The 229,957-nt window shown below is 38.1% G+C and overlaps 8 protein-coding genes across 33 annotated transcripts; 3 read left to right on the top strand and 5 right to left on the bottom strand.

Annotated features, from left to right (window-relative positions):
• Positions 1-17,592: 17,592 nt before the first annotated feature.
• LOC127436740 (spexin prohormone 1-like) lies at positions 17,593-19,624 on the bottom strand. 2 transcript variants are annotated; one of them, XM_051691061.1, is made up of 4 exons: positions 18,954-19,624; positions 18,802-18,859; positions 18,615-18,677; positions 17,593-18,364 (listed from the first exon to the last, which is right to left on the bottom strand). In XM_051691061.1, exons 1-4 carry the CDS (start codon positions 19,074-19,076, stop codon positions 18,264-18,266), a joined length of 345 nt encoding a protein of 114 aa, XP_051547021.1. In that variant the 5' UTR covers positions 19,077-19,624; the 3' UTR covers positions 17,593-18,263. The 2 variants fall into 2 exon arrangements, with proteins under 2 accessions (XP_051547021.1, XP_051547022.1); XM_051691062.1 differs by having other exon boundaries at positions 18,615-18,674.
• A 1,867-nt stretch (positions 19,625-21,491) lies between these two features.
• LOC127436930 (vesicle transport protein GOT1B-like) lies at positions 21,492-31,136 on the bottom strand. Of its 2 annotated transcripts, XM_051691462.1 has the most exons (6): positions 31,026-31,136; positions 30,492-30,583; positions 29,876-30,054; positions 26,544-26,625; positions 22,515-22,547; positions 21,492-22,178 (listed from the first exon to the last, which is right to left on the bottom strand). In XM_051691462.1, the coding sequence occupies exons 1-5, from the start codon at positions 31,087-31,089 to the stop codon at positions 22,539-22,541; spliced, it is 426 nt and encodes a 141-aa protein (XP_051547422.1). In that variant the 5' UTR covers positions 31,090-31,136; the 3' UTR covers positions 21,492-22,178; positions 22,515-22,538. The 2 variants fall into 2 exon arrangements, with proteins under 2 accessions (XP_051547422.1, XP_051547421.1); XM_051691461.1 differs by lacking the exon at positions 22,515-22,547 and having other exon boundaries at positions 31,026-31,135.
• A 4,151-nt stretch (positions 31,137-35,287) lies between these two features.
• Positions 35,288-36,414, bottom strand: LOC127436694 (short transmembrane mitochondrial protein 1). Its single transcript, XM_051690997.1, has 3 exons — positions 36,243-36,414; positions 35,909-35,962; positions 35,288-35,748 (listed from the first exon to the last, which is right to left on the bottom strand). The coding sequence occupies exons 1-3, from the start codon at positions 36,255-36,257 to the stop codon at positions 35,677-35,679; spliced, it is 141 nt and encodes a 46-aa protein (XP_051546957.1). The 5' UTR covers positions 36,258-36,414; the 3' UTR covers positions 35,288-35,676.
• A 1,154-nt stretch (positions 36,415-37,568) lies between these two features.
• Positions 37,569-47,795, bottom strand: LOC127436865 (T-complex protein 11-like protein 2). Of its 2 annotated transcripts, none has more exons than XM_051691321.1 (10): positions 47,641-47,795; positions 44,601-44,784; positions 43,114-43,246; positions 42,472-42,592; positions 42,158-42,381; positions 41,865-42,001; positions 41,329-41,513; positions 40,288-40,469; positions 39,976-40,148; positions 37,569-39,006 (listed from the first exon to the last, which is right to left on the bottom strand). In XM_051691321.1, exons 2-10 carry the CDS (start codon positions 44,770-44,772, stop codon positions 38,735-38,737), a joined length of 1,599 nt encoding a protein of 532 aa, XP_051547281.1. In that variant the 5' UTR covers positions 44,773-44,784; positions 47,641-47,795; the 3' UTR covers positions 37,569-38,734. The 2 variants fall into 2 exon arrangements, with proteins under 2 accessions (XP_051547281.1, XP_051547283.1); XM_051691323.1 differs by having other exon boundaries at positions 44,601-44,781; positions 47,641-47,790.
• Positions 47,796-48,596: 801 nt separating this feature from the next.
• On the bottom strand, positions 48,597-62,462 carry LOC127436939 (plakophilin-2-like). 2 transcript variants are annotated; one of them, XM_051691475.1, is made up of 13 exons: positions 62,276-62,462; positions 60,974-61,047; positions 60,265-60,893; positions 58,684-58,828; positions 57,162-57,369; positions 56,294-56,471; positions 55,691-55,808; positions 55,318-55,479; positions 55,030-55,206; positions 54,738-54,891; positions 54,061-54,253; positions 53,856-53,943; positions 48,597-49,166 (listed from the first exon to the last, which is right to left on the bottom strand). In XM_051691475.1, exons 1-13 carry the CDS (start codon positions 62,460-62,462, stop codon positions 49,098-49,100), a joined length of 2,382 nt encoding a protein of 793 aa, XP_051547435.1. In that variant the 3' UTR covers positions 48,597-49,097. The 2 variants fall into 2 exon arrangements, with proteins under 2 accessions (XP_051547435.1, XP_051547436.1); XM_051691476.1 differs by having other exon boundaries at positions 60,265-60,890.
• Positions 62,463-67,876: 5,414 nt separating this feature from the next.
• On the top strand, positions 67,877-129,252 carry LOC127436563 (DENN domain-containing protein 5B). Of its 8 annotated transcripts, none has more exons than XM_051690832.1 (24): positions 67,885-68,253; positions 87,242-87,301; positions 90,409-90,518; positions 95,232-95,940; positions 99,004-99,191; positions 103,984-104,553; positions 105,660-105,891; positions 107,519-107,669; positions 112,236-112,326; positions 113,180-113,287; positions 115,034-115,165; positions 115,299-115,451; positions 115,541-115,619; positions 118,516-118,597; positions 118,822-118,950; positions 119,208-119,329; positions 120,550-120,695; positions 121,947-121,988; positions 123,427-123,545; positions 123,655-123,842; positions 124,020-124,102; positions 124,195-124,321; positions 126,152-126,326; positions 126,453-129,252. In XM_051690832.1, the coding sequence occupies exons 1-24, from the start codon at positions 68,142-68,144 to the stop codon at positions 126,634-126,636; spliced, it is 4,092 nt and encodes a 1,363-aa protein (XP_051546792.1). In that variant the 5' UTR covers positions 67,885-68,141; the 3' UTR covers positions 126,637-129,252. The 8 variants fall into 8 exon arrangements, 7 of the variants coding, with proteins under 7 accessions (XP_051546793.1, XP_051546792.1, XP_051546794.1 ...); XM_051690836.1 differs by lacking the exon at positions 67,885-68,253 and adding an exon at positions 89,102-89,205 and having other exon boundaries at positions 87,260-87,301; XM_051690833.1 differs by lacking the exon at positions 121,947-121,988 and having other exon boundaries at positions 67,884-68,253.
• A 2,088-nt stretch (positions 129,253-131,340) lies between these two features.
• Positions 131,341-141,122, top strand: LOC127436565 (SIN3-HDAC complex-associated factor-like). 8 transcript variants are annotated; one of them, XR_007896435.1, is made up of 8 exons: positions 133,001-133,289; positions 133,833-133,960; positions 135,822-135,921; positions 136,110-136,233; positions 136,352-136,502; positions 137,374-138,080; positions 139,300-139,336; positions 139,422-141,122. XR_007896435.1 is itself a non-coding variant. In XM_051690843.1 (6 exons), the coding sequence occupies exons 2-6, from the start codon at positions 133,833-133,835 to the stop codon at positions 137,636-137,638; spliced, it is 768 nt and encodes a 255-aa protein (XP_051546803.1). In that variant the 5' UTR covers positions 131,341-131,525; the 3' UTR covers positions 137,639-141,122. The 8 variants fall into 8 exon arrangements, 3 of the variants coding, with proteins under 3 accessions (XP_051546803.1, XP_051546801.1, XP_051546802.1); XR_007896434.1 differs by having other exon boundaries at positions 137,374-138,568; XR_007896433.1 differs by having other exon boundaries at positions 139,300-141,122.
• Positions 141,123-143,709: 2,587 nt separating this feature from the next.
• On the top strand, positions 143,710-161,155 carry LOC127437040 (caprin-2-like). Of its 8 annotated transcripts, none has more exons than XM_051691672.1 (21): positions 143,710-143,762; positions 145,441-145,678; positions 145,799-145,861; positions 145,943-146,029; positions 146,205-146,443; positions 147,466-147,548; positions 147,717-147,854; positions 147,961-148,001; positions 148,313-148,564; positions 148,852-148,893; positions 150,046-150,165; positions 150,326-150,410; positions 150,505-150,557; positions 150,651-150,761; positions 150,977-151,063; positions 153,393-153,509; positions 153,678-153,849; positions 154,183-154,353; positions 154,703-154,809; positions 155,499-155,559; positions 159,895-161,155. In XM_051691672.1, exons 2-21 carry the CDS (start codon positions 145,454-145,456, stop codon positions 160,431-160,433), a joined length of 2,793 nt encoding a protein of 930 aa, XP_051547632.1. In that variant the 5' UTR covers positions 143,710-143,762; positions 145,441-145,453; the 3' UTR covers positions 160,434-161,155. The 8 variants fall into 8 exon arrangements, with proteins under 8 accessions (XP_051547632.1, XP_051547634.1, XP_051547630.1 ...); XM_051691674.1 differs by lacking the exon at positions 143,710-143,762 and adding an exon at positions 143,793-143,936 and having other exon boundaries at positions 148,352-148,564; XM_051691670.1 differs by lacking the exon at positions 143,710-143,762 and adding an exon at positions 143,793-143,936.
• Positions 161,156-229,957: the final 68,802 nt, after the last annotated feature.

Below are 229,957 nucleotides of genomic sequence, written 5' to 3'. Positions count from 1 at the left end.
TGGGGCGAGTGGATTTGAATAAAACAAGCTGACTAGAAGTTGTAGAGAAATGTTCACCTTCTTGTTGGATTGTTTAATCAAGATCATAACTTGTGAAGCCTATTGACTTTTTAGCACTTTAACCCTCTGTTTTATAAAAAATATTGATGGATACTTGAAATGGATCCATTATGAAATACCAAAATATGACGGATTGGAATTTGCTAATTTTAATGAATCACTCTTAATGATCAAACATGAATGTGGCACTATGAATTTGTGCATGCACGTGCCATCCCAGCCAGAGGGGCATCGCGCGCACCAGCCAAATCTTTCACATTGATGTCGTTGGACTTCAGACACGCGCTGATAGTGCGCGCATACAGGTGCATCTCAATAAATTAGAATGTCGTGGAAAAGTTCATTTATTTCAGTAATTCAACTCAAATTGTGAAACTCCTGTATTAAATAAATTCAATGCACACAGACTGAAGTAGTTTAAGTCTTTGGTTCTTTTAATTGTGATGATTTTGGCTCACATTTAACAAAAACCCACCAATTCACTATCTCAACAAATTAGAATACATCATAAGACCAATAAAAAAACCAAACATTTTTAGTGAATTGTTGGCCTTCTGGAAAGTATGTTCATTTACTGTGTATGTACTCAATACTTGGTAGGGGCTCCTTTTGCTTTAATTACTGCCTCAATTCGGCGTGGCATGGAGGTGATCAGTTTGTGGCACTGCTGAGGTGGTATGGAAGCCCAGGTTTCTTTGACAGTGGCCTTCAGCGCATCTGCATTTTTTGGTCTCTTGTTTCTCATTTTCCTCTTGACAATACCCCATAGATTCTCTATGGGGTTCAGGTCTGGTGAGTTTGCTGGCCAGTCAAGCACACCAACACCATGGTCATTTAACCAACTTTTGGTGCTTTTGGCAGTGTGGGCAGGTGCCAAATCCTGCTGGAAAATGAAATCAGCATCTTTAAAAAGCTGGTCAGCAGAAGGAAGCATGAAGTGCTCCAAAATTTCTTGGTAAACGGGTGCAGTGACTTTGGTTTTCAAAAAACACAATGGACCAACACCAGCAGATGACATTGCACCCCAAATCATCACAGACTGTGGAAACTTAACACTGGACTTCAAGCAACTTGGGCTATGAGCTTCTCCACCCTTCCTCCAGACTCTAGGACCTTGGTTTCCAAATGAAATACAAAACTTGCTCTCATCTGAAAAGAGGACTTTGGACCACTGGGCAACAGTCCAGATCTTCTTCTCCTTAGCCCAGGTAAGACGCCTCTGACGTTGTCTGTGGTTCAGGAGTGGCTTAACAAGAGGAATACGACAACTGTAGCCAAATTCCTTGACATGTCTGTGTGTGGTGGCTCTTGATGCCTTGACCCCAGCCTCAGTCCATTCCTTGTGAAGTTCACCCAAATTCTTGAATCAATTTTGCTTGACAATCCTCATAAGGCTGTAGTTCTCTCGGTTGGTTGTGCATCTTTTTCTTCCACACTTTTTCCTTCCACTCAACTTTCTGTTAACTAGCTTGGATACAGCACTCCGTGAAAAGCCAGCTTCTTTGGCAATGAATGTTTGTGGCTTACCCTCCTTGTGAAGGGTGTCAATGATTGTCTTCTGGACAACTGTCAGATCAGCAGTCTTCCCCATGATTGTGTAGCCTAGTGAACCAAACTGAGAGACCATTTTGAAGGCTCAGGAAACCTTTGCAGGTGTTTTGAGTTGATTAGCTGATTGGCATGTCACCATATTCTAATTTGTTGAGATAGTGAATTGGTGGGTTTTTGTTAAATGTGAGCCAAAATCATCACAATTAAAAGAACCAAAGACTTAAACTACTTCAGTCTGTGTGCACTGAATTTATTTAATACAGGAGTTTCACAATTTGAGTTGAATTACTGAAATAAATGAACTTTTCCACGACATTCTAATTTATTGAGATGCACCTGTACATGTTTTTTGTGAGACGCCACTAAAGGTTATAGTAAAAGAGGCGTGCAACAGCCCACAGTGAGCCAAAGTGCTTTCAGAAGCTCCAGGCACACAATTAGATTCAAATAGTGTGTTGTCTTAGAGTTTTAGGGGTTATCTGCTTTTAGTTTTACCACATCATTTTAAATAGGCTTTTTTTTTTTTTTTTTTTTTTTTCACAATCTCAAGTCCATAAGAGATTTTTAAGAGTTTCTGAAATGCATCGTCTGTCCAGATCTTTGTCAATAACATAATTAAGTGGGCTTCCACTTTGGGAAGAGGTTAGTTTACCTGTGGAAGATCTCTTACTCTTTGAGATTGCATGGGAAGTAACCAATAAGGGTGAGAACACAAAATACTCTAATGTAATTGTATTTATTTTTTATTTTATTTTTTTAAGTGAATAATTGTACATATTTGCATTCAATCTTGTCTATGTCTGTACTTCTGAAATCATTTAAAATGGTCAAATCAATGGGCCACCTGCAATCCATCCATTTTTTTGTCCCAGTGCACCTGATTAATCAATCAGGCTTAACCATTTTCTCAGACCAGAGGGGCAACTGAGTAGGTTTGATCTTTGGTCCTGAGCAGGATAATATAACTGTATTTTCAGATTGTTTAATAGAATTTGTCTTTTACCAGTAGTAGTGTGTTCTAAATGTATTGCATAAACCTAGTGTGAAGTTCTCTCTTATGTTTGTGACTCCTGAAAGTGCATCTGACCTGGAGACTGTTCACCCCATAACAGATGGTTTAAAAATAGTGCAGCATGGCAATATAATGTATTTGTGTAGGATTCATATACCATCCTGTATCAGTGGAACTGTGTGGCAGGTTAAACATTAAGCTCCATGTCAATAACCAGATTTTGGAGACCTGATACGATTTTGTGATGGAAAGTTGTAGCCCACCACAGTTAAAACTTACAGTACTTGTGCAATGTTAAACTGACTGAGGCTAGCTGTTTTACATTTTATTTCAATGGCATTCCCTCTGTATGTTATGTCTTATCAGTTAGAAGAGCTATACAGAAGTACATACAACCTGCTTACAGATCCATCAATGATTTTGGAAATGTTTCTCTCACATGCTTATTCATAAATCTCTCAAGTGGGAGGTATATACACTGTTATTCAGACTAAAGCAAAGATCACACTGGATGAATGGGGCGAGAACTACTTCATGATGGGACCCTATTATGAAAACAACTTCAAGACCCAGGTGGAACAATGTGAAACCAAGCCATTAAAGTAGCCATGGACTCATTGATTAATCATGGCTGCCAGGTATTGCACCTACAGGCACTGGTGATGTCCTAACAGGAGGTTAGAGACATGGGTCATGGCCAGGTTGATTAAGGATCACAGTCAATTGCCCAATAATAATAACAGAAATCCCAGAAGGTAACAATAAGCTGCTCTGGCAGCAATGCACCTGCTTCTACTATCAGTATGTGCCAATAGTTTTAAAGGAATAGTTCACCCATAAATGAAAATGATTCCATGATTTACTCACCAGTACTCATAATTTTCTGCAGAACACAAACAAAGATTTTTAGAATAATCAGCTCTGTAGGTCTATACAATGTAAGTACAATGTATGGTGACCAAATCTTTGAAGCTCCAAAAAAGACAAAGGCAGCATAAAAGTAATCCACATGACTCCAGTGGTTTAATTCTGAAACGATCCAATACATTTTGGATGAAAACATACCAAAACTATTTATTCACTATAAATTTTGACAGCAGTCTCCTTGGTGATAATGATTAAAAGCTCACTTACACTCCAAGCACCATCTAGCTCTGTACATGTGTATCCGGTCCTGGATAACCCACTCCGAGCAGGATTCGAACCAGCGTCTCCAGCATGGGAGGCGCGCACGCTAACGAGGAGGCTAAAGGCTACAACCTGTAGTGTCAGTCGCTAGTGCGCCTCTTGAGGCCAGGGGAGTGAGGTTTACACACACTGCAGAGCACATACCAGCTGGCCACTGTAACACATGCGTCAAGCACTAGGAAGTGTAACTGAGCTTGAAAACATGATCGTGCCTGGAGACAGCAATGGCAAAATTTACAGTATAAAAAGGAGTTACATTTTCTCACTCAAAACCTATTAGATCGCTTCAAAAGACATGGATTAAACCACTGGAGTCATATGGATAACTTTTATGCTGCATTTATGTGCTTTTTGGAGCTTCAGAGATTTGGTCACCATTCATTTGCATTGTATGGACCTACAGAGTGGGGATATTCTTCTAAAAATCTTAATTTGTGTTCAACTGATAAAAGAAAGTCATACACATCTGGGATGGCATGAGGGTGAGTAAATGATCAGAGAATTTTAATTTTATTAACTATTACTTTAACTTTTCCTTTAAAGCTAGACAGGAAATAAGGACACTTAAATGAGCTCAGATAGTTTCCTCACAAATGTGTCTTTGTCATAAACCTTTTTAAACAGTAAATGGCTGTTTAGTTTATTTCTTGGTCTCATTCCAACCAGCAGATGACACTAGAGTCTTGCTTTTGATAGAGAAAACAAATAAAAGGTCTTTTATTTATGTATTTATTTATTTTGTATGAAACAGTACCAGAAGCACTAAGAGATTATTTTTTCCAACATACAGTATGCCATTTAATATATTCTTATTTAAATTTATCACTTGAGATATCTTTAGAAACAGAAAGGACCAAATCTTATATTTTCTGACACATTTATCAAAAATACAGGATATTTTTCATAAATATTAATAATAATATTCATATAATCAAAACCATTTTTGACCAATCAAATCTATATTTACAAACCAAATAATATATATATATATATATATATATATATATATATATATATATATATATATATATATATCAGTATGGTAAACATAGCAAAAAACTGGCCTGCTCCCCTTGTACTACTTAAAGAAGATTATATAATTTTTAGATGAACATGAACCTCTCTGCATGGCAGGTGCACTGGTTGATAGAAGGTAGTCCATATGTCATCCTCTTTGATACTGGGGCAGCTGCCTGGAACCTGGACCGCTAGAAGGGGGATTTGTGGAATGCATGTAGCATTGGGCTGCCCTATCATGACAGAGAGGCCAATGACTCACTCATCTTTGGCTCTCTAGTGGCCTGGTTCTTCAAGGAGGTGTGTGACCATGGACTTTGAAAATTTAGCATGTAAATGGCCATGTAAACTTTTAATTTCATTGATGTCTTATGAACTGTAAACTTTACACAAATAGCAATTTAATTGTTTTTGCCAGGATTAGGCTGGATTATGTTTGTAAATTCATCTGTGTGTTTACTCAATGGGGCAGAAACTGGAAAGGTGTAATAGAGACAAGCGGTATTAATCTACTGATGATATTAAAGCTGTCTGTCTCTCTGCAGTTAACAGACCAACTTCAGGTCAAGCCCAATGTAATCGCACATTTCCATGAGTGGCAAGCTGGGACAGGACTGGCACTGAGCCGCTCCCGCCAGATTCCCCTGGCATCCATTTTTACCACACATGCCACCCTACTGGGGCGGTACATGTGCGCAGGTAATGCAGATTTCTACAACAACCTGGACAAGGTGAGTTTTTTTTATACAACCCCAATTATGAAAAGGTTGGCACAGTATGGAAAAATCTGCTAAAACAAAAAGGAATGATTTGTAAATTCTGTTCACCCTGTGCTATATTAAAAGCACTGCAACAATGCATTATTTGATGTTTTACCTTGTGAATTTAATTGCTTTTAAAAAATATACAGTCATTTCAAATCAGATGATTGCAACCCACTCCAAAAAAGTTGTGAGAGTTAAGCGTTTACCACTGTGTAACATCACCATTTCTTCTAATAAACGTAAGCGTTTTGGCACTGAATACACAAGTTTGTTAAATTTAGCAATTTTACTTTCCATCTCAGATGAGACAGAATCCAGAGAAGTTGGCGCCGCTTCTGGACAGTGTTGATGTATGGCTTCTGCTTTGCATAGTATAGCCTTAACGTGCATCTGTGGATGCAGTGGCGAATGATGTTGACAGGTTTACCAAAATATTTCCGAGCTCATGTCATGATATCCACTACAGACTGTTGACATTTTTTGGGACTTGACTTGAGAATGTGTGGCGCATTATGAAGTATATAATACAGAAGGGAGGTTTAATTCTATTCTAATTCTACATTTAATTCTTAGTAAACCATATTGAACCCTTCAGATAAGTCATTATCAATTCAGTGCTTGCAAGGCAGCATTGTGATTTGTCTTCTTTTTTATAAATATATTTGTATACTGAATTGTGATTGTATTTGTCCTCCTTGCATATATTTAACTATTTAGATATGCACCTTTACACTGCACACTATCACTATTTGTTTATTCTTGTGTGCAGCTGAGAGAAAACAAGGAGCTAAGTCTGATTAAAAAGTAAAGTAGCTCTGATGCAGCATTTACACAAGCAAAAATCTTACCTAAAATTTTAACAAGCATTTGTTTTTACTTCAGGAGATGCAAATCTAGATTAAAAAACAAATACCCTCACATTTTTTTTTCCAGATGTTTAGAGAGTCCCACAAAAATCAGCTGAATTACTTGGAGTGAACATTTATTAAAGTTGGAGCATGAGTGAGTGTGGGACTGTATATGGTGATAATTAGGCCTGGTGTAGGGAACATAAAGGTCATCATGCCTGAAGGTCACAGAGGTTGATTGAAGGATAACTGACAGCATCTTATGATTTACCGGCTGATTCAATGCCTATTGGCCCCAGAGAGACTTCCTCTATCCACTGATGAGGAAACACTGAGACTCTCTGCTAAAAATAATCATGCATGCTTTGTATTGCAGACTAATGCATTCATCCATGTGTGTACCTAGCCTTCTTTTCTTAGACTTGGGCTATTTTTGTTTCCGATTTGATGCAGTTCAACATAGACCGGGAGGCAGAAGAGAGACAGATCTACCATCGGTACTGTTTGGAGAGGGCTGCAGTGCACTGCGCACACGTTTTCACCACTGTGTCCCAGATCACAGCAGTGGAGGCGAACCACATGCTCCACAGACAACCAGGTTGGATAGGAATCACCTGCTTTACAAAAACCCTGTCTTTAATGCCCATAATTGGATGACAAATCCTAGGCCTGCTATAATTGACCATAAAATATTCAGTATTAACTGTATATTCATTCTGAAATCATTGAGAGGTTGTAGTGTAGTTGGTAGAGGTTCAGTTCATAAACTGGAGAGCTACAATCCAAGACTGCTCAGAAAGGTTTTGCATTTCAAATTGCTTTAGTTAGAAAGTGTCTGCTAAGAAAAGAAAGGTTAATGTAGGCATGCTCATTTTGGAGAAAAAATGTCCAACAGTTTCAAAACAGTACTGTCCAGGTGCTTAAATGTGTTCTCTAGTTGCACTTGCATCCATCCAATCTATAACAGTACAGAATTGTGCATAATTACACACAGAATCCCCTTTTAATTTTGCCTAATGGCCCAGCCAGGTAAATTGTAATATTGTTAAACTAAAGCAAAAACTCTATTACAGAGGCAAAACAAGCTATTTGCATATGAGTGCATTTATTATGTACTTGCACATGACTGTAAGATATACATTTAAATTTGATTTGATTGACTGGTTTGGAGCTAGAGCAATGACTAAAGCGTTTGAATCTGAATGTTGTTCATTTGAATAATAAACATGTGGCAATTAACAAAATGGAAGATTTTTGTGGTGTATTTTATAAATTTGTATTTTTAAACAGCAGATTTTTAGTTTTGATTTTTTTAAGAGATGGACTTAGCTGTAAATATTCAGATAATCACAGGTTAAAATTTTCAGATTAATAAGAAATTCAGACCTTCAAATGCAAACCTTTCAAATTCAGTAAACAAACTAGGCCAAATGTCAAGCTTTTGTATTTCACAGGGGGATATAGAGGTTATCAGAATTGTCAAACTTAGCATTTTGCCAAATTACATTGGTATCATTATTCTCTGGTGTGGTTCTAATTTTATTATCTGAATACTTACTGCTAATTTCACATAAAAAAATAATAATAATTCAAAAAAAAAAAAAAGATGTGCCACAAAAATCTTCAATTTTTGTTATTTCTCACATGAATAGAAGTAAAATGAGCATAATTCATATTCAAATACTTCAGTCATTTTTCTAGCACCATATTCTTGAAAAATGTATAATCCTTCTAGAGATATAGAGCATGTTTTCCCTGAGTTCATATTAAATTGCCATCACACTGTACAGATCATATTTGCATTAATAGTTCATCATCCTTGCAGATGTTGTCAACCCCTAATGGCCTAAATGTTAGAAAGTTCTCAGCCATGCATGAGTTCCAAAACTTGCACTCCACAAACAAAGCCAAGATCCAGGAGTTTGTAAGGGGACATTTCTATGGGTCAGCGCACTCCCATATATACACTATTTACACTTGCCATATATTTTGGCTTGTTATAAATTTCTAATATTGCTTCTCATTGGCAGCCATCTGGATTTCAATCTGGAGAAGACCCTGTTCTTCTTCATTGCAGGGCGATACGAGTTTTCCAATAAGGGAGCAGACCTGTTCCTGGAATCTCTGTCCAGATTGAACTATTTGCTGAGGGTATGAATAGTCACTTTACTTTGAAACCACACAATAGTGGTTCCAAAACACATGCTATTGTAATTGCTGGCACTGTAATACCTCAAATTGTATGGCTTGTTGAGGTTCGGTTTTATTTTTATTTTTTTTAAGCAATCATATTTTCTCCTGGCTAACCAGAATATCATTGGGACTTGAGAGTGTATTTTATTTGGGCCAGTAGACAACCACCCAGAACATCCTAGCAACCAATTGGCAACGCTGTAGCAACCACTCAGATGACCCTAGCGAGCATATAGCAACATGCTAAAAACCATTCAGAACACCTTAGCAACTACATAGCAATTCCTTGGCAAACAAATAGAATACCCTGTCGTGGCATAGAGTTCTGCACAGAAAAGCGGCACTCACATTTTCACAAGTCTAATTAGTGTTACTGTAGTGTTAGTGAACCAGTCAGATGCAAATTACCATTACTGATTGTGTTTGTATGACAGGTGCATAAGAGTGATGTCACAGTGGTTGTGTTCTTCATCATGCCTGCCAAGACCATCAACTTCAACGTGGAGTCTCTTAAAGGACAGGCTGTATGCAAGCAGCTGTGGTACATAACTGCTTAAGGGAAATAACCTCTACCATCCATCTATTCCTCTACTAAAAATTCTATATAAAGATTGAAGCGCAAGAACTGTTTTTATCCCCACAGGTCATCTTCATTTATAATAGTTAGCACAGCTTTATAAACTATATATAAATATATAACCAGTTAGGTTATTCTAATATATATATATATATATATATATATATATATATATATATATATATATATATATATATATATGTACAGTATATATATTTGTGGTGTCAGGCACCTCCGCTTTCCTCACAGAAAGGCATCATTTATTGATGTATTGTGGTTAGGATAATTTCAAGGCCCCTGGACAGACAGGGGGCCCAGCAGAACCCCCAATACTTTTCCTGCATGGTTTTGTTATAAATAGACACTTCGCACTGGTTAGCAAAAATAAAGACTGCTCTTGTACAATATATTATTTATCAAGTATTGAAAAGCAAGCCCCAGCTGAGAACTGGCTCTTATTTTTACAAGGCTTCATTATGTAAGAATCCAATCTATCTTTCCATTGTCTCTCAGGGATACAGCCCAGTCTGTGAAAGAGAAGTTTGGCAAATGGCTCTACGAGGGCTTGTTACGGTGGGTGACTCCCAATCTCTGTAAACCCTTAATCCTGACATAGCAGGGCTCAAAACTGATGTGACAGTAAATGTTGTCAGTATATGTTGTTGAAGAGAGAATTAACTTCTAATGCAGTAAGCTGGAGTGGCTGCATAACCTTTATGTGGTTAAGTGTTGATTTTTTTAGACTGTTAACCAGGTGTTGATGAGAGGCCACTACACTTCCTCAGTGAGTTGTCAGTTCATTATGACATTCTGTGAAGTCAACAGGTCATTTCCAGTGTAATGGGGGGCAACACAAGGCTTATTATAAATGTTGTGAACTAGTGTTTTTAGAATATCCTCTAATGAAGATTTGTGTTCACAGGGGTGAGATCCGAGACATGAACAAAATCCTGGACAGAGATGACTTCACAATTATGAAGAGGGCCATTTATGCAACACAGTTCAGATGAATGAATCATGATAACATTGGAAATAAACATGTAGCTTCTAAAAGTTCACTTACCCTGAAATCAACCTCATTCTGCTGAATTACTGACAAGTGGCATCCCTTCTCAGACATACTGTATTTGCATCAGTTCAACCATGATCACCTTTGCCTCTAGCGCTACTGATAGCATGTTGCATAAGCAACACTCGAAACACAGGTTCTGGTACTGTGGAAACTAGAAAGTAATCACGTTCACATAAACAATGCTGAGCATGATTTGGAAGTTACATTTTCGCCTTTAAATTGCATTTTTACTCCACTGATTGTTAGATTTAGTGTTTGGGTTTGGGCGTGTTGGTTAATAAAATATGCATTCCTGTTAACTGCATTACATTATTTATAACTAAAAATGCAACTTGCTTTTGGCACCACATTTCTCTCTGTGGCCCATCCGTTCAACAACACTTCCAGCTTCGGCCACTGGGGGCAGTGATTTGAATTTCAGTAAGCACAGACCGATTTCAGCAGCAGAACTTTCAATCTACTGCTCCGAATTCACTGTTTGATTAGTCTGGACAAAAGTTCCACAATTATTACATCACTAGAAGCCACGTTGTAAATTAACGAGAGTAGAAACTAAATCAACCCCTGTCCTTTACCCTTGGTGGTTTTGATGCAGTAAATTAATTTAATAATAAATTATTTTGGAACACAAAACATGACAACAGTATTTTAAAGGGAAACAATATGTTGTTCAAAACCACTGTGACTTTCTTGTTAGGCAGAATGTTAGCCTCAGTCCCCATTCATTTTCTTTGCATCTTTTTTCCATACAATGAAAGTGAATGGTGACCAAGGCTGTCATTCTGCCTAACATCTCCTTTTGTGTTCCACTGAAATATGTCATGAGGGTGAGTAAATGAGGATACAAGTTTTGTTTTTGGGTGAACTGTCCCTTTAATATTTCCATCTCTTTTAAAAAATCCACTTCATCAAAAGGTTTCAGGACAAATTGGAAGTTGTGTCCAAAGATGAATATTATGGAACTAATGACTAAAATCTCTCAGGGGTTTTCATTCATTCTCTCTCATTCATTAGACTCTCATCAAAGTTCAACCTCAGGTTATAGTGAATATTTTCGTACTATGCCTCTTTAAAACTGAGGTGGAATCCCCTGTATCATTCTACTGGGTCGCTGGTGGAGAAGCTTGTGTTGCAATGCTCAGCGACGTATTTTCCTGACTGTCTGTGGTCGATAGATTGAACGCGTTACTGAGATTTATACTACAGCTTCTTAATGGCAGTGCTATGAGCAACCAGTCAATATACAGCCACTCCACTTAGATTTATCTGTATATCAATATTTGTGGGAGCTACCTAAGGAGAGCTATTGATCTGTTTGCGTTGGTGTTTGTTTATAAAGAAGGAAAGAGAGTAAAAAATGAGCCTAATTTTTCCAGAGGGTTAAAGACTGTTTTCTTATTTCCTAAAAGTGACTCCGTCTATAGACTTTAATAGCAAGAATAACATATAGAAACCATCAAAATTGTGCAAGTTCAAATACAGTATTTTGCAAGCTGAACCATTTTAACCCCCTATTACACCCATTGCAATGTTGTCTTGCATAAATTGTTCCTTATACTAAAATCGAAAAAACAAAGTTTAAAAATTAATACAGGGGCCTTTTTTAAGTATCTTGCCCAGAGGCAACACTGCATCAATGGAAAGAAATAAAATAAAGGATAAAATTAAATGACAAATAATAATTAAGTGAACAATTTATTTAATTATAATTTTATTATACAGTATATGTTAATTTTATTATAAAAATAACAAAAATAAAAAATTACTGCCAGAATGTCACAAGACCAAGAAAAATATTTTTATTGGATTATTCTAAGTAATCCCTTCATTATTAACCATTTTATTGACATCTTATGTGGTTCGTGTGTGCTTGCAAAGTGAAGAAAATGGGTTTGTTACCCTTATATATAATATACATACAATATAGAGGGTTAAATGTCATTTTCTAAGAGGAGTTTTATTTATTTATTTATTTTTTATTGGTAGTGTTTTAATATTAAGAGACATAAACAAAGCTTGAAAAGGAGTCTTAAGAGTATAAGAGTGACCTTAAGTGGAGACTCATGACTGAAATTGATTTCTATTTTTAAGACTGTTTATGCATCGCTTCTTTTATTGATTGTTAATCTTTAATTCACTTCCATTGTCAAATACACTTGCATGCAATTACATACATGCCTTCTGTTCTCTTTAGAGACACACTCTTCCTCCAGTCACAACTCACAGTATGCTGGATGACTCTACAGACCCCATCCTGAGCATCATCCGCCGAATCAGCCTCTTCAATGGGCGCAATGACAGAGTAAAGGTGTCACTTTCTTTGCTATGATTCAAGTGCTTTGTGTGACCCCAACATAGTTGAATTTTTTTTAAATGCTTCCTACTGGTTGCATGTTGTATTGATTGTATTTGGGGACTTAATATAAAAACAATAGTGTTGTATGGCCTTAGTGTGTTAAGAATAATTGTTGGGTCAGATTGTGTTCCACCCAGAGTTCCTGTCCCCCACCAGTCCTCTTCTTCCTATGGACTATGAGGAGTTTGTCCGAGGCTGCCATCTGGGAGTGTTTCCGTCCTATTACGAACCGTAGGGATACACACCAGGTTTGATTCAGAACACTCAACTAAACACACACCAAATTTTCATAATTAACTCTAAATCAATATATATATATATATATATATATATATATATATATATATATATTATATTTTGCATCAAGAAAAGCTAACCTTCATTTAAGACCATTAAGATTTTTTTGAATTGTGCCATTATTTACAGGACACAAGTACATTTTACCCCCCAGATTCTCATTACCGTAAAACGTCCAGACATATTACTTTTACTATTCCCATTGTTTTCAGTGTTGACCACTGTAACAGTTTTTTTTGTTTTTTTTGTTTACTGTATTACAGTAAAAAATATGCTGTTGTACTACTATTTTTAAAATTAAGATCAGCTAAAATTAAAGGCAGTACCAAGGTAGTACTACTGTGATGTATAAATGCTTTACAATTAATTTTTTTCTTTTTTCTTTTTTCATGTTGCAGTAATGACAATTGGGGTAATTGTAAAATGTGCATAATTGTCATAAAAATAATGTCTTAAATCTTAATGGCACTTAATATAGGTTTCCTTTTTATATGCAAATTTTATTATTTATTTCTTTTGATTTTGGACTAAAATGGGACCAGGACATTTTCTTGATGGGTTTCGTGAGAATAACCCATTTACATGGTGTGGTGATGTGGGTGTGGCCGAGCGATGTCTGTAGAAAGCGAGGCCGGGAGAGGAAGAACGGTAAGGATTGACACCTGTGGGAAATGATCTCAAACAGCTGTTCATTGTTGCAGTGAGAGCTGGAGAGGGACAAAGGAGGCAATCCAGACCGCCAGAGGAGAGAGAGAGAGAGAGAGAGAGAGAGAGAGAGAGAGAGAGAGAGAGAGAGAGAGAGACTCATAAATCTGTGTGTGTGACTGAGCGCATTTGTTGCTGAAAAGCAAAACCAGTTGTGTTAAGCTGAAAAGTGTGTGAAATAAAGTCTCATGTTGGATTGTTTATCTGGCTCCCGCTTCCTTCACGAAGTGAGCAAGAGATCTGTCGCAGTGATGCCGAAACCCAGGATTAGGAGGAAGAAAATGCCGTCATGGAGTCTTCGCCGCTGGCCGAAGTGTTCAAGACCCTCGCCAGCATCCACCAAGCCCAACATCAGTCTCTGCTTGTGCTGCGTATGGAACAGGAGCAGCAGTTCCAGGCGCTCTTCCAGGCTCAAGCGGAGGACTGGCAGGTGTTTCGGAGGGGTCTTCAGCTGTGACCCCGGACCCACCCATGGCCGTGCTGCATGTCACCCTGACCGAGATGGGACCTCAGGATGACCCTGAGGCTTTCATCGTGCTCTTCGAGTGGACAGCCGAAGCATGGAAGTGGCCGAGCACCCAGTGGGCGGCCCGCCTACTGTCACTGTTGTCCGGGGAAGCCCAACTCATGGCCCAACAACTTCTTCCAGCCATCCTCCTGGTGTACGAAGATCTGAAGAAAGCAATCCTGCAACGGGTCGGCCGAAGCCCAGAGCAACAAATGTGCTCAGTCACACACACAGCTTCGTGCATGTCTCTCGCTCTCTCTCTCTCCTGCGGCTGTCTAGACTGCCTCTTTTATCCCTCTTCAGCTCTCACTGCAACACAGAACAGCTGTTAGAGATACTTTCCCACAGGTGTCACTTCGCTCGCCACGCCCCAATCACCACTCATGGCTATGTACTGAAATATATATATACAGTTTTCATAAACATGAATTAGATTGCTCTTATTGATCATTATCTTTAATCTGACATGTTTTTAGGGGAGTGTACTGTCACGGGAATCCCCAGTGTGACCACCAATCTGTCTGGATTTGGCTGTTTCATGGAGGAGCATGTCTCTGAACCCTCGGCATATGGTGAATGACTGACTGACCACTTACCAAATTTTTACACAGCTGGTTTCATTATCTTAAAGTAAATTATCTTAAAGTAAATTTGTTTATCACACTCCAAGATTGAAGTGTAATTGCATTTTATTGCATTTATTGTGTAATATGTCCACTGTCTCTCATTAAAATCATGACACGTCATATCTGTCGTAGGGATTTACATAGTGGACCAGCGGTTCCGTTCTGCAGACGAGTCGTGTAACCAGCTGACTCAGTTCATGTTTTCGTTCTGTCAGCAGTCACGGCGACAGAGAATAATTCAACGTAATCGGACTGAGAGACTCTCTGACCTGCTGGACTGGAGGTACCATGGACAGGTGAGTGTCTTCTGAGCTGTTATAATACGTACAAAAGGACACTAATAATAATAAAGATCCCAGTTATTGTAAATATTATGAATACTTGTTACCTGTTTAAAATCGGCTATGGCCAACTGCTTCTGAATGCACCCTCATTCATGTTTTCCTTCCCCTGAATAGTGCCTCTTCACTCCATCTCACCAGTAGATATAAACCTAAATTGATCATTCAAAAATGTAAAGAATCGATAGACCTGTTCTCAAATCAGGGTTTTATTTTACTATAATAACCAGCTGACTGTAGATTATCATGCTTTTAACATGGCTTCTTGCCAAATAAATAAATATACAGGAAAAAATATTGATTTGAGTTCAGTTTGTTTAATTTTGTGAGGAGGAGACCGTGGAGTGATATGAGACATGAACTAGCACAGTAGGAAGTAGGAGGAAATCAGTTGCCCGGGATAACGGTCAGTTATACAGTTTAGCAGTCGTTATATGAAAAGATTTGAAAAAAGTTGGCCTCAGTTGACCAATCAGAAACAAATATTTGTCGTGTACAGTAATAATATGGAATAATATGTTATTTATTCATTATACAATGCAAATATGATGGCCTATTTTTTTGTCTCTGCTCAGTTCTACATGCATGCCAGGCATCTCGCCCTCAGCAGATCCTTACCTGCTAAATTCAAAAAGGACCATCTGAACCTTCCACCGGTGAGCCCTGATAAAACTCACAATCTCTCTGATGCACATTAATACTCATAATGAACTGCCTGTCCAGACCCGTTCTCACTTAAAGGGAGAACAAAATGATTTCAGCTATAAATGTTTTAGACAATAAAGTTAAACTATTTGATATCAGATATCATAGGCTTATCACTCTTTTAAACGTTAGCAGATCATTCAAGTTAGGGCTTAGTGTATCTGATTACATTAGTGTAAACTAATGTGTAGTAGAGTATGAGTTATAGGCCTACTCATTTTTTTCCACCTCAACCCTCTTATTGCAACAAAATTCATAATGCGTGTGTTATAGAATGTATGTGTGGAGTCTAACACTCTTCAGTCAAGAAGATGAACCACTGAGGTTTTTTCTCGCCAAGTTTAATTGACAGGATAACATTTAACTGTGCAGAAAGATGACCTGATCCCTATTCCACCTCTGGTGGTCCCCATAGGCTAACTCACTATGATCTACACATGCGCTATACAAACCAAGGAATACACACACACACACACATATTTATGGGGTAAATGAATAATCAATTTATAATGGGTCATAATTTGGTTTTACATTTGAATTTTAGCTTTACATTTAGTAAAATGTTTCAGAATTAAGTATCAGGATCAGTGAACGTGTCTTAAATTGTTTCCACAGAAGCTTTCCGTTACCCGCGGCCCTCCTCTGTTCCCCCTTCCCCATCGGCTTCCCTCCACTCCACTCCTCACCACAGCGACGAGGAGGATGAAGATGACGAGCCATATGACGAAGATGAGGAGGTGGAGAGGGACAGACAGAACATCAAGGCACCTTTCACTCTGGGTGCAGTGCCCGATGGTAAGAAGAAATAACCAGGACAGAATGATTAAGATTTGCAACCCTCCTGCTTATCTCATCTCCACAGTTCAGCCCAGCATCAGAGCTTAGAACGCTGCAACTTTACAGCTTGTTACTCGAGGACATATCAACACTGACTACCATCTGAGAATATGATACATTTTCTGCCTATAACTTTTGGATGAATTGATGATACAATATCATCAAAACCCGTACCTGCTAACATGAACAAGAATAGTGGTTCTCAATTGGTGGGTTGCAAACCAAAAATGTGTTGAAGATTTGTTCTGACAGAGTTACATTTACATGTATTCATGTAGCAGACACTTTTATTCAAAGTGAGTTACAGCAGAGAAAAATACAGCGCTAAAGCAAAATTATAAATCATGCAGAGTTAGAATAGCAAAATGAATAGCCTTGTCAACTTTAAAAGGCAGTAGAAAGCACTTCCTATGGCTTTTGTTGCTGACGTCAAAGGTTGTGCATCCAATAAAACTCTATTCATTTGGTAGAAGTTAGGCAAATTAGGCAGATGCCAACATGGACAGTTTGCATGACATGCCCTCATCCTTGAAAAACGTAATATAAAATACTCCATTTTCAATATCTGACTTTTGAACAATAAACAATTTTGGTGTTGGGTTGCCACTTGATGCCATGTTTAAGATCTGGGTCCTGAAGCAAAACCAGTTGAGAACACTAAATTAGACTGAATTAGAAGGTATCTTGAACATATCAAATGCCATGTACACTTTGTTCAACTGGTGAGATATTTGTTGGACATAACTTCTTTCAGCCCTTTTGTTTTTGTGTTCAGTCATAATGTTAATGTGTAGCGAGAGGTCTTGTTTCACATTAACATTTACTTTTATTCATTTAACAGATGCTTTTCTCTAAAGCCACTTATAAAATGAGAAAGGATACAACATAAGTGATTCATCTTCAGGAGACAGTAACATGAAAAGTGTCGCAAAACTACGTATTAGAAAAGTATGAGCCAAGACAGAGATTAGAGTGCAAAGAAGTTTTATTATTAAGAGTGTAGGGTTAAGTGCTCATGTAAAAGTTGTGTCTATGGTTGTTTTCAAGTCTTTCCACCAGATTTGGGATATTGATTTAGTGAAGCCATAATATTTGATGAAATATGTAGATCAAATCTGATTTTATTTCTCTCCATCAATGCCATTATTTTTCCAGTAAATTTCAATAACAAAGTACAAAATTGTCAAATATCACGCTAATGTTTTATTAAAGTCTCGCACACTATAGTGGTTTTCAGTGCAAATTTAGTTTAATTAAACTCATTCTCATATGGATTTTACAGAGCATTAAATTCAAATGTTGAATCAACATGAGAAAATGAAAAGGTACAGTTACTTTATATTACACATCATTTTAATCATCATAAATGGTCTCTTTTCCAGGATATGGATATATTGTTATCATAAAAAAACATTATCAAACCTGAAATAATAATAATTAAAAAATAAAAAATAAATGAAAATATCTTGCTGCTATATTCTTTGAGGTACTTAAATTATTATAAGTGGAATTACAGAAAAATCCTAATGAATCACAGTATGACAGAAGAGGCACATATCTAACTTTAATTGTCTTCAAACAGAGATGAATGTAGAACCTTCAGGTTTCAGTAAGGCTCACCCTCATCTCTGGCTTGTTGGAGGACATTTAAGAGAAATGCAGCTGCTTTGGAAATACTCAGATTTTCTGTGTTTTGGGTGCGTGATTCTGTGGAGAGACAGAATTTGCAGAAAGTGTTAGGCTAAACTTTACATTAGTGCTCATGTTACAGTGAACTGCATAAGTACATACTGTGTAATTCTAATTGTAACATTGTAAATATACTTTGTTAGTATGATTGCTATTATTAAGATTAATCAGCTTTATCACTGTAAAATATGAACTCCAAGCATAATTAACGGCTTTGAGAACGAAGTCATAGGCCTAAATGATGATATTTACAAATGATGATTCATACCCAAACGAATCGTGTCGTATAAGTCCCCTTCGTTTCTGTCCTCTGCTACAAAGCGCCGTCCTTCTATTATAAACATTGAAAAGTTTATTCAAAATCTCGAAAAGACAGGTATGAGGAAAAAACTCCCTCATATATGCATGTTTAGACGCAAAGATGGTTGGAAAAAAATAGCAGTAGCCAAACATACGTGTGCCCTTTAGATATAGCATTGCTTGGGGCGTCCAATTCCTGCGCTGAAAGCTTCCCTTTAATCAAGAAAGATGAATTATTTGCAGAAGTTCATGTAAAACGTCATAATTTCAACCATATTAAGACTGCGCTATCACGCCGCTCCTTTACCTTCGGCGCGCTCCAGGTATGGGACGTCGCCAGAAGTAAGAGCGCAAGTGCGTACGCCGCAAGAGTTCTTAAACCCTGGAAATGCAAGTCATGTTCATATATAACTGTATATAAAATAGCCATTTAACATATAGAACAAAGCCCGTTTTCTCTAAACTGTGATTTACACTGTGCGTAAAAGTGTCTCCAGACAAGCCCACCGTGCGTAAAAGCTGTGCCATTCTGTTTAAGGTTCAACACGAGTTAAGCTCAATCAACATCCTTTGTGGCATAATGTTTTATTAGAACGGAAAGTAATTTCGACTCGTCCCTTTTTTATTTTAAAAAGCAAAAATCGGGGTGATAGTAGCCTAATTAAGGCACTTACAATGGAAGTGAACGGGGCCAGTCCATTAACAATAAAATACACACTTTTGCAGAAGTATAGCCACAGGATGTGAACGTTATACGTGTTAACATGATTTGAGTGTGATCAGATATCTGTTCTACATCATTTTAGTGCGATAAAATCGCTTACCGGTTTTACAGGCTATATGGCGTTGTTGCCATGACAACAAAGTTGTAAAATTGGATTAACTTTACACAGATACGGTTAGTAAGCGATTGTATGACACTAAAATCATTTTAACACGTACAACGTTCACGTATTGTAGATATACGTTTGCAACACGTGGGTATTTTAACGTTTATAGACTGGCCCCATTCACTTCTATTGCAAGTGTCTTGCTTACAAAACACCAAAATTCCAAAATACAATTTGCTAAAAGTGACGGGACTACTGAGTGCACGACTTACTTTCATGGCGACAGGTGTCCTCTTCAGCAGTTTAGTCTCGGCAAGATCAAGTGTGAAGACGGTGAAGTGTGTGCTTGATATTTATAATCTTCAGGGTGGAGGAATGCTGAATGAATTAGTCTTCAGCTATAGGTCAAATCCCATTGATTCACAATGGGGCCGGACCACAAACCTTTTGGACACATTAGTTAACCCTGCCTTCAAAAATAAATAAAACTAAACAAATCGTACAGGATTCCACACTAGTTCAAACACACACATAGGTTTCTCCATATACTAAGAGTGATTCTGTAATGTCAGATTCTGTAGGGGAATCTCTAAGCGAGTGCACTTTTATTAGTAGCTAATGAAAAGAGGGCGGACAGTATTGATATGTTTACACCTGCAGCAATGAAGCGACTCAAATAAACCACCTAATTATTTTTTTTATGAATGAAGGCAGGGTAGTTTCTCAGTAAGAGACTGATGGGGTTTCCCGGCAGACATTGTATAAATATCTGCTGTGCTTTAGCTCCAAATGACTTTCAGCTTGTGCCTCTCCTATACGTGAGTAATGGAAAGGAAAAGATCTTATATATATAGCCACTGAAATACATTACAAACAAAGACTCTTGGCAGATCTAAAATCTCACTAAAACAATGAACAATAAATGGGCTTTAAAGGTGCACTCAGCATTTTTTTCCTCATTAAAAAAGTTTTAGTCCTAAAGAAATTAATTGTAATTTCGAAACATGCATAAAATCATGAGCACTCGCATGAGATAGACTCCAGTCATACCAGTTACCTTTTAAAATCTGTTTTATTCTACAAGGAGGGGGTCTCCTGATGAAGAATGCCATTTTACGATCACATGACCAGCTGAATGCTACTCCCTTATTCACAATAACCACCCTGTTATTGGATATTTTCATTTGTGGATTTAATTTAGTGATTTTTTTTTTTAAAAGATCTTATTTACATATCATTTTCTCGATTTCACCAATAATTTGCATATGCAAAAAAAGCTAATTTATGTAACTTCACTACAGTAAAACAACTAAACTTCTATAAGTTGAAGCAAAGTATGAAAATGTATTGGGGCAGATTACATTGCCATCTGGTGGAAAAATAAAAATAACATGACTTGAAAAACATGGTATGACAATAATTGCCAATAGATGGCTGCAGTGTAGCCACCTACTGTGTAAGTTATGCATTTGTAAATACATTAAGACACTGTCAAAGTTTAGCATTTGTTTTTCTTTTTAACGTGTATATTTTGCACTCTGTATGTTTTATAGTCACACACCTTCATTTCTGTGTGTTTGTTCTACATTGTGGCTTATTTCTATATTGTATTTGGCAAATAAAAAAAATAAAAAATTTGCTGTTTTTAGTCTAACCCAATTATTTCCGAAGGTCGGTCAATTTTGACCGTGAACGGTAAAGGTGTCGCTTTCTTTTACGACAACTTAGGCTCATTGAATCAAGTAAAAAAAAAAAATTGTATGTTCAGATGGCAAGTGGAGGAAAAGTCTTGTACCGCTCAGATAAAGGAAACCACTTTCATTACATCGGAGAATTGATTTCGGTCAATGATGACCGAACAGTATAGGAAGGTTAACTGATAGGCCTAATACTTTTAATAATTATAATGAATATTTTACATAATTAGTCAACCCCAAAAGGAATAAAAATGCTGTTCACTAACAAAGCAAAACAAGCAAAAATGAAACCAATAAAAATGACACAATATCATGGCAAGTTTTTAAATGTTCTCAATATATTTAAGATTTTCAACATACAAATTTCAGATACATGTTTGATAAAATAGAGCTAGAAACAAATGATGGCAACACCTTTGCATGCCAGTTGGCTAAGTAGTAAGAATTAGTAAGGTAACAGCTAATTTTACAAGAGTGTAAATATCGCACTTGGTGTTTCAACAGGTGTGTCGGCAAAAACGAGTAATTAAGTCATTCAGCTCTTTAAAATAACACCATAGATACAACAGTGTAACAAGGCCATTTTTGTAACAGAATTCAAAATTCCAAGTCAATAAAAACCAGGAATCTCTTCAACACATTCAACAAACCGTCCCTCATGGAAGGACCTCTCCTACTTCTTCGTGAAGTACTCATTCATGAAGTATACACCTTGTGGAAGGATGCTAGGTCCAGCGACGCAGCTTTGCATTGTCTGCAGGACGAAGATGTGGCGTCTTTTCCACACTGCACAATTCACTTCTCGTTGTCTTAAATATCACGCACACTCAGACGTCGTTCTTACAATGTAAATACGTCTGAATGCAAAGCTTCAGTAATATGAGCCCTAGATTTCACATGGCTGTTTTAGAGTAAAGCTTTAGAATATCCATCATAAATAAGAGTTTTTTTAAAAATCAGTTTCTATTAAACCATGTTGTTGCTTTCACTTGTGGAGTCCACAAACTGAAAAAAGAGAGTTATGGTAAAATAAGGATACTTTAAGGAAAAACAATTATACAAATATTCATTTAATGATATAAGAGAAACTATAGTAATATTGCTTAAAAATATACGTAATATAATCCAGATATTTTTACTAATTAATTGTACTAATAAATAATGAATTGCATATTATGTACTTTGGTCTTAAAATGTAAGATCTGATTCATGAGTCGTGACACTGTCATATTGTTATAAATACATGAAACCCTGAATTGATCAGTATCATTTCAGATATTCAGTGCACACAGAACGGCATGGTTCATGCTCACATGCAAGACAGAATTAGCATTGACTGACCAAGATGGCCGACTGTCCTCAGCATTAGGAGGGCTTTAAAAAAACAACAAACACACATTCAAAGACAAAAGAAACTCACAAGAACTTGTTTTCTATTCTGAAGGTGAAAACAGGAAGAATCTTGCCCAAAAAATGCCAAAGTTTGTATCTTGGTGCTCATGTTAACCTAAATTGATGATGCCACTATCGCAAATGGTGGTCAAAGTGGATATGTAATTCCAGATTTCTAATTAAAGAGATGTTAAGACGTCAAGAAATCAAGACTCGCAAACACCTTAAAGGGAAACTTCACCCCAAAATAGTCATTCCAAACCCATTACTTTTTTCTTCCATGGAAAACAAAAGATGTTAAGCACACAGAAAACAGATGATTGAAAATTAATGGTAACTGAGGTTAACATTATGGGCTCTATTTTCATGAGTGCGCAAAGCGCAGCGCTACTTGCAATGACCATGCACTACATCTTATCCAATTTTCGTGGGAGCGCTATTTCTAAGTACAATTTTCGTGCTAGCGCAAGTGGGAGTGTTTGCGCTAACTGTGAGTGTACTGTTTGTAAATGATGTGGTGCAAAGCGCAATTTGCTATTTTTCTGAGAAATAGGTCATTGCGCTAAGATGTTTCAAAACCACGTCTTATCTCAGCACAAAGTTTAAACTCAGTTCCTTCATTTGTAGTTTAGAGATTCCACCAGCAGGTGGAAATTAAATTCAAGTCAAAACAATTATGGCCCTGACAATTGCCGTTTTATGAAACAAAAATGTATGAGATTTGTGTTAAACTTTCTAGAGGTCATGGTTTATTTTTCAATGATTATTATTTTGTTTATATTTACTATTGTATTTATGATCTTATTTGTATTGGTATTTTTCCACCTGTTGTCCTAGTGATTTTTAAGTCACTGCAAAAGGTTCTGGTGAAAGAAGTTGGAGAGGATAAAATGTTTGGATTTGGTAAATGTTTTTTTTTTTTTTTATCATTTTGTTATTTTGATAATATTTTCATTTTGTTTGAAGAGTAATTTGAATGTAGAAATATTTTTGGTTTAATTTTTTCATGTTTCAAATTAATTTAATTGTTCAAAATTGACAGGTAGAATTGAAGAGCATGTCGATACATGATTTGTGTGTCAGTAGATGAAAATTAATAATACTTACATTCCCTATAATTTAGCATCTAAATCCTGATTTATAACATTTTCTAAGCATATAAAAGGAGTGTGTCCATATTTCTATAATTCTAATTCATTGCATACAGTCCACACAACCAACTTCTTATGAATGTGATGTTTTTGTATGTCGCTGGTGCTTGAGGGAATGGACTAGTGCCCGACCGATATATCAGTCGGCCGATATTTTACCGATATGAACACTTTTTTCAGAACATATAATGCAGAAAACAATGCTTTAGAATTAGTGTCATAGCGTAGTTTGTCCAGCAGAGTGCGCTCCGACTCCATTGTTTACAGAGCTGACTCTAAGCTGATGGTGGTTCTGTAGACTGGGCGGAGTTAAACAGTGTGGATTTGAGCGATCTCTTCTCCTTAAATTGCTACCTAGTTTGTGAAATACATACTGGAAAGTTAATAAAAAATTACCCCATCATTTTATATAACTAATATAACGTTAACCCTGTCCCTGACAACCATGTCACTCATGTTTATCACATCTGTTTGCTGTTAGCCAGCTATAGTTTGTCAGTGCAGTCAGTTATATAGCAGATTGAAAGATAAACATCAGAGCATCTTTTTGCAGCTCAGTAGACAACAGTGCGATGGTGGATTGTGTGTGGCGAGTGTTGATTTCACGCTTCGCTGGTGCCTAGTTGGTGAGACACAATGCTGGAAAGTAAAATAAAGTCCATCTTTTACTCTCCGTGACAACGAGATTATAGCTAACTAGCTAATCATGTAGCTACTTTCATTACTTGTCAGCAGAGTGGAAGTTAATGAGTAAACATGTATTCACCAAACTGTTTTGTTCAGAATTCATAGTTTGGTACCCCCTCCACCGAACAATTCCAGTTGTATTATTTATAAAATGTAATATTTAAAAGTCTGGTTTTCCAGACATTAAAATAGGTTAAGTAATAAACATTGATTTAATAAATAGTATATTTGCCCTGTGTAAATAGTAATATATAGGAATTGTATCTAAAATAAATGAGGGGTGATACGTATTAATACAACAGACTGGAAAAACAGACATTTATTCATTTTAATATCCTATATATATATATTTTGAATGTGTTGAAACTTGACACCGGTCGACGCACCCTAAAAACAACACCGTTAGATCGGTTTCATGCTGAAGAGCCGCTTTTTTTTTCTCTCTCTCGTAAATGTAAATGAGTGTAAATGCCAACATCATCATATATGTCGAAAGGACTGAAGCCTGTCACGCAAAACATGAGCTCATTGATGTCATTAAATGAATCTGTTTTTTTATTCCATCAGTTACTCCTGGTCGGAGGCTTCCATATATATTTAGTTTATATGTAGGGTTACGTCCTACATAAATTTAATGGTGCAATGCTCTAATATTTAGTAGAGCGTAAATTGTGACTTAGTGCCCATTTACGCCAAAACTAGGCTAAGTTGTAACGTACGTATAGCTGGTGCAACCGGCCCCTGATGTTTATTTAGCTATTTATTTTATTTGAATTTATTCTTTATTTAAATGGTTAGCATTTGACTGATACTAAACAGTACTGATGTTTATTTAGCTATTTATTTTATTTTTATTTATTCTTTATTTTAATGGTCAGCATTTAACTGATACTAAACATTCAGAACTGATTTTTATTTTATTTATTCTTTATTTTAATGGTCAGCAATTGACTTATACTAACAGTACTGATGTTTATTAAGCTATTTATTGTATTTTTATTTATTATTTTCTCAGTGTTCATTTCTAGAATTTGTTGACAATGTACAATAATAATGTCAAATGTTCTTTGATAAAAATATTTGTTTAAGAAAGCAGCCTTCTGAGTACATTTGCACAGTCATATCGGTGCAAAATCGGTGCACAATCCTCATAGAAAAGGTCTGTTTTCATTCCAGCTCAAAAATTAGCTATATCGGTCACCATATCGGTAATCGGTGAATTTTCCCTCTCTAAAATCGGTACCGGTCTCAAAAACCCCATATCGGTCGGGCTCTAGAATGGACCATATAATAGGATGCAGATGGTGCAATACCCAGAGAAGGACCTCCAAATGAAACTGCACTTGACTCATCCCATTAGTGCATTGCATATGTGATTTCGCCAAACCCACTTGTGCCTAGACTTAGCGCATGCTTGCACGAAAATACCAAAACATGGCCACGCCCATTAACTTTGCACTTATGACTTATGGCATAGCATTGTGCTTAATGCTAGCACTCTTAAAACAGGGCCCAATGCCTGACATCTTTTGTGTTCAACAGGTCATATGGGTTTGAAAGAACATGAGGATGACTAAATGATGATAGAATTTAATTGTGGGTGAATTTCCCATTTTAATAACCAAGTATCCTTGTTGTTTTTAAAATTCCAAACATCTTCCGTTTCACCTGTATTACATTAGTGGCAAAGCCTGTTAGTCTCACAGCTGCTAAAGCAAGCAGAAGCATTTTAGATTAATTTACATTGACTTAAACCTTGTCTTAACTAGGTGCAACAAGTTTTCAGCGACTAGTAATTTCTCTGTTCACGCTAAAAGTGGAAATGGCATGTGACGTGGTACAATCAATCAATGTGGAGTGGGATTTTGGATTGGGATCAATGAGATTTCACTGTGGGCAGGGAAACACAACAAATAGAAACCAAGCAACTAGCAAAATGTCTCATGCATGATTTTTGCGATTTAAGGCTGGCTAAGACAAAAAATAAGATTAAAAAAGGCTTTTATCATTTATCCCTGTATCGCATAACGTCTGGTTAGGACACATTAAATTCACTGTAAACTCTGACCATTTTTTATTTAAAAGAGAGATAAAAGAACACTGCATTCTCTTCTTCATCACCCTACTGAGTAAAACTTACCCCACTAATGAAGGGAAGATTCAGCAAATATCCAAGCACAGGAATCCTCCTGATGAAGCCTATTACAACTGGAAAGAATCCCCTACACACAAATACAAGAGAGAGAATTAGGATATGAAGATATGCCTATTTGGTCATATTGAAAATATTGAAAAGAGGGTCCCTACAAATACTGAGGACATGCAACTGTATATAAAGTCTGGCATCATCTCACAATCTTTATCTACAAGTAAAAAGTCAGCTTTTTAAGAAGGCAGTTGACCTTGAGGCAAACAGTCCTATCTTTTCAATATTATTTTCATGGTTTCTACAAGCAAAATTATCATGAGATTTAATTTTCCTTGAAAAAACAAGTCGTTTTATAAAGAATAAGCATCTAAATTTCACCTTGGTCTTTTTTGACCACATATGCTTTGAATGGGGGTGAATTTACATGCATTCTAGGGTTAATTGCATTAATTAAAAATAATAATTAATTGCACAGAGAATGAATGCATTAAACTGACAGCACTAATATAAGTATACTGATATTATATCGGCCATAGACCACTTTCCTCTCTCCATATCTCATCAGCCATTTAAAAACCCATAATGGTCGACCACTACTTCTGACAACACTTCTTAAAATTTCCTGCATAAGAGTTTTTTCATCCTAAGGCCACGTCAACTCCAATATGTTTTCGTTTTAAACGCATTTCACTATGTTTACGCCAGACATCCGCACTATCCACGATTTTAACGGGCAGCGAAATAACCCATTATGTTTAGCGCGTACTCCCAACGCGGATGCTACAGACTTCTGGTTCGCAACTTATTCACATTACCCAGCATTGAAATAATCACTAATGACAGTCTAAAAAGATGGAACACTCCCTGTTTACTTAACATAAATCCCTTTCTCTCTAAAATCCGTGTATGGATGCTTTCGATGGCAATCGTTGAATAAATAAGTACACAATCACACACATTTACATGGTAAAGTTACTACACTGGGCTCTTACACTTTCTGCACACGCCCTGTGTGTGTGTATGTGTGTGTGTGTAAAAGAGAGAGACACATACAGACATTCAGCACGCAGAGAGAGAATTCACATTTATGATGAGCTAGATTTCACCGGAGGTACGTTACGGTTTCCGGGTTGAACGACATGCTTCCTCGAAACGGTGCGAAACGGGCTTTGAGCTACGTTTTCTCTCGTTTGGTGAGTGCGTTACCCAATCAGCAGCGACGTGTATATAAACCCTGCCGTATTAAACAGGCAGTGCGCACAATGGATCCAACTGAAGTCTATTACAAATGTGTCCACTGCAGCTTGGTGTATGCAACAATTGAAGACATTAGAAGAAATGCTTGCCTTGTCGTCCGTGTTTTTTGCGAAATGCGAGGCAAATGTTGGATCACCATAATTAGGAACCACAGTTTCCACATATCCCTTCACTTGATTGGGATGTTCTCTGCTATTCTGGACGGCAAGGGCAGTGACTGTAACGGAGCGTATTTTGTAGTATTAAACACGTATTTAAACCAATTTCATCAGGCTTCGAAAGTTCTTCAAAAAGAACGCAAAGAATGGCCTTCTCAGCAGCCATAGTTGCAACGCTTGCATAACACAACGGGGTGTTCAAAGCACCACCGTTTCCTTTAAATAAACGTTTTGCTACGTTTTGTCGGGGCTGAATGTGCCCCGGGTTTCTTGTTGCACACACAACGTATGATGATGATGATGATGATAGAAAGCACTTCAATATGAATACGGACAAATCTGGGAATCTGACCGGACGCTTTTAAAAAAAAAAAAAAAAAAGAGGACATGTATTAGCACTTTTCCACTGCATGTTACGGTTCGACTCGACTCTGCTTGCTTTACTTTTCTGAGCTTGCTTTTCCACTGCAGTTTAGTGCCGCCTCAACGTGGGTGGGATTATAGGCTGATCACCGCCTCTACTGCCGTGACATCATCTTAAACGCGACACAAACATTACTGACCATAAACAATAACACGACCGCTAGCTGTTAGCTACTAGCTCATAGTGCTGCATAAAGCAGTTGTTGCATGGTGATTTTACACAAGTGTAACAGTTAAATTGGCCTGGTTGTTTTAGAAGCAAGCTTTCCAGTAGCTGGTCTACTAAATAAACTGAAGCTTTCAAGCAGAATATAGAGTTAACGTAACAAAACGTGCCATCCTCCATCGTGGACCATTTGGTCGAACCACTTCCACTTTCTTCTGTTTGAACCACTCTGGCTGTTGTGGTCCTTGATGGTTCTGTAGTCACTTTTAGGTTTTTTTTTTTTACTTTTCCCTACATTGTTGGTACGTCCGGTGGTAGCCGTGTGCGGCCAACAGCTGAGACACTTCCTGAAAGACTTTTTCATTTCGCATCGTTCATCACTAACGAGAGGAACGTCTGCACCTCATTTATTGACCATGCCGTGGTTTTGCGCACAGCCATTTCTTTGTACAATTCGAAAGTCACGTGAACAAATGATATTACTGTCGCTGTTGCTAACTTTAAAACTAACGGGCTGATGTCCCGTGTCGCAAATCCAGTGACGCAGGTAGTGACGATTTTCTCTGACCAATCAGTGATCTGCAGGGTTTTGACATCACATTCAGTACCGGCTTGGCTCGGCTGGAACCTCGACCGAGGTGGTACTAAAAAAAGTACCAGGTACCAGGTACTATCCACAGTGGAAAATCCCCAAAAAGCGAGCCGAGTCGAGTTGTACTGTGCAGTAGAAAAGCCCCATATGTGAAAAGAGGACATATGGTCTCCATAGGTTTCATTTAAAAATCAGCAGATTTGAGGGACGTATCATTTGAAATTATCCATCAGTGTTTTAAAAAAAAATAGGCAAATGACAGAGAATTATGTTAATGCAACCACTGCTTATTGCATCTGGTGTGACTCAAAGTTTCAGGCATTGACAGCTTTTGGATGGGTTTATTGTTGTAACATTCATTTTCCAATAATTTTTTAAGCCACCTGTAGTTGTAATAACATCTCTAACAGCACATATTCCAAGAGCCTCCGATGATCGGCATCACCAGTAACGTTAGTCTAGCTCTAGCGTACAATATCAACAACTAAGTGGAAGTGCGGAGCATCCGAGAGGATGTAGCTCGCCGTAATGCCGCCGCCCATGGAGAAGTCAGGAAAAAGGTGGATAACTCAGTTTTCCTCCCCCCAAAAAAGAGAGTGCTTGGAAAAGGTTTCAAAACTCTGCTTTCAATTTCCTAACGTAACTGTTTTGTAAAGTATGCGGTTATGTAGACCGAAAATGAATAAGTGTGGACATGGCCCAAGTCTCATGATCCTGTAAAACATACCTGAATAAAAGGAAGAAGCCATAAAACTCTAGAACCACTCCGATGATGGGCCATCCAATCAGCACCACGAAGACACCCCCTAAGAAGAAGCTGGTGGCTTTCATCTTGTGCTTCTGAAAGAAGAACCTAAACGTCCTCTCCAAGCCGATAACAAACGCCAGGCCAACAACAAAAAGGATCTGAAACAAACCAAAGATCAAGAGGAGAGGTAAGAGAGACTAACTGTCTTTTGGTTAGGGAATATGTGCTTAAGCATCTCAATAAACTACTTAAAAGGATAGTTCGCAAAAAACGTTTACATTCTATCATCATTTACTCACACTCATCTTGCTCCAAACTGCTATGACTTTCTTTCTTTCAAGGAACACAAAAGGAGATGTTAGGCAGAATGTTCAGTCTCAAGTCACCATTCACTTTCATTGTATGGAAAAAGATGCAATGAAAGTGAATGGTGACTGAGACTAACATGCAGAATGCCTATCATCGCCTCTTGTGTTCCACAGAAGTCCCTGAAACCTCATGGCAGCTGTTTGCTTCTCATAAACCCTATTGGACATGCATAAACTAAATTAATCATGAGTACAAAGGCCACTTTGAGGACAAAATGAAAACTCACATTTCCTATAGCAAGAAGGGCTTTATCGAAAAATAGGATCATCCCAAAAAACAGGAAAAATACACCAAATCCTGTAAGCCCCACTCCAATTTCTGTTGAGAGAGAAAGCAACAAAGCAGAACAAACCATTGTCATAACACCAATATGAGGATGTTTACACTTTGCATGTTATATCTCTGTATTTTAAACAGCTGAGTATGACGACACACAATATGTTACATAATATCAGTGAATAGATTAATATTATACTGCTGCATCGTAGTGCAGTTCAGTCTGGTGCAGTCAGTGCACTATGACAACATTTAAACAGCTCAGGCTTTATACCAGAACATTTGAGGAAGACTGCCGATTTATGTACATGCAACCCAATATTTACATTTAAAGCATTTGCTCGAATGTGACAACTGCAAGACACATTGTACACATAAAATAAGACTTGTAGATTATACAGAATAATTTAGCCTTTTCATGTGCATGCGCTGGTGCAAGACATTATCTGCTAGAGAGGTGTCAGTGCGGTTATAATGGTCTTACTCTGGGAGTCTGTGAGGGAAATCATCTTTGCTTGCACTCCTCTTGACACCCGCCTGTCGCTCATCAGCGGTTACAGGAGAGCCACGTGTTCCGGAAACATTCGTGTTCAACTTCCGGAGAAACTTTTCGCTAATAAGTGTTACGAACTTACATGCACACTGCCTTTATTTAATGCTAAACAGGTATTTATTGCTTCTAGTCAACGTTAAAACTTTTAACATACCTTAAGACATTAGACTTTTTTTTTTTTGCATGCGCGGTCATGATGTGTTAAAAGTTCCAGTGCCAAATATTAGATACATTAGTATTTTTTCCTAAATTATTCAATTAATTAATATACACTGCGACACATTTAATACATTTAAACGGAGACGCGAACGTTCCATTTCGAACGCTGTGTAGCCGTGTGTTGTTTACGCGTTCACTCCGCCATCTGGTGGTGGTATTTACAACTGCACTCTTCAAATTTTACCCATTTGAAAATGTAGAACTTTCTCCATTGTTCGTTCTATGGAGGGCCGAATTGCTCGAGATTAAATAATTATTCATTTAGCTTCGCGATTCTATATAACAGCACGTCACTCAATGATAGTGGGCGTCACCCATGCTAAAAGAAAAATAACCACAGCGGAGACTCTATACTTGGAGCAGCAAGGACCATTCTAAGCAGTCTCGAATAGATTGTTGGCTTATCTCCCAAAGCCTGGCAGATAGTTTAAATTCAGTCAATATTCAAGCTACACCTCTTACAGATCACAGAGCTATCTCTCTTGAGGTTAGTCTTTCTGCATCCCTTAATTCCAGTTCAACTCCTCCTTATTGGAAACTCAACAACTCTCTTCTCCAAATTGAAGATGTCAAAAAGAATATTATCTTAATAACAGAGCATCACTGGAGGAGATCTTAAGCACTGAATTCTTATTGTTGCCAATTGGAACTGTTAAAATTTGAAATATGTAAGTATTTAAAAAAAATTGGTAGTAATTTAGCTAAACTTAAAAGAGCGGAGGAAAATAAGGTGGTTTCTAAAATTGCAACCTTCTCTCTTAAATCCCCTGAGCTGCTTTCTGAAATTGATAAGCTTGAGTATGCTAACCTGCAATGTAAATTAGATGAGATCCATACTTATAGAGCACAGCGTGCCTACATAAGGTCAAGACAAAAAATGGGAGGAGATGGGAGAATGCAATTCAGCATATTTTTTCAGATTAGAAAAAAGTTGCTTAAAAACCTCACTAATTGAAACCCTGAATGTTGATGGGACAGTCACTAATAATGCACAAGAAATTGCACATTTCTATGCTAATTTTTACAGTAACCCTTACCAATGCAATTACTCTGAAGCGGCAGCCTGTAAATTTTTGGAATTTGTTAAAAATTGTAAGACTATCTCAGATAGTGATAAAAACTTCTGCGACAATGAAATGACTCTAATAGAGGTTGATAACTCAATTATAGAACTCAAAAATAATAAATCACCCGGAACTGATGGGCTTACTGCAGAATTTTACAAATTATTCTCTGAAGATCTGTCCTCGTTTCTACTTGAGGTCTTTGAAGAAAGCATACAGAATGAAACTCTTTCCCCTGCTTTGACTCAAGGGTTAATTAATCTAATTCTGAAACCCTAAAAAGATTTACTTTTAATTGACAATTGGTGTCCTATATACTTGCTTAACAATGACTACAAAATCCTAGCTCTTGCGTTCTCTAAAAGATTAAAATCTGTACTGGGTTCCATAATAGGAAAAGGCATATAGCCAACAATATAAGATTAGTTACTGATTTATTAGATTATTCAGAATTAATACATGAGGACAGCTTTATTCTCTTGTTAGATTTAATAAGACATTTGATTCATTAGAGCACCAATTTATTATTAAGCCTTTAGACAGATTTGGTTTTGGTGATATGTCCTGCAGAGTAATTAAAGCCCTTTACAATAATGGTAGCTACTCAGTCAAATTAAAAAATGGCACTTTACCAAGATTTAACCTGTCTAGAGGAGAAAGACAAGGTTGTCCCATCTCCCCCTATTTGTTTCTACTGTCTGTGCAGTTAGTTTCAACGTCTATAAGTGAAAGCAGTATTTGAGGTATCAGTGTAGTAGACAGGCAGATTATTAGTAGTCAGTTAGCGGATGACACCTTATTTTTAAGAGATGCTTCCCAAATCCCTCTAGCAATTGATCATATAAAAACATTCACTAAAGCTTCAGGTCTTAATCTAAACATAAACAAATGTGAGCTTTTGACTATTAAGGATTGTGTAGCAACTTCCCGTTATAATATCCCAGTTAAACCTCAAGTTACATATTTAGGCACTGTGATTACTATAAATCAAGATAACAGATGTGTTCTGAATTTCAACCCTGTTAAAGAAAAAGCCCAAAGAAGGTTCAATTTGTAGTTGCAGAGAGACTTAACCTTGAGAGGCAGAATATTGCTTGCTAAGGCTGAGGGCATCTTTAGGTTTACTTATGCTGCTCTCTCTCTCTCTGTATGTAGATAATGAAACATGCAGACCAGTTGATAAAATCCTCTTTAATTTTGTATGGAAAAACAAAACTCATTACGTCTGAAATCTGTATTAATGAACACCAATGAATATGGGGGACTGAACTTTCTCGATTCTTCATCTTAAAATAACACTTTCAAAATCAATTGGATTAGACAGTTTATGTGTTATCCAAATTCAATTTGGAATTTTATGCCTAATTACTACTTCTCCAAGTTAGGTGGTCTGCCCTTCTTATTGGCCTGTAACTATAATATTGCTAAAATCCCTTACAATTTATCTAAGTTCCATAAACAAATGTTACTTGCATGGTCATTCAATTTCAAACACAACTTCTCCCCTCACCGGTATTTTATTTGGAACAACCGAGACATTTTATAACTTTATTTTTCAAGAATTGGTTTGAAAATTTGTTTTTGCCTGTCTCCCAACTACTTAGTTCAGAAGGTCTTGTTTTAAACTATACAGAGTTTTTAAATAAATTTAATTTCCCAGTTACTCCTAAATAATTCTCCATTGTTATGGATGCAATTCCTAAAGGAGCTCTTATGCTTCTACGGGAGACTGTTAAATCGCCAATTTTTTCACCTATCACTTTAGATCCACTCGAAACCCCAGTTGAGAAACTGTGCTTTTTAATCACATCCTTCTTCACGTAACTTTAGATTTAGATCTCTTTTCCAAAAGGAGCTTGTAACAATTCCATATGTGGTGTCATTCTGGAAGAACTTTGTTAACAATGTTGATTGGAAAAAGTATGGACATTGCCTCTTAAATATATAATAACTAACAAAGTAAGGGAAGTATCGTTTAAATTATTACATAGATTTTACCCAGCCAAAGTATATTTAAAGATATTTAAATTAGGCATAGATACAAATTGCTCTTTTTGTGGTGCCCCTAATGAAACTGTTCTACATATCTTTTGGGACTGTCCTTATAATCAGTTATTTTGGATAGATTTTTGTAAGGTTTCTCAGTGTTGTTTAAGGATTTGTTGTTTGGTTTCTATAGCATCAACAAAGCAAAAAAGTATTAAAGTATAGTAAAAGAGTATTTTATTATTAATTTATTATTACTACTTGGCAAATTTCACATTCATCGATGTAAATTCAGTCATCAAAACCCCTTATTTATTATTTTAAAAAAAGAAATCGAGCAATACATCCAAACTATTTCACCTTCAAATAACTCCAAAGCCCTTAAGATAGTAAACCTGTGTTACGTCTTTAAATTATTTAGTTAAACTTTGGTATGTAATACATTATATTTGTATATTTGGTGCTTCTCGCTTATATTTGTATGTACTACTTTTAAGTTTGCACGTTTGTATTTATGTATGTTTTTCCATGGCAATAAAAAAAAAAAAGAAAAAATGCTAAAAGGAAAATGGACACAAACTATTGCTAAAATTAAATACAAGAGATATTTAATTATTTAGTGATTTAATGATTAATTCAATTATTTTATAGTTATTTTAACAATTTTATGTATTAAGAATTTTTTTTTTCTTCATGATTTAATTGAGTATTTTGGCCATCCATATTGTTCAAGCTATTTCACCGGTTTTTATGTAATGCGTGACATAATTTTACATTAATTAAAATAAATATAAATTATCAGAGTTTATTTGTGTTATTCCTGATGTACTATACTACACAGGCATTTTAAAATAATTTGAGTCACACTGTGATTCGTAATGACAAGAGACAAGAGGAAAATGAAGACTACAGTAACTTGTTCAATTTAAAATTGGCATTTTTATTTGTGCAAGCTTGCTCCTTTAGAACATAATCGTATTAAGAAGCTTTTATGAAGTACTACAGTTGTTTGTTTTTCAACTGATAAATAATTATCCAATTGGTAACAGCAAACATATCTTTTATCAGGTGTAAAACAAATGTATCCTGCTTAAAAAAGAAAGAAAAAGAGGACAGGGAATACAATGCAAAACGCAGCAGAACACATCAACTTTGAACACAATGGGGATTTTGAGGCACTGTTGACACTGGGATTATACTCTGCATTTGTGGGGCTCTTTTGTTCATACTTATGAACAGTAACATGGAGTATATTTCCTTGTTCCAAAATGTTCATCATAATGAGCCTTATTTCCACTTGTGACTCATATTTGTTACTCTGGAGGTTTCTTCTTGGCTTCCACGTCCTTTTTAAAGGCCTCGATTTTCTTTGAAATGTTGGGTACCTTTAAAACAAGTAGAAATATGCATAAATCAAATTACATATGACCTGTACAAATAGAAACAATCACTGATCACTAAACAATATAGCTGTTCTATTTTATGATTAATGAAGTCTGATATTATGATAAATGTTAATAAGATGAAAAATTTTATTTCTCTAACCTCATAATTCTGTGCCAGATACATACCAACCACGTTTCCCAGAGTGAAGCCAAGCTGTGGAAACAAGAAATGCTCTATTAGCACAATTGTATGACAGATGACCTACGGAAAACACCAATCTTCTTCTGATTATGATTATTAATAGATATTCGTCTATTTAACTGCAATTGCATATTGCTATTACATAATGCTATTTGTTTTAACTCAGAAAGCCAATACTACATTCTCTAATTTGCTAGTCAAGTACATTAGTTTAAACAGCTGTGACTGAATTTTCTCTAGCAAGTTGTCTGAACAGAACATCACCATCACACAAACTAAAGAAAATACTTACTATAAACTGCATCATGATTAAAGCTTTACAATTTTGAAGAAAAAAAGAAAGAAGAAAAAAAAAGCTAAATAAAAGTGAGAATGGTCCCGAAAGCTGTAACTGTCACTGGTTTAACACGGTTAGCCTTCAACTAGTATCATTTGTCATCCGCATGAAAACAAGAAACCGGAAGTAGTATTCGTGCAAAATAAAAGTCTTTGAAGGAGTATTCCGGGTCCAATAGTACAAGTTTAGTTCTGTCGACAGCATTTGTGGCATAATGTTGAATACCACAAAAAATATTTCGACTCATCCCTCCTTTTCTTAAAAAAATAAAAAAATAAAATACAGTAAAAAAATAGCAAAAATGGAGGTTACCGTGAAACACTTACAATGTGTAATGTGAAGTGAATGGGGCCAATTTTTGGACGGTTTAAAAGAAGACATGTGAAACTTAGAATTTTATAAAAGTACTCACAATAATTGTGTTAAAACGTGTGTATTATCTGAGCTGTTAAGTTCTTTAAATAGTCGTTTTTACTGTCGTTTTAGGGTTAAGAGTGATTAGGTGTTAAGTCGTCATAGCAACAAAGTTGTACGCATGGATATAACTTTACACAGAACATTTAGTAAGCGATTTTATCACACTAGAATCATGTTAACATGAATATTGTTTACATCTTGAGGCTATATTTGTAAGTTTTTTTTTTATGTTTATGGACTGGCCCCATTCACCTCCATTGTAAGTGCCTCACTGAAACCCAGATTTTTTATTATTTTATTATTTTTTTAAAGAAAAGGAAAGATGAGTCTAAATTAATTTTTGTGGTAATCAATATTATGGCATTGAATTTTATGCCATTATGTACTGAACTCAGAATATTCCTTTACTTCTGAGAGGAGGGGGCATATATGCAATATACATGCAATGTTTGTTAGATAAATTGAGATTTCACTTTGTATAGTAAAGCATTCATTAGATACAGGCAAGGTTCTGATTCAAAAACCCCATACTGAAATGAGATATAGTCATTCTATACTGACAAACTGTACAATTTGACACCAAACAAGTGTTGCTATGAGTTTTGGGGACTCTACAGGTTACACATCCGATGCATTTTTGTTAGGCTACAAAACAGTATTGTTAGTATAATGTCTCACAGTACTATATGTTCATGTTGTTGTAATGCATCACTGTAATCAATATATTGATTTTAAAATCTAGCTACCCAGTCAGATGTCGTAAGACATTACAGCATAAGTTTCTGTAAAGCTGCTTTGAAACAATGTGTATTGTGAAAAGCACAATACAAATAAAAATGACTTGACTCAACATAACATTTTCATTCTTTATTTTTTTTTTTATGCTTGTCACACTACATATTATATTTTTGTTGTTCGTACAAATGTCCGGAAAACAAACAATACATATATTGAAGGTCTGTAAGGGTGAAAAAACATAATATTTTATATATATATATATATATATATATATATATATAAAATACATGGCTTCCTTCACAAAGAGAATGAAGAAAAAAAAAAAAAAAAAATCAATAGTCTTGATTATGTTGTTTGGCATGACCTAAATGTAAAACAGAATCAAAATTCTAAGCAAGAACACAAACACATATAAAGACTTAAATTTCAACTGTAATAAAACAAACATGCCTGTAACCAAAGCACAATAACATACATCATACAAAATGAACCCTACGTTTGCTTTCTAATGGATAAAAAAAGGAAAACAAATGATCATGCAGTTGTAAACCTAAAAAAAAAAAAAGACACTACCAGGACCAAAATCAAATTTAACAATATTGATACATTTTATCCCCCAGAATTAGAAATTCAGACAACATTTTTTCCAAGTTTCCAAGTATAAATACAGCTAACAAATGTAACAATACTTTCAAAATTTTTATTTCAAACAAAGTATAATTTCACTTTGTTACCAATGTATTTTCATTTGCTCTGATAACATCAGGAAATCAGCGTGGGATAACACACACACTGGTATCTCTTAGTAGACCAAGCAAATACATATCCTAAAATTTCTTTAAAGGATCTATGTAAATATATTTGCCTAGTTTGGCTATGATTTTAAAATCTGTATGTAAAGAAAACAATTAGCCTTGCACCAAAACAATATTTGTTAAATAACATTATTTTATTATACTGTATGTAAATGACTACATTTCCATTGCAGCAACACTGTCAAGTGAAAACCACATTTAGGGAGACACTAAAAATATAACTTGGGAAGGAACATAGTTTCTTTGTAACATAATGAACAACAACGAAACCTTCCCATATCTTATAATTTCTCAAGTTTAAGCACCATAGCACATAGTTGTTCTTCCATCTTTTTCGTACTGCAGTAATTCCACTGAACTCCACTGGTAATTTGAAACTTTACAGATGATTCCTTATCTTTAATTACTTAACACTCAAGTGAAATGTCTATGTCAACGGCACCTCCTCAAAGCTGGAGGCAGTGAACAACACTTCATCTATTTGGACTCTAGTGAGCTGGTTGGTGGACCCTGTTTGTTTCCATTTTGTCGAGTCGCCCCTGTTGAATCCATTAACAGTATATTCTTCAGGATGCTGACATAGAAAGGACTGTAAACCTGTTTGTTGTAGTTGACAAGGTTGACAAAACTGAGCCCCATTGCCATGAGCTCTGGCTGAATCAGGCCCAACCCTGGCGGTACGGGGGGTGGGGTACTGTTTGAGTTGGCAGAAGCGAGGACCACTTTGAAGTACATCTGTGTCCTTGTTTCTGTGGGACAGCAGAGGTGTGTTAAAAATTAGACAGTGGATATGTTACAAAACATAGTGAGCTGCCTCACTGCCTACTACGTACATAGGCAGCTGCCTTCATTGGCAGAATCCTAACTGAAACAGAAACTCCGTGACTGATTTGGAACTCTTTACGTAGATACAAACTCTGTCATAAATAGCTCGGAAACTTGACTCAAAAATTATTTCAATAATGCAACACTAATACAGTGGTTCTCAACCAGGGCTGAAAACTTTCAAGGGGGGCTCAAGATGAATTAGAATTATTTAAAATAAGTTCGCCTATGATATAATACTCTACAGAACTTGCTATAATCAATCTTAAAATAGTAAATAAAAAATAAAAAAAAATCACAAGTTTTTATTGAAGAACATACAGTTCTTGAAACTTCTGGAATCACAAAATTAATAAAGGGGGGCCTTCAAATATTGTCTTGGACAGTGGGAGGCCATGGAGTCAAAAAGGCTGAAAATCAATGCTGTAATAATTATATATATGATTATAATTATATACAGTATATTTCAGAGTGTGTTGATGGTGCCTTAGATGTCGTTCACTCTGAATGTGTTGTGCGTCTGTCCGCACCGTTTTTTTGTATGTACAGCACATATGCGGTAGCTGGATGTCTGACCATTACACTGTGTCTCACTGTTTTTTCAGCATCTTGCACAAGAGCACCACGTTTTAAGATGGCATGAAAATTCCACATTTTTGGGACTGCTGCATTTGGTTCTGTTTGTTGCTTTGTATCTAGCTTTTCTAGCACAAGAACGCATTCTAGATGTCCCCTTAGGCCACCTCCACACTAATACGTTTTCATGTACACCTCTCATCCACACCAGAACGCTCTTTTCCTCCACCAAAGAGTTTCTAGATGTCTCTTTAAACAAAAGCAGCTCTTTTAAGAACAAAACAAAGGTTTTAAAGAGTTTGATGCATTTTCCTTACCAACAAGAGTATGTATTGGGTTGTTCCGCTGGGTGATGTCACAGATCTGGCCTTTCAAAGTAGCTTGCAGTTCGGCAGGGAGAGCTGGGAAATTTCTTTCGGTCAGAGATTTGTTGACCTCACAGCAGATCTGATCACTGACATTACCAAGAGCTTCAGTCAGGTTGAAATCTCTGTATGTCAGGCATCCAAAAGGAAGGGGGGGAACATTAATTTATACTGCAATTATTTGTATTAGGTTATGCACAAGTATGCATGTGTTGCATGTATTAGCCTGAGTAGTATTTTGGGAAGGACACACGTCGGACTCACAAACTATGCATGCCCTCGAGCAATACTGCTGTCATCTTCTTAAGTCGCTCAACAAGAGCAGGCAGGCCTGACATGGCCTCTCCAATTGAGCTGTAGACTATAAGCAGAACAGATGCCACAGCTTGGTACAGCTGAAGAGACCTCTGCAACTCTTGCAACCTCACTTCATCAGTCATCAAAGTCTACAAGTATAAAAAGAAAAAGAAAAGAGAGACTGTTAAATCATAAAAACACTCAAATATGCACACCTCGGGGGGCCTGGGTAGCTCAGCAAGTAAAGACGCTGACTACCACAACTGGAGTCGCAAGTTTGAATCCATGGCGTGCTGATTGACTCCATTCAGGCTTCCTAAGCAACCAGTTGGCCTGGTTGCTAGGGTGGGCAGAGTCATGTTGGGTTAACCTCCTCGTGGTTGCTATAATGCGGTTCTCGCTCTCGGTGGGGCACGTGGTGAGTTGTGCGTGGATGCCGTGGAGAATAGCGTGAAGCCTCCACATGTGCTATGTCTCCGCGGTAACGAGTTCAACAAGTCACGTGATAAAATGCGCGGATTGACAGTCTCAGACGCGGAGGCAACTGAGATTCGTCCTCCGCCACCCGGATTGAGGCGAGTCACTATGCCACCATGAGGACTTAGAGCGCATTGAGAATTGGGCATTCCAAATTGGGGAGAAAAAGAGGAGAAAAAACAAAAAAAGATGCACGCCTCAAAATGCAGCCATTTACCAAAGCATAGATTATGAGTATGAAAACTTGCAATATAGTCTTAACCACGCGCGATGTGAAAAGTTTCCAGCGACAAGTAATTTCTCTTTTCACACTTACTGTGAAACTGTTGCCCAACGTGACACAATCACAGCAAAACAAAATATATTTGATGTATACAGTTATGTGGAGAAGAGGCTGGTGTTACCCAGCTCAATGCCACAGAAATAGAAATCAAGTGATCATCAAAATGCCTTGTTGCTTGTCTCGGTCGCGGCTGGTTAGGACACTGTATAAGAGTTATCGTTGTGTGTGTGTGCGCGAGTAACTCTAACCTCAGGTAGAGGGCCATTGCTCTTGTCCCAGGTGAGCAGTCTAAGGTAGGCAACATTTAGAAGCAACATGGGCCCTGGTAAGGATTTGCCGCTCTGCCCAGAATCGCTGCTCTTTGCTGGGGGCATGATACGGGTGGCCTCCTCTATTGATCCTTTGATCCACTCAGTTGTGTGATTCAGAGCATCTGCATGCAAATTTACATTATATCTAAAGTTATACTATATATATCTAAAGACACTTTAATATGATTTTTGTTTGTGGAACACAAAAAGAGATGTTAGACAGGATGACTGCCTCAGTCAACTTTCATTATATGGAAAAAGATTCAATGAAAGTGAATGGTGACTGAGACTAACATACTGCATACCATATCGTTTTGTGTTCCACGGAGAATATTAATTTTTTTTGGGTGAACTAACCCTTTAAGGCAGAAAGAAACACTTCATATAATCAACTTCAAGCGATTTCACCCAATTCTGTTTGCAATGTGTGAATCTATGCATCTAACATATTTATGGTACTTGAAATTACTTACTAGGAGTTTTTTCCAGAATGCTTTGGAATTTGGCTCGCTCATACTCTACTGACTGCCTCTGCAGCTCTGGCCTGAGGTTCTGGATAGTAAAATTCACCATGTCCATTTTCATCAGGTCCAGAACTCGGAAGATCTCCCTGATCCAACATAAGTTACCATTTGGAACTCAGTTATTTGTTTCAGGCAAATGCATGCTTGGCAACTATTTGTCATGTTATTATGTCATGCCTAGTTCTACAACATTATACAAAAATAAACCTAATATTCTTCTTCAAACAAATTCTTCGACATACTTGAATACCGTCACAACGTTGCCCGAGTTCTCCTTGAGTTTCTTGATTTCATTGTCGCGGACAGGTGCGCAGAACTTGCCCATAGTATTGATGATGTAAGAAGCAAGGCCCTGGATATCAACCGCATTGTTATCAGCCTGCTGCCGTATCAGGTCCATGTCCAACACCTCCATGATCTGAGTACGGAGGCGGTTCGCCCCAGGGTTCAGGAAGGAAATCAGGATCTTTGATAAGAAAACAAAGAATGAATAATAAATAGGTGTCATTTCATGTGCATTTTCATCATGGTTAAATAAGATTAAGATGTGACGTACATCTCTAATCTCTTCCAGAAGTTTGATGGCATAATCATACTCAGGGGGGTTGTCATTCAGCTCTGATTCAAGACAATCCCAGAAGGCCTTGTGCACCATATCTTTCACTCTTTTCTCCAAGCTAGTGGTAAAACAAAGGATATTGAGAGATTGAGATTCAATGTTATGATTTTTATGAATTTACACAACCTGTGACTAAAGATTCCAAGCCTGCACGCCTTAATTATGAGAATATGGGGAGGGGGCTCACTGTAGGGATCATTAGTTCAGGTCCTCTAATCTGATTGGACAAGCGGCAATCCAAGAGTGCTGATATTAACTATAACAACACTGGGATACTTTACTGTTTGTATCAGTCTAATATAAATATCATTATTATATACATTATTATTATTACATTAACACTGTAATGTTGAGATCAAAACACAAATTAGGGCACTTTAATTCTGCACAGATGTCAGAACAAAATACGTAACGGCTAAAAGAATGCATCAGTGTTTTGACTTTATATACTGTATTTAAATTAATAATATTGTATATGAGTACATTTTCTCAAACCCCATGTATATAGTCATAAGCACTGTTATCAAGGAAAGTGGGACCAATCAGATCAGGAGACGGTAGTTATAAATAGTCTAGTACCTATTCTGAGGTAGTTCTGGGGGCTCTAGGTGGAAGTTGCGGTTGACTACAATCTCATGAGCCAGACTCAGATTGGACAGGTCCCGGGCTGAGGCCATAACCTCATCAAGCGTGAGGGTTTTAGGTGGGCTGCCTGAAAACACATGGCAATACAGATTTGTACATGTTAAAACATTAGACTTATTAGGTGTTCTGACCTTCACTATTAATCTGCATTCAGGGGTCTGAATTTTAATCCTGCAACTTGATAACAGGTAAATCTTAGTGGGTCACTCTAAAAGTTCCTTTTTGCTTAAAGGAATAGTTCACCCACAAATGAAAATTCTCTCACCGTTTACTCACCCTCATGCCATCCCAGAAGTGAATGACTTTCTTTCTTCTGCATAACATAAATTAAGATTTTATCTCAGCTCTGTAGATCCATACAGTGCAAGTGAATGGTGGCCAGAACTTTGAATCTCCAAAAAGCACATAAAGACAGCATAAAAGTGATCCATAATATTCCAGTGAAGTCTTATCCATTCATCTTTTCTGAAGCGATATGATAGGGGTGGGTGAGAAACAGGCCAATATTTAAGTCCTTTTTTACTATAAACTCTCCTCCCTGCCCAGTAGGTGGCGATATGCATAAAGAATGTGAATCACCAGATTTATTAGAAATTATAATTAGAACGTGAAAGTGGAGATTTATAGTACAAATTGATGTAAATATTGATCTGTTTCCCACCCACACCTATCATATTGTTTCAGAAGATATAGATTAAACAACTGGAGCTGTATGGATTACTTTTATATGCTTTGTGGAGCTTCAAAGTTCTGGCCACCATCCACTTGCATTGTACGGACCTACAGAGCTGAGATATTCTTCTAAAGGTCTATGTTTGTGTTCTGCAGAGGAAAGAAAATCATACACATTTGGGATGGCATGAGGGTGAATAAATGCTGAAAAATTTTCATTTTTGGGTGAACTATCCCTTTAAAGCTGATTAGCTTAATATGCAGAATCATCTATAAGTAAGCCATTTGTTGGTTGATTTCGCCAAAACGTGTAACGCTGTGGCACTATCAAAACATAAAATGTTTGTTTGAGCTGCCCATCTGGACCGACACAGCAAAATTGAGTTTGTAAATACAGTGCAGGACTATCTGTTTGTACAACCAATGGAAGACAGGGGGAGTTTTCTTGAATCAGTTTGGTGCAAAAATATCACACTTAAGCTTTAAATGAGCATGTTACCACCATGAGAACCTCTTTTAAATTGTTAACACTGATTAAATGTCATAATTACATACAGTACAGTACATTTATTAAATAAAATTATATAGAAATAGATATTACATAAAGAAAGAATGAGTGTCAATTGAATTTCTGTGATGAATTTAGTGTAAAAACATCAGATCTACACAAATACCATTTGAATAGCAAAACTCTTTCTGTGCCTTTGTGAGAGTATGTGTCTGTGTTTATGTGTTGGCAGAACACTTACAGGAAGGAGAGTTGTGTTTGCTGGAAGAATCGCTGGTGAAGCTCTGGCGAGAACAGTCCACATCGCTGGACAAGGTCAAACTGTCACACCTTTCCGATGACTCGGTGTCACTGTTCTGATCCTCGCTGGACACCGTAGACGTGGAGGTGGGACGTTCATCGTTCAGTGGCATTGTGAGCAGCTGCTGGGAGTTAAAGGTGAGTTGAATGTTAAGAGTGTCCGCAATTTGTCAGATTGTGGCTAAGATTCCTTTGGGACAAATTAATTCTAGAATGGGAATTAGGGCAATCTCTTATAACAGCAATGGAAAAACTACAACTATAAAAGTGATGGCACACTTTCAATGTTGGAAAATTCCACAAATACATAAAGCTTAACTGACATGACCAAGGAAAGCGGTTTGCAAAGGCAAATGCAAATAAAGAGGCAACAAAAAGGCTCAGTGATATTCATGTGACCCATAAAGGGACATTGTATTTTAAATGTTATGCAGACGTTGAGTGATGCCGTCTCTTGGGTAACAGATAACCATTGATAACAGTGTGGTATTTATGAGCAAACCTATCTAGTTACACCCTGCTGCCTTTATAGGCTCCATTACAAACCTGTTACCTGATGTAACGGACTTTGTCTGCCTGTCTTTTCATCTTATTCAGCTCAAGCAAAAGATGACTCATCATCACAAAATGCATTTAACAATGACTTTCAGATGTTATGTGGAAAAATTAGTTGCTCATCAAGACTCAAATTTCTGACTAATCCCACCTATTATGCAAGATAAAATTATTCAAACTGACAAAACAGCTTGTTTATTTAACTCCATTGTAATATCAGGTTTATCTACTGTGGATTAATGGCTAATCTGTTATAATAGAAACACCAGTGACATAATCTGTTCTAGCCTTTCCATTCTTAGCACACCCAAAAGAGTGTCTATTTTAGGCCAAAAAAAAAAAAAACACTGAGACCTCCTCATGTAATGAGCCAGTTCTGCAACTCATGGTGGAAATAGAAACCCCCTGGGCTGCCCTGCCATGCAAATTCTCAATCGGGTTTAAACAGTCACCCGTGCGTGAGGGGAGGGCACTGGTGACGCACTGCTGACACTGGTTTTTGGCTCATGCAGCTCTGGGCCCTAAAAGGAAATGCTGTACCAACGTGAGACAAGGGATATGTTTGGAATCGTGTACTACCATACCGCATCTGCAGTATGCAGTATGTACAGTACATTTTCTGTTTTGCAATTTTCAAATTTAATAATGTTTTTATTACAAATAATATCATCTGTATGAAAGTGAAATGTTTAATAGAAAAATGTACATGCATTGGTGTGGTATGTCCCCCTTTTGCTCTAAGGTGCACTCAGTCATTTTTTTATTCATGTCATCTTGGAAATATACATGGATACAGCATGATTCAAACTTTCATTTAAAGGGGTCATGACATGCCCTTTTTAATTATTTTTATATGTTCATTAAGGTTCACTTAAAATATTAAAAGTTTTTTTTCACAAAAGCAGATATATATTTTCCACCCTCATTTTGACCCTCTGTCAGAAACGCTTAGTATCTGTGCTGCTTCTCATTTTAGACTTGACAGTAAATACCCACTGTTATGATTGACTTTCTCCTCTTGCCATCTCACTGCTCAACACTACTGGGCAGGGCTACGGAAGTGATAATAAGGTAAAGTAGGTGTTGATGTGTTGTTGTGGAGGTGGTCAGATGCAAATATCCACCACCGTATGACATCACAGTGTGGAGGAACGAGTTGTTTTGGCAGCTCAGTTTCAACAAATGCTCTTTTTGCAGTGAGGAGAAAGTTTTGAGTTCTAAATATTACAGTATGTTTTTTATAGTACAATAACTTCTTATATGTCAAAAGATCAAGGAAAATTGAATTCTCCATGTCATGACCTCTTTAAAGAGGCTTTTGTAGAAATGCACTATTCACAGTTAGCCATGATTAATATAATCCATGAGTGAAAGTGCCCAATAACAGGGCGGTTACTGATATAAAGCGCATAGTATTTGGCTGGTCATGTGATTCTAAAATGGCAGCCCACATGAGGGGACCCTCTCCATGTAGAATAAACAGCTTTTATGAGGTTACTGATATTACTGGATTTGTCATCTCATGTGAGAGCTCATGATTTTATAAGTTTTGAAATTACAGTTAATTTCTTAAGGAGTACAACTTTTTAATGAGGAAAAAAAAAATAATACAGAATACACCTTTAAATGACAACATGTACTTGATGTGAAGTATTCAACAAACTGCATACTTCGAGGAATACAGAATCACATTCCATTTCCAATGTGACAAATGAACAGGTAGCTATGTTAACCACAATTTTAACATATTCTTGACTTTAAAATAAGAGGAGTTAAGACATATTTGAACATTTTGATTAAAAATACAAAAAAGAAAAGTTGTTTATTTCCAAAATAACTGTATGCCACTTGCTGAAATAAACATGTCAACGTTAAAACATTTATCATTACATACTGCTTCACATACTACTTAACAAAAAAAGTGTACACTACGTAGTATGCAGTACGCTAGTAGTCGACACTGCGCCCAGCTGCTCTTCACAAGGGCTTCTGATAGGTACACGTGACCTTATCTTCAGCACACAAACAAGGACAAAATACGAGTAAACTGTCAAAACAGCAGAGCGACGGAACTAGACTTTCCATATCAGGCAACCCCAGCCTTTCAAACAGGAGCGAAATAGTGGGTGAAATTATTAAACACACTTTAAAATCTAAAATAAATATTAAATACGACAGTGAATGCATGGCCATCTGATAGTGATATACAGTCGTCTTCGCTTGAATGCACAGCTCGCGAGACATCCTGTATGTGTCCGACTTCATTTTCCAACGAGGGTTAGTTACGCTTGATTAACTAATTCCTTAGTAATCCATTGAGTCAGTATTGTAACCATTGTCTAGCTCTGTGAATTTCCCGAGGCATTAGAAATACCACAAATATAAACACCTGAAAGAACTGACGAATAAAATTATGTAACAGTTACCTGAGTCAAGTCCCCGAGAAAGGAGACCTGGCAAACAACAGGGAACAATTGAGATTTTCTCGATTTGCAGGAGAAATGTATCGACACTCCTTCACCAGCAGTACATTGGGACTTTAAAAGGCTCTTTAAATATCACTTGGGTTGCAGTGTTTTGCGAAGCGGGAGGGTTTATTATTACGCAGCTAGAGGGGTTCCCATACTTTGTCTTCGACCGAGGATGCAAGGGCACAGGCGTGACATTAATACACAATTGTCGGGAAGTTAAATTAATTTTAAGGGCAAGGCGAATATTTTTCAGTGAGATAAACGCATAAAATGTTAATAATAGTGTTTCTGCAGGAGTGACGCGCAACCCCTAGTAACACAATGGTGCAGTCCAGTTCGCATGAGCTTCTTTGTTTACGGATGTGACGTAAAGATACATTAAAAAAATGCTTGGTGAACACGACGACCTCATGGAAAAACAAGCAATTGTTTTCAAACGCAGTAGTCGTTTATCCTCGTCAAATTCACTTCACAATTTTATACGGACGCTTTCATTCATTTAAACAGTCTGATAGCTGATAACGTAGATTGGGAAATTTCCATCCCTCTCGCGCTTGATCCCTCCCACCGAGGATTATGATGATGATTTGTTATTATTCAAAGACTCAAATCACTTCCTGACTGTAAAACGAGCTCATACACAATTCTCAAACTACATGCAAATTATCAAGCCTATCAAACGTTATGGGCGAATTCCTTTTGAGATTTTTTATAAACGCTTGGATTTTAACAAACAGTGTTTGCTCATGCGTTAAAGACCAGGCTGTATTCAAACAGAACCATGGTAACAAAACAAACAAAGTGTATCCCCTCAGTTACTTGGGTAATGGGTAGAAATATTTCACTACACAAGGCTGGAAAGCTGCTTTACCCATGGTAGAAAAACAAAAGAAAATTATAAAAGAAACACATTTTTAGAAACACATAATTTTTTAATGTTGTATTTAAACAGACCAAAAGGCAAGTACAAATCTTAAAATGAAAGGGCAGTAAAATAAATAAATAAATAAAACAAAGCTGTATACAGTCAACAGACAGACTATTGTATTTAATTAACACAAATGTTTAAATATTGAGTATTTAAATTAGGATAGCACACACATACTATGCACACACCATAGCCATGTTACTTGGCAAGTTTTTAAAAGGTATATTTCATCTAAAAATGAAAACGCTGCCATCATTTACTCACCCTTATGTTGTTCCAAATTCCCTTGACTTTCTTCTGTGGAACACAAAGGAGATGTTATGCAGAATATTAGCTTCAGCTACCATTCATCTCCATTGTATTTGGAACAACATGAGTGTGACTGATTGATGACAGAATTTATTTAAGAATGTATTTACAAAAGTAATGTATTTCTGAAGTAAACAGGTGAAATTCTTTGTCCTGGTGATACATCTGGATCCCTTTAGTCACGAGCAGAATTCACAGCCTTCACTGTCCTGTTGTTAATGAAGTCGGTTTTCTTATAACCAGCCTGCCAAAGATTGGAAAACAGATAAGATTAAGAATACATACATGATATGAACGTTAAAAGCACCATAAGAGCACCCTATGTTTTAATGTAATTTTTTTATTCTTTTGGAAATTACAACCTGCACCATCCATGTGAGTGCCATGGCTCAATGTGCACCAACTGCTTCTAAATAATACTCTATGTTGTTAAGTATCTTTATGCCTTCTCCTTTTTAATTTATCTCAGTTGACATCTGACCTCTTGAGTTGTCCTCACCACCTTAGTATTCCATTATTAGATATAGTGTTGCTTATTCTTTTTTTGTTTTGTTTTTTTCATTAATTTTTTTATTGATTACAAACTCAAATTAACACAAACAGCAATTGGAAACACGGAATCAACTTTTATCAATATATACCTCCTGTGTAACTTATTAAAAATGCATCCGAGCACGTTTACAATTCCAGATAAAAGATTTAGCGTTTAGACCAATTAACTCTGTATCCTGAGAATTTAGAAAAGGAATTAATAATTCTGCGGAGGCAAGGCATAGATCTAGTAGGGTCGGAGACGAATAATAAAATATCATCTGTGTAAAGCAAAAGCTTATGCGCCATACCTCCCGCAGTCACCCCTGGAAAATCATCTTCCATTCTTATCGCGGCTGCTAATGGTTCCAGGGCAAGACAGGACAATAATGGGGAAAGAGGGCAACCCTGCCGGGTGCCCCTATCCAGAGTAAAATAATCTGAAATTAATCCATTTGTTTGTACCGCCGCTACCAGGTGTCTATAAAGTAACCTAATCCATCCAATAAACGTACCCCCAAACCCGTACATTTCCAAAATCTTAAAAAGATAATCCCATTCTACCATATCAAACGCCTTTTCGGCATCAAGTGAGATGGCAGCGATTGGAGAATGATCATTCGCTACTGACCACATGATATTGATGAGACGCTGATGTTATCAGAAGAGCTGTGGCCCCGAATAAATCCCACCTGATCTATATGTATAAGTGATGTCATAATTTTACTTAATCGATTAGCCGAAATATTTGACAATATTTTAATGTCTAGCTGGATCAGGGAAATTGGACGGTAACTCTTACACTCACTTGGATCTTTGTCCTTTTTAAGAATCAGACTGATTCATTCTTTAATGATTCCGTATAAACTTCTAGCAAAATTGGAGCTAGATCTGTTGCATAAGATCTAACAAATTCAGCGGCAAAACCATCTGGCCCCGGAGCTTTGCCTGTAGGTAAGGGCTTAATTACCTCATCAATCTCCTCCAAGTTTATTTCAGAATCAAGTGTATTTTTTTGCTCAGTCATCAGTTTAGGGAGTTCTAATGGTTCCACAAAGTTTCTTATATCTTCATCATTAGACAAAGACGTGGAACTATAGAGATCAAGATAGAATTCTTTAAAGGCATTATTAATATCAATGGCCGAGGTAAATATTTCACCACCAGCAGATTTCACTGAGGGAATGGTAGAAAAAGACTCTCTCTGTTTTATATATCTAGCCAAAAGCTTCCCTGCTTTGTCCCCCGACTCAAAATATGACTGTCTTGCCCTGAATAACCAAAACTCCACCTTCTGCGACAAAATAGTATTATATCTGTATTTCAATCGAGTCAATTCTCTGAGGCCATCAGACAACATTTGGTGCTTCAGCTCTGCCTCAGCACTTTTAATATTCCCTTCCAACTCCACAAGTTCTCGTGCTTTGGATTTTTTGGTGAATGATGCATACTGTATGATCCGACCCCTAAGAACCGTCTTAAGTGCCTCTCAAGCCACGCCCACAGAGGAAACTGAGGACCAGTTTGTCATCATATAAACATTGATTGTATGATCCGACCCCTAAGAACCGTCTTAAGTGCCTCTCAAGCCACGCCCACAGAGGAAACTGAGGACCAGTTTGTCATCATATAAACATTGATTTATAACATTTATAACATTTGTTGGAAATCAGGATTTTGCAAAAGGGATACATTAAGGCGCCAACTATATGATTTCCTTTTCTCCATATGTGGCAACACCTCTAAACTCACCAGGGCGTGATCCGAGACTAAGATGTTTCCAAATGAACAATCAACAGCAGATGAAATGAGGGACTTAGATATAATAAAAAATATATATTCTAGAATAAATCTTATGGACTGATGAAAAAAAATGTATAGTCCCTACCAGATGGGTTTAAAGTCTCCAAATATCTGTAAGACCAAGATGTCAATGTTGCTCAAGGGGTCTTACACACTTTTGCTTCACTGTGATCAAGGACTGAATCCATCAATAGATTAAAGACTCCTCCCAATATTATATCATGAGGGGTGCCAGCGGCTTGCAACATCCCTTCAAGATCTATAAAAAAGCCCTGATCATCAGCATTAGGTGCGTAAATATTAGCCAAAATCAACCTTTGCCCCTGAATTTCAGCTAAAACAATAATCTTCCTATATCTTCCCCAATTTTTCAGCTTACTGCGGGGAGAGATGTGTTTCTTGAAGAAACACTATATCATATTTCTTTCGTTTAAGAAAAGAAATAACCTTCCTTCTTTCTATGGGGTGCCCCAACCCATTCACATTCCACGTGGAGAGAGACAGTCCACTCATATTAACAACTGACATTTTGACATATTAGAAAAAATAGATAGTGTTTCAAAACAAGATTATAAAGACCACATTCCAACATTAGTGCAACAGTCAAACCCCGAATTTCCCCCCAAACCAAACAAACAGAAAAAAGAAAAAAGTGCGCATTAACCCCGCGCACGACAGCGCCAACCGGCGTCCATCCCACTAAACTCAAACAGTCCACGTACGCCTACGAGAGCCCCCACGACAACTTTGCCGTCGTACTGCTCAAGTCCAGTGCTTCTATACAAATTTTGTTAGACAGAATTACATAACAGAAGAAAATCTATAAAACAAACTCCTGCTAATAGGCCTGCCAGATAGGCCTGCCAATAGGCCTGCCAGAATAAAAACAAAGAACGTGTAGATTCGTCTGCATAACTGTCCCGAAGGTGTGTTCCTCCACAAAACAAACTCCAGCCTCTAGCGGAACCAGCAAAAAAAAAAAAAAAAAGCCGTTCAGTTGCCTCAGACAGTCAAACGAATTTTCAGTGAGCCGGCTGTTCATGAGTGCAGCAGATGACCTAATCCTTCCAATGTCCTACAAAAAATACTCCACAAAACAAACTCCAGCCAATAAGAGGCATAAACCCAAAGAACGTGCAGATTTCTCCACATACTGTCCCGAAGGAGTGTTATTCCACAAAACAAACTCCAGCCGCTAGGCGGAACCAACACAAAAAAACACAAAACAGGCACCCAGTTTCCTCGGATGGTCAGGTGAATGTTCAGTGAGTCAGGTCCTCTTGGCTGCAAAGCGAGCACCATACAATGACTTACTCATTCTATAGACTTTATGAAGGACAATGCTTGTTGGGGACAAGTAAATACTTTGCGGCCATTCTTAGCATCTATTCTCAATCTGGCCGGGAACTTCAGTGTAAAAGCAACCCTCCGTCGATGCAAAAGTTTCTTGAAGGAGTGTTATTCCACAAAACAAACTCCAACCGCACAGAAAGAAACAAAAAAGGCGCCCAGCTTCCTTGGACGGTCATGTGAATGTTCAGTGAATCAGGCTCACTTGCTGCAACATGAGAATCACACCATGACCTACTCATTCCATTGACTTTATGAAGGACATTGTTTGCTGTGGGCATGTAAATATTTTGTGGCCATCCTTAGTATCTATTCTCAATTTGGCCGGGAATATCAGGCAAAAGCGACCTTCCGTTGATGTAAGAGTTTCTTGTATTCCTTGAATCGATCACGTTTCTCTTGTTGAATTCGCAAAATCTGGGAACAAGAAAATGTTGTGGTTCTTCCAAGGAAGCCTTCCTATGAGATCTTTATCGGATGATTTTAGAAATTTGGCCAGAATTGATCGGGACCTGTCTCCCTCCGCGGATCTCCAAGCCGGGACCCTGTGAGCTTGCTCAATTTCCAGCTTATTGCCTGTTATGGCCAGCAGACTCGGAAAGAGCTCGTCTAGGAATTTCACCATATCTCGGCCTTCTTCATTCTCACGAATTCCAACAATTCCAACGTTGCTTTGCTGATTACGATTCTCAAGGTCTTCCAACTTTTCCCAGACACGCTGCAAATCTACCTTGGTCGCTAGCGGATTAACAGCTAATTCCCTCTTCGATGACTCCAGATAATCGATACGTTTCTCGACGTCCCCCACTCTTGTAACCAACTTAGAGAATGTTTTCTCCATGGCAGTGATCGATCGACGTATTACAGCAAGATCCTCCAAGCCCGCAACAACCTTCGCCAGCATTGCTGACATGAATCTCTCCCGCCACACCGTGCAAACCGAGTCCCTAGTCTGCGGCCTTGTCAGGGGTATCAGCTTGAGCACTTAAGTGTCTTTTAATATCTCCAGAGCCCGAGGATTTTGAATTCTTTGACATACTGACTTCATACAACAGTTATGGAACAGGGTGTATTGAATCTCACCAGTTTATGACACTAAAAGTATTAAAACTAGCAAAGTGGGCATAGCTCGCCGTTCACACGTCCGACCCTCGGATGGCGCCACGTGCAACCCTCAGTGTTGCTTATTCTTGTATATATCAGTACAATATCTTGGACATTGTATGATGCAAACTTGTTGTAACCTCACCTTCTTGAAAGTGCTATGCAGCTCAGAGTGCCTCCACAGAGTATGCAGTAATATACAGGCTGCTTGGCCTGCTCGTGTGGGCCCAAACCTATATATAATAGAGAATTAAACACATGAATTAAAAACATGAATGAACATATATGAGTCAGTTCCCTTATTGCAAATCCTAAATTCTTTTGTCCTGCAAATGAAAACCACAGAATACCCATTATCTTTGTTGCTGATGCTGATAATCTTGGGCAATGCTCCTTGGTTTATGATGGCACAGGTGTTCTGTACAGACGCATGGCTCAAGTTGATGAGGATGTGACAGATTGACACTGTGACATCTATTGGCTGCTCTGAGCTTCTGTCAGAGTTTGGTAACCTAGCAACCAGCTCTGGCAACACCTGTTTAACTGCAAGTATAAACATGGACATATTAAAACAAATGAGTTTGTCGAGCCAACACAGTATGTGACAAAAGAGTGTTAAAGGGATAGTACAGCAAAAGAATGAAAACTGTGATCATTTACTCACCCTCATGTTGTTCAAAACCCATATTAATTTCTTATGCATTACAAAAGGATGTTATTCAGAATGACAGCCTCAGTCACCATTCACTTTCATTGTAAGATGCAATGAAAGAGAATGGTGACTGAGGCTGTCAGTCTCTAACGTTCTACTGAACAACATCTGTATTCCACAGAAAAAGTGAGTCATACAAGTTTGGAACAACATGAGGGTAAATGATGACAGAATTTTCACCTTTTGGGTGAACTAACCCTTGAAAAAAAAAAAAAAAAAAGATTTTTAAATGTCTTTTACAGATATAATTTGTTGCTTCTAAATGACACTGCAGTGTGCTGTTATTCCCTATACTGGAATGTAATTCCAGCTCACCAATGTCTGTATGCAATTCTCTGTAGCGAGAGACATTTCTTAGCAATGACACAGATATTCTCATCTCTTCCTTCTTTTCTTCTTGGAGCATCTTCTTCACCTGAAGTAGGACTCCCTCCTTTTGCACAATGAAGTGTGCGATGGCCTGGGATGTCTAAAGGGCAAATAGAGTTATTTATTCAGTCCCGGTGGATGCAGACAAGAAATACTTTGCTTCTAAATGTTCAATTTAAAGTGAATGCTCAAAATGTGATCCAGCTTATAGTCTTTATCAAGTCAATCCAGACCATACCTCTCCAGAATTAGCAGTAAGGTTCTGCAGAGCTCCAATGGAAGCCTCCTTTGTGTGTTGGTTTGCGCTGACAGCAATAAGAGAGAGATACATGCGGATAGTGATAGCGCTCCAGAGCCACTCTTCACCTTGTGGATTGCCATTCTCCTCGAGTAGGGGATAGTCTGCATCTGTATCCTGAGATGATAATTGCACATGAGGCTAGCATGCTTTCAACACCATCAGCTCACAACAATAAATCAACGATTTGATTTTGAAGTCTTTAATTATCTGGGGTGTAGGACTAACATCCTCAGACGTTTTAGGACTCTTAAGGATGAAACAGCCTGGTGTAGTTTCTGTTGTGTGATTTTGTTTGGGCTCTTGTATCACCGGGGATTCCACACGAGGCATCTCAGTATCAAACCCATATGAGAGGTTATGCAGGATGCACACACAGTTTTCTGTGGCCTGGAAAGGATAAATTATTAACTGTTATTAAAGCATTATTATTATCACAGACAAAGTTAGAATAATCATTTTGAATCATATTAGGCTTCTGGAATAAATGAATAACATTTCAAGGCTCACATTTTACAATGTATTGTTAAACATAAATCAAAGGCTGACTGTTGCTGTTATTTAAGGGATGAAAAGGAGGAATTAATGTGAGTGACTCTACCTTATCATCAGGTTTGTAGTCTGCAATGGTGCCACGGATATAATAGATGAGACACTCGATGAGATCATCACAGTCCCGCATGGCTTTACGTCCATCAGGACCGGCTGAACTCAAATTTCTACAGAAACAAAATCAAGTTTAATTTAATTAACAATTTTTGTGGAAACAATGCAGTACAAAGTTCATAGCTAGTGAAATCCATATTTTAGACCAAAAAATTCAAAAAGACGCACTCTGGAAGTTGACTTTTTCAACTCTATTTTTCAATCATTACTGCTCAATTAAGTCAATACCACATAAATCCTCGTCATTACCCAACATGATCCTGCAGGAAATTGGCATGTTGGTTCTGATTTTTATGCCCTCGAATGGTTAATTATAAAATAAGGTATAAGGGAAAATCTGTGTAATTCTTCTGCAGAACTTGTGTAAAGAATGTGTGGAATGTTATGAATGTTAGGGATTTGATTTTTGTGGAAAGTTTTTTTTTTTTTCAGGTCTTACAACTTATAAAATGATGTTGCATTACTATCAAGAGTTGTCAAAAATAATAGTCTGCTTCTTTAAAATTCTTTTTAGCTTAACTCGTTTAGTTGGGAATACCTCAGGCAGCCAGTTGCATTGTAGAAGATCTCTGGGTCAGCAAGGAGCTCCAATTTTGGATCCTCTCCTTCAGAAAGGCCTGAGCAAGGCACCAGCACACTGTCTGTGAGAGGTTTGACCGCTTCTCTCGAGAGCTGCTCTTTCAGCAGGTCATGGGATGACAGGTTCCACAGCAGCCCTGAGGAAAGAATGACCATCTGGAAGATTAGTGAAAGGGTAGGGGTCAAACTTTCAAGAGGTCCTGGATGTTTTCTAGGTTACAGTCATGGCTTAGATTTAAGTTTTAACAGGAAAAGTCAGGTTTGGATGTGTAATGAAATAGAGTTGATGAATTAAACTGCACTATATCTCTTTCTTAATAGGTACAGTGGGGTCCAAAAGTCTAAAACCATGTTGAAAATCTGGGATTCAAATGTACTGTAATATAAACCTGGAGAGGATTTTGGGAACATTTTGGCAGAAAAAGAATAAGAATGATTTTGCACCATTGCTTGGTCACTAATAAAATGTAAGCAAATTTGGACTTTGAGAATGTTAACTCCAAAAAGGCAGATTTCCTTGCTTCTGAAGCACACAAGATGCTCTTTGGAACATTCTCAAATCATGCTGGATCTTATATGGATGATCATGTTTTCCATAAACCTGTCCATGTCAGCTTGAGATCAAAAAGAGGGACATACCAAATAAATTTTTATTTCAACTTTTCAACCTTTATGGTGATAATATAATTTGTGGTGGAACAAAATCTTTTACATTAGAAACATGCAAAAAGGATGCATTTTCACAAGTGGTCTCAGACTTTTGGACCCCACAGTCCTGTATGTGCCATGGCTATTGCTAAAACTCATTCAACAAATGATTCACTTACCTGTGAGCTGTCGTCGAGTCTCAATGTCTCTGTTCTTTTTGAGCAGGTTCAGGAGCACTGGAAGCCCCTCACAGTCTTTGACTTGCATTTTGTTTTCATTGTTTTCAAAAACAACATTTCGGAGTGCGCTGACGGCAGCCCGCTGGAGCTCCTCGCTCTCATCCTGCATGAGTTTCAGCAGTTTGGGGATACCTTGTAGATAAAGTAGCTGAGGAGGCAGAATATAAATAAACAGTAGGTTTTCTGAACCGTTCCTAAGCCCTAGCACAAGAGGGATGTTTTATTTCATTATTTTATTTATTAAATGCCTAATGGGATGGCAATGAAATGTGATTTCTTTTCTCCTGATAGATGACACTTTGCCATTTCTAGAAGGAACTACACTGTGAAAATGTGATCCAAAAGATTTTTTACTTTTCTCAACTTTTGACCCAAGTACTGTACCTCACTCAACTCAAATGTTTAGCTTTGCATTGTAAAAAAAAATAAAAACATCATAGCAACACGATGCATTCAGATTTCTGAATGTTTGCAACAGTGTAAATGTCCTCAATACTTCAGCCAACTTGGATTTGTTTGCACTTGAATGTGTTTGTCCAGCTGACTCTGTTAGGCTAGTTGGACCAACATTTGGGTGAACATTGTCGGACCAAAATGTATTTAGACTCAAAGTCATTTACATTTCCTAACATATGCGACTCAAAAATACTGATCTCTGCCTTAGTTTCAAGCAAGCTAACTGAGCACGTGACCTGTAGTCAGTTGCTTTCAAATGGACATTGAAATGTTTGTTGTTCTCAATAGATAAAGCTAAATTTGCTATCATTCCCTTTTGTCAAATTAGCAATAGCAAGTCAAAGAAACTTATTGCATTGAAATTCTGTGGAACTAACTTAAAATGTCCATTAGAAGTTTTTGTTCCCCCCAGCATTATAGACTATAGGTTTTCTAGCATCATGAATTCAAGTGACTCATCATGGAGCAACTTGGGTTTAATTGCCTTGCTCAAGCGCACAATGGAGAGAGAGAGTTCATGAATTACATACAGTAGCTCATATCTCTAAGCAGTTGGTTACACCACCCCTTTTAATGGGATCTGTCCTTTGAACACTTGCTATAATGTTTCATTTACTTTCCCTATGGCAAATGATTAGCTTCAATATAACTCTAAAAAGACATGAGATATAGCTATATATTCATATACCAAATGATCTCATCAGTTGTTGTCATTCTGATGTTTTACTCAAACAGAGAAATAAACAGTCTAATACAATAAACAGGAGTAAGAATATTGTCTGTTTTCATCTCACTTTTATACACACCTATTTTTCCCTCTTGGTGAGGTGACACTTTAATTACATTAAGTTGGACTATGTCTCATTGTTTCATTTTGCCTGGAGCGTTTGTAATCTACACAACCGTTAAGGCAGGAGTTTGAGGATTGTGCATGATATGATAATCATGTACATTACATTTTGGGTGGATAATTGCATGTGCCATTTCAGAGAACAGCATCACTTACCTTTTTCTTAGCATCAGGACTGTTAAAGCACTTGTTCTGTATAAAGTTAGCTGCAGTGATTTGTGATTCCATATTATCTTGTCCCAAGAGATTTACAGCCTCCTTTAGTGTCATTTCTGAGCTGTGCTCACCCTGTTTGCCCTTCCTTCAACACACACACACACAGAACGTGCATTATTAAGATAAAATCAAGAAGATAAAAGTACAATGACGTCGATTCAATCTAGAATACTTCAAACCAAATTGTTAAAAGCTTCTGAAAGTTTTCAAAGGGAACTTTGCAAGCTAATGCCTTGTGGCATGCTGTCAAAATACACTAATTACCTAATAATACTACTACATACTTAAGTACTAATTATTAATAATAAACCACCTTAATCACGTCAGCTATTCAAAACATAAAAATTTCTGTAACACTTTACAATAAAGTGAAATTTGTTAATATTAGTTAACAACATTAGTTAACATGAACTAACAATGAACAACACTTTTACAGCATTTATTAATGTTTAATGTTAATTACAACATTAACTAATACATGTATTTGTTAACATTAGTTAATACAATATGAACTAACATTAACTAACAATGAACAATTGTATAAGATAAGAGTAACAAAACTTAATAAATGCTGTAATAAATATATTGTTCATTGTTAATAAATGATACCTAATGCATTAACTAATGTTAACAAATGGCACTTTATTTTAAAGTGTCACCAAAATTTTTTTTCAAACTTCAATAACTACTTAAAAGGGAAGTTGATGCATAATTTGTTTATAGGCTTGTTTCTTATTTCTTTGACATTTAAACATAAAAATTTTTAGGTTACAATGTATAAAGGAAAATGTGTATTGTAGGTCCAATATCATAAGTATTTCACTATTTTAATCATGTTTTTGCCATTACTAGTTCATTATAAATGGTCCTGCAGTGACAAATGAATTTAATAAAGTAGAAATATTCCATGTATTCTCTCAATAATAAAAGCTATAAAAAAGTCATAAAAGCTTAAATTTATTGATTTATTTTTATCCCTTTTTCTCCCAATTTGGAATACCCAATTCCCACTACTTAGTAGATCCTCGTGGTGGCGCGGTTACTCACCTCAATCCGGGTGGCGGAGGACAAGTCTAAGTTCTTCTGAGTCTGCTTCTGAGACAGTCAATCCACGCATCTTATCACGTGGCTCGCTGTGCATGACACCGCAGAGACTCGCAGCATGTGGAGGCTCATGCTACCCTCCACAATCCACGCACAACTTACCACGTGACCCATTGAGAGTGAGAAACCCTAATCGCGACCACGAGGAGGTTACCCCATGTGACTCTATCCTCCCTAGCAATCGGACCAATTTGGTTGCTTAGGAGACCTGGCTGGAGTCACTCAGCATAAAAGCTTAAACAATTCTAAAATAATTGAAAAATGCTGTTTACAATAGTTTTTGATGGACTCTTGCATGCCACACTGCAGGATATGTCAACTTCTCAAAAGTATTTAATGTCAGCTACCCAAATACAATAATTTGTGTGTTATAACTGAATGATTCAGTAACTAAACATGTATAAAATATTGACTTACATTGGAGGAACTGCCATTGCATGTTGCTTGACCTCCACCTTTTCAATCCTTCCTAAACTTCCTGACTTCTCCTCCATGCTGATCAGGGAGCTCGGCTGGGAGGGTCGTCTTCCTGCAACAAACTCCAGGCTCAGCTTCCGTTTGTGACTCTGCCAGAACATGTTCTCTAACCCCCCCTCTCTTGGCTGGCTGAGGGTTCTCTGAATGGTGTTCTTCTTTAATTCCATCCTGTTCCTCTCTAATCCTTCTGAAGCACCATTAAGAGGGGTGCTGGTTAGAAACACGTCATCTGTATCATATATGTGTTTGTTCTCGAAGGCAAGTTTACTGGGGAGCTGTGTGACAGTTGACAGGTCAGTAACGTATGACCGTGTTTTTCGTAGAACCTCTGAGTGGGCATAACGTAAAGGGTGTAGGCTCATATGAAAATTGTCCATTGTAGGGGCAGTTGGGAGAGTGAAAGAATTGGACCCCCAGCATAAACCTGCCCTCGAAGTGGGGTGACGAAAGCTTCTGTAACTCCTGTGAAACCGGTTCGGCTCAGAACTTGGCCATTGAGATGGATCAACCCTCTTCAGTGGTCTGGGGGCTTGTGGTATGGCATCATGGTTGACAGATGAGAATGTCTGCTGCAAAATACAGTGTATGCAACATCATTTCAAGTCAGATTATTCAAATCAAATTAAGGAAACAGAAGAAATGACTGTACCTTCACATGTACACTTCCTAAAGATGAGCTACTTGAAATGTGGCAGCTGGACAGACTTGCTGAGAGAAATGAATCTGTAAAACCAAAAACGCACACACTTATACAAAAAAATAGAATACATGCACAGTGCAATTTTCATGTTCATTCATGAATCCTATTTAAATTACATTTTAAGTTCTGACAGATCACACCTTTGCCAAAAAAAAAAAAAAAAAAAAAAAAAAAAAAAAAAAAAGCCATATTATGCCATCACTCTACTAAGGTACAACCATAGGAGTTTTAAAGGGATAATTCACCCAAAAATGAATATTCTCTCATCATTTACTCACCTAATGCCATCCCATATGTGAATGACTTTCTTTCTTCTGCAGAATGCAAATTAAGATTTTTAGACTAATATCTGAGCTTTGTAGGTCCGTACAATGCAAGTGAATGGTTGCCAGAAATTTGAATCTACAAAAAGCACATAAAGGCAGCATAAAAGTAATTGATATGACTCAAGTGGCTTTATCAATGTCTTTAGAAGCGATATGATAGATGTGGATGAGAAACAGATCAATATTTAAGTCCTTTTATACTATAAATCACCACTTTCACATTCTTCTTCTTTAGTTTTTAGGTGATTCACATTCTTTATGCATATCACCACCTACTGGTCTAGGCTGGTCAAAGGTGGAGATTTATAGTAAAAAAGGACTTACACATTGATCTGTTTCTTACCCACACTCTTCATATAGCTTCATGGACTATATGGAAGACTTCATGGAAGACATGGACTTAAACACTGGAGTCATTTATGCTGCCTTTATGTGCTTTTTGGATATTCAAGGTTCTGGCCACCATTCACTTGCATTGTATGGACCTACAGCTGAGACATTCTTCTAAAAACTTCGTTTATGTTCTACAGAAGAAAGAAAGTCATACACATCTGGGATGGCATGAGGGTGAATAAATGATGAGAGCATTTTAAGTTTTGGGTGAACTATCCCTTTAAGGATCCAAATGCTATAAAATAAAGAATAACTAAATTAAATGATAGATAGATAGATAGATAGATAGATAGACAGATAAAAGCCTATGGTAAAAGTTTAGAAGACTGATCAGAATGAAAGCAGAGATCTAAGAACAAAGGGCCAGTGAAAGCTGACCATTAACAACAGTGCTGACCTGACTGACTTTCATCTAAAACTTTTATAAATAAATATCAAATCCTGTCATCAATTCAAAACATAAACGCTGCATATCTTTCCATAGTGTGTTTTTATACCATACACCATTCCCTTGCATTCTGCTTCTGCATACCTGGCAGTTTTGGTTTGTTTCTTTTCCGGGAGAGGGTGAGCTGCACTTGTTGCTGTAGTCGGTTGCGCCGGTGCGTGTCAGCGTGAGTGAGTTTGTCCGCGTGCGGTACAGCTAAAGAAGTGTCCTCCGATTGAAAAGAGCCGTGAACGGGCAACACAGTGCGCATAAAATCTGCCTCCTCCGCCATGGGCTCTTTTTCAGTTGGAGTGTAGTGTCTAATGTCAGGTGAGTGATTCTCTGTTGGACGTGTAGCGCTGCGGTTGTCCTTTGTGCTGAGGGTGCGGTTTAAACATGCGTCACCTGACTCAGATCGTGTTACTGCGTAAAACACTGATGAACACCTGAGTTTAGAGTGATGGAAACACGCTTGCACTTACTGCAAACTTGGGGATTATTTAGCAATAAAACGTGGACCCAGCATTTTTTTTATTTCATTGAAGAATGTTTTAGGACAGAACCGTAAATATGTCACGGGGCCCCTCCCACAAACAATGACGTAATACGCGAAAGTTTGTATCTTGATGAAATTCCTTCATAAAAACTTTTCCATGGTAAAAGTTCAGTTAGTTATTGTTACAACAATAAAACTGTGGAGACTTATAATAAGCCAGCACGTTCATCAAATAATGAAATTAACAAGCTTGTTTGAAGCAGAATTCATAATAACTTACTATGGTTTTACATTAGAAACAACAATAAATGTAGTAGGCTTACTATAGGATTGTGGCGGAAATATATTCTGATATAATTTATAATCTGTTTTATTTGTTCAAATATCAAAGAGCAACAAATATAGAACAGGATTCATTACTTCCACACTGAAACTTCATGAGATGCAACTGACTGTCAAACACATATTGAGCTACACATAACACATAAGAAACACATATGTATTTTCCCAGGCACTTATTGAGTCTAAATAGATGCACAACAGTAGTACACCCAAATGACAAGAGCCAAATCATAATATTCATGTGTTGTACTTGCTATAGTTTACTTCCATCTTGTTTCTTCATCAAATATCAATGTCAACTATAAATCAAGTCAATCATTGAAACAACAGCGCCACTTTGAGTAACAAACAGCATGTATAATATGCATGTGTACATGCATATTGGATACTGATGCTTCACCAATGTTGCACAGAAAATCAACATGATTTAGTGGTTATTTGTATGAATATAGTACCCATTTGTCTTGTAATAAACAAACAAACAAAAAAAAAAAAATAGATATCCTGTGATAGTAAACTTATATAGGTATGAAATATCATAAAAATATAATTTATGGAAGCGCAATAAAAATAAAAATAAAATACATTATACCCAGGGTCTCTATGGACCCTATACAATTACTTATTACTTAAAAAACATTATTCAATTTTTCCATTTGTTTAGTGTTACACTATTTATAAAGAAAGGTTGCAGAATACTAAAGAGGTGTAGGCATAACTCTAAAAATGATGAGGTAGAGGAGGTGGAATGAGGTTCCGGGTCAATAAAGACACAAGGTATCCATTAAAGAGTTAACGAAAGCATGCACTCGAGCTGGCATAGACTCCACAAGATTGTGCAAAACCTGATGATCCATGATGTCCCACCATTATTTGAGGATATTCCAAAGAAAAAATCATCTGACAAATACTGCAGCACTACAACCATTTCACCGACAGAGGACAGTATTGTAGTATAACTGGGAACAACAATAAGACTGCTTTATGAAATAAGTCTAAAAAAAGGGTGCAAATATTATATCACGAGTATCCTTATAATGCAGACCAGTTTTATGTAAAATAATCATATATATATATATATATATGTATATAAAACGTGCAAGACAGATAAGTGAATGCATGAAAATAACAACACCAAAATGGAAATGACCTTAATAAAACCAGTAAGATTATTTTAATAGTAGGCTAATTAATAAGATTATAAGTAATAAGATAATAAAAACATTTTTGTGAGTAAAAAACATTATTTTATATTTTTATGTATATTATTATTGTATATTATATTTTACATTATTTTTTTGCATAAAATTAAAGTTATTTTTTTCAGATTTCCGCATTTCAATTTCAATTAATCAAATTAAATTGTGTAATTTTTAACAAAATTATATTAATAACACTTAAAATATATATATTTTTTATTTTGTTATAGATTACTCAATTTAATTTATTGAAATTTTATGAAATTGAAATGTGTAAATCTTAATATTATTATTATTATTTTTATTTTTTTGAGTACCTGTTCCTGCTAGTGTGTTTGCAAGAGTTAATGGTGAGAATTTGACTAGCATTCATTTATTTATTTATGTATTTATTTTATATAGCGTAACTGGTTTCGTTTGTGTAATTTCTGCCTCACAAATTTTGCAAGTCAAATGTGTATTTTAGAGGAAATTTCTATCTATCTATCTATCTATCTATCTATCTATCTATCTATCTATCTATCTATCTATCTATCCATCCATACATCCATCTATCTATCTAACAAGGGGAAAGTAAAGGAAAATAAAAGAAAACGTCAGGACAAAACATAACAAAAATAAAATAGAATAGAAGGCAATGAATGTACATATGGGTTATACAAAATATTAAAAAACATGTTTTCTGGTGAAAATGCATTTCTGATGTTTTTTATTTTTATTATTATGCATAATCAAAGTAATACAAAAGAGGCAACATTGTATTATATTTACAGTTTACATTGTATTATATTTTTTGAAACAGTCTTAACATTCTCTAAACTATAAGTGCAATTGTCACAACGGTTTTATGGGACATCACAACTCTATTGCATGTCTGCAAAATGTAGTAACTCACCCAAAACATTTAATTCATGCTTCAAAACCTAGTTATTGTATCAGTAAATTGGCCAGTACCACCAAAATTTAAGTGTTTTTGTCATCGTGTGAGCCGTACTGGTCAAAATGTTTAGATGTGTTTTCACCATGGCAGTCAACCCTAGAAATGTTTGTTATATACAAATTTCATATTTGTTCTACTTTTTTGTTGACACGGACTGCTTACTGCACTATACAAGAATGTCAGTTTTGTCTAGCTGAATGCTATTGTGTATCACACTGAGCTTTTTAGATACCGATTACAACGGTAGGTAAAAGTATACTGGGAAAAGTCAATACTGTACAATACTATAGTACACAGAAAAAGGATATGCACATTTGTATGTACAGTAAACAGTGCATTTATTTTTGCAGAAATGTGTTACATGTAAACAGAAAATTCACATTTGCATGTCCGTTTTTACACATTCCTTACATGTAAAGTCATATACATATCTAAGTCATATCTTCTCCAGGCCATTTCTCCGTCCATCCTACTTGCACTCACACACATAATTAACACATCTCTACTTACAGGCAATTTTCCCACTACAATTAATCAGGCTCGAGTAACCCCGCTGCTGAAGAAGCCCGCACTACAGACCAGTCTCTCTCATCCCATTCATGGCAAAAACACTTGAAAGGGCAGTTTTCAATCAAATCTCTGCCTATCTCTCACAGAACAAGCTGCTGGATGACAATCAGTCAGGCTTCAAAAGTGGACACTCCACCGAGACTGCCCTGCTGTCTGTCACTGAGTCGCTGAGATGGGCGAAAGATCATCGGTCCTGATTCTGCTGGACCTTTCTGCAGCCTTTGACACAGTCAACCATCAGATCTTACTCTCTACCCTCTCCTTGCTGGGCATCACAGGAACTGTGCTTGACTGGTTTAATTCCTATCTCTCAGGTAGGTCCTTCAAGGTAGCCTGGAGAGGTGAGGTATCCAAGCCACATCAGCTACTTACTGGGGTACCTCAGGGATCAGTGCTTGGGCCACTTCTCTTCTCTATATACACAACATCACTGGGACCCCTCGTTCAGGCACATGGTTTCTCTTACCACTGCTACGCTGATGACACGCAACTCTACTTGTCTTTCCAGCCCAACGACACCACAGTGACTGCTCGAATTTCTGCCTGCCTGGCGGACATCTCGGCCTGGATGAAGGAGCACCGCCTGCAACTCAACCCAGCCAAGACTGAACTCCTTGTCTTTCCAGCCAATCCTGCTGTTGAACACAACATCACCGTGCAGCTGGGTGCAACTACAATAACGCCTTCCAAATCGGTCAGAAATCTAGGGGTAACCATCGACAACAGACTAAATTTCACAGACCACATCTCAAAGACCGCAAGATCATGTAGATTTACACTCTACAATATCAGGAAGATAAGACCCTTCCTCTCTGAACATGCCACACAACTGCTTGTCCAGTCACTTCTCATAACTAGACTGGACTACTGTAACACTCTCATTGCAGGCCTCCCTGCATGTGCAATTAGACCCCTGCAAATGATCCAGAATACAGCAGCACGTCTGGTCTTTAATGAACCAAAGAGAGCACATGTTACACCACTCCTTGTCTCTCTCCACTGGCTGCCGGTTGATGATCAAATTCAAGGCTCTGATGATGGCATACAGAACAGTCACTGGGTCTGCTCCAGCATACCTAAAATCATTTATGCAGAGCTATGCACCCACTAGAAGCCTGCGGTCGGCTAAGGAACGTCGCCTTGTTGTACCAACACAAAGAGGCACCAAAACACTTTCCCGGACTTTCAGCTTCATCGTACCACGTTGGTGGAACAATCTTCTCAACTCAATCCGTGAAGCTGACTCACTCTCACTCTCTGTCTTCAAAAAATGACTAAAAACACATCTTTTCCATGAGCACTTAACCAGTCATTAAAAAATAAAATTTAAAAAAAATTCCTGTTGCACTTTATTCTGTTTTGAATACTATTATGATGCTAGTGATACTTTGTAATACAGCACTTTTCATACCACTGTCTCCTAAGATGATTCGCTTATGTTTTCCTATTTTGTAAATCACTTTGGATAAAAGCATCTGGCAAATGAATAAATGTAAATGTAAATATATAGTGAACAGAAAATTGACACACAATGACATCCATGCAAAAAAAAAACAAAAAAAAAAAAAAAAAAACGCAACAATGAAAAAACCTGCGGTAGTTCTGTAAAAAACAATAAATTGTACCTCCTCACAGTACGTAACACTACAGTTCCCATCTTCTTGGTGGACATCCTGTCGCTCTTGTTGGTCTGGCCAGAGATTTAGCAGACATCACAAACATTCCATGTCATAAATATTTATGGGATATACATGTATGTCTGACAGATTTATTACATTTATTGAATGGATCATTTTGCATGTGATGGCTCACACGATGAATGTTTAGAAGCTGTGAAGAGTATGACAGTTTCACCGAGAATCAACTCATCAGTTTTGATCAGCAAGCCATGTGCATTTAGTTATTGTGCAAATTGTAGACAATTGTACTTTTTTGCACACATGCCAAAACACGTGCAGTTTGCTTAAATGAATAAGAAATTAAAATCTGGTGTGAACAAGAAACTAACTGTTCAGAGATTTGAACTTCATTCGAGAATTGAGCCAAAGCGATTGAGAAAAACTGTAAATTTACTGTAAAAAAGGGACGGATTACATCACTGCGAAAAGGAGTTGAAGCACTTCAGAGGTCCCGCTCGTCCTGCACTGGATTGGTTGAGTGTAATCAGCTGAAGCAGTGCGTCACTGTGCGCACGAGTCTGCTCATGAAATCAGCCTACAAACTCACTGCCTGCGCTGCAAACGATCTTCGGACCAAACAATCTCAACACAGACTGCTTTCCAAAGCTTACTGCGTGAAGTCATAGCTACTGATTTTGCATTTAAACCGCGCTTTTGTTGATTTCATTTGCCGGAGGTCGCTTTGATATGGAGCTGGTTGGGTCTGAGTTCTAGGCGCGGACAAAGCGGATCAGCCCGAGCCGAGATGAGCGCGACTATGAGCGGCTCCGGGCCATCAGCGCCCTGCCGCTTCGCACATTACTTCATCATATGCGGAATAGACAATGAAACGGGTCTAGAACCCGATGCTTTAGCAGGTAAGACCATGGGTTATTTTTTTTACTATAGATTGCAGGCTGATAAATACACGACAGTGGATATAAACACGAGCTGACATGCACTGATTTCATACAAACCCTGGATGAATCCTGTCTAGTGTAATCTAGTATACTGTTTCTATTGGAGGAGTGATAATCCACTTCAATTAAATTATTGTAAAACATGTATTGGGTATCAGTGAGCCTCAAGGCACCAATAAAAATGATCATCATTTATTGACTGTCTTTACATTATTGGATATCTGGTGACATCATAATCAGGGAAGAAATTAAGTGGGTTCATGGCAAAAATGCCCCCAAAATGTACACAAATCCCCATAAACTCAAAATGTGTGGGCTGAAAAATGCCATGTTTCTGTTTTATTTATAACATCAGAAATAGTTCTTAATATTCTTTTTCTAAGCTTAATTATTAGTTATCACATAAAATGATCATATGTTTATATTATTTTATTGGTAGGAGTTAATATACTCAGTCTAATTATTCAAATAAAGAACTTGTGTTAATTGATTGATTAAATTTAAGTATTTAAATATAAGAACGACACTGTATATTTTTTATTTAAAAAGGCCTGATAAACGTAAAATTGCCTCTGTAAACCAGCGGCTAATAATTGCCTATTTATGGAAAAGTTAATGTCTGGCACTGATCAAAACCAGTCCAGTTTTTTGTTGTTATTGGCAGGATTGGCTCGTTAGCACCCTGGAAGAGCAGATGGATTAAGAGCATACCTACCAACAGTGGCGGACTGGCCATGGGGAGAACTGGGACTTTTCCCAGCGGGCCAGCAGCGATAGGGGCCGAACTGTCGGGGATAAGCCGATTTTACCGGGAATCTCCTGTTTTTCCACCCCTCCTCCCGCTGTATTCCTGATTTACAATTTCTCCCGATAAACTCACGATTTTCCGCATCCACACGTTGCTCGCGAAAATGCATTAGACCTCCAGGTAGGGTTGCCACCCGTCCCGTAAAATAAGGGATTGTCCTGTAACCTGGTCAGATGGCGTCACAGCGATATTGTTTCGGATCCTTAATAACATTTACATAAGTTTGAAAGTTTTCATAGGGTGGGTAAGGGGTCGTCTGAAAGGTCCACACATTGTGCTCTGCCAATACTGTGGAGGGTGTTGTAAAGGGACTGTTTGAAAAGTCCAAATTTAGTGATAAAACTGGATTTTTTTTAATTTTATTGAAAAACAGAAGGTTCAATATAAATGTTCAATAAGATGTACAAAATTACACAGATCCAACAATGTATGAATACAGTCACTGAGTCATAAAGACATGTGAAGGAAAAATAAAGTATATATAAAAAAAGTTAAAATACATATAAACCAACACAGATGCATACGTAAATAAGATAAAGATTAATAATCGAAGAAATAAAAATTATTATTTTTTTATGAGTCATGGTCAGGAAAGTTCTCAGACTTTAGACTATAGACTACAATTTTTTATTATTAAAGGTGCAGTATGTAAGATTCAGAAACCCTTGTTATTAATGACGTGGCCGTTAAGTGAACTGCAGCCAGCTACCTGTTGCTTGTTATCGCGCACACACTCCATAGGGACACGCGCATCAGCCAAAACAATGACGTAACGTACAAAGAGGCTTAACGTGATTCACCAGCATCATGCTGACAGATGAGGTAGCATAATTAAAATTACAGTTATGATTGTTTTACTACAAACTTTGAGACTGCATATTATATTTGACTCTCCAGTGCTTGAAGAGGGCTAAAACAAAGTGTGGATATAGGTCTGATTATGTGAGACTGTAGTTTGAAGTAATCACTTTTCTTTGCATGATACATTGACTGCATTTATACGATAGCCTATGTCGGCGTTAGCTAGCTAGCCAGTTTTATCAATAGCTGTTAGCTAAATTTGGTGGATGATGACAGTAGTGTTTATAAAATAGACTGTACATTATAAATATGTTGACAATTCAGTATTGATGTGATCCCATCACAACTGTCATTTTGATATATCGATGCACTGTTGTTTTATAATAATATAATGTATATATTTTCTGTATAACCAAGTTACGTTACACTAAAGAATGGATCTTTCTGCATTATCTTGAACATTGTCTAGCATTCATTTCAAGTGTTATTGTAGTTTACCTTTCTGAATAATTACAGATTTACATTGTTTATGACAGTTACTGTGCAGGCAAGATCAAGTTAGCTAAAATTACACGGATCAATCCTTATGGCACTATATTTCACATGCTTTACAGTTATGTAAGCTTACCTGTCCAATAAGAAGAATGGCAATTCAGGGTCGGTTTTGATCCCCAAAACCTAACAAAGGTACCTCCAGGAATTAAATGCCCTGCCGAGGTTCACTCTAGTTTTTGTTCGACCACGATCACGTTTCCGCTTGGCCAGACTGGATTCAGTAGATAAATGTTGTTGTATCTTAGTACTACTTGACTTGTTTCAAATGCAGTATTCAAATTTTGAGTAACGAGAGCATTTGCCAAGAACATGAATGTCAGCGATTTCTGGACTGAAGTCAGTAATTTGTAACAAAATCATTTGCTCTAAAAAAAAATAAAAAATAAATAAATAAAAAAATGTGTTGGCTCATCAGCCATAACGTATAAAAATAGCTTTTATATTTATATATGTATAAATATAGCTTCTACTCAGAAATGTACATATTTATAACATTTTTACCTTTTCATTAATGTGTACAACACAAAATATCAATTTTAAGGTGAATTTGGAGAGTTACATTAAGTAAATGAACAATCGTGAATTCCTTGAACTTTAGCTTCAAGATTTTAAGTACTACTTTGGAACAGATCCATAATGTTCAACATTGTGAACCAAGTGTAATACACATTACAGTACCAGAACTTAAATATTTCCCATCCCTGGGCTCATTTTGAGCGGACTTGGGAGAGAGTTTTTGAATTATGTATTTGTTTGGGGATTTCTTTATATTTGGATGGACGAGTAAACACTTATTTTGCTAAGGTTAAAGCAACCTCTCCTAGTATTCCCAAATCTAGACTGTCTGCCTTTATCCTGTTTCCCTCTGGTCTTGTCTGGCCTTGTTTTAACAGATCTAGTGATTGCCCTCAAAGCCTGACACAGTTTAACAGACTGCTGGCCTGTGCGTGATGCTTCTGTGGATTAGATGTGTTGCTTTTAACCAAGAGAGTTCAGGCCAGGCCATACGGAATATGAATGAACCTGCTTGGTTTCTATTTTAGCTTCAAACAGAAATGTTACATTTGTAGGTCTGTTAGCTGTATTTTTTTGTCAGGCATAAATTAAGCCTTGAGCTGGGTAAAATATCAATTATTCATGAGATATTCAAGGTAATTTTGCAGATATTAACACGTTAAGCAACATTGTGAATATTGATATGATTTTAAAGCTCTTTTAATTTGACCATTAATGCACTTAAAGTAGAAGTGAATGGAGCCAGTCCATTAATATTAAAAGTTAAAAAAATATAGCCACAGGACATAAACTTAATAGATGTTAACATGTTTTTTTTTCTTCCAAAAATAGACTTACTAGCCTTAGCTGTGTATTGCAACTTTGTTATCATGACTCCACAATGCCAGCAATCCCTGTAGCTTTTTTCTTTCTTCTTTTTATTTATTTTTTACACAAAAATCAACCAATCTTGTGGCTGTATGAAACTGTTTGTATTTTTACGTTTATGGACTGGACCCATTCACTTCCATTGCCTAAATGCCTTAATGCAACCATGAGAAATAGGCTTATTTAGATTGGCCAATGTCAAATAATGCTAAAAGGCTGAAAATATCAAGATATATATTTTAGCTATATAGCCGAGTCATATCTGCAGTATTCCTACTGAAAGAGAGAGGATTTTTCCCTTGCAGTGCTCTGAGTTGTCTGATTGGTCCAGTTTCCCAGATAAAGTTCATCATGATTAAACAGTTTGAGTTTGATTAATTTACCACTGTGTGTGTCCAGTGTCATTGAGGGCTTGGATTTTATCTGTGCCTCGGGTTGCTCAGATAAGCATTTCTGTGGCATTGTGAGACGGTATCCCATGTACAACATAACCTTTGTTGAAGATTATCCCACTGTTCTTGTATGATGTATATCAAATGTTTTGAAAGGCCTCTCACCCCACCCCACCCCACAGCACCTGTATTCTCTGCCGGCCTAGTTTCTAAAGCGTAGTTTTATTTGCACCTCCTGTGAGAGGCGAGAATGCTCATTTGTAATGCAAACCACTAGAAGATCGAGAGCGAGAGATGGTTTTCCTGATGTGCTGTGATATATTTTTGGCCGTGTTTCCTGACTTGCCTCAGCTTCATTGTTAAAGGCAGAAATGCAGATTTCCTGCTGGTTATCTCAGCATGTTTCTGCATGACTGAATGCATGGCCATGCAATGCCAGAGAGCCCCTGCTCTCATAGGACCGAGCTCACCCCCAATCCTGGGGCTTTACAGCATAGTCATCTCTGCTGGTTGCCCTTTCACTTTTCTGGCCATTTACAATTTTGTTATGGACTATTCTTATTCAGAGGCTGTTTCTGACTGTGCCAAGGTTAATTGAAAATGACCATTAATAACACAGGCACGGTATGGCTCTGTAATTTGTCATTTTAAGTTTTTGTGCCTTTTGTCTCTAATGGCAGATATTTTAGAAAGGGATGATTATCCTTGATTCTGATAAGCTCTGTTATTGCTGTTTTTCTGGCTGGCTAGCATATCGTCCTCTGCAAGGCCACAGTGATTTGGGAAAAACAAGCTCAACTAATGCCCATATTTTCTGTTTCTCTCTTATTTCAGTTTATTTTCTAACATAACTCATTTGACTATGGATGGATATTGATTGTCTTAAATTATATCTCGATATTTTTCAGCCTATTGACGACATTCGATATACATCTCTAATTATGTATTTGCTCTAAAATGGCGCAAAATTTGTGCAAATTTTTTTTTTTATATATATAAACAGAGGAACCATTATTTCATACAAACAGTTATTGTAGCCAAGTAGATAAAATATTTAAAAGACATTAAAACTCTAATTAGTTTTTCATTAAATAAACACAAGGGAGAATGAATTTCAATCATTATATTTATATTTCATACACAATGAGACATAGTAGCTTACAGGAATAGTTCACCCAAAAAATGATAATTTGCTGATAATTTACTCACCCTCAGGCCATCCAAGATGTATATGACCTTTCTTCATCAGAACAGGATTTAGGATTTTTAGGAAAGTATCCCAAGTTTTTAGCTTCATCCAATGCAAGTGAATGGACACCAATTTTTGACGGTCCAAAAAGCATATTTAGGCAGCATCCAAGTAATCCACATGACTCCAGTCGAGTAAGTAATGTCTTCTGAAGTGAATCGATACGTTTGTGTGAAAACAAATCGCTAATTAATGTCTTTTTTTTTTTTTTTTTTTACTTTAAATTGGCACTTCCGCCAGCTCTCTGTAGCTGTTTGAATTGACCTAACTCTCGCGTGAAGTACGTTCCTCTGTGGCAAACAGAGCGGAACTTCTGAATTCTCACGTGAATGTGCCAACGTGACAACAGCGACGTGAGGCATTCAGTGTTTACAGGAAGAGATTTTTTTTAAAGTTAATAAAGTTTTAATTAGTGATTCGTTTTTCACACAAACGTATCGATTCACTTCAGAAGACATTACTTGATCGGCGGCAGTTACTTTGATGCTGACTAAGGACCTAAGGATGCTTTTTGGACCGTCAAAAATTGGTGTCCATTCACTTGCATTGTATGAAGCTAAAAACTTGGGATACTTAAATCCTGTTCTGATGAAGAAAGAAGGTCAGATACATCTTGGATGGCCTGAGGGTGAGTAAATTATCAAAAATTTTCATTTTTGGGTGAACTGTTCCTTTAACAAAAAGCATTATTTACCTTCAAATGTTTTTACTGTGCTAAGCTACTTCACAGACTTATTTTTGAAACCCCAGTTGAACATTGAATAATACAAAATTATTACTGTGGGACACAGGTTGATTATTATAATATAATGCTGATTATCATTATTATTCTGATTATTAGATTTGCTTATACAAAAGTAATTTATTTCTGTCCTGTTTACTTCATCTTCACCTGTGGCTTTTATTTTGACACCGAAAGTGCTGTCGTATTTACTTCACAAGGAACTTATTTATTATTTAGACACAGAAAAGGCAATGTGTATTTGACAGTTTACAATGTTCTGCATTTTCTGAATATCTTATAGCGGTTACTAATGTTTGGAATTGCGCGAATGCTTGAACCTGCATTACTTTGATTTCACAATACACCTGAACTGATCTGAGAGCAGCGTCATGCGTGCACACAGATCAGCGCATCACATACAGACCATGTTTATCTGTCTTTAAATTGCAGCCTTTTGTTGATTTAATAATCACATATGACTAACTTGCCATTTTGATGTTATTTTGATTAATTGTGCAGCCTTAAAAGATCGTGAAATTATTCTACTGGTGTGGCCAAATGAAAGCACATTAAAATGATCTCGATATTCACGATATTGGTCAGTTTTACTTCGTCAGAAAAATGATCTCGATTATATCAATAATATTCAATATATCCCCAGCCCTATATTAAAATCTTGTTGACTTTAGTGCCCCTTTTTGCATTATATGCCACTGGTGTGAATCCCAAAATGAAAAAAAGAAGACCTATATATTTCTGGAGTGCCTATTAACTCCAGAAATATGAAATATAGGTTTATATTCTTTCAGATTCTGGTTCTGAACAAACTTTCCTTTTTGTATCTTTATTGTTAAGCCTCTGTGTGTTTAAATGCCAGAGATATTGGCCTCTCAATGTGGCTCCATCCAACAACTGTTACATTTTATCCATTTGGTCAAACACCATGATATAAAGCTAGTTTTTCTTGTCTAACAAAGGTCTGAAGTGCAAAGTGTTAAAACTAGAAATGTACCTTTATTTATTCATACTAAAACAATAATGTAAGCATCTCGACATTCGAGAGTCCAAAAATATGCCATTATTCAGAATAAATGACACGTGACTCTTCAGTATCTAGTTTTAGATTTCAGAAATGTACATCTGCAAAGCTATGGAATGCCCATAGATATACTTCAATATGTAATTATTTAATATCTTCATTTATTATTATTATTATTATCTTCATAATATCAAATGTGTTACAGCCATTTCCTCTGAGATGAAATAAAGACTATAATTCTTATGTTTGTTCTGAGGAGAGGATTGCGACATGTCAGAAAAAATAGCTTTGCATGAAATCCCTTGGTATTTATCATATGGTTGTGAACAGTAATAACAAATGAAAAATGTGAACCATAAAATTTAAATCACGGTCATGCACAAGTACATATCTTTCAGGTTCTATGCTCTGATGATCAGTGCTTTCAGTGAGATTTCAGTTCCCTACAACACGTGCCACACATGCAGGCCTTTATCTCATCTGGCATCTTACTGATGTGCTACACATCAACAATAAGGGACTTCCTGCTTTAGTAAAGGAAGATATTTTGATCTTCCATCTTCTGGCCTGTCTCCACCGTTCACACCTACATCTAAAGAGGAATTTGTCTCCTGAATTACCTTCATTTACTGAGGATTTGACACCTTGAACAGTCATTAACAGTGTATCGACAGTGTCTGGGCCTCTTCAGGTAAAACCTGTTAATTTGGAATGATGTTCTTTAAAGCACAGTAGCGGTTTCATTGGACTTTATAGTTGTCTCCAAAGAGCTTTTAAACAAGTAACAAGGCAAGCAAAATGCTGAGGGATGCTTTTTACCCTGCAAGCAGTGTGGCAGCCATTGGTGCCTTGAAAACTAAGCGGTGATTGACATTGTAGATCAAGACAAAGACACTTTTGCCTATAAGAATAGTGCAGTGATTTTGCAGCTGCCTAAGGATAGAGGTGTACAGATAAGCTATAAGAAGTCTCAGAACTTCTGCTCTTGAGACATTAAAACACTTAAGGCCAGAAAAGACAGAAAACCTGGGCGTCAAGAGGTGCACTGTTACATTGTGGCTGCATGACGTGTCTCCGCTTATTGTTTCTTAATGACACCGACCAGCTCCTATTGTAACTGGAGGCAGAAACACAAGGCACTAGTGGACAGCTGTAAAGAGGACATTAGAGGACTGATTCCTGGGCCATCTGTCTGGGAGGAGCAGCCTGGACTTTGGGACAATGGCTATGCTAATGCCATACCACCTCCCTTGCTCCCCATTGACTTTACCCCCTAATGGGCCTGAATCAGTGGAGAAACAGGTCAAACGTCAGTGCTGTGTAGCGTTGGCCCAACTGAGCGGTTGAGCCATTCCTCTTCCTTTTTCTATTCTTTGTCTCCCCCCTCCCTTGTTCCCCCCTTATTTATCTAATTTTAAGTTCATTTTTAGTTTATTTGTCATTTGCATAGTTTATACAGGACATTGAAATGTTTGTGACAAGGCACATAAATGTGAAACAGTGCAGAACATTTACATCCAGAATACACAGAAACATAATGTGCTTATAGCTGTATGAAAACAAAATAATCCATAAATATGGAGAAGATACAGATTTAAGAAGAAGTATTTCTGAAATGGACAGTATAGAGTAAGAAGGTAAAAGCTTTGTATTTTCATATGTAGATGATGAGATGAAGTAGCAGACAGTGGGTCTCATTCACTCTAAATGCGTACAAGTTGCATATTTATGTGCACAGAAAGCATTCTTATGCAAGATTTATGCTGGATTCACAACTGGTACACAACCAAATTTGTTCTTGCCTTGTTCTAATGTTGATGAATCCAGAGTATTTTAAATAAAGGACTGCATCTGTGCAGTTATATAAGCATAAAACATATATATATATATATGTGTATATACATATATACACACATACATATATACACACATACATATATACATACATACATACACATACATATATATATATATACACATACATACATATATATATGTATGTGTATGTATGTATATATGTATGTGTATGTATGTATGTATATATGTGTATATATATATGTGTGTGTATATATATATATATATATATATATATATATATATATATATATATATATATATATATATATATATATATATATATGTATATATATATGTGTGTGTGTGTGTGTGTATATATATATATATATGTCAATAAAACAATATATGCTTGTGCATGGTGAATGAGTCCCAGTGACATTAATAAAAGTGCAGAAGATTTCTTGTATTGCAAATAGTCTTCAATCTATAATCCTGTATTAGACTGAAACAAAGGTGAAGTAGCTGAAAGTAGTGACTTCCATTTTCCTTAGTTTTTTCTAGACTGCTTATGAAGATTAGGAATGGTGGGAGGAGGTCTGTAAACCTTTTAGTGTAATCTTCTCAAATGCTCACAGCACCTGTGAAATCTGCCTTGCGCTGATCTAAAGTGTAGTTCAACACTGTCTTTGCAGTTTGGTGGAGTAGAATGGCGATGTGACAGCTTTTTGTGAGGAGCAGAGAGAAATTTAACACAGTATTAATTAAAAAAAATCTTCCCCTTTGCTGCAGCTTTCAAATCTCATTCTCCTTTTCATATATACAGTACAAACCCAACACAGTTCAGTTACGAGACACGCAAAAACCAAAAGCCTTTGTTGTCACTGACGTTAAACTAAAATTTGAATTACGTTTCAGAGCTTTGACAAAGAGGAAGATTATCAGTGAATCGTGACTTAAAGGCCGTTTTGACCGAACCCATTTTTGCGCTAATAAAAGCTGAATGCAACGAATAGAGCAGAATGCAGCAAAAAAAAAAAAACGCATTAGGTGTGAACGGCCCCTTCCACACAGACCCCACACTTTTCAGATGCTCATTTTAATCTACATGTTTGTGTTAGTTTTGTATTGGTACAATCTGCTGCTACTCTGAGAGAGATCTAGGGGACAGGAGATAGTATAAGGCTGTTTTGGATGAATAACTGTCATAAGTATCATTGCTCTTGATGAGTGGTGTTTAATGCTCTGTTTGTACACTGAAGCTGGTGGCTGCCGAATGGGCAATGTTTATCATAACTCACTGAGTTATGTCACGAGCGCATAAATCTGGTTACATAACATCTTTAACACTTTGAGCGACCCTCATCTAATAGATTAAAACAGAGGAAAAGGCATTACAGTGCTCAGGCCGTCATCAGAGAAATGTGTGCTTGTGTGTCTCTGTGCAGAAAAAGTAAATAATTGAATTGCATTTAGTATACATTTTGTATATATTTAATATATTTTAAAATGACAATATATTTGAAAAATAACACTGGATGACCCTGTGAAATTTAAATAAGTTAAATGTATTTCAGTTACATCAGTTAATGCATTAACTTTGGCAGACTTAAAATTCTAAAACTAAAATAATTAAACTGAAAATAGAAAACACTCAATAATACTAACAGTCATAGAGTGAAACTAATGAAAAGCAAGTCTGTACTGGTCCTTATGAGCTTCTCTATGAAGCAACATTGCTCCATTCCAACCATTAAATAGCTGCTATAAAAATGCATGTAATATTGTGCTCTGGGGACTCAAATGGGTCAAAAGGATTGTGCCATTGGATCTGCTGAGCAATCACCATGTTTTTGTGTATGTCTGTATGTCCTTCTGTGTGTATGTGAGACATTGAGACAGAATGAGACCATGAATTGGTCATGTTGACTTTGTTCCTTGACTAAGTTCCAACTCATCAGTAACCTGTGTCCTCAGATAAGGCTTAGCAAACACCATGACGATTAGATTTGCCAAGCATGATGCATTTTATTTTAGTTGGTATGTTTATTCATATCTTCAAATATAGTCTCATTTGCTTATTTGCATATGTGGGAAAGCAATGTTTAAGTAATGCTATTTTTTGGTAATTGTGCTGCTTAAACAGATGATTATTGGCCTCATTGTGTAGCTGAGCAATGAAATCCTTGATTTTTCTATTCTTCCCAAACATCAAGATTTTGGCAAATATGTATATAGCCTATTAATGTATGAGGGGAAATTGTACATTTTAGGTACATTGACTAGTCAACATTTAGTTTTATTTATACAGTGTGACTCATGTTTGTTCAGTACAGATTTTGCTTACAGTATCACATTCATTTCATTACTATGTGAACTCTGACCTGAATATCTGCTACATGCTTTTATGAATTACACAGGTATTCAATTGATCTTAAACCAAGTGTGACTTATCATAAAGTCTGTTTGTGTGTGTATTCATGTGTTCTTTGTGGTTTACCAAAGTCCCAGCAAGGCTCTCTCATTAGGCCTAATAAAGTTCTGCAGTGTCTCATTGAATGTTCCATATTTCAGAAAGTATTAGGAACTGGCATCTAACAGATAAGTCAATATCACATCAAACCATACAGACGAAGTGTGTTTCTTACACCTCTCTGTTGCAGTCAGATATAATGGGGAGGTTGTGACAGGCCAGGACTTGTTGTGGGTTACAGCTTCAGCAGATGCGTCATGAGTCTGATAGAGATGTGTTGAGCTGACTGGACAAACCCTGTGAGAAGTGAAGGACTCCAGTGTTTTGTGCTCACAGTGTGCCCTCTCAACACTTGAAACACATACACAGAGCCTGTGAAGCAAGAGCTCAGTTACGTAACACTGTTGAGGATGGACAAATGCTCTGCAAGAGAAATTGTGTACTGTCTCTGTTGTCCATCAGCACTTTTGAAATGAATGGTGCTCAGGCCAAGGCCAATGATTTTGCTCATTATCACAAATCCAGTTGCGTTGTACATAACCATTTGGTTGGGTTGGCTGTGGATTCTGGTGTACAATGGTATGGTGATGGCATCTCATAATAATACTTTGCTGCTTTGATTTTCCATTGTTCTCAATGATAACTATATTCATGGACCATAAAATGTACGTGGTACTCCACAGTACTTCAAAGAATAACATGGTACTACCATAGCACATGTAAAAAAAAACATGGTATTTCCATGGTACCATTTCTGTGGGTGGGTAAAAATATTGTTTTTTCGATTAATCGTGATCTGCCTTTGAACGATATCGATTCTTAAATCCCAAGATCGATCTTTCACTCAATGTGCAACCCATTGAGAGGAAATCACTCGCATTTGCAACCAAATGTGACTAAAGTGAATATATTTGGCAAACTGGTTGGTAAATGTTTACATTTCACTCACCAGTAATTGTGTAGTTTAGTTGTGAAGTGTTCAGCAGCGAGATCCTTTCACAGTGTGTTGAGAGTAAAAGTGTAATGTGTGTCCAAGACGAGATCCACGCAACACATTTGTCATTGAATACAGTTTCTTTTAATACCCTTTCTGTTCTTTACAGTCAGTTGCTGATCAAAAATAACTGAAAAAAAAACAAAACAAACAAAAAAACATTTAAATCATGCATCGCACAGATGAGATAAAGCCATCCGAGTCCTCTCTAATTAGCATGCACTCATTTAAAGGCTCTGTTAACAGAAATGCAGTTTTTTGTTAAAGAGACAGTACCAGTTTTAGCACGTGTTCAACAAATCAATGTAAATACTTGTAAATAGTACAAATTATGAAATTTAACAATAAATATGTAACAAAAATAGTATAGGAAATATAATATAATATCGTATTTATTGATTCAATAATATAATTTGTTTATTTTTAAAAAGCCAAAATGTGACCAAAATGATGAAAGTTATAAAATATAATTTGTAACATTAATATTTTCCTAATGTACCTAGTTTAAAGGTCCCCTGTATAATTAACAGCATTAACTGGGAGAGAATTTATTTTATATGTGAGCAAAAGGGACATTATAACTGAAATAAACACACATGAATAAATATGGAATCGAAATCGGTATCAAATCGAATCGAGAGCTTATGAATCGGAATCGAATTGAATCGGGAAATCTGTATCAATACCCAGCCCTAACCATTTCCAAAAAAACTTGGTTATAGCATGGTAATTTTTCGTTAGTGGAAGTAGTTGACCGGTGATTGATACTTTAGTGTATGACTATGACAGTTGCTGGATTAAATAGACATGATCTCAGGTGAGATCGAAGAGCGCTTAATAAGCAGTCAGCAGTGACGTGTGTTCATAACACTCGCACAGGCTGAGTCATCCTGTTATACAGTAGCTCTTTCATGTTGCTCACACACAGCAGGAGTTCCCTGTATGGGGGTGAACCTCAAGAACAACATGACATATTTCACTATAAAATCAAAAGAAAAATAAATGAATAATATTCATAAAATGTTTATTTTTAGCACCATTAAGATTTGTTATGACATTGTTTTCATGACAATTAAGCATCCCCTACAATTCTCATCACTGTAATGTGAAAGAAAACACATTCTCATTACTGAGAATGTTTTACTTTTAAGTTTGTGATTCTCATTATTCTCAGTAAGGATTCTCATTAAATTCTCTTTTCTTTATGTAGTCTTTAATAACTCTGGACTTTTGAATGATTAATTTCATGAATTAAAGCAATACATCATATTTAGATGATTAAAATATGTAATATTATTTCAGTTTTGAATTATTTCTATTTTTATTTTTTTTACTTTACAGTAACTGGAATGGGGGGAGGGGGGCGTATGTGCTTTTAACTGGGTACATTAGGAAAGTAATAATTTTACTAATATATTATTTTCATCATTTTGGTCACATTTTGCCTTTTTTTTAATGAACAAATAGATGTATTCAATCAATAAGATATTACATGTCATATGTTATTTTTGTTACATATTTATTGTTAAATTTCATAATTTGTACTATTTACAAGTATTTACATTGATTTGTTGAACACGTGCTAAAACCGGTACTGCCTCTTTAACAAAAAACTGCATTTCTGTTAACAGAGCCTTTAAATGAGTGCATGCTAATTAGAGAGGACTCGGATGGCTTTATCTCATCTGTGCGATGCATGATTAGATTTAAATGGTTTTTTTGTAGTTGTTTTTGAAGAACAGAAAGGGTATTAAACAAAACTGTATTCAATGACAGATGGGTTGTGTGGATCTTGTGTTGGACACACATTACACAGATCAACTTTTACTCTCAACACACTGTGAAAGGATCTCGCTGCTGAACACTTCATGACTAAACTACACAATTACTGGTGAGAGAAATGTAAACCTTTACCAGCCAGTTGCCAAATATATTCACTTTAGTCGCAAAGCGTGAAATTTGGTTGCAAATGCGAATGATTTCCTCTCACTGTAGTAGAGGGCTGCGCATTGATTGAAAGATTGATCTTGTGATTTAAGAATCGATATCGAGGTAGTTTAAATGAAGATCGCGATTAATCGGAAAAACAATATTTTTACCCACCACTAATTTTTCCTGATTATTGTGGTCCAAAATGACTGAATATGCTGCTAATTTGCTCAAACAATTTTGAGTTGTGAAACTCGAATTATGGTTAATGAGTTTAATTGAAGACCCGTAATTATTTATAAAAATGTGGTGAGGTTAAAATATTAGACCTAGAGTAAAAATATAAGCTAAAAATACAAATGAGGATTCCATATTAGGCCTGTCGCGATTATTACATCTTCTGATCGCGATCATTTGAATTAACTATGGTTATTGAGCACATGAAATTATAATCACATTGTCCTGTCCAATTGAGGGATTTTTAAGCGGATATAAAATGGCAATCATAAACCATTCATGAATGTTGTGTCATTTTTCGGTGCAACAGTGCATTATGTGAGCACTACTAATTAGGGCTGAAACGATTAGTCGACGTTATCGACAACGTCGACAAAAAATTGTCAACAAAAATTTTCGTTGTCGAATAGTCATTTGATCTCATTTAACGTAACGTGATCATATGAAACGCTAATTGACGCGTGAGAGCAGCACTGCAGTTTGCACCTGACTGAGGAGAGAAAGAATCACACCGCTGCATCAGGTGATGCAGATCGCAAAGTATGAGGTAATTATAATGCAAAAATACCAAATAAGTAATTACAGAAGCACTCTCGTTGTGGAATAAGCAGAGCTGGAGCTTTTTAAAGAAAACACCCCAGTGTTACATCTTAAATGCAGTTATATTTAATGCATTATAGCTTTATTAAAGTTCAAATAATACGGAAGCAGATCATGTAAATAACTACAAACTCCGAATCTGGCATTTCTCTGTGCGGTCAGCACCTCTTCTATGAGTTGTGCGAATGTCACGATCTAAGGGGGGAGAGATTAAAACTGCACCCGGCTGATGCACACTTTTGTCCTGGGGACGCTGGTCCCTCCAGCACGCACGCTTGCTGCAGCTAAATTATTGCGACTTATCATAATATATGTCACTGTGCATTTCTTATCGTGAAGAAAATTGGCAATACGCAGCTTTATTTATGAGAGAGTTTTTGTTTTATGTTTAAAATGGTTTAATATATAATAATAAAAATAAAAATATTTTAAAATATCTAAAAATCCTTTAAAAAAAGATGCATTCACTTGAGAAGCAGCATATAAGATGTTTTAGACTTGCTTTTAGAGAATAGATCTTGAATATAAGTGTATTTTGTCTTTACTGTGCTCGCAGAAGTATAACCAAGTGGAAAAAATACACTTGTATACAAAATGCACTAAGATACATTCTCTTAAAGCAAGTCTAAATATCATATGTTGCTTCTCAAGTAAATGTATCTTGTTTTAAGGATTTTTAGACTATTTTAAATTGAAAACAAGACAAAATCACTTGATAACAATAGGATTTTTTTGCAATGAATTTCTTTACTGAATTAAAGTATTTTTTTTAAATGTCATTTAGAGGTATTTTTAAAAGATGATTTTGTCCTCTTTATTGTTAGTAAGCACGTTTAATACAAACTTTAAGTCGGGGCATAAGCTGAATAATCGGTTTAGAGCTAATGATTAATCATTTACATTTACATTTATGCATTTGGCAGACGCTTTTTCGTTAGTTGCAGCCCTACTCCTAATGAACTGAGGCCGTCAACAACCCGCACCTTGGACATTTTGAGCAGCTCCTGAAGAGCACGTGAGGAATAAACACTAGCCGTGATGTACCCATGCCGTTTAGAAGTTTAGACAGTCTTTCAAAAGTGAACACAAAACATTCCGGTTTTGCTTTAACATTCGTGTAGAAGCAAATATTCGTGGTCATTGCGAGTTCATACATGCAAGTCTAATTACACGCAGTGACGCAGAGGAGACGAGGAGGAGACGCTTACTCCGTTACTTTGGAGATGATAGAATGGGGGCTGTTCAGTTGGAAATGTCTTGACTGCTTCAAGCTTTTTGAGTACTTGTTTTGCTGCAGTCAATATGTAGAAAGCAATCAGATTACCTAAGATTCACAGTTTATGCAGAACAATTTAGGAAATATACAAAATTGCAAGGTAACACAAAGAATGTGGAGATTGGTTGAATTTGCATAAATGCTATCACAAATTCCTGGAGGGACTGATATTCATGATTTTCAGAATGGTCCTAAAAGCAGGATTCATTTTCTAAAAGCAAAATATAAGGCTTTATGTTATCTTTATTTATAATATTAGGCTATATTATTGTTTTATATATAAATATATTTTATACATTTTATATACAGTCTAATATTATTATTATTATAATTGTATTTCTTTTTTTTCTTTTTGGGTGAAATATGACCGACATTTTCTTTTCTTTTTTTCTTGTTCTTTTTTTTTTTTTTTAACAGCAAAATAACCATATACATTGCCAGGGTTTGTACAAATGTTTACACCTAGAGGGGTGGGTGAAGAAAAATAAATAAACCACAAAAAAACATTACTTATGGGAATATACATTTGAAGTCAGTAGTTTACATACACTTAGGTTGAAGTAATTAAAACTAATTTTTTAACCACTCTACAGATTTCATATTAGCAAATTATAGTTTTGTCAAGTCGTTTAGGACATCTACTTTGTGCATGACACAAGTCATTTTTCTAACAATTGTTTACAGACAGATTGTTTCACTTTTTAATTGACTGTATCACAATTCCAGTGGGTCAGAATTTTACATACACTAAGTTAACTGTGCCTTTAAGCAGCTTGGAAAATTCCAGAAAATGATGTCAAGCCTTTAGACAATTAGACAATTAACTTCTGATAGGTGGTGTACTGAATTGGAGGTGCACCTGTGGATGTATTTTAAGGACTACCTTCAAACTCAGTGCCTCTGTTTGACACCATGTGAAAATCAACCAAGACTTCAGAAAAAAAAATGTGGACCTCCACAAGTCTGGTTCATCCTTGGGAGCAATTTCCAAATGCCTGAAGGTACTATGTTCATCTCTACAAACAAAAGTATGCAAGTATAAACACCATGGGACCATGTAGCCATCACACCGCTCAGGAAGGAGACGCATTCTGTCTCCTAGAGATGAATGTAGTTTGGTGCGAAAAGTGCAAATCAATCCCAGAACAACAGCAAAGGACCGTGTGAAGATGCTGGAGGAAACGGGTAGACAAGTATCTATATCCACAGTAAAACGAGTCCTATATCGACATCACCTGAAATGCTGCTCAGCCAGGAAGTAAAAGCTCGATCGCAAATGGGTCTTCCAAATGGACAATGACCTCAAGCATACCTCAAACTTGTGGCAAAATGGCTTAAGGACAACAAAGCCAAGGTATTGGAGTGGCTATCACAAAGCCCTGACTCAATCTGATAGAAAATTTGTGGGCAGAACTGAAAAAGCATGTGCAAGCAAGGAGGCCTACAAACCTGACTCAGTTACACCAGTTCTGTCTGGAGGAATGGGCCAAAATTCCAGCAACTTATTGTGAGAAGCTTGTGGAAGGCTACCCCAAATGTTTGACCCAAGTTGAACAATTTAAAGGCAATGCTACCAAATACTAACAAAGTGTATGTAAACTTCTGACCCACTGGAAATGTGATGAAAGAAATTAAATGAATCATTCTCTCTACTATTATTCTGACATTTCACATTCTTAAAATAGTGATTCTAACTGACCTAAAACAGGAAATGTTTACTACGATTAAATGTCAGGAATTGTGAAAAACTGAGTTTAAATATATTTGGCTAAGGTGTATGTAAACCTCTGACTTCAGCTGTATTAAGACATGAAAAAACCTGTTTAAAACTCACATTGAATTTCTGTGCCTTTCATTTGTGAGAAACCCAGACATGTTCTTGAAAAGGTTTGTGATATTCACTCATGTACCTCTAATGTCTTCAGATAATCTTGTAGGTCTTGTTTAAGTAATGGGTAAAATATTGAACATATGCAATTAGACACAATTTGTTACCCCTCTGTTTTGATGATGCAAGGTTTTGAGTCAAAATCGAAGATGACTTGCCAGCCAGCCAGGAAGCAGATTGATGGTGATCGGTTGTGATTGAATGTGTGTGTGGGTGGGTGGGTGGGTGTGTGGAGGAGTGTGCATGTACATATTTCTTAATAATCCACCTCATGTGTTCCTTTAACACCCACTAATAAGATATTCTGCTAATGCTTGCAGCTCACACACAACATGTCTCACTTGTAACAGCTCGCAGCCTACAGTCAAGTTGTGCTCGGCAAACCAGTGCCTGTGAAATATGTCTTCACCTCCATCACTGTTCAGTCTGCAAAATAACACACACATGCTGTCTGTGTCTTCAACACCATCCCTGCTGAAAATGAAGGCAAAAAAACAGCCTAAGCTGGTTGGCTGGTCTTAATTGGTTTAAGTTGGTCTCCTAACTTTGACAAGCTGATAGACGAGCTGAAAGGGCCCAAAACCAGCCAACAGACATCCTTGATCAGGTTGGGAGACCATCTAAGACCAGCAAACCAGTTTAGGCTGATTTTTTTTTTAATGGTTTTTTCAGTAGGGGTTGCTCTTTGGTATAAGTCATGCCTGTTTCCATGTATTATTTTGTTTTATTTGCTTCTCCATTTCTGCATTTGGTTTGACATTTTGCTTTTTTTGTCTGTCTGTTTGTGTTTTTGTGCCATCTCAGCTTTGTACCAATGGCTAGAAGCCGATCGGCAGGGCAGGGACTCCGAGGACGTGGCAGCAGGTAAACATCGTCATTAACACCCTCATCATAGTGTCACTTATACTTTTCCGCTCTATTTTCCTATCCACCTCTGCAATCCTGTTTCTTTTGTTCTCATTTAGCTTTCTGTGCATCCCTTTTTTCAGAATGCTCTTTTCATTAAAGGAATAGTTAACCAAAACATTTTAGTTGTTAACTTCAGTCCGTTGACTTAAATTGCAGTCGTTATTCACTGGTAATCACCACAGAAACTCGTCTAGTCCAAAATTAAAAAATGGGGTGTCGAAGTCATTGAGCGCGTTTATATGCACAGCAATATGCTGATAATAATAAAAAATCTGCTTATGAAAAATAAATGATAACGTAAGAAACCCTTGTGTACATGAGAGATTAAAACATCAGATTGTTCTTTACTTTTGATGTCAAAAACGTAAATGAGCATGAACACTTGCGCTCATTAGATAAGCCAGTAAGAATGACAGCAATGGTGTTTACATGCAATGCAAAATCAGGGTGTTGGGCAAAAATATACATGTGCCGATCTGTTTATGCTTAAACCGTTTGATCTTACGCTGAAAATGGAAAACCGTTTAAGGCATTTCTATTACCTTACATGCTGTCGACTTAAGCATATTTGATGGAAGAACCTGTGTGTAAATGCACTCAATAACACTAAACCTGCATTTTAGTAACCAACCGGGATGCACCATTTTTGAGTTCCAAAAACTTTAGATGCAAGTTTCGGGGGAGGGTAAGATTACCAGTGATTAATTACTTTTGGTCTGTTCTACACACAAAGCTATCATATGGCTTCAGAAGCCTTGAATTATAGTGTTTTTATGTTTTGTTTAGGGTTTTTTTTGTCCTTTTTGAAGCTTGACAGCACTTGCTTGCCATGAACTGTCGTCAAGATGTTGTGCGTCAAGAGCTGTATAGATTCCACAAAATTACTCCATACAGGTTTGGAACGACATGAGAATGAATAAATGATGACAGAATTTTCATTTATACGTGAACAATTTCTTTAAGGTCACTGTTTCTATTGTCCCCCTCTCTACATCTTTTCCTTTCGAGTTTTCCAATGTGGACGCTCATAGTTTAATGTGGGTCATTTGCCTCTGCTTGTTATTAAGTAATTTCCTATCAGTTATCTCTCCCTCCCTCCCTATATTTGACGGTCTTGTTTTTCAGCTGTTCTCATGCTGTTCGTGCTAACACTTCACGGGGTGTTTGCATCACTCTCACACACACACACACACACACACACACACACACTCTCTCTCTCTCTCTCTCTCTCTCTCTCTCTCTCTCTCTCTCTCTCTCTCTCTCTCTCTCTCTCTCTCTCTCTCTCTCACGTGTATGCCTGAGGCCCCAGACTCTCTCTGTAATAAAGGGCTTTAGTAGATTTCTCCTCCTCTCTGTCCCTTCCTGTTAGTTAATGCCCAGGGCTGTGATAGGCCAAATCACTGCCAGTTCTCCTCACAAATCACACGCTAGGTTTAAGTAATGCTCATATGAGAGGAAACTGAATTGATTTAGACTAGATTGTTAATTTGACTCCATCTTAATTACCTTATTGTACCCTTCTTTGTGATTGAGTGTCTAAGTGATGTTTTCATCTGCTTATCAATTTGTAGCATCAGTAAGCGCAGTTAACATGAAGACAACATTGATAGGGAGAGCATTTACCACAAAACCCTTCTGATCACCACTCAGAAGACTATTTATTTATTTATTTATTTTATTTTTTTTTACTGCTCATCGAATCCAAATCCTGCATGACACTCAGTCTTCTCAATCTGCACTGTTGTGTTTTTCAAGGCTGTTTTCCAATCTCCGTTCCTCCTGACTGTGTTTTGCAGTCAGTGCTATGCTGTTTTTATCTAACACTGCGGGCTGCGTGTATCTGCCTGTCTCGCTCAACAGTAAGTTGTATTACTGAGCCAAAAAGTAATTGTGTCTTATGAAAACTGTTGTGTTCATTGTGATCAAGAGTAACGATGACTTCATAAAGTTTTTAGCTTATCTTTGGGTCCTAGCTTAGAAATGAATTGCCATTTCATAGAAATGAAAACATGCCACACCTGTAAAATGACCTGGTCCTATTTTACTCTAACCAAAAAAGAAATATACTATATATATATATATATATATATATATATATATATATATATATATATATATATATTTTGTAAATAGAAAACGAAGCCTATTTTAGGGCCATAAGGACTTTTTACATAGCGAGATGTATTCACTTTTTACCCACTAATTCACCAATTATTGCACCCAATGAGTTTTATATAAAATATAATTTGCTTTTGAAATACATCTAAAATACACATGGCCTAGTGTTTAAATACGCTTGAGTTGTGTCCCGATCCATTCCCCTGTCTCTCCCCAAATATTTAATATCTCTTCTGTCTCTCTGACCATAAAGCCCCTATATATATTACATATATATATAATTTATTTTTTAAAAACATTTTTTTTTTATAAAGTATATAAATAATATTTTGAAAAAAATGTATTTAAAAAGTGAAACTTCTCGTAAAGCCATGGACATAAATCAAAACCTGTTCTCCTGATGTTGGAGAAAAATGCCTGAGTGAACAAAGCCAGATGTGGGTGTATGTTGATGTTGAGGTTGGAGAGCAAGGAGTCCTGCTCTGATAAATACTATTCCTCCAGAGACAGGTGTCGTATCTGGGTCACGTTTACACAGCAAATATGAGTGGATTATTCTGGCCAGCGTACCTGAGAGAGCTGAAGACTAATATCCTAGACACTCAAAGGAGCATGTTTAAAGAAGCCAGAAAATGAAAGAAACAGTTAACAGAACAGGTTTAGTGCAAACAAGTTAAAGGTAAAGAATGTAAACCTCTGTACTAGTGTTCTAAGAGTAGTAAACATGGTCACTTCCTGTCCGTGGATGACTCTTTACAGTACAGTCCTCAAAAAGGCCTTGAGTTGATGGCAAAATCATGAAACTTTTATTAGTTTAATGTAGTTGTATGACAAGCTGTTCTTATTTATGACCGTATTTAAGGATTCACTCACTCAAATCTTTTGCATTTAAAAGCTTTTGAATAATTAACTCCCCTTTCTCTATATTTTTGCCATCTCTTTAGGGGAAAACTTTGATCAAAGCCCTTTGAAAAGGACCTTCAAATCCAAAGTACTGGCCCACTACCCGGAGAACATAGAGTGCAATCCGTTTGACCAGGATGCTGTTAACATGGTAAGTGACTTTAATTGTAGAAACTATTTAATTCACCCCTCTTTCTGTCTTCTTTCATTCTGCATTCACTGCTTTTTATGTGATGTAATTTTATTTCTTTGTTGAAATTCTTCTGTCCCAGATTAATATGCAGAGTAAACGTGAAAGTTAGCCATTTGTACATTGATTTACACAAAAGTGTGAACACTGCGGATCTGTGACGCAATCAAAACATTGCTCTGTTTGTTTGAGCATCCCAACCAGGTGTTCACAGCAACATTGGCTCAGCCAATGCCGTGAGTTTGGGACGAGAATAACTGTTTGTTCAGCCAATGGAACACGGGGAGAGTGTTTGGGAAATTATTTGAAAACAATTATTTTTTACAATTTCAGTTAGTGACGCTATTTGCACAGAAATTACATTCTTCCTCGAAAGTAGTTCAAACATCTGCATTGATTTGGAGTGTCATAACATGTACACATGCACACACACACTCACTCACTCTGTGATCGCACGCATTGATCAGTTGAGTGTGTTGTGTTACCGGCATTCAGAGGTAACAGAAACCTCTGACCTATCGGTCCCATGTCGCAAGGTCATTTTTTTCCATAATCAGCTTAAACGGAAGCTCGGCAGTAGTGACACCAGCATCAATTATTCAACTCAAGCTCTCTGCTTACGTCGGCATGGAGACAGTCCATTGTGCATATTCTAGCTCTGTAAAAGAACACCTGAATTGTACAGTAGCAGGACTTATAATGCCAACACATAATATTTGACCAAAAATGGAATGATGTTCCTGTTGAATCATTTTTCAAGGCCAGTAGAGTGTCTTGTAGTAAATACAGCCACTCACACAAACACACACACTTAAAGAGATTGAAATACAGCTTGCAATCACAAAAGTCAATTTCTGCACACTCCTCTGAGGCCTGGATGAAATTTCCCTATGATTACTTTCATTTTTCAATTCCACTCTTGGCTAATCTTCTTTTCATTCCCCATTTTTTTTTTTTTTTTTTTTGTTCTCTTGCCATCCTCTCTCTCCCCCTTGTGCTTCCTATTTGCTTGCTCTTCAATTCAATCTTTAATTCTCACTCTCGCTCATTGTGCATGTCCTACGAATGTCTGTGTGAGTGTGCATGCATTTTTTGAATCTCTGCATGCATCCATTAGTAAGCAGGTGTCCTAGTGATGGGCACAGTTAAGCATCAATTGAGCATTGCAGTGCTTGTGTGTAGTTTCCCATTAAAGGTGTCATGAAATAAAAATGTAGTTGTATGGCTTTTAATCCATGTGTATTAGCTTTTAATCCATTTATATTCTCCTAAATGTTGACCAAATTATCAGCAGTTATACACATTTAAAATTCTTTCCATTCTGAGAAAAACGGACCAAAAATATTGATGACTCATCTTGCACTACATACATTTTTGTCCAATCAAATGCTCTCTGGAATGAAAATGCCCCCCCCCCCCCCAAAAGCAGCAGATACCCTTGAAGTGGTGATTATTGCTTTTGGAAAAGGTCATGAGGCATCAGTGTATTACTCCCTGTTAATTCAGAGTCTGGAGGACGGAGCTTCGTCTTCTTTCAAGAGATTATGGGAGAAAGATTTAAACTTGGTATTGGAGGAGGGAGTGTGGGCTAGGATTCTAAAAAGCATCAAGTCAACATCTAGAGATGCAAGGGTGCATCTAATGCAATTTAAGATTTTGCATTGATTCTACTGGACCCTCTCTAGATTGTATAGGTTGGGTCTTAAAGACACACCCACCTGCTGGCAGTGCCAATCAGAAGACGGGGACACAACACGTGTTTTTTGGGGATGTGTAAAGATCCAAGAATTTTGGTTGGGGTTTCAGAACTTTATGTCTGAGGTATTGGACACTGAATTTTCATTTAGCCCCAGACTCTGTATCCTGGGTGATGGGATGACTCTTAATAAAGATATACAGTGCATCCGGAAAGTATTCACAGCACTTCACTTTTTCCACATTTTGTTACGTTACAGCCTTATTCCAAAATGGATTAAATTCATTATTTTCCTAAAAATTCTACAAACAATACCCCATAATGACAACATGAAATAAGTTTGTTTGAAATCTTTGCAAATTTATTAAAACGAAAAAAAAAATCACATGTACATAAGTATTCACAGCCTTGCCATGACACTCAAAATTGAGCTCAGGTGCATCTGTTTCCACTGATCATCCTTGAGATGTTTCTACAACTTGATTGGAGTCCACCTGTGGTAAATTCAGTTGATTGGACATGATTTGGAAAGGCACACACCTGTTTATATAAGGTCCCACAGTTAACAGTGCATGTCAGAGCACAAACCAAGCCATGAAGTCCAAGGAATTGTCTGTAGACCTCCGAGACAGGATTGTATCGAGGCACAGATCTGGGGAAAGGTACAGAAAAATGTCTGCAGCATTGCAGGTCCCAATGAGCACAGTGGCCTCCATCATCCGTAAATGGAAAAAGTTGGAACCGCCAGGACTCTTCCTAGAGCTGGCCGCCCGGCCAAACTGAGAAATCGGGGGAGAAGGGCCTTTGTCAGGGAGGTGACCAAGAACCCGATGGTCACTGACAGAGCTCCAGCATTTCACTGTGGAGAGAGGAGAACCTTCCAGAAGAACAACCATCTCTGCAGCACTCCACCAATCAGGCCTGTATGGTAGAGTGGCCAGATGGAATCCGCCACTCAGTAAAAGGCACATGACAGCCCAACTGGAGTTTGCCAAAAGGCACCTGAAGGGCACTCAGACCATGAGAAACAAAGATTGAACTCTTTGGCCTGAATGGCAAGCATCATGTCTGGAGGAAACCAGGCACCGCTCATCACCTGGCCAATACCATCCCCACAGTGAAGCATGGTGGTGGCAGCAGCATCATGCTGTGGAATGTTTTTCAGCGGCAGGAACTGGGAGACTAGTCAGGATCGAGGGAAAGATGAATGCAGCAATGTACAGAGACATCCTTGATGAAAACCTGCTCCAGAGCGCTCTTGACCTCAGACTGGGGCGAAGGTTCATCTTCCAACAGGACAACGACCCTAAGCACACAGCCAAGATAACAAAGGAGTGGCTACGGGACAACTCTGTGAATGTCCTTGAGTGGCCCAGCCAGAGCCCAGACTTGAACCCGATTGAACATCTCTGGAGAGATCTAAAAATGGCTGTGCACCAACGCTCCCCATCCAACCTGATGGAGCTTGAGAGGTCCTGCAAAGAAGAATGGGAGAAACTGCCCAAAAATAGGTGTGCCAAGCTTGTAGCATCATACTCAAAAAGACTTGAGGCTGTAATTGGTGCCAAAGGTGCTTCAACAAAGTATTGAGCAAAGGCTGTGAATACTTATGTACATGTGATTTTTTTTTTATTTTTATTTTTATTTATTTATTTATTTATTTTTTTTAAATTTGCAAAGATTTCAAACAAACTTCTTTCACGTTGTCATTATGGGGTATCGTTTGTAGTATTTTGAGGAAAATAATGAATTTAATCCATTTTGGAATAAGGCTGTAACATAACAAAATGTGGAAAAAGTGAAGCACTGTGAATACTTTCCGGATGCACTGTATATCTTTTATTTTTTTTTTTATTTAAATTTTTTTTTTTTTTATTTATTTTATTTTGATGCTCTAGTTGTTGGTGACCACAGTAGTGCGCGTTTGTGGGGGGTGGGTTGGGAATGTTCGGGGGGAGGGGGGTTTAATGTGAATAATTGATTCAGTTTTTTTTATGTTGTGTTTGTATGTTTTATGTTTGGAATCAATAAAATTGTTATTAACAAAAGAAAATGTCCCTCACAATAAAACCACCTGCAGCTGACTAGCAAGTAGCAAATCTTTGTTCATGGATGTTACTACAGCCTGTTTAAAGCCCTTCAATATGTCTCGCCCAAACTTCCTGTACTCAAGCAACCACTTGGGGTCTTTATGCCATCGTGTTTAACTCCGTTTAGCCATGTAAAATGCACTTTGAAATTCAAATCCAACCACTAGATGCAATATAGTGGTTGATTCATTGTAAGAATTGTATCTAGCTATGTTTAAAAGTTTGGGGAACCAACCCCATGCCCTTAATAGATTTTGCACAGCCAAAGGCAAACAAACAAGTTTTATTTTGTAGGCAAAATGGCAATATTAGTCTAAATGGTCAGCTGGTGGGAGACAGAATGTTTTATAGTTAAGCTGACTGGTCAGTATGTGTGCAGAGTGAGTGAAAAACCATCCTCCAGGGCATGTGCTTGGCTGTCTTTTGTCTGGCGCCAACAGCTACTTCCCGTATAATTCTGCTCTTCATTATATATTGATTAGAAAAATCTCATTGATTTACATTACACGCTATCATGATTTCCTCCTGTAAAATCACTTGTGTATATGTATAAAGTATATATATCTATATATGTGGTTTGATATTTTCTAATGCTGTAACATTCCTACCATAGGACAAAAGAAACTCTTATACTTCTTGGTTGTACTTGTGAATTTTTGCATTAAACTTATCATACTTGGCCGAAATTTAGGACCGATTTGTCTCATGAGATTTCTTTCATGTAGTTCTACAGTGCTGCAGGTCCATTGCATTATATCTGCACACTGGAAATGTACACCATTGAACTCATGGATATGTCTTGTTGCACAATAAAGATGGCATTATGCAGTGAGTTAAGTAATAACAGAAGCAGTAACTCGTACTCTCTCTCTCTTTCTCTCTCTCCAGCTCTGCATGCCCAAAGGTCTCTCTTTCCGAACTCAACGAGACAGTCTCATCCCACAGTTCCACTCTTTCCTCATAACGAGAGAAGACGGTTCTCGCACTTATGGTTTCGTCCACACCTTCTACGAAGAGGTCACCAGCCCTCAGATCTGCTCTGCAATGCAGACACTACACCAGATGCACCAAGCGGAGCATAACACATCTGCCCGCAAATGCCCTTCATCTTCCTCATCTTCATCTTCATCATCTAGTATGGACTCGTTAGCCAGCAGCCTGGATGAAATCGAGTCTCCCTCGTCATCACAAGGTACCCGCAGAAGCTGTGGCTGCTCGGGCGAAGGTTACGACTCCCTTCGCGACACTCTGTACGTGTCCAAAGCCATGTGTGTGATCACTCCCATGCCCTTCATGCACGCATATAAACGCTTCCTATCCCAGATCCACCGCGCAGTTACGTCCAATCAGCCACCTCCACTCCCTTTGGAGAGTTACATTTATAACATCCTCTATGAAGTACCTTTGCCCTCACCCGGACGGTCTTTAAAGTTCCATGGTGTGTATGAACCAATCCTGTGCCAGAGGCCTGGCGTTGGAGAGCTGCCATTGGCTGATTTCCCACTGGGTGAGGCCTTTCGGTTGTTGGGGGCGGAAAATCTAGTGCAGCTTTTCACTTGTGTCCTACTGGAGATGCAGATCCTCCTCTACTCACAGGGTAAGAAATGTTAAAGGAATAGTTCACCCAAATTTGAAATCTCTATCATTTGCTCACCCTCTTGTTGTTCCAAACCTGTTTGATTGACTTTCTTCTGCGAAACAACAACCCAGAAGTGACCCAAACTTTCTTTCAAAGTGTTATAAAAGTAGACCATGCAACTCCTACATCATATTCCAAGTCTTCTGAAGGTATACGATAGGCTTTGGATAGAATCAACCTGAAAGTAATTTTTTTCAGTTAAAATCTTTGTCCACTTTGTGTTTATGATCGCTATGAGAGAAGCTCGCTCACATTAACTTGCATGTTCAGACGAGAACTTTCGTTGTGTTTAGCACAAAAAATGCTAGCAATTAACTGCCATTGTATTGAAAGACAGTTGTTAAAACATCTTTTGTGTTCCGCAGAAGGTAGGAAGTCATTGAGAACAACATGATTGAGTAAATTATGACAATTACATTTTTGGGTCCCTTAAATGGTTCTTTTTGGCATCTTATATCTTTACAGAGTTCAATATTGGCTTTTTGCCACACCTGCCAAAAAGATGTCTAACTGGCCATGAAATTGTGTTTTGCAATATTTTAATTAAAAAATATTGGTAACGCTTTTATAATAACTACACGGGATGAAGCATTTGTAAAGCATTAGTTTATTGCTAATTATTTATAACTCATTGTTCCTACATTAATAGATTTAATAGAGTATATTCAAATAGTATGTTATTCATTTTTATGTGTGTGTGTGTGTGTGTGTGTGTGTGTGTGTGTGTGTGTGTGTGTATATATATATATATATATATATATATATACACATACATGCATACATACATATACACACACATACAGTTGTGCTCAAAAGTTTGCATACCCTGGCAGAAATTTTGCCATTGATTTTGAAAATATAACTGATCATACAAAAAAAACAAAAAACTGTCTTTTATTTAAGGATAGTGATCATATGAAGCCATTTATTATCACGTAGTTGTTTGGCTCCTTTTTAAATCATAATGATAACAGAAATCACCCAAATGGCCCTGATCAAAAGTTTACATACCCTTGAATGTTTGGCCTTGTTACAGACACACAAGGTGACACACACAGGTTTAAATGGCAATTAAAGGTTAATTTCCCACACCTGTGGCTTTTTAAATTGTTGTCATTGATGCTAAAGGGGGCAATACACAGTATTAAAAACTAAGGGTATGAAGACTTTTGAACAGGGGTCATTTCATTTTTTCTTTGTTGCCATGTTTTGTTTTCTGATTGTGCCATTCTGTTATAACCTATAGTTGAATATGAATCCCATTAGAAATAAAAGAAATGTGTTTTGCCTGCTCACTCATGTTTTCTTTAAAAATGGTACATATATTACCAATTCTCCAAGGGGATGCAAACTTTTGAGCACAACTGTGTGTGTGTGTGTGTGTGTGTGTGTGTGTGTGTGTGTGTGTGTGTGTGTGTGTATGTATGTGTATATATATATATGTATATATATATATATATATATATATATATATATATATATAATATTATGAAAGTAAAAAGTGTCCTTAGTAAACAATTTTTAAGAGTAACAGATTATTAATAAGTGTTTAATTGGGCATATATAGTTCTCACTTTAGATTAGGTCATGCAAAATATAGTACTTGGCTAGCAATTTTAAAACCTTTATTATGCATTAATACTGCAATAATAAGTGTTCCTAAAACAGCAGTTAACACAAGAACTAAGTAAAAATGTATATCCAGTTCATTACAAATATACAATAAATGTTTAGATAATATCTTATCTAATTAATATCTACTAACTGAATTAATACATGCCTTAATGTTCTCAAACACTTCTTTACCACTGGTTTGCATCAACTGGAATACATTAGTTAGGTATGGTTAATAAAGCTGTTTACTAAGGATGAAAAACATTATCACATTAAAATATTACTGCTTAAATATGAACTTATTAACAATAATAAATTGTTTGCAACAGTCAATATAAATGAGTAACATTATTTCTATATAGCGTATTAATGTATAACCAGTGTTGGAACAATAATTTATATATAATCAATTAAATACAAATTAATGCTATGCAATTGCATAAAAGTATTTGCATAGCATTAATTTGTATTTAATTGATTATATATCAATTATGTTGTTGTCATTATAAAGTGTTACCAAAATATTTTATTTGTATTTTTGTAATACATATAACAATCAAATTTTGTAACAAACCTCACAGGTCATTGGTTCGTTCACAGTAATATACAAGAAATGTTGATGAAATGTCTCTAGGTGAAATAGGTCACAAAAACGAGACATTACATGTGATTTTGTTTCTCATTTTCATTTTGGTTGCTTAATGTGACATGTGATGTCTATGGGAGTTTTGCAGGTGTGCATTTGCTTTTTTTCTACTTTGGATTGTAACCTTTATCGTTACCAACTGATGTTTTCGTAAGTAGACTGTTTGCATGCCTATGATTTGAATCGCTCACATCACTCAGTTAACAGTATATTATCAGTTTTACAATTTGACTTAAAGCATGTAAATGTTGCTGATTAATTTAAAGTACCTGCCAACTTTTCAGTTACTTTGTTTTATTTAATTCTAAAGCTCTTTTTGATTTGTCCGAGTGTTATTTTCGAACATTAGTTATAGTGTTTAGCTTTCCCAAAGTATTGCAAACCTTTGGTGTGTATATATTTTTAAGACTGTTGTGTCTGCATTTAAAGATAATGTGTCTTTTGAGTCTTGACTATGCAGATCAGTTCAGTTTAACGTTTAATCTCAGTTCTGATGCTCTCAAATATGTCTCTGTAAGTACTTTGATGTGGAGACTGGATGAAAGTAGAGGGGGCTAATGAATATTACATTACCCTGCAGCAGCACATATGCTTTTCAGCAAACACCAGCTGAAACACATGCTAATGTATTCCTCTGACGTAGTTCTCGATATGAACTAATGATGCAAGTTTATGAGAAGCATCTATTAATAATCACATTGCTCTGTTTTATGAAGTCTACTCTACAGTGTTATGTGATGGAGATTCTGTTTATTTTATAGATTACCAGAGGCTTATGGTGGTTGCAGAGGGAATCACAACGCTGCTGTTCCCTTTCCAATGGCAGCACGTGTATGTGCCAATCCTGCCCGCTTCTCTGCTGCACTTCCTGGATGCCCCTGTGCCCTACCTCATGGGCCTGCAGTCCAAAGAGGGCACAGATCGCTCCAAACTGGAGCTGCCTCAAGAGGTAACACACACACACACACACACACACACACATAACAAACTGCACACATGCCTGCACTCCAAAACACATACACACTCTTTATCTCTACACAGCCACTTGCAGAAATCCCTACGACGTGGATGCAGCCATGAAGTGGGCTGCTATATTAAGAGGCTTTATAACCGTGGAGCCGGATTGGCTCATGATGATGAGTAAACTGCATATGAGAACGCCCTTGGTGCCTTTAAAAACACCTTAGGCAGCCTTTGCAGTTTGAAAACTCTTCTTTTACATGTGACCACCTCTCACTGGTGCCATTTATTGGAAGAACTGATATTAAAGGGATAGTTCACCCAAAAATGAAAATTCTCTTATTATTTACTCACCCTCATGATATCTCAGGTGTGTATGACTTTATTTCTTCACCAAAACACATTTGAAGAAAGATATAGAAAAATATCTTAGCTCAAAAGGTCCTTATAATGCAAGTGAATGGCGATTTCTCTTTTAAAGCTCCAAAAATCACAGACAGTCAGCATAAACATCATCGATACGACTCCAGCGGTTAAATTAATGTCTTCTAAAGCGATACAGTCACTTTTGGTGCGAAAAAAGATAAATATTTAAGTACTTTTTAACTATAATCCAACGTGAGGGTAAACTGCACGAGAGGGTGGAGTCCAAGTGGTCCCTCCTGTGACGTATTCGTGTTGCCATGATACCGACATAATCTCACGTTCTCCACTCAGTTGAGACATCCAGGATGAGCACACAAACACACCATTTTGAGAAAAGAAACAGATTAATACAGATCTAAACCAACACCAACCAAGCTACTGTACAGCATTCCTCCTCCTCACTTGTAAACAGCGCTGCTCTTACGGCTGTGATGCACTTGCCTCGGTTCTCATGTGTTTCAAATGCCAATGCGATTATGCCACACGCATGTACAGCTTTTGACTGGAAACATGATTTAGAGTTAAAAACAAAGTACATAAATATTTATCTTTTTCGCACCAAAAGCAATCATGTTGCTTTAGAAGACATTAATTTAACAGCTGGTGTCATATGAATGACGCTTATGCTGACTGTCTGTGATTTTTGGAGCTTGAAAACAGAAATAGCCATTCACTTGCATTTTAAGGACCTACTGAGCTAAGATATTTTTCTATTTTTCTTCAAATGTGTTCTGGTGAAGAAAGAAAGACACACACCTGAGATATCATGAGGGTGGGTAAATAATGAGAGAATTTTCATTTTTGGGTGAACTATCCCTTTAAAGAACAGATAATTAATGAAATACAAAAGTGTGAATATCTATAAAATATATATAAAAATTGGGTGATCTGATTATATGTCTGTCTCTGGATGCAGGGGCACAGTGTCCCCCATTCTGAGAATTTTTGTGTTGACTTGTGTTATTAACATTTGATCCTTTGTTACTTTTTTGTCTCACTGTATCTGAATTCTTAGCAGAGGTTAATAATTCACAGTTTGTCTGTGTGGATTCTGTGAATCTCCTGCCAGGCTTCCCCACATCGTCATCCCCAAATCCCATTTTCCGTAAACTCCAGATCCAGATTTCCTTCTATGCATTCTCTTTGAAGTCATGATGACCCAGAAAAACTACAAGATACAGAACGGAGGGAGGGAGGGAGGGAGGGAGGGAGAGGGAGAGGGAGAGAGAGAGAGAGAGAGAGAGAGAGAGAGAGAGAGAGAGAGAGAAAAAGTTATTTTGGAACAGCTGCATGCTTCTGGGTTCTGTTGTCTCTGTTCTGTTATTTATTAGAGTGAACAGAGCTTCCAGAACTTCTATAGTTCCTGTAATCAACCATACATTTCTTTAGAAACAATAGAGATTTTAATGCACAAACTGGGACCCTCACAGTTCTGTGTTGAGCTTGTGACCTCTCATAGTCTGTACTGTTGAGTCATCCCTTGAGGACCCGGTCCTGCAAAAATGCTGCTGGTCTCACAGTCTTTTCCTTGTCATTTCTTCAAAACCACTTGAGGTTTGATGTAAAAGCACTCTGAGGAAAGGGCACAATGACATTTAGTAACATAATTAAACTCTGAACACAGATTCTTCTGATCAGCAATGGAATTAGTCAGTGTATGGTAGGCCAATATCTATTGGTTGTTTATATGCAAAAACACATGCATGCGCACTCACACACACATTTATGTATGTAGCAATCTAAATGGGTACTTCTTGACTTCCATTGTTTTTAAGGTGCACATACAAAGCTTTACAGATTACCCATAATTATGAGTTATCTGCATGTGAGACTTTAAGCTAAAAGCTAATTACAAAACTTTGCATTGAAAGAATACATTTATTAGTTTTATGTATATTTTTTTTCTTTTGAGAATGTCCCCCACAAAGGAGTCTTTTCAAATCTGGCTTACTTCTGGTGACATTTTCAGTGATTTTTGCCCCCAAACACTAGCTAGGTCATCTAAGTGCCTTTCTTTCTGACAGGCTGTCAGCATTGTGGCCTGACAGAATGGACAGTTCTGCTTGTCTGCTTGACTGATTTATTTTTACAGCAGCAGGGACACACACACTTGAGGGCATTTTGTCTGCACGAGTTGCATTGCATGTGACTAGACTAGAGCAGCACGGTGTCTCTGTCTCACACACAGTGAGAATTATAATGATGAGCCACGTGAGGGCCACGGCAAAACCTTCAGCTTGCATCTCTTGAGGTAGTCCATTGTGGATTTTGAGGTGTGTTTAGGATCATTATCCTGTTGTAGAAGCAATCCTCTTTTCATCTTCAGATTTTTTACAGATGGTGTGATGTTTGCCTCCAGAATTTGCTGGTATTTAATTGAATCCATTCTTTCCTCAACCATTGAAATGTTCCCCTGTGCCACTGGCATCAACACAAGCCCAAAGCATGATCGATCCACCCCCGTGCTTAACAGTTGGAGAGGTGTTCTTTTCATGAAATTCTGCACCCTTTTTTCTCCAAACATACCGTTGCTCATTGCGGCCAAAAAGTTATATTTTAACTTCAGTCCACAGGACTTGTTTCCAAAATGTATCAGGCTTGTTTAGATGTTCATTTGCAAACTTCTGACGCTGAATTTTGTGGCGAGGACGCAGGAAAGGTTTTCTTCACATGACTCTTCCATGAAGGTCATATTTATGCAGGTGTCGCTGCACAGTAGAACAGTGCACCACTACTCCAGAGTCTGCTAAATATTCCTTAAGGTCTTTTGCAGTCAAACAGGGGTTTTGATTTGCCTTTCTAGCAATCCTATGAGGAGTTCTCTCTGAAAGTTTTCAATGTTTATTTACACTTACAAACAACAGAAGTGCTGTACAATTCAAAAAGCAAAGTATTAGATTTAGGAGACAAGAGGGAAAAGGATAAATAATAAAAGACCAATTCCTTTGAAACAGCGTAAAACCTCCAGCAGTATCAAAATCTAGAGAACAAAAATAGGCTTTTAAGCTGGATTTAAAAATGGATATGGAAGGGGAGGTCCTAAGGTGAATATATAAAACCATGAAAATTATTGGCTACTGATTAACCATGAATTGTTAAATGAAGTTTTTTTCTCAAATTTATAGCTGTGTGATAAAATATGTAATTTGCTTTGGGGTTATTGTGTAACTACTTGAATTTTTATTAGGAAGTCATATTTTATGGATGCTTTTACACCTAAAAATATTTCAACTAGGGCTGTCAGTTGATTAAAATATTCAGTCGAATTAATTACATGGTGTGCCGATTAATTAAAAAAAAATGATGTGCCGATTAATTAAAAAAAAATGATCACATACCAATATTTACTGTGGAAGGCCCCAACTAAAGGTAATTTAGAATATAAAAAAAATAAAAATAATATATTATACATATTAGGGTACAATTGGGCTAAAGCCATCCCTTAAAGGAATAGTTCACCCAAAAATGAAAATTTGCTGATAATTTACTCACCATCAGGCCAGAGTTTCTTTCTTCATCAAAACAGAATTTAAGACTTTTAGGATTTCATTTCAGACCACCTCCTCTGAACAATGCAAGTGAATGTCCTCTATTTTTGACGGTCCAAAATGCATATTTAGGGTACATCAAAATAATCCACATGACTCCAGTCGACAAATAAAGTTCTTCTGAACACAAACGATTATTTTTTAGAAACAAAACAATACTTATATACTTTTTAACTACAAATGTTTGCTTCCGTAAATCTCTGTGATGTGCGCTCATGAGAGGGGTGACGTAAGCTCGTTGGTAAGGTCACGCTTGGAGGAGGAGTCAGGAAGCGCGTCATTGTTTACATTTGTTTGTTTTTTTTATTTATTATTATTTGGAAATAGTTTTTTATTATTTTATATTGTTTTGAAATTGTTTTGGACTGTTTTGGTTTGTGAACGGCACAAGTTTCTCTTGTAAACAATGACGCACTTCCTGCCTCCTCCACGTGACGCGTGATCTTACCAACGAGCTTATGTCATCCCTCTCATGAGCGCACGTCACAGAAATGTATTTTGAGCGCAAAAGCGGTTCATTTGACAAAGCGTGTTGCCTGTATAGCTGGTGCGCTGACTGCCCTCTACTGCATCTAGGTGCTTTATCAAGTTGGAATTGTTCTGATTGTAGGGACCTTACTTATTACAGAATTTACATACAGGTTGGGGGCATGATTAATTGCATTCATTTTTAATGCGTAATATTCCATGTAATTTATTGCACTTAACACATTAAATCGACAGCCCTAATTATCTCATTCCTCAAAATAGCACAGCTTACCCCACTCTCCCCTAATGTTAATTTACGTGGCTCCTTGATCTCTTCAGGCAAACCTGTGCTTCGTTGACATCGACAACCACTGTATTGAGCTGCCTGAAGACTTCCCTCAGTTTCCCAACAAGACTGAGTTCATCCAGGAGCTGAGTGAGGTGTTACTCAGTTTTGGCTTGTCTCCAGAGGGAGGCAAAACCTCCCCTCCTCCTCCAGTCACCACACAGACCTCCACACTGGAACTAAAGACCATGTCTCTCAGAGAATTAGTGGATGACAAGAAGAATGGGAACCTTGGAGGAGAAGCACTGGATGTCTTGGAGCTTCTTCAGGGCAACCCTACTCTGGAGAGACTGCAGGCTCTGGCCAAGAGGACTGGGGTGAAAGTGGCCCGTTTGGAGGTGTTGGCAGCAGGGCAGAAGGGCACAGGGGAGGAGGGTGTGGGAGGAAGATCTCTCGCAGAGGAAGAGGAGCTGCAGAATGCTAAACTGAACGTGCAGTTGAGGGAGGTGTTTGCCGCACGCTTTGCAACAATGTTTGCGGACTACGAGTCGTTTGTGATTCAGAATTCGCCAGATTTGGAGTCCTGGCTGACCAACAGAGAGCAGATGCACAACTTTGACAAGGTGAATAACATATTCCACATAGAAAGATGCGTATATTGTTTACAGAGGTCCCACGGTCATGGAAAACCTTGAAATATCTGGGAATTTAAAAAAAGATGTGACTAAAAAGTGATAGTCTATTTCTATAGCAACTATATATTTCTCTAGTTATGTTTGGCTCTGAAATATTTTATCGGCTTGAAATTGCTCTTTGTGAGTTGATTCTCTGTGAAATTATTTTTTATTTTTCCCATGACTGAAAAAGGCATGGAAATTCATTGGTCAAATGTCTTGGAACCCTGTAAAAACCTTTGGCATACTTTTAAAATGATTCACTTTGGGGGGCCTGGGTAGCTCAGTGGTAAAATACGCTTGCTACCACCCCTGGAGTTCACTAGTTTGAATCCCAGGGCGTGCTGAGTGACTCCAGCCAGGTCTCCTAAGCAACCAAATTGGCCCAGTTGCTAGGGATGGTAGAGTCACATGGGGTAACCTCCTCGTGGTCACTATAATGTGGTTCGTTCTCGGTGGGGTGCGTGGTGAGTTGAGCGTGGTTGCCGCAGTGGATGGCGTGAAGCCTCCACACGTGCTATGTCTCCGTGGCAACGCGCTCAACAAGCCATGTGATAAGATGCGGGGGTTGATGGTCTCAGACGCGGAGGCAACTGGGATTCATCCTCTGCCACCCGGATTGAGGCGAATCACTACGCGACCACGAGGACATAAAAGCGCACTGGGATTTCAAATTGGGTGAAAAAGGGGGAAAAAAATCCAACAAAAACTAAATAAATAAATAAAATAAAATGATTCACTTTTGGTGTGGATAAATAATCTATTGAAAGAGTCATGTAGTATGATCCTTTTTAAAGGAATGTTCTGCTTTCAGTACAAGTTAAGCTCATTCGACAGTATTTGTCACCACAAAAAATCATTTTGACTCGTCCCTCCTTCATTCCATAGTAAGTACCTCACTGTAACCTTATTTTTTTAAAAGAAAAGGAGGGACAAGTCGAAATACATTTTTGTGGTAGTCAAGATAATGACACAAATGCAAAAATGTCGACTGAGCTTAATTTGTGTTGAACACGGAATATTCCTTTAAGTTCTTTAGTTTCTTTTCTCCTCAGGCCTCATTCCTTTCAGACCAGCCGGAACCGTACTTACCCTTTCTATCCCATTTTATCGAGACGCAAATGTTTGCCACCTTCATCGACAACAAGATCATGTCTCAGTGGGAGGAGAAAGAGCCCCTCCTAAGAGTGTTTGATGGACGCATTGAGAAGGCCCGCCTCTACAATGTCCGGGCCCCCAACCTGCGGTCTTCAATCTACCAGAAATGCACTTTCCTCAAGGAGTCTGGTAAGAACCTCAAATTTTCCCTTAAATTTTCCTTTGTATTTTTAGATAAAAGAGCTTGACTTAATATACCAATTGTAACTTGCAGAACTCCAAACTTCCTCCCTACTTCACAATGAGCTCATTTCACATGCAAAGGGAGCGTTATTTACAATGGTGCAGAAGCATTTAAAGGGGCCGTTCACAAACAACCCGTTTTTGCATCCGTCTGTGTTGTTTTTTTATTGTTTTCCTAGGTAAACGTGCTAGATGGCCATCTTTGACCGATGCGCCACGTCTTGTGCAGGAGCACCAAATTTTATGAGAAGTGTGTAATTTTTTTTATTTGTTAAAACACTTTCTACTATTTCAGTTTAATGTGCTGAGGTTTTGCCGAAAAGTGTAAACACTGTGGCTCTTTCGCACTTTTAAAACACTGTCTGTTTGAGCACTCTTCTGGCACAACCAGCAACGTGAATGTTCGGTATGAAACAACGAGAGATGGTAGAGCGGAACGGGTGGTTTGAGTGTTCGAGGAAGCCTGTTTGGAAACAGTCACTTTTGCAATTCCGTTTGGTGCCACTAGGGGTGCAGAAATGTTTGGAAACAGTCACTTTTGCAATTCCGTTTGGTGCCACTAGGGGTGCAGAAATGTTTGGAAACAGTCACTTTTGCAATTCCGTTTGGTGCCACTAGGGGTGCACCAAACTTCACCTTTTAAACAAAATATTTTGTTTTTAAAGTTGATGTCTTTTATATTATTTTGTATTTGGAGGTGGATTTGCATCCAGAAATCCATCTATTGAGCTATGCTGGAATTGAAACCATTTTGTGCCTCACTGAGCTTATTGATGTCATGTTCTCTGCAGAGCATCTTTTATCATTCTCTTTCTGGACTGATGGTTATTTAGCCAGTAAGAGCAAATAATAGTTGTCTATTTCTATTTTAATGAGGCATGAAGAAAAAAGCAGTGCTGCTGCTTATAAATACAGATGATTGCAGAGAGTGACAGTTCAAGTGGGCGGGTGAGGGGCTGGAAGAGACAGAGGGAGAAAGAGACAAAGCGCAAATGTGTAATACAAGTTTAAAAAAGAGCACAGAAGCTCAGAATGAACAAGCTGAAGAGCATGTCCTTAAATGAGTCATATGATTGGATCGCTTTTGAAAGACTGCCAAATGCTGAAAAGAAAAGAGTTAGTGACTGGCGCTGTATTGTGTTGTCTTACGAAACCTGTGTGTGTATGTGTCTGCTTGGTAAGCCCTCAGTAGCATTGTTAGGTCAATAACCTCTTGTCAGATTGAAGGTTGCTTTTGTAAGATGGATGCTGCTGTTATGGCTTGAAAATGTGCTTCTGAAATTAGTGGTCGACCGATAGGGGTTTTTCAGTGGTTTCACCCTAAAATGAAAATTCTGTCATTTCATTTCATATGACTTTCTTCTGTGGAACACAAAAGGCGATGTTATGCAGAATGTTAGTCTCAGTCACCATTCACTTTTATTGCATCTTTTTTTCCTTACAATGAAAGTGACTGGTGACTGAGGCCATCAGTCTTTAACATTCTGCATTCCTTTTGTGTTTCGCGAAAGCAAAAAGTAATATGGATTTGGAATGACGACAACTCTTACAGAGCTCTGTTTCTCCCCTCCAGCTCAGGCCATTGAGCAACGGCTGAGGAAGATCGACCACACTGCCATCCATCCTCACCTGCTGGATATGAAGATTGGTCAAGGAAAATACCAGCAGGGCTTCTTCCCCAGACTGCAGGCTGACGTGCTCGCCACAGGGCCCACCAACAACAAGTAAGTCCATCTTTATGAGAGACAGACCATGCAATGTGCCCATTTCAGCATTAATATAAATTGAGCTTTATTATAGATATGATCCTTTGAAAAGAAATATCAGTTTTGATGTTTTCAGCTTGATAAGCAAGAGATAATGTACAGTCAGCTGATCATTATTGCAAAATAAACCCAGACAGGGTGATCAGGACCTCGACATGATGATACTTAATAAAAGGACATTAAATATTTGAGTTGAGTTTAATATATTATGTGACAAGAGTCTGTTGAGTGCTGCGAGACATGAAAGTAGCACAGTTATGTAGGAAATAAGTTGCCTGCCAATTATAGTTTAGCGGTAATTATACAAAGTTATTTGATTGCAGAATGCAGTGATTAACCAATCAGAATCAAGTATTCCAGAAAGCTGTGGAATAAGGGCTTTTATTTGTTAATGGTTTAGTATTACATTTATTAGTATTTTATTTATTCTAAAATACATAATAAATACAATTCACACAAAAGAATTACTTGAATACACCTCTCTTTTAAAAAAAAGTTTCCAAAAATGGTGTTTTGCCACTGAAGAACTTTTTTTGGTTCCACAAAGAACCTTCCAGTGAACCATTTTGAAGAACCTTTTTCTACTACAAAGAACCTTTTGTGTAAAGGGAAGGTTCCATGGATGTTAAAGATTCCTCGTGGAACCATGCGTTCTGATAAAGAACCTTAAGTTCTAATCTTTTCAATTTCTGAGTCAAAAGTCATTTTGATGTTTCTTCTGGGGCTTAAAGTAAAAAAACGTGGTGAAACTGTCTTGAGACAGTAATAAAAAAAAAAGAAGTAAAAGTCTCATTTAAAGTTGAAATTCTTGAAAAAAGAGATGTTGGAATTAGTAGTTTGGAATAATATTTTACATTAATATTATTATTATTCCTTAAATAATCAAGGAAACAATTTTTGTTTTAAAATTTTATTACAAAATATTTTAAAACCTATTGTCCACCAAATCAAAGTCAGGTGGTGTAGCCAACATGCAGATGAAAAAAAAAAAACAAATGACCCTCATGATTGTTTGTGAAGTTTTTCAAAAATATCAAATATTTTGACCTTTTTTAAAAAAAAATATTTATTTATTTTAAAAGCAACATGTTGTTTAGGCAGTGCTCGAATTGAATCAAGTCTTATAGGGGGTCCCCACCATAAGACTTTTTTTTTTTTGTGGTGGTGGTGGTGTGTGTGTGTGTGTGTGTGTGTCGGGGGGGGGGTTAGTCTCGCAATATACAATTTATACAAAATATACAATATATTTATTTGATCATAATATGCATAACTATATTCTATTTATTAAAAACAGGCTTACATAAAAGAACAGGCTTTTGTGTTGATGAAGAATAAAAAAATATATACATTTTCAGTCCAATATTACATAACAAAGAGAGATAAGCTACTATTCTTCTTTTAAATGGCTTACTCCAAGTAATGCTGGATTTAGAGGGTGACAAAGCAGCAGACCCAAAAGGGCAACTATGGCAAGTATACCAGGGGACTACATATAAGGCACTTGAAGACCCGTAAAAGCATGTGACTTCAAAATACATTGAAATGTCTCAAAAACAGTAGAAAATAATCAGATGGCTTCCAGACTCACTGATTGATATCACTGTCAGATTCAGCAGTGGTACAGGAATAATTATTTCATAATGTCTCAAAGCAGTGATAAAGGAGCAGTCAGTAACTTCAGAAGGACCTGTTTAAGGACCTTTTTTTATTACTTAAACAGTAGCAAAATGATGGCAAAAAAACAACGGGATGATTGATGTGACACTTTGTGATAATAATGTTTGTCCCAAAAGACTTGTTTAAATGCATGAAACTAGTTTATTAGATATTAAAAATATAAATTGTGACAAGACAGGCTATCAGTCTGTGTGTTAGTGTTGGTGGGCATTTTTCAACGATTTCAGTGCAATTACATTGTTACGTCAGTAGGTGGCGGCATGGGACTGTTATGAGTGAGTCAGTCAGCAGACTATTCAACCATTCCAGTCAAAAAGGCTGCTTTATTCAGGAACAAACAATGCTATGGTTATCAATATGTCAATCATTGTTATTTCAAGAGTGAATCCCGCATTTATATGCGGATGTAATTCCCGAAACTTTGCAGCGTGTACGTGGCCATTGGTCCTCCTCTTAGCAGCATGAAAAACAAGTTTTATAAAAATTTTGAATGGATTATATACAGGTGCATCTCAATAAATTAGAATGTCATGGAAAAGTTCATTTATTTCAGTAATTCAACTCAAATTGTGAAACTCGTGTATTAAATAAATTCAATGCACACAGACTGAAGTAGTTTAAGTCTTTGGTTCTTTTAATTGTGATGATTTTGGCTCACATTTAACAAAAACCCACCAATTCACTATCTCAAAAAATTAGAATATGGTGACATGCCAATCAGCTAATCAACTCAAAACACCTGCAAAGGTTTCCTGAGCCTTCAAAATGGTCTCTCAGTTTGGTTCACTAGGCTACACAATCATGGGGAAGACTGCTGATCTGACAGTTGTCCAGAAGACAATCATTGACACCCTTCACAAGGAGGGTAAGCCACAAACATTCATTGCCAAAGAAGCTGGCTGTTCACAGAGTGCTGTATCCAAGCATGTTAACAGAAAGTTGAGTGGAAGGAAAAAGTGTGGAAGAAAAAGATGCACAACCAACCGAGAGAACCGCAGCCTTATGAGGATTGTCAAGCAAAATTGATTCAAGAATTTGGGTGAACTTCACAAGGAATGGACTGAGGCTGGGGTCAAGGCATCAAGAGCCACCACACACAGACGTGTCAAGGAATTTGGCTACAGTTGTCGTATTCCTCTTGTTAAGCCACTCCTGAACCACAGACAACGTCAGAGGCGTCTTACCTGGGCTAAGGAGAAGAAGAACTGGACTGTTGCCCAGTGGTCCAAAGTCCTCTTTTCAGATGAGAGCAAGTTTTGTATTTCATTTAGAAACCAAGGTCCTAGAGTCTGGAGGAAGGGTGGAGAAGCTCATAGCCCAAGTTGCTTGAAGTCCAGTGTTAAGTTTCCACAGTCTGTGATGATTTGGGGTGCAATGTCATCTGCTGGTGTTGGTCCATTGTGTTTTTTGAAAACCAAAGTCACTGCACCCGTTTACCAAGTAATTTTGGAGCACTTCATGCTTCCTTCTGCTGACCAGCTTTTTAAAGATGCTGATTTCATTTTCCAGCAGGATTTGGCACCTGCCCACACTGCCAAAAGCACCAAAAGTTGGTTAAATGACCATGGTGTTGGTGTGCTTGACTGGCCAGCAAACTCACCAGACCTGAACCCCATAGAGAATCTATGGGGTATTGTCAAGAGGAAAATGAGAAACAAGAGACCAAAAAATGCAGATGAGCTGAAGGCCACTGTCAAAGAAACCTGGGCTTCCATACCACCTCAGCAGTGCCACAAACTGATCACCTCCATGCCACGCCGAATTGAGGCAGTAATTAAAGCAAAAGGAGCCCCTACCAAGTATTGAGTACATATACAGTAAATGAACATACTTTCCAGAAGGCCAACAATTCACTAAAAATGTTTTTTTTATTGGTCTTATGATGTATTCTAATTTGTTGAGATAATGAATTGGTGGGTTTTTGTTAAATGTGAGCCAAAATCATCACAATTAAAAGAACCAAAGACTTAAACTACTTCAGTCTGTGTGCACTGAATTTATTTAATACACGAGTTTCACAATTTGAGTTGAATTACTGAAATAAATGAACTTTTCCACGACATTCTAATTTATTGAGATGCACCTGTATAGCATAGAAAGCGCACAATGAGCGCTCCCTTTTATAATCATTAAAAAGCTGTCACTCATCTTCATCGCACCCCCTTCATCGATCTCTAGCACCCCCGTAGAACCAGGCCTATTAATAATGAAAAATGAGTGAGCCTAAATGTTTCCAATTTATGCAAGGAATGCAAAAGCCCCGACATGGAGTGGATAGATATAGTAGAAAGATATATAGAGAGAAAATTACCACTCAAAAAAATCAGTAAGAAGCTTTCTCTTCCCAACTGCGAGTGGAGGTTTATTATTCTCAATTTTTTAGCTAAAGTCAGCTTCACCAGAGCAGCGCCAAGCAAGCAGTCATGTCGACGATGTCATGCGCTTAGCGGTCTTTAGATGTGGGGCGGGGCGTTTACATGTGAAAGAGACATGACAACTAGCCTATAAACAAACTTAATAGAAATTATTGTAAATAATTAATTCACGAAATTTACCGTATCCACTGCATGAATTTAATCAGATTTGTCATTATTATTTTTACTAAAATATAAGTATCTTGGGTAAAAAAATAGAAAAAATAGACTTAGGGGGGTCCCGGATCCCCCCAGCCCCCCCTCAATTCGAGCACTGTGTTTAGGTCAAATGGAGTAACCCTAAGAGAACTAGATTTTTAAAAGAATATTTAACCTCGGACGACATATTTTGTCAATGACCCATGTATGTGTTTATTGTAGTGTCTTTTAAAGCATGCATCATGACTGACTAATCTAAATTGTCTTTCAACAGATGGTCCAATCGCACATGCTCAACTCAGCGTAGAGTAGACCGACACCGACAACAGAACGAACATCTCGTGCTGGACAATGATCTGAAAGATGTGAGACTGCACTCTTTCTTCCTCTTCTGTCTCTCCTCATGTCTCTCTCAAAATCCTTTTTTGATTAGCATGACATTTTTTTCACAATTTCTCCCTTCTTGAGTCTTTAAGTCTTTCATTTTCTTTTTAACTTGAAGAGGGTCTCATTTGTCAGATGTTGGTAGATAAAGATGTCTCTGCACGCTCACGGACAGATTCACCAAATGAATTAAACTGCTGACGATAATGCAATTGTGACGTGGTGATTAAGAGTAATTCTGTATATTTCTGATGTCTGAATTTCCGGCTGTGATTTACATTCAATTTGACTTGGAAATCGCTTGTGATGAGTCATACTCCATGCAGAGGAGCTTTTTGTGAATCTGCCTGTTCTCGTTTCTAAAGTCTAATTTCTTTATCTCAGTTTTTTTTTCTTCTGAACTGTCTTTTCTTTTAAAGACCCCATGAAATCACTTGACGGGCAGTTTTCTTTCCTGTGTGGACGTATTTCCTATTGAAACAGAAAAATGGTCACATCGAAGAGACTTGTCCCTTTTTTAAAATAGCAAATAAGCTTTTGTTTACGTCAGCTGTGAACATTGATTACATCTGCTAATAGTTCATTTAGTCGACTTTTAGGAGTACTCTAGGTTATAGATGACCTCAAAGCTAACAGACATGGACTAGAAGTCCCATATTTCATAGGGTCTTTAAAGTGTGTCAAAAGTTTCTCTGTTGTCTTTTCTTGTCTGACTACATCGCATTCATGTGCATGCTGCCTCTTTTCTTTCCTTTCCCTATTGTTTCTTCACCGTTTGTGTGTATGTCTGTCGTTTGGATGCTGTTGGGTGTGGGCTGTACCACCTCACGGCAGGTGGAGGGATGTTTGCTCCTGCAGAACTCTATGGCTTTCTGGGAGTGGGATAAGGCACCACCCCCACCCGTTAAACCGCCCAAAAAGTCCTTCTCGGCCTGCTGTCTGGTATGTGGAGGCCTGCCATTATGTGACGATCTGAAGCACATTTCTATCAAGCCCTTAACAAACTCCTCCCTGAAGTCCTGATTCCTTGAAGCTCCACCTACAGACACTCAGTGACCCTTTGACCTCTTATGCACTCAGTCCTGCCCATGGATATTCCCACACGCACTGATAAACGAGTTTCTGTAGTGAACGCTTGCCAACCTAGTCACTCAACAATCACAAACCCTCCAGGAGCACACAGGAAAAGGAATAATATCCTCTAATTTGTAATCAGCCACTTTACTGTGTGATTACGAGTGTTATTTCCTTTTGTACCCCTAGGCACCCTGTTTTCCTGTAGTGAAAATGCCCCCAAGCTTTATATGGGGATGTTTTGTCCAGTTTTGTTGCGTTTCTGTTTTTTTTTTTTAACTAATAATGTAAGTCAAGGTTTCATTGTAATTTAATTTAACAATTTTATATTCCATGCTTTCTCTGACCCTTAGAAAAAGACTATTTTTGCTTCTGTTCCTTTGAGACTTCTGTATGTTTTTGAACTTGGGTTTGATTGACTTACCTCTTTGCATATTAAATGAGCAATTACATCTCTGCCTAGTTGATGAATATTGAATATGTAGATAGGGATGGTCATATGTAAATGTGCTTCTTATTGGCTCATTTTAGCAGCTTGGTTTTTCATAAATTATCTGGGTCGACCAGGCGCTTTGAGTTGCAAACATTAATGTACGTCTACATACTGTAGTAAATAAAACTTGAACTGTAATTACAAAAAAAGCAAGGACATATTTGATTATGTCCCCTTTAAAGGGATAGTTCACCCAAAAATTAAAATTCTCTCACCATTTACTCACCCTCATGCCATCCCAGATGTGTATGACTTTCTTTCTTCTGCAAAACACAAACAAAGATTTTTAGAAGAATATTTCATCTCTGTTGGTCCTCACAATGCAAGTGAATAGTGGCCAGAACTTTAAAGCTCCAAAAAGCACATAAAGGCAGCATAAAAGTAATCCATAAGACTCCAGTGGTTAAATCGATGTCTTCTGAAGCAATATGATAGGTGTGTAAGAAACAGACCAATATTTAAGTCCTTTTTTTTTTTTTTTTTTTTTTACTATAAATACACATCTGGGCAGGGAGGAGAAAATAAAAAGTTGAAAAAAAAAAGGGAAGGATAAAGCAAAGGAAAAGAATAAATAAATCATATTTGCACAACAGCCCAGTAGGTGGCGATATGCATGAAGAATGTAAATCGGTAAAAAAAAACAGAAGAACTCTCGTGAACGTGCATAGGACGGCTGCGTGAAAGTAGATTTATATTAAAAAAGGACTTTAATATTTCTCATCCACACCTCTCATATTGCTTCTGAAGTCATGGATTTAACCACTGGAGTCATATGGAGTACTTTTATGGTGCCTTTGTGTGATTTTGGAGTGTCAAAGTTTTGGTCACCATTCACTTACACTGAATGGTCCAACATGAGCTGAGATATTCTTTTAAAACTCTTTGTGTTCTGCAGAAGGAGAGTCATACACATCAGGGATGGCATGAGGGTGAGTAAATGATGAGAGAATTTTCATTTTGGGGTGTCCCTACAAATTAAGACTTTAAATTCAATCATATTGAAGTATCTTTTTTTACTTTGACCTTTACTTGATTTAAAGTGAGCCAGATAATGTGAACCTTTTTGAACCTAACTCACTGTGTATGGTCTCTCACATGTCTGTGTCTTGATCTCTATCTAGAAATACATGCAGGAAGCCCGTAACCTGGGGAAGAACCTGAGACAACCAAAACTTTCAGACCTCTCTCCAGCTGTGATTGCTCAGACCAACTGGAAGTTTGTGGAGGGCTTGCTAAAAGAATGCAAGATGAAGGTCAGGATGAGTTTTAATTGCTGGTCTTACTTCATTGTCTCTTGCATTAAAGAGACTTTATAGAGAAAGCAGATTAAAGAGAAAAATTTCTGGCATGCTGTTTTTTTAATGGTGTTTATTGGTGGATTCTTAGACCAAGCGTATGCTGGTGGAAAAGATGGGGAGAGAGGCTGTTGAACTTGGGCATGGAGAGGCAAACATTACAGGGCTGGAGGAGAACACGCTCATTGCAAGCCTGTGTGACCTACTGGAGAGAATATGGAGCCATGGCCTACAGGTCAAACAGGTGAGGTTGACACACAAACACTGGACGATGAATTTGTACAACACAATCTGTTGCTGGTAAGCATTGTTTGCTGTCATCTTTGTTTATAGGGAAAGTCTGCGCTGTGGTCTCATTTATTGCACTACCAAGCAAGAGTAGAGAAGAATGAACTGCAGTCCGAGTCACCAGGTAAAAACTTCCTCACACATACATACAGTACATTTATATACGTTGTTAGAATCGAGCTACAGTGGGTTTTTGAGTAGTCGAGCTATAGTCTTCATGTGTCTGTCCAAGTATACATGACACAATGCATTTTCAAATATTTGAAGGAAGGAATGACGAGTTAAATACACATCACACGTCTTTCTGAGCAAAAAAGAAATAAATATTGTTTTAGTCCAACTGAAATTGAACTTTTAAAGTGCTTGTAAACCTGCACCATAGGTCAGAAATGTACTCGGGTACATAAGTACTAGAGCACAAATGCAGGAGTGAATGCTTGGCCAATGCATTGCATGCGCGAGTTCCCATTTATAAACTGAAGATGCATTCTTTCGTTACTGTGGTGTCAACAAACCTCAATACTCAAGGTGGCGAGAGAGTTACCTTCAAATGTCACTGGCATTAAACTAAATATATTATTATTCAGGTAGCTAGCCACAAACATTGACAGTTTAAAAAAATGTAAACTTAAAAATATAGTTCACCCAAAAATGAAAATTCTCTCATCATTTACTCACCCTCATGCCATCCCAGATGTCAATGACTTTGCCTTCTGCAGAACGCAAACAACGAGTTTTAGAAGAATATCTCAGCTCTGTAGGTCCTCACAATGCAAGTGAATGGTGGCCAGAAATTGTATGCTGCGTTTTATGTGCTTTTTGGAGCTTCAAAGTAATCCATACAACTCCAGTGGTTTAAACCATGTCTTCAGAAATGATATGATAGGTGTGGGTGAGAAACCGATTAATATTTAAGTCCTTATTTACTATAAATTCTCTGGATGAAGAATGTGAAACGAACAAGACGGCAAAACCTAAAGAAGAAAAATGAAAGTGAAAGTGGAGATTTACAGTAAAAAAAAGACTTAAATATTGATCCATTTCTCACCTATCATGTCGCTGCTGAAGACATGGATTTAACCATTGGAGTGGTATGGATTACTTTTATGCTAGCTTTATGTGCTTTTGGAGCTTCAAAGTTCTGGCCACCATTCACTTGCATTGTATGTACAGGTGCATCTCAATAAATTAGAATGTCGTGGAAAAGTTCATTTATTTCAGTAATTCAACTCAAATTGTCAAACTCGTGTATTAAATAAATTCAGTGCACACAGACTGAAGTAGTTTAAATCTTTGGTTCTTTTAATTGTGATGATTTTGGCTCACATTTAACAAAAACCCACCAATTCACCATCTCAACAAATTAGAATACATCATAAGACCAATAAAAAAAACATTTTTAGTGAATTGTTGGCCTTCTGGAAAGTATGTTCATTTACTGTATATGTACTCAATACTTGGTAGGGGCTCCTTTTGCTTTAATTACTGCCTCAATTCGGCGTGGCATGGAGGTGATCAGTTTGTGGCACTGCTGAGGTGGTATGGAAGCCCAGGTTTCTTTGACAGTGGCCTTCAGCTCATCTGCATTTTTTGGTCTCTTGTTTCTCATTTTCCTCTTGACAATACCCCATAGATTCTCTATGGGGTTCAGGTCTGGTGAGTTTGCTGGCCAGTCAAGCACACCAACACCATGGTCATTTAACCAACTTTTGGTGCTTTTGGCAGTGTGGGCAGGTGCCAAATCCTGCTGGAAAATGAAATCAGCATCTTTAAAAAGCTGGTCAGCAGAAGGAAGCATGAAGTGCTCCAAAATTTCTTGGTAAACGGGTGCAGTGACTTTGGTTTTCAAAAAACACAATGGACCAACACCAGCAGATGACATTGCACCCCAAATCATCACAGACTGTGGAAACTTAACACTGGACTTCAAGCAACTTGGGCTATGAGCTTCTCCACCCTTCCTCCAGACTCTAGGACCTTGGTTTTCAAAATGAAATACAAAACTTGCTCTCATCTGAAAAGAGGACTTTGGACCACTGGGCAACAGTCCAGTTCTTCTTCTCCTTAGACCAGGTAAGACGCCTCTGACGTTGTCTGTGGTTCAGGAGTGGCTTAACAAGAGGAATACGACAACTGTAGCCAAATTCCTTGACACGTCTGTGTGTGGTGGCTCCTGATGCCTTGACCCCAGCCTCAGTCCATTCCTTGTGAAGTTCACCCAAATTCTTGAATCGATTTTGCTTGACAATCCTCATAAGGCTGCGGTTCTCTCAGTTTGTTGTGCATCTTTTTCTTCCACACTTTTTCCTTCCACTCAACTTTCTGTTAACATGCTTGGATACAGCACTCTGTGAACAGCCAGCTTCTTTGGCAATGAATGTTTGTGGCTTACCCTCCTTGTGAAGGGTGTCAGTGATTGTCTTCTGGACAACTGTCAGATCAGCAGTCTTCCACATGATTGTGTAGCCTAGTGAACCAAACTGAGAGACCATTTTGAAGGCTCAGGAAACATTTACAGGTGTTTTGAGTTGATTAGCTGATTGGCATGTCACCATATTCTAATTTTTTGAGATAATGAATTGGTGGGTTTTTGTTAAATGTGAGCCAAAATCATCACAATTAAAAGAACCAGAGACTTAAACTACTTCAGTCTGTGTGCATTGAATTTATTTAATACACAAGTTTCACAATTTGAGTTGAATTACTGAAATAAATGAACTTTTCCACGACATTCTAATTTATTGAGATGCACCTGTATATTCTTCTAAAAATCTTTGTTTGTGTTCTGCAGAAGAAAGTAAGTCATACACATCTGTGATGGCATGAGGGTGAGTAAATGATGAGAGAATTTTCATTTTTGGGTGAACTATCCCTTTAAATGCAATGACAAGCTTGCGCAGCTAGATGTGCTTATGTTGACGTAACTGTACATTGTCAGAGGCCTAACATTTCTACATTCTCCTCACAAAGGTAATGTCTTAACAAAACTGTTGTATATATGTGTTTTTCTCTCTGTCCAGTGTCTAATGGACTGGAAAGACGTAAGCCGGAGTCCAGTGTTGGCCTTCCTGTGTTACGTGTATCGCTTATACAAGATATGAGGTGTGTTCACAGCCTGGGGATAGTTTAATGTTGTAAACAGCAGTGCGTGTGTGAGTGATTTTTAAATGATGATGATGATCTCGCAGTTAACCGAGAGCAATCAATGTACACCCACAATGTTCTGTTGCTTCTGGACTCTCCAACCCACATATGCTCTGTTACACCATTGCTTTTGTTTTTGTTGTTTCTCTCTATAATTATTTTTCTTTCTTTCAAACTTTCAGACACATCCAGAACATGGGGGAGATTAAGACGGATGTAGGTCGAGCACGTGCCTGGATCCGTCTGTCTCTGGAGAAAAAACTGCTTTCCCAGCATCTCAAACAGCTGTTGTCTAACCAGGCTTTAACCAGGTACGATACTTCACACACTCAGAAGCATTCTTCCCTTTACAGATACTCACACACACATGCAAATATCTAGATCTCAGATACAATGGGGTACAGATATCCACTTGTGAAAATGCTTGTTTTGCATTTGCATTTTCCCATTACAAATTATATTAGTATAACAATTTGAGTGAAAATTTTGAGTTTCACTATTTCAGTACAGACACACTGACCTGCTGTAAGTAGATGCACCTGTTATTAAGTATGTGATGTTCCCACAGGAAGCTGTACAAGCGTTACGCTTTCTTGCGTTGTGAAGAGGAAAAAGAGCAGTTTCTCTTTCATCTCCTGAGTCTGAATGCTGTGGACTACTTCTGTTTCACCAGTGTCTTCACCACCATAAGTATGTCCAAGAGAAAAAGGCACACACACAGCTGTACAGATATGCAAACTAGGGCCGTGACCAACATAGACATTGAGGAGGAAATGTCCCCTTGTTGTTCAATATGGGTTCCAATTATTTGATTTGTTCAACAATCAATTGTTAAAATTCTACATTTGTTCATCTCCAGTCTTGAGTATTTGGTTACAATTTTTATGCAAATCCTTACAGACATAAAAAGCAGGAAATAGCATTTCTTTCCATCCATTTATCCATTCATCCATCCATCATTTCCAGCTCTGTGTATGACATTTTATTCTACTGATGGCATGAAGAGTTGATTGATTGAGGCACAAAGAATGAATATTAAAGGGATAGTTCACCCAAAAATTTAAATTCTCTCATCATTTACTCACCCTCATGACGTCCCAGATGTGTATGACTTTCTTTTTTCTGCAGAACACAAAGATATTTAGAAGAATATTTCAGCTCTGTAGGTCCTCACATTGCAAGTGAATGGTGATCAGACCTTTTGTAGCTCCAAAAATCACAAAGAAAACACAAAAGTAATCCATTAGACTCCAGTGGTGAAATCCATATATTCCGAAGCGATATAATAGGTGTGGGTAAGAAACAGATCAATATTTAAGTCATTTTTGTCAAATTCTCCTACCTGACACTTAGGGGGCGATACGCACGAAGAATATGAATCGCCAAAAACAGAAAAAGGAGAAAGTGAAAGTAAAGTGAAAGTAAAGTGGAAATTGACTGAGCAGGGATGAGAATTTATAGTAAAAAAGGACTTCAATATTGATCTGTTTCTCACCCACACCTATCAAATCGCTTCAGAATATATGGATTTAACCACCAGAGTTGTCTGGAGTACTTTTATTTTGCCCTTATGTGGATTTTGGAGCTTCAAAATTTTGGCACCCATTCACTTACATTGGATGGACCAAAAGAGCCGAGATATTCTTCTAAAAATCTTCGATTGTGTTCAGCAGAAGAAAGAAAGTCGTACATATTTGGGACGTCATGAGGGTAAATGAGAGAATTTTCATTTTTGGATGAACTAATGTGTTGGCATTTTTGAAAATCTAGTTCAGGAACAATGCATTACCACTGAGAATATCAATCAGTCATAAAATCAACAATTTTGTAATGTTTTCATTTTTATTGTTGTCTGTATAATGACCTATTTACTACCATACTGTATTTAAACTTTCTTTTTGCCCCCATAGTGATTCCTTACCGGGCGGTCATCATTCCCATCAAGAAGCTTAGTAACGCCATGACGACGTCCAATCCCTGGTTGTGTGTGTCTGGTGATTTGGGTGACTCCGGTATCCTGCAGATCACTAAAAACGTTCTGGAAATGACATTTGATGTGAGTTACGTGACATCACACTTTAGAGATCCTGCTCTGTGTTCACAGTGGCTGAAACTTAGATGGATATTATTTTGAGTGTGGCGCACATGTTGTCTTCCTGTGGGCATAGGAATAGAGCAGACCTTTCAGACATCTGCTAAATGGCAATTTACTCATGATAGAGATTTAACGAAACTAAAAATCTAATGAATTTTTATTGATTGGAAGGATAATGTAATGAAAACATTTCCAGGTGACGTTTCACCTCAAAATCGAAAGGAGAAAAATAAAGAATTACATTTGGCATAAAGAAAATTAAGACAAATTTTAAGAACATGAAGATTTTTTTTTACATTGTGACATTATTTTAATGACAATTAAGCACATTTTCCCCACAAATTTTCATTAGAGTAATGCGCACCATAATGGAAGTTATTTTGTAATTTCCATTATGCTGCTGTAAATGGTGATTAATCTAATTAAAATTATCATTACATTTATTATAATATTTTACATTACATTAAATAAAATACTATGATGAATCAATACTTCACTATTTAAAAAAATATTTGTAAAAAATTAACGTTTTACAGTAATGAAATTTGGTTGGCAGGAAATGCTTAAATGTCATAAAAATAATGTCACAATGCAAAAATATCGTTATGGTGTGTATGTATGTATGTATGTACGTGTGTATATATATATATATATATTTTTTTTTTTTTTTTTTTTTTTTTTTTTTTTTAAATAACGAAAACAAAAAAATCTACAGTCTTTAAAAAATCTGTTTGCATTCTAATCTCTGTCTTGGCTTGTCCTTTGCTTCTGTTGTATCCCTCCTCATTTGGATAAAAGCATCTGCTAAATGAATAAATGTAAATCTTTTGGGTGAAACCTGTAAAAAATACGTCAGAGTCATAATTAGACTCTGACGTATTTTTTACAGGTTTCACCCAAAAGCGGTTGGGAATTGTTGTTTTGCATTGGCCTTTCGAAAGGTTTTGCAGATTCTTTCAGTTCTGATATGAGTCACTTGATGTCCAGATTATTTCTTTTTTGCCAAACTGAAATGACTCATGTGTTGATTATCAGAAATCTCTATCTATATACTGTATATTATGCTGCCAGTAAGCCATCACTTTAAGGAAGGAAATATTATTTTAAGCCCCACCCCATAATGGGAGTTGAGCTTGAGGAGAGCAAATCACTGCCATTTGTCTTGCTGCCAATCACCCATCATGTTCTAACTCATTCTGTGTCCTCTCACAGTCTGCCTTTAGGCCTCACACGCACATCTCCATCGCCTACAAGGTTAGGTGCACATCCATCAATTTTATTCCTCCCTCTCTCTCCATCCATCTCTTCCTCCATATTTCTGATTCTCCACTCTGAGATCTCTCCTTTTCTCCTTTGGGTTTCTCTCTAGCATGAAATTGTTAATTTTTGAATCTGTTACAGACAACAGACATTTTTAATAAGACAGATATGTAAATGTGGGGAAATACTCTAGATATAAAATTTTTTAATAAAAATTAAAGCTATTGGAATCAGACAAACAGGTTGTCTCACCCCTAATCTCATGCCATTGGCAGAGAGCATTTTCTGAATTGCTAAGTTTTTTATTTATTTATTTATTTATTTTTTTTTATAAAAGGTGTTTACGGAGTAGGGCCGTCACAGTGATAAGTGTGATTTCTCAGGGCACCTATTTAAGTAATATCTGTTAGGGAGTCGAGACCTTTTTTTATTGCATACGTAAAAATCACAGCAGCTTTAACTTGAAATGAGATTAGTGAGAGTTAAAATATCCAAAATATCTGTATCTTTTTTTTTATTGCTTATATGCTTGGATCTTTAGGTTACTTCCCTCGATGTATTTTAGAGCTCTGGGGCTGTACTACTGACACAACCTAAGGGGCCGTTCAAACCAAAAATCTTGACGCAGTGCAACAAATGAAACATAACACAGGTGTTTTTAAAATTTGAAGTTCTTTTAAACTTTACATGCTCCGGCGCGAGACGCTGAAAAAGTGTTATAACATGGCCTAACTATCAAAGATGTCCATCTAGCACATGTCTACGTTGAAAGAAATTGAAAACAGCGCAGACACATGCAAAAACGCATTCAGTTTGAACGGCCCCTGTAGAATCCTATCTTATCTGTTTAGTAACCCTGGCAATTTCAGAATCATAATTTGAATTTGAATCTTTACTTAAAACTTATAGGAAATCTAAGTAACACATTACAATAAGGTTCCATTTGTTAACATGCACTAACAATGAACAATACTTAAGCATTTATTAATCTTAGTTAATGTTAATTTCAGCATATACTAATACATTTTTAAAATCAAAAGTTTTATTTGTTAACATTAGTTAATGCATTATGAACTAACATGAACTAACAATGAACAATTGCATTTTTATTAACTAACATTAATAAAGATGAACAAATGCTGTACATTTTGTTAATTGCTTGTACATGATACCTAATGCATAAACTAATGTTAACGAATGTAATCTTAATGGAAAGTGTTACCGAAATCTCTAATGCACCCCCTGGGTCTTCGTTTGTATCAGGGTGTTGCGTTATACTGTATGTTTACTATGGTCAAAACCAATAACAGTGTACTATACTTTTTCTGTCTTGGGGTCACTTTCAAAATGCAGCACAGACCAGTTATTCAAAGACAGCCACTCAATGGCACTCACATTGTTCTCTCGATCTATGTTTGTATGTGTTTTACAGTGTCAGAATCTTGGAAAGCTGACGACAGTGCAGCTGGGTCACGATAATTCTGGCTTCCTTGCAAAGTGGTTGGTGGATTGTGTCATGGTCCGCAATGAGATCAGCGGACACACATATAAGTATGGTCTAGTCTTATCTCTTCACCCCCCCCCCCTCTCATTTTCTCACTCGCTCCATTATGAAGTTCCTTGTATGGTTTTGAGTTTATTCATTTGTTATCCTTTCCAGGTTTCCATGTGGTAGGTGGCTGGGGAAGGGCGTCGACGATGGCAGTCTTGAGCGAGTTCTGATTGGTGAATTTGTAGTTCCGTGCAACGATGACGAAGGGGGACGAGGGTCCAAGACTCCGCCACTTCAGAGATCACCTTCACAGATTCGGCGAATCAGCATCACATCACTTACTGGCCGTGGAAATAGTGAGTTCTGATGATTCTTTTCATCTTAGATTTTAGCTGTTTTGAGTTGATAAATCTCATTTTAGTAATCCACAAGAGACTTATTGTATTTAGTGGAAGTTTCTGCTCTGTTTTTCTATTATGATATTTATTTCTATTCTTCATTCCTCCTGTTAAAAGCAATCCCTTTCTCTTTAGAACCAACAACAGTTCAGATACAGGAATCCATCGGTGAAGCAGTGAACAACATTTTAAAGCATTTCCACAAACCAGAGAAAGAGGTGAGTATGACTACGCCACTTATTAATGCTGTCACTCCATGTCTGCCTTAAGCACTTTTTTTAACCTTACATTTTCTCCATCATTCCATCAGAGGGGCAGTCTTACAGTTCTGCTGTGTGGAGAAGGTGGACTGGTGTGGGCCCTGGAGCAGTTCTTTCATCATGGATTTCGCACAGCTCGACTGTTTCAGAAGAATGTCTTTGTGTGGGACTTCTTTGGTAAAATTTACATTTCTGCCTTCAACTGTGAGATCAAAAGATAAAAAGATTAATTCAGTTAGATGTAGATAATTTATTCTGTTAGTGTTACTGCCTTTGGCCGAATGCACTAAACTTTAATACTGTTATTACTGTCCTTTTGGGTCTTTCTAATATAGATATTGAAGCATGACTTAATCGTATTTTCTGATATGTGATAGCAATTCTCTATCATTGCAATATTTTGTTTAAAACATTTAGGGGAAAAAGTAAATTGGATACAGGGTCATACAGAGTCTTGGGGCAAAAAAAAAACACTGAAAGTGACAAATGCCCCCGAAATTCTAAATATGGGGGCAGAAGTACCCCTGTACTGTTTTTTTATTTTTAACATCTGATATGAGTCTTAATATTCTATTATAGTCCTAGTTATACATGTTATCACATTAAAAAAAAAAGAGTTGATGTTGATTTAATTTGAAGAGTAAGAGGTAATAATTCTCAATCTTGAGAATTTGTATTAATAAATTGAATACATTGAAGTCTTTGACATGGATGAGGCACCGTTTGTTTTATATGGTTAGAAAAAATACACCCTCATAAAGGAAAAGAATTGCCCATGAAAATCAAATCGAGGAGGCAAATTTTGCCCCTTAAATGTAATAGTTAATTTCTGAAAGGTGGTGCATATACATATATATATACCCAGAGCAGCCACAACATTAAAACCACCTGCCTAATATTGTGTAGGTCCCCTTCGTGCCGCCAAAACGGCGCCAGCCTGATATACTTCTCACCACAATTGTACAGAGCGGTTATCTGAGTTACCGTAGACTTTGTCAGTTCAAACCAGTCTGGCCATTCTCTGTTGACCTCTCTCATCAACAAGGCGTTTCCATCCACAGAACTGCCCCTCACTGGATATTTTTTGTTTTTGGCACCATTCTGAGTAAATTCTAGAGACTGTTGTGCGTGAAAATCCCAGGAGATCAGCAGTTACAGAAATACTGAAACCAGCCCATATGGCACCAACAATCATCCATAAGATTATCTAATCAGCCATTCGTGTGGCTGCAGTGCATAAAATAATTCAGATATGGGTCAGGAGCTTCAGTAAATGTTCACATCAACCATCAGAATAGGGAAAAATTTTGATCTCTGTGATTTGGACCATGGCATGATTGTTGGTGCCAGATGGGCTGGTTTGAGTATTTCTGAAACTGCTGATCTCCTGGGATTTTCACACCCAACAGTCTCTAGAATTTATTCAGAATGGTGCCAAAAACAAAAAATATCCAGTGAGCAGCAGTTCTGTGGATGGAAACGCCTTGTTGATGAGAGAGGTCAATAGAGAATGGCCGGACTTGTTCGAGCTGACAAAGTCTACGGTAACTCAGATAACCGCTCTGTACAATTGTGGTGAGAAGATTATAATCTCAGAATGCTATTCTGAGATGCGGGTTGGCGCTGTTTTGGCGGCACGAGGGGGACCTACACAATATTAGGCAGGTGGTTTTAATGTTGTGGCTGATTGGTGTATATATATTAGGTATTAAGATGCATAACAGTAGCTGACACTCTGAACTGTATCACAACAACAGTTATGGTGGTGGAAAATGCATATTGAATATATATATATATATATATATATATATATATATATATATATATATATATATATATATATATATATATATATATATATATATTTTCAATCTGTTGCTTCACTTTCCAACACTTTTGAAGGAGTAAACTAGAACATACATTATCAATGCCAATGCTTGGTTTATGCTGAGGGTTATTGGAATATGTGTGTGTGTGTGTGTGTGTGTGTGTGTGTGTGTTGTACAGAGAGGGCAATAACATATATGGAGAATGCAGATCAAATTGGAGACCTGCAAGAAACACCAGAGCCTCTTGGTCTAAATTGTGAATCTCTCTGTCGCTACGTCAACAGCATTAACAATACGCCACGCAATATTGGCAAAGACGGCAAGTTCCAGCTGCTAGTTTGCCTTGGGGCGAGGTAAGGTCACATCAACCTAGAAACACATTTCTTGGAGTAAATTATGCTTAAGTTTTAAATCAAGCATCTGAAAGTCAGAGCCAGTTGTACTTAAGATTGTCTACATATGTTTTCCACGCTGCACAGAGACCGATTGTTGCCGCAGTGGCTACCTCTACTGGCCGAATGCCCTGTCATCACACGGATGTACGAGGAGAATGCATTTCTGCGAGACAAGCTTACAGTCAACTCTCTTGTCGCCGTCCTGCAAACGCTCCATGACTTCCCCATCACACTGGAGACCTCCCTAACAAAGGGCATTGACCTTTAACTTCTCATACTGAGATCAAATTCAGACTGATCCCTGTTCTTGCATCTCTGGCCCTGTCTGCTGCAACCCTCAGGGCCAAAGCGGCTCTAAAAGTGACTCTGCCTTGTTCGTTCTCAAAAGACTTGTCAAAGCTTCTCCATACGACCGTCTCCTGCACCCCCAAAGAAATGAGTCTCAGAACTCAGAACACAGACAGATGTTTTGTGGCAGTATTCAGAGTTCTTTCTTACTGAAAGCAGTGTTTGTGGCATTTTTGAGAAGACTTTCCTAGACTTGTGGATTTTGGTTTCAAATCTGTGGTCATTTCTGCACAAGTTTGTCTGCGAGCGTGTGCGAAGATGTAGTTGTATTCTCTGGCGTTTATGCTTCAAATCATGTGCCATCTTTAGAACGCACTGTAGGAAGCATGTTTTTGGCAACGTGACTTAAGATAAGCATTCTTGAATGGTTTAACTGCTGAGGAGCCTTAGTACTTAGTACTATTATATATGCCCTAAACATTCAATAATGTTCTTACTAGAAGTTCAGCAGGCAACCATATTTGAGAAAGTCAGACATCAAGTATTTATAATGACTTGAAGTTTATCTGTAAATTTGTTGTCTTCGTTTAAACAAATGCTATCCATGTGCTGATTTTCAGTCAATATCTAAGGAACATTATTTCAACCAATGGATAGTCCAAACTGTCGTCGATTTGAAACATTCTTTATAAATGGTAAAGCGAAGTCTGTTGAATGAAATTTCAGAGAAAGTGGACATTCCAACAAGACGTGAAGAACAGTACTGTATGCGTTACAAGATGTGTTGATGTCTGATAGTGTGTGCGCGTGTGGTTTATCAGATTAACACTTTGGAAATATATTTTTTTATTTCACCAATGAGTATTAACTGTCATTCATAGATACTTTTGTGTCATGTTTGAATTTTTTATTTAGTGAAACGCAGAAAATCAACATACAGCAATAACACACCTCTTTTAGAACCAGTGTCCCGCTTATTTTTTTTTTCTGTAATGTACATTTACAAAAAGTTTAAATCTAAATAGAGTACATTGCCTTTCTCTCTTAAAGATTAAAGGGTTAGTTCACCCAAAAATGAAACTTCTCATATCATTTACCCTCATGCCATCCCAGATGTGTATGACTTTCTTTCTTCTGCAGAACACAAGGATTTTTAGAAGAATATTTCAGCTCCAACCATACAATGCAAGTGAATAGTGACCAGAACTTTGATACTCTATATGAGACATTAAGGCAGCATAAAAGTAATCAATACGACTCCAGTGGTTTAATCCATATCTTCTGAAGTGATATGATAGGTGTGGGTGAGAAACAGATCAATATTTAAGAGCTTTTTACTATAAATTCTCCTCCCTGCCCAGTAGGGGGCGATATGCACAAAGAATGGGAATCGCAAAAGAACAAAAAGAATAGTGTGAAGTGGAAGTGGAGATGAAATATTCTGAAATATTGATCTGTTTCTCTCCCACACCCATTATATCACTTTAGAAGACATGGATTTAACCACTGGAGTCGTAAGGATTACATTTATGTGCTTTTTAGAGATTCAAAATTCTGGCAACCATTTACTTGCATTGTGAGGACCTACAGAGCTGAGATATTCTTCTATAAATCTTCATCTGTGTTCTGCAGAAGAAAGTCCTACACATCTGGGATGGCATAAGGGTGAGTAAATGAGAGAATTTAAATTTTTTGGGTGAACTATTCCTTCAATAAGCAATTATCTGTGGGGCGCTTTAAATGAAGTGTTAACCCTACTATTTACCACTAATTGAAGGTCTTTGAAGTGCAGCATACTATATTGTAATTCCATGTGTAATTTCTGCAGACTTGCACATTTCTTAGAAGTGTTGTCCTTAACCCTGTTTATGTTCTTTTATGCCTCCTGTTTTAAAACCTAAAACTATGCTGAGAGAACTTAAGCAGGATTTACAGATTAAGACAACTGTTACAGGTTGTCTGAGGATCACTTTTTCATTGTTGCATAATATTAAGTTTTGCTTTTTAACATGACTCAGAATTTGATCTAGCTGTTTATGCTTGATATTGTAGCACGTATTCAACCTGTGTACTTTATTTCTTTCTTTTATAAGGACTATCTATTTCTTCAACAATACTTTTGGACTATTAACGGAATCTTAGGGTGAATTATGTAGCAATCTGACACTGTATCATTTATTTATTTTAGTAAATGGGTTCAAACTCTATGTATAGTATTGATATCCATCTTGTATAAAATGTTTTTTTTTTTTTTTTTTTTTTTTTTTTTCAAGAGTTGCTGAAATCAAAGAGAATCTTCTTGCTGCTGGAGAGACGAGGAAGTCACAGGAACTGTCACTTTAGTTTTTGGCACCGTTGCATGCTACGTGTTTTGAATCTTGGAAAAGCGCTATCACTGTCAATGTATTAGTTCCTCTCCCCGGCTCCTTTCTGTCCTATTCAGGACTCATTCCATTTCGGTTAATCTGTTTATCTCTATAAGAGCAAAAAACTTTTTTCCTGTGCAATCAATCGTATTGTAAAACAAGTGTATTCATTCATCAGTTCTGTTGTTTATATCTGTAAAGCAACTCATTAAAATTGCTCAGTATGTCCATACTTGTTTCCCTCTAAATTCTTTTGTCATTTTATGAGCAGTTGTTTGTGCGCACAAGACACTAACGTTAGGGTGAATACAGGTATGGTGGGATGCTTTCTGATTATTTGCCATTGGCATTGTTTTTAAAAAATAATCCAAATGGCTACATCAATGTCATTGCAAAGGATGAACATAATGCTGATTTTAAGTAATGGAAGAATATACACATTATGACGGACAATTAAAGGAATAGTTCACTCAAAAATGAAAATTCTCCACTTTCACGTTCTTTTGTTTTTGGCAATTCAAATTTTTCGTGCATATCGCCACCTACTGGGCAGGGAGAATTTATAGTAAAAAAGGACTTTAAGGTGCACTCAGTAACTTTTTGCTTGTCATCTTGAACTTAGTGACACCTAGTGGTGTGGATGCAGCATCATTCAAATTCAATAGTTTTCAGTTACAGATACCATTGTAGAAATTCACTATTCACAATTAGCCATGATTAATTTAAGTGAAAGTGTCCAATAACAAGATGGTTACTGAGATAAGCGAGTAGTATTCAACTGGTCATGTGATTTTATTTATTTTTCTCCCCTTTTCTCCCCAATTTGGCATGCCCAATTCCCAGTGTGCTCTAGGTCCTCATAGTGGCGTAGTGACTCGCCTCAATCTGGGTGGCGGAGGACGAATCTCAGTTGCCTCCGCGTCTGAGATGTCAATCCGCGCATCTTATCACGTGGCTTGTTGAGCACGTTACCGCGGAGACCTAGTGTGTGTGGAGGCTCACGCTATTCTCCACAGCATCCACTCACCACGTGCCCCACCCAGAGCGAGAACCACATTATAGCGACCATGAGGAGGTTAAACCAACGTGACTCTACCCACCCTAGCAACTGGGCCAATTGGTTGCTTTGGAAGCCTGACTGGAGGTCATGTGATTCTAAAATGGCAGCCTCCATGAGGGCGCCCCTGCCCCATGTAGGACAGCTTTTATAAGGTCACTGATATGACTAGAGTCTTCATCTCATGTAAGTGGTCATTATTTTATACATTTGTTTCAAAATTACACTTAATTTCTTTAGGAGTAAAACTTTTTTTAATGGGGAAAAAATTACTGAGTGCACCTTTAAATATTGAACTGTTTCTCACCCACACCTATCATATCGCTACAGAAGCCATGGATTTAACCACTGGAGTCTTACGGATAAATTATTTGGCCTTTATGTGCTTTTTGGAGCTTCAAAGTTCTGGCCACCATTCACTTGCATTGTATGGACCTACAGAGCTGAGATGTTCATCTAAAAATCTTTGTGTTCAGCAGAAGAAAGTCATAAATATCTGGGGTGGCATGAGGGTGAGTAAAACAGAATTATCATTTTTGGGGTGAACTGTCCCTTTCAGCTTAAGAGTCCCACTTTACATATATTCACCCTTTAAACTTTTTAGGCATGCAGCAAGCATGAGTGGTATTCCAGAACAGAGCTCATGTCCTGGAATGCAAAACACTGAAGTGTAATTCTTAATGGAAAATTATTTTTAGTTTAGGGCCAATTTTGTACTTAGTTTAGGGCAAATTACAATTTCGCTTGGGGCTAATGGCATCTGTGAAACAAATATCCTGTACTTACCTTATAGGAGTCAAATAAGTATCTCATAGGAAGGTGTGTGTGTGTGAATATATATTGTTTGAATGAGATCAACTTTTGAGGGAAATCTCCAAAAAAACTAACCTAAATTTTGGTGAGAATATTCATATGGTCTAATATCGGTCGAGGTCAAGACAATTTCAGCTCCTTCAAACTTTATTCATTTGCAAAGGGGTCTATCTGTAACTATTTTCATGGTGAAATGTCGAGAACGAAGCTGTCGACATGTGCTCATAGCTGACGACGTACACGGACCAAGAAGGATGGGATGTTCGCTCCGACATCTGCTCTCCTCTTGCTGTGGTAGTAGCTCGTAACTCCGCCCACTGGGAATAGCAATGCACGTATTTTAAATGCCTGCTGCCCTAGCAACCGGACCCGCCCACGTTTCCCGCGTAATTTTCTCTTCCATATATGGGCAATAGAATGCAGACGCAGTCGAACGTCAGCCGCGTATGCAAATAAGGTTGATTGAAGAAATTCAGAAAATGGTGGCTGGACGTCGACGCATGCGTAAACATTTTACTATTCTCAGAAAGTGAGACGTGCCTGGTAGTGGCGCATTGTTAAATGAGTAACATTTGTAACGCTGTGACTCTTGGATTTCGCGGTGTATTTTGACTATAACTACTGCATTTAAAGGTAAGACAAAATCTTTTCTTAAAAGTAACTTAACTGTTTCCCACGTCTGTAAAAGATGTCATATTCCCGTTCGAAAGGCCCCCTTAAGAAGTTATGTGACAGTGCGAAAGCTGTCGCATTCATCACAAGTGCACCATAAAGATCATTTTAAGGCTTGCCAAAATTGTTTGCAAATATTACTGGCGTGTAAAAACGCGCGACAACTTCAATGTTTACACTTGAGGAAGCTGCTCGTACATTTCATCACATCTAAGTGCTCTCACATCTTTTGCTGATGATTGCTAATAGGTGTTGGATAACAGAACTGATTAAACTGAAGCTGAACTGATTACATTTATGTTTGTTCTACTTCTCTATATGCGTTACAGATGAGTGTTTGTACAGAAACGGCCAACCTTGCCTTTTAAAATAAACCTTCGGCATATATTATACAACGATACGTAGACTGGCTCAAAACTAGGTCCATAAACTATGATACAGAACAAACAAACATTAGCCATAAGTATGCATGACTTGTTTAATGCACATTCATTCAAAGCAAGTTCTGCTGATTCTACTCGTTTTTATTAACTTGCGTTGCCCTACTCTCCGTCTGACTGCGTGTGGTCTCGCGCTTCTGTTTTAGTGGGTGTGCTTCAAAACAAACCCGCATTTTCACAAGCTCCTCAACATCGCTTCTAAACTTCTCATTCACTAACTCAAGCAACTGCGCACGGAGTTGAACCTTGCTACAACGATTAAAGCGCCCCGTTAAAGATGCATTTGATGTGAGACGGAGGCGGTGTCACTTTGACGCATTTCAACGCAGAGCTAATAAAATTGATAATTTATTGTAGTATTCCGTTGGCCTGTTTTAAAGTGTTTTAAAGTGTTCTGTGAAGAGAAAAGGGACAAATGTGTGTTTTATTGCGCTCAAACCTGCTGAGTGAAGCTGTTGCATAGACTGCATGTGTTTACAGTCTCGAGCGCATGGAGTAGCACGAGCCACTGACGCAGAGTCGCGTGGAAAACAAAGAGCAACGGCCGAGCAGTTCGACTACATTTAACCGTCTTTTTCAGTCTTTCTTCTTTAAGCGTCACTTGTATCATATGAAACACGTTAATTCGTTGCTCTCGGAGAACAAGAGTCGTTTATTAGTCAAACTGCGGTGAAAACGTGCTGAATGTGTCTTGTTTAAATATGCCGTCTGGCGTGCCATGCTTCCGCGCGAGCTGGTGGGCGGTGAATATACGGAGAGACACGCGCACCATTTCACTGCAGCGTGTGAACGGCCGCACATTTTAACATCGATAATGTCCAGTTGATGCTATCGGGATAACTTTTGCATACACATTTAGCCGTACTATTGGCACTTTCGGTATAGGTTTCCGCAATGGCATCGCATTACTTTCTTGCCTCCATTTTCTGCCCCTCCTCTACGCTGAAACGCGTTGCCATTTTTTAATTGCGTCAGAGGCAGAATTATACAAGCGCTACTTCAACTCTCGCTGCCATCGTACATTTGGCTAAAAGTAGCGTCCACTGTTCTTTTTGCGAAAATGTGACACTGATATTTAATAAAAAGAAAAGAAAAAAGATAGAAAATTAATTTCCAAAGGTTTCAGAAAGGCATAGATAAAACAGAAGCATCCTTTGTAATGACGCAGTTATAACGTATGAATTTGATGCCTCGCGAGGACATCGCATCTGTCACCAATCTGTGTCGATGCGCGAGGCCACTAAAAGCGTCCTGCTTCCGGATCCATCAGCAGCACCGAGGTTATGTAAGACAGAACACTCAGTCCATTCAGCTATTATCCCTCTGACGTGATACATGATAACCCATATTTAATACTCCTCTTACTTTCTCTGACGTATGAGCAGGAATTATAAATTATGAAAGGAAAAGAGACACAATAAGACATGATAGATAGACCTAACCTGTGATCAAATTTATTTGTGTAATTTTTTGCCTTCCAAGAACTCAGCCAGAATTATTACATAAATTTACTAAAATTATAACCATAGTTTCAGCCATAATACAGGCTACATAGTTACTACAGCTTCTGTTATTTCGGTAAAACTATGGTAACATGGAATTAGGCACCACCGCCATTATAAATAGAGAATAAACAACATGACAGTAATATTGATGTAAGGGGTCTAGAACCTTATACAGTCAGGGGGCCCAGAGTGACAGCCCTGGTTGTATGTAACTATGGTATGTTATCTGTTTATAAAATGTAAAATAAGCATGGATCAACAGAAGTATAAACAAGGGAGTTGTTTCTCTCCTGTTATTTCTAATCATGTTCATGTGGTTACAGATGTTTGGCTTTCATAAGCCGAAGATGTACCGTAGCCTCGATGGATGTTGCATCTGCAGGGCAAAATCCTCCAGCTCTCGGTTCACTGACAGCAAACGCTATGAGAGAGAGTTCCAGAGCTGTTTTGCGTGAGTTGAGTATTAATTATTGTTTTTTGTTTTTTCACTTAAAGGGATAGTTCACCCAAAAAATGAAAATTCTCTCATCATTTACTCACACTCTTGCCTTCCCAGATGTATATGACTTACTTTCTTCTGCAGAACACAAACAATAAACAGAATATTTCACAATGCAAGTGAATGGTGATCAAAACTTTGATGCTCTAAAAAGCACAAAGTCAGCATAAAAATACTTTACGATAACACTTTACAATTGCAATTAAGAATTTTTTTGTTTTATTTGAACAGTGTATTAGTATATGTTGAAATTAAAATGAACTAAGATTAATAAACGCTGTAAAGAAATTGTTCATTGATAAATCATATTAACTACTGTTAACAGATGGAACCTTAAAGGTGCTATATGTAATATTTTTACTGTACTAAATCATAAAATGATCATAATATGTCATTAGAGAATTAGGAAACATGCTAAGTTGAAATACTGGCTTCTCCGATAACAATGCTACAGCCAGTATATTCTACTTTGAAGTTTCCATTCCGGGCCGGAATTTCTGTTTATGTTTTGGCCTGTGTGATCCCGCCCACTGCCCACTCACCAATAGTATTTAGACACCGCTGGGTTGCCAGATTTGAACAAGTTTGCAGGCAAACAACACGAGCTGCAGCCATGGAAACCAGCAAACGAACTGGATCAGAGATAACAGATTCCACCTGACCTAAAAAGCCTCGCAATCCGTCTAAAAACCACCATGACCAGAGGCGTAGCAAAACAAGGATAAATATTGGAGATGCCTTTGGAAGATGGAGACAGCTTAAAGCCTAGAATCCTTTAAACGCATGCTGATTTGCGTGTCAACATTCTGGCAACCGCATGAGCTTCGAGTCTGGGGCGGGGCAGACAACTCTACAATATTTTTAATTTGGACTGCAGTACCCATTTCAGTACCCATTTTGTTGTCAATCTTACATATAGCACCTTTAATGTAAAGCGTTACCAAGTAATCCATATGACTCTAGTGGTTTAATGGCTTTTAAAGTGATGTAATTGGTTTTGGTGAGAACAGACCAAAATATAACTGCTTTTTCACTGTACATCTTGCCATTGCAATCTCTTGGCATGATCAGGATTTCAAGCACGATTACACTCACTAGTGCTTGATGCATGCGCAGTGTGCTAGATGGCGCTAAGAAGTGTAATTGAGTTTGAAATCATGATCGCCAAGGAGACTGCTGTCAAGATTTATAGTGAAAAATTAGTTACATTTTGGTCCGTTCTCACCCAAAACCGATTAGATGACATGGATTTAACCACTGGAGTCTTATGGAATACTTTTATACTGTCTTTATGTGCTTTTTGGAGCTTCAAAGTTGTGGTTACCATTTACTTGCATTGTATGGACCTACAGAGCAGAAATATTCTTCTAAAAATCTTGTGTTCTGCAGAGGAAAGAAAGTCATACACATCTGGGAAGGTAAGGGGGTGAGTAAATGATGAGAGAATTTTCATTTCAACTGTCCGTCTCTTTCTTCTGCGCTAGCTTCCATACTATAACTACCATTAGAACTTGGCAGCGTGATACTGCAGATATTGTTGACTTTTGTATGACAAATGTTTTGTTATGTTCTTCATTTGTAAATCGCTTTGGATTAAAGCATCAGCTTTGTATTTAAATTGTGTGTGGTTAATTTGCACTAACGTAGTTATAACGTCTTGTTTCATTACTGTGGTTACAGAATGTGTATATCTGTAGTGGAGCATTTTGACTTCTGAAAGAAATGTATTTCTTCATACCACAAGAGAATTATTGTCATTTCCATGCATGCTGCAAGTGTAAAAACTAAAACATGATATGGTATACTTTTACAGTTTGGGCGAGACTCGCTCAGGTGAAATCTGCAATGCTTGTGTCCTGCTGGTAAAACGCTGGAAGAAGCTTCCTGTCGGTTCCAAAAAGAACTGGAATCATGTAAGCGCCATCTGATGTCCCACATTCTATGGTCGCATTAGGCTGTGCACATATACATAATATATAAAGTTATCAAAAAGATATAGTCGAAAATATATATTTGGCCATTGATTTAACTAAACCTTGTATAGAACTTTAGCTGTTTGTATTTCCCAGTAGAGTCTATAGATTGTTATCATCCCAAACAGGTGGTTGATGCACGAGGGGGACCCAGCCTGAAAACTACAGTGAAATCAAAGAAAATCAAATCCCTGTCCAGACGGATCAGGCCTAACCAGATTAGCCGGCTTCAGAAAGATCTAAAAAGACACAGTAAGTAAAAAATCATTTGAATTAAACAGGCAAATTAACATACTTAAATTATAAACAACATGAAAGGGTTCCTTAGATGTGCCTAATTAAATAATCTCATTGTGTTCTTCATTAACAGATTCTGACGCTCACAGCACCACCTCCAGTGCCAGCCCAGCCCAGTCGCCAAGCTACAGTAACCAGTCAGATGAAGGCTCTGACTCAGAGTTGGCTCCTGGTTCCACCCGCTCACCAGTTTTTTCCTTCTTGGACCTGACATACTGGAAAAGGTATTTTACGGAGTAATTTACGTTCAAATCAGTCTAATTTTAAAGGAAAAGTACACTTAAAAATGAAAATTGTCATCATTTACTCACCCTCATGCCATACCAGATGTGCATGACTTTCTTTCTTCTGCAGACCTCAATTGAAGATTTTTAGAAGAATATCTCAGCTCTGTAGGTCCTCACAATGCAAGTGAATGGTGGCCAAAAATTTGAAGCTCCAAAAAAAGCATAAAGGTAGCATAAAAGTAATCCATACGGCTCCAGTGGATTAATCACTGTCTTGAGAAGCAATCTAATTGGTTTTGGGTGAGAACAGACCAAAATGTAACTCCTTTTTCTCAAAAATCTTGACATCAGCAGTCTCCTAGGTAATCTTGATTTCAAGCTCGATTATACTTCCTAGTGCCATCTAGCGCTCTGTGCATGTGTCAAGCACTAGGAAGTGTAATCAAGCTTGAAATCATGATCGTGCCAAGAGACTGCATTGGCAAGATGTACAGTGAAAACTTAGTTATATTTTGGTCTGTTCTCATCCAAAACCGATTGGATCGCTTCAAAAGACATGGATTAAACCACCGGATTAATATGGATTACTTTTATGCTGCCTTTATGTGCTTTTGTTTGAATTTTGTTGGACCCTGTTGATTTGAATTGTATGGACCTACAGAGCAGAGATATCCTTCTAAAAATCTTACAATATGAGTACAATATTTAAAAAGCCACACATCTGGGATGGCATAAAGTGTGAGTAAATTATGAGAATTTTCATTTTGGGGTGAACTATTCCTTTAAGAGTATGATTCATTGTTCATTGTTCATCTCAAATACTTTTACATAAAAGAGGATTTAATTTCATCAAACCCAATCTCTATAGGCAGCGGGTATGCTGTGGCATCATCTACAAAGGTCGCTTTGGGGAGGTTCTCATTGACCCTCATCTCTACAAGCCCTGCTGTCAAAAGAAACAGGAGCAAGAGCAGGAGGAAGAGGAGGAGGAGGAGGAGGAGGAAGACGACAAGGGCGACATTGAAGCAGTGGAAGTGCAGAGCAGTCAAGAAATGATTTCTTCTACTCAACCACAGTCACCTTTGTCTTCTCCCCATATCAAAATGGAGCAAGAAGTGGATGAGGAGTGGTGATGATGATGATGATGTCACATTCCTAGGGTACTCACTTGGCATTCTTTAGAAGCCTTGAGAGTCAGAGGCATAATTTTGCCCTTGGACGCTCTCAAAGACATTCTCTCAGATTGCCTTCAATTCAAGAGCAGCTGGATCCTTGTTTGTCTTTTCTTTCTTTTATGTTAAGGATGTGTCTTTTTTTCAGTTCTTTTGCTGTTGAATCAACTTACTGTTGTTTTATTTATCAAACTGAACTGGTGTCTCTATTTTCCAGAGCCTGGTGCCACGCTATTCCAAGTCACTCTTTCAATAAGGATTGTGTCTGCACATTTTTCGTAGATCAGGGGAAACGAGTTTCCTTTTGTTCTTCATGCAACTGAATGCTGGCTCTACATGGGCAACTCTCTGCAGCTGGTGTACATTATTTAGTGAACTGCTAAATTCTAGAACAATTAAGATGGTAATGTTTTACTGTTTTGCTGGGAGAGAGAGCCATACTATTATAGGGAACTATTTGATCCTTGCTTTGCCTTTATATATGGATATTTATTTTACATTTCTCTAAATTGTAATGGCCTGCCCTTTTCAATTTTTCTGTTGGTTTTGACCAGTCAAAGCTTTAAGCTAAACGCACTGATTTCAATGCAGGTTGTCTGTATTCAGCCAGCTAGTTATAGGAATAGTTCACCCAAAAATGTAATTTCTCTCATTATTTACCTCTTGCCATACCAGATGTGTATGACTTACTTTCTTCTGCAGAACACAAATTAAGATTTTTAGAAGAAAATTCCTGCTCTGTAGGTACATACATTGTGAATGGTGAGAAACATTGGTGTGAAAGTGAATGATGGCCAAAACTTTGAAGCTCCAAAAAGCACATAAAGGCAGCTGTGATATTTTACGTTCATGGGCAATGGAGGAGTCAGGAGACAATGAAACAGGTTCAAGGTCAGTCTCTTTATTTGTTTGTTCAGGCACACAATTGACTGTAACCACAGATAACATAAAACACTTGCAGGCAAATGAAGCAGTCTTAAATAATCAAACACTCTCTCAGTTCGGGCTGTCGTTCTTTCTGGTCACTCTCTCTCTCACTGTGATGCTCTGGCATCAGGCCTTATCAGGTCTCCCTCCGCCATCACTATAATGAGAGACAGGTGTTAGAGTAATTACAACCCAGGTGACGAGCCTTATCACTTTCCCTCTCCCGCAGACAGACACATGACCACGCCCCCCATGCCACAGCAGCATAACAGTAAACCATAAGACTCCAGTGGTTAGATTCATAGCTTCAGAAGTGATATGATAAGTGTGGGTGAGAAACAGATCAATATTTAAGTCCTTTTTTTTTTTTTTGCTATAAATCTCCACCTTTGACCAGCCTGACCAGTAGGTGGCAAAATGCACTAAGAATGTGAATAGGCAAAAACAAAAGAAGAATGTGGAAGTGAAAGTGGAGATTTATTGTAAAAAAAGGACTTAAATATTGATCTGTTTCTCACGCACACCTATTATATCACTTCTGAAGACATGAATTTAACCACTGGAGTCGTATGAATAACTTTTGTGCTGCTTTTATATGTTTTTGGACCTTCAAAGTTCAGGTCAACATTCATTTGAATTGTATGGACCTACAGAGCTGAGATATTCTTCTAAAAATCTTTATTTGTGTTCAGCAGATGATAGAAAGTCAGACACATCTGGGATGGCATGAGGGTGAGTGAATGATGTGAGAATTTTCATTTTTGGGTGAACTGTTCCTTTAAACTCAACTCGGATTGTGTTTTACTACTTTTTCCAGACAGCATTTCTGTGGTGCTGAGGAGGACTGGGCTTGGCCATCCAAAAATAATGCCTGGCTATCAACACTCTTGTATTCAATGTACTAATGTATATATTCAGAACTGTAGATTTGACTTAAGGTCTTTGGACAAGATCAGTGTCAAGCATGAACGCTAATGGAACTATTGTCTTGATGGAAATCTGCATGAATTTTGCATGGTCTTTTAAAAAGTTCAAGATTATTATTAATTTTTTTTCTTTAACATTTTGCTTAGCAACCATGTTGCAACATTAATAATTTGGGCAAATTTTGACAGTCCCAATATATATATTTTTGTAGATTAATAAAAAAACAAATAAAAATAAAATAAATAAATCAAGAGTTTGATTGCAATGTGACATTTTTAGATGTCAGTGTTGTTAAAATAATTACAGGGAGTCTTCAGGTTTTTTAGAATTGGATATTTTCAATATTGTCTCATTCAAAGCCAAAAAGCCCAACTTCTTTGCTATTTATTGTCAACTTGTAAACGTGTTCATATACCTCCTCTCTCTCTCTCTGCCTTTGTAAATACAGCGCATTCTCATTTACAGATACTACTTCACATTTTTTGTGTCATGAATGTGTTGAACACATGGTCTGATCATTTTGGTCGTTGTTCTTTGTTTGGTTTGATGTGTATGTTATTTGTTTATTCTTTACTTTTTTCTTCAGGGAAAACATATGATAGTATAATTTTTTATGGTATTTTTATTGGAATACTTAAAGACAAAACCAATGTTACCAATGCAACCAATGTAGGCTTGTACATTTTTATTATCAATTACCTGTCTGTAATAAGCTGTTATGTACACACAAGGAGTATTCATACTATATATCCAGGGTTTCCCCTTTGGTCCAATAGATCTGTCCTGATTTCTTTTTTTTTTTCTATAATGGCCTTGGCTGTCTTGGATTTATAAATTCCGTTGTCTTACACATACTTCTGTTTACTTCTGTTTAATTTCAGGGGATGGCACTATTGAGCTCATACAGAAACACTCAACTGCACAATAATTTTTTCATTCTGCTCTGTTTTTAAAATGGTATTTTGATGGTGGCAGCTTGTGGCATCAGCGTGAATATGCCATGTCACTAAATGACATGAACAGTGTCTTTTGGTAACATCTGTTTAAGTGAAGCTTGTACTCTTAGGCACTTAAATGAGGATTCATATCATGTAATCTCTATGATTGCATGTAAAGGCGTTATTTGTTAATAGTCTAAGATGTGCAAGTCTGAACTGTTATTAGTACTCTTTTGTCTTATTTATTTCATATTTATTTGCAATACTTGTGTTGTGGTCTTTTCTTTTTAAGTCTCATCAGATTTTGTCAGAGGACTGACCTGTCCTAACACACTGCAATATGGACTGAAAATGCTTTTACACTCACTAAATGTTGTGGAGAACTTCAGGACTGGACAGCTGTAAAAACATACTTTTTTGTGTTTGCTCAGTACAAATATTGTATTATTTTTATATTTTTGTTTGTGTTTTTAATGCCCAGATGCCCATATGATATCCTTTTTAGACTAGTCATTTAGTTGTAGTGCTACAGGCATGTATGGTAGCTATGCACTTTGTATTTACTTTACTAGAAATATATGAAGCAAGTTTTGTATTTTTTTACATATTGTACTTTTTACTTGTTCCTCAATAAATGTAGCATGTGATGGTCACACTTGTTAATTGCATTGGTGTACTAGATAGTAAGATCATGACAATAAATCACCTTAAACGGAAGATAGATAGATTCTTATGGATGCTTCGGAAATACAAATATGCATGTTATGTGTCAGATAGATAGACAGACAGACAGACAGAGAGAGAGAGACAGATAGACAGACAGGTAGAAAGACAGACAGAGAGATAGACAGACAGACAGATAGATAGATATAGAGACAGACAGACAGATAGCTAGAGATAGACAGATAGAGAGAGAGACAGACATAGATAGGTAGAAAGACAGACAGATACATATATAGATAGATATAGAGACAGATAGATAGATACAGAGAGAGAGACAGACAGACAAACAGAGGCAGACAGACAGACAGATAGAGAGAGACAGACAGACAAATAGATAGGTAGACAGACAGACATAGATAGATAGACAGACAGACATAGACAGACAGATAGGTAGAAAGACAGATAGATAGAGACAGCCAGACAGAGACAGACAGACAGATAGATATATAGAGAGAAAGAGACAGACATAGACAGACAGATAGGTAGAAAGACAGACAGATATATATATATATATATATATATATATATATATATATATAGATAGATAGATAGATAGATAGATATAGACAGACAGATAGAGAGAGAGACAGGGAGAAGATAGACAGACAGACAGACACAAATAGATAGATAGATACACAGACAGATATATAGATAGATATAGAGACAGACAGAGAGATAGAGACAGATAGATACAGAGAGACAGACAGACAGGTAGAAAGACAGACAGACAGATAGATAGAGACAGACAGATAGATAGATATATATAGAGAGAGAGACAGACATAGACAGACAGATAGGTAGAAAGACAGACAGATATATATATATATATATAGATATAGAGACAGATAGATAGATAGATACAGACAGACAGATAGAGAGAGAGACAGGGAGAAGATAGACAGACAGACACAAATAGATAGATAGATATAGAGACAGACAGAGAGATAGAGACAGATAGATAGATACAGAGAGACAGACAGACAGATAGAGAGACAGACAGACAAATAGATAGGTAGACAGACAGACATAGATAGATAGAGAGACAGACAGACATAGACAGACAGATAGGTAGAAAGACAGACAGATACATATATAGATAGATATAGAGACAGATAGATAGATACAGAGAGAGAGACAGACAGACAAACAGAGGCAGACAGACAGACAGATAGAGAGAGACAGACAGACAAATAGATAGGTAGACAGACAGACATAGATAGATAGACAGACAGACATAGACAGACAGATAGGTAGAAAGACAGATAGATAGAGACAGCCAGACAGAGACAGACAGACAGATAGATATATAGAGAGAAAGAGACAGACAGATAGGTAGAAAGACAGACAGATATATATATATATATATATATATATATATATATATATATATATATATATATATATATATATATAGATAGATAGATAGATAGATATAGACAGACAGATAGAGAGAGAGACAGGGAGAAGATAGACAGACAGACAGACACAAATAGATAGATAGATACACAGACAGATATATAGATAGATATAGAGACAGACAGAGAGATAGAGACAGATAGATACAGAGAGACAGACAGACATAGATAGATAGAGAGACAGACAGACAGGTAGAAAGACAGACAGACAGATAGATAGATACAGACAGACAGATAGAGAGAGAGACAGGGAGAAGATAGACAGACAGACACAAATAGATAGATAGATAGATATAGAGACAGACAGAGAGATAGAGACAGATAGATAGATACAGAGAGACAGACAGACAGATAGAGAGACAGACAGACAAATAGATAGGTAGACAGACAGACATAGATAGATAGAGAGACAGACAGACATAGACAGACAGATAGGTAGAAAGACAGACAGACAGATAGATAGAGACAGCCAGACAGATACAGACAGATAGATATATATAGAGAGAGACAGACATAGACAGACAGATAGGTAGAAAGACAGACAGATATATATATATATATATAGATACAGACAGACAGATAGAGAGAGAGAGACAGGGAGAAGATAGACAGACAGACAGACACAAATAGATAGATAGATATACAGACAGATATATAGATAGATATAGAGACAGACAGAGAGATAGAGACAGATAGATAGATACAGAGAGACAGACAGACAGACAAACAGGCAGACAGATAGAGAGACAGACAGACAAATAGATAGGTAGACAGACAGACATAGACAGACAGATAGGTAGAAAGACAGACAGACAGAGACAGACAGATAGATAGATATATATATAGAGAGAGACAGATATGTAGAAAGACAGACATATATATATATAGATAGATATAGAGACAGACAGACAGATAGATAGATACAGACAGACAGATAGAGAGAGAGACAGGGAGAAGATAGACAGACAGACAGACACAGATAGATAGACAGACAGATATATAGATAGATATAGAGACAGACAGACAAACAGAGACAGATAGATAGACAGACAGACATAGATAGATAGATAGATAGATAGTGCTGTGTTTGACTGTATGACGTCATGATTGCTCCTCCAGCTGCTAGGATTCCCTCTGTTCTCATGGCATAAAAAGGTGAGAGGCGGCAGCGATCTGCCCTCTCTGTTTACACACTGCTTTATGTTGTCTTTCCACCAGCTCACCGAAAGGCTATTTCATTTGCGTTGAATCTAAATGGTCATCCTTTCCACCCAAGTCATCCTAGCGACATCATAACACAACAAACGCGCACCTGCAGAGACGCATGAGGTCGGTGAGATATGCGCGTGCACTGGTCGGATGCTTTGCTGGTTGCACCTGCGGGTTATTTTACTACATGCATCTGGGGGGTTATTTGTCCTGTATCAAGTTAGATGTTCTCGGCGTGGAAATTTGGGTGGTGGCAGCCTGTCGGTGCTGGCTTTTGGTTGCTGTTTGGAGGCGATGATTCTGGAACACATCAGTTAAATGAGATAAAACCTCGATAAAAGATGCATTTTTACTTTACTGCAATTGCTCTGTTTGAATGGCAAATTATTCCAGCAGGATTTGGTGGTAGCAGGATGCATAACCCATGTTTCTATGTGCAGAAATAGCATTTGAAGGTATAGCTGTTATTTAGCTGATGTTATGTTACTGATATTTCCGTAAGATGGATCACTTATGGGTTTCATTTGTTGCATGTCGTGCACAATGTAGTATTTGTCGTTCTTGCGTGTAGTCGTAAATGCCATGTCATGGTTAGAGCTGGCTGATGTCCAGACGAATGTCTAGGTTGTTTAAAACGTCATACATCAAGTTATCATTCATTATGTTCAGGTATGGTTTTGCTCAATATATATATATGCTGCGATTTTCTTTTATTACTGGCATATCATACATTTTAAGGGTGACAGCTATTTGCATGATGCTAAACGCTAATCTTAAAGATTATTTAAAGATGCACACAATGTTTTACTAAGTTTACAAAGTTTTACTCAAGAAAGCAATAGTAATTTGAATACATATTTATAAAATCATGAGCACTCCCATTAGATGAAGACTCCACTCACATCAGTAACCTTATAAAAGCTCTCTTATATTACACTGAGAGGGGTCCCCTCATGGGGGCTGCCATGTTAGAATCTATGACCAGCCTAATATACTCGCTTAATTTCAGTAAGTGCTGTGTTATTGGACATTTTCCCTCATGCATTAAATTAATCATTGCTGACTTTAGTGAAGTTCTGTAAGGCCACTGGTAACTGAAAACGGTTGCGTTTGAATAATGCTGCATCCATGCATCTACTGTAAGTGTCTGTTTTTATTTTATTTTTTGTCATCTTGGATTTGCACTAAGTGCACCTTAAAATGGTTTACCCATTAATGATTTTTCTCATCAATTACTCACCCTCATGCCCTTCCAACTTGAACGACTTTCTTCTGCGGAGCACAAATGAAGATATTTTGAGGAATGTATGAGATGTCTTTGTTCATACAATGTAAGTCAATGGGGTCTAAAACTTTCAAGCACCAAAAAGGACATAAAGGCAGCATGAAAGTAAACCATAAAACTGGAATGGTTTCATGATTATACAATGTTGTTATCAAATTATAAACCGTATATACTGTGAGGTATTTACTAAGTAGATAGTATTCCACGCATAGCCATGAACAAAAAAATATTTTGTACTTCCTAGTGCTTCCTGTTAAACCTAACCTCCATGTGTGCTCGTAAGTTTATTATATTTCAATAATAAATGATTGACCCTTCTGTTAATATCTCCCTCTTCAGAGACACTAAGATCATGGTTCATCTGTCACCATCTCGGACTCTAGAGACTATGACTTCCTCAGAGTTGGCCGAGGAGATGGACAGTGGGCAGGGCAGCCCTAATACAGACTCTTCTCGAGCGCTCCCCGCCCTCCAGCTCGCCCTCAACTCCTCGACCACCTACTACGGCTATGAGAAGTATATTGAGGATGGCCTTATCTGCCTTAAGCACAAGATCCGCAACATTGAGAAAAAGAAGGTGCCTTAATGTCTAGCTTGGGAAAAAAAAAAAAAAAAAAAAATGGTTTATTAATTTGTCATGAACCAACACTTTTAGTGTTGCTTTTGTTGTAAAACAAGCTGTTTTTGTTTCTTCCAGCTGAAACTGGAGGGATATAATGAGAGGCTGAAGAACGGCGAAACCCTAAATCAAGACCAACTGGTAAACATTCTTCACTCTGTGTGTTACATTGTAGGATATGGGGCTTCTTTCCATATTAAAGACACACGTTTTGTATTGTAGGAAGCTGTGGGGAAATACAAGGAGGTGGTCCACAATCTTAAATTTGCCCAAGAGCTGCAGAAGACCCTTGGTGACCTCACACAAGATGTAAGATTCTGCCACATACACGCATTCATAAATTAAGGAGCTACACTCCATGTCTGTACAGTATATAGCAGTTGTTCTCCAGTAAGATGTGCTGTATGTGTATAAATTTAAAATGGCCAAGAATTTAGGGCACTGAAGGCCAGCTGTGCTGCTTTCTGTTTGATTGTGTCTTTAGTTGCTGAAGGCTCAGCGGAAAGCAGTTCGTCAAGAGAAGTTGAATAGGATTGAGGCAGAGAAGAGACGTCTGAGCCTGATGCTTCAGGTGCAGTATGTCCTTCACAGTCTGCAGAGAGAGGATGTCCAGAGGAAATTTTGCAATTCGAGACAACATTCCCATTACCTGTCCACACAGGACATGGAGAACCTGCTTGATCTGGCTTCATTACTAGGATGCAAAAGAGACCATAAAATGAGGTTTGTGATGCAAAGTTGCACACCACACACTAGGCCTCTGGACTAGTAAAGTCTAAAGGGTTCTTACAGTCATGGAACAATTTATGGCAATGTTTATATTGTGTTTTTCACATTTTATTACATTTTATATGGTTTTTGCCATTAAAAATAGCCATGGAAGCTGGCACTCAGTAACTTTTTGCTTGTCATCTTGGACTTGCAGTGACACCTAGTGGTGTGGATGCAGCATCATTCAAAATCAATAGTTTTCAGTTACAGATACCATTATAGAAATTCACTATTCACAATCAGCCATGATTAATTTAATTCAAGAGTGAAAGTGTCCAATAACAAGACTGTTACTGAGATTATACGAGTAGTATTCAGCTAGTCATGTGATCCTAAAATGGCAGCCCCCATGTAGAATAAAACTGCTTTTATAAGGTTACTGATATGAATAGAGTCTTCATCTCATGTGAGTGGTCATTATTTTATACACATGTTTCAAAATTACAATTCATTTCTTTAGGAGTAAAACTAATGGGGAAATTACTGCGTGCACCTTTTAAATCACCAATAAGCAAACAAACCAGGCCTGGAAAAGTCATTGCAATTAATAATCTTAAAATCATTGAACTCTCTATAGTGAAAGTATATTTTCCTTGTTATGTGCTGCTGTGAAATTGTTAAACTGGTTCACAAATTGATCTGAATGATTTATTGGTGAATCAGTACATCAATTTATTTATTTTTTTGAATTTGTTTTTTAGGATTTATGCATTTTAATTTCAAAATAATATTCAATCCAATAGAATTGTTTTATGAAATTGAAACATGTAAAGCATAATTATTATGAATGCACAAACAACTGGCAGTTGAACATTTTTATACTAATGTGCTTGTTTGTATAAAGAAAAATCTCTAGCTGTGTGCATTTGGGTATGTGGTGTACTGTATGTCTGTTCTTTTGTCTTCACAGTATTGTATTTGGTGTCTATTTAGTCTATTGTGGCTTGATCTTCCTGTTTTGTTTTGTGCTGTAGTTTGGACGATCAGATGGAACAGGCTGCTATTGTTTACTGGGAGCTGATGGAAGGGAAAGAAAAGACAGTTGCTGGCTCGACATGTGAGTTTCTGGCTCAATCTGGTATACTAGCAAATCAGTGTTTACTGATATTATCTAATAGACTGAGTCGGTCTCCCTTAAAATAAGATGTCATACTACAGAGTCATTTTTGTGATTTGTGTTGACAGTTATTTAGATTTTTCAAACGGTACTGCTGTTCTTCCACAGATAAGCACATGAAGGATAAGCTTCTTCGACTAGTAGACTGTGGGTTCTTTGATCACATATCACTTCCTCAAAATGTTAGCCAGGAGAAGACAGAAAACCAAAAGTCTGACCCTTCATCCAGGTCATGTAGCCTTTCCAGTGAGTCTTCCAAATTAAAATTTAAATTCAACCACCCATCTTTTCATAATTGAGGCATATATTTTAAGTCCATAACAATGAATGTGATGTTCTTCTGTATTTTTAGCACTGGTGAAACTGAGCTCAAAAGAAGTGCCTTCAAAAGAGGTAAAAACAACAGAAATACTGACCGTCTTTAAAGGGATAGTTTGCCCAAAACTCACCCTTATGGTGTTCCAACCCGTTTGACTTTCTTTCTTCCCTTTAACACAAAATGAGATATTGAGCAGAATGATCTCCTCTGTCACCATTTGACTTTCTTTGGGGAAAAAGTCATATGGGGTTTGACATACATGAGGATAAATGAGAATTTTTCATTTTTTGTCAAATGATCCCTTAAGTTAAATCAAGATTTATTTGGCGTTGATGCAGTGTTTTGTAGAAACACAAGCAGATCAGTAACTTCTGAATGATGGCAGTTTCTTAACAGACGATACCTATCTGAAATTGGTGTCAAGGAGTGTAGTCAGGATGAGAAAACACCACATCACAACTGGAAGGATGAGTTTTTGGCAATGAAGGAAAGGGAGCCACCGGACTCATGGGAAATGGAGTTTTCCGATCCTCCAGTGTCTGCTCGGTCCCCCATACAGAAGCCGTGGAAAGGGGTGGCAGGATTGATTCCAAAGACTCAAGATCCCATGAAGAGCCCCATAACAGACCCTAAAGAGGTGAAAAACACCGTCTATAGAAATGGTCTAAGGACAAAGTGGCAAAAAGGCCAAAAATAAAAATGCACATTTTTGATGCTGAACCGTTACTTGCATGTTAGTAGTTTGGGAAGAGTTGGGGAAATAGTTTTCTACTCTGACTGCCTGTGATTTGCTGAGCCATTGCTGAAGCACATTTAGCTATGGCAACAAAATATTTACAGCCCTTTGTTTCTTAAACGTATAGTCCAGTAAAATGTGGGGGGAAAAAACTGGCCTTGTTTTATCAGATGTGTTGTCTTCCCTAGAGACGACAGAGGAAGAGCAAGGGGGATCATGACTCTAAATCAGTAAGTTCTTCAGATAAATACAAATGTTGTAATGTTTGACCCCAGTTAAAGGAATATTCCAGGTTGTTGATTACCACAAAAATAAATTGACTTGTCCCTCCATTTAAAAAAAAAAACCCCCAAGGCACTTACTGTACAATGGGGCCAATTTTCATTTGAGGGTTTAAAGTCAGAAATGTGAAACTTATAATTGTATAAAAACACTTACACTACATTTAAATCTTCAGTTAAAACTTGTGCATTATTTGAGATGTAAAATTGTTTAAATTGTTGTTTTTTGCGGGATCACAGAATTTATGGCATTACGTTGTCATGGCAACGAAGTTGTAAAATTGGGTTTAACTTTGCATAGAAAAGGTAACTAAGCAATTTTATCACTAAAATCATGTTAACTGGCTATACTTTTAAAGCATATTATTTTAATGTTTACAGATTTGCCCCATTCACTTCCATTGTAAGTGCCTCACTGCAACCCAAATTTTTTGTTTTTAAAAAATTCGAGGGATGAGTCAATTAATTTGTGGTAATCAACATTATGCCACAAATGCTGTTGATTGAGCTTGACTTGTATTGAACCAAGAATGTTCCTTTTTAAACCCTTTAGTACTACTATTCGACTCGGTCTGATTTTGATTAGTGAGTTGCAGCATTCTGTGGTCAGATATTTTTGTTTAATAGCTATATTTCACCAATGTCCTTGGTAATCAAATCAGTCAAATCCCTTTGTCACTCAACCATATACACAAGTGCAACAGTGGATGGTATTATTTCCCTCGAAACGAGCATATAAAGTATTCAGGTCATCTGTGAGAGAGGCAGCGGTGTTCACGGCAGAGTTTTTATTCCCTTGAAGCCTGTGATATTAATTCCCTGCCATAATCTCCTACGCTGTGCAAGTTTAATATTTTTCGTATCACTTTACCGTCTTTCCTCTGTACATAAAATTAATTGAACTCAAATCAATATTTCATATCCATTTATTAACAAGTAGCAGTGTAATAAGCAGAGTAATATACAGTTAGTCTGTCATTTTTGCAAAATAAACCCTTTCAGTGAGATCTAAGTCAGAGTCTGATCACCCTCAAGGTTTATTTTAAGATGATGACCGCTGTCTGTAGACTTTGTCTACTTGTTTTATGCTGTGACTTTCAGATGCTTGTGACAGTGGAAGTGTTCAGCTCTCCATCTCGGTTACCTAAAGATCCAGTTCAGCGCAAACAGCAGCTGGAGTCCCTGATGGACCAGATTTCTGGCTCCTTCAGCTTCATGCAGGCATGATTAAAGTCATTTTTCAGGATTTATCCAAGCTCTTGTCATTTAAGGAAAATTTTCATTTTAAATGTATTTTTCATGGTTTTGTGGCTCATGCAATCTGTTGCTACTCTCCTGGTTCAGAGACGTATCTTAGCTTAACCCTGACCAATGTTTGCAGGAGTCTCTTCTGGATGGGGAAACGTCCCCTAGTAGCATTCGATCAAAGAGATGCCGTCCGTCTCCTGGATCCTCTACTCCCCTCGGTACATGACGACTCCATATTAGACATACGTTATACAATTAGAACAGGACAAAGTGCAAACCTTGCATTTACATTTGTCTGTTTCTTATATACAGCACAAAGGGAATTAACAAGAAGTCCATCAGATATTCTGGCTCAGTCCCAACGTGTAAGCAATTTAGCTGCAGCACTTTCTATATTACCAAATCCTGACATGACTTGTCTTTTGACACTCTAAAATGAAGTTCTTATGTAATCCTAGTCTACACCCTTACACATCCTGCTCTCTGGAGAAGGGAAAGACTGTCTGTCAAATGGAGATCGTTCTATGAATGGCTCCGACCTTGATCTACACCATGAAGATAAACCACATGTAAGGAGTCACACTTTCACCCAAAGCAATTATTATTTTTTTTTTTCTTCATTATATATTCCGCTCAGAGTGTGAATTTAAAGCAAATTTTCTGAGATCACTGTAGTTTGTGGCTATTTGTCTCCTATAGCACTAATGACTATCTGTTTAGTATTTTACAAAACCATACTGTTTATTCATGGTTTGTGTGTGTGTGTGTGTGTGTGTGTGTGTAGAAGCAAGGTGAGGACTTCACCTCTCCACCTTTGTACCGAAGGGGATCTTCAATCTCACTCCCTCTAGAAAACCTGAGCCCTGTACAGGTTAGGACTGGCCTGCTAAACCCAACAGGAGTATTTTAAAGGGATAGTTCATCTGAACAGTGAGAATTGTCATAATTTACTCACCCTCATGTAGTTTCTGACTTATGCAGAACACCAGGTTTAACGCTGAAGTTCTTGCGTAAAGATGTACCACTGTCATTGAGCTTTTCTCATGAATGTGCAACGGACATCAAGACCTTCACTGAAAATGTATAGACGGAATTTTCATTTTTTTGGGTGAACTATTCCTTTGTGTGTGTGTGTGACCGTTCCTATGTAATGAAAATATGGCATCACAGTTCATTCTGTTGTGAATACACTGCGTGCCCAATTATTAGGCAAATTTTATTCCTCAGGATTAATTTTATTGTTGAACAAACACAATGCTCTCAGTCAATCCAAAATGTTATTGATCCACAAACCTGAATGTTTAACAAAGAAAAAGTGAGTTTTGTCTTAGGGGAATATATAAGTGTGCGCAATTATTAGGCAACTAAATTACAAAAAGAATTTCTCCCAACTCAGTTATTTATTCTCAATTTTTAGAGTAAGTGCAACAAATAAGTAACACAAAATGACAATTAAATAACATTCTTGGCCTTTCAAAAATATTCAGTGACCAATATAGCCACCCTTTTTAATAACTGCATGAGCCTTCCATCCATGGAGCCTATCTGTTCATGATCACCTTTCGCTGAAGCAGCAACCACAGCCTCCCAAATGCTGTTCAAAGAGGCGTATTGTCTTCCCTCACTGTAAATCTCACATTTGAGAAGGGCCCACAAGTTCTCAGTAGTATTTATGTCAGGTGAGAAAGGGGCCAAGTCCTTATTTGGGCATCTTTGAGGCCCTTGCTGGCTAGTCAAGGAGTGGAGTACTTGGATGCATGTGATGGAGCATTGTCCTGCATAAAGATCATGGCCTTCTTGAATGCTGAGGATGCCTTCCTGTACCACTGCTTGAAGAAAGTACTTTCCAGAAACTGGCAATAGGTTTGAGAGTTGAGTTTCAGTCCATCTTCAACTCGAAAAGGTCCAACTACCTCATCCTTAATGACAGCAGCCCATACCAGTACCCCTCCACCTTGCTGACACCTGAATCGAAGTGGTGCCCTGTGTCCATTAGTGATCCAGCCACGGGCCCAACCATCTGGTTCATCAAGAGTCACTCATTTCATCTGTCCATAAAACCTTTGAAAAATCTGTCTGTATTTCTTTGCCCAATCTTGATGCTTCAACTTGTGAATATATTCAGTGGTGGTCGTGTTTCAGCCTTCTTGACCATGGCCATGTCTCTGAGCACTTGGCGCCTTGTACTTCTGGACACTCCAGGTAGGTTGCAGTTCTGGAATATGGTAGCATTGGAGGATAATGGGTTCCTGGTAGCATCACATTTAATTCTTCTCAAGTCTTTTGCAGTTCATTTGCACCTTTTCTTCTCCATGCGTTTTTTGTGCACCAGTTGACTATTCACAACAAAACGTTTGATTGTCCAGTGGTCACGCCTCAGTATTTTGGCTATTTCAAGAGTATTGCATCCATCTGAAAGGCATTTTGCAATATTTGACTTTTCAGTGTCAGTTAAATCTTTTTTTTTTTTTTTTTTTTTTGCCCATTTTTACCTGAGGTAATGAAGCTGCCTAATAATCATGCACACCTTGATATAAGGTGTTAGTCACTTTCGCCACACCCTCCCTCATTACACAGATACATGCCACCTGAAAATGATTGAATCCAGTAAGCATTCAGGTTTATATGGTTTGGAGTTGAAAAATGTGCATGAAAATAAGATCGTAATACTCGCCTAATAATTCCGCACGCAGTGTATAGTCAAAGCCAAAGAGGTTTTGGGAATTCTGCTGTACTTCTGAGCCTTATTTTACAGCCTTTAGATATATATTGCATTGCTAATTACATGTAGATCGTCTGATTACTTTTTGCAGTTTTTATTGCCATCAACTGATCAAACTATTGACTGAATTTAATGGAATTTTTGCAAAAATTACATAAATGAATAATTTGATTACAAAAATTGTCCCATTTGCTGCCATAAATTTAAATCCACCACCTTGCTGTCTTGGTGTCGGCATCTGCCACTGGGAAATCCCATATTGGTTGACCACTACTCTGGTTTTGTTTTAACTTGTAGACTTTAAAGCAAGTAATTTAAAATATCAGTTTGTGGCCTTGATGAGTTCAGGTCTGGAAAGTTTAAAGGTGATAAGCTTTGCAAGTGGAAAATAAATTGAGGGCTTCGCATGGTGCTACGAAAATAGCGAATGTTTCCGGTGTGCTGGGATTTAATTTTTGTTTGTGTGTGTGTGCGTCAGGCAGAAAAGCAGAAGTTATGCAATGGAGCGTCAACCTCTGTATCTGAGCTGACATTTACAACCCCACCCAGTCACAGATCCATCAGTGTAGAAAACGGCTTCCACAACATCCACTCTGTGAGCATAATACACTATTATACTTATGTTTTCCATATGGACACGCACTCCTCAACATTCTTGACCAAACATTTTTACATCATGCAAATAAATCTAGTCTCAACTTCTGAGCTGATTGACTTGTAGCTCAAACCTCTCTCTCTCTCTCTCTCTCTCTCTCTCGGTCAGGTGTTTAATGTGGCCTCTCTGCCCATCAGTGAGAGTTCAGTGATTAAGTCAGATGAGAGTGGGTTCTCGGAGTCCATGCATCTCAGTTACACTTCAGCCAAAACCAGTTACTCCACCGCCAGCACCCAGACACCACCTGAACTCAACCTGCCTGAAGATGACCTACAGATTGGTATATTTGTTTGAGCTGTTTTCCTTTGTATGTACTTTTGGGTCCCCACAATGTAGATTTCAGGTTTTACTATTCAATGTCCCCACATACATGCATGCACACACACAGACACACACAACTGGTCACTCGAGGTTGGGATTATATAATTATTATTGATTATATGATTTTTATATATATATATATATATATATATATATATATATATATATATAAATATATAAATAATATTTGATAATAAATGGACTTAACAGTCAGATCAATTTTGCATCAGTCTACTTGTAAAAAGACACAATCTCCCTCATTGTTGCCTACCAATCGTGTGTGTCCTTGCAGAGGGCCAGTACCAGCTGGAGTGTCCTGTCAGTGCAGGTGGTCACACGTTCTCTGCCCCACAGCCACCGTCTCGTCTGGGTCAGACCTGCTACCCCCGCAGGACAGCGAGAGGTATGACGCGTGCAGGCAGGGGTTTGATTCACTCAAACAGATCACCTGGTGGCTACAGAGGTATCTTTCTCTTCTCTTCCTTGGTCTCTTACATCCTCTCTCTCACCTTTACTCATCTCAGTTAAGTCTTTCACTTTCATAAAATTGTGCTGGTCACTTTGTGGTTTCCTTTTCTCATTTTTCCTTTATTTACACCGTACATAGGACTGTACAATTATTCTTGGACAAGATTTTTAATAATCTTTATTAAATATAATTTGTGCATTTGTGACTTGAAGGTAAAGAAAAATAAATGCATTATTGCCATTTTAGTTTGTATAGAAAATGCTTGAGTTAGTCGTATAAAACTTTTTTTTATTTTATTTTTTTTAATTTTTTTTTTTGGCTGTTGCTTGAACCTGACTGGTAGGTGGTTATGAGGCCTACAGAGTGAATGTGCGCTCTCCAGAAGGGGGCTTCATGTCCCAGACCCATACGACTCACCGAGATCCTGGATCTGCCCTTTACGTGTCCAGAGTAAGGCATTCAGTCTTTTAATGGGTTTAGACCTTTGATAAACACTGGTTTCAGAAAATGTTTAAGGTTTACTGTATATATTGAGTTTTGTGAGAATGTTATCATTGATCTGCTCTTTAAAGGAATATTCCAGGTTCAGTACAAATTAAGCTCAACTGTGACAGCATTTGTGGCATGATTTCAACTCGTCCCTACTTTTATTTAAAAAAGCCAAAAATTGAGGTTACAATGAGGCACTTACAATGGAAGTGAATGGGGCCAATGTTTGGAAGGCTTAAAGTTAGAAATGTGAAGCTTACAATTTAACAAAAGCACTTACATGAATTCTTCTGTAAAGTTGTTTAAATCACCATTTTTACAGTTGTTTTTGTGTTTATGGTGTCATCGTCATGGTGTAAAATTTGGATAACTTTTACACCGAAAAGGTTAGGATGGGATTTTATTAGTAAAATCATGTTTACACACATTGTTTGTCTTGTGGCTTTACTTTCAAAACCTTGAGTATTTTATTGTTTACGGATTGGCCCAATTCACTTCCATTGTATGTGTCTCACAGTAACCCAGATATTTTATTTAAAAATTTTGGTAATCAACAATATGCCACACATGCTGTTGATTTGAGCTTAACTTGTACTGAACCTGGAATATTCCTTATAGGATAGTCAGTAGTTTTACATTTTGTTTTACAGGAAAATGGGTATCAGCAGAACTTCAAACGAGGTGGAGTCACAGCAACACAAAGGAACAGTGGTATACATTTTCAATGATACTCAGTTTTCTTATGAAATGAGTAATGGATAAAGTACAGTTATTACTGCAAAATAAACCTTTACAGAGTGAATACTCAAAGGTTTTATGTTGCAATAATCAGGGGCGGACTGGGACTAAAAAGTGTCCCTGGACTTTCTGGCCCAGAGCGGCCCACTAAACCTGGCCCAAAATGCACCATGCCATAACACACTTGCTCATTGTTTTCATTTTCCACCTCAATTTCAAATTTGTGTTGGGTTAAAAAAAAAAAAAAAACTTTTCTATTGACTGCTAGTCATGACAACGGCCCCCTTTCAACGTTTTCCAGAAGTGCAAATAAACTATTGTCTTAATTTATATAAGCTATAACCATAGAAGATCACAACATTTTGTTTAAAATAGATGAAGACAGTGTCACACAGCAGGACACATATTTCATGTCAATTGCCCACAATACTCTATGTAAATGTATATAAAAAAAAAATAAAAAAAATCAATGAAAACAAAGTTGTCCAGAATATGTACAGGTACATGTATAAATGTAAACAAATATAGATGTAAAAGTAATAATAAACATACCTCTTAAAGTGTAGATATTTGCAGATAATTTGCAGATTAATTGCTCATATTTTCACTATGTAAGTTTGTTGTGTCTTTTATATATGCAGTTTTAATTCCTTCTCCAGATTATTCTTGAGGAAAAAGTGAAAAGCCCTATGCTTTAAGCGTTAAACTGCTATCCTTTAAAAAAAGACCCAAAGAGCAAGCCACACTTCTGCTCCCAGTAATGCTTAGCGGTATGAATAAATTATGCAAATGACTATGTACTGCTCATAGCTTTACTGTTTGCAGATTTTATATATGTTGCTGTTATTGTATTTGTTGTAACTTGCAATTATGTCATTTTGTGACTATTCAGAGCTCATCTTGTACTTAAAAGTGCAATATGTAATAATTGTAATATGTATGTAATATTCGGCTTTTTTTTGCGACTGTGCGAACGGCTTGTAATGCAACTTAAAAAAATTAGCCCTTCCCAGACTTTCTAGGTTGCCTATTAAAGTCTGTGGACTGATTTTCATGCGAAGGGAGCGGGTCGCTTTTGCCGGGGAAATCCAAAAGATGTGATGTTTATGTGCGCTCCCGAGAGCCTTGCCTCAGTAATACAGTTGTGCTCAAAAGTTTGCATACCCTTGGAGAATTGGTAATATATGTACCATTTTTAAAGAAAACATGCATGAGCAGGAAAAACACATTTCTTTTATTTCTTATGGGATTCATATTCAACTGTAGGTTATAACAGAATGACACAATCATAAAACAAAACATGGCAACAGAGAAAAAAAATGAAATGACCCCTGTTCAAAAGTCTTCATACCCTTAGTTCTTAATACTGTGTATTGCCTCCTTTAGCATCAATGACAGCGTGCAGTCTTTTGTAATAGTTGTCTATGAGGCCCCAAATTCTTGCACGTGGTATAGCTGCCCATTTGTCTTGGCAAAATGCCTCCAGGTCATGCAAAGTCTTTGGTCGTCTTGCATGAACCGCACATTTGAGATCTCCCCAGAGTGGCTCGATGATATTAAGGTCAGGAGACTGTGATGGCCACTCCAGAACCTTCACTTTTTTCTGCTCTAACCACTGGAGGGTCAACTTGGCCTTGTGCTTAGGGTCATTGTTGTGCTGAAAAGTCCAAGGGTGTCCCATGCGCAGCTTTCATGCAGAAGAATGCAAATTGTCTGCCAGTATTTTCTGATAACATGCTGCATTCATCTTGCCATCAATTTTCACAAGATTCCCGTGCCTTTAGAGCTCACACCCCCCCAAAACATCAGTGAGCCACCATCATGCTTCACAGTGGGGATGGTATTCTTTTCACTATAGGCCTTGTTGACCCCTCTCCAAACATGGCGCTTATGGTTGTGACCATAAAGCTCTATTTTGGTCTTGTCACTCCAAATGACAGTGTGCCAGAAGCTGTGAGCCGTGTCAAGGTGTTGTCTGGCATATTGTAACTGGGCTTTTGTGGCATTGGCGCAGTAAAGGCTTCTTTCTGGCAACTCGACCATGCAGCTCATTTTTGTTCAAGTATTGTTGTATTGTACTCCTTGAAACAAGCACACCGTCTTTTTCCAGAGCAGCCTGTATTTCTCCTGAGGTTACCTGTGGGTTTTTCTTTGTATCCCGAGCAATTCTTCTGGCAGTTGTGGCTGGAGTCTTTCTTGGTCTACCTGACTTTGGCTTGGTATCAAGAGATCCCTGAATTTTCCATTTCTTAATAAGTGATTGAACAGTACTGAATGGCATTTAAGGCTTTGGATATCTTTTTTTATCCATATCCATCTTTATAAAGTTCCATTACCTTGTTACGCAGGTCTTTTTGACTGTTCTTTTCTGCTCCTCATGGCTCAGTATCTAGCCTGCTCTGTGCATCCACGTGAGAGCAAACAAACTCATTGACTATTTATACACAGACACTAATTGCAATTTTAAAAGCCACAGGTGTGGGAAATTTAACCTTGAACTGCCATTTAAACCTGTGCGTGTCACCTTGTGTGTCTGTAACAAGACCAAACATTCAAGGGTATGTAAACTTTTGATCAGGGCCATTTGGGTGATTTCTGTTATTATGATTTAAAAAGGAGCCAAACAACTATGTGATAAATGACTTGTATGATCACTGTCCTTAAGAGTTTTTTAAAATGTTTTTTTTTTTTTTTTTTTTTTGCATGATCAGTCATTTTCAAAATCAATGCCAAAATGTCACAATTTCTGCCAGGGTATGCAAACTTTTGAGCACAACTGTAGTTTCTCTTCCATGTCAATAGAAGGTCTGCAACATTAGGTAACGTTATGTTAGAGATGGAATCCAGCAAACGTCCGGCTCCTAGCACAACACCGACTCGTACACAAACTCTGAGTAAGCCAAAAAAACAAACAAACAAACAAATAAACATTTATCTACTGAATCCCATCTGGCTAAGTGGGAACGTGATTGAGCAAAAACTAGAGTGAACATCGGCAGGGCATTTGATTCCTGAATGCTAGACAATGTTCAAGATAATGCAAAAAGATCCATTCTTTAGTGTAATGTAACTTGGTTATACAGAAAATATATACATTCTATTATAAAACAACAGTGCATCGATATATCAAAATGACAGTTGTGATGGGATCACATCAATACTGAATTGTCAACATATTTATAATGTACAGTCTATTTTATAAACTGCTACTGTCATCATCCACCAAATTTAGCTAACAGCTATTGATAAAGCTGGCTAGCTAGCTAACGCCGACATAGGCTATCGTATAAATGCAGTCAATGTATCATGCAAAGAAAAGTGATTACTTCAAACTACAGTCTCACATAGTCAGACCTATATCCACACTTTGTTTTAGCCCTCTTCAAGCACTGGAGAGTCAAATATAATATGCAGTCTCAAAGTTTGTAGTAAAACAATCATAACTGTAATTTTAATTATGCTACCTCATCTGTCAGCATGATGCCGGTGAATCACGTTGTCTCTTTGTATGTTACATTATTGTTTTGGCCGATGCTCGTGTCCCTATGGAGTGTGTGCACAAGCGAGAGCACGAGCAACAGGTAGCTGGCTGCAGTTCACTTAAGGGCCACAGGTGTCATTAATAACAAGGGTGTCTGAATCTTACATCCTGCTCCTTTTAATGTTGTTTTTGGTTGTCACCATTATTGTGATTTGTATGTCAAATAATGAGGTCCACTTGAGGTACGGAGTTCATGTGTATATGTGGAAATGCACTACGATGTGCAAGTAATTTCAAAATAAAAGCCGTTGTGTTGGCTTTACCTTATGGAGTATTGTGAATATTCACTCTGTAATGGGGTCTGCGTGAGCATGTTGGCTGTACTTGTAGCACGGGCTGGCCCAAATTACCCAGCGGCCCACCGGGAAAACGCCCAGTGATCCCGACGTCCAGTCAGCCCCTGGCGATAATGACCAGCTGTATATTTTCCTGACTGCTACACGGCTACTTGCCAAATAAATGGAGATGAAATATTAGTGTAAATGATGTGAGAAGTTATTTGAGAAATTATGTGAGAAGAGTCCATTGAGTGAAATGACAGACCTGAAAAAAGGCACAGTATGTTGGAAGTCAGTAGCCTTGGACAATGATCAATTACACAATTTAGCAATCATTATATTTTTTTTATTTTTTTTTTTATTGCAGAATGCCATGATTGACCAAGCAGACTTAATGCCTAGAGAATGGCTCCATGGCACTGAGGAAACCCTATGCAACCATTAATTTATGGTATTGTTCTGTCTCTCTTCTCTTTACTTCCTCTCAAGTGAGCAGCCCGGACAGGGAGGGGGCATATCCACTCGACTCTGGAATCAGCAACACACTCTCCATCACACAAATGGAAGTACCCATGACCCCCCAGGGAGCACACACTCTGATGCCCGTTCACATGTACCCGCTCACCCAGCTCCGCGTGGCCTTCTCCGCTGCCCGCACTGCCAATTTCGCCCCTGGCACTCTAGATCAGCCAATCGCCTTCGACCTAATGCACACCAACCATGGTGAAATGTTCGACACAGCCACCGGCCGTTTCACCTGCCCTGCTGCGGGCACGTATGTCTTCATTTATCACATCCTAAAGCTGGCAATCAGTGTGCCTCTGTACGTCAACCTTATGCGCAATGAAGAGGTGATGGTGTCCGCGTATGCCAATGACGGAGCTCCAGACCATGAGACCGCCAGTAACCATGCAATACTCCAGTTGTTCCAGGGAGACCAGGTGTGGCTGCGGCTGCATCGTGGTGCCATCTATGGCAGCAGCTGGAAATACAGCACCTTCTCTGGTTTCCTTCTGTACCAGGACTGAACATGTATCTCTTATATAGGCACACAAAAAAGATGGGGCATTTTGGATCTATTGAAGGCTGTAGTTAATCTGCACTTATTGCACTTTCGGTTACGTATGGTGCAATTGCATGTTTAAACATTCATGTTCATTAGTACAAAGTCCGTGTTAAGGTTAATGTAAAATCTTTGCTCTTGGATGTTTACATGGGTTTACCCAAATCTCCCCCCCCCCCACCTTATCCTTTTTTTTTTTTTTTTTTTTTTTTTGATATATATTTAGAAAGCTTTACTATACAAGATGCACACACTCATTACCCGAAGGAGCTGTATTGAGCGTACGCCAAATTCGAAAAACCTTAACATTCAGAAATGACTGGCTTTGTTCCAGTGTTCACTACATGACCCTGTATGCTTAATCATTATATTTGAGAAATGTTTCCCAGCCATACAAATGTCTGCAACTGGTGCCTTTTCCTTTTTTGGGGTAACAGAACACTTGCATCGCTTTGCAAGAATGGATGATTTTTTTTTTTTTCTGGTTATACTTGATACATTGAGCACTTTAAAAAATGGATTTAGTGGCCTTGTTGGGGTTTGGGTATGTACCTGTAAGTTTGTCTGTATATACTGCGAGTGTCCTCATTCTGAAAATCACTTGGAACGTTGACTCAAACGTTGAACTTGAACATTGATGCCAAAATGGCTCTCTTGTGCCTGAAGAATAATAATAATAAAAAAAAAGCGCAGTTCACTTTTGTGGTGGCTTTATTTGTGATTTATTTAATAAAGCAACTTAATATCCAATGAAGGTATGTTTCCTGATAGCACACAAAGTGCATCCGGAAAGTATTCACAGCGCTTCACATTTTCCACATTATGTTACAGTCTTATTCCAAAATGGATTAAATTTAATTATTTTCCTCAAAATTCTACAAACAATACCCCATAATGACAACGTGAAAGAAGTTTGTTTGAAATCTTTGCAAATTTATTGAAGAAAAAAAAAAAAAAAAAAAAAGTACACAAGTATTCACAGCCTTTGCTCAATACTTTGTTGAAGCACCTTTGGCACCAATTACAGCCTCAAGTCTTTTTGAGTATGATGCTACAAGCTTGGCACACCTATTTTTGGGCAGTTTCTCCCATTCTTCTTTGCAGGACCTTTCAAGCTCCATCAGGTTGGATTGGGAGCGTCGGTGCACAGCCATTTTCAGATCTCTCCAGAGATGTTCAGTTGGGTTCAAGTCTGGGCTCTGGCTGGGCCACTCAAGGACATTCACAGAGTTGTCCCATAGCCACTCCTTTATCTTAGCTGTGTGCGCTTAGGGTTGTTGTCCTGTTGGAAGATGAACCGTCACCCCAGTCTGAGGTCCAGAGCGCTCTTGAGCAGATTTTCATCAAGTATGTCTCTGTACATTGCTGAATTAATCTTTCCCTCGATCCTGACTAGTCTCCCAGTTCCTGTCGCTGAAAAACATCCCCACAGCATGATGCTGCCACCAATATGCTTCACTGTAGGGATGGTATAGGCCAGGTGATGAGCGACGCCTGGTTTCCTCCAGACATGACGTTTGCCATTCAGGCCAAAGAGTTCAATCTTTGTTTCTCATGGTCAGAGAGTCCTTCAGGTGCCTTTTACTGAGGAGTGGCTTCCGTCTGGCCACTCTACAATACAGACCTGATTGGTGGAGTGCTGCAGAGATGGTTGTTCTTCTGGAAGGTTCTCCTCTCTCCGCAGAGAAATGCTGGAGCTCTGTCAGAGTGACCATCGGGTTCTTGGTCACCTCCCTGACTAAGGCCCTTCTCCCCCCGATCGCTCAGTTTGTCCAGGCGGCCAGCTCTAGGAAGAGTCCTGGTGGTTCCAAACTTCTTCCATTTACGGATGATGGAGGCCAATGTGCTCATTGGGACCTTCAATGCTGCAGAAATTTTTCTGTACCCTTCCCCAGATCTGTGCCTTGATACAATCCCGTCTCGGAGGTCTACAGACAATTCCTTGGACTTCATGGCTTGGTTTGTGCTCTGACATGCACTGTTAACTGTTGGACCTTTATATAGACAGGTGTGTGCCTTTCCAAATCATGTCCAATCAACTGAATTTACCACAGGTGGACTCCAATCAAGTTGTAGAAACATCTCAAGGATGATAAGTGGAAACAGGATGCACCTGAGCTCAATTTTGAGTGTCATGGCAAAGGCTGTGAATACTTGTTTTTTTTATATATATATTTTTTTTATAAATTTGCAAAGATTTCAAACAAACTTCTTTCACGTTGTCATTATGGGGTATTGTTTGTAGAATTTTGAGGAATATAATGAATTTAATCCATTTTGGAATAAGGCTGTAACATAACAAAATGTGGAAAAAGTGAAGCGCTGTGAATACTTTCCAGATGCACTGTACATCACCCAGATATGTATATGATGTGTGTGATTTACATCTGGAAATTTGTTTTTTTTTTAATTTTTTAGGTTGTTTGCTCATCTACAATTGATGTTCCTCTTGGATGTCAATAAGACATTCAGCAGTTGTGTTTAAGACGTTTATGATTTAGAATGTGTTTTTAAAACTGTTTAGTAGATATTGGTTGGAGGGGTGGCGGCGTAGTGGCCTAAAGCACATAACTGGTAACATAAGGTTGCTGGTTCAATCCCCACAGCCACCACCATTGTGTCCTTGAGCAAGGCTCTTAACTCCAGGTTGCTACAGGGGGATTGTCCCTGTAATAAGTGCACTGTAAGTCACTTTGGATAAAAGCATCTGCCAAATGCATAAATGTAATGTAAATGTAAAATGGTTAGAATATGATCCTTTCCAGATAAAACGCTCTTAAACAGATATCTGCGATGTATTCTACGTGTGCTATCTGGATAAGGTCTGGCTATTTAATATACTGTATATTTAAGAGAGTTTATAAGTAGAGTGTGGGGTCTGCTCCATCTGTTTTAACAATAGTGTCACACTTTTAGAAGGTAAGTGGTAATTAACTGGTGCCCAATTGTAATTTAAAAGTGCACGGAGTAATTTTTTTTTCCTCTGTTGTAACCTGAAGAAATTAATAGTATTTTTGACATGTTTCAAATCATGTACACTCGCATATGATTCTAGACTTTATGGGGTGATTTTGATTAAACCTGTCAAAAACATATCATGGTTACATTTGACACCAAATCAATACATAATAATAGGACAATAATATGAAATAATATTTTGCATAAAGAAAATGAAGCCTACATTCAGGACCATTGAGGCATTTTTAATTTTATTTATTGTATTGTGACTATTTCATGACTCTTTACCCTCCAATTCTGATTACCATAATGTGTCCAGACGTTTTACTATTTCCATTGTTTTCAATGATGATTCTCATTACCGTCATATTTTCCCCTGTATTACAGTAAATATGTTGTGCACTAATTTGTTTTTTTTTGTTTTTTAAATTAAGCTATATCATTTTCTTTTTAATTAAAAAGGCAGTACCAAGGGAGTACTTCCAAGATCTATAAGTACTTTACCATTATGTGAATTGTATATTAATTAAATTAGGATAACTGGGGGGTAAAATGTGCATAGGCTAAGTGTCATGAAAATAATGAAATGATGCAAAAAAAATCTTAATGGCCCAAAAACAGGCTTCATACTTGATTTACAAAATCTTTATTTTTATTTTTTATATATTTATTTATTCATCCCATTTAGTTGGATAGATAGAAAGATAGATAGCTAGAAAAGAAAGAGTGATAGATGGTTGCTAGGCAGTCGTTAGGGTGTTCTGGGTGGTCGCTAGTCCTTTGCTAGGGTGTTGCTAGGTATTTAGTTGGAGCAGTTGGAGTTTGAATAGTTGTGGCCAATCTGAACTTTCCATCATTGTAAGTAAATGTTTTTTTTTCCCAATATTTGATCATCCACTGTGGAAAACCCATAAGTCCGATCAGTAAGCAAAGATATAGCACACTATTCCAGATCAGTCTAAAGGTCTGTGTAAAGTGTGGTGCATGTAGCTTGAAAGCTCTAGGAGTTAGAGTCAGGAATTTAGTCTAATAATAATAATAATATATACATTTAAATAGTAGATAAGTAGATTGGCTTTTTCAAGCCAACCAAATAAATTAATTTCTACAGATTTCTACAAAGGCATTGGCTAGATGACTACCGAAAAATAGAGGAAAAACATTGCGTGATACTGCATCCAAACCGCTAGGTGTCAGTATAAATGCAAGACCTCTTCTCACCTGAAGTTACTTATTGCACTGCCAACACTCACAAAGCTAAACGCTTGTCAAAATGTTACCTTACAAGACTAAAGACGTTTTTAGTTGGAAGGTAAAACAGAAAAAGAAAATAGGAATACGTAAGGGGGCAAAACTTTCTTGAAAATAGTATATTTGCATTTCGATGGCGTTGTTATGGACACTCGGCATCAGTTGGAGTTAGAAACAGCTCGTTGAAAGGTTTGGATTTTTAAAAGTTTTGCAGTGCTTCCCACACTGCCCAATAACAGATATTCATAAGGCAGAAATGTTCATTAGAATCATTTTTGTCTGTCATACGATTCAGTATAGTGTTTTTTGCATGTTTCAGCCAACATTTATTGTGTGGAAGTGTCTTGGGTTCACCTCCAGAGGGCGCTATTACCTTACATATTGAACAACACAATGGAAAAACAGATCAATTCATTTAGTAGGACTCTGCATTTCCCACAAGGGCTTCCACTCAGATCACTTAAGCCTACACAAGTCCTGCCTTGGGATATGAATGCCACAATGCACAAATGATAACTTTCCACTGTTGTACCAGCTGAGTATTTTTGAGTAGCTGAGTAGTTTGCTCCTTTTGTGTTCATTTAATGCATTTTTAGTGAGTTGCCCAAGTCTCATATGGTAATTTGAAAGGGGAAGTATGTAATATTTCCATCTTAAAGGAGTAGTTCACCCAAAATGAAAGTTCTCTCATCATTTACCCACCCTCATGCCATCTCAGATGTATATGACACAAACAAAGATTTTTTTCAGAAGAATATTTCTGCTCTGCAGGTCCATACAATGCCAGTGAATGGTGGCCAGAACTTTTAAGATCCAAAAAGCACATAAAGGCAGCATAAAAGTAATCCACATGACTCCAGTGGTTAAATCCATGTCTTCAGAAGCAATACGATAGGTGTGGGTGAGAAACAGATCAGCATTTAAAGGTGCACTCAGTAATTTTTTGAAGTATATCAAAGTGACTTACATTGGCTTACAGTGACACCTAGTGGCCTGGAAGCTGCATCATTCATTGTAGAAATTCACTGTGCACACTGCACAGTAAGCAAGGACTAATTTAATCCATGAATGAAAGTGTCCAAAAACAGGGTAGTTACTGAGATTAAGCAAGTAGTATTCAGCTGGTCATGTGATCCTAACATGGCTGCCCCCATGAGGGCGCCCCTGCCCCATGTAGAATAAAAGAGCTTTTATGAGGTTACTGATATGACTGAACTCCTCATCTCACGAGTGGTTATGATTTCATAAATATGTTTCAATTTGACTATTTATTTCTTTAGAAGTAAAACTTTTTAAATGAGTAATAAAATTACTGAGTGCACCTTTTAAGTCCTTTTTTTTTTTTTTTTTTTACTATAAATGTCCACTTTAAATTTCACCTTCTTTTGTTTTTGGCGATTCCATTCTTTGTGCATATCGCTACCTACTATACACAGAGACCATTACAAGTAGGCCATTTGTAGGTTAATTTTCCCTGAAAAGTATCAACTCTGTAATGCTTTTAAAAACATCGCAATGTTTGTTGGAGTGTACGTCACAGCAAAGTTGGCTCCACCAATGGCGTGAGTTTGGGGTGGGACAATCTGTTTGGTTGATCAGATGGGGGAAGTGTTTAGGAAATCTGTTTGAAAATATTAGTTTTGCAACTCCGTTTGGTGACATTAGTGGCGCAGATATTACACACTTCGGCTCAACTTCCATTGATTTTTTTACAATTTATTTTCCTGCACCTGCTGGTCTTTTGCATTTCTTTTGCAAACATGCATGTCCTGTGAATATGTTAACTGTGTGCTCTCTGTGACCCCATTTACACCTGGTATTAAGATGTGTCTCGGGTGATCTGATCACATGTGGTCAGGTGAGACACATCGTTGTTTACACCTGGTCGTTTAAATGCGACTATTGTGACCACTTGTGATCAGATTTGGGGGGGAGAGACTCTGTTTCATGATGACATACATCAATCACTATGTCGGTGTGTTACTGCATTATAATAAACCACAACAAAGTCAGAAAAGACAAAGAAAGCGCAAAAAAGACGGTACGCTATTTCTTCCTGATGCAGCTGAAATTTCATCTAAGCACATAAGAAACATTTCGAGCAGGACTGTCTGTTATTTTAGTGGATTAGTTGTATTAACCTGAGCTGCAGATGTTCGTGCTTCTCATAAGTTCGTGCATGTTGATATCATACACACTGAAGAAGATCCGGGAAGTTCTCATGCTTGTGTGTATATCCGCTTTTAAAATTTTTACGATCAGACGTTTATTTTTTTTTTTAAAGGCGCTCGAAACCGGCAAAGTTTAAACTCTTGTTTTAGTGCAGCAGTTGATTGACAGGCGAGGGGTGGTGCTTCACTGCTGCCGGGACGCATAAAGGATGGATTAGCGGTTACAAATCACATGTGATGCGTTCAGATGCGTTTTTGACCACAGACAGATGTGCTTTTTGTGATCCGATCACAAAACGTTTTAGACCCCATTTAGACCTGTATTTAGCGCTGACCACATGTGATCGATCACCAGAAATGCAGGTGGAAACGGGGTCTGTGGGTAGTGTGCTGATTTGTTTTCTTTGTCTTTCTTGATTTAATTTATCCATTATGACTCGGTCTGTGCAGTCTTACGTGATGGGAGCAAATAAAAAATCTAGTGTCATCATGTTATAAATCCTAAAATGAAATTATACCTCCCATTGGCCCCGTAGCAGGGCAAGTCAGACTGCTTTTGACATGCCCAAGCTTGTTTAAATGCCCTCGCCTTCTTAAACCTAGTGTTACCTGACTCTATTAGGTCATGTCACATGTAAACCTACCACCCCACGTCTGTGTGTCTCTGTCATTCCTGATGTCCAGCTTGCTGTGGGATTCTGGGATAGCTGGGATGGTCAGCTGTCTTCATGCATACTTTGGTCTGGTGACCATTTGTGTGCAAATCTCCTTTAGATACAGTTACACTTACTCTCTTGTTCTTTGGATTATTGTAATGTACTGTTCATTGTGTTCTGTAATCAAACTGCTCTTTATACTGTAAATGTTTCATTTTGTTTTTCAGTCTTTGGGGGGGAAGACACTCTTAGAGTTCAGTGTAAAAAAATCAAAGTAGAAAATCCCCAGTTTACTTTTTGTAGTTTCAGCCTGAGGCTTTTCCAATTTTGTCTCCACAACAACATTCAGATCATGAGTGATATTCTGAGAAAGTGTAAGTCTCAGAAGAAACCATATTCTGGGATATCTAACCCTGAGATTACCGTCATGACCATAAATACTGTAAACAACAAAGAATCTGCTAACAGTCGCTGGAGCTCAGTTAACAGGTTTGTTTTCCTCACAAGTAGAAAAAAAGAACTGAAATTAAAAGAACTGAAATTGTTGTGATCGAGTCTTTAAATGTCCATTTGGTTTGTGTAACATAACCTTATTCCTTGGGACAGTACCCAGTATAATACCTGGAAGTAATTTATCTAACAAGGACAGCAGCAAAATGGTGTAGGCCTATACGGCCATTTCTCCCTGTGTCCTGCCTTTTAGACTTGATGTTAGTTACTGGATGTAGTTTTTGAACAAAAGAGCTGGTGACCTTGTCATAAACTGAGATTTTTGGCATGTACTGAGTCAGTGTTTTGACATGACTAACTAAGATTGTGTACAACAACTGTGTGAAAATATGTCACGGTTTTAATTCCTGGCAAGTTGAACATTTGATACTTCTGGAACTGGCAAGAGGCTACATGCAAAGTATTGTGATCTGCTGCTGGTATTGATATGACATCCATATTTAATTTAGTTCAGTAGTCTTGTCTTGTATCCTCTGCTTATTTTTTTTTTTTTTTTTTTACCAAACCTCAGTTTTTATTTATTTATTGTGGCTTAATTAGATTAAGTTTGCATTGTGACTCTCATGTCAACTGTTTCCTTCTCATTTCCATTTCAGATTGTAGGTTTGGAACATTAGATTGAATATATCTGGTTATATGTTGTTAGACAAGTTCAAATAAATGAAAATGACATTTAAACAAATTAATTTGAGCTGGCAAACCTTGGAAAAATAGGAGAATGAAGATTTGCACTCAAAAAAATAATTTAGCCTATTTTTAAGATTTGCGCATTTCAATTTCATAACAAAATGCCATCAAATTGAATTGTGTAATAAAAAAATAAATAAAAAAACTTTTTCAAAATTTGATGGGATTTTAAGTATTGAAATGCATAAATCTTGAAATGTTGTTATTTTTTTTTTTTTTTTTGTGTATTTGAACATTGATCAGAATCATTGTCACAGTTTTGCATATAATTGCATATAAGTCCTTAACATTGTGCCCTCAGTCTTGCCAATGCTGTGCCAATGTTTTACTAGTAATGTCTTTTTATGGCTTGCCTTTGTAAAATGAGTAGACATCCTTGATTTTCAGGAAACCTGTCAAGAAAATATCCTGGTTATATTTAACCCTAAAAAAAAATAAATAAAAAAAAAAACACGTCCGGATGTATTACTTTTACTAATCCCTTTGTTTTCAGTCATTTTCATTACCATAATTGTCTTTTTTTTATGTTTCAGTAAAAAAATGCTTTTGTACAGTGTTTTTTTTTTTTTATTAAATTAAAAAAAAAATTTTTATTCAACAAAAATAAATCGAAGGGAGTACTACCTTGATGTAAATATACTTGACAATTTGATGAATATATAATTTTTATAAAATTGCAGTAATGAGAATCAGGAAGTAAAATGTGTGTAACTGCCATGAAAATAATGTCATAATGTAAAAGATAATAATGATAAAAAAAAATAAATAATCAATTTATTCAATTTATATATGCAAAAATTAATTTCATAATAGTTTATTTTAATTTAGGAGTAAAATATGACCAGGACATTTCTTTGACATGGATATTTTAGATTTTTTGATCCATGAACAGCACTTGTTTGACTGTTAAGTTTATGTAGTTAGTTGCACTGGTGACAGGCAAAGCAGTGTGGCCACTGTTTGTCACAGACCTGAGTTATGAGAGTCCCAAAACAATAAAGATCTATTATATTTACTGTGATACACATTATGTATCAGTTATGGTTAATCCTGGCTCTCAGATTGTCCACATATGGATTTACACAATCTTTACAAATCATGTTGTCCTCTGTTATTGCATCTGTGTTACTTTACTTTTTGATTACTTTCAGTGCTGACATTCTCAAATACATTCCTCAGTGGGGAAAGGCTGTGCCGAATAGTTTGGCAAAAATTTGCAGGAAATCCCCCTTCAGAGGTCCACTCCAACCTATTTGCACAGATGCACCATTTGCTGGGTGCCTAGCATTGTTGTGGTCTGAAGTGCATGACGGGATGGGGCAAAGATCCTATTTTCCGCCCAGGAAATAAACTCCATAAGCTGCAATGGGGTTATGATAAGAAGACTTGCGTCGGTCTTGCCCTGCAACTTGTTTCAATCTCTCTGATAATGATCTGCTCATAACAACTTGTAAATTGAAAACAACTGTGTGGCTAGTTTAAAGAGAATTGCAGAAATGCTGTGCCAGGCATGCATGAAGATTGCGAGGCCTAAATGGCCAACAGAGTGAATGTTTTCTCAAGGAGGTGACAGAATTCAGATATTTCGCACAAAAGAATGGCTGTGCAACTTGTGTGCTTACACTTCTATGAAGAGGTCCAGGTGTGTGATTTTAAACTGTGGCTGCATCCAATAATTTTTCTCAATCGTGCGATGATATTTTTCTTAAACCTCCTCCCATCTTTTAACCCCCACTCAATGTCAACATAACAGTGGTCCTGCAGTCAGGTTAGTCTCATTTGCTATGTTTGGAGTGGCATACTACTATGCTATTCTTACTATAGTGTAGTGTAGTGTAGTTTGCGTGTCTGACTTCACCTTCCATTTCCAGTGTGGTGAATGAACCAAAAGTAATTGCAGCCACATTATTTAATTTCAATTACCATACACTTCCATTGTATAGAAGTGTATTTACAAATTTGTTTTCTCTGATTCCCTTTATAGCTTTAAACACTGAACATTATTCTTTTTGCTGCTTCTTATCCGCTGCAGATTTAATGACAATATCTGCCATTATAATGTTGCTCCCTTGATTTAGTGTAATTGTGTTGTAATTTGAAAATGCTCCATTATGGTTCAAGTCTGATATATGTTTGTTAATGGCTGCCATCTTTCTCATGCTTGTAGGCTGTTTTAAAGCAGTTTTAAGATCAGTATTGGGGCTTTGGACTCCTATTAGCATGCAGACCCAGACAAGATAATATTGGGACAGGTTGGAAAAAGCCATGGTGTGGTTTGACTTGGTGGCAGGCGAGACCATTTAAGCGTTCCCACATGGAAAGAGAAATGTTGGAGCTGCGTGGGTGTGTGTGTTTTTTACTTCCTGTCAGAACATGAGATCTGTGAAGCCTATAGTCTACCCAGCCCCCATGTCACCTGAGCTCTTAAGTGTGTTTTGGAGTCAAATCTCTTCGTTTACTAAGACCATTCTCAAACCTTACAATGTTGCCTACCATAGCATGTTTACCTTGCAAAAAAAAGTGAAATAACTAATGACCTCATGACACAACACTACAAAAACAAGCAAAAAATTTTAAAATAGGGGTGAAAAAAAATCCTAAACTCAATGAATATTAGCAAACAGGAAATGTTTATATACGGGAAATAAATAAATACATTATAAATAATATAATAATAAATGTATATAATTATATATACAGTGTAATATATATATATGTGAATATAAACCCAAATATACATGTGTGTGTGTATATATATATATATATATATATATATATATATATATATATATATAGTTGAAGTCAGTTCCAAAATTTTGGAATAATGTACAGATTTTGCTCTTATAGAAAGGAATTGGTACTTTTATTAACCAAAGTGGCATTCAACTGATCACAATTTATAGTCAGGACATTAATAACGTGAAAAAAAAAAAAAAAAAAAAAAAAAGTTCAGACCTGCTTAAACTACTTCAAAGAGTTCTCATCAAAAAATCCTCTACATGCAGCGATGACAGCTTTGCAGATCCTTGGCAATCTAGCTGTCAGTTTGTCCAGATACTCCGGTGACATTTCACCCCATGCTTCCTGTAGCACTTGCCATAGATGTGGCTGTCTTGTCGGGCACTTCTCATGCACCTTACAGTCTAGCTGATCCCACAAAAGTTCAGTGGGGTTAAGATCCAAAACACTCTTTTCCAATTATCTGTTGTCCAATGTCTGTGTTTCTTTGCCCACTCTAAACTTTTCTTTTTGTTTTTCTGTTTCAAAAGTGGCTTTTTCTTTGCAATTCTTCCCATAAGGCCTGCACCCCTGAGTCTTCTCTTTACTGTTGTACATGGAACTGGTGTTGAGCGGGTAGAATTCAATGAAGCTGTCAGCTGAGGACATGTGTACACCTTTGTATGAAATCTTCAGTTTTTTGGCAATTTCAAGCATTGTATATCATTCCTCAAAACAATGATTGACTGACGAGTTTCTAGAGAAAGCTGTTTCTTTTTTTTGCCATTTTTTACACAATATTGACCTTAAGACATGCCAGTCTATTGCATACTATGGCAACTCAAAAACAAACACTAAGACAATGTTAAGCTTCATTTAACAAACCAAATAGCTTTCAATTGTGTTTGATATAATGGCAAGTGAGTACCAAATTAGCAATTTAGCATGATTACTCAAGGATAAGGTATTGGAGTGATGGCTGCTGGAAATTGGGCCTGTCTAGATTTGATCAAAAATGACTTTTTTTCAAATAGTGATGGTGCTGTTTTTTACATCAGTAATCTCCTGACTATACATTGTGATCAGCTGAATGCCACTTTGGTGAATTAAATTACCAATTTCCTTCCCAAAACAGCAAAATCTGTACATTATTACAAACTTTTGGCCGCCAGTGTAGGTTGAAGTAATTAAAACTCATTTTTTTAACCACTCCACAGATTTAACATTAGCAAACTATAGTTTTGTCAAGTCGTTTAGGACATCTACTTTGTGCACGACATGAGTAATTTTTCCAACAATTGTTTACAGACAGATTGTTTCACTTTTAATTGACTATATCACAATTCCAGTGGGTCAGAAGTTTACATAGTTAACTGTGCCTTTAAGCAGCTTGGAAAATTCCAGAAAATTATGTCAAGCCTTTGACAATTAACCAATTAGCATCTGATAGGTGTACTGAATTGGAGGTGTACCTGTGGATGTATTTTAAGGCCTACCTTCCAACTCAGTGCCTCTTTGCTTGACATCATGAGAAAATCAAAATAAATCAGCCAAGACCTCAGAGAAAACAATTGTGGACCTCCACAAGTCTGGTTCATCCTTGGGAGCAATTTCCAAACACCTGAAGGTACCACGTTCATCTGTACAAACAATAGTACGCAAGTATAAACACCATGGGACCACACAGCCATCATACCGCATTCTGTCTCCTAGAGATGAATGTAGTTTGGTGCGAAAAGTGCAAATTAATCCCAGAACAACAGCAAAGGACCTTGTGAAGGTGCTGGAGAAAACAGGTAGACAAGTATCTATATCTACAGTAAAACGAGTCCTATATCGACATAACCTGAAAGGCTGCTAAGCAAGGAAGAAGCCACTGCTCCAAAGCCACCATAAAAAAACAGACTACAGTTTGCAAGTGCACATGGGGACAACGGTCTTACTTTTTGGAGAAATGTCCTCTGGTCTAATGAAACACAGATTAAACTGTTTTGCCATAATGACCATCGTTTTGTTTGGAGGAAAAAAGGTGGGGCTTGCAAGCCGAAGAACACCATCCCAACTGTGAAGCATGAGGGTGGCAGCATCATGTTGTGGGGGTGCTTTGCTGCAGGAGGGACTGGTGCACTTCACAAAATAGATGGCATCATGACAAAGGAAATTTATGTGGATAAACTGAAGCAACACCAAGACAGCAGCCAGGAAGTTAAAGCTTGGTCACAAATGAGTCTTCCAAATGGACAATTACCCCAAGCATACCTCCAAAGCTGTGGCAAAATGGCTTAAGGACAACAAAGTCAAGGTATTGGAGTGGCCATCACAAAGCCCTGACTTCAGTCTGATAGAAAATTGGTGGGCAGAACTGAAAAAGCATGTGCAAGCAAGGAGGCCTACAAACCTGACACAGTTACACCAGTTCTGTCTGGAGGAATGGGCCAAAATTCCAGCAACTTATTGTGAGAAGCTTGTGGAAGGCTACCCAAAATATTTGACCCAAGTTAAACAATTTAAAGGCAATGCTACCAAATACTAACAAAGTGTATGTAAACTTCTGACCCACTGGGAATGTGATGCAATAATTAAAAGGTGAAATAAATCATTCTCTCTACTATTATTCTGACATTTCACATTCTTAAAGTAATGATCCTAACTGACCTAAGGCAGGGAATGTTTTCTACGATTAAATATCAGGAATTGTGAAAAACTGAGTTTAAATGTATTTGGCTAAGGTGTATGTAAACTTTTGAGTTTTTTGACTAATATATAATTGTAATTCTGAATACAGTTTGTTATAAATCCAGATATATAGTTGTAAATCTGAGTATGAGTCAAATATATATGTGTATAATCTATTATATTGTAAATATATAGTATAATACATACATCTTAAAAACAGACTTTAATATTTTTTGTGTGTACAGTATGTATGTAATATTTAGGTCACAATACAATATTATTGTGATTATTTTTGGTGTATTGCGATTGAAAGCTACTATATATTGTGATATTTCATTCAATGTTTCTCATTAACCTTCATCTGGCTTGAGAGAACTGTTTCCAAACCACCAAATGCATTGTTAAATTAATATAAAAGTTCCAGTTTACAAAACAAGGCCAGTTTATTTCCTTAAATCTATGTACAATGCAAAGCCATAAGCATATAAGAATATAATGGCTCCCTATTTTTGTGATTAGGTCAATGTAGCTAGTCTTTCTAAAAATAAATTATAGTATTTATGAATACAATTGCAGCCTGAACACTTTATAAGCAATATTTATTACAACACAGTTTCAGCTCCAAGTTTCTTGGTGTGTATATGACGGAGGACCTCTCCTGGACTTTTAACACCACCTGTCTAGCCAAGAAGGCCCAGCAGCGCCTCCACTTCCTGCGGAGGCTGAAGAGAGCCAAAATCCCCCCTCCCATCCTCACCACCTTCTAAAGAGGGATGATAGAGAGCGTCCTGACCAGCTGTCTCACTGTGTGGTACGGGAACTTCACAGCACCGACCGAAAGACCCTACAGCGAATTGTGAGAACAGCTGAAAAGATCATCGGAGTCTCTCTACCCACCATCGACCACATACATCAACCGCTGCTTCCGCAAAGCCACCAGTATTGCAGATGACCCCTCTCAACCCTCTCATGGACTCTTCACCCTCCTGCCATCTGGCAGAAGGTACAGGAGTGTCCGTGCCACCACCAGCAGACTCCGCAACAGTTTCTTCCCCGAGGCAGTCAGATTACTCAACATCCTGCTGCCTTCCAATGCTCACCATCAAACACCTAACCCAGTATGACTCAAAAACATTGCACACCTGCACTTTTCAAAGCTGCACCAGTCACTTATTATTATGGAACATGTTTATGCTATAATTTTGCTATACTTAAATATACATATACATATAAGTATGCAATACTTATTGCTGCTACACTACAAAATAGTTTACAGGCTACAGCTCGTGTATTTATTGTCCTGTGTATTTGTTGTACTGTGTATCTATTGTTCTGTTCTGTGTATTTATTGTCCTGCACTCATCTCACACTGTTGTGTATTGCACTTTATGTAGTCTTGCGTACTGTTCTGCGTTGCACCATGGTTCTGGAGTTACGACATTCCATTCCAATGTATATAAGCTGTATAGAGGAATGACAATAAAAGCCCACTTGACTTGAATACACAAAAGTATAATTGATTTCACCTAAAAGGATAGCCTATTTTATATGATTAACATTTTTGTCAAAACACGTCAGTTAATATTACTACTGTAAAATGGTGATAATTTTTAGTAAGGGTGGGTGATTATGTGTAAAGCATGATAACTGCACCTTCTAAGGGACTGTTATTGAATTCCTAGATTGATTTGGCAAAGAGAAAATTGTTTCCCATCACCACAATATTAATGTGGAAAAATGTAAATAATAATGTCGGTATTTGGCATGCAAATGTCGATACAATATCACGAGGAAAAATGTCACGATACAAAAAACAAAAACAAAAAAAACATTCAAGAATTTTTTTTTTTTTTTTGCCATGTACAATGGTTTACCTGTTTTTACATGTTAAAAAGGAACTAATCAGCTGTGTGTTTGCTCTGATCAACACGCATAAAGATGAATCCTGTTCTCGTACTGTTTCCAGGATTGACACATGCTTTGTTTGTTAGTGCAGGCCTCTCTCTCTCCCATTCTCTCATGGAGATTTGCTGCAGAAGAGGGATAATTATAGCTTTCGGGAAATGATGCATCTGTAAAGGCCCCTTCGGGTAAGAATCCACCTTTAAAAGTGATTATTTGCCCTGTGCGTGTAACAGCACTGTGCAAAAATGTGAGTTAAACAAGTTCTTTCAGCTTTCTCTGCATATCATAGTCGAAATGGTTGAAGTTTTAGTGTAATTGGTTTTACACAACACTCTTCTCCATTTTTTCCACACTACTTTCTTTCCCTACTGCACACTTACACAAGCGAGTTAATATACACATGGAAAAGTGATTGCATTTGGAATTGCTTGCACTGTAGAGTGTTATGCTTTACTATCACAATAGCAAAGTGTTGAACAGCCTGCAAACTCACCTGCACTCTCTCTTTGTAAACAGAAGGCTGTTCTATGCATAATGCAGACATGTGTCATGTTTGAACATTTCTGGTTCATCTGAGCCTAACTTTCTTTTTATATCCTTAAAAAATACCTGAAAATAAAATTCTCTCAAAATGTACTCCCCCTCTTGTTGTTCCATGGCATTGGACGTCTTCAGTGGAACAAAAAGGGGACATTTTATGCAGGATGACAGCTTCAGTCACCATTTGCTATCATTGTATCCTTTTATCCTTAAAGGATTGTTCACCCAAAAATGAAAATTCCAGCCTGGTCTCAGTTTTTGCAATTCAAAATTTACGTGCTGTATATCACCTTTGGCTGCAGGTTTCCAGTGAAATGTCCAGCTGGGGGCGCCAAAAGCAAGTAAAATGGTGTCATATTCAGACGTGGTTTTAAGGTGAATTTTAGATAATTTTTTAAAAACATACCTCCCTAACCTAAAACTTCAGCCTGAACCTAACCAATAGTGCTTTAAAATATAAATGAGATGTTTAAAAAAGACATTCTTACTAAATCAATGCCTAAACTTAACCATTAGTGTTTTAAAATGCAGAAGTGAAATGAAAAAGGAAATTTTCTGAAGAAACCTCCTCATTTTGTGCAGCTTCTATGGCTCTGTAATGTCACGTGCCAGTTTGAATTCATGGCTGTACTTGAACCACAGTCCTCCAACTCTTAGTCCAACACTCTGTCAGGTGAGCTACCATGCAAGCTATTCATGTTGGAATAAGTGTATATATGTAGGTGAATCTGTATTATGAACATTAAAATGTATCGGTTTTCAAAAGATGTGTTCGAGTTAAAGAGTGTCGATATCATAAAATAGCAGGTTCTGAGTAAAAGAGAGAAAAATAAGAATTAATAAAGTCATAATTAGCCATTAAAGTCATAATTTAAGTGAAAGTGAATAAAACACACAGTTGTTCTAGCACCTCTTGTTAATTTCTCCTGGAAAATGCAGGGAATTGTACCTGGAGACACGTATAACAAGTTTTGCAAAAATGTATATAATGTTTTCACTATGAGACCAGGTTGGAAAATTCTCTCCTCATTTACTCACCATCCCAAATGTGTATAACTTTCTTTCTTCTGCTAGACACAAACAAAGATTTTTAGAAGAATATCTGTAGGTCCTCATAATGCAAGTGAATGGGTACCAAAATGTTGAAGCTCCAAAAGCACATAAAGGCAGCATAAAAGTAATCCATATGACTCCAGTGGTTTAATCCATGTCTTCAGAAGCGATATAATAGGTGTGGGTGAAAACTGGTCAATAGTTAAGTCCTTTTTTACTATAAATTGTCTTCCCTGCCCAGTAGGTGGCGATCTGCACGAAGAATGCGATCTCCAAAAACAAAAGAAGAATGTGAAAGTGGAGAGTGATAGTAAAAAAGGACTTAAATATTTATCACCCACACCTATTATATTGCCTCTGAAAACATGGATTTAACCACTGGAGTCGAATGGATTATTATATATTTTTTTTGCTGCCTTTATGTGCTTTTGGGGCTTCAAAGTTTTGGTCACAATTCGCTTGCATTGTGAGGACCTACAGAGCTGAGATATTCTAAACGTTTTCGATTATGTTCAGCAGAAGAATGTCATACACATCTGGCATGGCATGAGGGTGCAAAAATGATGAGAGAATTTTCATATTTGGGTGAATATTCCTTTTAAACAAAAGTGAATGGTGACTGATGCTGTCATTCTGCCGAACATCTGCTTTTGTGTTCCAATGAATAAGTCATGAAGATTTGGAACAACATGAAGGTAAGTAATTGATGACAGAATTTTATTTTTTGTGTGAACCATCCATTAAATTTTGCTTGCCAGGAGAGCGCCATTTTTCTTACTTCAGCTTAGATTAGCCCTGGGTCCCGAGTGTGTTTTGTAATTTGAGGGACTATTGAGATTTATGCTGTTGTGTGTGTGTGTGTATTTAGATGCTTGCGTGAGAGTTTCAGAACCATGTCTCTGGGCCTGGCTGGTTCACATTAGAGTTGTTTGAGTTTATCATGTTTAAATTATCCAGAACTGATGTTAAATAACAAACACACATGCACACACACAGGAATATATGCACACAAACCTCTGAGCTCATCTTTTACTCATAGGTCTGGCACAAAACCCACTGCATCAGGCAGATATTTACAGGAATTGTTCGGTACTGTTGAAAACCAGCTGGAAATTGCTTGTGTTTTCTGTTCTGTTTATGCCCATTTTCAAACATGCAGAAATAGAATACAAAGACACAGACTCTCAGTTCTCTCCATTCGCTTCAATATATCTTGCATTTCACCTCAGGATTCTGTACTTTCAGACTGTTATTATGACAGTTATAATTGCTCCAGATTCGCAGTTATAACTATAGTGGTTGAGTAGCAGATACCTAAAGTTATGGAAATTATTTGATTAAAAAGTGTGGGAACCCTAACGTTAACGTGTGCATCACTTTTATGGTCTATGGCAAGTGGTCATGCATTCTTTATGTTTGGTTTTGTTTTAGAAGGGAGAAGCTCAGCAGAGCTGCCCCATGCTGGTTGATGCAAAGGATTGTTTTTAATGCTGCAACGGCCTAGTTTGCTTTATTGCCATGATGTTTTTGTGGTAGCAGGCACTTTGCAGGTGTTAATGGACTGACTCTTCCACCTCTAAGGGATACAGCCCTCCTCTCTCTCTCTCTCTCTCTCTCTCTCTCTCTCTCTCTCTCTCTCTCTCTCACACACACACACACACGTCTTTGTCTCACAGGTGCTGCGGCGTGAAGATAGATTTTAGTTGTTTGTGGTGTGATGGCTTGTTGAAATTTACACCTCCAAATCACCTGAAATCTGAGTAGGAAAGTATGTACTGCATACAAAGAAACAGACAGAGGGGTGTGTGTGTGTGTGTGTGTGTTTGTCATTTTTTTTTTCTCAGTAGAAAGTCCTCATGTGGCCCTGGACTGTATCAGGACAGCTTCATTTGATATACTGTATATCACTACTGACTCGGGCTGTTAAGTTTAGGCCAAGTTTTAGACTACTGGAGTAAAACCATGTGAACCCCTGAGGTATTGAAGTTTTTGTAGGATTAGTACTTCTTTTACTACTTGGATGTTACAATACTACAGTTGAAGTCATTAAAACCACTCATCAGATTTAAAATGAGCAAACTATAGTTTTGTCAAGTTGTTTAGGACATCTGCTTTGTGCATGACATGAGTAATTTTTCCAACAGTTGTTTACAGACAGATTGTTTCACTTTTAATTGACTATATCACAATTCCAGTGGGTCAGAACTTCACTTACACCAAGTTAACTGTGCCTTTAAGCAGCTTAGAAAATTCCAGAAAATGATGTCAAGCCTTTAGACAATTAGTCAGTTAGCTTATGATAGGAGGTGTACTGAACTGGAGGTGTACCTGTAGATGTATTTTAAGGCCTACCTTCAAACTCGGTGCCTCTTTGCTTGACATCATGGAAAAATCAAAAGAAATCAGCCAAGACCTCAGAAAAATATTTGTGGACCTCCACAATTCTGGTTCATTCTTGGGAGCAATTTCCAAACGCCTGAAGGTACCATGTACAAAAAATAGTATGCAAGTATAAACACCATGGGACCACAAAGCCATCATAATGCTTAGGAAGGATATGCATTCTGTCTCCTAGAGATGAATATAGTTTTTTTGCGAAAATTGCAAATTAATCCCAGAACAACAGCAAAGGACCTTGTGAAGATGCTGGAGGAAATGGAAGACAAGTATCTATATCCACAGTAAAACGAGTCCTTTACTAACATAACCTGAAAGGCTGCTCAGCAAGGAAGAAGCCAGTGCTCCAGAACCACCATAAAAAAGCCAGACTACAGTATGAAAGTGCACATGGGGACAAAGATCTTACTTTTTGGAGAAATATCCTCTGGTCTGATGAAACAAAAATTTAACTGTTTGGCCATAATGACCATTGTTATGTTTGGAGAAAAAAGGGTGAAGCTTGCAAGTTAAAGAACACCATCCCAACCTTGAACCATGGGGTGGCAGCATCATGTTGTGGGGGTGCTTTGCTGCAGGAGGGACTGGTGCACTCCACAAAATAGATGGCATCATGAGGAAGGAAAATGATGTGGATATATTGAAGTAACATCTCAAGACACCAGCCAGGAAGTTGAAGCTCGGTCACAAATGGGTCTTCCAAATGGACAATGACCCCAAGCATACCTCAAGTTGTGGCAAAATGGCTTAAGGACAACAAAGTCAAGGTATTGGAGTGGCCATCACAAAGCCCTGACCTCAATCTGATAGAAAATTTGTGGGCAGAACTGAAAAGGCGTGTGCGGGCAAGAAGACCTACAAACCTGACTCAGTTACACCAGTTCTGTCTGGAGGAATGGGCCAAAATTCCAGCAACTTATTGTGAGAAGCTTGTGGAAGGATACCCGAAATGTTTGACCCAAGTTAAATTTAAAGGCAATGCTACCAAATACTAACAAAGTGTATGTAAACTTCTGACCCACTGGGAATGTGATAAAAGAAATAAAATCTGTAATAAATCATTATCTCTACTATTATTGTGATATTTCACATTCTTAAAATAAAATAGTGACCTAACTGACCTAAGGCAGGGAAAGTTTTCTATGATTAAATGTCAGGAATTGTGAAAAACTTTAATTGTATTTGGCTAAGGAGTATGTAAACTTCTGACTTCAACTGTATATCAATGTGAAGTACTGAGATTTAAGCATTAAGATTTTTATTTCCATTTGAGTTTTAAATACTTTAAATACATAAATGATGCCTTTGATTATAATAAAAGGCCAGATCTTCAGCTGTGGGTTCCACTTTTTATTCATTTTCTGCTTTTCATTGTTTTGTGTATTATGACTTTCCATTTTAATTCCATTTGTAAAAGATTTGCATATGGCAAAGAAATAGCTATAAGGAATAGTTAACCCCCAAATTAAGATTGAGTCATTATTTACTCACCCTATTGTCATTCTAAACTCATGCTTTTACCTTTTCAGTGGAACACAAGTAGAATTTTTCTGAAGAATCATTGATTCAGAAACGATTCTGAAAAGGCATTGATGCTTGCATGATGTAACTGAACACAACGCTCCATTTTTTAATTCTGGAAATGAACGAACACAGGCTAGGCGTGATTTGGATAAAGATTTTTGCTGAATAATTATTTTTGTCTGTTCCTTACACAAAACTATTGTATGGCTTCAGATCACTTGGAATATAGCACACAAGTCATATGGGCTACTTTTATGTAGCTATGACATTGTATGGCAAGAACTGTGTAAAGATTCACAAAAAATAAAAACAGTGTCCCATGCAAAACAGAACATTAGATATCTAGGTTTAGAATGACATGAGGGTGAGGAAGAATGACGGAGTTTTCATTTTTGGGTGAACTATTCTTTTAACCTTCAGTCCAGAGATTTTCTCTTTCTCCTGTTAATCATTTTGGGCAGAGCGTGATCAGTTTGAACTGCCAGTTAATGTGTCAGTTTCATCCAGTTTGCCAATGCAGAATAAAATATGCACTCCCGCTAAGGACTTAAGCAAACATGCCTAATTTGTTGTTTTATTTTGTGTTAAGCTGGGAGCTGAGAATTATTTTATGCTTTTTTTCTTGATTTTATTTTCCAATCAACCATTACTTGAGGCTTTTATTGTACCAGAGAGGAATAACAAACACCTGAGCATCTGATGCTGATTGTAACTTTCATTTTTTTTATAATCATTGAACGTAATGGCATTTTGAGGTCTTGTGTCACAGCAGCATTATATTAAGTCAAACAGCGTGGAGAAATAAGACAAAAAAGAGGACTAATAAAAACTGTATGCATCAGTTTGAGATGTTTGTACAGTCTTTTGTCAGTGATGTAAACCATTCCCCGATCATTAAATATGCCACCCATCTCCACCCTTACAGAAGCTATTCATTACTTTTGTGGTTCACACAAAGACAGTACATCATTATGGTGACTGAAGCATTAAATCTGTTTAATAAGAGCCGTAAGCTGTTAACTGGACTGCATCTGGCTTTACAGATGGGTTTTGATGTATGTGGTGATATAGCAGGTACGTAGGTGTGCCATCATGCGCTGATCTCTCCATCTGTCATCGCTGAAATGATGATGGACAGTTTAAAAGTGCTAACATAACTTTACTGCTATATTGTATTATTTAAAAGAATAATAAGTATGTGTGTGTGGCCTTGGTGAAAGGTTTGGAGACTGAGACCATCCAACATAGTCTCATGATGATTCAAAATAATTTGTACAAGACGGCGAAATTGCAAGATATGATTTGGCTCGTTAGAGAAGTTATGAATTTTATTCCCATAGAGACCAACCTATCAACAGAATAGAATTTGAAATCGATACAATACAGGCAGCAAATGTTATAGCATCCATATTCAACACTTTTTGGTTTGTGGTTTGGGTAAGGGATTTGACTTTATGGTTAGGTTTAGGTTAGGAAAAATCACAGTAACATTGTTCGTTGGTCCATTTATTTTTCAATGGGATGTTGTACGTTCGCCATCTCTTACAGTTATTACAACTTGATATGAGACTGGGTGGGACCAACTGTTTTTTTTTGGTCCTATTAAAAATTAAATGCAACATACAGTCATAACATTTCTAGGCCTAAATCTGTGAGCTAAATTTGACAATACCTCCCTTTGTAGACATCTAAGAATTGTAAGATTTATGCATTTATGAAATTAAAATGCATAAATCTTAAAAATAAGCTACAATTGTTTTTGTGTGAGTGGAAAATTGATTCATAAAGAAAATGCTGTTGTTGTTTGCTGTTGAATGATTCTCTAAGAAAAATCGTTATGATGCAGATTGATAATTATTGGCCTCAGTCTCTTTTCTCTGACCTTTTTGTACTGAGGAGGCATGCAATAAAATGGCCACATTGAGATATTTTTTGTGTGGCCATTATTTGGCTACAGTGTGGGGTCAATTTTGCCAAATCTGACTGAACCTCCCTTTTGTGACCTCCCTCGTAGTGATGTCCTCAAAGGTTGTTTAATGAATAAAGTAAATAATGTTTTATGGTAAGTATAGTAAAGTCTATGGTCTAAACCAGAGGTGCCCAAACTTTTTCCTACGAAGGGCCAAAAATCAAACTTGATTGAGAGCCGTGGTCCAAAAGAGAACATTGCATTATAACAAACTCAGGGCCTGAAATTCATTTCTGAAAATGAGGGGGTGGAGGTGGTGGATGGAACTATATCAGATTATCCTCCGTTAATTTCCGACCCTGGATGAAACAAGAGATTGAGATGAGTGTTTACGCATCTCTTTTTACCATGCAGCTTGTACATTACGCAAAGCATTTTTGCTATTTCTGCCTTTCTTGCAAATGTGCTGCATTATAAATAATGAGGGAGCGGCAAGATATGAAAGGCGCACGCGCTTGCAATGTTAACACCTTTGTTGAATATAAACAGGAACGATATTGTTTATCGTGTCGCTCGCTTACGGAGACATAGTATAACGCCATTTGCATGTCAGATTAACAGGTTTAGAAATGTTTATACCTCTGTAACATCTTAAGTTCAGTAACTATGCGACAAAGCGCTCGCTCGCTGTGCACGCTTACACTTCTGACACTGCTGACAGCTGCACGAGTGAGAAAGTGAAAGACGGAGCGGATTTACTCACGCAGTTTCTGGAATTACAGTTTGATACAAAAACAAGTTTATTGATTTGATTTGTTCATTTGTATCTATTGGTTTACTAATTCACAGCTGCACTGTAAAGTGAATAAAAGTGTGCGGGAATTTCCCACATTATAAAGGCAGAAATTGCGGGAATTATTAAAATTGTGCGCAATACCTGCAATTCCGTGCCAAATAAAATATTAAAGTTGTCCTGGTTCCCCTCCTTTGTCATTTAAGTGTATATATATATATATATATATATACATACATACAGGGTTGGGAGGGTTACTTTTGAAATGTAATCCACTACAGATTACAGAATACATGCTGTAAAATGTAATTTGTAACGTATTTCGTTAGATTACTCAAGGTCAGTCACATATTCTAAATACTTTGGATTACTTCTTCAGCACTGGTAGATTTTTTCTCTTGTTTTGACTATAAAAACTCTGCCAGTACAGTAAGACAAAATACACATGTTAAAAATACATTCTCTGAAAAACCTAAATATCTTATGCAGTGTTGTTTCTAAAACAAGATAAATCAAATTGATCTTGTTTTAAGGATTTTTAGATATTTTTACAGGAAAACAATATAAAAATTATTATCAAGAATATGATTTTTGCCCTAATATCAAAAGTCTTACTAGAAAAAAAGAAATTATGATCCAACGTGAATTTTCTTGATAAAAAAATATAATCGTGCCTGGTAACGTGCATGTAAAATGGTTAGAAATAGCATTTTAGCTTAGCGTAAAGCTAACAATTTACACAAGGTTTATTTCTATTTCTTCTGCTCCAAACTAACTTCAAACGTACTTCTCTGTGTGCTTGTATGAATGTAACACATCATAAGAAAGTGTTTCACCGCTGTTCAAATGCACTTTGGATCACATCATTTATATGTATAAATGTTTTTCATCTGAAAGGACTAAATATTAAATGAAACAAATGACAATAAAATTTAAAGTAATCTCTTCAGTAATCAAAATACTTTTTGAATGTAATTGTATTGTAAATACCAATTATTTAAATTGTAACTGTAGTGGAATACCTTTTAAATGCGTATTCCCGTCACTTGTATTTCGTTACTCCCCAATCTTTTTTTTTTTTTTTTTTTTACTATTGTCATATACATCAAGGCGGGCCAAATCAAAGGTCAACCAAAGTTGGCCCGCGGGAACTTAGTTTGGGCATCTCTGGTCTAAACATATATTTGTATTTACAGTGAGTGTGTTGAGGCCTGTTCAGGGAAAAGTTTTAGACTGCCTCAGTGTTGTAGAAACAAAGCCTGGAAGTGCTGCTTTCCTGGAAATGTCTGGGGGTAAGTGAGTATAACAAAATTCTTTCATCTTTGTTCGCTTATGTGTGTATGTGAGGGTGTGTTTATGCATTCCCTCATCACCCCCCTGGTGCCGATTCACTTTTCTTTAATTTTCACTGTGTTTTGGCATCATGACTGGTGAATCCGTGGCATGTGTAAAGACTCGGGCCTTTTGTCCTGTGTTAGTGTTGGCGCACAACAGAAGGGTGACGAGTTGGATCCCACAGTTTGGAGAAGATCAGTTCTCTTTAGCTGCGAAAACAGTGGCCTACATAGACAGTGGAAAGCTTGAGAGGTGGCAAGTTCTTGTTATCATACTGTCAAAAACGTGTGAGTCTTTGTGTATCTTCTGTTCCACTGACCAAAATAATGTTACTTGAGCACAAAAACAAGTTGTATACAGAGTCAATATTTAACCAGTATTCGCAGGCAAGTAGTTGCCACTTTTTTCCATCTGTGAATATTTTTTGGGATGATTTTTACGTGTTTTAAAAACATCTGGCATACAGACAGAGATATGTGCTCTCAAGTTGGCATATATTAAGTAATCTTTAAAAGAAGAAAACACTTCAAATTGCAAAAGATCTGCACAGTATGTTCATATAAAATATTATGCAATAATTCTATGTAAGATACCTCTGGGGAAAATCTGGGCATTAATGGGTTAAGCATATACTAATATAAACTACTCACACCATCTGAAACACAGTTGTATTTTTGCATACACACACACAATCTTATTTTATAACTAGCTTTACTGTGTACAGGTTGCCTGCTTGCATTGTAAAACCTGATATAAAAACAAAACAATCTCTAGACCAGAATAATTGTGCTGCTGAGCTTAACAATTACAAATGTGCCTGCCAAAAATATTTATAAGGAGCCAATTGTTTTTTTTTTTTACTTATTTAATGCTGGATGTGTTTTTTCCACATAAATTAAACATTTTGATTGCCTTTCTTGGATGGAACATTTCTCTTAAGGGCTGTGGAATAGTAATAAACTAGATTCAGGATTGGGTGTATGCATTATTAGCATTGGTGAGGGTCTTTTTACATGGTGCTTTGAGCCATACAGGCCTGAATGAGACTCTGTTCATATATGACACTGGCAGTCTTGGACCACGGATCTCAAGCTTATTTGACTAAGTCAGGGAGATGGATAAAAAAAATAAATAAAAAAAAGCCCCCCGCTGTGGTGGGACTAAACAAGAACAGAGAGTGCAAGGAGAACAAGAAGGACGGGGTGAGAGAGGACACATGGAAAGGACAGAGAGCTTTGAATGCACATGCATATGTTTGCATATAGACAGCATGTGAGAGTACATACACAAACGGTAAGGCCTGTTTGCTTAGATTGTTAATGTAAGTCTTAGACTTGTAAGGTACCTTCTATTGGCCAAATTCTAGGGCAGCATCTCACATATTCTTTGCTGAAACCTAAAAATGCGTTGCGAATATGGAATTCAGAAACAATTAAACAGAAAAACGGGTATCGTATCTGCGAGTACCGAAAAGGTATCGGGACATCCATAATCCCAATTGGAGGTTGACTGATAGTGGATTTTGCAGATACTGTACCAATTACAGTTCCAAAAAGCAACTATCAGTGCAATTATATCTGTCGGTCTACCTCTACTTACAATACATATTTAGGCTGTCAAATTACAATTTTAATATTCCTTGAATTTTGGATTAAAATGCACATTTGAATGCAAAAACACAAAGTGAAATGGTTAGAAAGGTTTGCCTGCATAATGTAACGTATTGTCTTCCCCTGCTATTATGGTACATGTGTTTGTGACTTGTGATTGTGACTTATGTTGTGTCGGTATATTGGGTAAACTGTCCTTTGTGATGTGTATATGTGTTTATATGATGGTGAGGACCATGTACATCTGGTGCAAAACAAATCAGACAATAAAGTATTAATCAATCAATCAATCAATCAATCAATGATACCCAGACCTTAGTTTCATTGTTACGACTCTGCCTTTGTAGAGGTAGATCGATATATTGTTTTTACCGATAAATCGGTGCTGATAGTTGCTTTTTGGAACTATCATTATCAGCAGAAATCTATGGCGATAGTTGCCGATAGTTTTAAAAAAAAAGAATTTTTTCATTTCAAAATATGAGTCTCCCATGTGTTTCGGGCTTGTTTATACTAAAAAAAAAATTCTGGTTATTTTTGGGATTTTAGTTGAACAATAAACTACAGCTGGGATTTTATTCATTTAGGACTTTTTTTGTCTGTGCCTGTCATAGTAAGGAACAAATACGTTTTTATTTTTATTTATTTTTTTGACATTCTATAAATCAATTTTAAAAACTATCGGCCGATTAAACGGTTATCGGCCTTTCCCACCACCTTAGACCTCTAGACTTAGGAGCTATGTAGGAAGTGGACAGCGAGTCAGCTCACTAGGGCTGTGTCCGAAATCATTGACTCATTCACTATTTCCTATATAGTGAATGGCAGTGAGTGCACTATATCTCAGCAGTGAATGAACAAAATGAGTGAGTGAATTCGGACGCTGACGTAAACACAGAGCATCGGAGCCCTGCGGCTATCGCAGAAACAACGTCACATATGAACTTTTAAAATACTTAGGCCTTGTTATTCTTATTTAATAATATATTAATACATTAAATCTTTTATTCTGTTTGTCATTTTTAATATATATTTTTTAATATAAAGAGTAAACACATTTTATCAAAAATACATTATTGTATTCATTTGTTAAACTTTAGTATCTTTAAACTCCAGTAAAAGCTTGGTAACGTTTCTGGGAGCATAGCACCCGCATCCGACCATAAACTGCACCAAAGTTATTATAACCTACATGTTATAACAGAATATTTAAATCATCCACAGAATTATAATTTCCACTGTGTGCAGTCTCCTGAGTTAAAATAATACCACATCTGAGAATGATTTAGTAAATAAAGAATTCTTCAGCTTAATGGCAAAATTCTGTATAAAATATAAATAAAGACATTTTAAAATGTATCTGTACGTTTTGCCTCTCTGTATTTTATTATGTTATTTTAATCAAGTAATGATTTGTCAAAAAGCAATTTAATACATCATGAAATAAAACATTGCAGGTGTGAAGGAAGCAGTAAGCTGGAGAGCGTCTCTCTCGCCCGCCAGCTCACTCTTGCTCACTCTCTCCTGCACGCGCTCCCTCTCTCAGCTCGTACGTATTCCCCGTGGTGGATTATGGGCAATGAACCAACATTGAGTGTACATTGAATGTACACTTGATATTAGATTGCATTGTGGGTAAGAATGAGTGAACAAAAGTAGGGACTGAGTGGGTCACTCAGAATTCAGACACTCCTACAACATGGTAGACACCCGAAATAGTGCACTAGTGGATAGGGGGCAGTTTCAGACACAGCCTTGGTGTGTGTGTGTGCACTCCAACTTGAGTGGAGAGTGTATCTCTCAGAGAAACATCTGCTCGTTCCAGCTGTCCATCACATATGCGAAGTGACTCACACTTGGGGGTGGATGTTTTCATCTTTAAAATACGCAGCCCATCTTCCCACACACATCGACACTGTTTGAAAACCAGCCCACGATGGAGGAAGGCCGCTGTATTCAATTCTCCGCTATAATTTTATATTTTCCACAGAATAAAAATCCCTGATTCAGCAACTCTCTCAACCTCAAAACAACACACCCTCCTCCACACATGATCTTACTTTTTTCCTTCTTGTTTATGTTCCTATGTTCTGTTTTGGCTAGGCATATAAAATATCAGACCAGTTCTTCCCCTCAGGTTCTGTTATACCAGCACAGACAGGGCCGCCACACCCAACAATGTTCAGTTAGCACAATAAACAAAGACTGCTCTGATAAGAATAATCTGATAAATTTGTTTTGCAGCTTTTTGTATGACAAAATATGAAAGGAAAATGTGCCACATCAGATGTGGATTCTTTTCATGGTGGTGTTTGCCCCTGGGGGCTAGTTTTTGTGAAAGATCTGTTTTCTTGATTTTGCTGCTAATGATATTGGGCATGCAAGTGTGTGCTTGCATGTGAGAAACAAAGAAAAACTGGAACCCAGAAAACAGCCTTTGAAGTGCTCAGTATGGGCCATTAAAGTTTTGAGTTTTTGTTTCTATTTATTTTCAATTTTGTTTTTATTTTCAGTTACTTAATTTTTTGTTAGTTGTTAGTTTTTTTTTTTTTTTTTACGTTTAGTTTTTGCTTTAGTTTTTATATTAGATATAGTGTTCATATTTTAGAGTTTCATTAATGCATTGACATATTTCATTAGGTCTAACATGGCTAAATTTCTCAGGGCCATCAAGTATTGTCGCTATCTAGTGACATTTTAATGTTTAACAAAGGCGGCTTGTAAAGCTTTACATTTTATATAATTCTATGTAGCCTATATAAAACTAAAATTAATTTGTGAATCTGTGAAAATTAAAATTCATTTTAATAGTTTTTAAGTTAGTTTTGAAGTCATGAAAATGTATTTTAGTTTAGTTTTTCCCATTACTCTAGTTATTTACTAGGATTACCCGCCTGCCAATATCACGCTGGTCAGGACCCAGCTCTTCATATATATCCATCACCCATATTCAGGACCGCCCCATCACCCAAAATACACAGTCTGGGGCAAAATGAAAATTGAGTGTCCACTTCGTCACACATAAAGCTCTGAACCCTCAACCAAAATTCATGGATCTTAACATATCCCCAAAAAACATGGGTTGTGTCCCTGTCTTCTGATTGGCATCGCCAGCAGGTGGGTGTGTCTTTAAGATTAAGCTTATACAATCTAGAGGGGGTCCAATAGAATCATTGCAAAATCTTAAATTGCATCAGACGCACCCTTGCATCTCTAGATGCAGACTTGATGTTTTTTAGAATCCTTGCCCACACTCCCCCCTCCAATACCAAGTTTAAATCTTTCTCCATAATCTCTTGAGAGAAGTTGAAGCTCCATCCCCCAGACTCTGAATTAACAAGGAGTAATACACTGATGCCTCATGACCGTTTCCAAAAGCAGTAATCACCACTTCCAGAGTATCTGTCGCTTTGGGGGGGTGGGGGTGGGGGAGGGTGGTGTGTATGCTACTCCCAAAAATAGTACAGAGCAGGTGGCGCAGCTGTAAATACCTAAAGAACTGAGATTTGGGAGTCCTAAAATGTTTAACCATATTTTCAAAAGATATCATCACTCCACTCTCATATAAGTCACCGAGCGTACTAACCTCCCTCACAATCCACTCTGACCAGCAGAAAGGGGACTTATTAATACTTAACTTTGGGTTCAGCCATATGCTCGAGGCAACATTTAAATAAATGTACGAATTAAACACTCTGGACACTTTTGTTCATACCGCGTGCAAATGCGAGATAATGGGGTGTGACTCAACTTCTCCGGTTTAATAGAAAGGCTTTGCAATGGCAAAATAGGGGCAAAAACTTCCTGTTTGATACAAAACCAGGGAGGGGCTCTCTCAGCTGGAAGCGACCAATGAGCCAAATGTTTGAGACCGAATGCATAATAAAACTAAATCTTGGGTAGGCCTAGCCCACCATTGTCAGTCGGCCTATGTAACTTATTGAAATGTAATCTGAACACTTACCATTCCAAATGAAGGTTTCGCTATACTATCAAATTGCTTGAAATAAGAGAGGGGGACATCTACAGGGAGAGACTGTAGCAGGTAGTTGGCTTTTGGGATGCAGTTCATTTTAATAACATTAACCTTCCCAATCATAAGTAAATGTAATGAAGCCCACCTGACCACATCACTTGAAAACCTTTTTATTAAGGGGTCAAAAAACTCTAACTAAATCACACAAATTTGCTGGGAATAAGATGCCCAAATACTTAATGCCCTGTTTGGGCCACTGGAAGGCGCCCGGCTGAAAAGCCGTTACTGGGCAGTACGCTGTCAGAGCCAAAGCTTCGGATTTAGACCAATTGACTCTGTATCCTGAGAACTTTGAAAAGGAATGAATAATTCTGTGGAGGCAAGGCATAGATCTAGTGGGATCGGAGATGAATAATAAAATATAATCTGAGTAAAGCAAAAGCTTATGCGCCATACCTCTCGCCACCACTCTTGGCAAATCATCTCTCTTTTTTATCACGGCTGCTAATGTCTCCAGGGCAAGACTGAACAATAAGGGGGAAAGAGGGCAACCCTGCCGGATGCCCCTATCCAGAGTAAAATAATCTGAAATTAATATTTTTTTTTTGTACCGCCGCTACCGGGTGTCTATAAAGTAACTTAATCCGTCCAATAAAAGTATTCCCGAACCCATATATTTCCAAAACCTTCAAAAGATAAATCTCATTCTACCAAATTGAACTGCCTTTTTGGCGTCAAGTGAGATGGCAGTGACCGGAGTCTGATCATTCGCCACTGACCACATAATATTGATGAAACGCCTAATGTTATCAGAAGAGCTATGGCCCCGAATAAACCCCACCTGATCTATATTTATAAGAGATGTCATAACTTTACTTAATCGGTTAGCCAAAATTATTGTTACGTCTAGCTGGATCAGGGAAATTGGACGGTAACTTTTACATTCACTTGGATCTTTGTCCTTTTTAAGAATCAGACTGATCCGGGCTTGTGTCATGGTTGGTGGAAGCTTTCCATTCTTTAATGATTCCATATGAACGTCTAACAAAAGTGGAGCCAGTTCTGTAGCATAAGATCTAAAACAATTCAGTGGCAAAGCCATCTGGCCCCGGAGCCTTGTCTGTATGCAAGGCCTTAATTACCTTGCCAAGCTCCTCCAATGTTATCTCAGAATCAAGAGAATTGTTTTGCTCAGTTGTCAGCTTAAGGAGTTCTAATCGTTCCACAAAATTTCTAATATCTTCATCAGTAGACGAAGACGTGGAGCTATAGAGATCAAGATAGAATTCTTTAAAAGCATTAATATCAGCGGTCGAGGTAAAAATTTCACCACCAGCAGATTTCACAGAGGGAATGGTAGAAAAAGACTCTCTCAGCTTTATATATCTAGCCAGATGTTTCCCTACTTTGTCCCCCGACTCAAAGTACGACTGCCTTGCCCTGAATAGCCAAAACTCCACCTTCCGTGACAAAATAGTGTCATATTTGTATTTCAATCGGGTCAGTTCTCTGAGGCCATCAGATGACATTCGGCACTTCAGTTCTGCCTTGGCACTTTTAATATTCCCTTCCAACTCCACAAGTTCTCGTGCTTTGAATTTTTTGATGAATGAGGCATACTGTATGATCCGACCCCTAAGGACCACTTTAAGTGCCTCCCAAGCCACACCCACAGAGGATACTGAGGACCAGTTGATCTCCATATAAACATTGATTTCAGTCTTTAACATTTGTTGGAATTCAGGATTTTTCAAAGGGGATACATTAAAGTACCAACTATATGATTTATTTTTCTCTGTATGTGGCAACACCTCTAAACTCACCAGGGCGTGATCTGAGACTAAGATGTTTCCAATTGAGCAATCCACAACAGATGATATGAGGGACTTAGATATATATATATATATATATAAAAAAAAAAAATCTATTCTAGAATAAATCTTATGGACTGATGAAAAAAATTTATAGTCCCTATCATATGGGTTCAAAAGTCTCCAAATATCCGTAAGACTAAGATTTTTACACATCCTGTGAAGCGTCAATGTTGCTTTAGGGGGCTTGCACACTTTTGCTTCACTATGATCAAGGACTGAGTCCAATAAAATATTAAAGTCTGCTCCCAATATTAAATCATGAGGGGTGCCAGCGGCTTGCAACATCCCTTCAAGATCTATAAAAAAGCCCTGATCATCAGCGTTAGGTGCATAAATATTAGCCAAAATCAACCATTGCCCCTGAATTTCTGCTAAAACAATAATGACTCTTCCTAATTTATCTTTAATTTGTTTGAGACATTTGAATTGTAGATGTTTACTTATCAATGTAATGACTCCCTTGCTCTTACTTGAGCAAGCACTAAAGAAAACATGTCCACTCCATACCAATTTTTCAGCTTCCTGTGGGGAAAGATGCGTTTCTTGAAGAAACACTATATCATATTTCATACATTTAAGAAAAGAAATAACCTTCCTTCTTTTTATGGGGGTGCCCCAACCCATTCACATTCCACATGGAGAGAGACAATCCCCTCATATTAACATTTGACATTTTGACATGAGATAAAATAGATTGTGTGTCAAAAATAAAATTATAAAGACCACTTTCCAACATTGATGCAACAATCAACCCCCAAACATCCCCCAGAATAAAAAAAACTGAAAAAGAAAAACGTGCGCATTAACCCTGCGCATGACAGCACCAACCGGTGTCCATCCCTCTAAACTCAAACAGTCCATTTACGCCTACGAGAGTCCCTGCGACAACTTTGCCATCGGTTTGCTCAAGTCCGGTGCTTCTATACAAATTTTGTGAGACAGAATTACACAACAGAAAATAATCTATAAAACAAACTCCAACCAATAGGCTGAATAAGCACAAAGAATGTGTAGATTCATCCACATAACTGGCCTGAAGGTATGTTCCTCCACAAAACAAGCTCCAGCCGCTAGCGGAACCAGCACAAAAAAAAAAAACAAAAGCTGTTCAGTTTCCTCGGGCAGTCAAACGAATGTTCAATAAGCCGGCCCATTTGGCTGTTACATGAGTGCAACAGAGTCCCTACTCACTCCAATGTTTGCAAGAAATATTCCACAAAACAAACTCCATCCAATAGGTGGCATAAGCACAAAGAATGTGCAGATTCATCCACAAACTGTCCCTAAGAAAATAAATTATTCCACAAAACAAACTCCACTAGGCGGAACCAACACAGAAAGAAACAAAAAATGCGCTCAGTTTCCTCAGACAGTCAAGTGACTGTTCAGTGAGTCAGGCCCACTCGGCTCCATCGAGAGCATCACACAATGACTTACTCATTCCATTGACCTTATGAAGGACATTGCTTGCTGTGGGCATGTAAATATATTACGGCCATCCTTAGTATCTATTCTCAATTTGGCCGGGAACATCAGTGCAAAAGCGACCTTCCATTGATGTAGGAGTTTCTTGCATTCCTTGAATCAATCACGTTTCTCTCGTCGATTTTGCAAAGTCTGGGAACAAGAAAATGCTGTGGTTCTTCCAAGAAAGGCTTCCTTTACTTCTTGCCTCATGTAACACAAGATACACTATATTGCCAAAAGTATTCGCTCACCCATCCAAATAATTGAATTCAGGTGTTCCAATCACTTCCATGGCCACAGGTGTATAAAATGAAGCACCTAGGCATGCAGACTGCTTCTACAAACATTTGTGAAAGAATGGGCCGCTCTCAGGAGCTCAGTGAATTCCAGCGTGATACTGTGATAGGATGCCACCTGTGCAACAAGTCCAGTCGTGAAATTTCCTCGCTACTAAATATTCCACAGTCAACTGTCAGTGGTATTATAACAAAGTGGAAGCGATTGGGAATGACAGCAACTCAGCCACGAAGTGGTAGGCCACGTAAAATGACAGAGCGGGGTCAGCGGATGCCGAGGCGCATAGTGCGCAGAGGTCGCCAACTTTCTGCAGAGTCAATCGCTACAGACCTCCAAAGTTCATGTGGCCTTCAGATTAGCTCAAGAACAGTGCATAGAGAGCTTCATGGAATGGGTTTCCATGGCCGAGCAGCTGCATCCAAGCCATATATCACCAAGTGCAATGCAAAGCGTCGGATGCAGTGGTGTAAAGCACGCCGCCACTGGACTCTAGAGCAGTGGAGACGCGTTCTCTGGAGTGACGAATCACGCTTCTCCATCTGGCAGTCTGATGGACGAGTCTGGGTTTGGCAGTTGCCAGGAGAACTGTACTTGTCTGACTGCATTGTGCCAACTGTGAAGTTTGGTGGAGGGGGGATTATGGTGTGGGGTTGTTTTTCAGGAGCTGGGCTTGGCCCCTTAGTTCCAGTGAAAGGAACTCTGAATGCTTCAGCATACCAAGAGATTTTGGACAATTCCATGCTCCCAACTTTGTGGGAACAGTTTGGGGATGGCCCCTTCCTGTTCCAACATGACTGCGCACCAGTGCACAAAGCAAGGTCCATAAAGACATGGATGAGCAAGTTTGGTGTGGAAGAACTTGACTGGCCTGCACAGAGTCCTGACCTCAACCTGATAGAGCACCTTTGGGATGAATTAGAGTGAAGACTGCGAGCCAGGCCTTCTCATCCAACATCAGTGTCTGACCTCACAAATGCGCTTCTGGAAGAATGGTCAAAAATTCCCATAAACACACTCCTAAACCTTGTGGAAAGCCTTCCCAGAAGAGTTGAAGCTGTTATAGCTGCAAAGGGTGGGCCGACGTCATATTAAACCCTATTGATTAAGAATGGGATGTCACTTAAGTTCATATGTGTCTAAACGCAGATGAGCGAATACTTTTGGCAATATAGTGTATTTATCGGATGATCTCAGAAATTTGGCCAGAATTGATCGGGGCCTGTCTCCCTCAGTGGATCTCCAAGCCGAAACTCTATGAGCTCGCTCGATTTCCAGCTTATGGGCTGTTATGTCGAGCAGACTCGGGAAGAGCTCATCTAGGAATTTCACCATATCTTGGCCTTCTTCGTCCTGAGGAATTCCAACAATTCAGACGTTTGCCAGTTACGATTCTCAAGTTCTTCCAACTTTTCCCAAATGCGCTCCAGATCCGTCTTGGTCACTAGCAGGTTAGCAGCTAATTTCTTCTCCGATGACTCCAGATAATCGATCCGTTTCTCAACATTCGCCACTCTTGTAACCAACTCAGTGAATTTCATCTCCATGGCAGTGATCGATCGACGTATTACAGCAAGATCCTCCAAGTCAGCAACGACCTTCGACAGCATTGCCGACATGTTCAACAGTTGACGCTGAATCTCTTTCACCTCACTGGCCAAGTTGAGTCCCGGGCTTTCGGCCTGCTGCTCAGGGGCTTCAGCTTGAGCACATAGGTGTCTAATAATGTCACCAGAACCCGAGGATTTTGAATTCTTTGACATATTGTCTTCATAGAACAGTTATGGAACAGGGTGTATCGAATCTCATCGGTTTATGACACAAAAAGTATTAAAACTAGCAAAGTGTGCAGAGCTCGCCTTTCACGCGTCTGAACCTAGCATGGCGCCACGTGACTCTCCTTGAATTACTGTAAGTTTGATCAAATTGCTTACCAACCTTGTGTGTAAAGTTGTGTCCAATATGACAACTTTGTTGTCATGATGAAGTTTATGGACTGGCCCCATTCACTTCTATTGTACATGCCTTATTGTACCGCCAATTGTATTAGTATTTTATTAATAAACGAGGGACAATTCTAAAATGTTTTTTGTGTTAACATTATGGCACAAATGCTGTCAAATGCTCTTCAAAATGGAACAATTCATGGCATTTTGAATTTAGATCTTTTAGCTTTTAGTTATTGAATGATATTATACTGTCAGAAAGGAAAAAAATGTCTAGTATTTATTAGTATTAGATGAAATCATCTGAACTTTCTATACCTTGACTTTGGTGAAATGACACCACTGTTGTTGACAAGGAATAACACGTGATTTAAAAGTGCCTGTTCGTGCCTGTCAGCCTCCATTCACTGCAAACAAACTGTCCTAACAATAAATTAGTTCAGTTTCTGTATCTGTGGTGGGGCCTGTGTCAGTTCAAAGAATGAAAGTTGCCATATTTCCTGCTATCTGTCTCTAATGAAGATGTTATTGTTATGTGTTTATTCTGTGGAGTGGTACAAAGCCATAGTACACATTTGCATGGATTAAGACTAGTTATCTAACACGCAAACCGGGCAGAGGACTGGGGTTTGGGATGGTAGTAAAAGATAATGTCACTGTGGGTTTTCTGTTATTGTCAATCTCCTACATATAAGGCTTTGTTGTTTCTACACATGAGTGTGAGTGAAAATTCCAAAGAAGGAACTGAAAATATCCAAGCCACGTCTCAGTTCCTCATACAACCCTGCTTCTGTAGTGCAGACGTTTTCCTTAAGATTTACGTAAGAAGTTATGAGATCTTTTCAAATTATATTTATATATTCTTAGAATGAAAGAAGAACAAGAACAAGAAGACTAGCATGATTGATATTAGAGATCTCCCCTTGTATATTCCTCTTTGTCTTGTTTCTCTGTCTCTCTGGGCTGATCGCATGAATGTCACAGGTTTAAAAACGGGTGACCCTGGATTTGTTGCTGAAACCATAATTATCTTCTAACTCCACTGACCCAGAAGGTACTGTCAGTAGTTCCCGTATCTCAAAGAACAGCAACAGCAAGGTCATTAGTTTGATTCCTAGGGAACCTGCATACTGATAAATGTATACAATTACACCCGAGCCATATTTAGAGAAAAGTCAGAAATGGTATCCACATTTTTTCTAACCAACCACAGACGCACCTCTATGATGATTCTGATTGATGCTGAACTGTTTTCTGATTCTTGTCTCCATAAGAAGCAGTGTAAAAATGACTAAAATAAGCGATCCACATGGAGAACAATCAACATTTTAAGTGTTGGGCTAGTTGGGCAAAAAATTTGTTCAGACTCAACTTGTGCAGTGGTTGACTATCAAAAGTCAAATCATAAAATGATTCTGCATTCAGAAAAAAAGGTGGATATGACAAGACTGCTCTCTGGTATACTTACTGTATAAATGGTTAAAATCATAATGCTAAAAATGGCGGCTGCAGGAACAGCAGTCCCGCCTTACAGTTGAAAGAGCCAAGCACCTTTTTAATAGTGACATTGCCTCAGTGTACTCGAAGACACGCATGCGCATTAGATAGAGCAGCCTAAAAAATAGCAACTATTTTACAAATTTATGACACCATTGTTATTTGATCATAATACTGACCAATCTTTTTGGAGATGCTGGTCTTTCCCCATTCAAGTAGTTGGGTGCTGTACTTGTATCCCACTAGTATCCAGTAGAGAGGCAGAAAATAGCTCCCCGGAAGAAATACAAACATGGTCTCCGGGTGACCTGACTAGCCTTAAAGGGACTTTGAAAATATCCAGATATCTAGAATATCGTATAGACTTTGGGGTGGACTCTTTTGGCTCTTTTTGGTCAGTAAGCAACAACCAAGAACACCCTAGAAACCAACTCGCAAAGTCATCCAAATCACCTTAGCATCCATATAGCAATAGCATACACACTAGCATTATGGCAATGACTTTTGCACATACAAGCACCCAGTACTGCCGCTCCCTATACGCATATTATGCAGTCTGCGTAAAGCACCAACTCCCTAGGGGGGCACCATCATACCCTTGGGAGGCACCAGAAACTCCACTGGCTGCCCTTACTTGTATGTTATATGTTATTCAAGGATCTGGTAGCAGTCGCGGAACACAGTCGATCGCCTCGCGCTTGCAGTTCTCACTGCACTCACATTTTGTCATCGCGCCTTCACACCGTGCACACCAACCCAACAGACAATCTCAGACCTCTGCATAGGGCAGCAATTTGGCCAGCGGCTGCCCTGCAAGCACCATGTACATTTCTTCGGAAAAGGTAAGTATCTAGTTGTAGCTAATTATTGCTTTGAATAAGTCTGCAGAATGACAAGATAAAAACTTCCATCCTCCATGTGTCACTCACATGTACAGACGCTGGCAACATTTACTCTCGATGAAAAAAAACATTTCAACCCATCTTAGTGGGTTGTTTTGATCCCAGTCTTTTGATTTTGAGTCACAACATGATTTTGGTCGGAAATGTTTCACATGCCCAAATATATCCCTGAGCACCAGCTGTGCCCGAGAATCAGACGGGTGTTCGTGTGTGTGAGTATACTATTATGTATTGGGCATTTGGCTGGTGGCATAACTAGTCCATTGAAGAATGCACTCAAACAGACGGCCTGTGAAGAATCAGTGGGGGGCACAAGCAAAGGCTGCTATTGTTACCACAGATGTGTGTATATGTTTGGGCATCTGTGTATGTATGTGCTGGGGGTGGTGGAGAAGGCAAATGTGGTGGCCGTAAAGGAAGGGGGGTAGGGTGTTTTGGAGTCACAGACAGTCATTGTTGTCGTCTGATGTGCTGGTCAATGAAGACCTCTGGCAGCCCCTGCCGCTTTGACTTTGTAACCCTGTTCTCTTGAGAGGGCTCTTTCATGTCTCTTGGCTCAAGGGTTGTGAGAGCTGAGAGCTGGGTTTTGGACAGGGAAGAATGATCTGACAGCCATGGTTTGTCCTGCCACTAGCTAAAGAAAGGGTGCTTTCAGGCAGCAGGGCACGAGATCTCTTTCGAGGACAGTGACAAAGACCATCAGCTGTCCCTCTTGAAAATGTTTTTGGGTTGTTATTGACACAACTTGTCCATGAATTTAACACTTTTTTTATTAAAGGAATATTCCTAGTTCAATACAAGTTAAGCTCAATTGATAACCATTTGTGGCATGATGTTAAATACCACAAAAAAATCATTCCCACTGATCCCTCCTTTTCTTTATAAAAAGCAAAAATCGAGGCTACACTAAGATGGAATTACAATGGAAGTGAATGAGGGGTTTAGCGAATTTTTGGAGGGTATAAATACAAAACTTCCATTGCAAGTGCCTCACTATAACCAAAATTTTTGCTTTTTTAAAAATAAAATAAAGGACAAGGCTAAATTAATTTTTATGGTAATTATGCCACAAATGCTGTCAATTGAGCTTAACTTGTATTGAACCCTAAATATTTACTTAAAAAAAATAATTTCTTAAAGGCATTCTTCAACCTAAAAAAATTATCATGTCATTACAAACCTGTTTTTGAGATGTAACCAGAATGACAGCCACAGTCACCATTTGCTTTCATTGCATGGATAAAGATGCAATGAAAGTGAATGGTGACAGTTTTAGATTGATTTCGATTATATGCCATTGGATTTAACAAAAATATTTATGTCACCTACCCCGTATAAACATAATCCACATAGACATAATCCACAGATTTGTTTCAATTTGGTGGACTGGACAAACACATTTAAGTTTTGTTCTATAAGGTAATGTCCAATAATTTGAAGTATAATTACCACAATGTGAGATAGTGCTGTGGAAAACAACTGCAGTCCTTTAACAGCTCAACAGCGTGAAGGTCATTCCCAGTCACCGCCTCTCCACTTGCAATCTTCCTCTAATCTAAATGGCATGAAAAAGCATTTTATATGAATGGAGGGCACGCAAACTGGAACGGTCAAAAAGCAGCACAGATGCTGTGAAAGAGACATTAGTTAACAATTGCTCTGTCTCAAAGCCTTGTGAGCTACTACTTAGGCAGCATATTTGTAACGAAGCAGGCGAGGAATGAGGATCTAAATGCAGCTTTTTAATAAAACAAAGGTAAACCAGGTAACTCAGAACATAATGAAACAAAAACAAAGGGAACAAAGCACTGACCACAGTGTAATACATGTGAAGTCTGACAAAGAAACCAGGGGAAAACAAGGACTTAAATACACAAGGGAAAACAAGGGAACGAGGAACACCTGGGGAAACAATCAGGGGAAAACCCAATCATGAAAATAAACTACAAAGGACTACAAAACTAACAGGAAACAGGGGAACTAAACAAGAATTTAAACATAAGTCAATGCAAACACAGGGAATACGTGACAGAGCCCCCCCCTTTAAGGAGCGGATTCCAGATGCTCCACAATGAGCAACTGTCCATGGCGTGTGGGGGGAAGGGGGAAACAGGCAGTTCAAGGAGCAAGGGGAGCAGAGCAACAAGGCAAAGTCAGGGAGGCTTGAGACCAAGGCAGAGACGGAGACCAAAGAGGCCAGAGCAGATCAGGCGGATGGTCAGGAGAACAAGGAGACCAGAGCAGATCAGGCGGACGGCCAAGAGACCAAGGAGACCAGAGCAGATCAGGCAGACCACCAGGAGACCCAGAAGACCAGAGCGGACCAGGCGGACAGCCATGAGACCAAGGAGACCAGAGCAGATCAGGTGGATGGCCAGGAGACCCAGGAGACCCAAGCAGATCAGGTGGACAGCCAGGAGACCCAGGAGACCCGAGCAGATCAAGTGGATGGCCAGGAGACCAGAGCAGATCAGGGGACGGCCAGGAGACCCAGAAAACCAGAGCGGATCAGGCAGCCTGGTTGGCAGCCACAGGGCTGGAACAGGGTCAGGAGGCTTGGGTGGTGACCACAGGGTCAAGATAGGGTCAGGAGGCCTAGGAGGTGGCCACAGACTAGAGACTGGAGCCGTGGAAGACTCTGAGGGCGGAGCCGTGAAAGGCAGAGCCGTAGGAGGCTCGAGGGGCAAAGCCGTGGTAGGCAGAGCCGAGGGAGGCTTGAGACAAAGAGTCCTGGATGACTGGGAAATTACCTCCGTGGTCGTGAACATGGGAAGAGACTCGGGGACTACCTTTGAGGTCGTGGGCACGGGCAGAGACTCAGGAATGACCTCTGTGGTCGTGGACACAGGCAGAGACTCAGAACGACCTCTGTGGTCGTGAACACTGGCTGAGACTTGGGAACGACCTCTGTGGTCGTGTGTATGGGCAGAGACTCGGGAACGACCTCTGTGGTCGTGTGTATGGGCAGAGACTCGGGAACGACCTCTGTGGTCGTGTGTATGGGCAGAGACTGGGGAACGACCTCTGTGGTCGTGGGCATGGGCAGAGACTCGGAAACAACCACTGTGGTCATAAACACTGGCAGAGACTTGGGAACAACCTCTGTGGTCGTGAGCATGGTCAGAGACTCGGAAACAACCTCTGTGGTCGTAAACACTGGCAGAGACTCGGGAACAACTTCTGTGGTCATGAACACTGGCAGAGACTTGGGAAAGACCTCTGTGGTTGTAAACACTGGCTGAGACTCGGGAACGACCTCTGTGGTCGTGTGCATGGGCAGAGACTCGGGAACGACCTCTGTGGTCGTGTGCATGGGCAGAGACTCAGGAACGACCTCTGTGGTCGTGAGCATGGGCAGAGACTCAGGAACGACCTCTGTGGTCGTGAGCATGGGCAGAGACTCAGGAACGACCTCTGTGGTCGTGAGCATGGGCAGAGACTCAGGAACGACCTCCGTGGTCGTGAACACTGGCGGAGACTTGAAAACAGAAACCTTTCTTCTCCTCCTCCTCCTCCGGACGGCCGCAGTTGGCAATGCTGGCTCTGGGTCGGACAAGACAGGCAACTCTGGCACTGGGATGGACGAGGCTGGCAGCACCGGTTCTGGGATGGATGAGGCTGGCAACGCAGGCTCTGGGATGGTCGAGGCTGGCAACGCAGGCTCTGGGATGGTCGAGGCTGGCAACGCAGGCTCTGGGCTGGTCGAGGCTGGCAACGCAGGCTCTGGGCTGGTCGAGGCTGGCAACGCAGGCTCTGGGCTGGTCGAGGCTGGCAACGCAGGCTCTGGGCTGGTCGAGGCTGGCAACGCAGGCTCTGGAACGGACGAGGCTGGCAACGCAGGCTCTGGAACGGACGAGGCTGGCAACGCAGGCCTAAGCATGGCCCGACATCAGTGGCAGATCATTCATGACTGTGACATGGCGTGGAGCAGACAAAGGCATGGAAAGCTTGGAAGTCGGGATCAGGGTAGGGGGAGGAGGATCCTCTGAAGCTAGAGCTTCTGATGTTAACTTTATATACTCCTCACAAGTGTAGTCTCCTGTCTCCGGCATTTCCTTCCAAAGGTGAGCTGTGAGTCCGACCCGGTAAATAGATTTCAGTTGGGAATCAGCAAAACCTGTGTAGCTGGCAACGGTGCTGAAAATATGGGAGTATTCCCTTATGGATAAATCCGCCTGGCTCAATTGAATGAAATACGCCGCTAGATCCATTTGTATGGTCAGTCTTTGTGTGACGAAGCAGGCGAGGAATGAGGATCTAAATGCAGCTTTTTAATAAAACAAAGGTAAACCAGGTAACTCAGAACATAACGAAACAACAACACAGGGAACAAAGCACTGAGCACAGCATAATGCATGTGAAGACTGATCAAGAAACTAGGGGAAAACAACGGCTTAAATACACAAGGGAAAACAAGGGAATGAGGAACACCTGGGGAAACAATCAGGGGAAAACCAATCATGAAAAGAAACTACAAAAGACTACAAAACTATCAGGAAACAGGAACAGGGGAACTAAAAAAGAATTTCAACATAAAAGTCAATGCAAACACAGGGAACATGTGACAATATTAAAGGTGCAATATGTAACAATTTTCATGTAATATTCGCCTTTTTTTTGCCAATGTGTGAATGGCTGTAAAGCAACTTAAAAAAATGAGCCCTTCCCGGACTTCCTAGGTTGCCTATTAAAGCCTGTAGACTGATTTTCATGTGAAGGGAGCGGGAAATCTAAAGGATGTGACGTTTATGCACACTCCCGAGAGCCCTGCCCCAGAGAGTAATAGCTTCTCTTCCGCTATTCAACAGCGACAACAAACTGCAACACTAGGTTACGTTATCTTAGAGATGGAATCCAGCAAACGTCCGGCTCCCAGCACAACACTGACTCCTACACAAACTCTGAGTAAAAAAAACATTTATCAACTGAATCCAGTCTGGATAAGCGGAAACGTGATCATGGTCGTTTGAAAACCAGAGTGAACATCGGCAGGGCATTTAATTCCTGGAGGGACCTTCGTTCGGTTTTGGGGATCAAAACCGACCCTTAATTGGTGTTCTTCTTATTGGACAGGTAAGCTTACATAACTGCAAAGCATGTGAAATATAGTGCCATAAGGATTGATCTGTGTAATTTTAGCTAACTTGATCTTGCCTGCTAACACTGATGAATTGCAAGCTACCTTGCTTTGTAACTTTCAAATAATTTTAACGATCTTCTCTTTATACTAAAAGTCAGGTATACAGGATACATTTAAGCAAATATGCTGCTTTCTTTGCACTCGAGCAAACAGCCACTTTTAACTGTGAACTGGAGATAATAGAGCAAGACCACATATCAGCCACGGAAGTGGATTTGCACATTCATGACCTGAGAAAAGTCGTGCAGGCCAGGCTGGAGGAATCATTCATACTCTCTGACATCAGAAAGCAGTTGGATGCCCTGGTTGAAGCTGGTGACATGTGAGCGGATGATTTCTTTTGTGCAGTGAGAAACTTTTATTCAGCATCAGTGGATTACCTCCAAAATTTGAGCCACTTATTAGAGAACACAGAAAAACTTGAGTGGACCCTACTGAGAGACATCCCAGAGTGGAAAGACATTCAGAGCAGCCTCGAACACTTCTACTACAGAATCCCTGCTCTCAGTTTTATTGACGAAACCACACTCTTTGATGAGTGGGCTTGCTCGAAAAACATTGTCACTCGTCGCATCACTGAGTGGAACATGAACAAGACGGCTGTGTCTGAGAGGTGGACAGACATTTTTCGTGAGCTGGAGAGCAAGACCATCAACTTTGGAGTCTTAGCCAAGGTCGTAGAGTTTTACTCATGTAGTCACTTTTGAGGTTTCTTGATGTTTAAGATGCTGGCTCACAAGACTGTGTAAGTAGTAGACAACAAGGTATCTGACTAGGTTTTGTAATAAAGCTAATTTGTCCTTTCTTTTGCTCTGTGTTGAAACAGAGCCAGAGAGAAATTGACTGATCAGCAAAAAGCATTGATCTCTAACAATATTCCTTCTGTTTAGCTCCATCCATCTAACTTTAATGGACCCTCTTTCAGAAGTCTCATTCTCATTTTGTTCCTTCCCTCTGTTTATGTGGGTAATGTTTTACCCTACACTAGGAGAAGGATTGATAATAGCTAAGTTCTGAAATGCTTAATGTGAAAAACAGTTTACATGACTAGATGTATACTAAACGACAGAGGAGAATAAAATTTCCTTCCAACTTGTAATAAACACGGTCTACCAGCATCTTCTACGACAATGTAATCCATGTTGGAAGACAATATTTTTTATTTAATTGTTTTCTTCCCATTAAAAGCCCATAAGAAAATGGTTTAATGTTGCTAAATGTTCCAAGCAAAAACCTCGCAACACATAATTTATTTTAAACCTAGTTGTCCAAGTCACGGTCTACAAACAAAAGGATGATTTCATGTTCAAAATATAATACAAAAAGGTTAACAGTAACATTTCCCCATGTTGCTTAATGTACGAAGGAGGGAAAAAATCTTTGTGTTTGTGTATAAATTATGAGCTCATCAGTTTATCTGAGGGCAGTATTTATGATCAGTAAGGTGCTAAATAAATTAAGTCTTCCAAAGCTATTTACGGTGTGATTGATTTGGCAGTAGATGGTGTTTATGACAAGTTTGAGAGAAATTAGATACTCCCTGGTCGTTGCTGTAGTGCATTAAGCCACATTTGTTTTTATGTGTCTCCCACACATGCACTTTGGTTGAGTGCTGGTCTTGGCTGCTGTGACAAACATGTTAATAAATATTTGATATTGGTGACGTGATGGTGAGAAAGAACAAAGATAGAGAGTGGATAGACTACATGTATTACAGAGACAATATTTGCATTGGTCTTTAATGACGATGGTGTATTGGGGGTACAACAAAGTGCCTCGGATCACATCCAGTTTTTTAATATACTGGCATAGTAAACCTCCAAACACACACACATCCAGTATATATATATATATATATATATATATATATATATATATATATATATATATATATATATATATATATATAAAATAAAATAAAAAACACTTTCATACTCTCTTCAGTGGGTGTCCTCAGTGCTGTCTATCTCTTATTGCAGATTTTAGAGGTGAGATCATCATACAATCTGACCACTACACTCAGACACATGGCCTGTAATTGGCTTCACTATCATTTGGCGTGAGGAGTGTGTGGGTGTGGGTGTTTGAACATGTGAGAGAGTCTGTAAGTGTGTGGTTAATAATGGGAAAGATGCAGCTGTAGTCAAATGCACCCTTCAGTTCTGCGCTTACCATCGCAACTGAATTACATTAAGATGTCCGTCATATTTCAGCATGACATCATATCTCTATGCATTTCCCATGCAGGACATTTTGGGAATAGGGCTACACATGTTTGTGTGTGTCTGTAGGATTTCTTTTCAGCCCAAGTCTCTCTTTCAGATTTACATTTCATCTAAGCATGCTCCTGAAAGCCAACAATCAAAAACACTGTTACTAGTGGCCAAAATACTTTCTTGTGTGTTTTGAATTAAAGGTATATGAAGAGGGAAGAACTAGAGTTAGAACTAGGGAACAGATTGTTAGAACCCTGAATTATTTTCTCTCTGCATGGCAGGCACCATGTATAATAAATATGTTCCTAAATCTCAACATGTACAGTACATACTTCATATGTTTTTAATGCTTCAATTATTTAATAAATACTTTTGAATCCAAAAATTGCATATGCTTTTGTTTATTTATGAAATGTATTGTTGTTTTAGAAATGAAGGAATTTTCTCTCAGTATACTAATACTAGAACTTGGCTGTGTACTCGCAGAACGACACAGACACACCTACGCAGAACTAATGCAAACCACCGTGTTGGCTACTACGTGGCGCCTACTGAGTAGGTTCGACGCAGAAGTATAAATCGGCCTTTAGACTTCACATTTGAAGTAGGTCATGCATTTCATGTTCAGAGCTGCTCACTGTAGTCCATGCTTAAAAAGAACCATGCTCTCTGTGATTGTTGTCAGTGCAGCTCTATTAAGATTCACACACACAATACTGTGGGGTCAGTGTAGCATCAACAGTGACATCACTGCCATCTTGTACAGTGAGTAATGCCAAGTATTTTAGTAAAACTCATAGTGGGACCACAGTAACTGTTCCATGGGTAGGCAGTGTTCGCTTTGGTTTAAGTGTATACATTTATTACCAGTGAGAACCTTAGATGTGTCATTACCAAGGCAATACTGCAACAATCAAAACAGTACATCATAAATTTTTTAAAAGTCACTTTAATGTAAATTCAATGGCAATGTTTATTTGCAGTGTTGTATTGTGATCACAACATAAAATAACTGCATTGCTAATAAAATCTTCAGATAAGATCAAGGTCCAAACACACAGCAATATAATTCTGGGGTATAAAAATAAACAGTGTCATAAACAGCTGCATCGTTTTACGAGACCTAATATGTCACTGTTTTACCAAAGCTACATGCATCTTCAATCTGCACCCTCATTTTCATCTAAAATCTCTAAACACATCACAAAAGAGCTTGATTTTCCTTTGATCAATTCCTCACTTCTGTCACCCATTTGAAGAAAAATGGAAATGGGTTTAATAGCACTTAGGAGGGAAGAGGATAATCCGACCTTCTATTTCATTACTGTGAACAAAAGGAATACATTTATTTCAAAGGGTTGTGTGGACTGTTGCCATGGAAAACTGTAAGGGCCTGCGTCTACGGGTTTTCAGTTGTATTGATAGGATTGTGTGTGTGTGTGTGTGTGTGTGTGTGTGAGACAGAAATAGAATTACAAGCGAATTCGACTGTCTGCACTTTCATGGTACATTATAGAAAGAATCATTTATTGGCACACGGCAGGGTTGATGAAAATTATGAGTGCCCCTTTCGGATTTAACTGTGACTTATTCACGTTTGCTTGATTTGGCAAATGATAAGACTACTATGACTCCCATTTATTCAGAAGACAAAATCCAACACCTTTGCCTGAAATACCAGATTGGATTCAAAAGGAAATCCTTTGGCCTTTTAGTGAGTGACAAAAGTGCTTAAGTTGACACAATCCATTTAGAGTCGCAGCTGAGCTGAATACTCAATGAGTTATTATTATGGTCTGTAATTAGCTGGGAGATTTTGCTTGTTTTAATTGAGGCCTGTGAATTTGGGATTATACACTCAGATTGTTTCCACAGTGTGACTTGAGGCATTTGGAAACCATCACCAACAGACCCTTCGCTAAGCTCCACCCCCCTTGGCTACCGTTGTTCGTTCTGACAAGCTTTGCAGAACTTCCCATAGGAATGAGTGGGAGATTGCCATTCATGGCACGGTTTTTGGCTAAGTATTATCATAAACGTAATTGGCAATATTCTTACGTGAGCTGGAATGAAGAGTGACATTGTACAGCATATTTATCTGATGTTTTCTGTAAAATAAATTGTTAAATTACACAGTAATTTGATTGAAAACTGTGGGGACTGTGAATCAGAAAAAAAAAGCATAATTTGATGGCGATTACACCCCTGATAACATTAATGTAAGTGAACAGAACTGCTCATAACATCTCATAACACACTCATTATGATACTGTGAACTCATTATTTACTATCGCATTTACTAATACCTAAATCAATATGTAAATGAATTAACAAAGTTAATTTTAATTTACATTGGATCATATGTTGGTGTTCTTGCTGATTTGGAAATGAGGGCAGGCATAGTTTAATCCATAACATGATTTATTTAAAGATTTGTTAATAAGACAGAAAAAAATACTGCGTGTATCCTCTGTAGGTACCTTGTGTCACTAATACAAGTGACCCAGAAACGGGGGGGGGGGGTTCTTTCTATAAAGTTCCGCATAAAACTTCTCAAACACACATTACTCCCATAGACTCTTCTTGGAGAAAAGCAAATGCTTGTCAGAGAAATGACAGAAGGCAGCAGTTGTTAAGATCAGATTGGTTAGAAACGCTTTTAAGGCGGGGCTTAGTGAAGGGTCATTTGTGTTGATTCACATTCTTCCTCTAAAAATAATCAAAATCACCATCCAAAATCCTGAACCAGTTGCTTTATATTTAATCCTGGCCATTGTCTTGTTTGGTGTGACCTTTTGAGTGAGGGCTTCACAGAATTGCTTTGCTTTTGTCTTTTTCTCTTTCACACCATCTCTGTAATTTTTCCAGGGATCCCAATATTTGTTTAAATCATATTTCTGATTTCCTGATAAGGCATATGCCTACACATCTTCAAAGGTGCCATAGTTACCTCCTGTTTGGCAGAACACAAGAGCTTTATTGAATCCAAAGCACAATATAACCATAAACAGCTTTTTTATCTTCAAAGCTTTCTACAATTAGCATGTTAAAAGAAATAGTTTTACACACCATCTAGCAAGGTCCTTATTTAGCCCACATTAGTCACAGGAGACTCTCAAGTGAACTCGAGGTAAACAACTGCAATCTGCAAAATGCAGGGAGCTTTGTTTGCTTCTAAAATGGACAGCTAAAAGAACTCTCTCTTTGTTTGTGGAAGTCACGCTGGCATGTTGTGTTCTGGCTTTGACTCCCTATTTTTGCCATGTTTCTGTCTACTCTCCTTTGTATTCAGACTCAGCCATACACAGGGCTTCTCGGTCAGGCCCTGCCCCTCATTAGCACTGACCTGAGGTCAGTGTAAGACCATGCAAACTGATTCATACGCTTTGTTCACACTGCAGGAAAAATCTGATTTTTCCGCAAATCCGTTTTTTCTTTAGACTGACTGTTCAAACTGCATGTTATATGTGGACAGATCGGATTTTTTTCTGTTCAGGCTGCAGTTGCTTTTGCTAGCACGTCCACATAAGTTGTCATAATAATGAAGCAAAGTTGCGTATGTTCACCATTCATGAGATCCAAGTGTTAACACATTCTTCACAGAAAACGGCTTAAATGGGAGAGGTGGCATATGCAATGTTTATTGCTGCTAAGGTTTACAACTGTCAAGTTGTATCCGAGCACTGACATCCCCTGCCAGCCCTTGGCACTTGGCTCGTCCAGCTCGTCCAGGCTGTCCTGTCTCAGGTTTTCCATCTGCCCACAAAAGTACCTGCATTCTTCACCACTGTGGTGGGGTGAGCAATAGACAGACCCAGCAGGTGTGGTGTCAGGCCTCAGAGAGGCATTTTTTGGAAATAATAATAAACAGAAAATGACCAAAAGGGGGAATAAAAGTGTCCATGGGGTAATGTGTCCAAAATAAAGGGTGATTTGGCATCCTTGCAGTGAATGCGCCTTTGTGAAAGATGGGGAGTGACCAAAGGAATGGTCCAGGATGTGGGCGGGGTCTGACTGCTGCGATACACTCCCCTCCATGGTAAGTGGCGTGAGGGGCAGCGGCTTCTGTGGCAGCCTGTCTTACCAAGGGCCGTGGCGAGTGTGAGGGAAAGGCGGCCCGGCATCCATACCCGTCCGGCACGCATCTAAATTGGTCGATACCATCCCTGCTCTGCTTCTGGACCTGCAAAGGATGTCAGTGTGTGCACAGAAAGAGATAGAAGCCAGCTCCCCGAGGAGAGGTGCTCTCTGTATGTTGGTGAGGCTGTATTCACATCAGGTGTGCCTCATCATCCGCAGCCCAATTGAGGCTCATAAAGTAGCACCCCTCTTCTCTCCAGCCCACTCCTGTTGTGAGCCTGGCTGAAGGATGACCCTAAGACGTGGGGCGACTATGACAAGAGGGAGGGATGAGTCATTCCTCCACATCGGCGATGGAGGTTTCTACAGTTAAAACGACTAGGTTCTACAGTACAACAGCAGCCTCTAGAAGTGAAATAAAAACAATCACTGACACTTTGTGGGGTGTCATCATTCACCATATTCATCCATATTTTTATCCTCACTTCAATGCTTATTTTGTTATGTGTTTTTAGGCAATAAAAAGCTTAATTTAGTTAACACATTATATTGAGCATTGTAACAAATCCAAGTCTCCACCGTTTTAAAATAAGAGTCACCGGTGTTTTTGGCTTGTTTATAGTTAAAAGTCCCATGTTATGCATAAAATCTATATTTTTATTGGTAGTTATTGGGATTTTGGTTGAACAATAAACTGCATCTGGCATTTCATTCCTTTTGGACTCTTGTTACCTCTTTGGATGTCTGTGCCCATCATAGTAAGGAAAGAATAATACATATATTTTTTACAGCCTATAAATGTTAAATTATATTTAAAAAACTTTTGGCTGATTAATCGGTTAACAGCCTTTCCCACCCCCTTAGTTATCAGTATTGACAATCCACTATCGGTCGACCTCAAACTGATGACTCATCTTAAACTATGCAGATTGTTGTATAATTGCATCATAATAAGTCTACAGACCTTATACACAGTAGTACCATCTTAGATTTTTGACGTGAATGAAAATAAGGCTGTAAGGGATAGACTTACAGTCTCTTCAATGGCATGCACTGTACGTCATGTCATTCCTGTCAAAAATCAAATATGGTGCTGAGCTGAATAAGGTCAACTGGCTTCAAAAAAGGATCAGCCCTTTGATATGTCCAGCCCAAACTTCAAGTTTCAATAGGAAATATGTCAACACAGGACAGAAAACTGTGCTCATGGGGTTTTTGTAAAATGTACCCACCCCACACAATCTTATTTTATTGAGGACACTACAGTCCACAACCTTAAAGTAAAGGACAGAAGACAAATTAAACTTTTGTTATGGAGCATTCAAACCAAACAGCCAGTTAACTATGTTGGGCAGCTGTTAGACTGAGAGCAGTGCCTGAACAGAGAACAATTTTCCAGCTGAAATCTAATTTCAGCTGAACACACCTCTACCCTTCAGCTGGGTGAAGATTCAATCTGAAATATGATGAGCAGCACAATGCTCAATATTGGATTACATTTGTCCTCTATCTCTAGATCTATCTGTCTGCTTCCTCTTCCCGATCCCCGTGTTCTTTATTTTTTTTCCCGCTTGGATTTTGCAAGAACTCATTTGTCTGTGATTGTGTAAGAAAGTTGATGTGTGTGTGTTTCACAGATATTTAATTGTGTATTGGGCTTTTTGTATGCATGCTTGGATCTCTCTCCGATTTTAGCAGGGATTCCCACACTTAGCTCCAAGAATCTTCCTTTGGGACCCATCAAAATAATTACATCTCATTTTTGTTATGATTTGAAGCTGAATATTTATTGATGGGCTGTCATTTAAGAAAGCTAGAGAGGGCTCATATCTTTCTTCTTCTCAGGGACCTGAAGTACTTGAGTAGTTCATTTCTATACTTGAGTATTATTTGAGGAATTTTTACTTGCCAGTGAAACTGAATACTTGTACCCATACTCATACATTTCCAACGCAAAAATAATAATTTTTACTCCTTAAAAGTACTCCAAAGTATTCATCATAAATTATTTTATTTTTCCTCATGAAATATTTCATATTTTTGTCCATTTTACGGAGCTTTCAAGCCAATTAAATTATGCTGCCGTCTGATCACCAGGCCTATACGGAATCAGCATAGGATAAACAAACGCATAGTGCTCTGCAGGTAATTTCTTACAGTAAGTGCTGTGATGATGTTGTATATGGAGCTAAATGAATTTCTGAGACATGGTGGTGGCAGATCTTTGCTTGATTTTCACGTAAAGAATATGATGAATCTTGAATAATAACTCAAGATAAGAACATGTAATGTGGTACTTTTTAGAATGTAAAAAACCTGAGACACCATTGAGATTAATGACATCAGGTTTTAACGTCATTCACTTGCACTCAGGAAGTGACTGTTGCACCAACAAGCATTAAGCAAGCAGGTATGATCTCAAGAATGGCTAGTCTAGGGTTTAGTCATTGAAATTGCATGTTTCTTCAAAAAATGTTTTTGTGAAGTCATGGTAACTCTGTAAGAGCTCTGATATTGTTGATGGATCCTTAAATGATTCAGTCTAGGATTGCTGAAGCTGGTAGATTGCTAGAGGAAGTACCACAACAAGTAACTTCAAGCACCAACAGTAGACTTTAGTCAGAATGCATGCAATATAATTGGACACAAACATAAGTAAGGCTTTGATTGATAGTCCAGTTGAAGTCCAGTTCATTCATTATATTTCACTTTTATTGACCTAGGTGTGTTGAAAGTGTCTTTCCACTAATTTCTAGTAGACTAAAAACTCTAGAAAACATGGGTCAAATCAATCAAATCAAATCAAATCACTTTATTGCCACTCAACAATATACACAAGTGCAACAGTGGGTGAAAGTCTTGGGTGCTGTTCCAAGCAACATAGCAGTCATGACAGTGATGAAACATATACCATATAATTTTTACATAGAGAAAATTAAACGTAACGTAGGACAGTCCAACAAACTGAACGGTCTATACTCCTATCCTTTATAGCCACATTTTCATTTGTGTCAAATGAAATATGGCATCTATTCTTGGTCTATGACCTCATGAATGCCAGTAGGGTGACCAAACATCATGATTTTACAAACCTTTATATAATAAAGATAATTAGTCTTAGCTTTAGCTTGATTTGATATACATGCATGTTTTAAACTGCAATTCATGCTTTTTTCTATCATCAGAAATGAGCAGTAGCGTGACATTTAGTCTTAAGTAACAAGAGTGGGTGGGTTGTGTCATTTTTTTTTTACCCATTAATAGAGTGGTTAGTATTACATAAAGTGTAGAATACATCAGTTGCTTCCTCCTCAGGATGTTGAAAGGTAAGTTGAAAGCATCCATCATGCATGTACTGTATGTAGTTCTGCAAATGGCATTTTCAAAGTTAAGTGCTGATATTTACTGTAGGATTAAGAATGGATTGCCACCACCAGCAAAACCTGTGAGAAAGCAAATGAGATGCCCCACTAAAGCAGGATTCATTCCCAGAAACAATTAAGGGACTGTAAATATAAATAGAGGACCTATTCATCTATATACTGTATGCTGCAGCTGGCACACACATCATCATTTCAATGGACAACATGTTCATGGTGAATCAACCCATATGTTTAAGCTTGATATATGGGTTTTAATCTGGTTCACTAGACGTTAATGCAACATATGCAATGTTGAGGATTACTAATAAGAGTCACAAGAGAAAGTAATGAACAGACATGTGTAAATTACAGATCAGTGGTAAATCAGATGGAAATGATGTCAGTAGGGTTTCAGGGTGTGACATTAGAGAGAGCCAGTATCAGCTGGACTTTCTATACACACCTTATTTGTGGTTGAGAGAGTTTTTCTGCTTTGCTCACCTGTTTTTGTCTGTCGCTGCATGTCAAAAACTTGATCTGGATTAGACAGCAGAGACTAAAGGACTGACCCTATTTCCCATAAACTGAGAAGGAGAGAGAGTGAGGAACAATAATGATGTTTTTTTTTTTTTCAAGAACTACAATAGGTTTGAAATCTTTCCTGGCCCTTTAAAAAAATATGGGTTCTCCAGTTGTTCTTTGGAGCACCTTTGATACAGCAAAGAGCCTTCTTATCAAGGCCAATTTTTTCACTGTTTAGGGTTCTTGAATTGGTATTATGTTATTTTGAAGGATAACAAGGTACATACACCGATCAGCCACAATATTAAAACCACCTGCCTAATATTGTGTAGGTCCCCCTCATGCCGCCAAAACAGTGCCAACTAGCATCTCAGAACAGCATTCTAAGATGCTATTCTTCTCACCACAATTGTACACAATGCGGTTATCTGAGTGTGATGAGGAGGAGGGCGTGGCCGGGCCATGATGGAGCACAGCCGGCGCTGAATCAGCTGATCAGCGGGAGAGCGAGATAAGGGGCGGCTGGGGGCACCGGCTGGAGAGAGAGGGATGCACGCGGCCACGCTGCACGTTTGTTTATGTTTGTTTTAAGTTCATTTATATCATTAAAGTTTATGTTGACTGTTCAACCAGTTCCCGCTGCCTCCTTGCCCATCCTTTATGTGTTACAGTGGTGCCGAAACCCGGGATGGAGGAGGGATGCGCTGTCGCGGAGTCCTCGCTGCTGCCATCCGCCAGGGGAACTGACACGGCCGTCTGCCTGGGGACAGAGGGGGTCGCTGCTGGCTGCCAAGAGCCGGAGGAAACGCGGCTGTCTGCCAAGAAGTAGAAGAGTGGTTCTGTCCACCTGGGGCTGGAGGACTCACTGCCGTTCGCCGGGGGAGGAGCGAGCTGGCATCTGCCTGAGGGCGGAGGAGTGGTTGAGGACCGGGCGACAGCGCGTCCGGGAGCTGGTGAGCAAGTTCTTCTCTCTCTCTCTCTCTGTCTCTGTGTGTCTCTGCTCACCTCTTTCACTTTCCCCACACCTCCCCTCGTCCCCCAGGTTCACAGGAAGCGGAGTGGGCCACCGGCTGTCAGAACGGTCGGAAAGGCATCGTCTCCCCCCCAGATAATGGGGGGGGGGGGGGAGTTAGTCAGACCGATGGCGCCCCGGCCTGAATCGGGTGGGGGAGGAGTGTGGCCAGGCCGTGATGGAGCACGACCGGCGCTGAATCAGCTGATCAGCGGGAGAGCGAGATAAGGGGTGGGCAGGGGCGCCGGTTCGAGAGAGAGATGCACATGGTCGCACTGCACGTTTGTTTATGTTGGTTTTAAGTTTACCATTAAACTTTGTTTACTGTTCAGCCGGTTCCTGCCTCCTCCTTGCCCGTCCTTTATGTGTTACACTGAGTTACCATAGACTTTGTCAGTTCGAACTAGTCTGGCCATTCTCTGTTGACCTCTCTCATCAACAAGGCATTTCCATCTGCAGAACTGCCACTCACTGGATGTTTTTTGTTTTTGGTACCATTCAGAGTAAATTCTAGAGACTCTTGTGTGTGAAAATCCCAGGAGATCAGCAGTTACAGAAATACTCAAACCAGCCTGTCTGGCACTAACAATCATACATGCGATTATCTAATCAGACAATCGTGTGGCAGCAGTGCAGTGCATAAAATCATGCAGATACGGGTCAGGAGCTTCAGTAAATGTTCACATCAACCATCAGAATGAGGAAAAAATGTTATCATAGTGATTTCGTGGCAAGATTGTTGGTGCCAGATGGGCTAGTTTGAGAATTTCTGTAACTGCTGATCTCCTGGGATTTTCACACACAAGAGTCTCTTGAATTTACTCAGAAAAGTTCTGCGGACGGAAATGCCTTGTTGATGAGAGAGGTCTACATAGAATGACCAGACTGGTTCGAGCTGACAAAGTCTACGTTAACTCAGGTAACTGCTCTGTACAATTGTGTTGAGAAGAATAGCATCTCAAAATGCTATTCTGAGATGCGGGTTGGCACTGTTTTGGTAGCATGAGGGGTACCTACACATTATTAAGCAGGTGGTTTTAATGTTGTGGCTGATCAGTGTATATGGTGTTATAATTAGAAAAAAGTTTTTGTGGTACTTAAAAAGGTTCTCCTAGGGCATAAGACTGTAAAATAGTTCCTTAATAGGACACGTAGTCACTGAAACAAGGCTAAGCGAAATTTTGTTAAAGTTGAGATTAACTAAAAATTGACCCGATTAACTTTAAGGGAATATTTCAGGTTCAACACAAGTTAAGCTCAATCGACAACATTTATAGCATAATATTGATTACCATAAAAATTAATATAGACTTATTTCTCCCTCATTTAAAAAACCAAAAATCAAGGTTCCAGTGAGATGCTTAAAGCGGAAGTGAATGGGGCCAATCCAAAACTCAGTTTCAAAAGTTTAGCAACTAAACATAAATGATATGCATGAACATGATTTGAGTGTGATAAAATTGCTTACCAACTTTTTCTGTGTAAAGTTCCAATGTAACAACTTCGGTCAACTTGACATGACGATGTAACTCGTAAACATTAAAACGACCATTAAAACAATGATTTAAACAACTTTAAAGCTGAAATAGTACATATGTTTTAACAGAAGAAATAATGTAAGTGCTTTTATTAAATTATAAACTTCACATTTCTGACTTTAAACCCTCCAAAATTGGTCCCATTCACTTCAACTGTAAGTTTCTCAATATAACGTTGATTTTTGCTTTTTTTTTTTTTTTAAATAGGAGAGACAAATCAAAATAATAAATGCTTGTGGTAATAAACATTAAGCCACAAATGCTGTTGATTGCGCTTAATGTATTGAACTGGAAATATTCCTTTAATACATATTCCTGATCTAATTGTGAATAATTAATTTGTCCACATTTACGCAAAGATAAAATGGGAGAACAAATTTCCTAATTACAGTATTACAGAAACTTCATGGTTATAAAGAAAATAGAGTTCTAGTGTTAGGATGTAGAATTCTCTTTCTGTTATATGGCCCCTGTTTATTGTTGACTTTGAAGTCTGCCATTTTTTTCATGAATGCACACAATTTATTCATTACTCCTGTTTTCAGCATTCTCTCTAAATATTTCACGTGGTATTCCATATTTCTCAAGCTTCAGGTCCTCCTGCTACTGACCGATTTACTCCAGGTGGTGAGGGTTAAGTAAAAAACAATAAACCTGTCAATTATATGAAGGCAGAAGCCACCTTGTCTTGAGTTTCTTCTCTGTTTAGCTGTAGTTGTTGCCACAGCTGCCATCCTACACACCCACTTTAACTCTTTCTTCTTTTCCCACCAATCCTCTCAACTGGATCCTGTTTTACAGCTGATTGGTATATGTCTCAACAAACACCAAAGTCTGATTCATAGTTGATCATGATATTTATGTGTCATTAACATTGACTGTTAATAATTATAACATAACCTATTTTAAAAGGAATGTTTCTCTGAGATGTCAGATTTCAGTGTAAGCGTTGCACCCTTTGTATTTTATCTATATTACACAAATATTTATACTCCCTTGCAACACACGATCACAAACATGTACATTAATTAGCTATTAAAATGAGGATATACCACAGACTATTGTTTTGTATACATAGAAAGCACCTTATGAACCCTACCCATAAAAAACATGTTTGCATGTTTCCAAAATTGCATGTTTATTCCAAAAAGACTTTATTATGTATCTTATGAATTATTGTTTCAAATGAAGACGACTCAAAATGTCCCCAAAGGGATGTTTTTAGGAGGTTATATCTGGCTAACTTATGCACACACACACTCACTGAAAGTTTTTCTTTCTTCTTTTTTTTCTGGTTGTGTGAAAGCAGCTCCCTTTTACTGCAAACAGATCAGAGGCCTAATCTCTAAACCTGCTACCACAGCACAAACTCAACCAAAGAATCAACACTCGATCCAGCTTACAGCAAAGAGGGAGAGAACGCTGGCCTACATAGTTTATATATATTATTTTATGTGATGTCAAATGGAACCTGGGAATGCTGTTATGTTCAGTTTAAAGTTGGAGTATGAATAATCTTTCTTCTCAAATGAATTAAAGACCCCATGAAATCAATTGACAAGTGCATAATTTTCCTGTGTTGACGTATTTTCTGTTGAAACAGTAAGTTGGGGTGGGACATATGGAAGGCCTCGCCCACCTTTTTTTTTTCTTAGCCAATAGCTAATGTCACAGTCATGAACATGATTTGCTATTTGCTATTGCATGTCAGAAGGAGGTGGTATTAGAGGGAGGTGATGTTCTCATTATAGAGAGCTTTTTATTGGAAAATTAATTTGTGAGTGCAAGATGAAAATGGAAGAGTCAGGAGGCAGCGGAAACAGTCAACGTGAGTATTTTATTACTCTTCAGTGTCGTTCACAAAACTCAAACAAAAGGGCACTCAGTGGCCAAGTAATCACACACAAACAAGACAATAATTCTTGTCGCACACACAGGAACAGTCTCTCTCTGATCGCTCTCTCCCAACTGATGCGCTTGTCGGCTTTTTCAAGTCTCCCTCCACCATCACTATAACGAGAGACAGGTGTTAATGATAATAATAGCCCAGGTGACGAGCCTTACCGCTCTCCCTCTCCTGCAGACAGACACACGACCACGCCACCATCCCCACATACCTCCACCACCAGCCCCAGAAACTGTCTTACCTCCTTTTTGGTCTTGGGCCTCGGGCAGGCTGCGGTCACTAAGGTTTTCCCATGACAGTGGAACTCCAGATACCGAACTTACACCCACCCAATTGCGCACTTCTTCGGGTTGGCCGTGAGTCCCGCCCTTTGCAGCGACCTCAGGACAGCTCTCAGATGTTGCATGTGCCGCCACCAGTCATTACTATAAATGATAATATCATCTAAATACACAGCGGCATATGCTGTATGTGGTCTGAGAATTTTGTCCATGGGACGCTGAAATGTGGCCGGGGCCCCAAACAAACTGAACGGAAGAGTCACAAATTGGTGTAGGCCGAACGGTGTGGAAAAAGCAGTTTTTTCTCGGGAGATTGGAGTTAAAGGGATCTGCCAATAACCGTTGTTAAGTCCAGTGTCGGATAAAATTTAGCCGCACCCAACCAATCGAGCAACTCATCAATCTGAGACATTGGGTACACGTCAAATTTGGACACTGCATTCACTTTGCGATAGTCTACACAGAACCGGACTGTCCCATCGCTCTTAGGTACCAGAACCACCGGGCTGGCCCAATTGCTGTGTGACTCTTCTATTAGACCCATCTCGAGCGCTGCCTCTAATTTTCCCTGAACAACCCTTTTCTTGTGTTCTGGAAGGCTATAGGGGCGGCTACGAACCACAACCCCTGGGGTGGTCTCGATATGGTGTTCTATGAGGTTTGTATGACCGGGAAGAGGCGAGAACACGTGTGTGAATTCCGCTTGCAACTTGGCCATGTTTGTGAGTTGCGACGGTGAGAGGTGGTCTCCACACGGGACTGAGGTGAATGAATTTGGTTTGAGAGTCACCTCTGGCCCGAGCTCTGCCCTCTCCGGAACTACCATCGCCAAGGCCACAGGTACTGCCTCCCTCCATGATTTTAGATGGTTGAGGTGGTAAATTTGACTCGCCATGTGACCTCAAACTTGGCGAGTAATTTAGAGCTTGAGGTAGGCAGTAATACAAACACTTTATCTCCTGGTGCGAATTCCCGTAGTTGTGTGCCCCTGTCATACAGTCGGCTTTGACGTTCCTGAGCTTGGAGCAAATTCTGCTGTGTTTTTTTTTTTCTCCCCTTTTTCTCCCAATTTGGAATGCCCAATACCCAATGTGCTTTTTAAGTCCTCGTGGTCGCGTAGTGATTCGCCTCAGCACGAGTGGCGGAGGACGAATCCCAGCTGCCTCCGCGTCTGAGATCGTCACGTGGCTTGTTGAGCGTGTTGCCACGGACACATAGCGTGTGTGGAGGCTTCACCACCGTGGCATCCACACTCAACTCACCACGCGCCCCACCGAGAACGATTTACAACACATTACAGCGATCACGAGGATGTTACCCCATGTGACCCTCCCTAGCAACCGGGTTGCTTAGGAGACCTGGCTGGAGTCACTCAGCATGCCCTGGGATTCAAACTAGTGAACTCCAGGGGTGGTAGCCGGCGTCTTTACCACTGAGCTACCCAGGCCCCCTCAAATTCTGCTGTGTTAATTGACCCAAAGTGTGGAGTTTTGCTCTAAGATCAAGAACTGAATTTCCTTTTTACTGTTTGAAGGTCCCTCCTCCCAAGCTTCCCGCATCACGTCGAGCACACCGCGTGGCTGACGCCCATACAGCAGCTTGAATGGGAAAAACCCTGTGGAGGCTTGTGGGACCTCTCGCACTGCAAATAACAGGGGTTCGAACCACTTATCCCAATTTCTTGCGTCCTCGTGTACGAACTTACGAATCATATTTTTTACGTTTTTTTTAAATCGTTCCACCAACCCATCTGTTTGTGGGTGGTAAACACTGGTGGGAATTGATTTAATACCTAACAGTTCGTATAGTTTGCATAGTGTTCATGACATAAATGTAGTGCCTTGATCAGTGAGGATTTCTTTTGGAATCCCCACTCGGGAGATTATTCTGAAGAGTGCCTCTTCAACACTACGTGTTAAGATGTTTCGCAGGGGCACTGCTTCCGGATATCGCGTTGCATAGTCCACCAGAACTAATACAAAGCGATGCCTGCGTGCGGTTCGTTCTAATGGCCCGATGAGGTCCATGCCAATTCTTTTGAAGGGGACCTCAATTAGCGGTAGAGGGCGCAATGGCGCTTTTGGTGTGGCTGGTGGATTCACAAACTGACATTCACTGCACGCCGCACACCACTTGTGAACGCCCCTGTGAATGCCCGGCCAAAAAAAAACCGGGCCATTATTCGGTTAAGCGTTTTGTCTTGACCTAAATGGCCAGCCATTGGATTATGGAGAGCCGTCTGGAAGAGGGTTTCCCAACGGCTCTTCGGCATTAATAATTGGTTGTATTTTCTTTTGTTTGAGTGTCCTGCGTCACTCGATACAACCAATCTTTAATAATTGGAAAAATATGAGTATGTGAGTGCGATATCAGGCTGAAGCTGTTGAACATTGATGACTCTCACTTGGTCAAACACGTGTTTGAGGGACTCATCACGTGACTGCTCTAGGGGGAAATTCCCTCAGGGAACCCCCTGAGAACAGGAATTCCCTCTCTTGCATCATCTTGATGCGGAGTAGACATAGACGGCCCTGGCACCGCCTCCCCAGCCATAGCATCACACGTCACACACCGAGACAGCATTTTACAGGACCCATCCACACATATTTCCCTTAATAAATTCCAAAAATCAGGCCAATTCGTTCCCAAAATCAGTGGATTGGTGAGGCAGGAATTAACTGCAGCCTCTACTCTATGCTTTTCCCCCCTAAATAGTATCCCAATGGTAACCACCGGATACCTGTGAGTATCCCCGTGCGCACACCGCACACACTCATTTATTCATAGCCAATGCCCGCCTTGCACCAAGCGTTGGTGGATAGAGGTTTGGGTACAACACGAATCCACCAAAGCTTGATATGTATCCCCTTTTAAACTCACCAGTATCCGATACGTCCCTGCCCAATCGGGGGTGGCCTGCGGAGCGTCAGGGATACCTTCTGTGCACTGTGAGATCATCGATCATAAGCACTGGGACACAATGAAACTTTGCTAAAGTGTTATCTTTCGTTTGCACAACCAGAAGGTCTTTTTTTTCTTCCAGTAAAAGTTATGTTAAGTTTCATTTCACACAATTCTAGCAGTGAAGGAGTAAAACACTTGTTGGTTATTGCTTTTTTCTCTCTGAAAATGTCTGGCCTAAATCTTGGACATTTTACCTCAAACATCTTTGACATGTTAATTGCCATTATCTGTGTCAGTTATATTTAGCCATAATCGCTTCAGGTACAATTAAAATGTAAATTCATTCAAAATTCAAATGGTTAAATCCATAAGACCCAGACTACAATTGTAAAAGAGGAATGTGATAATAGAACATGTACATTGTGTATTTACTGTGTGTATAGTCAGTCAATAAACATCTTTATGAAGATGAGTACAACAAAAGATTAAGCACAAACTTTATTTATGATGTTATAAACAGATATACACAGCAGGTTGGTGTGGAATATATATATAGTTTAAACACTACCATTTGTTCCACAAAAGTGTGATCGCTGCCTTCTCTGTATCAGCAGCTGACCGTCATTCTGACAGTCTGTCTTTTCTCGATCATACACAGTCAATTATTTTAATAAAAATAAAATATTTAAAGATGATCATAGTGTTTTTTTAAAAAAAAAAAATTATGAATGTGATATAACTGAACAGGGATGTGCATTTTCTTCAGTATAAGTTCTGGAAAGTCCATCGGCTTTCTCCAGCGACTCGAGCCGTTGCCCTTGCTCACCTCCGTCACGTTTCAGTTCGGGCCGCAAGGAAAGGGAAAGAAAAAGGAAAAGAAAAAGAAAAGCCATTGGCAAATGGATGAGGAAAAGCAATTGCCAAATACCTTTTTAAAATGCCATTTAAACTGTGTTTTCAAAGTGCATTAAAAAGTTCATTTAAAAGACTCATTAATGCACTCATTTATTGCTACATTTAATTACATTTTTAAGATGAAATAAATATGATTTATTAATGCACAGTTTTATTGTTAAATATAATGACATTTTAAACATTAATTAAATAAACACATTTAAATGTGTCTTTGTATTTGTCCATTTATAATTTGATTTATTTAATCAAGTTTTTTTTCTCATTAATCAATTGATAATTTATTCCTTCATTCTTTTTTAATTGGCACTCCTGGGCTTCAGCTGGTATGAATTGACAAATGGTAAAAGAAAAGGAAAAGTCAAACAATAAAGAAAAGCAATTGGCGAATGGATAAAGAAAAGCAACTGGCAAATGGATGAAGAAAAGCAATTGCCAAATGCTTTTTAATATGCAGTTTAAAAATTGCATTTAAAAATGACTTATTAATGTGCTGTTTTATTGCTAAATATAAGTACATTTTAAAACATGAATTAAATAAACACCTTTAAATGTGTCTATTTATTTGTCCATTTATAAATTGGTTTATTCACATTTTCAAATTAATATAATTTATTCCTTCATTCTTTTGTAAATGGAACTCCTGGGCTTCTATAGACATGGACTAAAAGCCACAAATCCCCCAATTTTGATTTCATGAGGACTTTAAAAGTCAGTCTGTAAGCTATATTATTTGCTGACTGCAGTCTTGTTTTTATCATCCATATTTATGTCAACTATCTCTTCTTTTAGTTGACACTAGGGGACATTTCTAGCATAGAGATTCCAGAATGAGAAAATTTGGCTCAAAAATATGGTACCACTTCACCATCAAAGGATTTTCCATTTCTGTAAATACTCTAGATCTAAATTTTAACACAGTAAAACTTTTTCCACTTTCCTGTATGTTATGATGTGTATCAGGAAGGACAATCTGAAGAAGCACCTTAGGTCTGTGTTTTACGAGCTAGCACATTTATAGCAAGTTGTAAAACGGGTATTTGTTGTGTGTGAGTGTACATGTTTCTGCCTTATCAGATAAGGGAACAGCTGCTGAGCTGGTTATAGAATGAGTCACTGTTGGCTGTCTGTCATCTCCTTCACTTATACTCTCTCTCTCATTCTCTCTCTCTCTCTCTCCCCCCCCCCCCCCCCCCCCCCCACACACACCCTTTTAAGTCCTCAGGAGCTGGGTCATCTCTTTGCCACTTGTTGCCTCAGACATGCCTGAGATCAGTGTGGCCAGAGCTGATTGCAGCTGCTGTAATATCATGCTCTTTTCTGATGTAATGGTCTCTCTCCTTGTGCTCATAACTTTTTGTGTTTTTATTGGAATCTTAAAAGGATAGTTTACCCAAATATGATAATTCTGTCATCATTTACTCACCCTCACGTTGTTCCAAACTCATATAACTTTCTTCTGTAGAACACAAAAGGAGATGTTAAGAGGTATGTTAGTCTGAGTCACCATTCACTTTTAATTTCACAGGCTGGGAAATGTAATGCATTAATTTCTGTGATTTAGAGTTTAAAGAGTTCCGTGATTAAATAATTTCCACTTATTAAAACTTCACTAAACCTTCCCCACTTTCTTTGGCTAAAATTGGAGGTACATGCTCGACTTGATTGCACATTCTAACACAGAAACTGATTATGTTGACCAGCGCACGCTTCTTCTTACATGCAACGCATGTCCCGGCCATAATAAACACGGGAGCACGCGAGAGACCCAGCGTGTGTGAAATAGAGACTGAATGGTATACCCAGAGAAAATAATAGTTTTGATATTTTAAACTTCACCAAATTAAACATCAGCATTCAGTTTGTTCTGCTAAATGACTAAATGTTTTATATCTGTATGTATAGTGTCTAATAATGCATTGGTAATGCACACTTAAGTTTTATCTTGCCAATAAAGCTTGATATGAATTGAATCTGCTTTTTGATCCTATTTAAAAAAGTCCACTGGTAAATGGCAAAAGATTTTGCCAAACTTTTAATTACAGCAGGCCAAATTATTTTATGGCATGTAAACATATACTTGTTTCAAAGATTTATACATGTAAAAATGTGTCTAACTACACTGCATGGCCCAAAAAAAGTTGCCATTTGGATTTAAATAAGCAGATACTTAAGAGCTTATGATTGGATCATTATTGCATTGATGAATATGTTTCAGCTTGCAACAATTCTTTTAATCCTAGCTGATGCAGTGTGTAGCTTCTCATTTTTAAACAACCATGTCAGAAGACGTATCCCGTGGTCGTGAAAAAGATGTTACTGTGTTTGAGAAGGGGAAAATTATTGGACTGCATCAAGCAAAGAAAACCACTAAGGAGATTGCTGAAATCACTGGAATTGGGTTAAGATCTGCCTAACGCATTATTAAAACCTGGAAGAATAGCGGTGAACCGTCAGCTTTGTGGAAGAAATGTGGTCGGAAAAAAATCTTGAATTATCGTGATTGGAGATCACTAAAACGCTTGAAGTCACATTGTAAAAAATCGACAGTAGAACTTACGGCTAAGTTTAAGAGTGAAAGTAAGAGCATTTCCACACACACAATATGATGAGAACTTACAGGATTGGGACTAAACAGCTGTGTGACCACAAGAATGCCACTTGTTAGTGAGGCTAATCGGAAAAAATGACTTCAGTTTGCTAGGGAGCATAAAGATTGGACTGTGGAGCAATGGAAAAAGGTAATGTGGTCTGATGAGTCCAGATTTACCCTATTCCAAAGCGATGGGCGTGTCAGGGTAAGAAGGGAAATGCATGAAGCGATGCACCCAGTTAGACTCTCCCGTCATCAATACAAGATCTCTGCCAAAAATTAATGCAATTCTGGACGGAAATAAATGTTGTGACATTGCATAAGGTTGTCGAAACAAAGCCATGACAAATGTGTACCATAATCAATGCTAAAGGTGGTCCAATGAAATATTAGATTATGCTACTTTTTTTTTTTTTTTACCAGGCAGTGTATATATGCAAAAACATTTTAACGTACATATTTAAATAAAATAAAAGATGACTAACTAGTTCCTTGCAAGTACTTTGAGACAAAGTATAAATGAAATATATTTATGATTCTATTAATGTTTGTTTTAATGTACCATGCACCACGATTAATCTTGATTGATTACAGAACTATATGTGATTATTTAAATTTTAATCAATTCACAGCCCTAGAGATGCTCAGGTTGTAGTCCAAAAACCCAGAAGAGAATTCATCAGGAAGTATTGAAGAATAGTTTTTTTTCAACTTATGAGTTAAATAAGGTCTGTGGTAAACATTACTTCAAGATACGTGGATGTTTTGTTCTACAACATAAATTACACAGCCATACCTCAAATGTAAATTTTAAAGCTGTATTGAATTGCATACTTTTTTTAACAAACACACAGCAGCTTCAATAATCACGTTTTAGTTATTAAAGTGTGTTTTTTTATATTGTAGAACAAAACGTCCACGTATCGGGTTCGCCTGCAAATTGACATCATGGCTGAACAGCTCTATTACATCTTTTTTTCATACAATGAAAGTGAATGGTGTTATTCTGCCTATCATCTTACATCTCCTTTTGTTTTCCACGGAAGAAAGGAAGTCATCCTGAATTTACATTTTTAGGTGAACTGTCCCTTTATTCACTGGTTAAGTCTTAATTTCCTATCCATTTATTTTTGTCTTGGAGAAACAAATGAGATATTAATAAGACCTAAATTGTGATTTTCCTTCATGCAGGATCCATACACATAAATTAGCATAGACAGGGACACTGTTGTAACCAAGCCAACTCTATTTAAGAATTCTGAGGAAAGACAAAGTGTGCAGTGTGTTCAAGGCAAGCGTGTGTTAAAACACATACAAACTCACAGACTCGCTACCGGACGTGACTCAACTACAGGGTGCTGAAAGCGTGACACAGCTGAGAGGAAAGGTTGGAAAATATCCATATGAGCTCTTGAACGTGCTCACACACACACACACACACACACACAGAGAGAGAGAGAGAGAGACACAGAGACAGAGAGAGAGAGAGAGAGAGAGAGACTCATGTGAAGAAACACATGGTACTTGGCAAAATCACAAGGACACAGACACACGCAAACACTGAAGGGCAGGCTGGACAAGGTTGTATCTGTTCTGATATGAAGTTGGGGTGGTTGATATGTTTCATGATTACTGTAGAGATTAAAATAACATCCAAAACATATTTATGAAACAGCTGAAGGGGTTGTAGTTTAAACCCCTAACATTCCTCCCACAACCATGCAGGCTGCACCCAGACTGTGTTCCATTACCTCAGAGATTTGGATCAGGCCTGCTCTGCTACGCCTCATTTATGGCAAAATAGCTTTAATACAGAGCAGAATGCTGCTGTGCTGTTTCTCCTGTCCTATGCATCCCTGCATGTAGGCGTCTCCCTTAATAATCTTATATGCTCCTGTAGCTCAAGTGGTGCTAGCAACACTAAGGTTGTAGATCTTTGATCTCTTTGTCAAGTCAAGTCAGGTCATTTTTATTTGTATAGCAATTGTTGTAATTCATATTGTTTCACAGTAGATTTACAGAAAAAATAGCTTTACAGCTTTGACCTCATACATTGTGGATAAAGGTGTCTGCCAAATGAAGAATGCTTGATCACATCTTTATGTTCTCTTTAAACATGTAGAAAAATGCACCATGGAAACAATGGTTTCTGTCAAAAGTGTAGTTCATTATATAACAACCACTGTTGGGAAAGTTGCTCAAAATAAGTCATCCATTACAAATAATTAATTACTTCTCTAAAATTGTAATTGTATTACTTCACTGATTACTTCATTGAAAAGTTATCACATTGCTAATTATTTACAGTAAGTTTTAAGGTACTTTCTAAAACACAGTGGGCTTTTATTTTGAGAGTACTTCTTCATTTACATGGACCATTTATTTTTGTGATTACACCTGCTGTTTGCTCACATACGCCCACAGATAGTGCGAACATTCCCACCTACGGCCAGTTGCACATTGCCTAGGCTCGGAAATTGCACTTAGATTTAACACTTTCACATAAATTGGATAAGACATAGCACACAGTAGTAGCACATAGTGCTGAGTCTAACGTGGGTAACATAGGTACAAAAATAAAGCCCAGTAACTGCAATTACTTTGTACTCATATTGCACCCAACACTGCAAACAGCATGACATCACTGAACAAGGCTTGAGCTGTGCCCTTGCTCTTCTGCCCACAGGGACGTCCAAAGATTACAAAATATTTGGTGTAAAGAAATTTGACAGAAGCCTCATGAAAATTACGGGATTGGCAGCATTTTTGCTAAATGATATTATGTGGTTCATTACCTGTAATGCAGCAGTTCCATAGTGAAATGTCCACTGTGTGGTGCTAAAAGTGAGTTAAATGTTCTCCCAAACAGGTTACGTTTTTAAGGTTAATTCTCTATCCAGTTATAAATCAACAAAACCTACCTCTCTACCCTAAACCTTAAACCTAAGCTGTTGACTTGTGTCAGATAGTTTAGCAGAGATGGCCACTTCTATTAAAATGAATGGGAGAAATTTGAACACTCAACCAAGGAGCTCTAAGTGCCCAATGGTCAACGGGTGTAGACAGGAAGTCCCACCTTGCAGTTAAAAGAGCCAGTCACTATTTAGATACAGACGTCACCTGTCAATCAACTTGAGAACGTGCATGAGGTAAAGCAGCACAATTTATGATTCCAGCGTTGTCAAATTTTATTGCTGATTTGAAATATGTTCTTTGATCGTAATCTTGACCAAGCGTTTTTGAGATTTCGGTCTCTCCCTATTCAAGTAGATGGGAGCTGCACTGGCATGAATGAAAATAGCCTCCAGAGAGTGTTCCAATGATGGCCGACAGTGGACTGACTTGCTAGAAAGACTTTGCTTGCATGCTCTTCTGGATTTGTACCCCAGTTCTTTGCATCGCAAGTGCAACACTCTATCAGCTGAGCGACTGCACAATTTGATCACACTCGAACAAGCTTGTAAATGTATTTGGTTATGTAATACAAACATTAAAATGTATCGCCTTACAAGTTATGCTCTATAGTAAAAGTGTTCAGATGTCATAAGCTAGCATTGTGTGTGCGAAAAGTGTTTCTGAACTGATAATCTACCGTTTTATCATGAATTTGTGTTAAAAGTCATTGTTGTAGTGCCTATTTCAGTAGGAAACTGGCGCGATATGTAGAATGAGCCACGTAAAATAATTATAATAGTAACGTGATACTTTGAGACCTTTATTTGTCCATGTGGCTTGTTGGCTCTGCTGAGGCATAGCTGGTCCCTTTTGGCTCACTCTTTCCCTCTCAACAAAGTTGAAAATAAACAATATCTTATCCTTGAGCATCTAGAGCCTGGGACTGATGAGGATATTCTGGAAGGGGCTCCTCATCTCTCTCACCTCTAAAACTAAAGTCATACTAGCCCGACGACTAGGAGAGATATGCACAGATACAGAGTATGGGTTGCAGATTGGTGTCTCTATTTATAGACTTGTGGTCTGCAAGTTTGTTTCAACCTCAACTTATCAAGGTTCTATAAACTTTAATGTGGCTTAAAAAAAAAAAAAAAAAAAAAAAAAGCAGGAATTTTTCCCTGACTGTCTCTTCCTGTTCCTCTGTTTCATAACCCTGTTTTTAGGCTTTGTGGAAGTGAATAGGAAGTGTTTGATGGTCTTTGCGCCAAACAGAGAGTTGAGTTTCCATTGGAATGCCCAACATGGGTTTAGTGTAAGTGATGGCCAAACCACACAGTTGGGGGTTTCACTTCCAACTGTTGAAATAAGAAATGCACTGTGTAGAACGTGTGTAAAATTCCTTCAGGTTCAGGTATGGAAAAGGAGGAGACGGGGAGCAGTGGCACGCTTCAGGTAGGCTTTTATATTTCTGCCTACCAC

Source organism: Myxocyprinus asiaticus, chromosome 47 (genome assembly GCF_019703515.2).
Source record: "Myxocyprinus asiaticus isolate MX2 ecotype Aquarium Trade chromosome 47, UBuf_Myxa_2, whole genome shotgun sequence".
In the NCBI taxonomy this organism is placed as follows: Eukaryota; Metazoa; Chordata; class Actinopteri; order Cypriniformes; family Catostomidae; genus Myxocyprinus; species Myxocyprinus asiaticus.
The sequence above is the reverse complement of the archived record's forward strand: the minus strand, read 5'-3'. Positions and strand labels throughout refer to the sequence as shown.

Coding starts and splice junctions, on each gene's coding strand:
- LOC127436939 (XM_051691475.1), bottom strand. CDS start 62,462: ATGGCGGAGGAGGCAGATTTTATGCGCACTGTGTTGCCCGTTCACGGC. Junction 58,829..60,264: donor GCAATGGCAGTTCCTCCAAT/GTAAGTCAATAT, acceptor TGTGTGTTGAAG/GAAGGGCAAACAGGGTGAGC. Junction 55,809..56,293: donor AATGCAACTGGCTGCCTGAG/GTATTCCCAACT, acceptor TTGTTTCTGTAG/AAATTTGAGTTCAGCCGGTC.
- LOC127436563 (XM_051690832.1), top strand. CDS start 68,142: ATGAGCGCGACTATGAGCGGCTCCGGGCCATCAGCGCCCTGCCGCTTC. Junction 107,670..112,235: donor ACAGGGCCCACCAACAACAA/GTAAGTCCATCT, acceptor GTCTTTCAACAG/ATGGTCCAATCGCACATGCT. Junction 115,452..115,540: donor ATGGCCTACAGGTCAAACAG/GTGAGGTTGACA, acceptor CTTTGTTTATAG/GGAAAGTCTGCGCTGTGGTC.
- LOC127436740 (XM_051691061.1), bottom strand. CDS start 19,076: ATGGCTATTTTATATACAGTTATATATGAACATGACTTGCATTTCCAG. Junction 18,678..18,801: donor GCTATATCTAAAGGGCACAC/GTATGTTTGGCT, acceptor TGTTTATAATAG/AAGGACGGCGCTTTGTAGCA. Junction 18,365..18,614: donor ATACGACACGATTCGTTTGG/GTATGAATCATC, acceptor GTCTCTCCACAG/AATCACGCACCCAAAACACA.
- LOC127436930 (XM_051691461.1), bottom strand. CDS start 31,089: ATGAGCGACAGGCGGGTGTCAAGAGGAGTGCAAGCAAAGATGATTTCC. Junction 30,584..31,025: donor TTCCCTCACAGACTCCCAGA/GTAAGACCATTA, acceptor CTCTCTCAACAG/AAATTGGAGTGGGGCTTACA. Junction 22,179..26,543: donor ATCTTCCCTTCATTAGTGGG/GTAAGTTTTACT, acceptor CTCTTTTTTCAG/TTTGTGGACTCCACAAGTGA.
- LOC127436565 (XM_051690841.1), top strand. CDS start 133,182: ATGAATTTGATGCCTCGCGAGGACATCGCATCTGTCACCAATCTGTGT. Junction 133,961..135,821: donor GAGTTCCAGAGCTGTTTTGC/GTGAGTTGAGTA, acceptor ATACTTTTACAG/TTTGGGCGAGACTCGCTCAG. Junction 136,234..136,351: donor GAAAGATCTAAAAAGACACA/GTAAGTAAAAAA, acceptor CTTCATTAACAG/ATTCTGACGCTCACAGCACC.
- LOC127436694 (XM_051690997.1), bottom strand. Junction 35,749..35,908: donor ATCTGGCACAGAATTATGAG/GTTAGAGAAATA, acceptor CTTGTTTTAAAG/GTACCCAACATTTCAAAGAA.
- LOC127437040 (XM_051691670.1), top strand. Junction 153,510..153,677: donor GCTTCCACAACATCCACTCT/GTGAGCATAATA, acceptor TCTCTCGGTCAG/GTGTTTAATGTGGCCTCTCT. Junction 155,560..159,894: donor AGCAACACAAAGGAACAGTG/GTATACATTTTC, acceptor CTTCCTCTCAAG/TGAGCAGCCCGGACAGGGAG.
- LOC127436865 (XM_051691321.1), bottom strand. CDS start 44,772: ATGCCACTGAACGATGAACGTCCCACCTCCACGTCTACGGTGTCCAGC. Junction 42,593..43,113: donor CCAGAACTACCTCAGAATAG/GTACTAGACTAT, acceptor TTTTACCACTAG/CTTGGAGAAAAGAGTGAAAG. Junction 40,149..40,287: donor CTCGAGGGCATGCATAGTTT/GTGAGTCCGACG, acceptor CCTGACATACAG/AGATTTCAACCTGACTGAAG.